The sequence below is a fragment of the Pan paniscus genome, chromosome 10 (assembly GCF_029289425.2).
Source record: "Pan paniscus chromosome 10, NHGRI_mPanPan1-v2.0_pri, whole genome shotgun sequence".
In the NCBI taxonomy this organism is placed as follows: domain Eukaryota; kingdom Metazoa; phylum Chordata; class Mammalia; order Primates; family Hominidae; genus Pan; species Pan paniscus.
The window spans coordinates 36,521,277-36,753,204 of NC_073259.2; the positions used below are offsets into that span (position 1 = coordinate 36,521,277).

The following is a 231,928-nucleotide window of genomic DNA, read 5'->3' on the forward strand; positions in this document are numbered from 1 at the left end:
TGCAACCTCCACCTCCCAGGTTCAAGCGATTCTCCTGCCTCAGTCTCCTGAGTAGCTGGGATTACAGGCGCCCGCTAGCACGCCTGGCTCATTTTTGTATTTTTAGTAGAGATGGGGTTTCACCATCTTGGCCAGGCTGTTTTCAAACTCCTGACATTGTGATCCACCCACCTCAGCCTCCCAAAGTGCTGGGATTACAGGCGTGAGCCACCACCACACCCAGCCCTGGGAATGGAGTCTTGATTCTTCTCTGCCCCTCACTGATTCTTCCAAACTGGAAACCCTGAAGCTGAGAGCCCAGCATGGTTCCTGGCAAACAGTAGGCACTCAAATATTGATTGGTTTACTGTATGACTAGTAGAGACCCCAACGAGCAAAACTGTGGCCTAATAAAATTCTGGCTCCTCTCCCAGACTTCCCCTCCCTTTGAGAAATGCCAGAAGCTTCTTAGGGAGGCTCTTGCCAACCTAGACATCACAGGCACTCATGGGGCAGCTCCAGCCTCTGCCTCCTGTCATCACCATAATGCATCCATATCTACAATATGGCAAATTTCATATCCTTCCAACCTCTTTCCTGCATTATTGATGGGCTGTGTGCACTTTTTAAAAAATCAATTAGATCAGGGCGTGGAGCTGGAGTTCAAAGAAGCCTTTAAAAGTCTGCTCTTCTTGTTTTGCTGTTTTGAATAGGCACAGATAAAGCTTTCCCTCTGGTTTGAATAAGTCAAGCTCAGTGCTAGGTTGGCTCTGATTGGCCAGGACTAGGAAAATGCGGTTAAGATGCAAACACAAGCAAATATAACCCAGTATCTCTGCGGCCATTACTAAGCTAAGGCAGCAGGACCTGGAGCCTCCTGCTTTGGAGTGGTTCTTCAATACTGCTGCTGCTTACGCGCTGGGAAACTGGGAAGGCTGGTGAGCGAGAAGGCAAGGTAAGGTCTCTGATTTACGGGGGCATGCCAGTTAATCCTCCTGAATGAGGAAGAAATGAAGAGGAGTTTGAGAGTCCCTTGGCTTTGTCTTCTGAGATGAGGCTTTTAAAATGAACCAGGAGTCTGGCTGGCCAGTTTTGCAAACTTCTTGTTCAGAAAAACCCCTTAGAGGCAGCTGAACATATAGGGCACATTTTCAAAAGCTGGGGAAGACAGACCCCTTTCACCTATCCTTAGAGAAAAATTGTATGGAGCAAGGCAGGAGGAGTTAAAACCAGCTTCCTGGCCCAGAGAGGTGGCTTACACCTGTAATCCCAACACTTTGGGAAGCCGGGGCATGAGGATTGTTTGAGCCCAGGAGTTTGTAACTTGTGACCATCCTGCGCAGCATAGTGAGACCCTGTCTCTACAAAGAAAAAAAAAAAAAAGCCAAGCATGGTGGTGCACACCTGTGGTCTCAGCTTCTCAGGAGGCTGAGGCAGAAGGATCACTTGAGCCCAGGAGGTGGCGGTTGCAGTGAGCCGTGATTGTACCACTGCACTCCAGCCTGGGTGACAGAGCAAGACCCTGTCTCAAAAACAACAACAACAAAAAACAGCTTCCTCTGCTCAGGGTCCGTCCAAAAGGGCATCTCTGAGAATTACAGGCCACTGGCTTTTAACCTGACATTTCAAAACTGTGCCCCACACCCAAGGGGTTTCTGCAGTCCTCTCAAAGGATACTGCATTAGGATTTAGGGAGAAGGAGAGATCCAGCTTTGGGAGATTTGATGTCAGAACTGTGTTTTCTGTGTGTTCCAGTGTGACAGGAAGTCCCTTCCTGGAGCTTATCCTCTCGCATTCGGGGTGCCTGGCCCAGGGAGCTCCTCGATTACCTAAATTCCTGCTGGGAAACGGGACAGGTTTCAGCCTCTGAGGCTCACAGTCCTAATTGCTGCCGGCTGGTTTGGCTTTTTACCAGGGTGACAGTTCTCTTGTCTCCAAGGAATGAATTCAGTGGCCCTTGTCCCCTTCCCCTAGTTGGCTCATGGCATTTGCCTTTAATGACTGCTACGTAGAGTCTGAAGAAAACCCAAACACCATATTTCCTGGCAATTCTGAGCAGCACAGGGTGGGGCAGCACAAGTTATCAAATTAAATTCTCAAACACTGGCTGCTCCGCACCATTGCCTTGCTTTAGTCCTGCTACAGGAGTAGACAAAGCGAGTTTGCTTTGTGCTTTATGGTTTTTTGCCAAAGTCCATACTAGATGGCGCATGCTCTCCAAACTTGGCTTTGTCCATCAAGGTTCAAGAAAACAATGGTCAGACATGTTCCTCTTAACAAACACAGTATGTCCCCAAACAGCAAAAATCCATACAGTCCTTTCTGGGTGAATTTTTAAATCTTACATAAATCCATCAACCCCATCCTTTTTTCTTTGCCTCTCGGGAGAAATTAATCTAGCTTTACATTAATTATGCATGTTATCAGATTTCAAGCTCCTTGAGAGCAGGTATTTTAATTCTATAAAGGCTCTACGTGGCCTCGGACATGGGTAGGTGCTTAATTACCCAAGATGCTCCCTGAATACAGATGGTACACGACCTACACAGACTTAGATCTTTACCACTTCCCCCCTCTCCCCACCCTGACTTGCTCAATCCTGAAGGAACTGGAGACGTCTAAGTGTCTGAGGTTCACGCTTCCACACAGAAGCTTGGGTCTGTGTGGGAGGGAGAAAGGAAGCCATCTGTCCGCAGGCCAGACCAGGCCACACCCTGCTGGCACCCAGAACCCTTTGTCCCAGGCCCAGCCCTGCCATTTTACTTTCGTTGCATCTGGAAAGCACAGGGAATATAGTAGTGACAAAAGAAGGAAGGGTTGTTTGAGTTTAAGAATCGTTTACTCTTAAAAAAAAAAAAAAAAAAAAAAGGACAAAAGCCAAAGAGAAGGTCAAAGTTGACTGTGGAGAAGGCCTTGCAAGCAGGGAACTTGGGAAGAATTGGAATGAGAGTGAGAGAAGGCAACTGAGTTTGGAAATATTTTTTCTGACTAGCTTTTCTTTCCAAATGCCACTGAACTTAGATTGGTTTAGGAAGGGTTGTAGTACATCAAAGTGGCTAGAAGCACAGGTTTGGGGATCAGATAAGGATTTCATTCTAGAGTGTGATCTTGTGCAAGTTATTCAGCCTTTGTAAACCTCAAATTCACACAATGTAAGATGAAGAAACTCACCTTCTGAAAATTAGAGATAACATATGCAAAGTGAATCAATACAGGGCTTAACATATTTATCACCCCTTTGGTAAATAACCATGACGATTACCAGAGCTCTTAAGGGCAATGGCAGGTGGGAAGCAGAACTCATGGGTGGTAATCCCCAGGCCAGCCAGGCTCACCATGTGCACTTGGACAAGTCCTTGCCCCCATCATTGTGAAATGGTGCAGGGATGCACCATGAGGGTGTGGCAGGATGGCTGACAACAGACTGGGAAGCAGCTCGGCAGAAAAACTGGATTGATGCCCACTATGGCAAGAGATATCATCTCCCCTCTTGTTCTGTGATGTTTCAGTCCTGGAAAGACAAGCATCATGCCTCTGACCAGTGCCTTCAGGGCTGTGGACAACGACCCTGGGATCATTGTCTGGAGAATAGAGGTGAGCTGGGCTGGAGGCACCTTACTTGTGACCACTGGCATCTGGAAGCAGAGTCTGGCTGCCTGGGGCTGCTAGGCAACAGCCCGCCAGCACCCCTTAGCCTATGGTTTGAGGAGAATGAGAGGCAGCATCAAAGTACCTATTTCCCATCCTTCACCTCTCCTGGGTGCTCAAAGCAGGTGGTTGGCAGGTGGAGGAAATGTTCAGCCCCGAAGAACAGGGCTCCAGACAAAAACAAGCTTGTCCTTTAGCCAGCCACCTGCTCAGTGAGTCTGCACTTGCAGGAAACACCCTGGAAAGACAGGTGGGACCTACTCAGCAGACTCCTGGCAGCTTCCATCAGAGAAATGGAACATGTCTTCCACAGGGCACCCTGGCTCCTACAAAATATGGGGAGAGGTGAGGGGGCACTGCAGAGATGAGGAGCTGTTCAGCCCATCTCCTCTTGGGCTTGGGACCCTCTGTGCGGCTGTGAGCTCCAGCAATCCATAGCTGGGAACCACCCTGGCCTGGGTAGCTCCACCTGCCAGATACGAGGATTCCCCCCAACCCCTGCCCTAAGCCCAGTCAGTTGCTGCTGCCTAAAACCCAGTGGTGATGCCTCACTTCACTATCCTCAACCAGGAGGGGGAGTCAGCTCTCCAGCTAGCCTCGCAGAGATTGTGAGTCCCAGGTCACTTCCATTGTTTGAAGGCTTCCAGTTTCCTTAAAAACTAACAGGTACTGGCGGGGTGCGGTGGCTCACGCCTGTAATCCCAGCACTCTGGGAGGCTGAGGCGGGTGGATCACGAAGTCAGGAGATCGAGACCATCCTGGCTAACACAGTGAAACCCCACCTCTACTAAAAATACAAAAAATTAGCTGGGCATGGTGGTGGGTGCCTATAGTCCCAGCTACTTGGGAGGCTGAGGCAGGAGAATGGCGTGAACCTGGGAGGCGGAGCTTGCAGTGAGCCGAGATCGCGCCACCGCACTCCAGCCTGGGAGACACAGTGAGACTCCCTCTCAAAAAAACAAAAACAAAAACAAAAAACAAGTACTAAAACACGGTTACCAGATTTGCAGTATATTTAACATTTATCACATTTTACATAGAACACACACAAGTATGGCCGCAAGTTTCCCTCACTTGGGGAGTGTGATGAAAATCTACATCAAGGCTGTGTGAACAGTCCTCCAGGGCCAAGCCATACATGCAGTGATAAATCAGGGCCCTGACCGAGACTCCAAATATAAGACACTTGGCACAGAGCCCTGCTGACCGCTGGCACTCTCCAAATGTTATCCTCCACCTCCCACGGCCCCACAGAATCCAAGTGTTCTTTCCTACATGGACCTGGGCCAGCACCCAGTGGTCAGCGTTGGGAAGAGTGTTGGAGGTGCTGGCACAACGGCTCAGAGAAGGGTTTGTACTTGGTCGTTTATATCCAGCAAAGGGCTGGAGGTGGTTCACAGGCTTCCCACAATAGTGCGAGATGAGATCGGGTGGGAAGTAGAGTGGAGAATAGGGCAAGGGAAAGCAGGATAGGGACCAAGGTTCAGATCCGGGGTGATGCAAGCAGAGCTCACAGAAGCCAGAGGGATGGCCACATTAACCCTGTGGCTGGCTGCCTCACATCCTGTAAGGTCATCGAGAACATCTCCCCTCCTTCTCCCCACCACCTGCACCGAATGACAGAGAGGAGAGGGAGGCTCGTGGGGAAGGGAGGCGGGAGGGGATGTAGCCTATACCCCACCCCTTGTCCTTCCAGAAAATGGAGCTGGCGCTGGTGCCTGTGAGCGCCCACGGCAACTTCTATGAGGGGGACTGCTACGTCATCCTCTCGGTGAGCACCCTCCTCCCCACTCCTGTGAGCCTCTCCCCTGGGGCCAGTTCTTGGGCTCTACTGGGAGATGTGCTGGTGAGGGAAGGTAGTCAGTCCCTGGTATCGGTCTCAATGGTTCCTCAGTGCTATGCAGAGCAGACCTCCAGTCTGATTATCAAAGGCCATCATTAAGCCTGGGTTTTTAATGCTGCATAAGATGGGGGTAGGACCCTCAGTCTGAACCTCAGTGAGCCACCCACAAGCAGCACTTCTCCCGGGCCTAGGCCCCACATTAAAGTGGTGTGGAAGAAGGCCTGATAAATGCAAGGCCTGTCTCTAGCCTCAAAGTGCTATTCTCATGGAGGAGACTCACATGAACGGTGCTGACAGCGTTGTGCAGGTGTACAGATGAGCACTGTGCCAGCTGTGTGAGTGCAAGGGACCAAGGGGACCTGTGAGGTAAGCCTGCAACCCGGCTGGGAAAAGATCCCTGTTGGTATCTATTTATTTGGGGAACAACAAGCTGTCAACTTTCCCCAGATGCGGGGAGGAATTTGGGCTGCCAAAGCTTATGCCATGATCGCAGGTCTGCTCGGGGGCCAGGGCAGCTCCCACATCCACTGCAGGAGAGAGGGCCCTCAGTCTGCCAAGGGCAGGCACATGTGCTGCATTCTCCCCATAACAGGGGCCAGCAGCAAAGGGGAGGTGAGCTGGCCCCTGACCTGATCTCTCTGACTACCTCCCAGACCCGGAGAGTGGCCAGTCTCCTATCCCAGGACATCCACTTCTGGATCGGGAAGGACTCCTCCCAGGATGAGCAAAGCTGCGCAGCCATCTATACCACACAGCTGGACGACTACCTGGGAGGCAGCCCTGTGCAGCACCGAGAGGTCCAGTACCATGAGTCAGACACTTTCCGTGGCTACTTCAAGCAGGGCATCATGTGAGTGGGGTGCACAGAGCAAGGACAGAAACAGCAGTTTACAGAGGAGGAAACCCAAAAGGCCAACATGCATTATCAAGAAAGTAATCAGAGAAATGCAAATCAAAACAAAGCTGTCACTTCCACCCACTAGAGCAGCAGATTAAACAGCTGGGAGGTGCCAAGTGTTGGCAAGGCTATGGGGAAATAGGAGCCCTTGTGCCCTGCTGATGGAAGTGTGGACTAGCGCAGCATCCTGGAGAGTAGTCAGTGCCACTTGCAAATCCCACTTCTGCATGTGTAACTCACAGAAATCCTCACGTATCCAGGTCCATAAGGGCACATGGACCAGACTGTTCATAGTAGCCTCATTAATGATGTTAGGAAGCTGCAGGCAACGTAAGTGTCCATCACTCGGAGACTGGACATGCACACCACGGAGTATTATGCAGTAGCCAGAAGCAACAGATTAGATACACACCTAACACAAGGACAAAGCTCACAAACATGGTGCTTAGCACACAAAGTAAGAAACAGACTAAGACATATAACAGAATGCCAATTTCTGTTTTAAAAAGCACACGCATGGCCGGGCATGGTGGCTCACGCCTGTAATCCCAGCACTTTGGGAGGCCGAGGCAGTTGGATCACGAGGTCAGGAGTTCAAGACCAGCCTGATCAACATGGTGAAACCCCGTCTCTACTAATAATACAAAAATTAGCTGGGCATGCTGGTGCACACCTGTAATCCCAGCTACTCGGGAGGCTGAGGCAGGAGAATCATTTGAACCCAGGAGGCGAAGGTTGCACTGAGCTGAGATCATGCCACTGCCCTCCAGCCCTGCAACAGAGCAAGACACCATCTCAAACAAAACAAAACAAAACAAAAACATGCACACAAAACAACAGGATGGGTTGGGCGTGGTGGCTCACACCTGTAATCCCAGCACTTTGGGAGGCTGAGGCAGGAGGATAGCTTGAGCCCAAGAGTTCAAGATCAGCCTAGGCAACACAGTAAGACCCTCATCTCTACAAAAAATATTTTGTAAAAAAGCTAGCCAGGCATGGCGGTGCACTCCTATAGTCCTAGCTACTCCATGGGCTGAGGGTATTGAGCCCTCAATTATCGAGCCTGCAGTCCCTGATGAGGATCACTTGAGCCCGGGAGGTCAAGGCTGCAATGAGCCATGATTGCACTATTGAACTCTAGCCTGAGTGACAGAGTGAGACCCTGTCTTTAAAAAAAAAGGTGGGGGGCACAGTTTACTAGAATGAAAATAAAAAGGTCAACAGTTAGAATGGAAGCGTATGGGGGAGAGGAATGGGAGTAGGACAGGCAGATAAAGGGAATGCACAGACACGTAACACTAGAGAGGGAGCGAAGGCCGATGATAATGTTCCATCAACTGAGAAGTTTAACTGAAAACCTTGCCCGATATTAAAACAAAAAGAGGAATTCCAATGAGCTTGAGAATTGTGAGGCTAGGCCAAGATCAGCTTCTTGCAGGTCAGCAGTCTCCACTGACTGAGGCCCTTCTGGGCACAGAGGAGCACACTGAGCCACTGGGGAACCCAATGACAGAGCCCCTCTGCTCCGGGGCTACCTTCCGCATTCCCTTAAAGTGCAGGACCCCTGGCTCGGAGGCTGGGCTGGGCTGAGTGCAGGGCGGGCGAGCTGATTCCTAGGGTAGGTGGTCTTAAGGCCGTGGAGTCATTAATGCTTCTGCTGCGGCACAACTTGTATCCCTCTCCCAGTAACACACTGGCATTCAGACAGTTCCTGGAACAAAACAAGCCCTCTGTGCTGCAGGGGTCTTTGTCACTGATGTCTCCTGGACACTGTTATAGTGCCTGGAGCACTATTCCTCTGGGTATTGGTTCATTTTCCTTGTAGTATCTCAGTTCAAATGTCATTTCTTCAGAGAAGACTGCCCCAACTCGCTACCAGAAAGTCACTCACCCAGTCTACTTGTGGGGCAGCAGCTGCCACCATCTGTATTTACCTTGCTGATGTACTGTCATCATCACATGAGTGAGGCTGCATCTGTGTAATTCACCACTGTCTCCCCAGAACCTAGCACATAGCAGGCACTCAAATAACTGAATGGATGTTCCCTTAGCTACAAGCAGGGGGGTGTCGCCTCTGGGATGAAGCACGTGGAGACCAATACCTACGACGTGAAGCGGCTGCTACATGTGAAAGGGAAAAGAAACATCAGGGCTACCGAGGTTAGTCCTGCACACTCTCTGCCCCGGGCCCGGGGCTTCTCCACCTGGCACCTAAGAATTCCTCCTGAACAATGTTTACCTCTCATCGACAGGTGGAAATGAGCTGGGACAGTTTCAACCGAGGTGATGTCTTCTTGCTGGACCTTGGGAAAGTCATCATCCAATGGAATGGCCCAGAGAGCAACAGTGGGGAGCGCCTGAAGGTATGGCTTCCTAGCCTTAGCACTCTCTCAAGTTCCTCTTTCTTCTTCCCTCCATGCTGGCTCTTCCCCAAGAATCAAGGTGGAGCCCTGCCTTTGAGTAGAATCCGTCTTGGAGACAGGCCAAGTGTGTGAGTTTGTGACTCACCCTGGACTCCTCAGCATCCGAGTAACTCCTGTGTCTGGGATCTAGGCTGCTCTCCCCAAAGACATCAGGCAGAAAGGGGTCCCAGAGGAGTTGAGGGCTTCCTTGGGCTTCTTTGACAGGCTATGCTTCTGGCAAAGGATATTCGAGACAGGGAGCGAGGGGGCCGTGCTGAAATAGGAGTGATCGAGGGAGACAAGGAGGCAGCCAGCTCAGAGCTGATGAAGGTCCTTCAGGACACCTTTGGCCGACGCTCCATTATCAAGCCTGCAGTCCCTGATGAGATCATAGATCAGAAGCAGAAATCAACTATCATGTTGTATCAGTGAGTAGCTAAACCTGGTTTTAGCTGGAAGCTGGGGTTGGGGGGAAGGTGTCCCCTAGAACACCAGCCACCTCTGCTTGGCTCCTTGTTTTGGGTGTAGCCATCTGGTTTTCTTCTTAGTCCTTTTCAAATGCAGCTCCTAGAAAGCTTGGAGATCCCCCACTCAAGGAGGCAGTTCTTGTTAGCAACTCTCCTGATCTCTTGAGGAGACCTTTCCTTTACTCTAGCCTACACATGCCCAGGGATGTGGAAGGGATAATGTTTGGGAGAGAGATGAACAAAAGTCTCCACCAAAGAAAAGAGTCTGCACATTCCTGTCCTCACTCAAGCCATGGCTGTCTTAGGCAGTCACACTCTACCTAGAAACTCCAAACTAAAACCAAACCAGAACAACATCTAGTTGACTACAAGATGCTTTACAGAGGAAAAGGCACAGGCTAACCTCTCCCCTTCTCCAGTATCTCAGATTCAGCTGGGCAGCTGGCAGTCACAGAGGTAGCAACAAGGCCTCTGGTCCAGGACTTACTGAACCATGATGTAAGTAGAGTTTGGGTGGACTTAGCTTGGGGTAGCCAGACATGCTTCAGAAGCAGACCCTGTGCAAAATCTTCCTTCTGGTCTTGAGCAACCATACCTATCTCTGGCTGCTTTAGGACTGCTACATCCTGGACCAAAGTGGAACCAAAATCTACGTGTGGAAAGGAAAAGGAGCCACAAAGGCTGAAAAACAGGCAGCCATGTCTAAAGCGCTGGTAGGAGCTACAGATGTGCAATACTGTTCAAATAATTCTGCTAAGAGCACTTCAGGTGTGTCACTCCACAGAGCCATGCTAGGTATTTGAGCATATAACATTGTGCTTACACACATGGACTGCAAAGTCAGGCAGACAAACTGGGATTCAAATCCAGGTTTTGTCTTTTCCAGCTGTGTGCTCTGGGGAAGACATACTTAACACCTGTGGGCCTCAGTTTCCCCATATCTAACATGGGGGTCATACCCATCTCCTAGGGTTATTGTGAGGATTAAATATCATTTGTAAAGCACTCAGGGCTGGGCGCAGTGGCTCACGCCTGTAATCCCAGCACTTTGGGAGGCCGAGGCAGGTGGATCACCTGAGGTAAGGAGTTCAAGACCAGCCTGGCCAACATAGTGAAACCCTGTCTCTACTAAAGATACAAAAAAAATTATCCAGGCATGGTGGCGCATGCCGGTAGTCCAGGCTACCTGGCAGGGCACTGAGATAGGAAAATCACTTGAACCCGGGAGGTTGCAGTGAGCCGAGATCACGCCACTGCACTCCAGCCTAGGTGAGAGCGAGACTCTGTCTATAAAAAAAGCACTCAGAACAGTTCTTGGCACACAGTACCTGCTGAATAAAAGGTGGCTGTTATTATTGAAGGGGATATCACATATCAAGGTTAATGGCCCTGTCCTCAAGGAGCTTATATTTGTGCAGATCCATGCAGATGAACCAAGCCAGAAGCAATAAATGAGCAAACAAATGTGATGCAAAGTCAGTAAGGACAAAAGTACTGAAAGAACACAGCATAATCATCCTAAAAATTAACAACCATAATCACCGCAAGCCAATAAAGAGATCCAAAAATGTTCCACTCAGTCATTTTTTTTTTTAGGCAGGTACCTTTGTCCTTAGACAAAAGTGAGTTAGAATTTGACTCTGACTCCCAGAGGGGAGACGCTTATATCATGTGGCTTCATAGAGGTGAATTACCAGACAAGCAAAGAACTCAGTGTATTCCACCACTGACCTGCCTTTGGGAATGGGTGGCTCTGCAGGGCTTCATCAAGATGAAGAGCTACCCCAGCAGCACCAATGTGGAGACCGTCAACGATGGTGCTGAGTCGGCCATGTTCAAGCAGCTGTTCCAGAAGTGGTCAGTAAAGGACCAGACCATGGGCCTGGGGAAAACATTCAGCATTGGTAAAATTGGTGAGACTGCCCCCAGATCATCTTCTCATTGCTAAGACTCTAGAAAAGCAGGCACAGATGCTTCTTACTCACTCGGCTTTTCCCAACCCTTTCTCCACAGCTAAAGTTTTCCAGGATAAATTTGATGTGACTCTGTTACACACCAAGCCAGAGGTAGCTGCCCAGGAAAGAATGGTCGATGATGGCAACGGAAAAGTTGAGGTAAGCCCAATGATTCAAATGTCAGGGCAGGCAGCACTGGCCTTCATGGCTGTCCTGCTGGGGGCAGGGGTGCAGGTGATTCTGTGTCTGCTTTGCTTTCCCTTTCCCCTCCGGCACCTCAGGAGTCTTCTTTAAGAGTCTTGTGAGTCTGTAGAGTTTTCAGGGGAGTGAAAGGCACATCACTCCCCTGAAATGTGCTATCAATATCTCACCTGGAAGATATATTCAAATCATTGCTCAGCCTTGCAAAGACAGAGCCATGATGGGATGCTCCTGAACAGGATGGCCCAGTTCATCTCACAATTCAAATCATGCAAATGTGATGAGTCCTCAGCACTGGGAGAGAACCAGAGGGAGAAAGGGAACATGGAGTAAACGTCAGCACCTTCCCCACCTGGATTCTCTCTTTAGTGTGGCCTAGCCCCTCCCAGCACCCCCATCTCTGAAAAACGGTGTCTCCTTCTATGCCCAGGTCTGGAGAATTGAGAACCTGGAGCTGGTCCCTGTGGAGTATCAATGGTATGGCTTCTTTTATGGGGGAGACTGTTATCTGGTCCTCTACACATACGAGGTAAACGGGAAGCCACATCACATCTTGTACATCTGGCAGGTAGGCCTGGCACAGGCTTCAGCTTTGGATCCTGATGTGTCCTCTGGCCACTGGGCTGGGGCGGGGAGCATGGGTCCTTCATGGCCTCTCACCATTGCAGGGCCGCCACGCCTCACAGGATGAGCTGGCAGCCTCAGCATACCAGGCAGTGGAGGTGGATCGGCAGTTTGATGGGGCCGCTGTGCAGGTTCGAGTCAGGATGGGAACGGAGCCACGCCACTTCATGGCCATCTTCAAAGGGAAGCTAGTTATCTTTGAGGTGAGGATGCTCTGATAAAATTACACCATGAGCTGGAACGTTCCAAACTAACAAACCAGCACAGGACTATTGGAGAGCAGAGGAGGGGTGGGGTAGGGAGTCAGGCTTGGATTAGACAGAGGAAGAAGGGGGTTAATCCCTCTAAGACAGTCAAGTGAATCCCAACTGCCTAGGGCTTCAAGTCTGAACCACTATCTAAATTATGTTCAAGGTCTTTCATAACCTGACCCATATTACCTATGCAGGTGCACCACCCTCAGCTCCCTAACCTGCACCCTCCACTCCAGTCAGGTGGGTCTCTTCATTAGACCTCACGTGTACCATACCATACCCCTCCTGCTTCAGATGTGCTCTTTCAAATTCAAGTCCCACTTCTTCCATGAAGCCCTGGCTGAAGCACTACCAAGCAATGCGTAATGGCACATGCTTGATATCACACAAGTCTGGGGTCAAGTCCTAGCCTTGTCATTTACTAGTCAAGTTTCCAAGTCTCAGTTTCCTCATCTGTACTGCGGAATAATAACATCTACTTCATAAGAGTTATAATGAGGATCAATGAAATGATGTAGGTAAGCACCAGTCACGGAGCCTGGCATATGATAAAGTTCTCAGGATGAAAGCTGTTGTTATCGATGCCATAACTCCAGCTTACCCTGACCCTTTCCAGTGAGTCTAGAAGCTCCTCAAGGGCAAACATAATACTACAACATTCACGTTTCCCACAACAGCTCCTCTAGCACTCTGCTCACATGGTGCTCCTTAGATCTGGACTCTGCTTTTCTTCTCTCTAGGGTGGGACTTCCAGGAAGGGAAATGCCGAGCCTGACCCTCCAGTAAGACTCTTCCAAATTCATGGAAATGACAAATCTAACACCAAAGCAGTGGAAGTTCCAGCCTTTGCCTCCTCCCTAAACTCCAGTGATGTCTTTCTGCTGCGAACTCAGGCAGAGCACTACCTGTGGTATGGCAAGGTAGGATGGCTGGGCCCCGGGTCAGACCAGCCCCTCGGAGCCCAGACCTGCACTCCCCTCCTCCTGTCAGCAAGGTCAAAGGACCTAGAGTAGGCTGGAGTGCTTGCTTTGGCAGCACATATACTAAAACTGGAATGATACAGAGAAGATTAGCATGGTCCCTGTGCAAGGATGGCATGCAAATTCATGAAGCGTTCGATATTAAAAAAAAAAAAAAAAAAAAAAAAGCTGGGCACGGTGGCTCATCCCTGTAATCCTAGCACTTTGGGAGGCTGAGGCAGGCAAATCACGAGGTCAGGAGTTCGAGACCAGCCTGGCCAACATGGTGAAACCCCATCTCTACTAAAAATACAAAAATTAGCTGGGCATGGTGGCACACGCCCATAGTCCCAGCTACTCAGGAGGCTGAGACAGAAGCATCTCTTGAACCAGGGGGCGGAGGTTGCAGTGAGCCGAGATTGTACCACTGTACTCCAGCCTGGGCGACAGAGTGAGACTCCGTCTCAAAAAAAAAAAAAAAAGCCAGGCGCAGTGGCTCACACTTGTAATCCCAGCACTTTGGGAGGCCGAGGCAGGAGGATCACAAGGTCAGGAGAACGAGACCATCCTGGCTAACACAGTGAAACCCCATCTCTACTAAAAATACAAAAAAAAATTAGCCAGGTGTGGCAGCATGCGCCTGTAGTCCCAGCTACTCGGGAGGCTGAGGCAGGAGAATCGCTTGAACCCAGTAGACGGAGGTTGCGGTGAGCCGAGATCGCGCCATGGCACTCCAGCCTGGGCAACAAGAGTGAAACTCCATCTCAAAAAGAAAAAACTCACTGAAAGCCCTGCTTACACCTAGCAGAAATCTCATAAATTTCTATGCAGATGGAGGCTGGATAAGTCAATCTTCCCATGTGAATTTGGTGGACTCTAACAGACAGGCACTAATACAGAACAAAAACACAAAATATGATGTCAATTCATATTGCAATAGTGGATTAAAATGCACTAAGGCTGGGCGCGGTGGCTCACGCCTGTAATCCCAGCACTTTGGGAGGCTGAGGCAGGCAGATCACCTGAGGTCAGGAGTTTGAGACCAGCCCGGCCAGCATGGTGAAACCCCGCCTCTACTAAAAATACAAAAAATTAGCTGGGCATGGTGGTGCACGCCTGTAGTCCCAGCTACTCCGGAGGCTGAGGCAGGAGAATTGCTTGAACCTGGCAGGTGGAGGTTGCAGTGAGCCAAGATTGCGCCACTGTACTCCAGCCTGGCTAACAGAGCAAGATTCCCTCTCAAAATAAAATAAAATGCACTAAAATTATTTTACAAAAAAGAACAGGAAAAGATGCTTAACATCATTAGTCACTAGGGAGATGCAAATCAAAATCAATGAGATAACCACTACACATCTATTAGAATGGTTAAAAAAATTGACAACATAAAATATGAGCAAGGATGCAGAGCAACAGGAATTTTCATGCATTGCTGGCAGGATTGCAAATGGTACAGCTTCTGGAAAACATTTCGACTGTTTCAGTTTTTTTCTTTTTTTTTTGAGACAGAGTCTCATTCTGTCGCCCAGGCTGGAGTGCAGTGGCGCGATCTTGGCTCACTGCAACCTCTGCCTCCTGGGTTCAAGTGATTCTCCTGCCTCAGCCTCCCAAGTAGCTGGGATTACAGGCGTGTGCCGCCACACCCAGCTAATTGTATCTTCAGTAGAGACGACGTTTCGCCATGTTGCCCAGGCTGCTCTTGAACTCCTGACCTCAGGTGATCCACCTGCCTCAGCCTCCCAAAGTGCTGGGATTACAGTAGGGAGCCACCACGCCCAGCTGACAGTTTCTTACAAAGTTAAACATACACTTACCGTATGATCCAGCAATCCTACTCCTGGGTATTTACTCAAGTAAAACAAAAAACTATCTTCACACAAAAACCTGTGCACAAATGTTTATAGCACCTTTATTCATAATCAGAAACAACCCCACTGGAAAATGGATAAACAAACAGTAGTACATCCACATGATGGAATACTTCTCAGCAATAAAAAGGGATGAGCCGCTGGTAAACCCAACAGAGATCTCATATGCATTCTGCTAAGAGAAAGAAGCCAGACTGAGAGGCTAAATATTGTATGACTCCACTTACAGCATTCCGGAAAAGGCAAAACTATAGTGATGGAGAATAGATTCATGGTTACCAGAGGTTAAGGATTCAGGGAGGCTTTGACTCCAAAGGGGTCGCGCCCCAGATAATTTTGGGACGGACTGAGGAAGAAACTGTTCTGTGCCTTTATTGTGGTGGTAGTAACATGATTCTGCTTGTGAAAATTCTTAGAATTGTATGTCAAAAGAGTATATTTTACTGTATGTACTTTTAAAAATAAATTTAAATTTTTTCTCTAAAATAAAAATCAAAAGTAGGTGCCTAAATTCAAACTGAAGCTGAAACAAAGGTGACTTTTGCCAACACCCACTGTGGGTTTCAAAGCCTAGTCCTGTTCTTTGCCCCACACTGTTTTCCTCCCCACTCCCCAGCACTAGAACAAACTTGTCTGTCTTCCCAGGCTGAGGGACTGTGGTTTGGTAGCTGATCCTGGCACACTGAGTTAGTCTCAGATGCTTTTCTTTCCACATCGAAGTGCCCCTGTGCAACTAACACCTGTGCTCTCCTCGCCCCACTCTCAGGGGTCTAGTGGGGATGAGCGGGCAATGGCTAAGGAGCTGGCCAGCCTTCTCTGTGATGGCAGCGAGAACACTGTGGCCGAGGGCCAGGAGCCAGCCGAGTTCTGGGACCTACTGGGAGGGAAAACTCCCTATGCCAATGATAAAAGGTATGGGAACACAGCCTCCCCCTCTTCTGGGCTCCCCCTGCCTGCCAGGCTTGTGAATTGCACAAAGGCTAAAACCTCAGTTTTAAAAACATTTCTAAGCAGCTTGATGCCCTTAAATGGACTATATTGCAGACTTCAGCAGGAAATCCTAGATGTCCAGTCTCGTCTCTTTGAATGTTCCAATAAGACCGGCCAATTCATTGTCACTGAGATCACAGACTTCACCCAGGATGACCTGAACCCTAGTGACGTGATGCTCCTAGATACCTGGGACCAGGTAAGACACAGCTGCAGAAGTCAGAACATGAGAAAGACTCCCACAGTAAGGGTTGTTTTTGTGTAGTATCCCCACCCTAGAATAAACCCAGGGTAGCCCTGGACCATCCCCAGCTCAATCAAACCTTTGTCAGCAGTGACCAAAAGAAAGCCCGGGTTTTTTTTCCAGGGGTGATGTTTGAGAATGATGTTTGAAACTCACCATCCTGGGCATTTTCCCACCTTGCTTTGGAAAACTCCAGCCATCCTATCATCATCCTATCATCATTTTAATCTTAGGATCAATAGCAACGGACTCCACATGCAGAGGATATGGGCCTTTGGGGGAACAAAGGCAGTCAGTAGACTATTGTCATGGTCAAGTAAGAGCTACTGTGGGCCCACATAAGGGCAGTGGAGTAGGGATGGAGGGATGGTGACAGATTTGACAAAAGCTTAGGAGGTAAAGTTGGTCAGCCCTGGTGACTCATTGGATATGGGGGGTTTCTAGGAAACTCCCAGGTTTCTGCCTTAGGTGACTAGATAGATACCACCTATCAAAAGTGGAGACTCAGATACAAGTTTAGTAAAGAAGAGCTACATCTTGAAGGTGTTATTTTTAAGGTGCTTAGAGCAGTCAAGAGGAAGTGTTCTGCAAGAAGTTGGATTCAGGAAGCTGAAGTTCAGAGACAGCTCCAATTTGGAAAGGCAGACCTGGAAGATACACATAGCAATTAAAATGATAAACATCAAGCTGATTCTGGGAAAACCTTTCTCTGCTGAACAAATTAGGCTGAGAAAGTTTTCTGAGGCTGTGAATTGCTCACGAAAGAAAGGGGAAAGATAGGGTAATGTGTATGATCTAGTACTTAGTCCTTGGTATGAACACAGTAACATATATTAAATCTCCACCGTAACAGGTGTTCTTGTGGATTGGGGCTGAGGCCAATGCCATGGAGAAGGAGAGTGCCCTTGCCACAGCGCAGCAGTACCTGCACACTCACCCCAGCGGCCGAGATCCCGACACACCAATCCTGATCATTAAGCAGGGGTTTGAGCCTCCCATCTTCACAGGCTGGTTCCTAGCCTGGGACCCTAACATTTGGAGTGTAAGAAAAGAGAGTAGGGAAGCTCTAACTTCCTGCCAGGTAGCTCAGAACAGCTCAGTGGGCAGGAAGGTGGAGCACTGATTCACGGCTCAGTGAAACCAGGACCTCATTTCCCTACTCCCATCCCACTCCCTGCCTTTTACTTTTCTCCTCTTTTTCACCTGCCACAGCAGTAAGTCCAGGTAGACAATTCACAGCAGGTGTCAGCAATAAGCAGTGTGAAGTATAAACAGTTTATAAAGTATATCCATACACATCATCTTTTTGATCTTTACAACAATCCTGATAGCCAGTAGAAGTATTGCTCCCTATTTTATTGATAAGGAAGCTAAGAGGATAAGTCATTTGTCTAAAGTCACAGTTAATCAACAGAAAGCCAGGTTTCCTGACTCCTAATCAACTTTTTTTTTTTTTCTTTTTTTGAGACAGAATTTCGCTCTTGTTGCCCAGGCTGGAGTGTAATGGCACAATCTCGGCTCACTGCAACCTCTACCTCCTGGGTTCAAGCAATTCTCCTGCCTCAGCCTCCCAAGTAGCTGGGATTATAGGCATGCACCACCATGCCCAGCTAATTTTTCTATTTTTAGTAGAGATGGGGTTTCACCATGTTAGTCAGGCTAGTCTTGAACCCCTGACCTCAGGTGACCCACCCGCCTCGGCCTCCCAAAGTGCTGGGATTACAGGCATGAGCCACCGTGCCTGGCCTTCAACTGCTCTTTCTTAAATCTTATAGGGAGGACTGAGGGGTTACCATCAAAGAATGTGCATTATGTTTAAGCACCTTTCAAGCCTGCATGGACCCAAAAGGGGGGATTTTCATTTTTACTTATCCTTGAAATGTCTTCTGACTCCCTGGCTCTTTTGCTTTTCCTGAAGACACAGACCAGACCTAAGATGTCCCTCCCCTATAAGAAAGACCTCATCCTGTGTTTTCTCTCTCTTCTTCTCAGGCAGGAAAAACATATGAACAATTAAAAGAAGAGCTGGGAGATGCTGCTGCTATCATGCGAATCACTGCTGTGAGTCGGGTTCGCTCTTGGGAGAAGCCAGCCACATGGGCAACCAGAGCCAGAGAACCCACAAATGCTACAGATGCTCATAGGCAAAACTCATGTCCTTAGTATTACCATAGTTGTCTGTTTTGATGTAAAGACTTTTTGTAATCAATAGAAAAGCAGGTCTCAGAGCCAAGTTCCTTATTTTCCTGACTTCCAGATTTTCAAACAGACTTGCTGTGTAAAAACAACAAAAATGGGGCCGGGCGCGGTGGCTCATGCCTGTAATCCCAGCACTTTGGGAGGCCAAGGCGGGTGGATCACCTAAGGTCAGGAGTTTGAGACCAGCCTGACTAATATGGTGAAACCCCGTCTCTACAAAAAATATGAAAATTAGCCGGGCGTGGTGGCATGTGCCTGTAGTCCCAGCTACTCAGGAGGCTGAGACAGGAGAATTGCTTGAACCCAGGAGGCGGAAGTTGCTGTGAGCTGAGATGGCGCCACTGCACTCCAGCCTGGGCAACAGAGTGAGAGTCCGTCTCAAAAAAACAACAAAAAAAAATGAAAATTTGTTTTATTATTCAACTCTGCCATTTAAGGAGAGATTAAAGTCATTGGCAGTATTTTTCAGAAATAAGCTTCTAACCCAAATGACATTTTTATTCATTTCTGACAGTGAAGTCCACAGAAACTTAGGCCATTTACACCTATTTTAATGGTTAAAAGAAGTGGAGCCTCTAGCCAGGAATCCAGCAGTTCTTTAACCTCAGGAGGAGTGCATGGCACCAGGTGTTCAAACCATCTGGCAATTCTGTCCTTTGTGCTCTACAAACTCAGATTCCAAAGCTAATGTTGATGTAGTATCTTTAAATTGTATTTAAGTAGGACTACAACCTAAAGTCATTTAAAGGCTGGAAATGCAGGGCTAAATAAAAGTACCAAGAGAAGGTATGTGATCCCAATATTCAAATGAGATTCAGGCACAACATGTATGCCAAACTAGCTATACAGGACTTGCCTTGGACTTACTGAATCATGAATCAGCTTTCCCAAGAACAACCCCAAAATCTGAATATTTTCTATTCCCAGATGATTCTGACATGCAGCCAGGTTTGGGGAGCATCGTTATCAAAGATGATTACAGAGGGTGAAGTGGCATAAGTCAAAATGTTAAATATTATACACATTCAGAACTGTAACCACACAGACACTGAGGAGTCTTTTCCCTGTGCCTACATTCTTATCTTACCTAGGACATGAAGAATGCAACCCTCTCCCTGAATTCTAATGACAGTGAGCCAAAATATTACCCTATAGCAGTTCTGTTGAAAAACCAGAATCAGGAGCTGCCTGAGGATGTAAACCCTGCCAAAAAGGAGGTGAGTGGCTGAAGGAACTGTGTCTGTTGGAAGTGGAGCTCTCCGTGAGTAAAAAACTCAGCTCAGCAAATGGCCTAGGACAGTTCCGGCACATTGTAGCCGCTCAATGGACATCTGAGCTAACCAGGAGCTCAAACCAAAAAACACCAGGGTTCTTTCTTGATTATTTTCTCTCCACCTACATCAGTCTATCAGCTAGCTTCTGTTCACTCCTCTCCATCTCTCTGCTACTAATCTAGTCCAGCTATCATGGACTACTTACTACAATCCAACTGGTTTCCACCTGTTCCTACAATCCGTTCCCCACACAACAGCCAAAGAGATCTTTAAAATATATGGCACGGCCCTGTTTAAAACACCTGGAATAGCTTCCCACTACATTTAAAAAAAGAATGTGAAGGCCTATACAATCTGGCCCCTGCCTAGCTCTCTGATTTCATTTCATATACCAATACCCTCATCACTCACCACCCTTCAGCCAGTACAGCGGCTGCTTTGCTGTTCCTTAAAACATGCTTATTCCAGCCTTTGAGCCTTTACACTTGCTAGTGTTCGTGCCTGAAAAAACATCCTTCTCCCAAATCATCACAGCACCAGCACCTTCTCATCATGTAGGTCTCAGCTCTAATATCACCTCCCCAGGGAGGCATTTCCTGACCACCCTAATACTGCTTCCCATACCTGCTCCAGTCCCTTTATACTTGTTCATTGCCTATTTCCCCCTCTAGTAATATCCTTAAAAGGAAGGACCTTTGTTTGTCTTGCTCACCATCATATTCTCAGCTTCTCTGCACCTACAACAGTGCCTAGCAGATAGCAAGTATTCTTAAGTTTTGCATGAATGAATTAACATATTTGAGTTAAAAGAATAAATTTCCTGGCTGGGCACGGTGGCTCACACCTGTAATCCCAGCACTTTGGGAGGCTGAGGTGGGTGGATCACGAGGTCAGGAGTTCGAGACTGGCCTGGCCAATACGGTGAAACCCCGTCTCTACTAAAAATACAAAAATTAGCCGGGCGTGGTGGTGGGTGCCTACAGTCCCAGCTACTTGGGAGGCTGAGGGAGGAGAACTGCTTGAACCCGGGAGGCAGAGGTTGCAGTGAGCTGAGATTGCGCCACTGTACTCCAGCCTGGGCCACAAAGCAAGAATCTGTCTCAAAAAAAAAAAAGAAAGAAAGAATAAATTTCTTTTCCCCTTGAAGAAGTTGATTTGGAAACAGACTCTGGACTCTGGATTTCCCACAATGTCTTATCTAGTCAACTCAAGTATCTGGACTACAATTTTCTTGAAAGCAAAGCCCATATATTAATAATCTTTACTTGTATATAAATATTCAATAAATCATTAAGTAAATGTTTAGAAGAATTTTATGCTCAATAAGATCCACCCGATCATGCATTTGAAAATTTATGGGTAAAAATGCTAGTTACGGGCAGAAAACAAGGAAAACCATGGCTCAATTTAGTTCTTCATTCTGCCAAAATTTGATGTCTGTAATTCATCCTTAATACATAACCCATTATTGCCTTCTGGCAAGAAACTGGTGCTTGCTGGCACCGTGAGAGCAGTGAATCCAGTAAGCTTCTGCCACAGGCCAAAATGGGACTCCCTGACCTGAAGAACACCTCTCCAATGAATAATTTAAATCTTTAACAGCCTTTCTGAGAAATTCATTCTACTTCCCTCTTCAAGGATCCACCTAGAACTCCCTCTTGCTCCGACTTCCTCAACTTCTGTTGGCAATGATGTCATGTCTTCCTTCTAACTAGAAACTTTGTTTTCTCTCTTAGAATTACCTCTCTGAACAGGACTTTGTGTCTGTGTTTGGCATCACAAGAGGGCAATTTGCAGCTCTGCCTGGCTGGAAACAGCTCCAAATGAAGAAAGAAAAGGGGCTTTTCTAAAGCAAGAAGGCCTATACCTATTGCAAGGCCACAGAAAAGAGCAGATAGTGCCAATATCAGGAAATAATTTATCCACCAATTTCTGCCTTTCAGCTACTTAATTTAGATATAATAGAGTCTGCACATCACAGCATGTTCTCCATTTTTTCTCATCCTTGCATTCCTTGCTTGTTATATACCTAAAATGTTAACCATATAGTTTTTGGGTTTTGTGGCCCTCTAGCTAAAGCCTCAGCAGAAAGCACTAAAACTGCATAAATCTGGAGAAATCAAAAGAAAGAGAACCAAAAAACAATGCTTAAAATGTTTAATAACTTTATGTTTAATATTATACCAGGACCTACCTTTGTTTTCAATTTTAAGATGATTATTTCTAAAATCTATTTAACCTGTAAATCATTGAAATCATATATACACTCCATAGGCAAAATCCAAATGCCCAGATCTGTAATGTGTCAAAGCATTTTTAACTTTTCAAATAAAGATACCTATAATGAACAAATGGAGTTATTTTCAGTATTCTGGGTCTGCTTGTTATGGTAATTTTATGTTATACTGGAAGAAATGTTTCAGTACTGGGGAAGTAAAGAGGCAATGTTAAGTGAGCTCTCTGGGTAACTGGACTACTCTAATTTCTGTTTCTGGCACAAGAATGTCAAAATCTGCCTTACAGCTGGCCAGGAAACCTCAGTACCCACCCACCCACACATCATCCAAAAGAGAAATAGGGGCATGTGTTATTAATTTCATTAAACGAGGCCAGAACCAGTGTGTCTACCACTGCAGAGCACCTTCAAAGCATACTACAGACAATCACAAAGAAGAGAACCCACATTTTCCAGACAACTCTAGGTTTGAATCAATAATCCCAAAGAAATCCATGTGGCACAAGTAATATAACTAGGGAGGTTCCGAGGCAGAAGCACGGTTCACAGTGTCGCAAAGCAAAAACAGAACAAAAGAGTTCTATGTCATAAAAGGTGTAAGACAGAACTTGTAAGTTAGAAATTTCAGAAATACCATAATAAATCTATGTTGAAGGGAGCAGCAGTATTGTTGATGCCTGTTCTCCAAGACACTATCACGTCAATAAGGCCCACCTGTTGTTTTTGAAAGGCACAGAAAAGCTAAATCCAGTATTACGCAAACAAGGAAAAAATTATTTTTATTATACAACTATTTAATAATTTTACCCATGCATTCTCGGTCTGAAGAGGTTTGGGAAATATTCCTTTTTTGTAATGATGTCCAGAGCTAAAAGTAAATATTCCTCCTGGGCCAAAAGTCTCTGGAACCTATTCAGTTTCTGCTGCCTCTTCACCTTCTCCACATTCAAACCGCACAAAGTCTACTACCGACACCCCCTGAGGCTGCACATACTGCCCCAAGGTAATGGAGGGATCCAGCAAATATGGCTGGGACAGCATCTTAGTCTCTGCCTCTCCCCCAGGCTCATCGTCCAGGGAGCCAACAGTGAGGGGGGCCATGCCCACCACATGCTGCCCAAGGCGGCGGCCAACATCTTCAAGGTTTGTTTTCTGTTCAGACGTCTCACAGATGACCAGGGCCCCATACTTCCCCAGCACCAGCTTGTGAAGTGAGGGACTCTGCATTGCTCCGTGGACATAAGAGCCAACGTAGAACCCAGATGGCACCTTCACCCATGCAGCTCGTTTAAGAATCATGTTTTCTCCCAGTTTTCCTATTAAAAAAAGCAAAAACAAAAAACCAACACACCAACAAATTGTGATGTCTGTGATGGTACCAAAATATGCACAGAAGAGGCCCAGTTTGGAAGACAGTCCCTTTGCATTTACACAGGATATGCAGTAAGATGAAGAGATACCATTTTCAGTTTTTGTAGAAAGAGGAAAAGGGGTATGGGGCAGGAGAGCGGGAGTGGCGGAAGTGAAGAATACCTTTATGAAGCACCAACTATGTGCCAGGCACTCTGGTACTTAAAAACAGGCTGGGTGTAGTGGCTCACGTCTGTAATCCCAGCACTTTGGGAGGCTGAAGCGGGTGGATCATCTGAGGTCAGGAGTTCAAGACCAGCCTGGCCAACATGGATGAAACCCTGTTTCTACTAAAAATACAAAAATCAGCTGGGCGTGGTGGTATGCACCTGTAATCCCAACTAACCAGGAGAATCACTTGAACCCAGGAAGCGAAGGTTGCAGTGAGCCGAGATCGTACCACTGCAGTCCATCCTGGGAACAAGACTCTCTCCAAAAAAAAAAAAAAAAACAAACATAGGTTGTGGTGACACAAGTATGTGTGACTCAGGTCTCAGTTCTGCCTATTTACTGACTATATGACCTCGGGCAAGTGACTCAATGACATAATCTCATTTACTAAATCTATCAAGCCTTTGTTTCCTCACCTTTAAAATAGAGACGAGACCACCTACCTTTCAGGGTTTTGGGGAGAAATAAATAATATATGTAAAAGCAGCCAGGCGTGGTGGCTCACGCCTGTAATCCCAGCACTTTGGAAGGCCGAGGCAGGCAGATCACCTGAGGTCGTGAGTTTGAGACCAGCCTGACCAACATGGAGAAACCCCGTCTCTACTAAAAATACAAAAAATTAGCCAGGCATGGTGGCACATGCCTGTAATCCCAGCCACTCGGGAGGCTGAGGCAGGGGAATTGCTTGAACCTGGGCAGCAGAGATTACAGCGAGCGAGATCATGCCATTGCACTCCAGCCTGGGCAACAAGAGCAAAACTCCATCTCAAAAAAAAAAAAAAATTTATGTGTGTGTGTATATATATATATACGTGTATATATATACACGTATATATATATACACGTGTATATATATATACACGTGTATATATATATACGTGTATATATATACACGTATATATATATATACGTGTATATATATATATACACGTGTATATATATATACGTGTATATATATACACGTATATATATATATACACGTGTATATATATATATACACGTATATATATATACACGTGTATATATATACGTATATATATACACACACACACATATATATATGGAGCATTAACTAGGGCCGGGTGCGGTGGCTCACGCCTGTAATCCCAGCACTTTGGGAGGCCGAGGTGGGCGGATCACAAGGTCAGGAGATCGATACCATCCTGGCTAACACAGTGAAACCCTGTCTCTACTAAAAATACAAAAAATTAGCCGGGCATGGTGGCAGGCACCTACAGTCCCAGCTACTCAGGAGGCTAAGGCAGGAGAATGGCGTGAGCCTGGGAGGCAGAGCTTGCAGTGAGCCGAGATTGTGCCACTGCACTCCAGCCTGGGCAACAGAGCAAGACTCCGTCTCAAAAATAAATAAATAAATAAAGCATTAACTATAGTATCTGGCACATAGCACTCAAATGCTAGCTACTATTACAATAAGCTTAGGCTTAGAGAACTTAGGTAACCCACCTAGTAACACAAGGCAGAGTTAGAATTAAAACTCAGGTCTGACTCCAAAGCAATTAAGTGCTTTTTCCCACCATCCTGAATACTCCATAACCGACAGAGACAACTCCTGATCATCCCTTCTATCCGGAAAAAGTCCACAGCTCAAAGCTCCATGTCATCGGATAGTTTCAATTTCCTCTCATCAAAAACAGAAAAGATAACATTGTCAAGAGTTATTTATGAGAACCATAAACAGATTGTAACTTATTTTTCCCCTTTCTCTCAGGATGTTATTCTCTTCTAACAGAAGTCCAAATAAGCCAAAAGGTAGAAAGGGGTAGGAGAATAAACAAAAGGGTCTGTATAAGTATGCCTGGATTAGCCATAGTCATATCTAAAAGTAATGAAAAAGGAGAATCCAGAAACTAAAACAAATTTTAAAATAGCTCAAAGCATATACCCAATAGTTAATTCCCAGAAACTGACAAGGCTGAAACACCCAGCTCTTCCAGAATTTCTTAATAAGCCTCATACATAGCTGTCTGCCTGGTTTCTCACCCATGACTCATTGAAACATCATAGATAATACAAGATGACCTGATAAAAACGGAATTGATGCCTTGACTGGAAACTTCAGATTAGTAAATTCCCAGCAAGCTCCAACCCTTCCCTACCACCCACCCTCCATCAAGGATACTTAGGAAGAAAGCAAGATCCCCGCTAGTCCGACCACAATGATCCAGATGTGGTTCCTATAGCCAACAGGCTCTAAAAGAATGTATCTTTACAAATTCACAACCAGATTTTTTGAAAAGAAAGATCAAATGCCTAAAAACAATGCTCCTCAATTGTCCTGCCACCTTTTATAAAGAAGAGGAAATAATCTTTAATGTACTATTTTCCCTACAGCATATACTAAAGTACTCAGCTGGAAGTCAAAAGGCCATCTCTGCCTAAAGACATGCTTTGTTTTGTTGGCACAGTGATGAAAATAATTTTAATTAGTTGCAAACAGCCAAAACCCGTGAGATTTTGGATATAAATCTAAATTCTTTAAAGGAATTTAGAAATTCTGATGACCCCAGGACTCCGTTTCCCTAGATATAACAATTGGTTAGAGCTTGGCAATGGGACTTCCTCCAGCAGCGTATGAGCTCTTTAAGATGCCTAATGTGGCCGGGCGCGGTGGCTCACGCCTGTAATCCCAGCACTTTGGGAGGCCGAGGCGGGCAGATCACGAGGTCAAGAGATCAAGACCATCCTGGCTAACACGGTGAAACCCTGTCTCTACTAAAAATACAAAAAATTAGCCGGGCGTGGTGGCAGGCACCTGTAGTCCCAGCTACTTGGGAGGCTGAGGCTGAGGCAGGAACCTGGGAGGCGGAGCTTGCAGTGAGCCGAGATTGTGCCACTGCACTCCAGCCTGGGCAACAGAGCAAGACTCCGTCTCGAAAAAAAAAAAGATGCCTAATGTTCCCTAACATCTAACACACACACCACTTCTCACGTTCGTATCATCTGACCCTTGTAGGCACATGATTCTTGACCTAGATTTGGAGGAACAAGATAACAAGAGATCCAGTCCCTAAATTCCAGTTTCCAGAACCTTTACAAATACTCACCAATTGCTAAAGCCAACTGATCCTTGAGTGAGCCTTCTCTGTCAGGCCCAGCTGGAAGTCCAGAAAGCTCAGAGGAATTCAAGAAACCCTAAGTGCACAAAGAAAACAAACATGAACTGATTCTGTACTATTCAAATTATCAAAAGAATAGGCAAAAATAGTCTATCTCTAAGAAAAGTATTGGCCAGGCGTGGTGGCTCACGCCTGTAATCCCAACACTTTGGGAAGCCGAGGCGGGTGGATCACCTGAGGTCAGGAGTTCGAGACCAGCCTGGCAAATATGGTGAAACCCCGTCTCTAACAAAATACAAAAATTAGCTGGGCATGGTGGCACATGCCTGTAATCCCAGCTACTGGGGAGCCTGAGACATGAGAATCCCTTGAACCTGGGAGGCGGAGGTTGCACTGAGCTCAGATTATGCCAGCGCATTCCAGCCTGGGAAACAGAATTGAGACTCCATCTCAAAAAAAAAAAAAAAGAAAAGAAAGAAAGAAAACATTATTTAAGACAACTAAGTGTAGACAATATTTTCATTAAGGCAAGAATGTTAAAAATTGGTAACAGTTCCATCTTTATAAACATTTTATTCTATCACTGCACCACCCCCAATTATATTCCACTCTCATCCTCCAGCCTAACTTCCTAGAATGTAATTTCCTAGAAATCAAGAACAATTATTTTCTTTTTCTTTTAAATATAGAGATGGGGTTTCCCTATGTTGCTCAGGCTGGTCTTGAACTCTTAGCTTAAGAGATCCTCCTGCTTCAGTCTCCCAAAGGGTTGGGATTACAGGCATAAGCCACTGCACCTGGCCAAGAACAGTATTTTCTTTTTTTTTGAGATGGAGTCTCACTCTGCCGCCCAGGCTGGAGTGCGGTGGCATGATTTCAGCTTACTGCAACCTCCGCCTCCCGGGTTCAAGCGATCCTCCTGCCTCAGCCTCCCGAGTAGATGGGACTACAGGCATGCGCCACCATGCCTGGCAAATTTTTATATCTTTTTTAGTGGAGACAGGGTTTCACCATGTTGGCCAGGCTGGTCTTGAACTCCTGACCTCAAGTGATCCACCTGCTTCAGCCTCCCAAAGTGCTAGGTTTACAGGCGTGAGCCACTGCGCCTGGCCAAGAACAATATTTTCATAAAATCATAAAATGTTAGAGCTAGATTTGCACATTTTTGATGGGAATGCAAAATGGTACAAATCCAATGGTGTGAAGTTGTAGTATCTAATAAAACTACATATGCATTTATCCTTTGACCCTGAAATCCTATTTCTATGAATTCACCTTGATGATATACTTCCAATAATACTGCACAAGATTATTCATTGAACAATTATTTCTAATCAGAAAATTTTAAAAACAGCCTAAATGCCCAAACATAGCAGGAGATTAAACTATAGCACATCCACACAACAGAATACTATGTAGTTGGAAAAAATAAAAAGGATGACCTTCATGAATTGCTATGGAGTATTTCCAGGACATATTATTAAGTGAAAAAAGCAGATTATAAGTGTATATGCATATTATACTACTATCTGTGCAACAAAGAACTATTTGTATAAATATGCTTATTTTTGCAAAAAGAAATACTGAAAGGATAACCACAATCCAATGACACTGGTTATCTAAATAAAGGGATGGATAGGAACGGGGTAGAAGGGAGAGAAGCAGTAAGACTCCTCTGAGCATACTTTTTTTTTGACAGTTTTAACTTTGAGGACTTTCTTAATGTATCTTATGTATTCAAAAATAAAATTGAACCTGGCCGGCCGGGCACGGTGGCCCATGCCTGTAATCTCAGCACTTTGGGAGGCTGAGGCGGGTGGATCACCTAAGGTCAGGAGTTCGAGACCAGCCTGGCCAACATGGTGAAACCCCATCTCTACTAAAAATACAAAAATTAGCCAGGTGTGGTGGCGGGCACCTATAATCTCAGCTACTCAGGAGGCTGAGGCAGGAGAATCACTTGAACCCAGGAGGCGGTGGCTATAGTGAGCTGAGATCACGCCATTGCACTCCAGCCTGGCTAATGAGAGTGAAACTCCATCTTAAAAAAAAAAAAAAAAAATCTGGCCCAGTGCCATGGCTCATGCCAATAATCCCAGCACTTTGGGGAGGCCAAGTCAGGCAGATCACTTGAAATGAAGCCAGGAGTTTGAGACCAGCATGGCCAATATGGTGAAACCTCATCTCTATTAATATAAAAAAGATTTAAAAAAACAAACCAAAAACCCCAAAGTGCTGGGATTACAGGCATGAGCCACTGTGCCCAGCCAAAAAAAAAAAACACACATTTAAAAAATAAAATTAAAATAAAATTAAATCAACACATATTTGGGGTGAAAATAAATACTGACTACAAAGAAATATAAAACTATATTTCAAATGAGTAACATAAGCTCACAGAAGGAAAAAAAAATCCAAATAACTAAACGGAGTCATTTGACCACCTAACTTCAATGTAAAGACAAAAAGAACTACAAATAAATCTTGAACTCCTTAGTAGTTTTGTTATTTGCAGTGGTCAGGGGTAGCAATTCTGAAACAATTTTGTATATATATTGTAACACTTAGTACATATGAGTACATAAGTAAAAACAGTAAACATATTGAAGTTGCTATGAAAAAGGAAGGATTGAACCACACGCACACAGCACATACACCTGCACTGTCTGCTCAAAGAACAAATGACATCTCAGTAGAAATCAGCACACCTGGCCAGGCGCAGTGGCTCATGCCTGCAATCCCAGCACTTTGGGAGGCCAAGATGGGTGGATCACGAGGTTCAAGGCCAGCCTGCCCAACATGGTGAAACCCTGTCTCTACTGAAAATACAAAAATTAGCTGTGTATGGTGGCACATGCCTGTAATCCCAGCTACTCGGGAGGCTGAGGCAGGAGAACTGCTTGAACCGGGACCCAGGAGGCAGAGGTAGCAGCGAGCCAAGATCGCGCCACTGCACTCCAGCCTGGGCTACAGAGCAACACTCTGTCTCAAAAAAAAAAAAAAAAAGAAAAGAAATCAGCACACCTAACATTCAAATCTTGGTTTCTAAAAACCATTCCCCAACTAAAAAGGACCAGGACTCCTTGAAGAAGTGGCCCATTCCACAGTTGGGGAAAGGAAAGTATGACATAAACCCAAAAGATAAGAATAAACAAAAAAGCCAAAAAGTAAGAAAATACTCAGAAAATAATAAGGACATATCAAAGGACATTACAGTCAGCTTGCATTGGTCAAATCCGCAGATAATTTGAGCATCAAAACGAATAATGAGTTATAACTTATTGTATAAAATAAGAACCCATGAGTCAATGTTAGTGCTGAATAAATCACTAAATAAAAAGGAGAAGGGAAATTTATTTCTAACAGTAGAATGACAACTATTAAAACTAACACATTTTGGCCGGGTGCGGTGGCTCACGCCTGTAATCCCAGCACTCTGGGAGGCCGAGGCGGGCAGATCACCTGAGGTCAGGAGTGCGAGACCAGCCTGACCAACATGGCAAAACCCCATTTCTACTAAAAGCACAAAAAAAATTAGCTGGAAGTAGTAATGCATGCCTGTAATCGTAGCTACTCAGGAGGCTGAAGCATAAGAATTGCTCGAACCCAGGAGGTGAAGGTTGCAGTGAGCTGACTCTGTCAGTACAGTGTCTTTGAGACACTGTACTCTGTCTCAAAGAAAAAAAAAATCCTAAATGTGATCACTGTCCTGTGGTTATATAAGAATGTCCTTGTTTTTACAAGATACATGCTGAAGGAATAAAGGATCCTGATGTCTGTAACATACTTACAAAAAGATTTTTTTTAAACAGTGATGATGACCGGGTGCAGTGGCTCACGCCTGTAATCCCAGCACTTTGGGAGGCCCAGGTGGGCAGATCACCTGAGGTCAGGAGTTCAAGACCAGCCTGGCCAACATGGTGAAACTCCCGTCTCTACAAAAATACAAAAAAAATTAGCCGGGCATGATGGCAGGTGCCTGTAATCCCAGCTACTTGGGAGGCTGAGGTGGAAGAATCGCTTGAACTGGGAGGGAGAGGTTGCAGTGAGCGAGATGGCACCATTGCACTCCAGCCTGGGTGACAGAGAGACTCCATCTCAAAAAAAAAAAAAAAAAAAGGGTAATGATAACATGTATATAAAAAGTGATAGGGCCAGCTGTAGTGACCCAAGCCTATAATCCCAACACTTTGGGAGGCCAAAGCAGGTGGATTTCTTGAGCCCAGAGGTTTGAGACCAGCCTGGGCAAGATGGCAAGACTGTCTCTACAAAAAACTTAAAAATGAGCCTAGCATAGTGGTGTGCACATGTAGTCCCAGCTACTCAGGAGTCTGAGGTGGGAAGACCACTTGAGCCCAGGAATTTGAGGCAGCAGTGAACAATGATTGTGCAACTGCACTCCAGGCTGGGCAAGAAAGCCAGATCTGTCTCTAAAAGAAAAAAAGAAGTGATAAAGCAAATACAGCAAAATGTTAATAAATGGCGAATCTGGAAAAAGAGTACACTGGGGCCAGGCATGGTGGCTCACGCCTGTAATCCCAGCACTTTGGGAGGCGGAGGCGGGCGAATCACTTGAGGTCAGGAGTTCAAGACCAGCCTGGCCAACATGGTGAAACTCTGTCTTTACAAAAAATACAAATACTAGGCGTGTGTGGTGGCGGGCGCCTGTAGTCCCAGCTACTCGGGAGTCTGATGCAGAATTGCTTGAACCCAGGAGGTGGAGGTTGCAGTGAGCCAAGATTGCACCACTGCACTCCAGCCTGAGTGACAGAGCAAGACTTCATCTCAAAAAACAAAAACAAAAACAAAACAAAAGGGTACACTGGTGTTTACTGGCAAAATCAAAGCTAAAATTTCTAGTTCAAGTGACTTACCTACTCAATACAATTTAAAAAAATAATCTCAACATTGTTTTCCATATGACTATGTAATGCCAATAATAATTAACATTTACCAAGACATCTCAAGAGAAGGATAAAGAAGATAAAAAAAGTTGGTAATAAACTCAAAAAAATTACTGTGAGTGGTTGGTTCATTTTTGCCTTGGCAATAAGGCTGAGTCAAAGGCAGAATGACATAATTCCTTTCCTTGATCCCTCTATGGATAAGAATATGCTTATTTTCCTAAACCATGTCTTTTCCAATCTCTCTCTTTTTTTTCTGAGACGGAGTTTTGCTCTTATTGCCCAGCGGGGAGTACAACGGCTCACTGCAACCTCTACCTCCCGGGTTCAAGCGATTCTCCTGCTTCAACTTCCCAAGTAGCTGGGATTACAGGCAAGCGCCACCACGCCCAGCTAATTTTGTATTTTTAGTAGAGACGGGTTTCTCCATGTTGGTCAGGCTGGTCTTGAACTCTCGACTTCAGGTGATCTGCCTGCCTCAGCCTCCCAAAGTGCTGGGATTACAGGGGTGAGCCATCACACCTGGCTCCAATCTCTTTATTTAGAAATTCTTTCCTAAGACCATTCCAAATTTCTGAACACAAAGCCTCAGATGGCTTCACTTGATCTGGCTAACTCCATTTCACTGGCATGCATGCATTCAATCATTCATTCATTCATCTGACAAAGATTTATTGAGCTCCAAATAAGTAGTGGGCCCAATTCTCTTTCACCAGAGATACAACAGTGAAAAGACAAATTCCCTGCCTCATAAAGCTTACATTCTGCTGGGGAAGATAGACAACACACAGATAAATTAAAATGTAATATATAAGCACCATAATAAAAAATTTTAAATGCAGCATGACATGGGGATATAGCAACGGGGGAAGGGTAATTCTATGCAAAGAGATAGCATTTAAGCAGAGATGTGAAGTAACGGAATGAGACATGAGAATGTCTACAATAGGAACAGCAAAAGACCCAATGAGGACAGCAAATTCAGCACACTGGAGACAAACCCCAAACTTACTTTACTGTATGTAGAGGGTTGATCCTTTAGGGTCTGACAATGCATCATGGTTCCAAGGGCTACTTGCTGGACCAACAGTTGAAATTTTAAATTTCTAGAAACAAAATCTGTCTCACAGTTTACCTGTGGGAACAAATTGATACAGCTGTATAAGCTGTTTAATGATAATTTCCAAAAGTGCCTTAAGGCTGGAGAGTAAATCAAGATACTGATAGAACAAGCTACAGACTCAACGGAAAAAAAAAGACTCCAAAATTTTAAAGCTACGCTTCCTCTCCTAGCCTGGAACAGAATGAAGTGATTTATGTTGGGCCAGTGAGTTAGCAATAGCCTGTATATTCAGAAGATGGTTCAATAATGTCCTGAAGGACTCACCACAAGTTCACCACTTACCTATGTCTGCACACCATCATCACCTCATTCTCCAGCCATCCCAACTCCAAACCACTTATGCTATTATCTTGTTTATCCCCATCTCTCACTCTAAACTAATCCACATCTGACTCTTCACCAATTATGGCCCCCAAACCTCCTCTAAAATACCTACTCTCTATTCAGTAACAATTAATATCATTAACTTATAATCTAACTGTTCCAGGAAACAATCAGTGACAAGGTGTAAGCCTGTGCCAGACTCACATTCAGGAGTAATATTCTAGACTGCCAGGCCATTTCTCATCAACACACCAGTACATTTCTATACTTAAACAAATTCGTAACTAATACCCAAGGTTTCATGAGTTTAACTTCAACTCCCCTTTATGGTTCTTAAACAGATCTCTTGTTCAAGAACAGGCCCCTTTAGGGCCTACTACAAGCTTTACACCCAAGGGACAGCTGTTCTTGGTATCTGGAATTTCCAACAACTCACCTCTACTAATACAGTTGTGTTTCCTTCCTGCAACAGCCCAATCAGGCCTTCTTTGGTCTTCCTCCCTTGGAGCTTGGCAGCTTTGCTCCAGCCCTCCTTCTGGGCCTCCTTGTGGAGCCAGATCTCTGCCTGTAAATTGAGAGGAAAAAGAGCAGACAACAAAGCCACAGAATTTAGAACTAAATGTAGTTCTAAGATATACTCAGGTTTCCTGATTCTCTAAATTCTCTAACAGAAACTAAAGTAATCTATCATTTACTAGCAGTCTACCACTAAATGCCAAATACCAGGTATTATTATAACTGGTGCCTTGGATGAATCTAATCTTCACAACAACCCTATGGGGCACACAGCTGTATTTTCTTTATACAGTTACGCACCACATAACGATATTTCGGACAATGACGGACTGCATATATGATGATGGTCCCTAAGATTATAATGGAGCTGAAAAATTCCTATTGTCTAGTGACACGGTAGTCCTCCTAACATTGTAGGGCAACATATTACCTACATGTTTGTGGCAATGCTAGTGTAAAGAAAACGTCTGTGCTGCCAGTCCTATTAAAGTATAGCACATACAATTACATATAGTACATGACACTTGAAACAATAACGAGTAACTATGTTACTGGCTTATGTATTTACTACAATACATATACTTTATTGTTATTTTAGAGTGTACTCCAACTTATAAACTACTCGGGTGGCTGAATCTCTTGAACCCGGGAGGCGGAGGTTGCAGTGAACCAAGATCAATCGCGCCACTGCACTCCAGCCTGGGTGACAAAGTGAGACTCTGTCTCAAAAAAATAAAAAATAAAAAAATTTAACAGTAAAACAGCTTCAGGCAGGTCCTTCGAGAGGTATTCCACAAAAAAAATTGTTATCATAGGAGATGACAGGTCCATGCCCGTTACTGCCCCTGAAGACCTTCCAGCAGGACAAGATGTGAAAGTGGAACACAGTGTTAATGATGATGCCACTCCTGTGTAGGCCTAGGCTAATGTATGTGTTTGTGTCTCCGTTTTTAACAAAACAATTTTTTAAGTTAAAAAAAGTTTTGGCCAGGCGCGGTGGCTCACGCCTGTAATCCCGGCACTTTGGGAGGCTGAGGTGGGCGGATCACAAGGTCAGGAGATCGAGACCATCCTGGCTAACACGGTGAAACCCTGTCTCTATTAAAAATACAAAAAATTAGCCGGGCGTGGTGGCGGGCACCTGTAGTCCCAGCTACTCAGGAGGCTGAGGCAGGAGAATGGTGTGAACCTGGGAGGTGGAGCTTGCAGTGAGCCAAGATTGCGCCACTGCAGTCCAGCCTGGGGAACAGAGCAAAACTCTGTCTCAAAAAAAAAAAAAAAAAAAAAAAGATATTTCAATAAAAAAAGTTTAATTTTTTTTTTTTTTGAGACAGAGTTTCACTCTTGTTGCCCAGGCTGGAGTGTAATGGCACGATCTCGGCACACCACAACCTCCGCCTTCTGGGTTCAAGAGATTATCCTACCTCAGCCTCCCGAGTAGCTGGGATTACAGGCCCTTGCCACCACATCTGGCTAATTTTATTTTTTTTTAGTAGAGACGAGGTTTCTCCGTGTTGGTCAGGCTAGTCTCGAACTCGCAACCTCAGGTGATCCACTTGCCTCAGCCTCCCAAAGTTCTGAGATTACAGGCATGAGCCACCACGCCCAGCCAAAAAAAGTTTAAAATTTTAAAAACAGAAAAAAGCTCATAGAAAAAGTGCATAAAGAAAAATATTTTGGTACAGCTGTACAATATGTGTTTTATGCTGTTATTACAAGAGTCCAAAAGTTTAAAACATGTTAAAAGTTTATAAAATAAAAATGTTACATTAAACTAAGGTTAACTTATTATCAGAGAAAAAAATTTCTTATAAATGTAATGTAGCCTATGTGTACTGTGTTTTAACGTCTACTATAGTGCACCGTAGTGTCCTAAGGCAGGCCTTCATATTCACTCACCACTCACTGACTCACCCAGAGCAACTTCCAGTCCTGCAAGCTCCATACATAAGTTCGCTATGGAGATATATCGTTTTTTATCTTTTATGCCTATTTACTGTACTTTTTCTATGTTTAGATACACAATACTTACCACTGTGTTACAACTGCCTACAGTATTCAGTCCAGTAACATTCTGTAACGGTTTGTAGCCTAGGAGCAGCTGGCAATTCCATATAGCCCAGGTTGTAGTACAATCTACCATCTAGGTTTGTGTAGGTACTCTATGATGTGCATAAGCCAAAATCTCCTAACGATGCCATTTCTCAGAATGTATCTTCCTAGTTAAGAGACGCATGACCGTACAGACAAAAACTACACAACTCTGAAAGATTAAAATGTCTAAAGTCAGCCGGGCGCGGTGGCTCACTCCTGTAATCCCATCACTCTGGGAAGCCGAGGCGGGCGGATCACCTGAGGCCAGGAGTTCGAGACCAGCCTGGCCAACACGGCGAAACCCCATCTCTACTAAAAATACAAAAAAAATAAAAAATAAAATAGCCGGGTGTGGTGGCGCACGCCTGTAATCCCAACTACTCAGGAGGCTGAGGCAGGAGAATCGCTTGAACCCGGGAGGCGGAGGTTGCAGTGAGCCAACATCGTGCCATTGCACGCCGGCCTGGGCCACAGAGCAAGACTCCGTCTGAAAAAAAAAAAAAAAAAAGTCTAAAGTCAGACAGTGTGGGGGCCCCACAATTTGACTCCTGAACAATCTGACTCCAAAGCTCACACAAACCCTTTCAGCTCCAGGGAACAAGAAACACCGTAACAGTCTGGTTTGTTAATCCTGGGATACTCAACTGCTTTCAAATAAGACAAAGTCAAGGCCAAGGTTGTCATTTAAGCCAGATTTCCACTTAGGGCTGTGCCATTATGGTCACTGAAGAGCAGTCTAACTTTATGCTCCCCAGCGTGACCGCCCCAAGAGTCTGAGGTCGAGCTCTAGTACTCCGCCCTGCACCCCTCCACACACACACCTGTTTGAGGTCCCCGCCACAAGTCTCCAGAGCTTTCTTGCAATTTACAAAGGAGTAGCCTGTTTTCCGCCGCAGCTTCATGAGAAGCTCCTTGCTGGAGGCCGAGGCAGACAGACGGGGCCCAGCATGAAATGTGTGCCTTGGCTGGGGCGACTGACGCAGAAGAGACCCAGCCTAGATGGGATAAGAAAGGGATGAGGAGCAGGAAGCAGCAAACTCCAGAGGGTGGAGGGTACACGGGCAGGGAAGCGACCTTAGGGAGCGGACAGTGTGCAAAGGGGGGTGCACCGGGGCTGGACTGGGCAGAGGCAATGCTGTCGGGGAAGGTGAGATGGAGTCAAACGAGGTTGGGAGGAAGGGAAAGGTACAGGCGCACAGGAGAGCTGCAGGGACAGCAGGTCGGTACCAGCACCAGGACTTCTCACCGGGTGGCTCCCGGTCCGCGCGACCAGGAACACGCGCAGCGACCGCAGCAGCGACATCTCCCTGGCCGCGATAAACTCCCTCCGGCGGGCGCACTGGTGAGGCAACAAACCTACGGCGCGGCGGAAGGGCCAGAATTCTCCAGCGGAACGCACCAAACGAGTATGGTGCCACCTGCTGGCCGGAGGAACACAGTCCTCGCCTCTACTTGATTTCTTGAGACGACACATTTCTTACAGGAATTACCCCCCACATCCCACCCCAGGTAAAATAACAGAAACCAAGAAATAAAGTTGTCACAAAACAACAACACAAGAAATGTGGGTAACATTTTATGTTTATTTTCAATGCGCATTTATATTCATTATCCATTTATGACTCACAACAAACTTGTGTGGTTGGTGAATGGGTTTGAGAATTTGTCCAAGGTCACCTAGGAAGGCAGGGGTGGAATCCATTTAACAAAGCGAGTAAATATTTATTGAATGAGCACAATATCTGTTGAACACCTGTTGTGTGCCAGGAACTGTGTTAGGCTTCAGGGGTTTAGACAGGAGTAAACCACAGCCCTACCCTCCAAGGTAATTTAATGGTGAGAAAATGAGAATCACAAATGTCCATGCAAGACAAATTAAGGTCCCATAAGATGAACAAATAGTTAAAGGGTCTCAGGGAGAAAGAAATCACATTCAAGCAAGAGGCTGAGGAAAGAGGCAAAGAATAATGAAGATTTTGACAGGTGGCAATAGCCTTTCAGGCAGAGGATTATCATAAAGAGTGTGAAAGAAGTCAGAAAACTTTAGTGTGGTTTTAGAGAACAAAGAGTACATCTTTTGTAATTTGGCCAGAGGTCCAATACACGTAGCAAAGGAGTAGGAAATGCAATAGGAAGGTAATTTGGGATCACATGGACACAGACTAAGTACCAAGCAGAGGAGCTTGTTCTTGCTTCTACAGGCAGTGAAAGCTAATCAGAGCTAATTTTGGAAGATCACAAGAGTTTGCGGAATGGACTGAAGGAGAAAGCATGGAAGCAGGGAGTCCAGAGAAGGTGACTATATGCCTAAGCAGTAAGTAAAGAGAGCCCCAACCAGAAGTACCAATGTGGGAAGAGAAAAGAGGTGAAGGCAAAACACATTAGGAACTGTGTTAGGCTTCAGGGGATTAGAGATTAGGAAGGAAGGACTGATGAAGCTAAAGAAAAATCAAAGATGAAAAGAACTTAGTACTAAGTACAGTATTCTTCTGCACACAATGATGTTCTGTGATCAAGGCTCTAACTCTGGAAAGCATGAAGAAACTACAGTCCAAAGGACAGCTCTGCAGCCTTAGCTTCAGAGCTGGGAGGACTTGACCCAGTTAGAGCCATGGTTCCACTAGACTCTATCTCTAAAAAGCAGGAAATGGGTGGTTTGAGGCTTCTTCCTTCTCAGCTCCTGAGTAAAAGTTGAGTTCTTGCACAATAGATTTTTAAGGCTTAATTCTTTATTTAAAAAAAAAAAATCCTAGGCTAGCGCAGTGGGCCATGCCTGTAATCCCAGCACTTTGGGAGGCAAGGCAGGTGGATCACTTGAGCCCAGGAGTTTGAGACCACCCTGGGCAACATGGCAAAACCCTGTCTCTACTGAAAATACAAAAATTAGCCAGGTATGGTGGCGCATGCCTCTAGTCCCAGTTACTTGGGGAGCTGAGGCAGGAAGATCATCTGGGCCTTCGGAGGTTGAGGCTGCAGTGAGCTGTGATCACACCACTGCACTCCAGCCTGGATGACAGAGTGAGACACTGTCTCAAAAAAAAAAAAGAAAAAAAAATCCCACAGAATTTTTTTAAAGTCCATTCTGTGTAAACAGCAACAGGAATGGAAGTGATCAGTGACAGTCTGTCTACAATCACTGCTCTCACATCCCATATATCTCCCTTACCCTCTAAAAATCCTGGATACCTTACCATCCTCCTTCTCTGAGAACAGGAGCCAGGAACCTCCTTGGTGTTCTAACACTAGTGCTGCCAGAGCTCTGGGATTCCTTGTAAGCAGGCACCTCACTGCACCTGCCCAAGAGTATCTGGGGTAACAAAGAGGGAAGGAGGAAAGTGAGAGAGGCCAGGGAAATCCATCCTTTTTGGTCCTCATGTTTGTGGCTCTGGAAATATGGTTTTTGAGATACACAGTTCCTTCATTAGAGCAAGAGATTGAGAAGAACAGCAAGGGTGATGTCAAGCAGGTCTTGGTTCCCTGTGCCTGGCCCTATAGATGTTGACATTTTCATCCTCATCCCGCTGAGCCAGCTCCAGTTGGAAATGCTGGGGCAGGAGGTGCTGAAAGAAGCTTTCTGTCCCATGCTCCTTTCTCATCTTGGAGGCCAGATAGATGGTGCCATGGGGCCTGCACAGGTGTTGGAGGGTCCCCAGCAGCAGAGGGAAGGTGGGTTCCAGGTACACGATATCAGCCCCCAGCACCAGGTCATAGTTTGCAGGGAAGACATGATGGTCAATCCCCCAGGACAAGGCACGCACCTGGGCCTGGCCTCCAGCTGGCACATTGGCCTGGACGTTGCCCTGGATCTGTTCTAGGGCCAGGGGCAGGTCAGTGATGGTAACATCCCCCCCTGAGAGAGAGGAAGGAGGAAAAATGCAAGTCAGAGGATACCAACCAAGGGTTCTTGGCTCCTGCCTGGAAGGTCCAGAGATCTCAGAGCATAGAGGACAATGTCTTGACAGCCCAGAGCCCACACTGGCTTTTAGTTGCCTCAACCTCCATTTCACCCACTGCTATTCTCATTACTCTACATTCTACAACATCAACATTCTCTCTGAGTTAATCTTCAACCTCTCTGGCCAACACACAACAATCAGATGTCAGCAGAAGCCTGGGCAGGACTAAGCTGGAGATGGGTTCTGTACCCACCCCCACTGACACAAGCTCGCCTTAAGGGTCTGGAAAGCTTCCCAGAAAATGTGACCTCAGCTGAGCCCTAAAGGACAAGTAGGAGTTAGTCAGGTGGAGCTTTCCAAGAAGAGTACAGTGAGTACAAAGGCCTGGGAGTGAAAGAGCATGGCATATTCAGGAAAGGCTGGATCTTAGAGGATGTGGAAGGGGCAGAAAAGTGTCAAGACATGAGACAAAGGGAAAGTGATTATGATATGCTAAGGAGATTCAGGTTCGATACTGAGGGCAGTAGGTTTAAGGGCAGAAACAGGGGTGAAGATGGTCAGATTAGCTTCTCAGAAACCTTCATTCATGCAGTAGATATAATTTGGAGAACCTTCTAAGTGCTGGGTATATAAGGTGAGCAAAACAAAAACACAGCTTTCTTTGTTTCATTCTAGAGGTAGAGACACGCTAGGTACTGCATCATAATCATGATGACTATGATAGAAAGAGAAGCAAGAAGTACTAGGAATCCATTCATTCATTCATATTTATTATGTGCCTATATGCCAAGTGCTGAGAACATAATGATGAACTAAGAAGATAAGAATCCCCCCTCACAGAGCTTATGGTCCAGTGGCAAGAAACAGATGATAACAACAAACAAAATAAATAAAATAAAATACACTGTACATCAGATGGTAATATATGCCATGGTGAAGCCCCAAGCAGGGAAGGGGGATAAGAATTGCTTGAGGGATGGGGAGAAATGCAAGTTAGAGGGACCAACCAAGGGTTCTCGGCTCCTACCTGGAAGGTCCAGAGACCTCAGGGCATAGAGGACAAAGTCTTGGCAGCCTGAATGTAATTTTAAATTGAGTGGCTGGAGAATGAAATTTTAAATTGAGTGGTCAGACCAGCCTGACCAAAATGGTGAAACCCCGTATCTACTAAAAATACAAAAAAAATTAGCTGGGTGTGGTGGCGGGCGCCTGTAATCCCAGCTACTCGGGAGGCTGAGGCAGGAGAATCGCTTGAACCTGGGAGGCGAAGGTTGCAATGAGCCGAGATCGTGCCATTGCACTCCAACCTGGGCAACAAGTGCAAGACTCTGTCTCAAAAAAAAAAGAATGGCACACGCTGGCATGCTTTAGGAGGAGCATGCTGGCTGCTATGATGAGAAGAGTACAGGAGGGCAAGGTCAGAAGCTAGGAGACCAGTTAGGAGGTGATGGCAATGACTCAGGTGAGAGATGATGATGGTTTAAACCAGGGCAGTAGCAATGGCTAAGAAATGGTCAGATCCTGAATATATTTTGAAGGTAGAGTCAACAGGATTTGCCAATAGATTGGATATAAAATATGAGAGAGAGAGAAAAGCTTGGGATGGGCTAGGCACAGTGGCTCACGCCTGTAATCCCTTTGGATTACACTTTGGGAGGCCAATGCGGGATGACTGCTTGAGTCCAGGAGTTTGAGACCAGTCTGGACAACATAGCAAAACCTCGTCTCTATAAAAAATACAAAAATTAGCTGGGTGTGGTGGCACATCCTGTAGTCCCAGCTACTCGGGAGGCTGAGGTCAGAGGATTGCTTGAGCCTCGAGAGGTTGAAAGTTCAGGGCTTTAGTGAGCCATGATTGTGCTACTTTCACTCCAGCCTGGGCAACAGAGTGAGAAGCTGTCTCAAAAAAAAAAAAAAAAAAAAAAAAAAAAAAAAAAAAGCTCAGGGTGGTTTCTGGGTGTTTGGCCTGACCAACTAGAAGACCAAATTGCCACTCATTTAGATGAGAAAGGTTGCAGGAGGCGCAATTTGGACAGGAAGATCATGAGTTCATTTTCTGAGCACGTTAAGTTTGACATGGACATCTATATCACATCAGACAATCACATGAAGATACTGAGTAGGCACTAGGTTATGCAAGCAAGTCTGGAGATAGAAATGGGATAGTCTTAGAGTCATAATCACCAACGGGGCATTTTTTTTTTTTTTTTTTGAGATGGAGTCTCGCACTTGTTGCCCAGGCTGGAGGGCAATGGCACGATCTCGGCTCATTGCAACCTCCGCCTCCCGGGTTTAAGCGATTCTCCTGCCTCAGCCTCGCAAGTAGCTGGGATTACAGGCACCTGCCACCACGCCCGGCTAATTTTGTATTTTTAGTAGAGATGGGGTTTCACCATGTTGGTCAGGCTAGTCTCAAACTCCTGACCTCAGGTGATCCACCCACCTTAGCCTCCCAAAGTGCTCGGATTACAGGCGTAAGCCACTGCGTCCGGCTTCAACAGGACATTTAAAGGCATGAGGTGATGGGCTGCTCAGGAGTGAGGTAGACAAGAAAAGGAGGGGATCAAAGGACTGCCCCTGAGCCCTGGGGCACTCACATTTTCAGTTGTGAAGATGAAAAAGAACCAACAAGAGAGCATGGAAAAGGAGTTCCTGCCGGTAAGCAGAAACCAGAAGTGTGGTCCCCTGGAAACCAAAGAAATTGTTCCAAGGAGGAGGGAGTGTCAGCATCAAATGCAAAGTTATCAAAGGTAGGCTGATAACTGACTCCTGCGTTTAACAACCTGGAGTTGGAAATGAAGCTCACGACCTTAACTAGAACAATTGGATTGAAGGAAAGAATAGGAGGAGAGGAACTAGACACTGAATATTAACTCTTTTGAGTTTTGTTTTAAAGTGGAGCATAGAAATGGAGTGATAGCTGGAGGGAGATGTAGGATCAAGAGTTTTTTTCTGAAATAGGAGAAATCATAGCATATTTATATGCATTTTATATTCCATATATTACTATATATGGAATGATCCAAAGAAAAGGAAAAACTGAGAATGCAGGAGAGATGGGGGTGGGTGTTGCTGGAACAATGTCTTTGAGTAGGCAGAAAGATTTGGGGTCTTGTGACAAGTTGGGGGCTTGACCTTAGCTAGCACAATGTGTTCATCCATGGTAACAGGAGAGAAGGCACTGCACACAGATGCAGATGCAGTTACATAAGTAGATGTTGTGATAGAAATATATGGACATTTTCTGAGAAAACAGAGGCAATCATTAGAGATAAGAAACAGCCCAGGCGCGGTGGCTCACATTTGTAATCCCAGCACCTTGGGAGGCCAAGGCAGGTGGATCACCTGAGGTCAGGAGTTTGTGACCAGCCTGGCCAACATGGTGAAACCCCATCTCTACTAAAAATACAAAAATTAGCCAGGCATGGTGGTGCGTGCCTGTAATCCCAGCTACTTGGGAGGCTGAGACAGGAGAATCGCTTGAACCTGGGAAGCAGAGGTTGCAGTGAACCAAGGTCGCACTACTGCAGTCCAGCCTGGGCAACAGAGTGAGACTCCATCTCAAAAAATAAAATAAAATAAAATAAAGAGATAGGAAACAAAGTCATCAGGTGCGGGTGAAGATGGCAGAAGAGGCATGTGGAGGTTTGAGGAATAAGAAGGTAAGAAACAGTTGTTCAGGAGAGTGGCAGAAAAAGTGGACAAGAGAATGTACCAAGCTAGCTGGGAAGCACTTAGGACCCACCTAAGGCCAATGGTAACAAAGTTAAAATTAGCCCAGTTAGCACAGTTGTGTATGTACTGGGAGGGTCTAAGTTAGCCTAGGAGTGGGAGTGCCAAGGAGGCCTTCCCTTCGAAGTGATGTTTGAGCTGAGGAAGGAGGGATGCATATGCATTAAGCAGATGGTAAAAAGTTTCAGAGAGAAAGTAAGCCTGAGTGAAGTCCCCAAGGAAGGGAACATCAGAGTAGGTTTGAGGAACTGATGGATAGGCAATAGGCAGCCCAAGAAAAACAAGAGAGAAAGAGGCACAGAAAGAGGGAGGCAGGACCTTGGGGGCCATGCCATAGGTGTTGGTTCTATCCTGAAAGCAACAAGAGGCCACTGAAAGATTTGGGGTGGGAATACATGATTACAGTTTTATTTTGAAAAGATCACTCTGACCACTAGGTGGAAGGGCAGAGGTCTAGGTGAGGACAAGGAGTCAAAGCAGGAAGACAAGTGTGGCTGTTGTAGTAGTCCAGGCAAGTGATCGTGGTGGTTTGGACTGGGGAGCTGTCAGTGGAGATGGAAAAACATGAGAAGATTTAAGAGATTTTTAGGAGATAAACTGAATAATGGACATGTAGGTGAGAAAGAGGGTCGTGTCAAAGGTGATGTCTAGGTTTCCCACTGGGTGCACAGTGATTTGATTCACTGAGATAGGGAAGTCTGAGGGAGAAATGTGTTTGGTGGAGGAAGGTCACAAGATCTAGTTGGGTATGTCACACTTCCCCAGAAGAAGCTTGAAGGCCCTTGTGAAAATCCAGGCAAGAGATGCCAGTGGCCTGAACTAGAGATGATGAAAAGATAATACTTCCCCAGACAACTGGAAGTTGTGGCCAGATCACTTGAGGCCAGGAGTTCACAACCAGCCTGGCCAACATGGCGAAACTCTGTCTCTACTAAAAATACAAAAATTAGTGAGGCATGGTGGCACACATCTGTAATCCCAGCTACTCGGGAGGCTGAGGCAGGAGAATCGCTTGAACCCGGGAGGCGGATGTTGCGGTGAGCCGAGATCATGCCACTGCATTGCAGCTTGGGTGACAGAGTGAGACTCTGTCTCAAAAAGGAAAAAAAAAAAAAAAAAAGAACATTTAACTCAGAGGACTGGGTGATTGCTGGAATGTGAGGGGAGAAAGTGAGGGACAAGATGACATCCAGCTTTCTGACTTGACAGCTAAATAGGAGGCAAAGAAGGAGAAGCCAGTCTGGGAGCAAGTGAAGCTAGGTGTTCCCATCCATACCGCATGCCTTTTCTCCCCTTTTTAGCATAACTGCCTGCATCCACCCATGCTTCATGCAAAAACTGCTGTTGGCACTCTCCACTGTTTCTTTTTTTTTTTTTTTTTGAGATGGAGTTTCACTCTTGTTGCTCAGGCTGGAGTGCAACGGTGCAATCTTGGCTCACTGCAACCTCCGCCTCCTGGGTTCAAGCAATTCTCCTGTCTCAGCCCCCCAAGTAGCTGGGATTACAGGCATGCACCACCACACCCGGCTAATGTTGTATTTTTAGTAGAGATGGGGTTTCTCCATGTTGGGCAGGCTGGTCTCAAACTCCTGACCTCAGGTAATCCGCCTGCCTCGGCCTCCCAAAGTGCCGGGATTATAGGCATGAGCCACCGAGCCCGGCCGGCACCCTCCAGTGTTTCTGAGCCTGCTGTGTTCACACTGTTCACCTCCTCCTCACCTGACAGAGCTTCCCTTGATGGATTCCCAGGGAGTCATGGTAGACATGGATAGAGCATGTCCACAGGCTCCACGCATACCTCGCCAGAGTTCTTGTTCTATGACATCGTCCTCTGTCTCCCTCACTAGACCATAAGCTCCTTGGGGAGAGAAAATCTGTCTTATTTATTGTTGAATCCCCAATACCTAGCATGATTATTGGTACATAGGGGACTTGAAACACATTTTGGTTGAATGAATAGAAGAATGAATGCCTGCCTCTGGGAAGATTTCCCTTTTTTTATTTTTGAGACAGAGTTTCACTCTTGTTGCCCAGGCTGGAGTGCAATGGTGCGATCTCAGTTCACTGCAACCTTCGCCTCCCGGGTTCAAGCGATTCTCCTGTCTCAGCCTCCCAAGTAGCTGAGATTACAGGCATAAGCCATCATGCTCGGCTAATTTTGTATTTTTAGTAGAGATGGGGTTTCACCATGTTGGTCAGGCTGGTCTCAAACTCCTGACCTCAGGTGATCCATCCACCTTGGCCTCCCAAAGGGCTGGGATTACAGGTGTGAGCCACCGCGCCCGGCTAGGCTTCCCTTAATATGACCTAGTTCTGTCCCTATGAACAAAGACATGTTAATTTACATTCCTAGGGAGATGACATTGTAAGAATTTTTAAACGAGTGCTTTCAGTTTGAGGTTTTTTCTGCCCATTAGATTATAATTTGTGAAACTGTTTCCTCTGTAGTTTTTGCTTCTTGACAAAAGAGAAGCAAATTTTTCCTTACCTTTTCCTTTTCCAAGTCTGCAGTGTCTAATTCCTACCCCCACTTCCTACAAAACACATCCTAACCCTTGGAAACTCATAAGCTTGTTTCTCTTAGCAATAAAAACCTAAGGAATCTGAAACATATTCATAATAAAGTTATAAAGCACTCACGAAGTTTAATGTCTGCAAGTCTCCCTACAGAGTACCCCCATATGTGCATCTTGACAGAAGACCATGTCCAAAGCCAAGGCGCTTTTAAGTGACAGCATTCTCCATAAAATCACAAAGAGTAACACAAGGCTGGGTGTCGTGGCTCACGCCTGTAATCCCAGGCGCCTCGCGAGGCAGATGGATCACCTGAGGTCAGGAGTTCGAGACCAGCCTGGCCAACATGGTGAAACGTCTTCTACTAAAAATACAAAAAGTAGCCGGGTATGGTAGCGCAAGCCTGTAATTCCAGCTACTTCGGAGGCTGAGGCATGAGAATTGCTTGAACCCGGGAGGCGGCGGTTGCAGTTAGTGGGGATAGCAGCCACTGCACTCCAGCCTGGGCCACACAGTGAGACTCCGTCTCAAAAAAATAAAAAAATTAAAAAAAAAAGAGCAACACCATAGAAACAACTCCTTCTTATAGGCCTGCCTGAGTTTTATTTCCTGCCCTCCCCAATCACCCACCCTAGGTGCTTTGACAGGCAATTCGCGCTGTCTGGCACGCAGAAGCAGACGCCAAAATAAAAACAAAAACAAATTTTTTAAAAAAATTTGTTAAAAAGAAGGGGTTGGACTGGGCCCAAAGTTCTCCCCTCTCCCCCAAAGATCCAGGAAGTGACCATTTCTCCGCGCCCCTGGGTCCCCACGCTCTCCCGTAAAAAGCCAGCTCACGCACCCTGCAGCGCTGCCAAGATTCCCACGATGCCTGTCCCCGCACCCAGTTCGATCACCTTCTTGCCTCGGAAATCCACATTTTGACTCTCGAAATAATTGCACAGGCTCAGGGCCTACGGGAGAAAAGACAGAGAAAAAGACAGTCGTGAGGATGGCTCCATATGGGAGAGGCGGAGTCCGGGATCTGGACCTCCCACGGACCCTCACCCGGCGCAGCCCATTCCTCACCGCGTCCCACACGCGCGCCGCCACCCCGAGGCGGGACCCAAAGTTCTGCGTGATGGTCAGCACATGCCCACAGAAACAGAACTGGCTCTTCTCCGAGTAAGAGTCTGCAAAGAGCCCAACCTCCCGCGGGAACACCGATTCCGACTCAGATTCGGGATCTGGGCCGGGGTCCGCCATCCCGCCCGCCAAGGAAGTGCCCGGGCACCGCGGCCGGCGCTCAGATCCCGGATGCGGAGCGGGGTAGAGGCTGGGGGCCGCGAGCCGTCGTGGTGTCCCGGTGGCACGAGCCCCGCCTCCCTGAGTTTGCCCTCCTTCCTCCAGTTCGATTTCCTGGAGGTGGAATGAGGAGCTGCCCCTCCCGCCCCGGCCCCGAGCGCACACTCGACGAAACCCACACGAGACCACAAGAGTCAGACCGGGCGGACTGGTCCGAGACCAGGAGTAAGGGGAGAGGAGCGAGGACTGATGCCACTGTAGAAGGCGAGGCCTCTAGACCCCTCTCACCTGTGGGGTTCACAGGTGCCTGCAACCAGGATGGTAACCCAGACCAGGCAGAAGCAAGCTAAGAGAAAACGTTGGGTCCCTGGGCCTGGCCTCGCCCTCCCAGCTGGAGGCTAACGGTGCGGAGGTTCCCTCCAGCACTCGCTCCTTACAGCCCTCCCCACCTAGCCCAGCCCAGCCCAGCTCAGCCCAGCTGAATTTGCTCTTGGGTCTTTAAGGGGCGGGAACTGCCACCAACGCGCATGGCTGCGTCATTAACTTGCGCCTCTGGCCTGCGCCTCCACGTGGATTTGGTAGAGAAACCCCGGACTGGGATCATGGCAGCCGAGACTTGGAACGTGGCCGGAGCAGAGGCCCCACCGCCCCAGAAGCGCTACTACCGGCAACGTGCTCACTCCAACCCCATAGCGGACCACACGCTGCGCTAGTGAGGAGTGGGCAGAGGGAGAGAGAGGAGGGCGGGATTCTCAAAGCAGCCGGGAGAGCGGTTGTGCTGCAACTGCTGGGAGGATTTGGGGTAGACCCGGGTGGATCAGATGGGTGACGTCAGTTTTGGGGGTGGGACCGGGAGATTCGACAGAGAGAGGAGTTGGCGGGTTGAGAGTGGGCGTGGCGTTCGGGCCTAAGTCTGGGTAGCGGTGCTAAGTTTGGGAAGAGAAATAAATTGTTACTGAGACTGAAGTGATAGAGGCAGAATGTCGTTTCCATCTTTTGCTTTTGTTTGTTGGATTTAATAAAAAGGCAAACATATACACAATCCTGCCCGCACCTTACCTTACCTTCCCTCCCCGCAGAGCACAAACACAAAGTAGGATCCCAGTGCATTAGGCAGCCAGTCTCGGGAGAAGGGGAACTTGTGCCCCAGAAAGGGCAGCTACCCGGCCAGGGTCACATCAACCGCCAGAAGTGGAGTTGGGCAGGTCAGCGTTTATGGGCCTCATGATGGTCCTATGATTCACACTGGGAGTTAAGGGTGGTTTCCATTGTCCCTCTTAGAGGCCACAGGGCCCAGTGTTACAGAATTTTTGAGAAACCCTCCTCCCTTTTACCTCCCACCCTCACCCACCCACACACTCTCACAGTACCACTTCTGCAATAGTGTGACCAACCTTCTCATGCTTCTTATGTCTTCTTTCCAATAGCCCTGTGAAGCCAGAGGAGATGGACTGGTCTGAGCTATACCCAGAGTTCTTCGCTCCACTCACTCAAAATCAGAGCCACGATGACCCAAAGGATAAGAAAGAAAAGAGAGCTCAGGCCCAAGTGGAGTTTGCAGACATAGGCTGTGGCTATGGTGGCCTGTTAGGTAACACTCAGGCCCTCTTTCTGGGGTGAGAAGAGGCCTAATAGCTTCTGCTGCCTCAGCAACTTTTGTGGGGGGTCACAATTGGCCTTTCCCCTTTCGTCCAGACACTGGTGACATCAGCATGGAGAGGCTCCACCTACCCTCTACTCTGGGTCTGTGACCTTTGCCCTGGAGAGTGGAGGGGGCTGCCTCAAATGCTTCTTAAAACCTGGGTTGTCCTTTCTGGCGTCAATCCCTACATGAGCCATTTCATCTGCCAGGTTCCGGGTCAGTGAGCTGGTCAGCACAAGCATCAGAGATTAGCCGTTGTGGCCAGTGATCCTGAACTGTCTTTTCTCAGAGATTCTGCCATCTCCCCTCCCCTTTGCCCCTCCCTCGCCAGATCTCATTCCTTCTGCCCCACTCTCCTGTTTTTTGGGTTCCTCTTGTATTGTCTGTATTGTCCCACCCATGCATGCCAAGCCACTCCCTATTTTTAGATCTTCCCAAACAGATAACAGCCTGATAGAGAAGAAGAGCATGGTACATAGAGGCAGAAAACCTTGGTTTAAGGTCCAGTTCTACCCGGGCACAGTGGCTCACACCTGTAATCCCAACACTTTGGGAGGCTGAGGCAGGTGGACCACTTGAGGCCAGGAGTTCAAGACCAGCTACTCAGGAGGCTGAGGCAGGAGAATTGCTTGAATCTGGGAGGCAGAGATTGCAGTGAGCCAAGATTGTACCACTGCACTCCAGCCTGGGTGACAGAGCAAGACTCCATCTCAAATAAATAAGTTCCAGTTCTGCCCCTTCTTAACTCTATGATCTTCGGCATATCTGACCCTCAGTTTCCTTATCTTCACAATTTACCACAGAGTGTTATAAGGATGAAATAACACAATGTGTGAAAACACTGTGGAAAACTCTAAAGCAATGGCAAATATACATGTATCCTCAGCCCTCCCATTCTGGTCTTGGTGACAATTTTCATTTCTCCCCCCGCCTCTTGAGCATAAAACTATCCATATATGTGTCTCTGTCCTCTCTTGCCGTTCTGGACTTTGGTAGTTGCAGGTTGAGGCTTCCTTTCCTGGGTTGACCCCTTTGCACTTCCTACAAGTATATGGTTGATGATTCCATTGCTATTTCTGTGTGCAGTGGAACTGTCACCGCTGTTCCCAGACACACTTATTCTGGGTCTGGAGATCCGGGTGAAGGTCTCAGACTATGTACAAGACCGGATTCGGGCCCTACGCGCAGCTCCTGCAGGTGGCTTCCAGAACATCGCCTGTCTCCGTAGCAATGCCATGAAGCACCTTCCTAACTTCTTCTACAAAGGCCAGGTGGGGAGGGGCCCTGGTGGGTTAGGCTGGTAGGCAGGTGGGGGCATGGAGGCCGGGCTCTCACAACCCTGTTGGTGTGTGTCTGTCTCACAGCTGACAAAGATGTTCTTCCTCTTCCCCGACCCACATTTCAAGCGGACAAAGCACAAGTGGCGAATCATCAGTCCCACCCTGCTAGCAGAATATGCCTACGTGCTAAGAGTTGGGGTGAGTTGGGATCGGAGGGATGATGGGGTGAGTGGCCTACTCAGGGGCCCTTCACTAAGAATTCAGTGGGGGTGCATTTAGGGACTCACACCACCACTCCCTTCATCTGGCTGCTGACGTTGCATGCAGCCTCCTGTCTAGGGTGATTTTGCCTATGCAGGGGCTGGTGTATACCATAACCGATGTGCTGGAGCTACACGACTGGATGTGCACTCATTTCGAAGAGCACCCACTGTTTGAGCGTGTGCCTCTGGAGGACCTGGTGAGTAGGGGACCTAGAGGAGGTGGAGGCCCTTTCCAGAGTGGTTCTGTATTTGGACTTAACTCAGTGCCAGGAGGATGGGATAGGTGTCTAAGGGCCAGGGGCAGTCTGAACAGTGGGCAAGGACTTATTGGACCCTTCCTTCTCCCAGAGTGAAGACCCCATTGTGGGACATCTAGGCACCTCAACTGAGGAGGGGAAGAAAGTTCTACGTAATGGAGGGAAGAATTTCCCAGCCATCTTCCGAAGAATACAAGATCCCGTCCTCCAGGCAGTGACCTCCCAAACCAGCCTGCCTGGTCACTGACTGCTTACTCTACCTTAGCTGGACCTCGTCTCCCAGGGACTAGAGAAAAGAGCAGGAGTCCTGGGTCTTCCCAGTTGAGACTGCTGGAGCTGAGACACAGTACTCTCTTAAAGAAGGTGGGGAACTGCCCAGGGCAGAACCCACTGGTGTTCATGACTACCCCTGGCTCCTCTCACCTTGTCCCTCTACTGCCAACAGAAAACAAAGCAGCTGACTGAGATGGTCAAAGGACTTTGGACCATAGGGGATCTTTGGAAGGCTGTGGGGTCTTGCTCTGCCTTAGCACTCCTTTCTCCTTGTGAGATCTCTCCTCAGCTGGAATGAGGAATGTAGTCCATCTAAACTGCTTGCTAGGCTCAATTACCACTTCTGTTTGCTTTGTGGATCCTGGGATAACATGTGTATGTGTACACATGCCTATTCTGCCATTTCTCAGGAAAGGGTGGAGTATGTATCATATGCCTTCTACCATCCTCCTGTCCTCTCCCTGCGTAAGACTTGACCTGGGGAATCTGTGTTCCCTAAATGTTGTCTCTAGAGAGTCCTTGGGAAGGTGTGGGGGTGGAGACCCTCTCCTTTTTCACATTGACCTTCAATTCCAGAACTTCAGAGCTGACTGACTGGCACAGAGCCTGATAGAGTTGCAGTGGGGAATGAGGGAGTAAGGAGCAGAGAGGTAAACTGTGGGAGATTCTTTATTTTAATTTTTTTTAGAGACAGGCCCTCTCTCTGTTGCCTAGGCTGGAGTGCAGTGGTACAATCATAACTCACTGCAGCCTTGACCTCCCAGGCTCATGTAATCCACCTCAGCCTCTCAAGGCACTACAGGCATATGCCACCATGCCTGGCTAATTTTTGTATTTTTTGTAGAGACAGAGTTCCACTATGTTGCCCAGGCTGGTCTCAGACTCCTGAGCTCAAGCAGTCTGCCCACCTTAGCCTCCCAAAGTGTTGGGATTACAGTCATGAGCTGCCGTGCCCAGCCTAATTTTCAAACTTCTTCTGTAGAGACAGTCTTGCTATGTTGCTCAAGCTTGTCTCAACCTCCTGGCCTCATGCCATCCTCCTGCCTCAGCCTCCCAAAGTGCTGGGATTATAGGCATGAGCCACCACAGGATTCTGAGGCTAAAAGTAGAAAGGAGCTGCTAACCAGAAAGCCCCCCAGAGGAGACCAAGTCAGCTGGGGAATTAGAACATCCACATCCATTTAGCTCCTCTAACACCCCACAGACAATCTTTGAACTTAACTAATGTACAAAAAGTTTCTTCATTTCTGCTTCTCAAGCCCCAAATTCCCATGTCTGGAAGGAGGGGGCTTGTATACCCAAGAGACACCCTTATCCTCAAGAAAGAAAGATGGAGGTTCTAGGAGCCATTTTAGCCCATTAACCCACCTGCCATCTGCCCAGTATATGTTAGGTACAGGAGGAGGGGGAGGTGTGGCTAGTGCAGGAAAATAATGCAGAGAAGATACAACCCACTAAGCCAAGAATGTGGGGACAGTTACAGCTGTGCCTCCCCTGCTTCCCTTCCCGGAGGAGCTGAAAGATGGGGAATTCCTGAGGATGGGCCTAAAGGGGCTGGGCTCACTGGTAGAAGTGGTGGGAATATCAGAGACTGACTAGTGTAGCTTGGTCACCTAGTCCCTACTAAAAAGCCTTATAGCCTTTCCTAGGATGAGACTTTGAGGCTCCTAGACAAAGGCACTCTCCCAGGAGGAAAATCTTAGGCCCTCCCTCCCATGAGGGTCATTGCAACATGAGACCCAAGGGAGTTGTGAAGTCAGCCCCAGCCCCGCCTACTGTTCCTGGGTGCTAATCCACAGCACAGACCACTCAGGAGGAGGGATTGGCTGAGGAGCTTGGAGAGGGGGTGTCATCACCTCACCCAAAGGTTAAATAGGGGTTGAGATATGATGCGCAGGAGAAGCGCTTTCTTTCGCGAGCACCCTGAACCAGACCATGACCCAGACCCTCAAGTACGCCTCCAGAGTGTTCCATCGCGTCCGCTGGGCGCCCGAGTTGGGCGCCTCCCTAGGCTACCGAGAGTACCACTCAGCACGCCGGAGCTTGGCAGACATCCCAGGCCCCTCTACGCCCAGCTTTCTGGCCGAACTTTTCTGCAAGGGGGGGCTGTCGAGGCTACACGAGCTGCAGGTAGGAAGGGACGCCTTTCCCGAGACGGAGTGCTGGGGAAACTGGTTTTGACAGCGTCAGAAAGGACTGACTAGTGCAGAGCAAATGTGGGACAGCCAGAGAGAACGGATGCCCATGAAATAAGGAAAAGGCGAGTTGAGGCTGGGGGCGGTGTGGCTACACTCGGGCAGAGCCCGTCCCGACTCTTAGCAGAGGGCGCTGCGAAAGCGCCTTCTCGCTGTCCTGAGGTGTGGAGATCCTGCAGATATAGTACAAGTGCGCGGGAGGCCGGAGTGGGCAGTACCCTTTTCATTCACTGAGGACTCGTCCTGAGATGGACAGTCCAGACATAGAACTTTTAGAGATTTCTCCTCGACCGAGATGATCAGAGAGGTCCTGAATGTCTGCCTTGCACAAAGTTCCTGTTTTGCCCATCACACTCAAACTTTCTAGGGATGGGAAATGAGAGAGGAGGAGTTTGCAGTATCAAAGGCATACACTAGTTGGGCACCCGAGAAGGAGCAGAAGCTCCCTCTTCCCAAGCCCAGTCAACGCCCTTGGCGTGGGCACAGGTCAAGCTGAAAGTCCCCGCCCAGGTATCCAAGTGTCCGCTGTGTCCGCTCCCCCAGGTGCAGGGCGCCGCGCGCTTCGGGCCGGTGTGGCTAGCCAGCTTTGGGACAGTGCGCACCGTGTACGTGGCTGCCCCTGCACTCGTCGAGGAGCTGCTGCGACAGGAGGGACCCCGGCCCGAGCGCTGCAGCTTCTCGCCCTGGACGGAGCACCGCCGCTGCCGCCAGCGGGCTTGCGGACTGCTCACTGCGTGAGTCTTCTCTGCCCCTAGAAGCCCAGACGCCCTGCAGCGGCCCTCTCCTGCTGCGGGTCCCGAAACTATCAATCTGGGGGCATGGTGGGAGGTCGGCTGTCCCACTCTACCATTGGGCATCTTGGGGTTCCCATCCCAGTCTGCTTCACCCACACTCAGGTTGAGCCCCAACCTCACTCCCCGCCTACCTCCTTATCCTTTGAGGCCCGAATCCTGGGAACTGGGGGAACCGGGGGAATTGGGCTAGGGTACAAGGATCTGGATGGAATGAATGTAAGGTTCTGTGACTCAAGTTACCCGGGAACCCCGGCCCCTGCGGGCAGGAAATGAGTAAAGAGGAAGGGGGCTGGAAGACAGGCGCAGGCTGGTGCAGGTTTCCGTACCCCAAGGGGGCAGACGCAATCCCTCTCCTGGCCACCGCAGCCGAACGCGCTCCTTCACTGCAGCCAGTCCCGTCGAGCCGTCCCCCACCTTCCCGATGCGCACTCTCTCCTCAACCCTGCAGGGAAGGCGAAGAATGGCAAAGGCTCCGCAGTCTCCTGGCCCCGCTCCTCCTCCGGCCTCAAGCGGCCGCCCGCTACGCCGGAACCCTGAACAACGTAGTTTGCGACCTTGTGCGGCGTCTGAGGCGCCAGCGGGGACGTGGCACGGGGCCGCCCGCCCTGGTTCGGGACGTGGCGGGGGAATTTTACAAGTTCGGACTGGAAGGTGAGTCCCAGGACAGAGCTGGGCAGGCGTCGGGGGCGCCCTACCAGAGCCTCCCGGAACCCTGACGGCGCCCCCTCCCGGCAAGGCATCGCCGCGGTTCTGCTCGGCTCGCGCTTGGGCTGCCTGGAGGCTCAAGTGCCGCCCGACACGGAGACCTTCATCCGCGCTGTGGGCTCGGTGTTTGTGTCCACGCTGTTGACCATGGCGATGCCCCACTGGCTGCGCCACCTTGTGCCTGGGCCCTGGGGCCGCCTCTGCCGAGACTGGGACCAGATGTTTGCATTTGGTAAGGCACAGGTCGAGGTGGAAATGGGGGAATGTAAAGCTGTCCAGGGGTAGCGAGGTATTCACGTGCCTTCTACCCACGCAGCTCAGAGGCACGTGGAGCGGCGAGAGGCAGAGGCAGCCATGGGGAACGGAGGACAGCCCGAGAAGGACCTGGAGTCTGGGGCGCACCTGACCCACTTCCTGTTCCGGGAAGAGTTGCCTGCCCAGTCCATCCTGGGAAATGTAACAGAGTTGCTATTGGCGGGAGTGGACACGGTGAGGTTCTCCCTCCGTGCTGTGAGCCGGTTCCAGGGCTTAGCCTCCGCAGACTCCGGGGCCATTTTTCTGTTGCAGGGGATCCATTATGGCCACGTAGGCCAGCTTGGCTTAGCACCCTGTAGCCCCAGACTCTTCCATAATCTGCACCCTCTGCTGGGTTCTCACACCCAACACCTCTCTTGCTTTCACATGTTTTTCAGGTGTCCAACACGCTCTCCTGGGCTCTGTATGAGCTCTCCCGGCACCCCGAAGTCCAGACAGCACTCCACTCAGAGATCACAGCTGCCCTGAGCCCTGGCTCCAGTGCCTACCCCCCAGCCACTGTACTGTCCCAGCTGCCCCTGCTGAAGGCGGTGGTCAAGGAAGTGCTAAGGTGAGGGGGAAGGAGAGGAGGAACAAGAGGAAATGCCAAGGAACGGCTGGGGAAGCAAATAGTGGATGGAAGCAGGGAGAGAGCAGAGAAAAATGGCCCTCTACTCCTGGCCAAAAAGGGTTTGGAAGTTGGAAACAATGAGAAGGGGGCTGCAGCCCCTAGCCTCATCTTGCTGTCTCCATTTTGTGCTTTGCAACCTAGACTGTACCCTGTGGTACCTGGAAATTCTCGTGTCCCAGACAAAGACATTCATGTGGGTGACTATATTATCCCCAAAAATGTGAGTAAAGCCTATGCACCCTTTCTACTGAGCCATTCCTCACTATCTTGGGCCCCAACCCTGTTCTCAAACACTCTCCTAAAAGCCCTTCAAACACTCCCCTTGACCCCTCTCTAGGATATGCCTTTCTAGGATGTAATGGAACAGTGGGGAGATCCTTCCAAAAGTAGCCCCAGAAAACTTCCCCATCACCCACCAGGACCTGCCTTTGTCCCTGTCTGAATATCCTCTTCTTCATGCCTGCCCTATTCTGAGCCCAAACTGACAAGTTTGTTTTCCTTCGCACCAGACGCTGGTCACTCTGTGTCACTATGCCACTTCAAGGGACCCTGCCCAGTTCCCAGAGCCAAATTCTTTTCGTCCAGCTCGCTGGCTGGGGGAGGGTCCCACCCCCCACCCATTTGCATCTCTTCCCTTTGGCTTTGGCAAGCGCAGCTGTATGGGGAGACGCCTGGCAGAGCTTGAATTGCAAATGGCTTTGGCCCAGGTGAGTGCTCTAGATTTTATACCTTCCCCAGACTGGAGAGACCCTAACCCTCTAAAGTTGTGAGCTCTTTCCCCTGACAAGCATAGGAAATCATATAAGACCTGGTAGAATGAATCTTCTGAAATATGATAAGCCCATTATAGGCCTGGAGTGTAAGTGAGGGTATTCAAACTATTTTTTCCCTACCATAATCCCTCACCCTTATTAACCAAGAAGTCCCCTACTGGCCACAGGTGCCACCCAATCATTGACCATTCTAACACTAATAATGCATGCCCTTTACCAATTGGATTACCAATGAATCCCCCCATTATAGATATCTTTCATAGTAATGCTCACCTTCTTCCCTTTCCAGATCCTAACACATTTTGAGGTGCAGCCTGAGCCAGGTGCGGCCCCAGTTAGACCCAAGACCCGGACTGTCCTGGTACCTGAAAGGAGCATCAACCTACAGTTTTTGGACAGATAGTCCCATGGAAAGAGACTGTCATCATCACCCTTTCATTCATCATAGGGATAAGATTTTTTGTAGGCACAAGACCAAGGTATACATCTTCCCCTAATGCCTATCTGACCAAACTGGATAGAACCACCATAGTGAAGTGTGAGGCGGCCCTGACCAATGTGTGAAGTATGCACTTGGCCTGACTCAGGAAGCCAGGTGAGAAAACCATGGTCTCTCTGCTTGCTTGGCCCTTCTGATCATGTATGCATCCCCCAAGGATGAAATCAGATTTTAACTAATAATGCTGGATGGCCTGAGGAAAGATTCAACTGCCTCTCTTTTTGGGCTTTCATAGTGTTCATTGATGCTGCTGGCTAAGCATTTATCAAAGCATAAGCTCAGTAACTGTGCATCTGGTCTGTACCTGGTTGGTCCTTTGTCTTTGCATGTAAGCTCTTTGAGAGGAAGGGTGAAGCCTTATTTGTTTTTTATGTCCCCTGCCAGGGCCTGTCTCTGACTAGGTGTCACCATACACATTCTTAGATTGAATCTGAACCATGTGGCAGAAGGGATAAGGCTCTGTCTACCCCCTTCCTTCTTTGTCTTGCCCCTAGGAAGGTGAATCTGCCCTAGCCTGGTTTACGGTTTCTTATAACTCTCCTTTGCTCTCTGGCCACTATTAAGTGGGTTTGCCCCATCACTTAGTTCTCAGGCAGAGACATCTTTGGGCCTGTCCCTGCCCAGGCCTCTGGCTTTTTATATTGAAAATTTTAAAATAGTCATAAATTTTAGAATAAATCAAATATTCCATTCTTGATTTTGACTTATTTCTCTCATATTCCCACTTCCTACAAGACCTGGAGGCAAGACCCTAACCCTCCCATCTCCCACCTTGGTTTTTCAGGTCCTGGGGGTGACCCCCATAACAATGGGAGGTCTGGACGCCTGGAAGAGTAGTTTGTAACACAAACCCAGACATGTTTCTGTCTGTAGTGGGAACATCCAAGTCTAGTCTGGCTTCCTGTAAGAGATTAAGGGGGTGGGGGGTGAAAAGTAACTGCAGGGGCTAAGCTGTAAAATGGGCCCGGAGCTAGGGATTTGCAGACATGGGCAGAGGTTGCTGACTCTGGTAAGGAAAGTGCTTTTGGACTGCCAGGATTGAAGGAAGTCCTAGATTGGTCACTTTGCCCTCTCTGGAAAAGTTGTTCCAAGATAATTTCCTTCAGAGGAAGGGATACAAGCAGAGAAGTGGAATCAGACAGACAGAATGAAAGCTGAGTGTGGGGGTGGCCAGAAGCCCTGGGGCACTGAGGCAGGATAAGGGCGGTGGGCAGAGGGAGCCTGTTTCCCTAAGTCAGCATTCTCTGGCCCCCCAGAGGCTGGGCACAGCTCTCCTCTTGTGATGTATACAGATTAACTCATCTTCCATCCAAATAAATCTCTCAGCACACTGCACAGTTCCTTCTGCATCCCAGATTACCCTTCCCATGTCAGGACTTGCCCCCCTTCCCCTACCGCTCACCCTATTCCAATTAGCTGGGTGTAGATGGAGATTTCACTTCACACTTCTTCCTCCTCCACACCTTGGCCTCCTGGCCTAGACATGGCTCCCTGACCGCAGAAACTGCAGTAGCCACCAGGCCTTCTGCAGGGGCATCTAATTATACAAGATCTACAGAGGGGCAGGGCAGACCCAAAGCCTCGTACAAAGATCAAGGTTTCTGTGCATTTTCTGCCCTTCTCAACTCCTTCCCTACTGTATACTCAGTCTCCACCCCTATTCCTCTATCACTGAACTCAATTTGAACCTAAATGACCAAATTTTCAGCAGATTTGATCTTTGAGGGAGAATAAAGCCCAGTTTGTCAGACCCTTTCCCCTGGAATCAGTGATGAGAATTCTGCCCATCCGTACTCCCTATTTTCCACTGGGCAAGTAGGAATGCCAACTTGAAGAGGGCAGCAGTTCCCATGACCCTTTCCTGGACAATGATCTTTTTAAGTTGGAAAAAGGAAGAAGAGGAGACCATACTGATTGCTGGCCCCAACTCCCATACCAAGACTTCCATTAGTGCTGAAGGAGAGGGGAAAGTGTCCCACTTGGCCTCATTTTAGGACCCAGAGTGTAAATGGATACAGTGTGTTTGTGTGTGAGTATGTCTATTTTCTTTGGTATGTCTAACCTTCCCTGCAGAGCCATCACAGAGGACAGCTCAGGCTTGGCACAGGAAGCTCCACATGTGTCCTATCTACCTGAGCCCTATCTGCCGGTATAGATATTAGTAGTCACTCTGATTTGCAATCCCCCATTTGGTCCCCACCAGCTCTTCTGAGAATGGCAAATCAGTAAAGTCTGGCCTTTCTGTCTCCCAAGATGGGGGATATAGAGGGTTCTCTCTCTGGGGAAACAGTTTCCTACTGAGCAGACGGAGGGTTCAGTCTCAGTTCCCTATCCACTCTACTCCCTCAGAAATTGGAAGTTATATACTTCCACACTTTGAAATTACTTGAACCGCAGTCCAGCTTTTGTTCCTACATCCCGAGGCTGGTCTGGATGCCAGCACCATGGACAGCAACCAAGAAACACCACCCCCCGCCCCCCACTTTTGGGAGAGGGGAGGGGACAAGGTTTCTTGGGCAAGGATGTGTGTGGGCCTTTACAAGGGAAGCATTTTCTCCAAAACATCCCCAGGGAGGAAGGAGGCAAAGCAGAACCTTCCCTGATAGAAGGATCAATAATAAGAAAGGCCTCCAGGTCTGACTTTAGCCGTGAATGAAGGAATTATTTAATTGCTGTTGAATGGTTTACTTAAAAAACAGCATCATTCATATAATACACAACCCCAAGGTCACAGAAGAAAGTGCCCGGGCTTCAGGCTGACCCACATTGTAACCAGTCCTTCCCAAATCTTTTCTCTATAAACAACAGTCCTCTATGCTGCTGCCTCCAAACATAATGCCATCCATTAATACCACTGGTTGGGCACACAGGGATCAAACCTGTGACCCTAAACTGCCATAGAAATAGCTTAAGCTGGGGTTGGAGACTCATAACACTGAGTGGGGGGATTCCCTCCATCTCACCCCAAATGAGTCCAAATTCACTTCACACTGCTTTTCTGGGTGAGCACAGTACTTGAGAAGGACTGATAGAACCCAGATGATCTCCAGAACAAGGCAGATGGCTCCAGCCTTCCCCAGCCTACAGGCCCAAATATTAGAGTCAGAGGAATTCTCATTCTTAACAAATAACCACCATGCTTCACATTTGCAATGTCTATTTCCCCTCATATTTCCATACCTATTATGTCACTCAACACAAAATTCCACGATTCTGTGCAACTCCAGATGAAAAACACATTTTAGAATTTGTTACACCAGCTACTATTTGAAATAAATGGACCATCAACTATTCTAGAAATCTCTTTATGTCATTGCTGATTTTCTTCGCAACGGCATCCAACCTGTCCCTCATTTATCCTTATTCCAACACTATGAAGTAGACAGGAAAACCATAGCTAAGAGATTTTTTTCCATATCACACAACTCATAGGTGGCAGGTCCAGGTCTACCCTTTAGATACCTCGGAGTGCTGCCACCTAGCAGCCAACATGAATTATTCACCAGCAAGTGGGAGTCACACCTACAACTCAGAACCCACTGCTGCATTTGGGATTTGCAACCTGTGCAGAGAAACCTCCCCACATCTCCCAACCCTCCAGAAAAGCCCCAGATGAGAAAGGAGTCTCCACGTGCATATAAATGATTCTTTATGCCCTTCCCCCATGCAATGGGGGATGGAGCAGGGGGAAGTCCCCGCCCTCATGCAGGGAACGGGAGGTCAATGTATACTAGTCTTATTGCCAGATGCCCTGTGGCCATGGGGTGGGGAATAGGGGTCTACAGCCCCTTTCTTCTGGCATTGGTCCCCCTTCACCAAGTCACCGTGGTGGAGCTGGGGGGCTGGAGGCCCTAGGAGCTGAGGTAAAGACGGTTCTCTCCAGGGAAGGAAAGCTGCTCTCCCTGCCTGCCCACCGGCCGTCTCTGGATGAGTGTGAGGAGCTGCCAGCGGGTACTGAAATGTCATCCAGGTGTCTCTACCCAGTGGGCAGTGAGGCCAGACAATGTCTCCAGCTTGAGGCTACCCACACAGATCCTCGGTGACGGGGGCAGCATGCCCCAAACACCTTGTCCAGCTGGTACCTCCAGCAGCCATGAGAGCTCTTCTCTGACTGATGCATTGACTCAAGATCCCTGCTCCTGGAGTCCAGTTCAGACTGTAGTGACCCTCATGACAACCTCTCGGCCAGAATGGGAGCTGGAACGGGCATCTGGTGGCCGCAGCTGCCCAAGGAGGTGCAAGATTGTATAACCGCAGCGCTGAGGCAAGAGCGTCCGCATGCGCTGGGCAGCTGGGGGGCGGCTCGTGGCCCCAGAGGTGGGGCCCGTCCGTGAGGTCCTGGGGCCTGGCTTCCCTGCCGTCCCTCCCCCTGCATCTCCTCCTATGTCCTTGGTCTTGTCATAATTTAGGACCTTCCACTGCTGGTTCACTGCCTGCCAGCGCTTGAAGATGCGGTAGACAGAGGAGCCTTCATGGATGATGAGGCCTGAGCAATAGGGATAAGAAATCCAGGGTTAACTGTGGCCTAGATCTAGGCCAGAGGTACTTAAGCAAGCATTTCTTCAGAGTGAGAAGATACAGTTGCAAAGGGCCCTGGAGAAGCAGGGAAGTGGGTTGAGGGGGCACCAGGATAGCACTAAAGGCTACAGTGGCAGAAAATAAAGCCAGGAAACTGAGGGGATGGGCAGGGGAGTTAGGTGTGTAAGAGGAAGATACAGAGCAGATAAAGGAGAGAGAGGTGCCCTCACCTATGCAGACGACATCCATGAAGCCATACATGCCGTAGCAGATCTGAAAGAGCAGATCCTGTCGTTGCCACTTGGCTGAAGGGCTGAGTGAGGACCAGATGAGCCAGGAGATGCTGGCAACCAGGAAGAGCGAGCCCAGGACTATGGCAGCAATCTGGACCTTCTCGATGACCGTCAGGGAGATGGCCTGCCACTGTGTGGGAGAAAGGGCTCCAAAGAGTCCCAGAAAGGGATGGAGGGCCAGGTGATGGGTGGCCCTGAAGAGCAGGGTGCTCCAGGAACCTTCCCTAAAACTTTCAGGCAGGATCAACATCTGTCTTCTCTGTGCCTTGATTAAATCTAGAATGTGGCACTTGTCTGACACCATTTGTCTGTCTTACTTTAGAAAGGCAGGATTGGGCAAGTGCTCTGAAACCAAAACATCTAGATTTGAATCCTAAATCTTGACTCCATCACTTACTGGCTAAGTAACCTTGGGTAAGTTTTCAAATCTTTGTGCATCAGTGTCCTCGTTTGTAAAAGGGGATAATAATAGTATCTAATAAGATTATTGTGAAGATTAAGAGTTAATACACACCAAAACTTGACACAGAAAACACTACATATTTGCTATCATCATCAACATCATTTTTTCTTTTCTTTTTTTTTTTTTTTTTCCTTCGAGACGGAGTCTTGCTCTGTTGCCCAGGCTGGAGTGCAGTGGCTGTGATCTCGGCTCACTGCAACTTCTGCCTCCCGGGTTCAAGGATTCTCCCGCCTCAGCTTCGCGAGTAGCTTACAGGCACGAGCCACCACGCCTGGCTAATTTTTGTATTCTTAGTAGAGACGGGGTTTCACCATGTTGGCCAGGCTGGTCTCAAACTCTTGACCTCGTGATCCGCCCGCCTCGGCCTCCCAAAGTGCTGGGATTACAGGCGTGAGCCACCGCGCCCAGCATTTTTTTTTTCTTTTCTTTTCTTTCGTTTTTCTTTTTTTTGTGGCGGGTGGGGAGTGGTGATTGTCCCAGTGCCTAGAACAGTGCCTGGAATATAAGTGGCACCCAATAAATATCTCTGTGAATAAATTAAGGGCTTAGGAAGGATATACAGACACACAGGAGACTGTGGTAACTGGCGGGGAAGGGTGGCTTTGGGAAAAGAGTAAATGAAATAGGCTTCCTGGAGGGTCCCTGAGTCCAATAGCTAAAAGGTCCTCGCCCAATCTCCGAGTCCTCTCCTTGCACCTCACCTGCAGTGGGTTCTTGGTGCTGATCGCCAGGACCTGGTACTTGAAGTAGCAGAGCTCACAGCTCCAGGAGCCCCTCTCGCTGATCCAGCGGATGAGGCAGGGCTGATGCGTGCAGCGCACTGAGCCGTCGCAGCGGCAGGGGCTCAAGAGCTCCCCCTGGAGGAAGAGTGAGGAGGGGCCCTGTCAGCCATCACCACCCCGACCCCACTCAGCCGCGCTCTCCGACAGGGAAACCTCCTCTTCAGGTCACTTTCCCACCTTAAATAACTCAGGCCTTTCACCCAAGACAGGGCAAGAGGCTAAGTAAGGCTGCAACAGAAAAGAAGCTTCCCTTGGAGATCAAGGGAAACTTCCCATACCAAAGAGATGAAAGATGGAAAGGGATGGGGGGATTAGAGGGGAGAAGGACTGGGTCTTCTCTTTTCCTAGAATTTGGGATGGGTAGTCTTTAAGACTTCTCAAAAGAAAGACTTCCTCTTAGGATCTGGAGGGAGGGGAGTGTTAGAGCTTCTGAGCCATGCTTTCCTTCCCCCACCCCATCATTGTAAAGTTACTTCACAGATCTGGCGCAAACTGGGATGGGTTATGGTCCTCGGTTTCCACGTACTAAAAAGGGGAGAAATCGCGGAGGTGGGAGTGAAGGGTGTTTCCCTTTAATCATGGAATCAATTCTCACTACACAGAGACACCCCCTGGCACTATTCTGGGACAACTTTGCCCATAAAATTTTAACAAAGAATACTCTTTAGAATGAGATAGAAAGTTGCAGAATGGGAAGTGAAAAAAAGTGCCCCACGGGGAGAAATACTGAGCTAAGCAAGGGCGCTGGCTGGGCCCCTCCCTTCAAGGGGGGCACAGAAGCACTCTCCTTTCTGCCCACCTGCAAGAGAACAGGTCCCCTTAGCTTACGGAGACCCTGGGGCGAGGGAAATAGGAGAGAACAGCAGTCCCTGTTAATGGGTGAGAGGGATTTTGCGCTCTCCGGGGAGAAAGCCCCACCCCTTCCTGGGGACCCTTGACCCTCCGACACAAACAAGCGCTCCAGGAGTCCCCTGCCAGCCCCTCGGCCTCACCCCATTCCCACTCCGTGTCCTGGGGCCCGCCCAGCCTCCTTAGGCGCCGCGCCTGCTCGCGGTCTCCGCTGACACCCCAGGTGCGCGCCCCCACCCTCCGCGCCCGGCCAGGTGCCCAGGCCTGACCTGCTCCGGGCCCTGGAAGCAGATCCGGCACTGAGGGGTTCGGAGTCCGCTGTCCAGGCTACTGCTGAGCGACAGGGCGTCCAGCGCGCCCGGGGGCGGCAGCGGCGGCGCGGGCGGCGGCAGGGGTCCGGCCCGCGGCTCCTTGTCGCCGGCCAGGCCCCGGGCCCGCGGCTCCGACCCGTAGTACTCCTCCTCGTCGCCGTCGCCGTCCCGGGTGGAGCAGCCAGCGAAGGGCGCCCAGCCGCAGCCGCCTCCCCGGCCCCCCCGGGGTTGCGGCTCGGCCCGGGGCCGCCCCCCGCCTGTCAGCACCAGCAGCTTCAGCTCGTTCAGAAACATGCGGAGCCGAGACTTGAGCATCGTCCGGACACCTGGGGCGGGGGGCAGCGTGCAAGGGGGGCTCGCTAGCGGCGGGGGGAGGGAAGAGGACAAGGCCGGGAAGGGGGCGCGCGCTAGAGAGCCGAGCCGGGCCGGGGTCTTCGGGGCCTGCGACAGCCGTTCACTGCTGCCACCGCCGGGGCTCCGGTGCTTGCGGGGCCGAGCGGGCTGGCGGCCCGGGGGCGGCGGGGTGGGCGGCCATGGCCAGGGCAGGGGGCGGGGAGGGGGGCTCAGGGTGCCGCACCCCGCGGGTCTGGGTCTGGAGCGGGCCGGGCCCCCGGGGTTACGCGCCCGGGTCCTCCTGCGGCGGGGCCGCCCCCCATCGCCGTTCTCTCGGTCCCTGTCCCCCTCCGGCTCCGGGATCAGGCTTGGCTCGGCCCGTGCGCTCGGCGGTGGCAAATGGCGGCTCCTTCCGGCGGCGGCGGCGGCGGAGACCCCCCCGGAGTGGCGGGCGGGCGGGGCGGGCGCCGGGGAGCGGGTGAAGGATGGAGGGAGGGGCGGGGCGGGGAGGGGGAGAGGAGAAGGGGCCGCGGCTGCGCATCCCCGCCCTGCCCCGCACGAGCAGGTGTCCCCAGGGGCGGGGGCAAGTGTGGGAGCCCGAGGAGGGTGGAGGAAGGGGAGTGGCCAAGGAAGGGGAGTGTGCACACGAGTTGACTAGGTGTGTGTCTGGGAGTGGGGGATGAGCGGGTGAGCATGGAAGGTGAGTGGTCAAATGACGCAGGTGTACCAGGGAGGGTGAGGCTTGTGCAAAATGGGAATGTGCAAAGAAAGAGCTGTGCAAGTGTCGGAGGTGTGAGGGAGGTACATGGGCAGGGGTGGGACTCAAGCAATATACACTTTACCCAAAGGGCTGAAAAGTGTGATCGATGGGGACTGGGAAAGAGAGGTGTGTAAGGAATGGAATCGGATTGTCTGAGAAACAGAAGCTTGTGATTGTAATGTGTGAAGGAGGTGAGGGAGGGAGCAGGGGAGGTAGGCGTGCTAAAGGGATGGGAGTGTCTTTCCTGGTACTCTCCTGCCCTCACCTCCACTACACTGAAGTGAACAATACACACACTTACCCCTTTCCTTTTATGGAGACTTCACTCTGAGACCAAGTTCTACCCCCATCACATTTTTTTCTTCCTTACACTTACATTCTCCCTCTCCTCCCCTTTGCAAAGCTGAGGGAAAAGGGATTCCAGGGGAGCTCATTGGGTCAAACATACTGGGAAAAAATTTAATTAGTGAAAGAGTAATTAACAGAAGAAGGGAGGGGACAGAGCCTGGGACAGACTGCCAAATTAAGGTTCCTCAATAGAAAGTGATGGAGAGACAGTAATGTTCCCATGAAGTATTCAAATGTTTTGGATGGACTAATGAATGAATCAGAAAAAGGGGCTGGGACCCAAGCAGACAGAGAGGACGTCTTCTGTTGCAAAGACAGTAAGCTGTGAAGGTCTTATGTGGAAGCTGAGGCTGAAGTGGGGAATGCTGGTGTGGGAAGGGAGTTTGAAAAACTCACAGACAATTATCTTAGCCTTCCAGAAGGCTTACAAAGCACCCACCCCTAGCAAGGTAGCCAATAAAACATTCACCTCTTGAGCCCCTTAGTCAGTTCAGTCCTTGAGGTTTTTCTTACTAGTGTTCCAGCTGCCCTTGCCAGGAGGGGCCCAGGGCTACAAGTATCAGGATGGAAAGAGGAGGCATCTGTATTAATATGTATTCCATTTTGCTCTAAGTCATGGTTTATATTCATCTTCTAGTTTGAACTCTTATATTCTCAGCCAGATGGTTAAGGAAAACAGAAGTTAGAGTGGAAGGAGTGGCAAATAGGGTAATAAAATGGCTTTAGATTTTAGACAAATTCTCACAAATGAGACACTAACCGCTTTCCTCCTTTACTCCCATACCCCCAAAGGGCTGGGAGATAAAGACCTTGGAGCCAATAAAACAAAGTAGGAGAAATCTACTTGTGTCTACCTAGGTGTCTGGGCAGACGCCATTTGGGAACAAGTGTGTTCTGGACAGTGCTAAGTGCTAAGAAAGTGGCACTAGGGAAAAAGAGGGAAGCACAATAACTCCAAATGAGCAGTCACAAGGTTTGCAGAAGGGGACATGTCATTTTCATTCATTGTGGTGGTCTGGAGGGTGCAGGGGGTGTGGTGGTAACTTTCTTGCACATGTGCAATCCTGTATCCGTCTTATATATGACATGTGATAAATATCATATACATACATATATACATAGAAGCATATATGCACACATACAAATATCACATAATCATAGAACCTTCCTACTGGAAAAAAAACAAAAAACTTAAAAGGTCAAGTATTCCTGTCTCCTGCTCATCAATAACTTCTCTACCAGATGGCCTCAGGTCTTTGCATTAACACTCCCAGGGAGGTTTGGAAGTTGGAAAAGTGAGAGGATTACCTTGTCACTGAGCCTGTTGGATTACTGTATTAATCTGCCTTCCGTCATCCTTTAATCGTAGTTTTGCCCTCAAATGGGCATTGTTTACTCCCTATTTTAGAAGACCCCATTGTTGGCTACATCTTTATAGATAGTCGTACCACTACTTTAAAGGGCCAGTGACAGACACCAAAAACAAAATAAAAACCCACATACACACTGGAAGCAAGCACTCAGTAAAATGTTGTAGAATTAATGAATGAAACAATGACACAAATGAGAGTATGTTTTCTCATGGTGGAGCGAAAAGGTGACAGCATCACCTCTGGCACCCCAACTCCCACCCCCTCCCCAATGCAGACAGGCTGAAAGACCGGTAGTGAGACTGGAGTTCAGCCTTCAGACCGGTAGTGAGACAATCCTTCAGCCGGGAGTTGGGCTCTGGGTGGCCTAGGTTGCCATGGCACCGCCTCGGGCTCCACCCTCTCTTGTCCCCCTCACAGCTCCCCCCTGCAGCGGGGGTTGTGGCAGCCAGTCACGTGCCCGCCGCGTAGCCACACCTCTGCTCCTCAGAGCAATGTCAAGCGGTCACGTGTGATAGCAACAGATCACGTGGCTGCCATCGCCCCTCCGCCCCCTTACACTTTTCGCCCTCCTCCCAGTCGAAGCACCTCCTGTCCGCCCCTCAGCGCACGGGTGGCGGTCACGTGCCCAGAACGTCCGGCGTTCGCCCCGCCCTCCCAGTTTCCGCGCGCCTCTTTGGCAGCTGGTCACATGGTGAGGGTGGGGGTGAGGGAGCCTCTCTAGCTTGCGGCCTGTGTCTATGGTCGGGCCCTCTGCGTCCAGCTGCTCCGGACCGAGCTCGGGTGTATGGGGCCGTAGCAACTGGCTCCGGGGCCCCGATAACGGGCCGCCCCCACAGCACCCCGGGCTGGCGTGAGGTAAGTGCAGTCCCTTCCCAGGAATGAGAACCAGTGCCCGCCCCCCTCAAAGCTTTCCACGCGTTCGTTTCGCGAGCTGGTTATGGAAGGGTCGCTCAAGGGCGGGAAGTGGGGCCTTTGTGGTCATGGGAAAGTATAATTTTAGGGACTGAGGTGTAGGATCTTCGATGCAAGGCATGTGTCATGTGTGATCTTTGTGCGGGGCGCGATTGTCCCAAAGGAAAAAGCGTTTTCTATTGCAGGGCCTCACGTGGCTGGAGGGGTTGGTATTGAGTCATTGTGTTATCTCTGGGGCCGGCCCCAAGGAAGACTGGGAGCGGGGGATGGGATGCTGGTGGTGTTCTTTGTGCTTTTTTTTGGGAGTCCCTTTGTTGCTGCAGGCTCATACCATCCTAACTCTGTAAGCGACTTTTGGTGATAGGAGTCTGTGATTGTAGGGTCTCCCTTGATCTGAGAATGGCTACCTCTCGATATGAGCCAGTGGCTGAAATTGGTGTCGGTGCCTATGGGACAGTGTACAAGGCCCGTGATCCCCACAGTGGCCACTTTGTGGCCCTCAAGAGTGTGAGAGTCCCCAATGGAGGAGGAGGTGGAGGAGGCCTTCCCATCAGCACAGTTCGTGAGGTGGCTTTACTGAGGCGACTGGAGGCTTTTGAGCATCCCAATGTTGTCCGGTGAGAAGGTGGTGGAGGGTTGGGCGTGGGGAGTAAAGGGAAAAGACAGCCTATAGGTGGGGTGTGATGATCTGTAGAGAAGTGGGGACCCTGAGGAAATAATGAGAGGCCATGTTGGGTTAAAGGGGATTGAAAAGTGAGCATTTACTCTGGTCAGGCTGATGGACGTCTGTGCCACATCCCGAACTGACCGGGAGATCAAGGTAACCCTGGTGTTTGAGCATGTAGACCAGGACCTAAGGACATATCTGGACAAGGCACCCCCACCAGGCTTGCCAGCCGAAACCATCAAGGTGAGTGGGGTTGGTAGGCATTGAGAGGTGGATTGGGACCTTTGTAGTAGAACCTTCTGGGATTTCAGGTATGGTGCCTAGTTTCCAGTGCACCTGTACCTCCCCTTTGAAACTAGGATCTGATGCGCCAGTTTCTAAGAGGCCTAGATTTCCTTCATGCCAATTGCATCGTTCACCGAGATCTGAAGCCAGAGAACATTCTGGTGACAAGTGGTGGAACAGTCAAGCTGGCTGACTTTGGCCTGGCCAGAATCTACAGCTACCAGATGGCACTTACACCCGTGGTCAGTAGAAAGATGGTACCAAAATGGGTTCTGGTTGGGAGTAGGAGAGTGATTGCCCGTAGCAATTGAGAAGTCATGTGCTTCATGTGTTCAGTCAAGCAAGTTGTGTTTCATGGTAACCCATGGGGTCCCCATCCATTCTTCCTATTCCCTTTAGGTTGTTACACTCTGGTACCGAGCTCCCGAAGTTCTTCTGCAGTCCACATATGCAACACCTGTGGACATGTGGAGTGTTGGCTGTATCTTTGCAGAGATGTTTCGTCGAAAGTATGGGACCCACATACCCTGGACTACCTTGAATTCCCCAAATCGCTTGTTCATAAACCACATCCATACCTTGCCCATTCTTTTTTTTTGAGACCAGGGCTTGCTGTGTTGCCCAGGCTGGATTGCAATGGCATGATCACAGCTCACTGCAGCTTCAACCTCCTGGGCTCAAGTGATCCTCCCATCTCAGCTTCCCAACTAGCTGACACTATAGGCACGCACCTCCATGCTTGGCTAGTTTGTTAATATTTTTGTAGAGATGGGGTCTCAGTATATTGCCCAGGCTGGTCTTGAACTCTTGCACTCAAGCAATCCTCCCACCCCTACCTCCCAAAGTAGCATAAGCTACTGCATCTGGCCCCATTCTTTTACTTGCGTACTACTAACTTGCCCATAGCAGAAAGCTCTGAAATGTTCTGGAATTAGGAACTTCATATCCCTTTATTCTCTTTATTTTTTATTTATTTATTTTTTGAGATAAGGTTTCACTCTGTCACCCAGGCTGGAGTGCAGTGGCCCAATTACAGCTCACTGTAGCCTCTACCTCCTGGGCTAAATCAATCCTCCCATCTCAGCCTCTTGAGTAGCTGAGACTACAGGTGCACGCCACCATGACTGGCTTTTTTTTTTTTTTAGATGGAGTCTTGCTCTGTCGCCAGGCTGGAGTGCAGTGGTGGGATCTCTGCTCACTGCAACCTCCACCTCCCAGATTCAAGCAATTCTCTTGACTCAGCCTCCCGAGTAGCTGGGACTACAGGTGCGCGCCACCATGCTCAGCTAATTTTTGTACTTTTAGTAATGACAGGGTTTCACCATGTTGGCCAGGATGGTCTTGATCTCTTGACCTCATGATCCACCCACATCAGACTCCCAAAGTGCTGGGATTACAGGCGTGAGCCGCTGCACCTGGCATTTCTTTTTTCTTTTTTTTTTTTTTTAAAGAGACAAGGTCTTGCTTGCCCAGGCTGATCTAGAACTCCTGGGCTCAAGCAGTCCTCTCACCTCAGCATCCCAAAGTGCTGGAATTATTGGCCTTTATTCCCTATACTTCCTATTTTGAGCCACTAAGCAGTAACCATTCAACTAAGATATCTTTGAAAATGACTGCTACCTTATATCCCTTCTCACCTTAGGCCTCTCTTCTGTGGAAACTCAGAAGCCGACCAGTTGGGCAAAATCTTTGAGTAAGTGACCAACATGGGAGAAAAAGATTTTCTATTCCGAGTCCTCTTTCTGCTGAACCCAGGATGGCAACTGGCTCTGCCCATGGGGATGGGAACTGGAGGACCCTCCTGACCAGAGTTCTCCTGTCCCCCACAGCCTGATTGGGCTGCCTCCAGAGGATGACTGGCCTCGAGATGTATCCCTGCCCCGTGGAGCCTTTCCCCCCAGAGGGCCCCGCCCAGTGCAGTCGGTGGTACCTGAGATGGAGGAGTCGGGAGCACAGCTGCTGCTGGTACTGGAGATGGCTGTGGGCATAGGGAAAGAAATAGAGACTGGGGGAAGAAATAGAGCAGTATGCAGGGCCCTGGCCACTGTGGTTAATGAAACTTGGTTGGTAGATGGGCTGTAGTTTTTATTACAGCTGCAAATAGCCACCCACAGAGAAGGATATAGAAGAGAACCCATCCTGGCTGGGCACGGTGGCTCACGCCTGTAATCCCAGCACTTTGGGAGGCCAAGGTGGGCGTATCACCTGAGGTCAGGAGTTCGAGACCAGCCTGGCCAACATGGTGAAACCTCGTCTCTACTAAAAGTACAAAAATAAGCCGGGGGTGGTGGCACACGCCTGTAATCTCAGCTACTTGGGAGGCTGAGGTAGGAGAATCACTTCAACTCAGGAGGTGGAGGTTGCAGTGAGCTGAGATCATACCATTGCACTCCAGCCTGGGTGATAGAGCGAGACTCCGTCTCAAAAAAAAAAAAGAAGAAGAAGAAAAAAGAAGAAAGCTCATCCCAGGTATTGTTGTGGGTGGGCAGAAGTCTCTCTGTTTTCTTCATGGTTTTCTGACCTTTGCCTCTCCCCTCAGGAAATGCTGACTTTTAACCCACACAAGCGAATCTCTGCCTTTCGAGCTCTGCAGCACTCTTATCTACATAAGGATGAAGGTAATCCGGAGTGAGCAATGGAGTGGCTGCCATGGAAGGAAGAAAAGCTGCCATTTCCCTTCTGGACACTGAGAGGGCAATCTTTGCCTTTATCTCTGAGGCTATGGAGGCTCCTCCTCCATCTTTCTACAGAGATTACTTTGCTGCCTTAATGACATTCCCCTCCCACCTCTCCTTTTGAGGCTTCTCCTTCTCCTTCCCATTTCTCTACACTAAGGGGTATGTTCCCTCTTGTCCCTTTCCCTACCTTTATATTTGGGGTCCTTTTTTATACAGGAAAAACAAAACAAAGAAATAATGGTCTTTTTTTTTTTTTTAATGTTTCTTCCTCTGTTTGGCTTTGCCATTGTGCGATTTGGAAAAACCACTTGGAAGAAGGGACTTTCCTGCAAAACCTTAAAGACTGGTTAGTTACAAGGCCTAGGAAGTCAGTGGAGCCCCTTGACTGACAAAGCTTAGAAAGGAACTGAAATTGCTTCTTTGAATATGGATTTTAGGCGGGGCGTGGTGGCTCACGCCTATAATCCCAGCACTTTGGGAGGCCAACGCGGGTGGATCACCTGAGGTCAGGAGTTCAAGACCAGCCTGACTAACATGGTGAAACCCTGTCTCTACTAAAGATACAAAATTAGTCAGGCGTGGTGGCGCACACCTGTAATCCCAGCTACTTGGGAGACTGAGGCAGGAGAATCGCTTGAACCCGGGAGGCAGAGGTTGCGGTGAGCCGAGATCATGCCATTGCACTCCATCCTGGGCAACAGAGCAAGACTGTGTCAAAAAAAAAAAAGAATATAGATTTTTAAATGGCTTTTACTTTTATATTCGCTAAACTTTCTCAAACTGGATCCTGCTTATTACAGGAAAGAGTTCTTGGTTGTTTTCTCCTTGGCTCTATCCCTGATTTACCCTTAGAGCCACACCAGGGTATGTTGAGGTGATCCAGTATATGGATGGAGGAGGAAGGGAAACAGCTAAGAATGACTCCAGCCCCCATCCTATGCACTCATAGAAGCTTCCCATATCCTCTTGGAGAGAGAGGGAGAAAGTTTTTCCTTTTATTCCTTATAGTCTGGCTCCCACTAAAATATGTCAAGGCATAAAGTCTTGCTATTCCATCAATTTTAGAGGATGTGACAAGGGGCCTTTCCTTTTTCTCAAACCAAAACGGTTACAGACCCTAGATATTCCCTAAGGGAGGAAGAGAAAGCTTAGAGCAGAAGAAAAGTCAGAAGGATCCAAAGTCTCATAGAAAGGCACTGGGGTTGGCTCTAGGATCCTTCTGATTCCGAAATCTCATTGCTAGCCAAACACCAAGGATCTGTAGGAACAAAGGGAGAGAGATAAGTATCAATTAATTCTCAGTCTCAAGTTAAAAAGGATGTGTGTGAGGGAACTGGAGAATGTTACCTCTGTAAAGCTAAAGAAGAGTCCAACACCCCCTAGGATTTTCAGGGCTTCATCTGAATGCTTAAGAAACTTTTCTCCACACATCTGGCATGTGGGGCTCTGGCTCTTGCAGATCTGAGGATAAGATGTGAAGAATGCAAAGTTGTGAATGTAAAGTTGCTAGTGACTAATACCTATGCCAAATGTCCCTAGAAACTTTACTGTTATCTGACCAGTGTCCTACAAACTAAAATCCTACTTGGCTAATTTCCCAGCCTCTATCCACCCCCACCTCCCACCAACACACAGCCCCAATACAAGAGGGCTTGTAGAGAGAGAAACAATGACATTCAAACTAAATTTGCCAACTTGGGCATTGTCCTTACCCAGTTTCCTACCTCCCCTGGCTGCTACACCACCCCCAACACACTCACTGCAGTGCAGAAATCATAATCTTGTTGATACAGGGTTGTGAGGTTGAATAAGCCACAACAATCAAAACTTCTTTCCAGTTCATCCCGAGTCTTGTTGCTCATGACCCACCAAGAAGCATTGATGACATCTGTCTGAAAGATATGGATAGAGGGAAATTAAGTCTCCCTACATCCTGTTATCAGTTCAAGTGCCTCAATTTCCCTAGCCCAGCAAAGGAAGTCAAACAGAAGCATAACGGTGTGCAACAATTATAGACACGATAAATATCTACCTTTTGAGGTTCTCTAGATCATCCTCATGGAAAATTAACCAGACATCCCAGAGGAAGCAAATAGCCCAAGAGGCCAGAAGCAGTGCACCTAAGGATGATCTTTGGGTAGTTGGGGCCAGACTAAGGAAGGAGTTCGAGGTTAAGAGGAAAATTTTAAAAAGCAAGTAAGTACTTGAAAGGGTACTGTCTTACCTGTTTGCTTCGGTTAATAGCCAGACATGAGCAAGAGATTACAAATTGGAAGATGAAGACCAAACCAAGGATGATCATGTACTGAGAGGAAAGGTTATGGAAAAAAGTCCTAGATTCCTTTATGTTTCATCTATAATAACTGTCTGGTCTCATCTGTTCATAGAACTTACACCACCATGTCAAATTGAAAGCAATAAAATCAGCTCTTGTTTCGTAGATTATGGGACAGGGCAGGGCAAGGAGACGTGTCCAAGATCCCTGAGGTCCCCTACCCTTCTAACATCTTCCTTAGATGACAGCCCTCCCAAGCCCCCGGTTGCCCCCATCACTTCAGGTCAGGATACAAAGAACAGCAGGACTTGGTGGTGGTTGACAGCACCCACCAGTCCAGCCACTGCAATAAGGAGAAGGAAGACTCCCACAGCAATGACTCCGCCGATGATGTGGATGCTGGACACCAGACCCAGGCCCTTGCCCCAAGCAGCCACTCCAATGAGCAACAAGCTCACCAGCTACGAAGAAAGAGCAGGATACATCTCAACAATTCTAGCATGCGGCACAGCCCAAGGCCATACAAGAGGACTTGGGAGCGGGGCAGGGGGAAGGAATAATGGAATAGTGTGTGAATGGGAGCTGGGGATGGTGCTATCCGCACCGGGAGCATCCCTAGGCACTCCCAAAGGTTAGAATGGCTAGGATGGGGGGGAGGGGGTGGCAGGGATGGTAGTATGAATGCGAAAGATGAACCCTCAGGATCATCCTATCACTTCCAGTTTGGGAGAAACTGAGGTTCACAGGAAGGAGGTATGGAACTTACGCCCACGGCCTTCAGTTCATTCCCCCACCCCCAGACAAACCCCCTTAATCAACCGGAAGTCTCCTCTCTCCCACGGAAGTCCCCAGGAATTCCCTCGTCGCCGGAAGTTCCTGGGAATCTTCCCGGAACCCCCATACGCCCCTCTCCCCACCGGAAGTACCCTAGAGATTCTCCCCACGGGGCCTTTCCGCCTTGAAGCTTCCCCCACCTCCAAAACCTCACCATGTAGACCACGTTGAGAGCGCAAAGCGCATTCTTGGAGCAGGCAAAGCCGCCACAAACCATCTCCCCAGCTCTGGGGACCCAAGTGGTCCCAAGGACTTGGGGGGAGGGTATTGGGGACCGTCTTCCAGGACCCCGACAGCTTCTGTCTCTTTAAATCGAGGCCAGCCAAACCCAATTCTCTGCGCCTGCACCGTCCCTCCCCTGCCTCTGGATTGGCGAAATGCGTGGCTAATCCTGGACGTCCAAGGCCTGCACGCCAATCAACCCGCATTACGTCACCGACCCGCCTTCTGTCCCTCTCCTTTTGTTTTTTCATTGGACGAAACTTAAAACTAGGGGCAGGGTTTCTAGAGACTCTCTTAGGGACTACAGCCTAAACTCCAAAAGCTTAGGTTGAAAGCTGAGCTTTCTGTGGTCGGAGTTAGGAGAGGGCTAATTCGAGAGAGACGGCTCTGGAGGAACTTAGGTGAAGGGGAGACGGCGGGAGGGGCGGGTAGGGGGCCGCTCTGAGAGCTGGTCAAAAAGGGCTCCGCCCGTAGAAGGAGGGCCCTTCCCCACCCCCTTCCCCCTGTTCTGCAGTGACCTCACGATGACGCCATTGTTTTGTTATTGCGTCACGCTTGGGAACACCCAAAGGAGCCACATATTGAGCTTATTTAGCCCGGCCACAGAGTCCGCGGGTTGGACACAGCAACACCCAGCAAATCATCACACGTTTGTGTGTCCGCTAGTACCCATGTCCTGTTCCATATCTCCTCCTAAAGGGGTGTGAATATACCAGAAATTCAGTGTGGAAATAGCGGCCTCAGGCCAGAGCATTCCTGTATGTGGCATTGCCACAAGTGCACAGAGGGGTGTGCTCAGCATTTTCAGAGTACACGCCTGATCTAGGGCTTGCAAAAAACGGCAGGCAAAAGGAAGAGTCTCATTTAAATAAATATAAGTGGAAGGAGCCTCCACCTTTTCACTTGGGGGTAGGCTGATCAATAACTTTATTATCTAGTAAGTGCTTTGACAAACCGTCCTTTTCACGGGGGTAGGGAAAGGCATAATCCTTCTCTTCCCCAGGAGAAAGAAACAGTAGGAACGAAAAAGAAAACCCTCCAATCAACTCAACAGAATGATTTAAGTTTGTGTGTACTTAGATTCTATAGACTTACTGCCACACTCAGATTGCCACTTCCTAGCTGCGTAACCTTTGGCCAGGCACTTAGAAACTGTCTGTGCGTGTTTCCTCATCTGTAAATTGGGGATAAATAACAACACACCCTACCTCTTGGGTTGTAAGAATTAAATGAGTTAATATATGTAGAATACTTAGAACAGTACCTGGCATATAGTAAACACTCAATGTTAGTTATTACTTTTCAGGTCATTTTACAGGTTCCTGTGGGCAATTCCAACCTCAATTCCCTTATCTTTAACTACACAGTATTTATATAAACTCTTACAGAAATTAATACCAAAAAGGTATGCAGGAGAATAGATGTTTGACAGGGCAAGAGAGGTGTTTGGGTCTTGAAACAAGGTAATTAAGTTATTATCATTATTCTTATTTTGAGACAGAGTCTCCCTCTGTCGCCCAGGCTGGAGTGCAGTGGCGCGATCTCAGTTCACTGCAACCTTCACCTCCCAGGTTCAAACAATTCTCCTGCCTGGCTCAGCCTCCCGAGTAGCTGGATTACAGGTGCCCACCACCACACCCAGCTAGTTTTTTTGTATTTTTAGTAGAGATGGGGTTTTGCCATGTTGGCCAGGCTGGTGGCGAACTCCTGACCTTAGGTGATCTGCCCGCCTCGGCCTCCCAAAGTGCTATGATTACAGGCGTCCGGTGGAAACAAAGTAATTAGGTCAAACTACCCGCTACCTCCTACCTCCCACCCCCTCACTCCCCACCTCCATCCCCTTCCTACCCCAAGTACCATCTTCATTGTCTCCTTCAGTTCCTCATCTACCTTCTTTTCTTTGAGGTCCTAAATCAAGGGCAAGACAATGATATTAGAAGGGGAACTGGTTGACAAGCATTTTGGTTGTGTGGTGTAGTGAAAAGGGTATCAAAATTATAAGCAATCTGGGCTTTATGTGCTTGGTAAAAAATAAAAATAAAAATGTAAAAATAAAATCAGAAGACCTAAATCCATGTCTTTGTTTCACCTCTTAATGGCTTCTCTGAGCCTTAGTTTCCTTTTATGCAAATAGGGATAAATAATCCTACTCCTCAGGGCTGTCATGAGGATTATATGAAAGTATGTTGTAAACTATTAAGTGTTATAGTCATGTTAATTATTATGAAAGCGATTGGACACGGAACATGGTAGTTTTTGTCTTTTTATAGGTTACTTTCCTCCTTCATAACTGATTTTCCCCATAATCACTTGGCCTATTTATTTATTTTATTTATTTTTGACATGGAGTTTCGCTTAGTCACCCAGGCTGGAGTGCAGTGGCGTGATCTTGGCTCACTGCAACCTCCACCTCCTGGGTTCAAGTGATTCTCCTGCCTCAGCCTCCCAAGGTGCTGGGATTACAGGCATGAGCCACCACGCCTGGCCTCACTTGGCCCTTTTAAACAGGAGGTGGCCTCAGTGGGTAGCTGCCTGAAAAAGGGTTACATTGTAAGACATAAGGATACAGGGCTCATTGGGATGTGTAGAGAGGGCAATGGGTACAAGTGTATACTAGAATGCAGGGCTGTGAGGGTAACAGACCAAATGTGCATGAATTCCTGTGAGAGTTTGAAATCCGCAGGTCATCAAGAGTTTAGGATTGCACCTCGGACCTAGCTTGCCATATTCTCCCAGAACCAACACCCATCTTAATTAGCCACCTCCCACAGGAGGCCCTGGGACACTGTTAAGATTTCTCCATCCACCTGGCTGGGAAATCATAGCAGGGACTGGCTGGCAGGGTTGATGGGCCAACACTAGAGGGGGTGGGAGGTGCAGGAGGTAGTGCTGTCCCAGGCTGTGGGTTTGAAACTCACCAGTCAGGAAGTGAGGTCGACAGACGGAAGGGCGGGCAGGGGCGGGGAGTTCTGGGCACAGCAGAAGGGGCCTTCTGAGGTTTGGGGGCTGTAGGGCCATGGGCCTCAGGGCCAGAGGTGGTTGTTAGCCTGGCAAGACAGGTCTGGGCAACATGCATGCCCAGAGGCAGTTCGTTGTAGCTGCAGTGAGAGCAGAAGTCAGACGACATGAGGTGGCCAAGCAGGCTCTAAACCGCCTCAGGAAGCTGGCAGAGAGGGTGGACGACCCCGAACTCCAGGACAGCATCCAGGCCTCATTGGACAGCATTCGAGGTAAGAGAAAGGTCAGCCCTCAACTTGGGTGTATCGGGGACTAGCAGGTGCATAGAAGGGTTAGCTGTATCATATATCACTTCCCAGTCAGCTACTTCCTAGTCCCCAAGATGGGACTCTGGGAAAGAATACATTTAGGGAGGATGGAAAAAGACATGGGAGGTATCATTCTTTCTCTTTCCCTGCTCTGATCCTTCTCCCAGGAGATCAAAATACAGGTCCCTGTTGAGCTGACCTTCTTGGCAATGAAGAAATGTGTGAGCATGGGGAAGATAGGCTGTGACAGACTCATGGTAGACTTGTTCCCTGCCTGGGGAGTCCAGAGCAGGAAGCAGTCTGGGGCAGCAGGTTCTGGGACTGGATAATGAGTTCATTCCCAGGACCCACAAAGGATCAGTGACCTCTTGTTCTCCAGCTGTAGAGAGAAACACATGCACACACATACACACACACACGCATGCACATTGAAGTACACCATGCAGAGAATCTCAGGCTCCCAAGCGCATACTAACTCTCACACACCATGCTCTGCAGAGCCAAAGTGCAGATAGGTCCCCAGAACTCTTCTTGGTCCCCTCTCCTCCCCTTGCTCCTGTTCCTGTCTTCCCCCCACACACCTTCCGCTCTACCTCCTTAGTGCCATTAGAGCAAGTGATGACAACACAGGGAGGAAATGCTGCCATGGCAACACCATCCGCCACATCCTCCTGCCCACCCCAGGCTTCAGTCCTGTGGTGGAGCCCTGGCAGGAACAGCTTCTCTCCATCCACAAGGCCCTACCACTGAGGAACTGGTGGAACTGGAGGTTGTTCCAGCTCGCTGTCATTCCATTCACCTCTGATGCAGCAAAGAGCTAACAAAAGCAGCCTTCTTTGCTCATGAAAAGTATCTGGTGGAAACACTTCCTCCATCATATCCTGATCTCTTCCAGCCATTTCAGTCTTCTCCATTGTTACCTGCCTACCTGGGTGGTGGTCAAGAGATAATTCTTTCCCTCAAGGACACCTCCTGCCAGACCTCTCTGCTGGTACACCAGAGTATAACTTGGGGAAGGAACAGCTTGCTTTGGATGCCTAGTGGGACAGTCTGATGATCCCCTTCCCATTGTTCTTCGGAGGCTAGTGCCCCTCTCACCTCCTGTCCCACACCCTTTGCCAGGAACTACACCTGAAGCTTCCCCTGACAGCCTTAGTGTTTGGAAAGGCAGACCAAGGGGGAGTGGGCCATGGGGCCTCCTAGGGAGAAACTCTAAGCCCCACCCCTCTCAAAAATAATAATGATAATAATAATAAAGGAGAAGAGCGGTTTAGGCCAGGCAGAAAAGCTGTGCTTAGCTCTGGAGAGGGAGGAGGGTGAGGAGGGGTGGAGGTGGAAATCCCTGAGAAGGCTTCACTCCTCATAAGTGATTTGTTTTACTCCTTCTCTAAGAATTAGTATTCTGTTCCCATTGAACATAAAGGAAAACCGAGGCCATCAAAGGAGGGAAGTTTAAGCCAGAGCCAACAATTCTCCTTCACCCTCTCCATCAAAAAACACTACTGAAGGGTCTCCTGTCCTGGGGATGGTGTCATCCTGGTTCTGTAGGGAGGGAGGGAGAAACTGCTGAGTCCCAGGACAGAACATTGGAGGGATTGGATACAGGCCTCTGGGAGAACAAAGGGCTCCTGGCATCCTGGCTCAGCCCCCCCACCCTCAGCCCCCCACCAGGCCAAGCACGCTGCGGGCTCCTGCCTCCAAGAGCCGCCCACGGCAGCACTTATTATAGTCTCAGCTGCGTCAGGAGGGTGGGACGCCAAATCAGGGGACTGCTGTGACTCCCCAAGTCCCGGGAAGGGGTCTCCAAGGCTGCAGAGAGACCTTCTTTCGCCCATCTTACCCCACCCCCAAGGGGTCTCAACCTCTTTTCCACTTTGGCCTAACCACTTCAGGATTCTCACCTGGCTGGAGGATAGAGAGCCTTGAACTCCAAGACCCCTAGAGGGGTGGGGGACACGGAGCAGACGGTTTCCATTCACTCTGCCTGCCTCCTCTTTAATCTTCTGAAAGAATCCCACTCAGCAAACCTCAGGAGACTGAAAGGGAACCCTGAAGAGGCCGGCTCTCACTGCCTCAACTGAAGGGTCCTTATACTTGGGGAGTGAAATCCTCCACCTGTGGGTAACCAGGTGTCAGGGCAGTGCCTCCACTAATTCAGCATCCCCCGGTTGGTCCCCTACCCACCATACACACGGATTCCTCTCTGCTTCTGCCCGCTGTTTCTGAGGCACTCTTGGAGCTACGGTTGCTATGGAGACTGGATGCATTTTGGCATGGGGGGGTATCAGTCTAAGACACATCCTTCTCCCTCCTCCTAGAGCTGGAGCCTTTGACTTACCCTGTGGCCTGGGCTCCTCCAGCACTCAGATCTCTCCCTTCTCTCCTACCCTGCTAAGTTCCATGTTTGTCCCCATCCCTGGGGAACATTTTCCAAGTTCACTTTGGGACAGTCGAGCTCAAGTCTTGGCCTCGTCAAAGTATTAAATGTGGTGGTGTGAGTGGGAAAGGGAGCTGGGTCATGAGAACGGGAACCTTCCAGGTACCTGGGGGAGACAAGAGATCCTGGGGGAAGGGATTTCAGGGCCCCCACTTTCCCACTTCATCTTCCCCAGAATTGGCAGTGACCCTGGGTTTGCTCTGTTTACCGCGGCCCCTGTCCACCCAATAGATCGATTTTCACCCTTATCCCTAAATGCCATACCTCACAATCGCGCTTCCTAACCTTGGTGCGCGAGAGGAGGGGGCTAGGTTGTTGGAGGAGGTGAGTCCAAGTCCCAGGAAATCCAGCCCAGGATTTGGGAGAGAAATCCAGCCCTGGATTTTGCACCGCCCTCGCAGACATCGGTGCTGGTGGAGAAAAGGTGGGGGGGAGATAGGGTGGGGGGGCCTGGGGGCCGCCTCCTCCTCAATGTGAGGGGAGCGCCCGGACACAGCGCGCATCCGGACCAAGCCGAGCCCAGGCGAGGCCCCCGGACTCTTCGCCCGGATCTCACGCCCCTCCCCTCCCAGACCCCAGACCCGTGGGTTCCCACCCACCTCCCGTTCCCTCTTTCCTCCCCCGCCGCCTCCTGTATCTCCATCCCCAGCATCCTCCCCGCGCCCCTGCGAATCCCCCGCACGGCCAGCCCCACTAGCTTCCCACCCTCCTCTAGACCCTCTTTCCGACCGCATCCGCGGCTCCTGTCCCTTGAGTCCCAATTCCCCGCCCCTGCCTCCCCCGCACAGGTTCGTTTCCCCTAGCCTCTGCTCCCCTTTTCTGCTCCCTTTTCCTCTCTCTCCCCCATTTGCCCCCACTACTGTCCTCCCCTCCCTCCCCCACCCATCTCAGCGCCCCCACCCAGGCCGGGGTGGACGGTCCGGCGCGCCTCCCTGGAGCAGCACCAAGGTCCCGGGGCTCCAAGAGGGTGGGGGCGCAGGGCGGGGAGCATGGGGAGGGGGCGCCCCATGTGATGGGAGGGGGGCGCAAGCGGAGGCGGCGGAGGCGGCGGCGACAGCGGAGCCGGGCCGGGGGCTCAGCGGGGTCCGGGGGCTGGGGGCAGCGAGCAGGGCGGCCCCATGGCCGGGCCCCCCTGAGGCAGTCCGGGGGAGTCCCCTCCCCTCCCCAGCTCGGGGGTCTCCGGGCCCCATGAGCCGGGGCGCGGGCGCGCTTCAGCGCCGGACAACGACCTACCTCATCTCGCTGACCCTGGTTAAGCTCGAGTCGGTGCCTCCGCCGCCGCCTTCTCCGTCTGCGGCCGCGGCCGGCGCCGCCGGTGCCAGAGGCTCCGAGACTGGGGATCCTGGCAGCCCCCGAGGCGCGGAGGAGCCGGGCAAGAAGCGGCACGAACGTCTCTTCCACCGGCAGGATGCGCTGTGGATCAGCACGAGCAGCGCGGGCACCGGGGGCGCGGAGCCCCCAGCCCTGTCCCCGGCTCCGGCCAGTCCGGCCCGCCCAGTCTCCCCCGCTCCCGGCCGCCGCCTCTCCCTCTGGGCCGTCCCTCCGGGACCCCCGCTCTCCGGGGGACTGAGCCCCGACCCCAAGCCTGGGGGCGCCCCCACCTCCTCCCGGCGCCCCCTACTCAGCAGCCCGAGCTGGGGCGGCCCGGAGCCCGAAGGCCGGGCGGGCGGCGGCATCCCTGGCTCATCCTCTCCGCACCCTGGCACTGGCAGCCGGAGGCTCAAGGTGGCGCCTCCTCCGCCGGCTCCCAAGCCTTGCAAGACCGTGACCACGAGTGGAGCCAAAGCCGGCGGGGGCAAGGGCGCGGGTAGCCGCCTGTCATGGCCCGAAAGCGAGGGCAAGCCCAGGGTCAAGGGGTCAAAGAGCAGCGCTGGGACTGGAGCTTCGGTCTCTGCCGCCGCCACCGCTGCCGCCGCCGGGGGAGGGGGGGCTACAGCTTCGACCTCTGGTGGGGTCGGGGCTGGGGCTGGAGCCCGAGGGAAGTTGTCCCCTCGGAAAGGCAAGAGTAAGACCTTGGACAACAGTGACTTGCATCCGGGACCGCCTGCCGGCTCTCCTCCTCCGCTAACCCTCCCACCAACTCCGAGTCCAGCCACTGCTGTCACCGCTGCTTCCGCGCAGCCCCCCGGGCCTGCACCTCCAATCACTCTGGAGCCTCCAGCTCCGGGGCTGAAACGGGGCCGGGAGGGGGGCCGAGCATCCACTCGTGACCGCAAGATGCTCAAGTTTATCAGCGGCATCTTCACCAAGAGCACAGGAGGGCCTCCTGGCTCCGGGCCCCTTCCCGGACCCCCCAGCCTGTCTTCTGGCAGCGGGTCCAGGGAGCTGCTGGGCGCCGAGCTCCGCGCTTCCCCTAGTGAGTTGAGTCAGGGCTTGAGAACAGGGAGGGAAGGGTACCTGGAATGCTCAGCTTGGGGTGGAGGAGCGAGGTCCAGGAAACTAGGGAAGCTTTTCTCTGGGGTGGGCGGATGAACCAAGCTCACTCCTCTGCCAAGGATTGGGGCAAAGAATAGGAGTCCTGAAGCGGAGCGAGTAGCTGCATTGTGCGACAGGAGAAAGGACTTGATTTCAGAGGGACTCAGCCTCAGAGCTTTCTGGGAAAATAATGTCCTTGATCAGAGTGACTAGAAAATTGCTCCCAGAGAAGCCCAGGACCCCACTTCCAGCCTCAGCTGAACTCTGGGAGCATGGAAACGGGGCTTTGCCGTGTTTAGAGCGACGTTGAAGGTGAAGGGGATGAGGAAGCCTCAGTTTCCCCTGAGCACTTGGGGCAGGTGGCATGACAGTGACCTTGCAGGCAGCTTCTCGCCAGGGACTAGTCGTCCCCTGGGCTGAGAGCAGGCTAGTGATGTTTTTCGTGCGGTGAAGGCGGATTGGGCGGTACGCGAGTCCGCGGGGGCTGGAACGTGCAGAATACTTAAATGTGAAGTGAGAGGGGGCGGATAGGAAGCCTCACTTCCCCCACTGCCCACCCCCTCCCCAGAGCCGCATTGAAACCCACCCGGGGCTGACCCTGGAGTGAGTCAGGTGGGGCGGAACTGCTGCAAAGGCAATCCGTACCCCGGGAGACTTGGGAGGCGGTACGGGGAAGGTAGTGTTTTTTACGGGGGCAGGGTGTCTATTATTATTACTATTTTCCTACTGGAGGAGATAGGCAGGAGACTCTTGGTTCGGCTCACACTCCCGGGAGAGGAGGCGGGTCCGGGAGCGGAGGCGGCCCCCGGGGTTTGGCTCCGGAGCGGGTGGGAGCAGATGGCTCCGGATCCCAGAGTTCCCGCCGCAGCTGCGGCGCCCCGGGAACGTCCGGCCGGTGTCAGGCGCGGGGGCTGGACCTGGCTGGCGGAAGGAGCATCCTTTCCCCCGGGCCTGTGGCTTCTCTCGGCCAGGCGATGGAGCCCTTCCCCACAGTTCTTTTGGAGGGCGTTTGTGGGGAGGGTGTGGGAGATGGAGGCATAGGAAAATCCTAGCTCTTTCCCTTGGGCTGTGGGGAGGAGTCCAGGGCTACAGTGCCGTTGACCTTGAAGAAGGGGAGGGAAACCCCTCACCTCAGTTTCTCTCCTGTGGAATGGAGGTTGGGGAAGACACACTCTCTTCTGTGTTTCAGCACCTCCTCCCAGGGTCTGCCCTGGGAACCAGTGGGTTAGGGAGGAGCTCCTCTTCTATTCTTTTTCCAGAGGGAAGAACCTGCCACTGTCAGAGCCCTGGTCTCCCTGTCTGGGGCCGGGACCCGCGTTTGGGGATGTGCTTTAAGGGAGATGCCAACTGAAGTATTTTTGTCTTGCTAGCTCCGTTGCTAAGCAACCACTGAGCGGCAGCAACAGCTGGGGGAGAGTGGCTGGGATGGGAGGCCTGGGGACCACCCTCAAACCTGTCTGTTGCACACACCTCTCCAGTGCAGGCAGGGTTGGGGGGGGGTTGGAAAGCTGCAGAGGGAGGAGGGGTGGCTCAGTGTTGGGGGTCCTTCTGAGCCAGGAGCCTCCCCTCTTACTGCCCTTCTCCCGTTACAGAGGCTGTGATCAATAGCCAGGAATGGACTTTGAGCCGCTCCATTCCTGAACTGCGCCTGGTAGGTAACCCAGTCCCCTTGCCTATAGGGAAGGCTGACCTCCCACCCACTGCACTCTCAGCTCTCTCCCTTCACCTCTCCTTCTCTCTCTCTCTCTCTCTCTTTGGGAATAGGGAATCGTTTTCCAGTTCTCCTGAGAGTCTGCCTTCATAGCACCAACATGGGGTTTGCTACAGCCTCCTCACAAGTTTTTCCTATCTAGTCTTTATGCAGCCATCCCCTTTTTCCTGTTTGTTCATGGTCCTCCTCCAGGCTTCTCATTTCTGGTATCTGCCCTTTGGCCTTCATGTTGTATTGCCTAGAACTGAGTAAAGTTTTCCAACTAGTGCCTAGAGCTGTGACATGCTACAAACACACACACACAGAGACACACACACACAATATATCTAGTATGTTTTCTAAACAACCCAACACACAAAAAAGCTGGTACTGAATTGCTGACATTCTTCAGCTCGTGCTCCACTTTGAGCTTGGGATCATTTCTTACCACACTCATGCCCTGATCCTCCCAACTGCTCCGATCCCCCCAGCTGCTCTGATCCTCCCAACTGCTCTCTCTGGAATGACTGTCATCCAGGCCCTGTAGGGTCCTGCTTGGATGACTTATCTCTCTGGGTTTTCTGGAGTGTCCAGACCCATGCATCCTGCCTTCTCTTATATCCCACAATTTCTGCTCCACAACCTTGCCCTCAGGGTGTGCTGGGCGATGCCAGGAGTGGGAAGTCATCGCTCATCCACCGATTCCTGACTGGCTCATACCAGGTGCTGGAGAAGACAGAGAGTGAGTTCTGAAGAGCCATAGTAAGCTAACCATTGGGGTCAGGGATCCAGGAGTGAGATCAATGATTAGGCAGGTGTGGAGACCAGGGGGGAAGGATGAGGCCATAATAGCAAAAGCACTGGGAGCATGGGGAGGTTTGGTGACCTGTCACCTCTGACCTGTTACCCCTTCCGACTCTTCTGGACAGGTGAGCAGTACAAGAAAGAAATGTTGGTGGATGGACAGACACATCTGGTGCTAATCCGAGAGGAAGCTGGGGCACCTGATGCCAAGGTGAGGGTGGAGGTGGTGGGGGACAGGCTGGCTGGGGTCAGCACTGGCCAAAGGAGAGGGCTCTGGTTTCCCAGGTCTCCATCTGGATTGGGTCCAGAGGAGTAGACCTGTCTGACTTTCCATTTGCTCCCTCACTCCCCGCAAGTTCTCAGGCTGGGCAGATGCTGTGATCTTCGTCTTCAGCCTGGAGGATGAGAACAGTTTCCAGGCTGTGAGCCGTCTCCATGGGCAGCTGAGTTCCCTTCGCGGGGAGGGACGAGGAGGCCTGGCCTTGGCACTGGTGGGGACACAAGGTAAGGAGGGGTTAGGAAAGCACTGCTTTCAAGGGAGGCCCTGAGGAGGCTACTGGGATATTGCCCAACATGGGTGAGAACTTGGTAAGGTGTGGAAATGGCCACTTGGATTACAGTACCCTTTTGGAGGGAGCCTGGTCTCCAAATAAGGGAGTCATGAAACCAAACAATAACTTCCCAAGGTCTGAGCAGAGAACAGGGGATCTCCAGGGAGGAAAGGACAGCTATAGTAGCCATCTCCTTGCCTCTCCTGAAATGTCACCTACCTTGTGTTCTGACACTGCCATTTCCCAGTGCCACCATCCTAGGACACAGAAAATCTCAAGTCCTAGTGTGGATAGGAAACCTTTTCCATCTTCCTTTTTGCGACAGCTGGGTCAGGCTGACACCTTTTAAAGGAACTTATCCAAAAACAAAGTGAAAACACAAAGGAATTGATGATGAAAAGAAGAGAGCAGAAAACCTTTTAGTTCTCAAAGAAGTGACTCAGAGGCTCCCAGACTCTGCCAGGGCCAGGAAATGCTTTTCCAGCACTCCCCTGTGTCGAGCTGGTGGGACTTGGTCTGGATGCCTGTTCTGCTGGTGCCTATCTCCACCTGTTGCTTGCATCCTGGTTTCTTGCTGCAGAGTGGGCAGTCCAGCCATGACCCATGGGCACCCAACCTTTTCCTAGTTCACAAGCTGGTGTCCTCCCACCAGTTCAGGGTTCTATGGATTTGCAGGGCAGGGTGATTGTCGCTCGCGCCAGGGTCTCAGCTATGTAGACCTTGTCAGGAAGCACCACTCAGCAGCTCTGGAGTATTCTTTGAGGACACACACACACACACACCTCACCCAGCTAGGTGTGTGAACTGGGCCCAGTACTCAGAAAGGGCTTATGTACTCCCATTCCACCTGGTCACAGAAAAGATGATCTCTCACACCCCATCCCCAGTGGACCCAGCCTGAGGGCCCAGTGCAAGGATAAGGGAATTGTGAAAAATCGAACAAGGTGGGGCTCCTTGTTCAATCCTGCCCCTTTGCTGTCCCCTCAGACAGGATCAGTGCTTCCTCCCCTCGGGTGGTGGGAGATGCTCGTGCCAGAGCTCTGTGCGCGGACATGAAACGCTGCAGCTACTATGAGACTTGTGCAACCTATGGGCTCAATGTGGATCGGGTCTTCCAGGAGGGTGAGTGTAGTGATCTCCAGCATATGTGGGAAGCCAGAGCAAGGGGCCTGGGATATTCTCAGTGGTCAGGCATCCAGGCCTCTCTCTGTGAGTGACAGGAAATTAGCCTTTGTGGGAGGGAGGAGAGATCAGGGAGGCCAGAGGTTTGCTTAATAGTCGCAAGGTCTTTCTGGGCTGGAGGAGCTGGCAAGGCCACAGGTGGCATGGAGGCCACAGTGACAAGGAAGTTGGGTCCTGTGTTGTCTACTGGGGATTTCTCAAAGCTGGGCATGGAAGGGTGGTCTTGGGTATCTGGCCTGCTCACACCTCCTTCCCTCAACTCCCCTCAGTGGCCCAGAAGGTGGTGACCTTGCGCAAGCAGCAACAGCTTCTGGCTGCCTGCAAGTCCCTGCCCAGCTCCCCAAGCCACTCAGCTGCATCCACTCCGGTAGCTGGCCAGGTGAGTTGGGGTTTCAGAGTCTGCAGAGGGGCCGGTAAGATGCAGAGGGGCTGGGGATCCTAGGACAGGTACAGAGTACCCAAGGAGGTTCAGGGAGTGGGGAAACAGATGGAAATGGCAGTGAAACTATTGGCAGAAAGTGCATTGGACTGGAAATCAACCAGATTTGAGACATCATTTGCAGTGTCCTTAAGCAACTCACCTAACCTCCCAAGGCTATCAGGAAGATTGTATGACACAATACTTGTGAATCAACCTTTACAACATTTAAAGCATTGTCACAATGTTAGTGAGGATTTTAAAAATTATTAATGACAACATAAATAAATGGTGAGGTGATCAAGGAATGTCTCAAATTCCCCATAACGAGATATGAGTGTAGCTTGGTGGAGTAGGGGGCATCTCAGCTCTGCTGACTCTTCCATATGTGCCCAGGCTAGTAATGGGGGCCACACTAGCGACTACTCTTCTTCCCTCCCGTCCTCACCGAATGTTGGTCACCGGGAGCTCCGAGCCGAGGCAGCTGCAGTGGCTGGATTGAGCACCCCAGGGTCCCTGCACCGGGCAGCCAAGCGCAGGACCAGCCTTTTTGCGGTATTGGACATGGACATGCTGACCCCCATCCTCCTGTCCCCCATGACCTGCCCATCTTCCCTAGTTCCTAGACTCCTCTGTTGGGCCCTTCTTCATCTATCTTCCCTATCGTCACATCACTGTATCCCTCTATCCGTCCTCAAACTGATTCCAATAACCATTCCAGAATCGTCGGGGTAGTGACTCCGAGAAACGAAGCTTGGATAGTCGGGGAGAGACAACAGGGAGTGGGCGAGCCATCCCCATCAAACAGGTGAGTGATCCAGGGGCTGGGACAGGCTAGGGGCAGCTGGTCTTAGTTGGCTTTTTTCCCACATGTGTCTTTCCCCTTTCTCCAGAGCTTCCTACTGAAACGAAGTGGCAATTCCTTGAACAAAGAATGGAAGAAGAAATATGTAACCCTGTCCAGTAATGGCTTTCTACTCTACCACCCCAGTATTAACGTGAGTGGCAGAGACTGGGCCACATTGGCCAGCTTTGGATTTCCCTCAAGTTCTACCTGTCTATGCCTCTGACAAAGCACTAACCTCATTTCTAGGAAGTGCTAGTCCTCTTCTCTTAAGTTTAGCAGGCATGTGTTAAGAGCCCACCATGTGCCCATGCCAGGAATGTAAAGGTAAATACATTGCCCCAGGAACTTGCAGTCTAGTGGGAGAGCACCCAGGAAGGGAACGCTTTCTGGAGGAGACAATGCTGGGCCAAGTCTGATGGGCCCATCCCCTAGATGTTCATCACAACCCATTTGGCCCCCAAGACCCCTCCCCAGTCCCTCTCTATTCTGTACCATATTGACTGCTTCCCAGCATACCAAGGACCCCAACCTTCCCTACACTCTCGGCCCTGTACCCCTCCAGGATTACATCCACAGTACCCACGGCAAGGAGATGGACTTGCTGCGAACAACAGTCAAAGTCCCGGGCAAGCGGCCCCCGAGGGCCATCTCTGCCTTTGGCCCCTCAGCCAGCATTAACGGGCTCGTCAAGGACATGAGCACTGTCCAGATGGGTGAAGGCCTGGGTGAGTAAGGTTTATGACATAGGAGCAGAAGAGGGGCCAGGGCAGGGGAAAAAGAGGGGTAAGAGGGAAGAGGGGGCTGGCACTGGGCAAGTAGGGAGCTGGGTGATAAAGAGGGACCACATAAGGAATGGGGCCAGAAGAAAGAGGCTCACTGAGGTTTCATCTTCTTCCGACAGAAGCCACTACTCCCATGCCAAGCCCTAGCCCCAGCCCCAGTTCCCTGCAGCCACCACCAGATCAGACATCCAAACACCTGCTGAAGCCAGACCGGAATTTGGCCCGAGCCCTCAGCACGGGTCAGTGGGGATGACCTTCCATCTGCTGTCTTCCACACCCAAATAGGATGAGTGTGGGAAATGAATATGGGGTGAAGGCTTGGAGGCTGGAATAAATGCATGAGTGAACACATGGAGCCCCACACATGAATAAGTTCAATCATACCATGTCTATCATAATGGTTAAGACAAGTGGACTCTAACGTCAACTGCCTGAGCTTGAATCCTGGCTTGCCACATGGGCAAGTTACTTGACCTCTCCGTGCTTCAGTTTCCTCATCTGTAACATGGAGATAATAGTTTCTACCTCAGAGGGTTGCTTTGAGGTTTAAACAAACTGAGAATATTGTCTAGTACATAGTCAGCCATGTTTGACATGTTTGAAAAAAAATATATATATATATAGTATGCAAATAACATTGTAAACAAATGATCCTCACAACAGTTTTGTCAGGTCAAGATTATTACCCCTATTTCAGAGATAAAGAAACTGAGGCTCAGAAGAGTAAGTGCCTTGCTCAAGGTCTTAAGGCCAGTAAGTGGCAGAACCAGGATCTGAGTGCAGGACTGACTCTAAACCTCTCATCTCCCTGCATCCCCAGGAATGATCAAGGGGGAACTCCTGGAGAGGGACAGTTGAGGAGGGGAGCCCTAAAATGCCAAAGCTAGTTCAGGGAATGAGACAGGCTATCAAGAAATCAGGAAATCTGTGGAGGGGGCTACTGAGGCAGCTGTGTCTTCCTCCCTAAGACTGTACCCCATCTGGAGACCTGAGCCCCCTGAGTCGGGAACCCCCTCCTTCTCCCATGGTGAAGAAGCAGAGGAGGAAAAAATTGACAACACCATCTAAGACTGAAGGCTCGGCTGGGCAGGCTGAAGGTGAGGCTCTGGCAGGCACTTCCACTCCCACCCAGAACCCTCATCCCCAACATCAGCTCCCTGGCCTAACTCCTGCAGCAGGAGGAAAAGTGCCTGAGCTGAGTGCTTGACTACCATTACCACTGCACACAACTTAGTGAAAGAGTGGATGGACATCCCCCAGCCCCTGTCCTTCTTTCCTTGTTCCCCAGCTAATTCCTTTCCCCAGCCCCTGTTCTCAACGATGTCCATGTCTATAGCTCCTGCTCCCTCTCCTAATGACGTTCTAGTTCCTCTTCCTTCCCTCAACTCCACTTACCACCCCAGCCCCTGCACCCGGCAGCCCCCCTGATCCCCAGTGATTCAGCCCCTTATCTCTGCATCTCCCACTGATTCCCCAGATCCTGGATTCTGTGACCACCCAGCCCCTTCTCCCAATAACTGTATTTCTTTCTTTTTTCTTTTTTTTTTTTTTTTGAGATGGAGTCTCACTCTGTCACCCAGGCTGGAGTACAGTGGTGCGATCTCGGCTCACTGCAAGCTCTGCCTCCCGGGTTCATGCCATTCTCCTGCCTCAGCCTTCCAAGTAGCTGGGACTACAGGCACTTGCCACCACGCCCGGCTAATTTTTTGTATTTTTTAGTAGAGACGGGGTTTCACTGTGTTAGCCAGGATGGTCTTGATCTCCTGACCTCGTGATCTGCCCGCCTCAGCCTCCCAAAGTGCTGGGATTACAGGCGGTGGGGATTACAGGCATGAGTCACCATGCCCGGCCTTCTCCCGATAACTTTCTATTGCCAAGTGCTCCCCAACAGCCCTTGACCATAGTGATCCCCATTCTTGTCCCTCAGTGATTCCCCGCACACCCACCACCACCAGCCCCAGGGCCCTCTCATCTCAGCCCTGCGCCCCAGCTTCTGTCCCCTTCCCCCGTGTTCACTCAGATCCTGACCCTCCCTTCTTCTCCCAGAGGTCCAGCTCCTCGCTGGTCTTGATAACCCATCCCTGCTGCCCCTGCTCTCTGCCGGGTGCTCAGACCCAGGTTCCAGATCTGCCTACTCTCATGGCTCTTGGCTTCTGTTCCACTCTGCTCCGGGGCCACTGACTTTAGTTCTGCTTTCTCTCCCCATCTGTCTGTCCTGCTTTGTCTCTGGCACTCTGTCACTATCTCTCTCCATCTCTCCATCTACCTGTCTTTTTCTCCTTCTTTCTTGGTCTCTCTTTCTCTGTTCTGCTCTCCATTCTATCTCTATCTCCTTCGCTTCGGGAAACCAGCCAAGCGCAAAATGTGGAAACTAAAATCCTTTGGTAGTTTAAGAAATATTTATAAAGCAGGTAACAAGTGGGGAGCCGGGAGGGGCGCTCAGCTGGGGTGCAGAAGGGTGGGGGTGCCCCCGCCTTCCCCTGCATGTGCTCGGGCTTCCTGCTGCCCCCCACCCTCTGCTTTCCCTACCCCCACTGCCCCACTCCCAGGGGCTCGGGATGGACATCAGGGAGGATGGTCTTGGGAAAGGCAGCCCCTGCTTGAACTCTGTCCCTTAATGACCCCATCCCATCCCCCACTCAGAGGAAAACTTTGAGTTCCTGATCGTGTCCAGCACGGGTCAGACGTGGCACTTTGAGGCAGCCAGTTTTGAGGAGCGGGATGCCTGGGTCCAGGCCATCGAGAGTCAGATCCTAGCCAGTCTGCAATGCTGTGAGAGCAGCAAGGTCAAGGTAAGAGTTTGAGGTGGAGTGGAGGACTGGCCGCAGGAACTGACCCTGGTGCTGACGGCCATTGGCAACGACACGGCCGAAGTCGTGTGAGAGGAGAGCAGAGGTGTCTGAGAAGGAGGTGGGGCTTGGAGGCAGAGTCAGTGCCAACCCAAACCCTCTCTGCAGCTGCGCACAGACAGCCAAAGCGAGGCCGTGGCCATCCAGGCGATCCGGAACGCCAAGGGGAATTCAATCTGCGTGGACTGCGGGGCCCCCAGTGAGTGCCAGGAGGCAGCGGAGGGGCTAGGGAGTGTGGTGAATGCCGGGGTGCCTGTGCTGCCCGGCTGGGAGCCGACCTCTACGCTCCTTCCGCAGACCCCACGTGGGCCAGCTTGAACCTGGGCGCCCTCATCTGCATCGAGTGTTCTGGCATCCACCGCAACCTGGGCACACACCTGTCCCGCGTTCGCTCGCTGGACTTGGACGACTGGCCACGGGAGCTGACCCTGGTGCTGACGGCTATTGGCAACGACACGGCCAACCGCGTGTGGGAAAGCGACACGCGAGGCCGTGCCAAGCCCACGCGGGACTCTTCGCGGTAAGCGTGAGGGAACAGAGCGGGGGGAGGGTTGCTGAGGGTGTGCGAACCTGAGACGGTCCCGTGGGTAGGGGCAGAAGTCCTGGCTGGGGGTCCCTAGAGCCTTTTCCGTTGATCCCTGGTCTTGCAGGGAGGAGCGCGAGTCGTGGATTCGCGCCAAGTACGAGCAGCTGCTGTTCCTGGCGCCGCTGAGCACCACGGAGGAGCCGCTGGGCCGCCAGCTGTGGGCCGCCGTGCAGGCCCAGGACGTGGCTACCGTTCTCCTGCTTTTGGCCCATGCGCGACACGGGCCGCTCGACACCAGCGTAGAGGACCCACAGCTGCGCTCCCCACTCCACCTGGCGGCCGAGCTCGCCCACGTCGTCATCACGCAACTGCTGCTGTGGGTACGTGAGCTGGGGGGAGGAAAGGGGGTCTTTGAGGCTTCATCTCGGAAAACGCCTGGCGCGGGAAAGCCCGAAATTCCCAGAGGGACCCCGGAAGTAGGCTTGGCCATGTCGGGGAGGCGGCGCCGGGTGTGGGCGCCCTGGGGACGCGCGGTCACGCGGCCGTTTCCGCCCTCTAGTACGGCGCGGACGTGGCGGCCCGTGACGCCCAGGGCCGCACGGCGCTGTTCTACGCCCGCCAGGCTGGAAGCCAGCTGTGCGCCGACATCCTTCTCCAGCACGGCTGCCCGGGTGAGGGCGGCAGCGCGGCCACCACGCCCAGCGCGGCCACCACGCCCAGCATCACCGCCACGCCCAGCCCCCGCCGCCGGAGCAGCGCCGCTAGCGTGGGCCGCGCCGACGCCCCGGTTGCGCTGGTATAGTTGCCCAGCGGGAGAGACACCCCCATCCCCACGCGGGCCGGGCACGACCACACCGGGCGGACCGCTGGACAGACGCACCCACTCACCTCTCCGATCCGCACCCCGCCCCACGGGAGCACTTCCTACCCCCACGAGGGCACAGCCCCCACGCCTTCCAGAAGACACAAACTCACCTCCCTCTCCCCAACGAGGCATGGAGACCCCAGCTCAACACGCCCCCTCTCCATTGTTTCCACACTCGGATTGCTCTGGGTCTACCCGCTCGGGGTTCGCGGAAGGGGACGTCCCCAGCGGTACGGGCTCCTAGGCGCTTGGACATGCCCGCTTGTGCCCCCTAGGGGCGGAAAGAAGACCCGGTCCTGCCCGAGCTCAACAATCCCAGGGCGGGAGCCCATACCCAGGCTGGCTCCTGGGGCGACGCCACGCCAGAGGGAGGGTTTAGTACGTGGGAGGGCTAGCCCCGGGACTTGGGGCCAATACGGAAACCCTACCCCTTCCACGCTCATCTCACTGCCCAGTGAAGGGGGCAAGGGCAGCGAGGGGCAGGACCCCTGCTGCTCGTGGGGGTGGGGGGTTCCCAACCCTTTCCGTGAAAGGGACCGTGAGTAGTGGAAACCAGGACGTCCCCTACACCTACCCATGGGTGGAAGCTAAAGAGTCCGGGGGGAACCAAGAGCCTGGGTCCCTCCCACTACTATCTTGGGAGGGAGAAGGGATGGAGCAGGAGCGGGCTAAGAGGGCTGCGGGGGCCTTGTAATTTATTGCTTTGTTCCCCAACATGGGGATGGGGGCGGGCAGGGGCGTGGGGAGGGCGTTTTGGGGTAGGGGAAGCCCAGGGTGGGCAGGGGGTGGGGTGGGGTGGGGGTGCTCTCGGGTTGTGTCTGTGACCGTGACTGCGTACCTGTGACTGTGCAGCGCCCGTGGTGATCTGGGGTAGGGGGCACCCCTACAGTGGGACCCCTCCCCCATTATTCTTTCTGTCCAGCCCCTCCCTCCCACTGGAGCAGCTCCAGAGCCATTCCTCACCCCCGTGACCTCTCCCAGCCAGGGCTGAGAGGATTCGAGGTGGCTGGGAGGGTTTCCAGGCCCCCTGCCCCTTCCCCACAAAGTGGGTGATAGGGCGGACTTACCTGGCCCAGCCCTGCCTCCCTCAGCCAACCCAGCCCTTGGGCTGTCTGTGTCAGTGGTTTCCGGTCTTTTTTTTTTTTTTTTTTCTGGCTAAAATAGTTTGCAAAGGACCAGGTAATTGGGGAGGGGAGAGAGGTGGGGGCAAGGGGGAAATGCCCCCCCATCTCCTTGGAGGCAGTGGTGTGAATCTTCTTCAACAGCAATTAAAGAGGAAGTGATTTTGTCTAGGGGGTGAGCTGCTGGTCTGTTCTTGGAGGCAGGTCAGGGCATGGCCTTGGTCAAGATGGGGTACTGGGGTTGGACAGGGACAGGCAGAGGTGCCTCCCACTGGGGCTGGTGGCAGGACAGTACCCATGGGCATGGAGGTGGTTCCATCATGTACAACAGTTCTGGGTTCATGTAGTGGAGGACGTGGGCAGGTTGGAGTCAGTGGGGACCCTGGGAACAGAGAAGGAACTGACTCTTAAGATGACGCCAGTCCTGGGAGAGTTGGGATATGGTACTTAGAGGAGAGGACAGGCCCATGGAGAGGGGTGGGAAGATGGGACAGCTTTGTTTAAGAGCAGGAACTTTGGAGACAGATCTGATTTTGAAACCTGCCCCTCCACTGCACAGCTAGGGGAGCTTGGTGGCATCTGTTTATCTGTATTCTGAACAGTATCTGTTCAGAGGGCACCTGAAAGGCGCTCCAGCTCTGAGGAGGGCTGCCCCGAGCCAGCCTGCTCACCGTGAGCACTAGGTACCAGAGTAGAACATAGAGTAGGGGTTCCTCCCCTGGCCTCGTCAGGGGGTGTTCCAGAGGGAAGGGGTGGGAGACCTCCTGGGAAAGATTTCCCAGCTAGCTGCAGAGGTCCCTGGTGTCCACAAACTCAGTGTCAGCTGATGCAGGCATTTATCCACCTCCGTGCCATCAAAGGGACCACCAAGGCCACAGCGGCCTGAAGCCGGTGCTGCCTCCATGAGCTGCAGTGCCACTAGGCTCAGCACATAGCCAATCCTACCATTTCTCGAGGGCAGCTGAAAGTGTTTACTCAGATAGAGGGGCTGGACAGGGTAGGGTTGGGTCAGCAGCCAGTGCAGGTTGGGCACAGCCATATGTTGTTATCTACCTTGAGGAGTTAGTTGGTAGCACCAGCATCTTTGGGTAGAATTGCTTCTGACCCTTGGTGCCCACCAGCCCCAAGAGGTTCAGCTGCAAGTGTGCCACTGAACTGAGGACACAGCACCAGACCTGAATCCAGTTCACATGGAGGCTGCGGCTCTACAGGGTCCTAGGCTGTGACCACCCAGCACAGCGGCGTGACCCAGGAAAGGTGGATTCAACAGTGCAGGTGCAGTGACAAGTACAGAGGCAGGTGTGTGGTCTGGGCAAAGCGAGAAGAGGGGGGAGGTAGCAAAGAAGATTGGACTAGAGGACCTGGCCGTTCCCCCTTCACCTCCAAGACCCTGGACTCTCTTATTTCAGCTCCACTCCTTCCTTGTGGCCAAAGTTTGCTCCCTTCTTCAGAAGTTTGGGAGTGTGAGAGAATATGGGAAGGAAATAAGGACCCTGGAGAGAATGAAATTGCCTTCAAAGAGCAAGTGGGAAGTTCTTTTCATTTCCAGCCAGTGAAAAATGGTCAAGGTGTCAGCAAACCTCACAACAAATCCCAACACCAAGTAATCCACTTGCCTCTTGTCTTAATGGGAAGTGTCTTTGGTCTTGTGGGGGAGATGTAAAGGGCGGTAGTGGATGGAATGACAAAATATCAAGCCCTCCAGGTTATGACAAAATAGGAGCCCAGAAGGGGACTCCCTGGGTGGGTGAAGGAGAGCTGCTGCCCCTTTGTGCCCATGCCCCCTTCACAGCTCGCCCTGGGCTGCCTTGCTTGGATGCCCTGCCATGCAGGATGCCCTGCCATGCAGGATGCCCTATTGCCATCCGCCAGCCCTCCCTGCAGCCCTGCTGGCTGCCATCTGCCACACCCTGCTCCCCTCCTTTTGTTTGTCTTAGCACAGCTGGGGCAGACCGACCTTCACCATGGGAGTGCTGCCGCCAAAAGCCAAAGGAAAGGAAAAAGGAATTTCGATTGAAAGTACAAAATGATTAACAGAGTGAGATTTCCAGAACTCTGCTTTCTGGTGATGGTGAGACTCCATCCCCAGCAAATCAAAGCACAGCCCTCCTGCCCCAGCCCCTTCCCATTCTGAGCTTCTGATCAGCTTTGGGGACTCCTTCTGAGACTCTTGCCTCCAAGTAACCCAGTCTTTTCAGAACTCAGGAGTTGGCTTATAATAGAAAGCTAGTGAGCGCTTACTTGGGGCCAGGTTCTGTGCTAAAAGCACGACATACACTCTATCTCATTCAATCCTCGCAACCATCTTAAAAAGCCAGTACTGTTGTCCACAATTTACCAATGAGGAAACAGCATTTAGAAAGTTAAGTGACTTGTTCAAGGGTCCGCTGGTGGGAGATGAGGGGTGCGGTCTGGGAGCAGCATTCTGACTACTGCTGCCCTCAAGGCAGTGTCTAAGCTCTTGTCCAGCTGGAGCATCCCTCCCTCAGGGGGTGCAGATGGACCAGAGGAAGCAGGGTTTTCTGAGTCTACCTATTTACACTTCAAAACAAAACAATGTAAGCATAGCATGCACAGTAAGCACTAGTCCACGTTCAGCAAGAGCTTCCTTCAACAGTTGAATCCTTCACTCTCCATTTATAGACACATGGGAGTTCTGGGCCCTCTATCTTTTTTTTTTTTTTTTTGAGACAGTCTCACTCTGTCACCCAGGTTGGAGTGCAGTGGCGTGATCTCAGCTCACCACAACCTCCGCCTCCCGGGTTCAAGGGATTCTCCTGCTCAGCCTCCCGTGTAGCTCGGATTATGGGCGTGCACCACCACACTCGGCTAATTTTTTGTATTTTTAGTAGAGATGGGGTTTCACCATGTTGGCCAGGCTGGTCTCGAACTCCTGGCCTCAAGTGATCTGCCCGCCTCAGCCTCCCAAAGTACTGGGATTACAGGGGTGAGCCACCGCTCCCGGCCCCTCTATCCCTTTTCTTATCCTGTGAGCCCGGGGGCAGCCTTCAGTAGAAAGGCCGTTCACCTCAGAGACCAGAGCAGAGGACTCTACCTGAGTCCTCTGCACTCAAAATTAGCAGAGCATGGTGGTGTGTGCCTGTAATTCCAGTCACTGGGAGGCTGAGGCAGAATTGCTTGAACCTGGGAGGCAGAAGTTGCAGTGAGCTGAGATCAGGCCACTGCACTCCAGCCTGGGCAACAGAGTGAGACTCTTGTCTCGAAACAAAACAAAATCAGAGTCCTCTGCACTGGGAGGAGGCATGTGGGGGGACCCATGCCTGCACTTGGTAGTGAAGAAGAAAGGGAGACACCAGGCCCATGTACCCTTGGGCATACTAAGAAACTGGCATGTGTGGGCAGCAGCCCTCTCTCTGCGCATGCCCAAAGGTGGAGATCTTTTTGGAAAATGTTGAAAGGACAGGTGGGTAGGGGTGTGGATGACAAATGGAATCTGGAGCATGATATGGGAGAGACCACAGCAGAAGGAAGATCCCCGCCGGGGGGAACTCCATGGTGTGCATTTTGGCTTTCAGGGTATAAAGGGGGAAACAATAGGGAAAGACTTGGTGCAAAAGAAGGGAAGGAACAGAAACAGACAGATGAGAAAAGGAAGATGACAGCATTGCAAGTGTTTCTTTCAATCCTTGCCAGGCCAGGCTTTGTTTAGCTACCCTGGTCTCTTCCTGCATACCCCAGCCCCCGTTTATAGTACCTGGGGAATGGGGAGCAAAGAACAGGATCAGAGCATGATCTGAAAAGAACACTGAGCCTCCTCCCTGCTGGAACCCCCACCCCACAAAAAAGGTTGATGGATTGATGGTCCAGTTGTTTATTTAGAAACCTGATTGTTCAAGAACATGGTGGGTGCTTCACACCTTTTTCACTGGGATTGTGCTGGAGGTGATGGGCAGCATTCTACCATTTCCTCAGCAACAGAGGTGAAGGCTCCTCAACTCAGAAGCACAAATTGTAGGGGACAGGGTGGGCAGGGAAAGGGAGAAAGAAATCCCAAGGCAATTCAATAGAAGAGGGTAAAGCGACTCCAAACATCACTAAGGGCAGGCTAAGTGTCCTGCCCTCCTTGCTCTCTCTACCCACCTCCACTCAAAAGATCCTACTGAATCTCCAGGTAGGCAGCAGGGAATATCCTATCATTAGGGGACAATAACAGGAAAAGCCACAGAGGAGAGGAAGAGGATTGAGTGAGAGTTCAGGAGAGCAAATATCACAGGCCCAGTGAGGTCTCAAGGTGGCTGCCAGCAGGGGCAGCAGCATTCACCCAGGACCCCCACACCCACAGAGTTGCCCGAGAGGTCCACAGCTCAGCTCCACTCTGCTGTTTGGCCCTCAGGGGTTCCAGGGTGGGGAGGTGGGGAGGAGGCAAGCCAGTCCAGGAAGAATCTGGATTCCGTGAAGGGTCAAGTGTAGTGTTGGTCTCAGAAGTCAAATTCGTCCAGGTCCCCTGTGCCCTCCCCACCTGGAGAGCCCCACACCCGGCGGTAATTGCTCTCCAGCTCTTTCTGCCGCTGGCGTTCCTTCTGGGCCTCTTCAGCTCCCGGCACCTGGTGGGAGAGGGTAGAGGTGGGCTGGAGCTACTGGCCGTTGAGCCCAGGGAAGTCCTGGGCCAGGCAGCTGGGGGAAGGCAGGGAATGAGGACACCCATGTCCTGAGGGGCTCTTCCTGCATGGCAGCACTCTGAGCCACTGGAACCCCAGCCTTGTCTTACAGATCAGGAAATGGAAGCTCAGCAATGGTGTGGCTGGGGCAAGCCCGCACCTCCACTCCAGGTGGGCTGGGGACAGGAGGGCTGGGGGCCAGGACTCGGGGGTAGAAGCCTCTTACCAAGATATTGAAGAAGATCTCCTTGAGGTTTCTCGTGTCCTCGTCAGTCAGCCAACGTGCACCCTCTTCAGTCCCTTCAGCCCATGGGCGGACAATTTTGATCTCAATTTTCCCTGGAAAGGAGCAGTATGCAGTGAGAGGAGAGGATGGCTGGGAGCCTCAGGGCAGGCCCCCTGCCCCACTGGTCCCAGCCCCTCCACTTCCGGCAGCTTGCCCTTCCGACAGCACTGGGTCCAGCCGCCCTCCAGGGCCCACCTGCAGCTGTGAGTCCCTCCCTCTCCAGCAGCTCCTTCACCAGCCCCTCGATTTGTTTCAGCTGTGGGTTTTCCCGTTTCATCTCGAGGACAGTCAGATCCTGATTAGGGCCTCCGAGACGGAGCTTGGTGACCCGGACCCGGACTCTGTGCTCAGGATCCTCCTCTTAGAGGGGGAGACACACAGGGAAACACAAAGCAGAGGCGTGACTCCAGGGTTAGGGGTGTGGGGGTCATCTCCCCCTAAAACATCAGTTGGCTTTGGCAGCTCTTCCATCTCAACATGTATATGAGCCAGGGCTCAAAAAAATGTGTGCCCCGCCCCTCCCAGTTCAGCCTGTAGAGCTCCCTCCACCAATTGCAGCCTTCCATCTTCCTGCCCTACCCAATAATTCTGCCCATCACCTATAGGAAAACAAATGTTTTCTAAAGCCAAAATCAGGCCACCTGCACCAACAAAGTTCTGTTTGAAGAAGCAGGTTGGAAAAGTGTGGTCTCCTCCTCCATATGTTGGGACTTTAAAGACATTTCAATGTTTATAGAGAGAGTGGGAATGGAAGGTTTGAAACTGGAACATTCCATTTAGAATATCTGATGTCCACACCCATAGGACACTATGAAATGGACACAAGGGGATACAAGAAGAAGAAATAATTTAAAGTCTATCCAGGCTATTGGCTCATGTGCAGCTGGGCTCTCCTATTCATGCCCTGACAGCTGGGGCCTCTCTTGGTGCAAAGTCCTAAAGTGGTTTTCAGCATATAGACTCGCAAGCATTCAATTACTAGCTACTGATCATCCATTGTGTGCCAGGCAGAGTGCTAGGCACTGGGTGTACAGGAGCAAACCAGAAAACCAGCAGATATGCTCTAAAAGCTGCTTCCCAGAGGGATGAATAGGAGGTAAGCACGCAAAGGGATGACGGTGTTGGGAAGCAGGCGCAAGTGAGGACAGTGTTCCAGAAAGTGGGGAGAGAATGAGCACCCTCAGAAGGGAAGGAACAGGGTCCCCTCTGGGAACAGGACCAGCTGAGGGATGAAAACAACAGACTGGGCTACTCTTTCTTGTCTGACTGCTCTCACCTGTAGGTTGGGGTGATGGGGGAGGCTTTTTGGGGACAACCCTCTTTTTCTTGTGCTTCTTCACCAGCTCTGGACTCTGTTTTTCCTCCAGTCTTTTGATGAGTTTGTTGAGAGTGGATGTGAGAGCCAGCATTGCCCGATCCCGCTCTGACTCCTTCTTCAGCCCATCTGGGTCCAGCTCTTTCTCTGTCTGGAATACCCAAGAGAAGAGAGTGAGTTAAGGGTCTGGGGTGTAGAGGCAGCCAGTGGGCTGGGCTCTGTAGGAGAGTCTGATATTTTGAAATGGAGTTTTGCTTATCACCCAGGCTGGAGTACAGTGGTGCCGTCTCAGCTCACTGCAACCTCCGCCTCCCGGGTTCGAGCGATTCTCTTGCCTCAGCCTTCCAAGGAGCTGGGATTACAGGTACCCACTGCCACGCCTGGCCAATTTGTTTGCATTTTTAGTAGACAGGGTTTCGCCATGTTGGCCAGGCTGGTCTTGAACTCCTGACCTCAGGTGATCCGCTCACCTCAGCCTCCCAAAGTGCTGGGATTACAGGCGTGAGCCACCGCGCCTGGCCAGAGAGTCTGATATTTAAGTCTTGTCCCTCTCTCTGGTCCCCCTTCCCCAACAGCCCCGATTAATTAGGGAAACAGCTACCACTTCCAAGTGCCCCGTCCTTGCCCTGTGCTGTGCCCTCTGTTTCTTTTAGCCCGTCAGCCTGTCCTGCTCCATGGGACCAGGCGGCTGTGGAAGCAACAGGAGGAAGAGCTGGGCTTGCCTCCTGGATGATGTTCTCCAGTTCCCGCTCCATGCCAGCCTTCACCTCCGAACGGAGCCGGTCTCGGTCTGATGGAAGCAGGATCCCTTCCAGTTCCTTCTCAAATTCTCCCAGTAACTGCCGTTCATCCTCATCTTCATCCTCATCCTCATCCTCATCCTCCTCTTCTTCGATCTCTCTCTGCCGTTCTGGATCACCCCTTTCCTTCTCTGGTTCCCTCTGAGGGACTTCTGCAGCATCATCCACAGGCTGCTCTTGGCCTATATTTGGCTTCCCCTGGGTGGGTAGGGAGTGGGGAGAAAGACAGTTGGGGTTTCAACAGAGACACATGGTCGGGGGCAGACAAACAGTAGCAGGTGTGTGGTACTGGGGGACCCAGGAGTTGAGTCCCAGGTCAGGGTAGTTTTTCAAATGCTCGCAGTTGGGAGGTGGGTTCTACCCATTCCCTAAGCACGGCCTATACCTTTTTTGTTCCATCTTTCAGCTCCTCTATGAATCGAATCAAATCCGCAGGGCTTCGAATGACTTTGACCTGCACGTTGTTCTGAAAATCTGAGATGAAAGAATAATAATCATGAACCTGTTCTGTTGTGTTTAAATTCTTTTTTTTTTTTTTTTTTGAGACAGAGTCTTGCACTGTCACCCAAGCTGGAGCGCAGTGGTGCAATCTCTGCTCACTGCAACCTCTGCCTCCCGGGTTGAAGAGATTCTCCTGCCTCAGCCTCCCAAGTAGCTGGGATTACAGGTGCCTGCCACCACGCCCAGCTAATTTTTGTATTTTTAGTAGAGATGGGGTTTCACCATGTTGGCCAGGTTTGTCTTGAACTCTTGACCTCAGGTGATCCACCTGCCTCAGCCTCCCAAAGTGCTGGGATTACAGGCATGAGCCACCACGCCCGGCTCTTTTTCTTTTTCAACATGGTGTGTTACTATGTTGCCCAAGATGATCTTGAACTCCTGGGCTCAAGCAATCTTCCTGCATCAGCCTTCCAAGTAACTAGGATTACAGGTGTGCGCTACTGCACTCCTAAATTCTCTCTGGATTCCTAAGGACAGGTAATGAGAGACCAAGGAAGGACATGGTCCCTGCCTCTAGGATTTACCTGTTTGACAGTGAGACAAGGGCAAACATTCGCCTGCAGAGAGCACCATCCTAAGGTGGACACTCTGGTAGGAGAGATGGATGCTAACAAGCTGCTAAGTCCCCACTCTTCCATGCACTTCTGAGGCCCTTCTGGCAGTCACTCTAGCTTTTAGGACTACAGAGGAGATCCTGGGGCTAAGGGCTTGTCTTCCCTGGAACCCTTCTCCTCTTTCCACAAATATTAACCATTTAGTTTATTCAGTTCCAGGCCTTCTACTATGAATTATGGATGCATTCTCATTTAATCCCATGCAACCCTCTAAGGTAGGGGTTATTACCCTCATTTTATGGGTAAGAAAATTGAGGTTAAGTGAATTACAAAGTCACCAAGTGGTGGAGCCACTGTGTTCTGCCACCTTGCTAAAATAGCAGTGCTGTCTACAAAGAGTATTAACTCCTATAAAAATGAATTTTCTGCCGGCCTGGCTACCCAACCTCCCTCCCAGGCTTAGCTCTCCCCCTCCATCCCTACCCCTGCCAATCCTAAAATATATTCAGTAAAGGAGACATGGAAGGTTCACTCACCATTGGGAGCACCAGAAGCTGAATCTGCTGCCTCAGGGCTTGGGTCCTGCTCCTGATGAGGAGAAAAGGAGAGAGTCAAGTATGAAAGCCTGTTCATGCCCTCCATACTATGAAGGCAAGGGTTCTGGGGATATCCTTGCATCCCTAGGTAGATGTAGGTCACCTCACAATGGCCCCAGCTGCAGTGACCCTCCCCATCCCCATCCTGCTCCTCTGAGGCAGCTGGTCTCACCTCAGCCGGCACCACCTTCCCTCCTGGGGCCTGGTCCTCTGGCTCATTAAGCATCTTCCAGAAATCTGAGTCCTTACTGTCATCCTTGGTCGGGCTCGCACCTAGGGTACAGAGAACAGGGAGAGACTGATCTGACAGGAGGGGTGAGACAGAAGGGAGCAAATAGGATGGGGTCCCTTCCCCTCCTCTATCACCAAGGGAGGAGGGCCCATGGTACTTTTCCACCCCACCCTACCCCACCAGTCAGTCAGGACAATAAGATCAAGGGAAGGGAAGAAATGGAAGTGAGTTTCACGGAACAGGTGAAACAAGGTCCTACCTGCCATCTTTTGGGGTGCCACCCCAGACTTGGTCTCACTCCACACTTGGGGGCCTAGATCTTGCAGCTCCTCTATGATTTTCTCTCCATACTGCTTTGAGTCTACTGAGAAACAGCATGCAAGCAGGCCAGGAACACATTCCTCCAGCTATTCAATACTTGATCTTTTGCCACCCCCTGCCCCCGTATCTCCCCCGTCTTCTCCTCCTTCTCTAATTACTCACCGGCTTGCCTCTGAACGTAGGCCATGTACTCCTCAGGCTGTAGGGAAGGGTGACAGAGGATGGCCTGCGGTGCAGCACTGGGTGGGGGCCGGAGGAGAGGGTGGGGGCAGAGCCGAGGAGTGCGAATGGTCAGCACATAAGAGCAGGACAAGGGCTCGTCCACACGATCGATGTAGTCCCCAGAGATACCTGCACCCTCGTCACAGAGGAACTGCCAGGACAGAAAGGATGAATACACTTCATCACCAACAATAATTTGCTTTAGTTATTAGAGCAGGTGTCTTTTACTAAGCACTGATTATCTGTCAAGCATTGTGCATACACTGTGCATATGGCACTTTACATAAATTGGCTCACTTATCACAAAGACCCAGTGAGGCGATATTGGTTTCTCAACTTTGTGCCTCAAGAAACAGGTGTGGTGCAGTTAAGGCACTTGTTCAGGTTGACCAGCTTTTAAGTGGTAAAAACAGGAACTGAATTCAGGCAGCTTAACTGTAGGTAACCAATTTATGTTTCATATTCTTGCTTTGTATAAATATTGTGTGTGTGTATATATATACTTTTATTTGCTTTATATATGTATTATTATTATTATTATTATTTTTGAGATGGAGTCTCGCTCTGTCATCCAGGCTGGAGTGCAATGGCATGATCTCAGCTCACTGCAACCTCCGTCTCCTGGGTTCAAACAATTCTCCGGCCTCAGCCTCCCGAGTAGCTGGGATTACAGGCACCTGCCATCACGCCTGGCTAACTTTTGTATTTTTGTAGAGACAGGGTTTCACCATGTTAGCCCAGCTGGTCTTGAACTCCCGACCTCAGGTGATCCACCCACCTTGGCCTCCCAAAGTGCTGGGGTTACAGGCATGAGCCACGAGGCCTGGCCTGTATTTTTTTAAAGTGTATATATATTTGTATATAAATATGTAATTTTTATATATGTGCATATGGTAAAAAACTTCAAACAATTCTAAGATTCTTATATCATTCAGAAAGAGGGTAAAGATATTGATTGGCCTTTGATAAATTAAGCATGCAATATTCTAATTTCTAAAATAAATATTAAAAGTAAGAGAGGCTGGTAGTTCACACCTGTAATCCTAACACTTTGGGAGGCCAAGGCAGGAGGATGGCTTGATGCCAAAAATTCAAGACCAGCCTTGGCAACATAGTGAGACTCATCTCCACAAAAAATTTTTAAAAATTAGCGAGGTGTGGTGGTGTGCACCTGTAGTCTTAGCGACTTGGGAGACTGAGGCAGGAAGATCCCTTAAGCCCAGGAGTTCAAAGTTACAGTGAGCTATGATCATGCCACTGCATTCCAACCCATGTGGAAAGCAAGACCTTGTCTCAAAAACAAACAAAAAGTGGGAGAGGTCCTACTTCTGAAATTGCAGCATGAGGGATTTCGCACACTCCACAGGGAAACTCCATTACTGATGAAAATTTAAAAACACAAAGCATGGCTGGGCGTGGTGGCTCACACCTGTAATCCCAGCACTTTGGGAGGCCGAGGCAGGTGGATCACCTGAGGTCAGGAATTCGAGACAAGCCTGACCAACATGGAGAAACCCCATCTCTACTAAAAATACAAAATTAGCCAGCCTTGTGGCACATGCCTGTAATCCCAGCTACTGGGGAGGCTGAGGCAGGAGAATCGCTTGAACCTGGGAGGCCAAGGTTGTGGTGAGCCGAGATCACGCCATTGCACTCCAGCCTGGGCAACAAGAGTGAAACTCTGTCTCAATACAAACAAACAAACAAACATAAAGCATTTAAACTCTTTGGAAATTTTCCTAAGGACATATAACAAATGAAGAAATGTTTACTCAAGAAAATCTACTAAATCTTTTTTTTTTCAGACAGGGTCTCACTGTGTCACCCAGGCTGGAGTGCAGTGGCATGATCACAGCTCACTGAAGCCTCAACCTCCTAGGTACAAGCGATCTTCCCACTTCAACCTCCCAAGGTAGGACTACAGGTGTGTGCCACCATATCCAACTAATTTTTACAAATTTTTTGTAGAGACCGGGTCCTGCTATGTTGTCCAGGCTTTCCAGGGCTCAAGCAATCCTCCCACCCAAAGTGCTGGTATTACAGGTGTGAGCCACCATGCCCAGCTACTAAATCTTGAATAGTGAGGATTTGCAGCACTTGAACCATGACCTGCTCCCTTATTCTATGCCCCAAACCCCTACCCCACAGCTCAGTTAGACTAAAGCTCCACTCCAGCAGGTAAGCGTAGTTAAAAAAAAAAAAAAAAAAGTGGGGTGGGGCGGTGGAGGGGGAGGGACTTCCTATTCTCTCAACATCCAGTCATGAGATATGATATATGGTATTTTACCAGGAGGGCCACCAGCTCCAAGATACAGCAACTAAATTCCTGAAAAAGATCAAGGGCTCCCTTCCTCCACTCAGCCCCACCCACAGGGCAGAGGCTTTACCTCAAGTGCAGTGGGACAAAAGTATCGGGGCCCTGATTGCCCTCACTGAAGCTTGCTCAGAGAGTGGAGGTTTCACAAAAGGAGATGCAAACCGAGAGAGCAGAGGTTGTCATCCCTGCCTGGCTCCCTGCTCATAAAGCAGGAATGTCCTTCCAAGTGAAGCAAGCCATTGTTCCTGACCCCAACTCCAGAGCAGGGCCTCGGGGATTTTGCCCAGGGGGAGAGGCAGTCCATAAGAATACAGAGCTCCAAAACATTCTCCAAAGGACCTGACTTAATATGAAACAGAGTATGGGGAAATTCAAGCCTATAGGCACTTCAAAAATGTAGAGATTTTGGCAGGAGGCAATTAAAAGGAGGCTGATTGCTCCTTGATAGCAACAGGCTAAACCTTGGGACAGCTAGTTTAACAGAGAGAACCAGGGAAAGGGCAACTGAGAGCCATCCTGGACTCAGAACAAACCTACATATTGCCCTCAAAAACTAGCCCGACAAAGGGGCCCACAATTAACTGGACTGAACTATGGAACAACTTATGCCCCACATGTCAAAAACAATAAAGCAATTAGTTGGCAATGAATGGAGCCTAACAGCTGGGGGTGATACCAGCAGAGGCAGATGGCTTAACAAATTCACGAAAGAAACAGTCAAAAAGCCTGCTGAAACCACCGTCATCTAGTGTGGCTGTGTGCAGGGCCAAGACCGTGCACTCTGAGAAGAGACACTAGAGGCTTCATGTTGTGAGGGAGAGACTGAATGCAAGTAGTTCAGCCAAGTCACTGAACAAATGAACAAACAAAAGCCATGGGGTGGAGGGCAGGAATTTCTATCTGGAGTTACTACAACATACTATCTAAAATGTCTGATTTTCAACAACAATTATGAAACATGCAGAAACAGTAAAGTATGAAACATATATAGGAAAATATGCAGGCAACAGAAACCACCCGTGAGAGGGCCCAGATGTTGGATCTCACAAAGACTTAAAAGTAGCCATTATATTAATAAATATATTCAAAGAATTAAGAATTTAAGTCACACAAAGTGTGTTCTCTGACCATAATGGAATAAAATTAGAAATGAATAAGGAAAAAAATTTGGAAATTCAGAAATATGTAGAAATTAAACAATATACTCATTAAGTAACCAATGAGTTAAAGGAAAAAAATCAAAAGAAAACTATAAAATACCTCAAAAATGAACAAAAATGAAGACATAACATATCCAAACTTACAGGATGCATCTGAAGTAGTGCTTAGAGGGAAATTCATAGCTATAAATATCAATTTTTTAAAAACAAAATCTTGACTCCATAATCTACCCTTCTATCTTAAGAAACTAGAAAAAGAACACACTAAACCAAGAGCCAGCAGAGGGAAAGACTACAGACTAGGACAAAAATAAATGAAATAGAGAACAGGAATACCATCCTATGTGTCCAAAGACAGGGAACCACAGATACACCTTTGTAGGGAGTTTATATATGTTTTTAAGTTTCTGTAATAAAAAGTTTAAAAAAGACAATCTTTAAATATCCATAACTTGCACCTGGCAATTATGCTTTTTTTGCTTACTTTCTTTTTCTTCTTTTTTAATAGATGCAGGGTCTTGCTCTGTTGCCCAGGCTGGTCTCAAACTCCTGGGCTCAAGTGATCCTCTCTCCTCAGCCTCCCAAAGTGTTGGGAATATTGGCGTTAGCCACTGTGCCCAGCCCAATTATATGTAAGATATATTTACACATGCATATATGTACAATGTAATAATCATTTGTGACAACAAAAGAATTGGGGGTGGAACTATTTCAACCAGTAGAATAATGGTGACAAAATGATGGAACACACAATGGAATTTTATGCAGCTATAAAAACAAAAAAGGGCCAGGCATGGTGGCTCATGCCTATAATCCCAGCACTTTGGGAGGCCAAGGCAGGCAGATCACGAGGTCAAGAGATCAAGGCCATCCTGGTCAACATGGTGAAACTCCATCTCTACTAACAATACAAAAATTAGCTGGGTGTGGTGGCACACACCTGTAGTCCCAGCTACTCGGGAGGCTGAGGCAGGTGAATCCCTTGAACCCGGGAGGTGGAGGTTGCAGTGAGCAGAGATCGTGCCACTGCACTCCAGCCTGGGTAACAGAGCAAGACTCCGTCTCAAAAAAAAAAAAAAAAAAAAAAGATATACTGCCATTGAAAGATCTCTAAGGTTTATTGTCCAGGGAAATAAAAGCAAGGTATAGAACAGTGTGTTTAATTTACTATATATTGTTTATAAATAAAGGGGAAAGGAAATAAGAATCTCCATTCATAATTGTTTGTAATCACACAAAAAGGCTGGAAGGATACATGCAAAACTAAGACCAGGGATAACCTGTGGGGCTGGAGCAGGGATGGCGGGGAGAGAATGGGAAATGAGCAGATGAAAGACAAGTATGGGAGGAAATATTTTTCTCTTTTTTTTTTTTTTTTTGAGACGGAGTCTTGCTCAGTCACCCAGGCTGGAGCATAGTGGTGTGATCTAGGCTCACTGCAACCTCTGCCTCCTGGGTTCAAGCGATTCTCCTGCCTCAGCCTCCTGAGTAGCTGGGACTACAGACATGCCCCACCACACCCTGTAATTTTTGTATTTTTAGTAGAGACGGGGTTTCACCATATTGGCCAAGCTGGTCTTGAACTCCTGACCTCAGGTGGTCCACCTGCCTCGGCCTCCCAAAGTGCTGGGATTACAGGCATGAGCCACCATGCCCAGGTGGGAAATATTTCATTACATACCTTTTAAATAATACTTTCTGGGTTTTGTATCATGGGAAAGTATTACCTATTTAATAATTAGATAAGGAATTTAAAATAGCCATTAAAAACTTGTCAGAGATATATAGATGGTTGGAGACAAATTTATGAGATATAAAAGAGGAAAAGCTGAAAATGAATGAGCTAGGCATTCATTTCAAGAAGTTGAACAAACAGCAAAATAAACCCAGAAAAGTAGAAGGAAGGAAAATAAAGATTAGAGTAGAAATTAATAGAAAACAAATACAACAGAGAAGCTCAACAGAGCCAAAAATTGTTTCTTTGAAAAAACTAGTAAAACTGACTAACCTCTGATGTGACTGACCAGTAACAAATGAGTGATGCAAAAATAACCCATGAGGAATGAAAAGAGGAACCTAATTACAGATGCCACAGAGATTAAAAAGATAGAAGAATACAATGAACTTTATGCCAATAAATCTTAAAAGTCAGATGAAATGAACTCCTGAAAAGAAAACTTAAACTGTCCCAAGTAGAAATAGAAAACTTTGAATATTCCTAAAACTACTTCAGAAAATGAATCAGTAGTTAAAAATCTACCCACAGCCTGGTGTGGGTGGCTCACGCCTGTAATCCCAGCACTTCAGGAGGCCAAGGTGAGCGGATCACTTGAGGTCAGGAGTTTGAGACCAGCCTGGCCAACATGGCGAAACCCCATCTCTACTAAAAATACAAAAATTAGCTGGGCATGGTGGCGCACGCCTGTAATTCCAGCTACCTGGGAGGCTGACGCACGAGAATCTCTTGAACCTGGGAGGCGGAGGTTGCAGTGAGCCAAGATCATGCCACTGCACTCCAGCCTGGGTGACATAGTGAGACTCTGTCTCAAAAAAAAAAGTAATAACAAAAAAAAAAGGGATCGTCAGGGATAATATATATGACCACATTCGGTTCATTTCAGGAATGCAAAGTTGGTGCAACATTAGAAAACCTATAAATTATTTAATTTCAAAATTAAACATAGCCTTAAAACATATAAATAAAAAATTAACAAAATTGCCAAATCCACCATCACAGTGGGAATATTAACAAAGTTCTTTAAATGATCACTAGTCAACTCAACATAAAATTGTAGAAAATCTGAACAATACGGTGAGCATCTTGAACTGCTTAATTGGAGAAAAGACATGCTTTCAAGCGCAAACATACAATTTTTTAAAAATTCATCAAAAAGAAAGTCTCAGCAATCACCAAAAGAATCACTGACACAATGGCATAAAATTAGAAACTAATAGCAATCACATAAAAACAACAAAGCAAAACACATTTGTTTAGAAATATATTAAGCATAATTCTAAATAAGTTCAGAAGCACGTAGAAACCATAATGAAAATGGAAACACCACATACTAAAATTTGAGGGATGCAACCAAAATAGTACTCAGAGTGAAATGTAGAGCTTTAAGTGTATAATTAAGAGAGAAGACAGATTGAAAAGCATTTCGCTGAAGAAGTTATAAAAATATTTGCAACTCACATCACAGACAAAAGGACAATATCTCTACTATATAGAGTTCTTATAAATTGACAAGAAAAAGACCAGCAAGCCATTAGGAAAATGAGCAAAGAATTTGGACAGCTGAAAGAAAAGAGTAAAGAAGGGAGTAGAGACAACCCTTAAATGAGGAAAATTAGACATTTTTTTCTTAAGAGAAATGCAAATTAAAACCACACTAAGAAATCATTCTTTCTCTGATGCCTAGCTGATGATTGGCCAAAATCCAAAAGTTTAAAAATATACCGGGTTGGCATGGCTATAGGGAAATCAGCATTCCCATACGTTGTTGGAGGGAAAGTAATTTACCTAAGCAGAGTGATTTCGCAGCACGTAGCAAAATTACACAAACTTACTGCAGCACATAGCAAAACTACACAAACTTACTTCCAGGAACTCAATTTACATATCCTCTGTAAGTACAAGATTATTCAGTGCAGCACCTGTGTGTTAATAAAAGATTTAAAGCAAGCTAAATGTCCATCAACAGGGAACCATTTAGATAAAAAATGATACAACTATATAACAGAATAACAGAAACTATATGCAGGAATAAGGATGACTTTTTTTTTTTTTTTTTTTTTTGAGACAGTGTCACTCTTTTGCTCAGGCTGGAGTGCAATGGTATGACAACAGCTCACTGCAACTTTGACCTCCTGGGCTGAAAAGATCCTCCCTTATCAGCCTCCTGAGCAGCTGGGATCACAGGCACACACTACCACACCTGGCTAAACATTTTTTTGTAGAGATGGGATCTCACTACGTTGGCTAGGCTGGTCTCAAACTACTGGCCTCAAGCGATCCTCCTGCCTCCACTTCCCAAAGTGCTAGGATTACAGGCATGAGCCACCACACCTGGCCCAAGTAAGGTTTTATATATATATTGATTTGGAAAGAGTGCAAAGATATATGCTTATATGTGCATTTAAAAAAATCTCAGAGTATATAAAGAAATTAACAATGGTTACCTTTCTTTAAGGATGGAAAGAGACTAATGAGGGACAAGATGTGTTAATACTTTTCTCTGTATACCTTTTAAGCATTTCTATAGTTGAGTTATGTGAATGTGATTATGCCTATTCAGAAAATTTAATATAGAATTTTTTATTTAAAAAATTTGAGATGATGTCTTGCTCTGTCACCAAGCTGGAGCGCAGTGGTGTGTTCATAGCTCACTGTAGCCTTGACCTCCTGGGTTGAAGAGATCCTCCCAACTCAGCCTCCCAAGTAGCTGGGACCACAGGCACGTGCCACCACACCTGGCTAATTTTTTTTTCTTTCCATAGAGATAGGGTCTCACTGTGTTGCCTAGGCTGGTCTCAAACTCCTAGCCTCAAGTGATCCTCCCACCTTGGCCTCCCAGAATGCTAGGATTATAGGGCATGAGCTACCATGCCTGGCCAGAATTTTTTAATGTTAAAAAAAATTCAAGTTGTTAGAAAAAAAAAGAAATCAAAATAACACAAAGAAAGGAGAAGGAAGGAAATAACAAAGATAAAATAACGAACATGTGGCGGGACACAGTGGCTCACACCTGTAATCCCAGCACTTTAGGAAGCCAAGGCAGGTGGATCACCTGAGGTCAGGAGTTCGAGACCAGCCTGACCAACATGAAGAAACCCCGTCTCTACTAAAAATACAAAAATTAGCTGGGCATAGTGGCGCATAAAGCACCATCCCCTTGGTGCTTTCTGGTGACAGTGAGTGAGTTCTCAAGAGATCTGGTTGTGGCATGTCCCCCCTCTCTCTTTTGCTCCTGCTTCCGCCATGTGAGACTCTGGCTCCCCACTTGCCTTTCACCATGATTGGAAGCTTCCTAAATCCTCCTCAGAAGTAGAGGCTGCTATGCTTCCTGTATGGCCAGCACAACTGTGAGACAATTAAACCTCTTTTCTTTATAAATTGCCCAGTCACAGGTATTTCTTTATAACAATGTGAGAATGGACTAATACGATGTTAGTGAAATACTAAATGAACAACAGAGAGGATAAACAAAACGAAAAGGTGGTTATTGGACTAATAAAGTAGACAAGCCTCTGGCAACATAGATCAAGAAAAAAGAGAAAAGGCAAAGTCAATATTAGGAATGCAAAAGAGGATATATTTACAAAAAGAGATTATTAAAAAACAAAAAAACCTGTAATTTTATACTAATACATTTGAAAATTTAGACAAATGAATAATGGCCCATGAAATTATACTTTATTAAAGCTTCATGATGCAGCAAACCAAAAAAGTCTTACAATCTTTAAATAAATTAAATCAGTAGCAACAACGATCCCCACAATATACCGGTTTTGTAGCGTATTGTGGGGATAGGGAGGATTTATTTTATCTAAGCTTTTTTTTTTTTTTTTCAGAGAGTCATGCTCTGTCACCCAGGCTGGAGTCCAGTGGCGTGATAACAGCTCCTAACAGCCTCAACCTCTCCAACTCAAGCAATCCTCCTGCTTCAGCCTCCCAAGTAACTGGGACTACAGGTGTACACCACCACATCAGGCTAATTTAAAACTTTTTTTTTGAGAGACAGGAGTCTCACTATGTTGCTCAGGCTGGGCTCCTAGGCTCAAGCAATCTTCCTGCCTTGGCCTCCCAAAGTGTTGGGATTACAGGCATGAGCCACCACACCCGACCCTACCTAACCTTTGAAGAATAATCTCTATCTTAGCAAACTGCTCCACAGAGCAGAAAAAGAGGGAAGCTCCTCAAAATATTTTATGAAGTGAATGCAACTTTATACAAAAACAAGGTAAGTATAAGAACAGAAAATTATAGACCAATTCACTTACGAAAATAGTTATAAAAGTTAATTATACTATCAGGATACTGAATATAGCAATGTACAAAAAAAAAACATCATGACCATGGATTATCCCAGAAGTGAAAGAATAAAAAAAAACTAGAAAATAAATTAACATTTTTAATATTAAAAAAACCATATGACTATCTCAATAGACACAGAATAAGCATGTGTTAAACTTCCACACCTATACATGGTGAAAATATCCAGCAGTCTAGGTACAGAATGGAACTTCACGTACCTGATAAAAGGTATCTGCAAAAAGCCTGCAGGAAAACATCACGCTAACAGTGAAACTTCAGGAGCATCCCCTTTAAAGTCAGAAACAAGTCAAGGATGCCTATCATTGCCACTTCTGTTGCACTCGAGGTATAAGAAAAATGAAATGTATACAACTTAGAAAGGAAGAAACCAAAACTGTTTCTCTTGCAGATGACATAATTATCTATACAGAAAATCCACAAGAATTTGTGAACTACTAAAAATGAAAGAGTTCAAAAAAGAGTTGCTGAGTGTAAGATCAATATGTAAAACCAATAATGTGACCATGTACCAGCAACAATCAGAAAACGGAATTTTTGGCCAGGCACAGTGGCTCATGCCTGTAATCCCAGCACTTTAGTAGGCCGACGGTGGATCACATGAGGCCAGGAGTTTGAGACTAGCCTGGCCAATATGACGAAACCCCCGCTCTAAAAAAATTACAATAATTAGCTGGGCGTGGTGGTACACACCCGTAATCCCAGCTACTCGGGAGGTTGAGGCAGAGAATCACTTGAACCTGGGAGGCAGAGGCTGCAGTGAGCCAAGATCGCACCCCAGCCTTGATGACAGAGCAAGACCCCATCTCAAAAAATAATAATAATAAAGAAAATGAAATTTGTAAAAGATGCTACTTAAAATAGCATCTAAAACTATAAGGTCCTGTATGTTTGAAATATATGCATACACAAACAAGACAAAAATAAAAACTATAAGGTATCTAAGACTAATCTCACATAAGATGTAGAAGAACTTTTAGAGAAAATTAAAGCTTTACTAAAATATAGGACAACAAGTAAATGGAAACAAACACGTTCATAGTGTATGAAGACTTCATATTATAAAGTATCAATTCTCTTCAAATCAGTCTAAAATTAAATTCCAACCAAAATCCCCAAAAGGAGTTTTAACAGAACTTGGCCAATGATAGCCCCAACAGTTTTGAAGAATAAAGGGGAGTATATCCTACCAGATACCAAGATTTATGAAAAAGCTATAGTAATTAAAACAATGTGGTAATGACATAGGAATAGATAGACTATTGGAACAAAAGAGAAGCCAAGAAGAAAATGCACATATATTTGAGAACTTGGTAAATAACTGAGGAGGCATTACAAATCAGAGAGGAATGTATGGACTATTCAATAAACAGTGCTGGGGCAACTGTGGAAAATAGGTGTATCTAGGTCCTAACCTTATAACACACATTAAGATAAATTTTTACTGAATTATAGTCCAAAGTATGAGAAACTCTATTCACATTTTTCTACTTTTTTAGAAACCTGAAAAAAACAGATGAATAGTAAATACGAAAGGATTAAATAAAAGACATAAGATGTATAAGGTATAAAGAAAAAGACTGGTAAGTTTGACTATATTGGAATTTAAATTTTTAAAATTAAAATTCATTAAGACACTATAAACAAAACAAGAAGACAAAGTATAGATAGAAAGAATGTAGGTGACAAATAATTAAATCTGAAATTTATAAAGAATGCCTTCCTAACTTATTCTGTGAGGCTGGCATTACCATAATATCAAAGCTAGACAATACTACTACAAAATACTACAAGAAAACAATAGACTAATATCTTTTTTTTTTTTTTTTTTTTTTTTTGGAGATGGAGTCTTGCTCTGTCACCCAGGTTGGAGAGCAGTGGTGCGATCTTGGTTTGCTGCAACCTCCATCTCCCAGGTTCAAGCGATTCTCCTGTCTCAGTTTCCCGAGTAGCTGGGATTACAGGTGTGCGCCACCACGCCCAGCTAATTTTTGTATTTTCAGTAGAGATGAGGCTTCACCATGTTGGCCAGGCTGGTCTCGAACTCCTGACCTCAGATGATCCACCTGCCTTGGCCTCCCAAAGTGCTGGGATTACAGGTGTGAGCCACCACTCCCGGTGACTAATATCTTTTATACATATAGATGCAAAATTCCTCAACTAAATGGTAGCAAACCAAATTCAGCAGCATATTAAAAGCATTATACATCATGATTTATGTTGGATTCACTCCAAGAATGCAAGGATGGTTCAACATAGGTAAATCAATGTCATATACTACATTAATAGAATGAAGGGGAAAAAACCCACATGATCATCTCAACTGATGCAGAAAATGGACTTGATAAATTCAATAACCTTTTCATGTAAAAAAACAATCAACTAGGAATAGGAGGGAATGTCTTCAGTTATTGATAAAGTCCATATAAGAAAAACCCACAGTTAACGTCATACTCAATGGTGAAACATTGAAAGCTTCTCCCTTAAGATTAGGAACAAGACAAGGACAGCCATTCTTTTCATTTCTATTCAACATCATACTGGAAGTTTTAGAGTGATTAGGAATGAAAAAGAAATGAAAGGCATCCAATGGTGTTTTTTATAGAAAAAAAAATCTTAAAATTCACATGGAATGTCCAGGGATCCCAAATATCCATAACAATATTAAAAAAAAGAACAAAGTTAGAGGACTCACATTTCCTGACTTAAATCTTAATACAAAGCTACTATAATCAAAACAGTGTGATACTGGCAAAAAGATAGACATATGTACCAGTGGAATAGTATAAAAAGGCCAGAAATAAACCCTCACATATATGGTCAATTGATTTTTGGTAAGGATACCAAGAATATTCCATGGGGAAAGGACAGTCTTTTCAACAAACGATGCCAGGAAAACTGGATATCCATATTCAAAACAATGAAGTTGGACCATATGCAAAAATTACACCATATACAAAACTTAACTCAAAATCAGCAGCTGGGCACAATGGCACACCCCTATAATCCCAGCTACTCAGAAGCTGAAGTAGGAAGCTTACCTGAGCCCAGGAGTTTGAGGCTAGCCTGGGCAACATAACGAGACCCCCATCTCTAAGAAAAAAAAAGTTAACCTCAAATGAATCAAAGACCTAAATTTAAGAGCGAAAACTATAAAACTCTTGGAAATCAAAATTAAAAGCTTTTGTGCACCAAAGGACACTGCTGATGCAGGAGAATCGCTTGAACCTGGGAGGCGGAGGTTGCAGTGAGCTGAGATCGCGCCATTGCACTCCAGCCTGGGCAACAAGAGTGAAACTCTGTCTCCAAAAAACAAAGCAAAACAAAAGATAGTAAAAAGGCAACCACAGGATGGGAGAAAATACTTACAAATCATAGATCTGATAAGGGATTAATATTCAGAATTTATTACATAAAGAACTCTCACAACTCACCAACAAAAACCAACTCAATTCAAAAATGGGCAGAGGATTTGAATAGACATTTCTCCAAAAAAGATATACAAATGGTCACCAAGCACATGAAAAGATGTTCAACATCATTAATCACTAGGGAAATGCAAATCAAAAACCTCTATGAGATACTACTTCACACCCATTAAGATGGCTATTACTGAAAAAAAAACAAAAAGAAAACAAAGGAAAATAAGTGATGGAGGTAGTGTGGAGAAACTGGAACCCTGTGCACTGCTACTAGGAATGTAAAATGATGCAACTGCTATGGAAAACAGTTTGGCAGTTCCTCAAAAAACTAAACCTAGAATTACCATAAGGCACATTCTACTCCTAGGTACAGACCCAAAAGAATTGAAAACAGGACTCAAACAGATACTTGTACACCAATATTCATCGCGGCATTATTCACAATAACCAAAAGATGAAAACCTATTTGTCCATCCATCGATAAATAGGTAAACAAAATGTATATACAGATAATGGAACATGATTAAGCCATAAAAATAAAATTCTGATATATGCTACAACATGGATGAACCTTGAAAACACCATGCTAAGTGAAATAAGCCAGACACAAAAGGACAAATCTTGTATGATTTCACTCATGTGAAGTACCTAGAACAGGAAACTCATACAGACAGAAAGTAGAACAGAGTCTGGGAGAGGGAGAAATAGGAGTTATTTTTGTTTGGGATGATGAAAAACGTTTTGGAAATAGTAGTGATGGTGATAGAACATTGTGAATGTTTCCACTGAATTGTACACTTAAAGACTGTTAGAATGATAACTTTTAGGTTATATATTTTTTCAATCATTAAAAAAATTGAGGGCCAGGCATGGTGGCTCACACCTGTAATCCCAGCACTTTGGGAGGCCAAGGCAGACGGATCACAACGTAAGGAGTTCGAGACCAGCCTGGCCAACATGGTGAAACCCCGTCTCCACTAAAAATACAAAAATTAGCTGGGCATGGTGGCAGGCGCCTGTAGTCCCAGCTACTCAGGAGGCTGAGGCAGGACAATCGCTTGATCCTGGGAGGCGGAGGTTGCAGTGAGCCAAGATCATGCCATTGCACTCCAGCCTGGGCAACAAGAGTGAAACTCTATCTCAAAAAACAAAACAAAACAAACAAAAAATTGAATTCACCAATAACATACACTCCTGTAACCCAGTGATTCTACTGTCTAGGTACTTCCCTGGAGAAATTCTTGTACACTCACAATAAGACCTACATTGCAGCACTGTGTATAAGGGCATTAGAGTTGAAACCCAACTGTTTATCAACAGAGGAATGGGTAAGTAAGCAATGAAACACAATACAGACATTAAAATCACTCAACCAGGCCAGGCACGGTGGCTCACACCTGTAATCCCAGCACTTTGGGAGGCCAAGGTGGGTGGATCACTTGAGGTCAGGAGTTCAAGACCAGCCTGGCCAACATGGTGAAACCCCTTCCCTACTAAAAATATAAAAATTAGCTGGGCGTGGTGGTGGGCACCTATAGTCCCAGCTACTCAGAAGGCTGAGGCAGCAGAATCGCTTGAACCCAGGAGGCCGAGGTTGCAGTGAGCCTAGATTGCACTACTGTATTTCAGCCTGGGTGACAGAGCGAGACTCTGTCTCAAAAAAAAAAAAAAAAAAAATCACTCAACCAGAGCTCCATGTCATGCCATTGAATGGCAAACACACTGATCAGTGAAAAAAACAAGTTGATACTCCTGATGTATAATTTTAAAACACAAAACACTATCTATTGTCTGTAATATATATATCAGTAATAAAAATACAAAACAAACATAGTGAGGGTTGTGGTTGTTTCTGGCGAGGAGGGAGAGTGACTAAATATGAAGGTGGGCTTTAGCTATTAGCACAAGCATTTTATTCCTTTTTTTAAACCAGAGATCTGAAACAAATCAGGCAAAACATTAACATCTGTTTAACTTGGCAGTGAATTTATGGGTCTCTATGACATTTTTTTTTGTATAATTGTATGTTTTATAACTTAAAAAAATCTTTGATATCTCTAGAATCTTACTTTATAAGAATTGAGTTGGTCTACTACCCTAGACCTTCCTTTTGAGGCAAATTGCTCTCCCAGGGTTCTGCATCCCAGCCCTGTCCGCATTTTTTTCTCACTTTTTCTACTGTACCTTGATCTCCCTCTCCTCCTTTCCACTAACATCCACCCAACAGCCTTCAACATGTTCTAGTCTGTTGCATCTTAAAACACACACCAATAAATAGGAATTTATTTAATTCCATATAGCTAACCAGTTGTTCCCTAGCCCCACAGAGACTGCACTTTAAACAACATGCACGCTGTTCCTATTGAGGAGGCATCAGGCCAGCAACACATCACAGTGCCTGCCCTGGAGTAGGGGCTTTACCTGATCACCTAGGCAAGTGGCATAAGAACTGAAAACTAGAAGCAACCAGACAGGAATGGCCTCAACTTTCTGCCACCAAAACCTCCAGACTCACTAGCAAATACACCATTCCAGTTACGACCCTAGACCTTCCTTTTGAGGCAAATTGCTCTCCCAGGGTTCTGCATCCCAGCCCTGTCCACATTCTTTTCACATTCTCTCTACTGTACCTTGACTTCCCTCTCCTCCTCTCCACTAACATTCACCCAAGTCTTCAACATGTTCTAGTCTGTTCCATCTTAAAACACACACCAACCACAGAATGCCCCCTCTCTCAACCCCCCAGCACCTCTCACTAATGCTTACCTTTTATCTCCCCTTCATATCCAAACTTCTTCAAAGATTTCCAGTTTCTTTTTCTTTTTTTCTTTTCTTTTTTTTCTTTTTTGAGACAGTCTCACTCTGTCACCCAGGCTGGAGTGCAATGGCGCGATATCAGCTCACTGCGACCTCCGCCTCCCGGGTTCAAGCAATTCTCCTGCCTCAGCCTCCCGAGTAGCTGGGATTACAGGCGCCCACCACCACACCCGGCTAATTTTGTATTTTTAGTAGACATGGGGTTTCACCATATTGGCCAGGCTGTTCTTGAACTCCTGACCTCAAGTGATTTGCCTGCCTTGGCCTCCCAAAGTGCTGGGATTATAGGCATGAGCCACCGCGCCCAGCAGAGTTCCACTTTTTCACCACTTTTCTCAAAACCTCATCTTCACCACTCTGCTCAAATTGCCCCAGCAAAGATCACCAATGATCTCTATCATTAAGTCCAACCAAAGGACTGGTCAGGGGTGCCTGGAAGTAGAGAATTTATACTTTCCATCTGGCTCTCTTCTCTACTGTCTGAATTTTTTATTTCCATGTACATGTTTTGCCTTTATTAAAATAATAATGACTATGATTGCCTATAAGCAGTTTTTAATCCTCCTCTTCCTTGAAGGTTCAGGCACAGCCAACACCATGGACCAATTTCCCCTTCAAATGTGTCCTTCCTCGTTTCCATGTCACCATAGCCTCCTCTCTGGCCCTTTCTTCTGGCAAAACCCTCTTCTTCCCATGCTCTTAGTGATGGCTTCCTTGAAGTTCCGTCCCACTTTTCTCATTAGATACTGTTTTCTTTGGGGGATTTCATCCATACCTTGGCTTCAGTTATGGCTGATACAAGGACAACTCCCCACCTCTGGGTTCAATTCAGATCTCTCTGCTGAACTCCAGACCCAGAGATCCACAGCCCCCTTGGAAATCTCTACTTGAATGCCTAGCAGCCACTAAAATCATATTCAAAGCCAAACTCACCATCTTCCTTCACCATACCTACTCCTCTTCCCATTATACCTATCTCAGGAACACGAATCACCCTCTATCTAACTGCACAAGCCAAAAGCCTGGAAATCATTCTTGACTCCTTCTTACTCTGTTGATTTTACCCCCTAAATCTGTCTCTAAATATTCACATTTCTTCATCCCCAGGCCACTTTTATTTCACACCTGGATTACCACAGCTGCCTAAGTGAGCTCTCAATCTTTACTATACTCCAGCTAGAGTGGGCCTTCAATTCCAAACCTGAATATGTCATCATTCTGCTTCAAATACCTCATTGCCTCCCCTAACCATTGTCTCTTGGATTGTCTAAATTCCTCATCAGAGCTACAGAGCCCTTCATGACCTGTCCCCTACCAACCACCCAGACTCATCTCCTACACTCCTCTTCCCATGATTATCCCCTCAGTCCCTGTGAGTATCTGTCAGTTCCTGGGATAGGCCATTGCCTCTTGTCTCCAGGCCTTTTGCACTTAGCGCACCTTCCATTTGGAATGCCCTCTCATTCCCCCCACCATCCTCTCCATCTGCTAGTCTAAGTCCTCATCCTCCAATGTCAGTTCAAAGGTCACTTTTCCCAAGAGGCCTCCTTTTCACCCTGGACTCTGTCCCGACTGTGTGCTCCCCTGCGGGCTGCACTTCACTGCTCATGGCATTTATCCTGCTTGTTGTGGCTGTTCATTTAACATATCTCCTGAGAGCAGGACTAGGTCTCATCCACTTTTTTGTTCCTAGTTTCTATTAGTGCTTGGCACAGGGCATATATTCACCAGATATGAGGAAGCTATGCAGTCTTGACCTCAGTTCTTGGCCTACTGAAGATACAAACACCCAAAGGAATAACTAGAATACAATGAAGTAAGTGCTATAACGGATTATATATGTGTGTGGATGCTTGTATTATTAAGTGGTGAAGGAACACAACTAACTAATTTTCTGGGTTAATCAAGAAAGGTGATATTAGAACTGGCTTGTCAGTCATTTCATTCATTCAATGCATAATTTCTAGGTACCTATTTGAGTGAAGCACTGTTCCAGGAGCTGTGGATACATAAGAAAACAAGACAGACATCATCCCTGCCTTCCCAGAGCTTATCTTAGTGAGGGAAGACAGAAATTAAACTTAAACAAATAAAATAATTTCAAGTAATGATACATGCTTTGAAGAATGCAAAACACTGTGGATGCTTACCAGGACAGGAGCAATAGGGGTGTGTGTGTGTGTGTGTGTGTGTGTGTGTGTGTGTGTGTGTGTGTGTGTGTGTGTGTGTTTGCTTATGTTAGGTTCCCTGGGAGTTGTCACTTGAATATAACCTGAATGAGGGGATGGGGCCAATCATTCAAAGATCTGCAGGAGACTGCACCAGGCAGAGGGAACAATGAGACCCACTGGTTTGAAGGACAGAAAAAGGCCAGTGTGGCAGAAATACAATGAGTACTTATATCTCTATCCCAGACCTTGTCCCTGAATTCCAGAACCACAGAGCCAACTGTCAACTGGACATCACCACTAGGATGTCTAAAGGCACCTCAACCTTCAATATCCAAAACCAACCTAATTTCCTCCCCTAAACCTGTTCCTTCACACTTCAGTAAATTACAATTCCATCATTCCAGTTGCTCAAGCCAAAAATCTTGAAGTAATCCATGATTCTATCCCACATCCAAACCATCAACAAATCTCATTGGCTCTACCTTCAAAATATATCCAGAATCCAACTACTTCCCATTACCTCCACTGCCACCACCCTGGTCTGTGCTGAAACATTTGGCTTTTAGCCTTTGTGCAAGGCAGAAACATTGAAGGTTTTTCAGGACTGAACAGAGAAGTGATGCAGACTTACAGGTGTGTTGGAGCCAACTGGTAAGTTTTGGAGAATGTTGCAAGACAGTTGACATCATTTGACTTGCGCATCATGGGAGTATTTATACCACAGGCATTGGCAAACATTACAGATCAGGGCTTCCCTCCCACACCCATAGAGATCTGGGGGTCCAACACTTACCAGCACACAACTGCAGGTACAAATCTGCATTATGGAAAGATAACTCTGGCAGGTGTCATGTAATTCTTTACAGGTGTGTATATTTGTGAATACATGAGAATCACCCAAGGAACTTTTTGCATTCTATATTTGCCTGCCTCCACTCAGCTAAGAACCACTAGATGAGAAGCACTTGTAAAGAAGCTGTTCGCAGGGATGCAGGCGAGAGTGAAGGTACCGACCACAGGAAAGCATAGGAGAGTTTTGAGAGATATCTAGTGCTGGGATTACAGGCGTGAGCCACCGTGCCCGGCCTGGAAATAATGTGGGTTTTTTTTTTTTTTTCTTTTTTGAGACAGAGTCTCACTCTGTCACCCAGGTTGGAGCACAGTGGCACGACCTCGGCTCACTGCAACGTCCGCCTCCCAGGTTCAAGCAATTCTTCTGTCTCAGCCTCCCGAGTAGCTGGGACTATAGGCACCCGCTACCACGCCCGGCTAATTTTTGTATTTTTAGTAGAGATGGGGTTTCACCATATTGGTCAGGCTGGTCTCGAACTCCTGACCTCAGGTGATCTGCCCGCCTCGGCCTCCCAAAGTGCTGGGATTACAGGCATAAGCCACTGCGCCCGGCTGGAAATATGTTTTAAACTTTGGATTTAGGGTCTGGGAGGGGACCCCCCCCCCCCGCCCCCCCGCCGACTATAAGATGCAACCCTCTTCCCTTAGAATCTGAACTGTCCCTGTGGGAGTGTCAACTTCCCTCTCTCAAGACTCACCCGAACCTCGGCCTCCCGGGGCCTCCCATTAAGGTCGCACTTGGACCCATTGCCATAGGTCTGGCTGTGGTAGCGTTTAAGACGATGCTGCTTGGAGGCCTGGAGAAGACATGAGGCAGGAATGGGGGACATGAGAAAGATAGCAAAGAGGAAGGATGGCACTGCATCCCCAAAGAGACAAAAGAATGGCCTGTGCCCCCAGGCCCCAGGAAACTTTGTCCTAATGGCCACCAAGCCCCAAGAAACAGATCAGCTAATCTTGACCCTCCCCTTCTTGTCAGGGCTCTCAGCCGGTGGCCAGAACCCTTTCTTCCCGAATCCCACACTCTTGCCACCTTGGCTGTTTCATCATCCCAGTCGAAGGCTGATTGGTAGTAGCCGAGATAGAGGACTTCACCTTTGATCTCTGAATCTGCAAGGGAAGCCACAGTGAAGCACTGTTACTCTTAAGAGGAGGAGGAGGAGGAGGGAACTGGGGAACTTCCATGATATGACACTAAGGGCTTAAGGAAAATATAGGAGTGAGTTACCTTCCATGTGGTATTGCTGGATGTGGCGTCCATAACAGAATTCATATGTCCACCAGTCCTTTGTCTGACAATTAAAAAATAAACAATCAGGGGGATGGAGTGCAGACGTCTTTTCTTGGAACCAGAGTCTCCTGGCTCCAAGACACATAACCTCTCATCTACTTACACACTCAATTCTCTTCCCTTCACTTCCACTCTCAATTCTCCAGACTTTCAGTAAGGAGGGAGGGCTGCTTTCCTTCTGTGACTTGGAGAGATATCTCTAAAGTCTGTTTTCCACTTGTGGTCTTTCCATTCCTCCCTTTTAAAAGATTTTTTAAATCCTTATTTGCCCTCCATAAAGATAAGAAATTATGGTATCCCTGAAGCAATTATATTAGGGAAACATAGAAGAACCCAAAATTAAATATTAATTGAACTTCTTGAACATTCCTGGCACTGTTCTGGCCACTGGGAATACAACTGTGAACAAGATTAATTCTTTGACCTTATGGAGTTTACATTCTAATGCGAGGAATCAGACCGAAAATAAACAAACTGATTCAGTTAATATGATTTCAGATCATGAAAAGTGCTACGATGAAAATAAAACAGGATACTGGAGCAGAGTGATAGGGCAGGGGGTGACTTTAGCAAGTAGGCTTAAGGAAGTACTCCTCCTACCCCACGCAGACCCTCAATCTTGCTTTAGCCCTTTTCTGAGATCTTCTATCCTAACCTGCTCCTACATTCAGCAAAGTGTCATCAGTGGTTGCAGGATTCTTTGCTTCTTTCCTGTCCGTGTAATCTGTCTACTCCTCCAGTGGTCTTCTTAACCACTACAGGTCCCCTAGATCCTGCCTCATTCAGTGGACTCCAGTTCTTGGATGAACTGCTAGTTTCCAAGCCCTCATTCTATCTAACCCAGTCCCTTTCACCTTCAGCAAGCAGGGAGCATCTCTCATTGGGCTCAACAACTCAGGGATCCCAGGCCCTTGGTAAGCAGGTGTTTCCTCCTCCCTTTCACGCTGGAAGTGAATAGCTCCAGCTGGCAGGCGACACTCATAGCGCTGTTTGTACTTAGAGGAGACAATCACCACGTCCGAAGATTGGCTCTGGGAAAGAAGGGAGGGTCGGGGGGCAAGGAAGCAAAGAAAGGCTGGGATCAGGGAGAACAACGAAATCCCTCTTCAAACCCTGGGGAAGAGATCAGTCGAAGACAGAATAAGCCATAAGCCCTCCAGCTGTATTTAGTGGGTGAGAGGAGAGGGCGCTCCCATTTCTCCACGGGGGCGGAGTCCGGGTGTTTCGATCATAAACTGAGACCTGAAGGTTGACAGCGGGAAGCCCCACCTCTCCCAATTCCTGGCCCCCAGAGAATGGGTCTCAGTCTGCGACCCCCAGGGGTCACCGTAAAAGCAATACCTACTCTTCCCGATTCCCCGTAGGCTCCAGCCCCAGACTCCGGAGCTGCCCTTCTTCCTCTATCTCTTACCCGCTTCCTCTTCTGCCCGGACCCTCGCCCCTTATACGCCTCTCACCTGCCCTCCCATGACAGGCAACGGCAGGATCTCGATCCCATAACGCATCTCACTCAGCTCCTCCAGGTTCAGGCTCCCGACACCGCCGGTCAGACTTGCGGGTAACAGGAGTCCCAGAAGCAGCAGTCCTAACAAACTGGACAGCAGCGTTTCCGCCGCCATCTTTCGTTCCCCTTCTTATGCAGAGAATCTGTTTCCGCCCTAAGCCAGGCAGCGGCCTCAACACGCCCATCGGCGCCACATGATTTTATTGGCTGTACGTTCTATCCCTCCCACGTACCCTATTCCTATTTGTAAACGTGGCTCCAAGGCCCCGGGGAGGTGGATCACGACGATTAGAAATATCAATCGCTGTCCGTGATTGGTCAGAGACCAGCCAATCATCGACAAGATCAAACCCCTCCACGTTCCCCAATTTCAGAGGCGTGGTCTATGCGCTTGGTCCTTTTAAGTTTGCCCTCTGTTTTCGCCCAGCTGTCATGCGCATCTCATTGCTTTTTCAGACGTCTCTTGCATTATATCCTGCCCACCGCCGGGCGGAGTATTGAGGCAGATAGGTAGCGTGCGCAGTGCCGGTGAAAGTTATTAAATGCTTGTTGCAAAACAAACAATTATTATACAGACGCTTACCTCTTTTCATATATACATATTGCTTTGAGGCAATCAGAAAATTTGTGTCAAAACCTTCCTATACGATCCTGCAGTTGACCTCCAGTAAAATGACCTCCAGTAAAAATCCTAGAGAAATAATGCGAGCAGCCAGACGTGGTGGCACGCACCTGTGGTATCAGCTACTCCGGAGGCTGAGGCAGGAGGATCTCCTGAGCCCAGGAGTTCAAGTGCAGCCTGCGCAACGCAGCGAAACCCCGTCTCAAATAAGTACGTACATACATACATACATACATACATACATACATACATACATACATACATGCATGGGCTTCCAGTTAAGGTGAAATTATGTATTACTCTCCAGGCCGTAAGAAAGGGAAAGGAGACAACAACAGCAACATTTTGGAAGCTGGAAATCAAACAGAAGAATGTTAACTGGTTTAGCAAACTTGAGAATATTTATTACGAAACAAAGGTAAACAAGAGGCTGATTATACCTTTGGAAAACCCTCTCTGGGGAATCTCACCAGCCAAAACGAAAAATCCCAAAGATACCCTTATCAGAGTTCTCTTAATGATATAGATAACTAGAATGAATTCCACATGTAAGACTTTGGCCTACGTGCCCCAGCCCTCATTCCACTTTCCAATCAGCTTTTTAGTGTTCTTACTCTTCAAAATAAATAGCCAGAGATCATTAGACATTTAAGGAAGGACTTTAATATACAAGTAAGAAACAAAAACAAACAAGAAGGGAAAAGCAAATGAGAGGAAACATAAATTGCAAGGGAGGGGAAAAAACACTAAAAATAAAAAATTTTAAAATAGGCCGGGCACGGTGGCTTACGCCTGTAATCCCAAAACTTTGGGAGTCCGAGACAGGCGGATCACTTGAGGTCAGGAGCTTAAGACCAGCCTGGCTAACGTGGTGAAACCCCGTATCTACTAAAAATACGAAAATTAGCTGGGCATGGTGGCACGCGCCTATAGTTCCAGCTACTCAGGAGGCTGAGGCAGAAGAATTGATTGAACCTGGGAGGCGGAAGTTGCAGTGAGCTGAGATTGCGGCACTGCATTCCAGCCTGGGCCACAGAGCTAGACTCCGTCTGAAACAACAAAGCATTTAAAAATAATCCATCATCAGACTTCTCAAAGAGATATTATAGAGCATTCATAAAATAACAACAGGAAACTACTTGAGAGTAACTACTATTCGGATAAGCAAAAAGAGCTCTTAGAAACTAAAACCATGTTACAGAAATAAAAATTCTATAAAAAGGCTGGGGGATAAAGTTGAAGACGATCAAATTTGTTCTGCTTTAGGAGAAAACATAAGAATAAAGGATCAGTCCAGAAGGTCTGGACTAAATAAGAGTTCTAAATTAGAGTTCCAGAAAGAGAACAGAGAATCAGAAGAGATCATCAAAAAAACCATTTAAAAGGACTATCCCAAACTGAAGAACAGTCTCCAAATTGAACGGGCACCCTAAGTATCCAGAACAACAAATCAAACCCACACCAAGACACATCATTATAGAATCTCAGAGTACTGGACACAGAGAAAAAAATTCTAAAAGCTTCCAGAGAGAAAGAACAAGTTGCATATACAGACAAAAAAATCAGAACATGTGACTTCATGTTGTTGCTTTGTTAATACATTTTTTAAAAATCAGAACAACATTAGGATTAAGAATCAGAACACCATTGCTACCCAAAGCAATCTATAGATTCAATGCAATCCCTATCAAAATACCAATGACATTCTTAACAGAAATAGAAAAAACAACCCTAAGAGACCTAGAATGGAACTACAAAAGACCTAGAATAGCCAAAGCTATCCTGAGCAAAAAGAACAAAACTGGAGGAATCACATTACCTGACTTCAAATTATACTGCAGAGCTATAATAACCAAAACAGCATGGTACTGGCATAAAAACAGACACAGACCAATGGAATGGAATCCAGAATCCAGAAACAAATCCATATATCTGTATTGAACTCATTTTTGACAAAGGTGCCAAGAACAGACACTGGGGGAAAGACAGTTTCTTCAATAAATGATACAGGGAAAACTGGATATCCCTATGCAGAAGAATAAAACTTGACCCCTATCTCTTACCATATATAAAAATCAAATCAAAATGGCTTAAAGACTTAAATCTGGCTGGGCGCAATGGCTCATGCCTGTAATCCCAGCACTTTGGGAGGCCGAGGCGGGTGGATCACGAGGTCAGGAGATCGAGACCATCCTGGCTAACACAGTGAAACCCTGTCTCTACTAAAAATACAAAACATTAGCCGGGCGTGGTGGCAGGCACCTGTAGTCCCAGCTATCCGGGAGGCTGAGGCAGGAGAATGGCATGAACCTGGGAGGCCGAGCTTGCAGTGAGCCGAGATCTCACCACTGCACTCCAGCCTGGGTGACAGAGCGAGACTCTGTCTCAAAAAAAAAAAAAAGACTTAAATCTATGACCTGAAACTATTAAACTACTACAAGAAAACATTGAGGAGCCTCTCCAGGACATTGGCCTGGGCAAAAATTTCTTGAGATACCCCACAGGCACAGGTAACCAAAGCAAAAATGGACAAACAGGATCACATCAAGTTAAAAAGCTTCTGCACAGCAAAGAAAACAACAAAGTGAAGAGACAAGCCACAGAATGGGAGAAAATATTTGCAAACTACTTGTCTGACAAGGGAGTAATAACCAGAATATATAAGGAGCACAAACAAAAGAAAAAAAATCTAATAATCTGATTTAAAAATGGGCAAAAGATCTGAATAGACATTTCTCAAAAGAAGACATACAAATGGCAAACAAGTGTATGAAAAGGTACTCAACATAATTGATCATCAGAGAAATGCAAATCAAAACTACAATGAGATATCATCTTACCCCAGTTTAAATGGCTTTTATCCAAAAGACAGGCAATAACAAATGTTGGAGAGGATGTGGAGAAAATGGAACCCTCGTACACTGTTGGTGTGAATGTAAATTAGTACAACCACTATGGAGAACAGTTTGGAATTTCTTCAAAAAACTAAAAATAGAGCTACCATACAATCCAGCAATCCCACTGATGGGTATATACCCAAAAGAAAGGAAATCAGTGTATCGAAATGATATCTGTACTCCCATTTTTGTTGCAGCACCATTCACAATAGCTAAAATTTGGAAGCAAACTAAGTGTCCATCAACAGATGGATTTAAAAAAATGTAGTACATATACACATAGGAGTACTTACTATTCAGCCATGAAAAAGAATGAGATCCTGTAACTTGCAACAACGTGGATGAAACTGGAGGTCATTATGTCATATGAAATAAGCCAGGCACAGAAAGACAAACTTAGCATGTTCTCACTTATTTGTGAGAGCTAAAAACCAAAGCAGTTGAACTCACGGAGATAGAGAGTAGAAGGATGGTTACCAAAGGCTGGGAAGAGTAGTGTGGGGTTGAGGAGAAGTGGGAATGGCTAATGGGTATAAAACATAGAAATAATGAAAAAGACCTAGTATGTGATAGCATAACAGGGTGACTATAGTCAATAATAATTTAATTGTACATTTTAAAATAACTAAAAGGGTATAATCGGATTGTTTGTAACACAAAGGATAAATTCTTGAGGGGATGGATACTCCATTTTTCATGATGTGATTATTACTTATTGCATGTCTGTATCAAAGTATCTCATGTACCCCATAAATATATACATATATACACCACTGTGTGCCCACACAAAAATAAAATTTTTAATTGTATTTAATTGATTCCTTATCAGAACAGCATTGGGCTTACAAACTCATCAACATTGGGAGGAATGAGTGTGGTGGCTCACTCCTCTAATCCCAGCACTTTGGGAGGCCAAGATGGGAGGATCACTTGAGCCCAAGAGTTTGAGACCAGCCAGGGCAACATAGGGAGACTGCATCTTTACAAAAAAAATTAAAAAAAAAATAGAAGGGCATGGTAGCAAGTGCCTGTGATCCCAGCTTCTTGGGAGGCTGAGGTGGGAGTATTGCTTGAGCCCAGGAGGTCAAGGCTGCAGTCAGCCATGATCACGCCACTGCACACCAGCCTGGGTGACAGAGTGAGACCCTGTCTCTTAAAAAAGAAAAAATACATTGGGAGCTAGAAAATAATACAAAATATCTTCAAATTTTTTAGGGAAATTATTTCCAACCTATAATTCTATGTTCCACCAAACTATAATGTTTTTTGATTCAACATTATTTTTGTATAAATTTGTGGAATGCAAGTGCAATTTTGTTAGATGCATAGATTGTGCAGTGGTGAAGTCAGGGCTTTTAGGGTATCCATTACCCAAACAATATGCATTGTACCCATTAAGTAATTTCTCATCATCCAGCCCCCTCAAACTCCATCATCCTTCTGAGTCTCCATTGTCTATTATTCCACACTCTATGTCCATGTGTACACATTGTTTAGCTCCCACTTATAAGTGAGAACATGCAACATTTGTCTTTTTGTTTCTGACTTGTTTCACTTAAGATAATGGTCTCCCATTCCATCCATGTTTATGCAAAAGACAGATTTCATTCTTTTTTATGGCTGAATAGTATTTCATTGTATATATAGACCACATTTTCTTTAACCAGTCGTCCATTGATATACACTTAGGTTGATTCCATATCTTTGCTATTGTGAATAGTATTGCAGTAAATGTACAAATGCCAGTATCTTTTTGATATAGTAATTTCTTTTCCTTGGGTAGATACCCAGTAATGGGATTGTGGAATCAAGTGGTAGTTTTATTTTTTAGTTCTTTGAGAAATCTCCATACTGTTTTCCATAGAAGTTGTACTAATTTACATTCCCACCAACAGTGTTTAAGTGTTCTCTTTTCTTCATGTCCTCACCAACATCTGTTATTTTTTGACTTTTCAGTAATAGCCATTCTGACTGTTGTAAGACGGTGTCTCATTGTGGTTTTAATTTGCATTTCTCTGATGATTAGTGATGTTGAGCATTTTTTCATATGTTTCTTGGCCATTTGTATGTATTTTTGGAAAAAAATGTCTATTCATATCCTTTGCTCACTTTTAATGGGGATATCTGAGATTTTTGTCGAATTTTAGTCCCTTTTATATTCTGATATTAGACCCTTGTTGGATGTGTATTTTGCAAATAGTTTCTCCCATTCTGCACGTTGTCTGTTCATTCTGTTGACTATTTCTTTTACTAGTCAGAAGCTTTGTAGTTTAATTAAGTCCCACTTGCCTATTTTTGTTTTTTGTTGCCTGTGCTTTTGAGGTCTTAGTTATGAATTATTTTGCTAAGCCAATGTCCAGAAGAGTTTTCCCTAGGTTTTTGGCTAGTATTTTTATAGTTTCACATCTTACATTTAAGTATTTAGTCCACCTTGAGTTGATTTTCGCATGTAGTAAAAGATAGGGGTCCAGTTTCGTTCTTCTGCACATGGCAATCCAATTTCCCCAGCACTGTTTATACCATTTGTTGAAAAGGATATTCTTTCCCTTGTGTGTGTGCCTGTGTGTATTTATTGATTTTTTGAGACAGGGTCTCGCATTGTCGCCCAGGCTAGAGTGCAGTGGCACAATCATGGCTCACTGCAGCTTTGACTTCCTAGGCTCAAGCTATTCCCCCACCTCAGTCTCTCGAGTAGCTGGGACTACAGGCACATGCCACCACTCCCAGATAATTTTTTAAATTAATTTTTTGTAGAGATGGAGCCTCACTATATTGCCCAGGTTGGCCCAGTGTGTGTTCTTGTCGACTGTGTCAAAGATCAGGCCAGGTATGGTGGCTCATCCCTATAATTCCAACACTTTGGGAGGCTAAGGCAGAAGGATCACTTGAGGCCAGGAGTTTGAGACCCGCCTGGGCAACATAGTGAGACCCTGACTCTACAAAAAATAAAATTAAAAAAATTAGCTGTGTATGGTGGTGTGTGCCTGTAGTCCTGAGCTACTCTAAAGGTGAAGCAGGAGGATTGCTTAAGCCCAAGAGGTCCAGGCTGCGGTGAGTCATGATCACACCACTGCACTGCAGCCTGAGCAACAGAGTGAGACCCTGACTCAATAAAAAAAAATTTTTGACTCTAAATATGTGCATCTACTTCTGGGTTCTCTACTCTGTTCCATTGATCTATGTGTCTATTTTTTAATGAATATCATGCTGTTTTGTTTACTATAGCCTTGTAGTATAATTTCAAGTCAGATAATGTGATGCCTCCAGCTTTGTTTATTTTGCTTAGGAAAGTTCTGGCTATTTGGGCTGTTTTTTTTTTCCATATGAATTTTTTAGGATTTTTTTTTCTAATTCTGTGAAAAGTAACCTTGATATTTTGATAGGGATTGCACTGAATCTGTAGATTGCTTTAGATAGTATGGTCATTTTAACAATATTAACTCTTCCAATCAGTGAGCATGGGATGTTTGTGTCACCTACAATTTCTTTCATCAATGTTTTGTAGTTTTTCTTATAGAATCCTTTTACTTCCTTGGTTAATATATTCCTAGATATTTTATTTTTTGGTAGCTATTGTAAATGAGATTGCATTCTTGATTTCATTTGCAGCTAGAACATTATTAGTGAATACAAACACTCTTGATTTTTGTACATTTATTTTGTATCCTGAAACTTTACTGAATTAATTGATCAAATCTAAGAGTTTTTTTGGTGCAGTTTTTTTGGTGGAGTCTTCAGGATTTTGTAGATATAAGATCATATTGCCAGGGGTGGTGACTCAACACCTGTAATCCCAGCACTTTGGGAGGCCAAGGCAGGCAGATCACCTGAGGTCGGGAGTTCAAGACCAGCCTGACCAACATGGAGAAACCCTGTCTCTACTAAAAATACAAAATAAGCCGGGCATGGTGGTGCATGCCTGTAATCCCAGCTACTTGGGAGGCTGAGGCAGGAGAATCGCTTGAACCCAAGAGGCAGAGGTTGCGGTGAGCCAAGGTGGTGCCATTGCACTGCATTCTGGGCAACAAGAGCGAAACTCCGTTTCAAAAAAAAAAGATCATATCATCAGTGAACAGGGATAACTTGACTTCCTCTTTTCTAGTCTGGATACCTTTTATTTCTTTCTCTCTTGCCTGATTGCTCTGGCTAGGACTTCTAGTACTATGTTGAATCAAACTATAATTGAATTGTGAATCCAGAATAAAAACTATTTCAGACATGCAAGTTCTCAAATTATTGCTATTCCATGCACTGCTTTTCAGAAAGATAGAAGATTTATTATGCCAAGACAAATTAGTCAGTCAAAAAAAAAAAAGAGAGAGAGAGAAATGCATAAAGTCCAAGAAATGGGATCCAGCACAAAAGAGACAAAAGTAATCTCCAGGACAATGGTGAAGAGAGATGCCAAGTTGTATAGCAGGACTAGAGATCAATTCATCAAAATTAGAGCAGTTCCAAAGGGTTTGAGAGTGATTTCTTTAAGAAATACATAGACTACCTAATGCATTTGAACTTAGGGAGAAGAGATTTGCATGAGAAGAGTTTGCAGATATATTAGCAGCAAGTTGGTAGAAAGCTAAGGAGGATAAAAGACAATGATTAATTCTATAAAAATAAAAGGTTGTGCTAGAAAAGCTAAACAGATTTCTGTTTTCTTCAATATAGTAGGTTAGGTATTCAATTGATACTCCCCCCCCAAAAAAAAAAAACTAAAAAATGCTGGGGAAAATGGAAATATCTTCTTAAAAGCATGGTAGAGCCAAGAAGACAGTAAAGAATCAACAGGCCAAAATATAAAGGGGGTCAGAAACCTAAAGAAGTATTCAAAACAGCAGTCATATCTGCTTGGAGGGCATCCACTGCATATGCAGACTTGAGCTTTGTTTTCTAGAGGAAGGGATGGAAGACTCACCAGGGTGGAGAGTCTGAGAGGAGATTCCCTGCTGTACTGAACCTTCCCTTACCTCCCCATTTTCAGGGAACTGCAACAAAAGCTGCCTTGGTGTCAGCAGAGGAATTTGTGACCACAAGTGGGCCCTTACAGAAATTTTCAGTGTAATTTCAGATTCAGGTAGTTTAAAAACAGACAAACAAAAAAATCTGCTTAATTTGTACATTTAGTTTGTTGTAGTCCTGAAGAGGTGAGTATAATGTGCCCAGGCATGTGGCAGAAACAAATCCAAATCCACACTAGAAAAATGTCTTTTCATCCTAGCACCAAAGAATGCCTACAAGTCATTTTCCAAGGAAAATTAGTAGCACACACACACACACAAGGAGACCTCATAAATAAGAAGCAAAAGAAATAACATAAACAGCAAAAACTGAGCCCAAAAGACTTTAGATATGGTAATTATGATACAGATTCTAAAATAATTATGCTTATTCTGTTTAAAGAAATAAAAGAGAAACAAGAATATATTGAAAAACAGAAAATGAAAGAAACAAGGAATAAATAAATAATAATGTAGTATATTTAAAAATAGAGGCTCCAGAAGTAAAAGGTATAAAGTTTTAAATTAAAAAATGAGACTTTACTGAATTCATTTATCAGATCTAGGAGTTTTCTGGATGAGTCTTTAGGGTTTTCTAGGTGTATGATCCTACCCATACACCATACCAACAACCAAGCTGAGAATCAAATCAAGAACTCAATCCCTTTACAACAGCTGCAAAAATATAAAATACTTAGGAATATATTTAACCAAGGAGGTGAGAGATCTGTACGAGGAAAACTATGAAATACTGCTGAAAGAAATCAAAATCATAGATGACACAAACAAATGGAACTATATCCCATGCTTACATATAGGTAGACTCAATTGTGAAAATGACTACACTGTCCAAAGCAATGTACAGATTCAATGCAATTCCCATCAAAATACCATTGTCATTCTTCACAGAACTAGAAAAAACAATCCTAAAATTCATGTGGAACCAAAAAAGAGCCCACACAGCCAAAGCAAGACTAAGCAAAAAGAACAAATCTAGAAGCATCACATTACCTTACTTCAAACTGTACTACAAGGCTATAATTGCCAAAACAGCGTGGTACTGGTATAAAAATAGGCACATAGACCAATGGAACAGAATAGAGAATCCAGAAACAAAGCCAAATACTTGCAACCAACTGATCTTTGACAAAGCAAACAAAAACATAAATCGGGGAAAGGACACCCTATACAATAAATGGTGCTGGGAAAACTGGCAGTCCACATGTAGAAGAATGAAACTGAATCCTCATATCTCACCTTATACAAAAATCAACCCAAGATGGATCAAAGACTTAAATCTAAGACCTGAAACTATAAAAATTCTAGAAGATGGCATCAGAAAAACTCTTCTAGACGTTGGCTTAGGCAAAGAATTCATGACTAAGACCCCAAAAGTAAATGCAACAACAACAAAGAGACCTAATTAAACTAAAAAGCTTCTGCACAGCAATATAAATAATCAGCAGAGTAAACAGACAATACACAGAGTGGAAGAAAATATTCACAAACTATGCATCTGCCAAAGGACTAATATCCAGAATCTAAAAGGAACTCAGACAAACCAGCAAGAAAACAAACAAACAATACCATCAAACAAACAACACAATCAAAAAGCAATCCCATCAAAAAGTTGACAAAGGACAAGAATATACAAACAGCCAACAAACATTTGAAAAAATGCTCAACATCACTAATTATCAGGGAAATGCAAATTACAACCACAATGATATACCACCTTACTTCTGCAAGAATGGCCATAATAAAAAAGTCAAAAAATAATAGATGTTGGTGTGGATGTGGTAAAAAGGGAACACTTTTACACTGCTGGTGGGAATGTAAACTAGTACAACCACTATGGAAAACAGTATGGAGATCCTTTAAAAACTAAAAGTAGAACTACCATTCAATCCAACAATCCCACTGCTGGGTATCTACCCAAAGGAAAAAGAAGTCATTATAAGCTTATAGCAGTACAATTTGCAGTTGCAAAAATATGAAACAAACCTAAGTGCCCATCAACAAATTAGCGGATGAAGAAAATGTGGTATATATACACACGGAATACTATTCAGCCATAAAAAGAGTAAAATAATGTCTTTTACAGCAACTTGAATGGAGCTAGAGGCCATTATTCTAAGTGAAATAACTCAGGAATGGAAAACCAAATACCATATGTTCTCACTTATAAGTGGGAACTAAGCTGTGAGGATGCAAAGACATAAAAATGATATAATGGAATTTGGGGACTTGGAGGTGGAATGGGAGAGGGGGATGAGTGATAAAAGACTACATGTTGGGTACAGTGTACACTGCTTGGGTGACGGGTGCACCAAAATTTCTGAAATCACCACCAAAGAACTTATCCATGTAACCGAAAACCACCTGTACTCCAAAAACTATTGAAATAAAAAATAAAAATAGGCGGGCATGGTGGCTCACACCTGTAATCCCAGTACTTTGGGAGGCTGAGGCAGGAGGATCACTTGAGATCAGGAGTTTGAGATCAGGAGTTTGAGACCAGCCTGGCCAACATGGTGAAACCCCTTCTCTACTAAAAATACAAAAATTAGCTGGGCATGGTGGCATGTGCCTATAGTCCCAGCTACTCTGGAGGCTGAGGCAGGAGAATCGCTTGAACCCAGGGGGTGGAGGTTGCAGTTAGCCGAGATCACGCCATTGCACTCCAGCCTGAGCAACGAGAGTGAGACTCCGTCTCAAAAAAAAATTTTTAAATATAAATATAAATATAAATTTAAAAATAAAAAATAAATTTTAAAATGAATGGATAATTAAATAACTTAAGAATTCTTCTTTATAGAATAATTTCAGCTAATAAGTGCAGAAGGAATGATATGCTGCCATCTTTTTACAGTCCTAATGAAATAAATAATCCAGTCAACAGTCACCAATGACCTCCAAAACATTAGTTACGTGGCTTGTGGGTGAATCAAATGGACACCAAGTGAATACACTGACAAAATCTAACATCACGAAAGGAGGAACAACCAGGGCTTCTTGATGTGATACAATAGGAAACGCAGAACATTTATCTATGAAGGATTCTTGCTCTCCAAAGAAGACTTTTTTTTTTTTTTTTTTTTAAGACAGAATGTGGCTCTGTCACCCAGGCTGGAGTACCGTGGCATGATCTCAGCTCACTGCAACCTCTGCCTCCTGGGTTCAAGCGATTCTCCTGCCTCAGCCTCCTGAGTAGCTGGGATTACAGGCACGCGCCACCATGCCTGGCTAATTTTTGTCTTTTTAGCAGAGACGGGGTTTCACCATGTTGGTCTGGCTGGTCTTGAACTCCTGACCTCAGGTGGTCTGCCCGCCTTGGCCTCCCAAAGTGCTGGGATTACAGGCATGAGCCACCATGCCCAGCCCAAAGAAAATTCTAAATATAACCAACAGTTTACAGGAAATAGGAGAACTCAGAGAATGTGTTAAATGACACCACAGGAATGTAATCAGGAACAAACGGAATCAAAGCTCCAGTTTCTTCAACAAAGTACACTGCAAGAGGAAAAAGGTGGGGAATGAGAACTGTTACAGAATAAAAGAGATCTAGGAGACATAGCAACCAAATGTAATGCGTAGATCTTATTTGGATCCTGAATCAAACTATCTATAAAAAAACTTTTATTAGTCAATTATGGACACTGGATATTATGTGATATTAAGATATTGTTGGCTGAGCACAGTGGCTCAGGCCTGTAATCCCAGCAGGCCAAGGCAGGTGGATCACTTGAGGTCAGAAGTTTGAGACCAGCTGAGGTAGGAGAATTGCTTGAACCTGGGAGGTGGAGGTGGCAGTGAGCCGAGATCACGCCACTGCACTCCAGCCTGGGCAACAAGAGTGAAACTCTGTCTCAAAAAAAAAAAAAAGTAAAAATAAAAATACCAAAAAATTAGCATCCGTGGTGGCGGGCACCTGTAATCCCAGCTACTTGAGAGGCTGAGGCATGAGAATCTCTTGAGCTGGGGAGGCAGAGGTTGCAGTGAGCTGAGATCTTGCCTCTGAACTCCACCCTGGGTAGGATGGAGTAAGACTTTGCCTCAAAAAAAAAGAAAAAGAAAAAAAGAATTTGTTAATTTTGTTAGATGTAATCACGGTATTTTGGTATGGTTTTTAAAATGGTCTTTAACTCTTAGAGATACATACTCATGTATTTATTAATGGAATGGCATAATGTCTGGGATTTGCATTAAAATAATCCTGTGGGAGTCCAGGGGAAATTGGTGAGATATAGATGAAACAAAATTAAGTATATTTTGTAATTGTTGCAGCAAGATGATAGGTACAGAGGGATTCATTATACTTTTGATTGTGTTTGAAATTTTCCATTTAAAATTTCTTTTAAGTAACCCAAAGACCAGTTTAGATTTAGCTGAAGGTAGGATTAATGAACTGGAAGATAGATGAGAATAACTTAACCAGAATAAAATGCAGAGCAACAAAGAGGAGAGTACGAAAGAGAAAGATATATGAAGAGCAGAGTAAAAATCTAACTAGGCTGAGCACTGTGGCTCATGCCTGTAATCCCAGCACTTTGGGAGACCAAGGCAGGTGGATCACGAGGTCAAGAGATTCAGACCATCCTGGCCAACATGGTGAAATCCTGTCTTTACTAAAAATACAAAAATTAGCTGGGTGGTGCGCGCCTAGTCCCAGCTACTCAGGAGACTGAGGCGGGAGAATCACTTGAACCCGGGAGACGGAGGTTGCAGTGAGCCAAGATCGCACCACTGCACTCCAGCCTGGCAACAGAGGGAAACTCTGTCTAAAAAAAAAAAAAAAAAAAAAAAAAATTCTAACTAATTGGAGTTCTGGAATGAGAAGAGATCATGGTGCAAACCTAATGATTGGGCATTTTTCAGAACTAATGAAAGATACGAATCAACACAGATTCAAGAGGCCCAACACATTTCAGACAGGATAGATAAAAAGAAGTCCACACATGAACATAGGATGGTGAAACCGAATAACATTAAAGGAAAACAGCAGATCTTAAAAGCAGCCAGATTGTGGGATATATGAGTGTATGCATTTGTCAAAATTCACTGCCCTTATACAGGTAAGGTCTGTGTACTTCACTGCATGCAACTTTTACCAGAGTAAAAAATTAAATTAAAAGCAGCTAGAGAAACAGCTTCCCTTCAAAGGAGCAGCAGTTTAGACTGAAAACTAACTTCTTATGGCAACAATGAAAGACAGAAGTCAATAGTTGATATCTTTAATGTGATGAAAGAAAACAACTTCCACTAGAAATTTTATGACTAGTGTAAATACATTTCAGTAATGAGGATAGCCAGGTGTGGTGGCTCATGCCTGTAATCCCAGAACATTGGGAGGCCAAGAGGAGAGGATCACTTGAGGCCAGGAGTTCGAGACCAGCCTGGGCTACCTAGGGAGACCCTGTACTAAAAAAAAAAAAAAAGAAATAAAAAAGAAAGTAATAAAACAACAACATTAATGTTTTCTGGAATTTAAGTAAAAATATAGAATTAAAACACATTAAAACAATAACATAGACATTGGGAGGTAGGCAGACAAAGTTAAATTGTTCTAGGCTTCTTATATTGTCTGCAAGGATAGTATGCTGATTATCAAACTATGTCCTTCAACTTCAAATCCACCCTTCTATACATCATGATGCTGGGGCTGGTATTCTGCAAACTACATTTTGTTTTCTTTCTTAAATTGACTTATTGTTTCAAACAGCAGATTTAGGTTCACAGTGAAACTGATCAGAAAATATGAGTATATTCATATACCCTTTGTCCCCACACATGCACAGCCTCCCCCACTGTCAACATCCTGCCCCAGAGTGGCACACTTGTTACAGCTGATGAGCCTATATTGATACATCATTATCACCCAAGGTCCACAGTTTACACATGGGTTCACTGTGGTGAACACAACTCTGTGTTGTACATTCTCTGGGTTTGGATAAATGTATAATGACCTGTATCCATCATATAAGTATCATACAGAATGGTCTTACTGCCCTAAAAATCCTCTGTGGTCCACCCCTTTATCCCTTTCCCTACCCCAGTCCCTGGCAACCACTGATCTTTTTACTGTCTCCATAGTTTTGCCTTTTCCAGAATGTCACATAGTTGGAATCACAGTATTTAGCCTTTTCAGCTGGCTTCTTTTACTTAATAATATGCACTCAATGCATGTTCCTCCATGTCTTCTTATGGCTTAATAGCTCATTTCTTTATAGCACTGAATAATATTTCATGTCTAGATATACCATAGTTTAGTTTTCCATTCATCTACAGAAAGACATCTTGGTTGCTTACAAGTTTTGACAATTAAGGATAAAGCTGCTATAAACACCCATGTGCAGGTTTGTGTGAACATAAGTTTTCAACTAATTTAAGCATATACCAAAAAGCATGAATGCTGGATAATATCGTAAGAGTATATTTAGTATTGTAAGAAATTGCCAAACTGCCTTCCAAAGTAGCTGTACCATTTGGCATTCCCACCAACAATGAATGAGCGCTCCTGTTGTTCTACATCCTTGACAGCATTTGGCGTTTTCAGTGTTCTAGATTTTGGCCATTCTAATAAGTGTGTAGTGGTATCTCATTTTTGTTTTAATTTGCAGTTTCCTAGAGACATATGATGTGGAACATCTTTACATATGTTTATTTGCCCTTTTTTTTTTTTTTTTTTTGGAGACAGGGTCTCACTCTGTCATACAGGCTGGAATGCAGTGGCACAATCACGGCTCACTGCACACCGAACCTTCCAAGTTCAAGCAATCCTCCTGCCTCAGCCTCCCAAGTAGCTGGGATTATAGGCACATGCCAACACACCCGGCTAATTTTTGTATTTTTAGTAGAGACGGGGTTTCACCATGTTGGCTAGGCTGGTCTCGAACTCCTGACCTCAAGTGATATGCCTGCCTTGGCCTCCCAAATTATAGGCATGAGCCACCGCACCTGGCCTTAGTTCTTAGGCCTCTGGACTCAGACTGAGACTTAACACCATTAGCCCCCTGATTCACAGGTGTTAGATTTGGATCAGAACTACAGCACTGGCTTTCCTGGCCTCCAGCTTGCAGATGACAGATTGTGGGACTTAATCATTGTGTAAGCCAATCCCTCATAATAAATATCTCTCTATATATCTGACTATCTACCTTTCTACCTACCTGTCTATTTACTTATATATCTCTCCTATTGATTCTGTTTCTCTGAAAAACCTGACTAAATACATTTATTGTTGAATTTTAAGAGTTCTTTGATATTTTGGAAACTAGTCCTTTATCAGAAACATCTTTTGTAAATATATATATAGATATATGTATGTGTATATGCATGTGTGTGTATATGTGTATATATATGTGTGTGTATATATAAATATATATATAAATATATATATATACAAATATATATATATATATATTCTTGCTCTGTCACCTAGGCTGGAGTGCAGCGACATAATCATGGCTTACTGTAGCCTTGAGCTCTGGGCTCAAGTGATTCTCCCACCTCAGCCTCCTGAATAGCTGGGACTACAGGTGCATGCCACCACATCTGGCTAATTTTTATTTATTTATTTATTTATTTATTTTGAGACGGAGTCTCGCTCTGTCACCCGGGTGGAGTGCAGTGGCGCAATCGGCTCACTGCAACCTCTGCCTCCCGGTTTCAAGCGATTCTCCTGCCTCAGCCTCGCGAGTTGCTGGGATTACAGGCGCGTGCCACTATGCCCAGGTAATTTTTTGTATTTTTATTAGAGATGGGGTTTCACCATATTGGCCAGGCTGGTCTCAAACTCCTGACCTTGTGATCTGCCTGCCTCGGCCCTCCAAAGTGCTGGGATTACAGGCGTGAGCCACCACGCCCAGCCAAATTTTGTCTAGAGACAGAGTTTCGCTATGTTGCCCAGGCTGGTCTTGAACACCTGTGTTCAAGCGATCTTCCCACCTTGGCCTCCCAAAGTGGCAAATACTTTCTCCTAGCCTGCGTCTTGTCCTTTCATTTCTTTTTATAGTGTCTTTCACAGAGCAAGTTTTTAGTTTTAATGAAATCCAGCTTATCAATTCTTTCATGGATCATGCTTTTGGCATTGTATCTAAAAAGTTATGGCCATACCCAAGTTCATCTAGATTTTCTCCTACGTTATATGCTAAGACTTTTATAGTTTGCATTTTACATTTAGATCTATGATCCATTTTGAGATAATTTTTGTTGAGGGTGTAAGGTCTGTGTCTAGATTCTTTTTTTTTTTTTTTTTTGGCATGTGGATGCCCAGTTGTTCGAGTACCATTTGTTGACAAGGTTATCTTTTCTCCATTGTACTGGCTTCTCTCCTCTTCTTTGTCAAAGATCAGTTGACTGCATTTATGTGGGTCTATTTCTGGGTTCCATTGATCCATTTGTCTATTACTTTGCCAATACCTCACTGTCTTGATTATTGTAGCTTTATACTAAGTCTTGAAGTTAGGTACTATCAGTCTTCCAACTTTGGTCTCCTATGTCATTGTGTTGGCTACTTCAGATCTTTTGCCTCTCCATAGTAACTTTAGAATCAGTTTGTAGATATCCACAAAACAACTTGCTAGGATTTTTATTGAGATTGCATTGAATGTATCAGTCAAATAGGGCGGAATTGACATTTTGACAATATCAAGTCTTCCTTTCCATGAACACGGAATATCTCTCCTTTTATTTAGTTCTTTGATTTCTTCCATCAGAGTTTATAATTTTCCTCGTATAGATCTTGTACATATTTTGTTACATTTAAACCTAAGTAGTTTATTTTTGGGGAGTATTGTGTTTTTAATTTCAAATTCCACTTGCTCATTGCTGGTATAAAGAAAAGCAATGTACTTTTTTATATTAACCTGTATCCTACAAATTTGCTATAATCATTATTAGTTTCAGAAATTTTTTGTTAATTCTTTTGGAATTTCTACATAGACAATCATGTCATCTGTGAACAAAGACAGTTTTATTCACATTTCTTTCCTCTCAACTGGCTCCCTCTTAGTTTCTATCAATAGGAGTGTTAAGGGAGACTGGAAAACTGAAAGAAAAGTGACTTTCATTTTCCTCTTTGCTTGCTATGCCTGTCAGTGTTGGCCTAGCATCAGAAGTTAGTTCAGCCTCAAGCTTCTCTCAGCTCTCCCAGAACCAGACTCATTGTGCCCTCTTAGACATCCAGCACCAATCAGGAAACATCCCCATCCTCAGAGGCCTAAGCCTCAGTTCTGTTAGGTCCTTTATCTGAACTTTTGGTTTAGATAACCCCAGCCTCTTCCCTTTGTTTCCCCAGCTCCAAAGGTGGTAGCTGCTCCTTGCAGATTTTATCTCTATGTTACCTCAATGTTTCCCTTTGCTTTTTCATTCCTCCAACACTTATTTAATCAACTCCCTGCACTGCATTTTGTATTGAAGCATCTAGTGTTACTTTTGTTTTCCTGAATGAACTCTTATTGATACAAATAATATTGATTAACTTCATATTTTGATAAATGAAAGGTTTGTGTTGTAGGTAACCAGTAAAAGTGTGGACATAGAATTATATAACTTCAAATTGATCAAGGGAAAAATGAAATGAGAAATAAATACCAGTTATGAGGCCACTGATTTCAGGAAATACTTGTATCTATCATCAAAAAGAATATCGGCGGGGCTTCGTGGCTCATGCCTGTAATCCCAGCACTTTGGGAGGCCGAGGTGGGCAGATCACGAGGTCAGGAGATCGAGACCTTCCTGGCTAACACGGTGAAACCCCCGTCTCTACTGAAAATACAAAAAATCAGCTGGGCATGGTGGCGGGTGCCTGCAGTCCCAGCTACTCGGGAGGCTGAGACAGGAGAATGGTGTGAATCCAGGAGGCGGAGCTTGCAGTAAGCCGAGATCGCGCCACTGCACTCCAGCCTGGGCGACAGAGCGAGACTCCGTCTCAAAAAAAAAAAAAAAAAAAAAAAAAAGGAATAAAAGTAATTTATTTGATTCCGATCACAAAATACAGGCAAGAAGCACGGGCAATGCCTGTAACTCCTTGATCACACATCTTCCCAGTCTGTGCTTTTATAAATACCCTTCGTACAACAGCAAGCTAATGCTGTCCCCCAAGCGCTTGTTCACATTCTAACAGCTGCAAAGTATAGTGTATGACTAGTTGGGAAGTTAAACAGATGCCCTGCTCACAAGGTAGGGCCCCTCCAATTAGTGTTCCAGCTCCCTTTCACTGATATTGAAACTGAAGTAATTTGTTGCTCTATTGGTCACAGATGAATTATGCCTGCACAATTCTTCGAGGGCTTTAAGTAACCTTATTGAAAGGCAGTGACTAAGACCCTTTCCTTGCTCCCAAGCTTCCTAAGTCCCAGGCTGCCTGTGGCACCTGGACTGCTGCCCCTGGGTCCCCCACATTCCAGGGCCACGATGGAGGAAGGGCAGGCCAGGCCAAGCATAAGTAATAAACAGTCTTTACCGGGCTCAGGCCAGGAGTCCGTGGGCCTTGAGGACCTCCCTGTATTTGTCAATTTTCTTCTCCACATTCTTTTCGGCCTGTCTCCATAGCCTCAGGAGTTGTTTCTTCTGGTCCTGGATCTTGGCTTTCTCCTTCCCCTTCTCCTCCAGGGTGGCTGTCACGGTCTGGTACTTTCAGCCAATCTCGTGAGCCAGGCACCCCAGGTAGGCGAACTTTCTCGTAGGCTTCAGACGCACAACCTTGGGGGCAACAGGAAGCACCATCCGCTTTTTCCTCTCACGGGGCGGTGGGACGCCACCGAACACCTGGCGGCAGGTCCTAGGCGGCCTGGCTGGCTGCTGTCGTGGGGCGGCCCGGCTCGCAAGCTCTGCCAGAAGATGTGGGGCCTCGGGAAGGGCTGGTGTTCATCCGCTTGCGGAGGAAAGCCAGGTACTTCAACTTGTTTCCGTAGAAATTGCCAGAAATGTTGATGCCCTCGCAGCGCACGATCACCACCTTCCGGCCCAGCAGCACCTGCTTAGCCACGATGGCCGCCAGGCAGCCCAGGAGGTGACCTCGGCCATCGAGCACTAGGACCTGCCCCTCCGCCATCTTCAGCAGCCGCCTAGAAAAGATTGAATTATAAATCAGAAACTTCCCATGAAGAAAATATCAATACTATTTCTTCACAAGCTTTTCCAAAAATAGAAGAAAATGAAGCTCTTCCAAGCCCATTCAATGAGGTAATACTACTCAGATACCAAAATCAGACAAACACAATACAAGAAAACTGTAGACTATTTCTTATGAATATAGACCCAGAAATTCTCCACAAATTACCATGAATTCAACAACAAATAAAAAGGATTATATATCACGACCAAGTGGGATTTATCCCAGGAATGAAAGCTTGAGTTAACATAAGAAATAAAATTAATGTTGTACATCCTATCCATAGACTAAAGGACAAAAACCACATGGTCATCTTAGTAGACACAGAAAAGACATTTGACAAAATTCAACATCTCTTCATGATAAAAACATTTAATAAACCAGGAAGATAAAGGGACTTAATCAACCTGATAAAAGTCATCAAGCATCTACAAAAAACCCACAACTAATATCATACTTTTTGGTAAAAAATGAATTATTTCTCTCTCTAATTTTAGGAATAAGACAAGAATACCTACTCTTACCATTTCTATTTGACATTGTACCGGACATTCTAGCCAGTGTAATTAGGCAAGAAGATGAATGTTGTATGTAGATGAATGAATGAATGTAAAAGGCATACAGATTGGAGAGAAAAACAAAACCATCTCTATTTGCAGATGACCTTATATCTAAAATATCCTAAGGAATTCACTAAAAAATCTATTAGAACTAATAGAAGAGTTCAACAAGGTTGCAGAATACAAGAATCAATTGTATTTCTATACACTTGCAATGAACAATCTAAGAACAAAAGTAAGAACATAATTTCATTTGCAATACCGTCAAAAAGAATAAAATAATTAGAAATACACGTAGCAAAGAAGTACAAAACATATACTCTAGGCCAGGTGCGGTGGCTCATGCGTGTAATCCCAGCACCTTGGGAGGCCAAGGCGGGCGGATCACCTGAGGCCAGGAGTTTGAGACAAGCCTGGCCAACATGGTGAAACCACATTCTACTAAAAATACAAAAAAAAAATTAGTCGAGCATGGTGGCGGGTGCCTATAATCTCAGCTACTTGGGAGGCTGAGGCAGGAGAATTGCTTGAACCCGGGAGGCCAGCCAAGGTTGTGGTGAGCTGAGATCGCGCCACTGCACTCCAGCCTGGGTGACAGAGCAGGACTCCATCTCAAAAAAAAAAAAAAAAAAAGAGAAAAGAGGATAAAAGAGGCTAAGTGAACAAAGCTAGTCTTCAAAACCACATATTGTGTGATTACATTTATATGAAATGCCCAGAATAGGTAATTCAATGGACAGAAAGTAGATAAGAGGTTACGTTGGGCTGGGGAGCTCACTGAAAGTTGGGAAATGGGTAGTGACTGCTAACGGGTGCAGAGTTTTTTTGGGGGTGATAAAAATGTTCTAGAACTGATTGTAGTGCACAACTCTGTGAATATACTAAAAACCATTGAATCTACACTTTAAATTGGTGTGTTAATACTGAGTATCAACTTGATTGGATTGAAGGATGCGAAGTATTGTTCCTGGGTGTGTCTGTGAGGGTCTTACCAAAGGAGATTAACATTTGAGTCCGTGAACCAGCAGAGGCAGACCCAATCTCTATCTGGATGGGCATCATTTAATCAGCTGCCAGCGTGGCTGGGATAAAAGGAGAGGAACGTGGAAGGGCTAGACTGACCAAGTCTTCTGGCCTCCATCTTTCTCCCATGCTTGATGCTTCCTGCCCTTGAACGTTGGACTCCAGGTTCTTCAGCTTTTGGACTCTTGGACCTACGCCAGTGGTTTGCCAGGGGCTCTTGGGCCTTTGGCCACAGACTGAAGGCTGCACAGTTCACTTCCCTACTTTTTTTTTTTTTTTTGAGACGGAGTCTCGCTCTATTGCCCAGGCTGGAGTGTGCAGTGGCACGATCTCGGCTCACTGCAAGCTCTGCCTCCCGGGTTCACGCCATTCTCCTGCCTCAGCCTCCCAAGTAGCTGGGACTATAGGCACCCGCCTCCATGCCCGGCTAATTTTTTGTATTTTTTAGTAGAGATGGGGTTTCACCCTGTTAGCCAGGATGGTCTTGATCTCCTAACCTTGTGATCCACCCGCCTCGGCCTCCCAAAGTGCTGGGATTACAGGCATGAGCCACCGCGCCTGGCCCTTTTTTTTTTTTTTTTTTTTTGAGATGGAGTCTCACTCTGTCGCCAGGCTGGAGTGCAGTGGCATGGTCTTGGCTCACTGCAACCTCCACCTCCCGGTTTCAAGCAATTCTCCTGCCTCAGCCTCCCAAGTAGCTGGGACTACAGGCGTCCGCCACCACACCCAGCTAATTTTTGTATTTTTAATAGAGACGGGGTTTCACCGTGTTGGTCAGGATGGTCTCGCTATCTTGACTTCATGATCCACCTGCATCGGCCTCCCAAAGTGCTGGGATTACAGGCATGGGCCACCGTGTCCGACCTGTTTATTTTTGAGATGGAGTCTCACTCTGTCACCTAGGCTGGAGTGCAGTAGTGCCATTATGGCTCACTGCAGCCTCAGCCTCCCAGGTTCAAGTTATCCTCCCACCTCAGCCCCCTGAGTAGCTAGGACTACAGGCGTGCACCACCATACCTGGCTAATTTTTTTGTATTTTTTGTAGAGATGGGGTTTTACCATGTTGCTCAGCTAGTCTTGAACTCCTGGGCTCAAGTGATCCACTCACCTCAGCCTCCCAAAGCACTGGGATTATAGGCATGAGCCACCACCCCCAGCCTCCATTCAATATATTTGTGATAAGTTATTTTGGCTAAACTATATGAAGAATTCTGAGCCACTGTACCTGTAGTCCAAGCTACTCAAGAGGCTGAAGCAGTAGGATCACTTGAGCCCAGGAGTTTGAGGCCAGCCTAGGCAACATAGTGAGACTCCATGTCTAAAAAAACAAAAAACAAGAACTGTATGATGCAGGATTTAGTTGCCTTTTGTTTATTACACCACACTCAACAAATAGTTCTTTCTTTCTCTCTCTCTCCCTTTCTTTCTTCCTTCCTTCCTTTCTTTCTTTCTTTCTTTTCTCTTGAGACAGGGTCTTGCTGTGACACCCAGGCTGGAGTGCGTAGGGCAGTGGTACAATCATAGCTCACTGCAGCCTTGACCTCCTGAGCTCAAGCGATCCTTCCACCTCAGCCTCCTGAGTACTTGGGACTACAAGGAGGTGCCATCACACCTGGCTAAATTGAAAAAAAAAAAAACTGTAGAGACAGCATCTCCCAATGTTGCCCAGGCTGAAATATTTGTTTCTTAAACATTAGCTGCAATGTAAAATCTGAAACTATATCAATAAGCCTTTTCCACTCTGGGTTATATGAAAATCTATCTTGCACTTTGATTGGATTTTTTTACCCATGCATGATTTTGTATCCACAATGAATTGGTCATTTGGAAAACATTGGTTCACTGAGCTATGCAGAGCTTGCAAATGTTGCCACATTTCACTGTACAACGTTTTTAAAATAACATTCTTTAATATCACCACCAGTCTCATCAGAAAAGTCTTTAAGTATTGGGAAACGGTCAAGCTTGGGTGGCAGGTACAAAATTCTATTTTGCTTGAAAGTTCTAACTTTATCATTGCCAACAAATAATGTTAAGTTGCTTTCCTTGAAGCGACAGGCTTACTTTGTTTATTTTTGTAAAACTGTCTGCCTAATACTCAAGACTCAATAAACATAGTTCATTATACTTTCAAGTAAAAAATGCGTTCACTGAAAAAAAATTGGCTAGTTCCATTTGTGTCTAAATAACACAAGTGCTTTTCTTCCAAACAACCAGACTTTGGTAGGGAGCAAAAGCACTTTACCCATACTTCCCATTTTGTTAGACAGAATTTTCAAAAGATGTTCACTCAAGGGTTGAGATTTAACAAAATTAATACTTTTCACAGCTTCACAAAGGACACTCTTTGTTTTTGTTTTTATTTTTTTGTCGTTGTTGTTGTTGTTGTTGTTTTGAAATGGAGTCTCACTCTGTCACCCAGGCTGGAGTGCAGTGGTGCGATCTAGGCTTACTGCAACCTCCACCTCTCGGGTTCAACTGATTCTCGTGCCTCAGCCTCCTGAGCAACTGGGACTCCGTCTCACAAAACAAACAAACAAAAACAGGCAAGTAGTGTTTTATTTGTTTCTTTGTTTGTTTTCTAATAGAGAAAGGATTTTCCTATCTTTCCTAGGCTGATATCAAACTTCTGGGCTCAAGGTGTCCTCCTGCCTCTACTTCCCCAAGTGTTGGGATTATAGGCATGAGCCACTTTTTTTTTTTTGTGATGGAGTTTTGCCCTTGTCACCCAGGCTGGCACACTGCAACCTCCGCCTCCCAGGTTCAAGTGATTCTGCTGTCTCAGCCTCCCGAGTAGCTGGGACTACAGGCACATGCCACCACACCTGGCTAATTTTTTGTATTTTTAGTAGAGATGGGGTTTCACCACGTTGGCCAGGCTGGTCTCGAACTCCTGACCCCAGGTGATCTGCCCCCCTCGGCCTGACAAAGTGCTGGGATTACAGGCATGAACCACCATGTCCGTTTTTTGTTTGTTTGTTTGTTTGTTTGTTTTTAAAGAGACAGAGTCTCGCTCTGTCATCCAGGCCGAAGTGCAGTGGCACAATCTCAGCTCACTGCAGCCTCGGCCTCCAGGGCTCAAAGAGATCCTCCCACCTCAGCTTCCTGAGAAGCTGGGACTGCAGGCGTGCATCACCCCCACCCGGCTAATTTTTGGGGATTTTTGTGTATGTGTGGAAACGGGGTTTCACCATGTTGTCCAGGCTGGTCTCAAACTCCTGGGCTCAAGCAATCCACCTGCCTTGGCCTCCCAAAGTGCTGTGATTACAGGCGTGAGTCACCTCGCCCAGCCATATTTTTTAATAAAAAAGAAGATGGTGCTTTGGGAGGCCAAGGTGGGAGGATCACTTAAAGCTAGGACTTTGAGAGCAGCATGGGCAACATAACATGACTCTGCCTCTACAAAAAATTTTTTAAATTAGCCAGGTATGATGGCACACTCCTGTAGTCCTAGATACTCAGGAGGCTGTGGCAGGAGGATTGCTTGAGCCCAGGAGTTTGAGGCTGCAGTGAGCTGTGATCATGCTACTGCACTCAAACCTGTGCAACAGAGTGAAAACCTGTCTCAAAAATGAAAAGAAAATGGAAAAAGTGCCAAGAAAACATCAATAATATGATATAATAATATTGGCCGGGTGCAGTGGCTCACGCCTGTAATCCCAGCACCTTGGGAGGCCAAGGTGGGCAGATCACGAGGTCAGAAGATCAAGACCATCCTGGCTAACACGGTGAAACCCCGTCTCTACTAAAAATACAAAAAAATTAGCCCGGCGTGGTGGTGGGCGCCTGTAGTCCCAGCTACTCAGGAGGCTGAGGCAGGAGAATGGTGTGAACCCAGGAGGCAGAGCTTGCAGTGAGCTAAGATAGCGCCATTGCGGTCCAGCCTGGGCGACAGAGCGAGAGTCCGTCTCAAATAATAATAATAATAATATTAGCAAAAAAGTGAAAATATCTAGTAATAACAGCAATAATAATAGCATGCACGATCCTTTTGTGGGTCATATGCATGATGATTGGGTGTTCACGCACAAGTATGAGATGTGCCACCTTTTTACAGCATTGGTACATTACCTGTCTGATGACAACGATGACAAAAAGGAGAAGGAGGAGAAGAGAAGGAGAAGGAGAGGAAGAGGGAGAGGAAGAGGAAGAGGAAGAGAAAAGGAGAGCAGGCACTTTTTTTTTTTTTGAGACGGAGTCTAGCACTGTCACCCTGGCTGGAGTGCAATGTCGCAATCTTGGCTCACTGCAACCTCTGCCTCCCAGGTTCAAGTGATTCTCCTGCTTCAGCCTCCTGAGTAGCTGGGATTACAGGTGTCTACCACCACACCCGGCTAATTTTTTGTATTTTTAGTAGAAACTGGGTTTCACTATGTTGACCAGGTTGGTTTCGAACTCCTGACCTCATGATCCGCCCACCTCGGCCTCCCAAAGTGCTGGGATTACAGGTGTGAGCCACCGCGCTTGGCCTGGGCAGGCACTATTAAAGCATTTTAATGATGGTACATCTACATGACAGAATACTAGGCAACCTTAAAAATATGGTGGCAATACTTGGCGAGAGTGTAAATTGGTATAACCTTTCTGGAGGACAATTTGGGACTAACTATCCAAATTTAATATGCATATAATCCTTTCATTTAAAAATCCCACTGCTAGGAATTTATCTTAAGGATATTGTAATAAGTGTAATTAATAAATTATAAGGTGATATGATGTATAAATTCAGAGTAATGTAATATATTCTATCATCCTGAATTATTTGCTGAGATGTGTTGGATGGGGTGAGGAGCAGTTTGTAAGTAAACATGTTACCTTAAACTTACAGACACATATACAGGTCCACTAGGCTGCATCACACTCAAAAATAAGCAGGTATTGTTTACACCACTTCATCACTAATAAGCACCTGTTGTGTGCTTAAGATGTAAACAACTGGCCAGGCGCGGTGGGTCACACCTGTAATCCCAGCACTTTGGGAGGCTGAGGCGGGAGGATCACGAGGTCAAGAGATTGAGACCATCCTGGTCAACATGGTGAAACCCCGTCTCTACTGAAAATACAAAAAATTAGCCAGGCATGGTGGCAGGTGCCTGTAATCCCAGCTACTTGGGATGCTGAGGCAGGAGTATTGCTTGAACCTGGGAGGCAGAGGTTGCAGTGAGCCGAGATCGTGCCACTGCACTCCAGCCTGGGCAAAAAGAGCGAAACTCTGTCTCCAAAAAAAAAAAAAAGATGTACACAACCTAAAATTGTAAATGTATTAGGTAAAATATAATTTGTAAAAAAGTGACATCTGTTACATACAGCCTTGTATAATAGGAATGTGAAAAGTGTGAACCCTGAAAATCGGAGACAGGTCTCAGTTAATTTAGAAAGTTTATTTTGCCAAGGTTGAGGACGTGTGCCTGTGGCACAGCCTGAGGAGGTCCTGACGACATGTGCCCAAAGTGGTCAGAGCACAGTTTTGTTTTATACATTTAGGGACACATGAGACATCAGACATATGTAAGATGAACATTGGTTCACTCTGGAAAGGCTGGGCAACTCAAAGCAGGGAAGGGGCTTCCAGGTCATAGGTAAATAAGAGACAAATGGTTGTATTCTTTTGAGTTTCTGATTAGCCTCTCCAAAGGAGGCAATCAGATGTGCATTTATCTCAGTGAGCAGGAGTGACTTTGAATAGAATGGGAGGCAGGTTTTGCCCTGATAAAAGAAAAACTTCAGCCAATTAAATTTAAAGGAGTTTAATTGAGCAATGAAGTATTCGCAAATCAGGCAGCCCCCAGAATCAGAGCAGATTCACAGACTTCAGGGGTGCCTCGTGATCAGAACAAATTTATAGACAAAAAAGTTAAAGTGACATACAGGAATCGGAAGTGAGGTACAGAAACAGTGAGATTGGTTACAGCTCTGCGTTTGCCTTACTTGAACTAGTTTGAACACTCAGCAGTCTATGAGTGGTTGGCCAGCACTCAGCTATTGTTACGGGTGCATACTATTAAGTTAGGTTTTCAATTTTGTCTGACTATTAAGCTAAGTTACAGTTCATCCACAAGGTCTCAAATATGGAAGTACGGAGTCCTTCTCAGGCCATATTTAGTTTGCTTTAACAATTCTCCCATTTTGGTCATTTTCTCAATTTTGAGAGATTGGCCAAAACCTTAGTCATTGATGTTACTATCACTGTTGTAAATGTACTTATGTGGTTTTGAAACCCACTGGGAAACAGTAGAATAGTGGGTTTTGCAAGGAGAGAATAAGCACTGAGTAGAGGGTATCTCCTTGTGCTGGAACATCTGTTTACGGGAGAAAAACAAAACCTGATCTGTTCTAGGATCTATGTGTTTTCTTAAAGCCTTAGTTTGATTGTGTCACATTTAGCACAAGTGACTCCATTCTAGTTTCATTTGGTAAGGGCCTAGTGCATGAGCTCTGTCCAAAATAATGGCCTCCCATAATTTTGTTTTAAAAAATTCCCCTTTTCTGGCCAGGTTCTCACTTAGGTGAGAGTGTGACCAAAACTTAAGGCCTTAGCGCCATTCTCAGTTACCATCATTTTAGGTTTCCGGTCTCAGTGTGTCATTCATAGGTTATGGTATCCTCATTGTTGCACATTTCTTTCAGCTTTTTGTTCTTGTTGTTGTTTTTTGGTTTTCTACAGCTTTGTTCTTTTTTTTTTACTTTTTTTTTTTTTTTAGTATTTATTGATCATTCTTGGGTGTTTCTCGGGGGATGTGGCAGGGTCATAGGATAATAGTGGAGAGAAGGTCAGCAGATAAACACGTGAACAAAGGTCTCTGGTTTTCCTAGGCAGAGGTCCCTGAGGCCTTCCGCGGTGTTTGTGTCCCTGGGTACTTGAGATTAGGGAGTGGTGATGACTCTTAACGAGCATGCTGCCTTCAAGCATCTGTTTAACAAAGCACATCTTGCACCGACCTTAATCCATTTAACCCTGAGTTGACACAGCACATGTTTCAGAGAGCAAGGGGTTGGGGGTAAGGTTATAGATTAACAGAATCCCAAGGCAGAAGAATTTTTCTTAGTACAGAACAAAATGGAGTCTCCTATGTCTACTTCTTTCTACACAGACACAGTAACAATCTGATCTCTCTTTCTTTTCCCCACATTTCCCCCTTTTCTTTTCAACAAAACCACCATCATCATCATGGCCCGTTCTCGATGGTCACTGTCTCTTCGGAGCTGTTGGGTACACCTGCAGAAAGCTTGTCACTTCACACTTGGAAGATTGCACAGCAGCCAGGCAGAGGCGCTCCTCACTTCCCAGACGGGGTGGCTGGGCAGAGGCGCTCCTCACTTCCCAGATGGGGTGGCTGGGCAGAGGCGCTCCTCACATCCCAGATGGGGCGGCAGGGCAGAGGCGCTCCTCACTTCCCAGACAATGGGCGGCCGGGCAGAGGCGCTCCTCACCTCCCACATGGGGCGGCCGGGCAGAGGTGCTCCTCACTTCCTAGATGGGGCAGCCGGGCAGAGGTGCTCCTCACCTCCCAGATGAAGGGCGGCTGGGCAGAGGCGCTCCTCACTTCCCAGACAGGGCGGCCGGGCAGAGGCGCTCCTCACTTCCCAGATGAGGCGGGCAGGCAGAGGCGCTCCTGACTTCCTAGGTGGGATGGTGGCCAGGCAGAGGCTCTCCTCACATCCCAGACGATGGGCGGCCGGGCAGAGGTTCTCCCCACTTCCCAGACAGGGCGGCTGGGCAGAGGCACTCCCCACTTCCCAGACGGGGCGGCCGGGCAGAGGCACTCCCCACTTCCCAGATGGGGCGGCCAGGCAGAGATGCTCCTCACTTCCCAGACGGGGCGGTTGCCGGGCAGAGGGGCTCCTCACTTCTCAGATGGGGTGGCCGGGCAGAGGCGCTCCTCAGTTCCCAGATGGGGCGGCGGCCAGGCAGAGGCGCTCCCCACCTCCCGGATGGGGTGGCGGCTGGGCAGAGGTGCTCCTCACTTCCTAGACGGGGCGGCCAGGCAGAAGTGCTCCTCACCTCCCAGACGATGGGCAGCCGGGCAGAGGCACTCCTCACTTCCCAGACAGGGCAGCTGAGCAGAGGCGCTCCTCACTTCCCAGACGAGGCGGCCGGGCCGAGGCGCTCCTCACTTCCTAGATGGGGTGGCGGCCAGGCAGAGGCGCTCCTCACATCCCAGATGATGGGCAGCCGGGCAGAGGCGCTCCCCACTTCCCAGACAGGGCAGCCGGGAAGAGGCGCTCCTCACATCCCAGACGGGGCAGCCGGGCAGAGGCGCTCCTCACATCCCAGACGATGGGTGGCCAGACAGAGACGCTCCTCACTTCCTAGTGGGGTGGCGGCTGGGCAGAGGCTGTAATCTTAGCACTTTGGGAGGCCAAGGCAGGCAGCTGGGAGGTGGAGGTTGTAGCGAGCCAAGATCATGCCACTGCACTCCAGCCTGGGCAACATTGAGCACTGAGTGAGTGAGACTCCGTCTGCAATCCCAGCACCTCAGGAGGCCGAGGTGGGCAGATCACTCAAGGTCAGGAGCTGGAGACCAGCCCAGCCAACACAGTGAAACCCCGTCTCCACCAAAAATACAAAAACCAGTCAGGCATGGCGGCATGTGCCTGCAATCCCAGGCACTCGGTAGGCCGAGACAGGAGAGTCACGGGAGCCCGATGCAGGGAGGTTGCAGTGAGCCGAGATCACGGCAGTACAGTCCAGCCTCAGCAACAGAGGGAGACCGTCGAAAGAAAGAAAGGAAGGAAGGAAGAAGGAAAGAAAGGAAGGAAGGAAGGAAGGCTCTTTCAACTTTTGTCATTCCAGTTGAAGAGAGACCATTTGGCGTTCTAGAGATGGCTACATGCAAACATTTAAAACCTTTGAGAGAATACAGTGCACCAGGGAGACTGTTACTATGAGTATGGGGAGGCCATACCCCAAGAGTTTGGTGTATGTTCCTTACCCAGGGTCCCCATAAACCAAACCACCTAAAATTAAATAGATTAATGAATGAGCTAGCTAGAGTCTACTCACTTAACTAAGTGGTCTTTGCATTAATCCCCTACAACTGAATTTTTATAATTTACATTTGATATATTTCTCCATAGGCCACAAATGTCAGCAGCTGCATAGGTACTTTTCTGTTTAGCCAATTCTATTATTTAGCATAACTTTCACAAGAGAATTTAAAGTCTGTTGTGTAACAATAGCCTTTAAAGTAGAATTTGCTGTAGAGCCTATTATGAGGGAGACATTTCTAATTATTGCCTCTTTTATTCTAAACCATGGAAAAAGGACCGAACCAATGATGTCCTTCTAGAAGAGTGAAGGCCTCCTGTCAATGTTCTCTTTAATCCATGATATGGGTTAAGAGGAGTTTTGACTGATTTTGAGGCAATGTATGTATCACTAAAGTTTCTCACCTACATTGGGCCTTCATCTTTTATCTATTAAAGTGTAAGTTTATTCATGTATAAGGCTGGCTGCAAAATCCTTCACAAAGAAAAGCATACCCTGTAAGAGCACATAATAGACCCCCTTTTCATTTCTATTGTTCATAGAGGCATAAACAAGAAAAAAATATTCAAAGATAAGAGTCTCATGATAGTAGAAGTTTTGATCCGTGATCTTGTGGAAAAGCTGTTCACATCAAGGATGCCATCTTCTTCTGGGGAGAAACTTTCCTGATTAGTTTTACCTTAAGGGTTCCAACAGGTGTACAGTTGCAGGAGTGTGGATGGACCCTTCTCAGTTGTGAGATTATAAACCCAAGGTTCGAGGCTCCAAAGTTTTTCTGTAGTGTGGATGGCAAAGACGGCCTTTCTCTGATGTTCTCAGAAGATCCAATCTTCAGGTTCTAGATTGTGAAGGGATTGTCCTCAGTGAACCATAAAAAGCTTTCTTTACCTGGTTAAAATACACTGTAGCATAATAATCTACTGCTATAAGATCAGCCCTCTTGCATGGAAAAGCTTTTATACACCAGAAAACATGCATTGAAAATGACAATTGAGTGAAATTCCTTTATAAATGTTTAAATGGCCCATCAGGTAGCCAAATGTACCTGAAGCTTTGATTGTCTCCCTGGGAATATGGAACCAAACATTGGTTTTAAACTATTTCCTCAATTTATAAGTCACCACATTAATATATTCAATTTGGATTATTTTATCTTTTCCATGACCAGTCATGGAATGAAGAACCTTTAATAACAAAAGCTTTAAGGATTCAGGAAGGACAAGGCAGCTGTCCTGGTTCTTAATGAGACCATGCTTAACATATGTCCTCTGGAATACCAGTTGTTTTCCAATTTAGGTGCATAGCACTGATAACTAATGGGTTATCATAGGTAATTTGACTTAGACCATGGAGTTCATTCGAATTGTATATTTAAACAATTTTAGTGTTGGCTGATTTAGCATGATAATCTAGAGCTTGATTTTGAAAGATTTGTTAAATACCAAAGGTTTAAAACATTGGCTGTTACAAAATAGACTCTCAGATTACCATAAGTCACTCATTTAGCCAAAATGATAACTCAAAAATTTTTTAGGCCAGGCATCATGGCTCATGCCTGTAATCCCACCACCTTGGGGAGGCCCACCACTTTGGATCATTTGAGGTCAGGAGTTCAAGACCAGCCTGACCAACATGGTGAAACTCCGCCTGTACTAAAAAGACAAAAATTAGCCATGCATGGTGGCGGGTGCCTGCAGCCTCAGCTACTCAGGAGGCTGAGGCAGGAGAATCACTTGAACCCAGGAGGCGGAGGTTGGAGTGAGCCAGGACCACACCACTGCACTCCAGTGAGACTCTGTCTCAAAAAAAAATTTTTTTTTAAGGAAAAAACATTATTCTGATAAAGAGGAGACTCAGCTTTCAAAACAAGACCCAGTGAAGATGAAGATAGCATGAGGACAACTGATTCTGTCTCCTTTCTTTCCTTTCCCCCACTTTTTCCTTTTATAGTTTACTTAAAAGGTAAACAAAAACCTTTCATTATCTTTTAATATTACATAAAAATCCTTTTTAAAATAGAAAACCAAATTTTTTGTTTCCATTCATGTTATTTTTAATGTTAAAGCTAGTTTTTAAAAACATTTTATAAATCTATTCAGTTTTAATTAGTTTGACTATAAGGTAAGATTTATATAAACATCTTATAACACTTTACAGTATTTTTTCCTCAGAGCAGAACAATGTTCTAATGAAACTCTGTTGTGCTTCTATTCCAATGTCCAATTTATGGGGAAAAAAACTAAATAATGCCATTTTAACTTTAGCCAATATGTTCACACATAGAATCTGTTAATTTTTATAAACCTTTTACAACTTGTTCAAACCTTTAGCTTTATTTAATTTAAACAATCCTTTAACCCTCTAACCTAGGCAAAACTTTACATTCCCATACTTTCTTATAATCTTGTACAAAAACACATTTTATTCTCCCTACACATCTTGTATGTAAACTTATTTTTTCAGTAGTCTCAATTACATATTACGATGTTAACTCCTAGTAATTTTACTTTTGGTGAAAACCTTGGTAAGTAAGGGATTTTAATTATGTACTAGGTGTGGAGCCTAGGACCCAGACAGAAATGCAGATAAGGTCTGACTCTTTCCAGCATCTAACTCCATGTGTCCCGGGCCTCACCTAGCTGTAAAGCAGGCAAGCTGTACAGTTAAGAGTCATAGCGGCGTTTCGTGAAGCATTTAGGAGGCCAAACCACCTTTAAATTGTACAACATTTTTGGCATAAATTTCTGTTCATAAATTCTTTCACGACTTACACAGACCATGTACAACATGTTTAGACTTTATGACTTGCCCTAAACATCCCTCTTTTAAACAACCAGTCATTTTACTTTAGGACAAGAATTTACCATACAACATCCTTTCTTATATAAAATCTCCTTTCTTTATAACCTTCCTTGCATAGCTAGGGGGCATGGCTAATTCCATGTATCCCCATGCCTTATTTAGAATTTAATGTCTTCAAAATATATTGAACAATTTTCAAAAGTCAAAGCAGTTTATGACCTTAAAGCCTTTAGCAAACCTAATATCTGACCTGCATGATTTAGACAAAATGTTTTTATTTTATCAATAATCTTTAAAGCTATTTTTATTTGCCAAAGATTACTAAAGTTACATGAACTAAAAGGCATTACAGTTTTTATTTTGCTTTTAAGAGCTTATTTTTGTTTAAACCAATTAATAGAGCTCTTTTATATAAGCATTACACACAACCCATATATAGTTACACAGAAAGACAGACAGAAGATTACTACAGTAGTTGTAAGATTTTTCATTTGCCAGTTTTTAAGTTTCTCAATTGGTTATTGGCTTTAGGGTGGAGCCCTTGGAAAAACAGAGCCAGAAAACGGGTTTCTGGTGCCTCCTGTTTTTCCCAAGGAGTCCAGGATATTAGAGCTTGAATATCTGCTTTTAATTAAGCTGACTTTTAATCATAGCACTTTTTAATGAAATCCATTTAAAATTTCCTATTACCTAATTTTAGCCAGGTTAAATGGCCGATATTTCTGGCTTTTGAAATTTACCAGAGGTAACCTCCCAAGTGCTCAGAGAAAGGAAAATTTTTTTGAGGCAGAGTCTCACTCTGTCACCAGGCTACAGTGCAGTGGAGCGATCTTGGGTGCAACCTCTGCCTCCTGGATTCAAGCGATTCTCCTGCCTCACCCTCCTGAGTAACTGGGACTACTGCTGTGTGCCACCATGCCCAGCTAATTTTTGTATTTTTAGTAGAGATGAGGTTTCACCATGTTGGTCAGGATGGCCTCAAACTCCTGACCTCGTGATCCACCTGCCTTGGCCTCCCAAAGTGCTGGGATTACAGGCATGAGCCACCACACTTGGCCAGAGAAAGGAAAATTTAAGATAGTCCGTGGAGGAGAAGAGACTAGACAAAGTTATGCAGATATTAAACCAGAAAGGACTTACTTCCTAAAGAGGGAATCAAACCTGGACTGCCAGTGTGAAATGCCAAAACACTAGCTATTGAGCTACAGAACAGGGTAGTCTCTGTTGCCCTTCCCAGAAGAAGTCTAGAGTAGTTAATTTTGAGCTTGCAAAGCCTTTTATCTACTCAAGATAATTTTTAGAGCAACCTATGACATAAACCCTAAAATTCCTGTTCCCTGGAAGGCAGAGACCAAGAGAAAGTACTGCCACATGGTTATAAGGTCAGGCACCCAAGGACATAAAACAAGATGGAGACCCCATCCAGTAGTTTGTTTGTTTGTTTCAGGGACATGCAGGAAAGTTTGTTATCAACCAGCTTGCTGGGTCATCTTGGGCAGCGAGTTTATGGGGTCCTAAGCCCATGTTTTATCCTAAGGTACCCCTCAACACAGAAAAACAAGTTCATAGCACAAATACATCAGTATGAGACTGGCCTCAGAATTCTTTTTTGCATTAATCACAACTTTACAGAGGAGTAAACAGTGATTTTTACCATTCATTCAACTGTTCGCACAGAGAGAGAGAAACCAGAAATCTGACTGGTAACAAATTCTTACCCTTGGCTGGGTGTGGTGGCTCATGCCTGTAATCTCAGCACTTTGGGAGGCCGAGGCGGGCAGATCATGAGGTCAGGAGTTCAAGACCAGCCTGGCCAACATAGTGAAACCCCGTCTCTGCTACGAATACAAAAATTAGCCAGGTGTGGTGGCACACACCTGTACTACTCCCAGCTACTCGGGGGGCTGAGGCAGGAGAATCGCTTGAACCTGGGAAGCAGAGGTTGCAGTGAGCTGAGATCATGCCACTGCCCTTGTAACAGAGCGAGACTTTGACTCAAAAAAAAAAAAGAAAAAAATTCTTACCCTTTTGCCAGCATGCCAGGCTTCTGGGTTCCCTTTCCCTGAGTGGCCCCAGTGACCCAGCTTGCCGCATCATCACGCTGGGGGCCAAGCTACATCATAAAGGAAAATTATCTTTTTTGGTTCTGACCAGAGTAAAATATGTGTAATAAAACATAGACATTGGCCACTCTTCTTATCACCCAATATCAAACTGATAAGCCTTAAATTTGCCCTCACATGGGCCCCTTCATCTTTAATCCAACCTCCGACTAGGAGTTTCAACACGTGGTCTCTGGGCAAGATGGTTGCCCTGAGTAACAGAAAAGATAAAAAAGGGAAAGGAGAGAGAGAGAGAGAGAGATTGAGAGAGAGAGAGAGAGAGAAAGCATTGCCTGTGGCGGGGTGGGAAGGCAAAATGCTCAGGGAGTCTAGAGAAAGACCCACATTGAAAAGCTCAGGTGGCTGCAGCTGCTGTCATGAAGGGATTTTTTTTCCAACAGTCCCATCAGCTCTCAAGTTTCCCCTTTTGGGGAAGGAAAAAGCTCCCCATGTCCCACGACCCTCTCTATGCCTAATCCTGTCACCCATAGTCATCAGCAAAGAGTGCAAGGCAGATTATTCCAAAGAGAATAGCAGTTGACATCCTGTAGTGCCAAATTTGTTCTTAGCCAAAAGGGACTTTACTGAGAGCCTTTTTTTTTTTTTTTTTTTTTTTTTTGACAGAGTCTCACTCTGTTGCCAGGCTGGAGTGCAGTGGCCCGATGTCCACTGCGATCTCGGCTCATTGCAATCTCCAACTCCCTGGTTCAAGTGATTCTGCTGCCTCAGCCTCCTGAGTAGCTGGGATTATAGGCACACACCACCATGCCCAGCTAATTTTTGTATTTTTAGTAGAGACGGGGTTTCACCTTGTTGGCCAGGATGGTCTGGATCTCCTAACCTCATGATCTGCCCACCTTGGCCTCCCGAAGTGCTGAGATTACAGGTATGAGCCACTGCGCCTGGCCAAGGGTCTTCATTTTTAAATGTACTTCAATGCATTGCTGTTCATTCAGAACGTTCCACTGTAAGTTATCTTTAGTAAGATTTTGCCGTTTCTGTAAGACTTCGCTGCCTCCCAGGCCTAAAGTATAAGCCAGAAGGAACTCAGTTTTCCAGAAATTAAGGATCCCATTTTTACCCAAAATATTGGCTTTACTCTCAGGTTCTCTTAACTTAGCCAATAATTTTTCCTACCTAAGCATGCAAGAAAAATGAAGCAAAAGGGTAGAACACAAAAATCCCTGTGAAGTTTCAAAAGCCAAATTTTATAATCCCTGAAATATTACTGCTTACTACCAGTTCCTTTCTGACCCATTCAGATGTAAGACACCTCTAATTGGATCCAAGCCAGTTCATTACTGGATCAAATCCATTCCTGGACCCAGTCCAGTTTCTGTTGCAACTCCAAACCTAGTTTGAACCAGATATTTGCTCAAAGGAACTTGGAGAGCTCAAAACACAAGTCTGTGGAACTCTGAAATCCAGGAGGAAGCTTACTCATGATCCCCAGTCACTCTGAGAGATCAGTGGACACAAGTGGGTCCTGCAGTCACCTTGCGTGTTCACTCAGTGCTCCTGGGGGTCGCTAGAAGCCCCACTTCAGATCCCGCTTCTGACACCATCTGATAAAAGAAAAATTTCAGCCAAATTAAATTTGAAGGAGTTTAATTGAGCAATGAAGGATTCACAAATCAGGCAGCCCCCAGAATCACAGCAGATTCACAGAGACTCCAGGGGTGCCTCATGGTCAGAACAAATTTATAGACAAAAAGTTAAAGAGACGTACAGGAATTGGAAGTGAGGTACAGAAAGAGTGAGATTGGTTACAGCTCTGCATTTGCCTTATTTGAAGACAGTTTGAGCACTCAGCAGTCTATGAGTGGCTGAAGTATGGCCACTGAGATTGGCCAACACTCAGCTATTGTTATGTGTGCATACTATTAAGCTAGGTTTTCAATTTTGTCTGACTATTAAGCTAAGTTACAGTTCAAGCAAAAGGACTCCAATATAGAAGTATGGAGACCTTCTCAGGTCATATTTAGTTTGCTTTAACAGCCCTAAGCAGTTCCCAGCATGACTTATTCCTTTAGCTTAGTGATTTTGGGGGCCCCCAAGATTTTTCTTTTTACCTTTCCCCCCTTTCATTTTAAAAATCTTTTCTAGAAAGTATTTTAGAAGAAAATGAGTCTCTGGTTTGAGGTTCTGTTTGATCTCTCATGGCTAGAATGGTTTATTCCTAGACTGGTAGGTCCCGAGCTATTAGTGTATCCTGAATTGGTGGGTTCTTGGTCTCACTGACTTCAAGAATGAAGCCATGGACTCTCACGGTAAGTGTTACAGTTCTTAAAGATGGTGTGTCCAGAGTTTTTTCCTTCTGATGTTTGGATGTGTTCGGAGTTTCTTCCTTCTGGTGGCTTCGTTGTCTCGCTGGCTTCAGGAGTGAAGCTGCAGACCTTCGCAGTGAGTGTTACAGCTCTTAAGGCAGCACGTCTGGAGTTGTTTGTTCCTCCCCTCCAGAGTTGTTCATTCCTCCCGGTGGGTTCATGGTCTCGCTGGCCTCAGGAGTGAAACTGCAGACCTTCACGGTGAGTGTTACAGCTCATAAAAGAAGTGTGGACCCAAAAAGTGAGCAGCAGCAAGATTTATTGCAAAGGGAGAAAGAACAAAGCCTACACAGTCTGGAAGGGGACTCGAGGGGGTTGCCATTGCTGGCTCCAGCAGCCTGCTTTTATTACCTTAGCTGACCCCACCCACATCCTGCTGATTGGTCCATTTTACAGATTGCCGATTGGTCCGTTTTACAGAGAGCTGATTGGTCCATTTTGATAGGGTGCTGATTGGTGCATTTACAAACCTTGAGCTAGACACAGGGTGCTGATTGGTGTGTTTACAAACCTTGAGCTAGACACAGAGTGCTGATTGGTGCATCCACAAACCCCGAGCTAGGCACAGAGTGCTGATTGCTGCATATACAATCCTCCAGCTAGACATAAAAGTTCTCCAAGTCCCCACTAGACTCAGGAGCCCATCTCCAATTACCCACTAGACTCAGAAGCCCAGCTGTCTTTGCCTAGTGGATCCCATGCCAGGGCCGTGGGCAGAGCTGCCTGCCAGTCCCACACCATGCACCCGCACTCCTCAGCCCTTGGGCAGTTGATGGGACCAGGTGCCATCAAGCAGGGGGTGGCACTCATCGGGGAGGCTCCAGCTGCATGGGAGCCCACGGGGCGGGGGTGATCAGGCATGGAAGGCTGCAGGTCCCGAGCCCTGCCCCATGGGGAGGCAGCTGAGGCCCAGCGAGAATTCGAGCGTAGCGCTGGTGGGCCGGCACTGCTGGGGGACCCAGTGCACCCTCTGCAGCTGCTGGCCTGGGTGCTAAGCCCCTCACTGCCCAGGGCCAGTGGCACTGGCCGGCTGTTCTGAGTGCAGGGCCCACCAAGCCCATGCCCACCCTGAACTCGCATTGGCCCGTGAACACCAGGTGCAGCCCCGGTTCCCACCCACGCCTCTCCCTCCACACCTTCCCACAAGCAGAGGGAGCTGGCTCCAGCCTCGGCCAGCACAGAGGGGCTCCCACAGTGCAGCGGCGGGCTGAAGGGCTCCTCAAGCATGTTCAAAGTGGGCACCAAGGCCGAGGAGGTGCCAAGAGGGAGCAAGGGCTGCCAACACGCTGTCACCTCTCATTAGGAAAGCTCATTTTTAGCAGGGTGTGAAGTCTCACGTCCTATGAATTAAAAATAGGAGGAGGAAGGGAAAAAACAACAACAAACAAAGAAACAATTCTGGAAAGTTGATATTGGCCACATTACTCTGAAGTCCATACATAAGTAGGCAGGTATGAAAGTGCCTTATGTATGTAAATAGGTTACTATTATTTTCTTCTGAAGTTTAAGTTGTCTAGCTTCAGTTTACAGAGTTTTATGAAAGTACAGCTTAGTTTTTGGTGACTCCAAATTATAAAAAATGGGAAAAAAAGAAGGAAAAAAATTGAAAACATTATTTTGCAGGCTTATAGCCAAGAAAAGTTGGTGCAAACTGTAGGAAATAATAAAAATTGAAAAACATTAGGCAAGACTAGAATCTAACAACAGGTTACTGTAGTTTTTGTTTTTGTTTTTGTTTTGTTTTTCTTTTTTTTGAGACAGAGTCTCGCTCTGTCGCCCAGGCTGGAGTGCAGTGGTGTGATCTCAGCTCACTGCAAGCTCTGCCTCCTGGGTTCACGCCATTCTCCTGCCTTAACCTCCCAAGTAGCTGGGACTACAGACGCCCACCCCCATGCCCGGCTAATTTTTTGTATTTTTAGTAGAGACGGGGTTTCACTGTGTTAGCCAGGATGGTCTCAATCTCCTGACCTCGTGATCCCCCTGCCTCAGCCTCCCAAAGTGCTGGGATTACAGGTGTGAGCTATGGCACCTGGCCTACTGTAGTTTTTGAAACATATTTTTTCTCTCTCCAGTTTCCCATTTTTACTGAAGACAAATCATGGTAGGACTGGTTTGCTTTATTATACTTGGCCTGATTATTTGTATACAGTGCAGCCAGAATAATTATTTTTTTACATAGCCTTTTAAATTGGCTTTGATGGAACTTTGTTCCATAGAAGGAATTTCATATAAGACTTTTTTAAAGCCAAGCCCAGCCATAGATTTGTACCATCAAATACCTATGAGTTAGGTGAATTCCTGTCCTCTTGAGGTTTTAAGATAAACTTAGGGCTCCTGGGCCTCTCAGAAAGTGACATTCTTTACTTACCGCAGGTCAGAAACCCTGTATGGGGACTGTGTAGACAAAGGTATGAGACCAGTATTTCCAAGGGACTTTTATTGGCTCCATAAAACAAGTTTTATTCCTTAAAGGAAAGCACACCATTCCAGCCAAAGCCTTGGTAAAATAATCAGTTTCTTTAACTGTGACGTGTTACAAATGAAAACAGATTCTTATTGCACTTATGCAAATAACTGTATTGTCGTAAGTTAAGAATACTCACAAATAGTTTCCAAATTCTGTAGAAATAAGGTAGAAAGAAATGAATATGCTCCAAATTGTGTTCATAGGAGTATATTTTACTCAATTGTTAAAAGCTGTAGATAGCTTAAAAGTTTTCTTGACTCTGAAAAATGAAACGAAAGATCAGCAACGTTTTTAGCAAAAAGTTAAAAAGATCACTTCAGACTTGTTATTTTAGTCCATGTAGTTAATTTCTGTTCTGCTTGATATTCATAAATATTTCAGCTCTCCATGAGTCCTGAAAGTTTTTCCTCTATTCTGATGTCACAATCAACAAAGTTATCAGAAACCTGCATTCAAAAGCACCTGTTAGAGTTTTATAGTTGATTATAAAACGACCTTCTAAAGAGGACTAAAACAAGACAATTGTTCATGGATGACAAAAAGTTTTAAGGCAGCCATAGCCAAAGACACAACTGACAAGGAAATTTGTTACCTCTGTGGCACACAATAATTTAACATAACAATTATAATTATTAAATGTACATTAAGCTATATCAGAATTATAGGAGTTTCCCATAATTTTGGGACACATGATAATAACATATTTATACAAATACAGCCCAAGGGAAACCAAACACCATTTTATATTTGACAATATTTCCTGTACAATTTTTATACCAAATAAGCAAAATATGTCATTTTTGGACTTTAGGGAACCTAATATCTTAAAGGATTAATTAGGTCAGAAAAAGATATAATTTATAATTTTTTTTTTGAGATAGAGTCTTGCTCTGTTTCCCAGGCTGGGGTGCAGTGGTACAATCTCAGCTCACTGCAACCTCCACCTGGCAGGTTCAAGCAATTCTGTTGCCTCAGCTTCCAGAGTAGCTGCGACTACAGGCATGCACCACCATGCCCAGCTAATTTTTGTATATTTTTAGTAGAGACCAGGTTTCGCCATGTTCGCCAGGCTAGTCTTGAACTCCTGACCTCAGGTGATCCACCCACCTCTGCCTCCTGAAGTGCTGGGATTACAGACGTGAGCCACCATGCCTGGCCATAATTTATAATTTGATTTGGAAAGTTTGTTCAACATCAAAAGTTGAAAACACTTGATATCACAAAGTACCATTACAGGTCACTGTAAAATAAGTAATTTCATTTAACCAAAGTAATAACTCAAGGATTTTTTAAAAAGAAAAAGGTAAAACCTTCATTCTTTGAGAGAGGAGACTTAATTTTCCAAACAATAAGCCCTAATAAAAAAGCATGAAGCCAATTAAATTTGTTTTTCAAAATTTAATCAACACTCTATAAAATTTTAATATTTACCATAAAATATAACTTCCATAAGCCTTTTATAACCTTTATTCAGGAGTTGGTTAATGCCTCAAGAAAACCTTGTTAATCTGACACAGGGGCCCATATGCTGGTCTTGCATTAGTGTACCTTTGACATTGATGATTAATTTATAGAGAAACTGAACTTATTTTATCTCTTAAAATTGGCCTTTACAATCTCACATGTCTACCTCTTCCACGATAGTCCCTAGGCCTTGAGGAGTTGAATAACTTTAATTTCTGGCCCTGTGTCTCAAGAATGCAGTTTATTTTGATTGGCATCTTCAACTGGGACTGAAGATGGGGTTTTAATTGCTGTCAGTGTTTAAAATTTAGCAGGACTTGGTGTCCTTTTTAGACCCAGGAGTCAAAGCCCTGTAACTCAGTGTCACAAGTACTTTAAAAGCAGAAACAGAAAGATACACAGATGCAATAACCTTAATTTTTAAAATTTTTTATGTTTTTTCTAAAGCAAACCAAAACTTTTTTTTTTTTTATACTTTAAGTTTTAGGGTACATGTGCACATTGTGCAGGTTAGTTACATATGTATACATGTGCCATGCTGGTGCGCTGCACCCACTAACTCATCATCTAGCATTAGGTATATCTCCCAATGCTATCCCTCCCCCCTCCCCCAACCCCACCACAGTCCCCAGAGTGTGATATTCCCCTTCCTGTGTCCATGTGATCTCATTGTTCAATTCCCACCTATGAGTGAGAATATGCAGTGTTTGGTTTTTTGTTCTTGCGATAGTTTACTGAGAATGATGATTTCCAATTTCATCCATGTCCCTACAAAGGACATGAACTCATCATTTTTTATGGCTGCATAGTATTCCATGGTGTATATGTGCCACATTTTCTTAATCCAGTCTATCATTGTTGGACATTTGGGTTGGTTCCAAGTCTTTGCTATTGTGAATAATGCTGCAATAAACATACATGTGCATGTGTCTTTATAGCAGCATGATTTATAGTCATTTGGGTATATACCCAGTAATGGGATGGCTGGGTCAAATGGTATTTCTAGTTCTAGATCCCTGAGGAATCACCACACTGACTTCCACAATGGTTGAACTAGTTTACAGTCCCACCAACAGTGTAAAAGTGTTCCTATTTCTCCACATCCTCTCCAGCACCTGTTTTTTCCTGACTTTTTAATGATTGCCATTCTAACTGGTGTGAGATGGTATCTCATTGTGGTTCTGATTTGCATTTCTCTGATGGCCAGTGATGATGAGCATTTTTTCATATGTTTTTTGGCTGCATAAATGTCTTCTTTTGAGAAGTGTCTGTTCATGTCCTTTGCCCACTTTTTGATGGGGTTGTTTGTTTTTTTCTTGTAAATTTGTTTGAGTTCATTGTAGATTCTGGATATTAGCCCTTTGTCAGATGAGTAGGTTGCGAAAATTTTCTCCCATTTTGTAGATTGCCTGTTCACTCTGATGGTAGTTTCTTTTGCTGTGCAGAAGCTCTTTAGTTTAATTAGATCCCATTTGTCAATTTTGTCTTTTGTTGCCATTGCTTTTGGTGTTTTGGACATGAAGTCCTTGCCCATGCCTATGTCCTGAATGGTAATGCCTAGGTTTTCTTCTAGGGTTTTTATGGTTTTAGGTCGAACGTTTAAATCTTTAATCCATCTTGAATTGATTTTTGTATAAGGTGTAAGGAAGGGATCCAGTTTCAGCTTTCTACATATGGCTAGCCAGTTTTCCCAGCACCATTTATTAAATAGGGAATCCTTTCCCCATTGCTTGTTTTTCTCAGGTTTGTCAAAGATCAGATAGTTGTAGGTATGCGGCGTTATTTCTGAGGGCTCTGTTCTGTTCCATTGATCTATATCTCTGTTTTGGTACCAGTACCATGCTGTTTTGGTTACTGTAGCCTTGTAGTATAGTTTGAAGTCAGGTAGTGTGATGCCTCCAGCTTTGTTCTTTTGGCTTAGGATTGACTTGGTAATGCGGGCTCTTTTTTGGTTCCATATGAACTTTAAAGTAGTTTTTTCCAATTCTGTGAAGAAAGTCATTGGTAGCTTGATGGGGATGGCATTGAATCTGTAAATTACCTTGGGTAGTATGGCCATTTTCACGATATTGATTCTTCCTACCCATGAGCATGGAATGTTCTTCCATTTGTTTGTATCCTCTTTTATTTCCTTGAGCAGTGGTTTGTAGTTCTCCTTGAAGAGGTCCTTCACATCCCTTGTAAGTTGGATTCCTAGGTATTTTATTCTCTTTGAAGCAATTGTGAATGGGAGTTCACTCATGATTTGGCTCTCTGTTTGTCTGTTGTTGGTGTATAAGAATGCTTGTGATTTTTGTACATTGATTTTGTATCCTGAGACTTTGCTGAAGTTGCTTATCAGCTCAAGGAGATTTTGGGCTGAGACAATGGGGTTTTCTAGATATACAATCATGTCGTCTGCAAACACAGACAATTTGACTTCCTCTTTTCCTAATTGAATACCCTTTATTTCCTTCTCCTGCCTAATTGCCCTGGCCAGAACTTCCAACACTATGTTGAATAGGAGTGGTGAGAGAGGGCATCCCTGTCTTGTGCCAGTTTTCAAAGGGAATGCTTCCAGTTTTTGCCCATTCAGTATGATATTGGCTGTGGGTTTGTCATAGATAGCTCTTATTATTTTGAGATACGTCCCATCAATACCTAATTTATTGAGAGTTTTTAGTATGAAGGGTTGTTGAATTTTGTCAAAGGCTTTTTCTGCATCTATTGAGATAATCATGTGGTTTTTGTCTTTGGCTCTGTTTATATGCTGGATTACATTTATTGATTTGTGTATATTGAACCAGCCTTGCATCCCAGGGATGAAGCCCACTTGATCATGATGGATAAGCTTTTTGATGTGCTGCTGGATTCAGTTTGCCAGTATTTTATTGAGGATTTTTGCATCAGTGTTCATCAAGGATATTGGTCTAAAATTCTCTTTTTTTTGTTGTGTCTCTGCCCGGCTTTGGTATCAGAATGATGCTGGCCTCATAAAATGAGTTAGGGGGGATTCCCTCTTTTTCTATTGATTGGAATAGTTTCAGAAGGAATGGTACCAGTTCCTCCTTGTACCTCTGGTAGAATTCGGCTGTGAATCCATCTGGTCCTGGACTCTTTTTGGTTGGTAAGCTATTGATTATTGCCACAATTTCAGCTCCTGTTATTGGTCTATTAAGAGATTCAACTTCTTCCTGGTTTAGTCTTGGGAGAGTGTATGTGTCGAGGAATTTATCAATTTCTTCTAGATTTTCTAGTTTATTTGCGTAGAGGTGTTTGTAGTATTCTCTGATGGTAGTTTGTATTTCTGTGGGATCAGTGGTGATATCCCCTTTATCATTTTTTATTGTGTCTATTTGATTCTTCTCTCTTTTTTTCTTTATTAGTCTTGCTAGTGGTCTATCAATTTTGTTGATCCTTTCAAAAAACCAGCTCCTGGATTCATTGATTTTTTGAAGGGTTTTTTGTGTCCCTATTTCCTTCAGTTCTGCTCTGATTTTAGTTATTTCTTGCCTTCTGCTAGCTTTTGAATGTGTTTGCTCTTGCTTTTCTAGTTCTTTTAATTGTGATGTTAGGGTGTCAATTTTGGATCTTTCCTGCTTTCTCTTGTGGGCATTTAGTGCTATAAATTTCCCTCTACACACTGCTTTGAATGTGTCCCAGAGATTCTGGTATGTTGTGTCTTTGTTCTCGTTGGTTTCAAAGAACATCTTTATTTCTGCCTTCATTTCGTTATGTACCCAGTAGTCATTCAGGAGCAGGTTGTTCAGTTTCCATGTAGTTGAGTGGCTTTGAGTGAGATTCTTAATCCTGAGTTCTAGTTTGATTGCACTGTGGTCTGAGAGATAGTTTGTTATAATTTCTGTTCTTTTACATTTGCTGAGGAGAGCTTTACTTCCAACTATGTGGTCAATTTTGGAATAGGTGTGGTGTGGTGCTGAAAAAAATGTATATTCTGTTGATTTGGGGTGGAGAGTTCTGTAGATGTCTATTAGGTCCACTTGGTGCAGAGCTGAGTTCAATTCCTGGGTATCCTTGTTGACTTTCAGTCTCGTTGATCTGTCTAATGTTGACAGTGGGGTGTTAAAGTCTCCCATTATTATTGTGTGGGAGTCTAAGTCTCTTTGTAGGTCACTCGGGACTTGCTTTATGAATCTGGATGCTCCTGTATTGGGTGCATATATATTTAGGATAGTTAGCTCTTCTTGTTGAATTGATCCCTTTACCATTATGTAATGGCCTTCTTTGTCTCTTTTGATCTTTGTTGGTTGAAAGTCTGTTTTATCAGAGACTAGGATTGCAACCCCTGCCTTTTTTTGTTTTCCATTTGCTTGGTAGATCTTCCTCCATCCTTTTATTTTGAGCCTATGTGTGTCTCTGCACGTGAGATGGGTTTCCTGAATACAGCACACTGATGGGTCTTGACTCTTTATCCAATTTGCCAGTCTGTGTCTTTTAATTGGAGCATTTAGTCCATTTACATTTAAAGTTAATATTGTTATGTGTGAATTTGATCCTGTCATTATGATGTTAGCTGGTGATTTTGCTCGTTAGTTGGTGCAGTTTCTTCCTAGTCTCGATGGTCTTTACATTTTGGCATGATTTTGCAGTGGCTGGTACTGGTTGTTCCTTTCCATGTTTAGCGCTTCCTTCAGGAGCTCTTTTAGGGCAGGCCTGGTGGTGACAAAATCTCTCAGCATTTGCTTGTCTGTAAAGTATTTTATTTCTCCTTCACTTATGAAGCTTGGCGTGGCTGGATATGAAATTCTGGGTTGAAAATTCTTTTCTTTAAGGATGTTGAATATTGGCCCCCACTCTCTTCTGGCTTGTAGGGTTTCTGCCAAGAGATCCGCTGTTAGTCTGATGGGCTTCCCTTTGAGGGTAACCCCACCTTTCTCTCTGGCTGCCCTTAACATTTTTTCCTTCATTTCAACTTTGGTGAATCTGACAATTATGTGTCTTGGAGTTGCTCTTCTCGAGGAGTATTTTTGTGGCGTTCTCTGTATTTCCTGAGTCTGAACGTTGGCCTGCCTTGCTAGATTGGGGAAGTTCTCCTGGATAATATCCTGCAGAGTGTTTTCCAACTTGGTTCCATTCTCCCCATCACTTTCAGGTACACCAATCAGACGTAGATTTGGTCTTTTCACATAGTCCCATATTTCTTGGAGGCTTTGCTCATTTCTTTTTATTCTTTTTTCTCTAAACTTCCCTTCTCGCTTCATTTCATTCATTTCATCTTCCATTGCTGACACCCTTTCTTCCAGTTGATCGCATCGGCTCCTGAGGCTTCTGCATTCTTCACGTAGTTCTCGAGCCTTGGTTTTCAGCTCCATCAGCTCCTTTAAGCACTTCTCTATATTGGTTATTCTAGTTATACATTCTTCTAAATTTTTTTCAAAGTTTTCAACTTCTTTGCCTTTGGTTTGAATGTCCTCCCATAGCTCAGAGTAATTTGATCGTCTGAAGCCTTCTTCTCTCAGCTTGTCAAAGTCATTCTCCATCCAGCTTTGTTCTGTTGCTGGTGAGGAGCTGCGTTCCTTTTGAGGAGGAGAGGCACTCTGATTTTTAGAGCTTCCAGTTTTTCTGTTCTGTTTCTTCCCCATCTTTGTGGTTTTATCTACTTTTGGTCTTTGATGATGGTGATGTACAGATGGGTTTTTGGTGTGGATGTCCTTTCTGTTTGTTAGTTTTCCTTCTAACAGACAGGACCCTCAGCTGCAGGTCTGTTGGAATACCCTGCCATGTGAGGTGTCAGTGTGCCCCTGCTGGGGGGTGCCTCCCAGTTAGGCTGCTCAGGTGTGAGGGGTCAGGGACCCACCTGAAGAGGCAGTCTGCTGGTTCTCAGATCTCCAGCTGCATGCTGGGAGAACCACTGCTCCCTTCAAAGCTGTCAGACAGGGACATTTAAGTCTGCAGAGGTTACTGCTGTCTTTTTGTTTGTCTGTGCCCTGCCCCCAGAGGTGGAGCCTACAGAGGCAGGCAGGCCTCCTTGAGCTGTGGTGGGCTCCACCCAGTTCGAACTTCCCAGCTGCTTTGTTTACCTAAGCAAGCCTGGGCAATGGCGGGCGCCCCTCCCCCAGCCTCGCTGCCGCCTTGCAGTTTGATCTCAGACTGCTGTGCTAGCAATCAGCGAGATTCCGTGGGCGTAGGACCCTCCGAGCCAGGTGTGGGATATAGTCTCGTGGTGCGCCGTTTTTTAAGCCAGTCTGAAAAGCGCAATATTCGGGTGGGAGTGACCCGATTTTCCAGGTGCGTCCATCACCCCTTTCTGTGACTCAGAAAGGGAACTCCCTGACCCCTTGCGCTTCCCAGGTGAGGCAATGGCTCGCCGTGCTTCGGTTCGCACACCGTGCGCGCACCCACTGGCCTGCGCCCACTGTCTGGCACTCCCTAGTGAGATGAACCCGGTACCTCAGATGGAAATGCAGAAATCACCCGTCTTCTGCGTCGGTCACGCTGGGAGCTGTAGACCGGAGCTGTTCCTATTTGGCCATCTTGGCTCCTCCCCTCAGCAAACCAAAACTTAATAATAATATGATAACTTGATCATATAAAAGTTTTTTTTTAGGCTGGGTGCAGTGGCTCACACCTGTAATCACAACACTTTGGGAGGCCAAGTCAGGCAGATCATCCGAGGTCAGTTCAAGACCAGCCTGACCAATATGGAGAAACCCCGTCTCTACTAAAAATACAAAATTAACTGGGCATGGTGGCGCATGCCTGTAATCCCAGCTACTCAGGAGGCTGAGACAGGAGAATCGCTTGAACGGGGAGGCAAAGGTTGCAGTGAGCCGCGATTGTGCCATTGCACTCCAGCCTAGGCAACAAGAGCAAAACTCCATCTCAAAAAAGAAAAAAAAAAAAAGTTTTTTAAAATAAATCCTCTCTGTGTGACTTAGACCATTCACGACATGCTTGGACTTTCTGGTTTGGCCTGAACACCCTTCTTTTTTAAACAACCAGTTATTTATTTTGCTCCAGGACTAAATTTACCATACAAGATTCTTTCTCATATGAAATTATTTCTTTTTCAGCTTTCTTACCAATAAAAAAACTCTTCATTTTTATAACTTATTTTACATTTCTCTTATTTCATGGTTCCTTTTACCTTGTTTTACACATGACCTTTAAGTAAGCTTTGAATTAGATGAAAAGTGTTCACATTTTTTAAAAGGACACACTTTTTTAAAAAGAATGTTTTCTTACAAATATATTTTTATTGGAAAATACCCAAATAATGAAATATCTATTATGTAATTTAATATAATTTAGATTCTAAATTATGACAAGTTTGTCTATAAGTCTGTATCCAATTACAATTACCTAATTATTTTATTTTAATTGTTTTTTGTTTGTTTGTTTTTGAGACAGTGTCTCACTCTGTCACCCAGGTTGGAGTGTAGGGACATGATCTTGGCTCACTGCAACCTCTGCCTCCTGGGTTCAAGCAATTCTTCTGCCTCAGCCTCCTGAGTAGCTGGAATTACAGGCATGCGCCACCACACCTGGCTAATTTTTTTTTGTATTTTTAGTAGAGGTGGGGTTTTGCCATGTTGGCCAGGCTAGTCTAAAATTGCTGACCTCAAGTGATCCACCTGTCTCGGCCTCCCAAAGTGCTGGGATTACAGGTGTGAGACACCATGCCCGGCCTAATTTTTTATCTAGATTATTTATGAAAACTGCAATAGTCATTGTTTAAAGTTATGGAACCACCATTGCAAAATTATAACTGAGACAGTGAAAAGATTTGACCTAACTGACTCCATCTTGCTTCTAACCTCCAAACTGCCCTTGCTCATCCTGGACTTTGGGAGGAACTTAGCTTATAGTTTAGCTTTCAAACAAAGCTAAACTAATAGCAGTTCAAACAAATAGCAGTTCTTTCCCAAAACAAACCTCATTACTACCTGTGGACTAGACTGCCTAAAATCACAGAATTAGAAGTTATGGTAATTTTATTAAATAATTCAAGATGTAGTTATTTTCATTAAACCAATATCAATGTCTTATTTATTAAAGACTATACAAGCAAAGTTTTATTCTGTCTTGGGCTAGGTTTATAATTTTGTAAGCCCTATGCCAAATTTTGACAACTTATAGTATTTGGCAGGGATAAGTATGAAATTGCTTGATTAAGAAATGCAAATAAAAATGTATGCTGGCAATTCTTATGACATTTCTAATATTATTTTACCAATAATTTTAAAGCTAGTTTATTTATTAAAGATTTTACTTAAGTTCTGTAAACTTGAAAAAGCATTTGACTAGTCTTTTCTTTTTTCTTGATAAAGTATATGATTCAAGCACTTTTACTTTTCTTTAAGCCAATTAATTAGAGCTCTTTTATATATTTTCAGTAGTGAAACGTTGTGTACACAACACATAAATACATAGATGTGCATGTATTTCATGCCTATCAAGGTACATCTTATAGATTCAAAAAACCCTTTTTTTCCCCTGTCTTAGACTTTCAGATTCTTGATAACCTGCTTCACAACCCTAGGCAGTTGTTAGCAAAACAGACTTAAATTTGCATATTAAAGGAAATAACCCAGGTGAAAATTAAATAGCAAAATTTACATCATAAGATACAGAGAGGGCCGGGCGTGGTGGCTCATGCCTGTAATCCCAGCACTTTGGGAAGCTGAGGTGGGTGGATCACCTGAGGTCAGGAGTTCAAGACCAGCCTGACCAACATGGTGAAATTCCATCTGTACTAAAAATACAAAAAATTAGCCGGGCATGGTGTGGAGTGCCTGTAATCCCAGCTACTTGGGAGGCTGAGGCAGGAGAATAACTTGAAACCAGGAGGTGGAAGTTGCAGTGAGCCGAGATTACGCCATTGCACTGCAGCCTGGGCAGCAAGAGCTAAACTCCGTCTCAAAAAACAAACAAACAAACAAACGAACATGAAGGCCTTTTAAATACAAACATACACACGCTCTCATACACACATACATTTTGGATGTTAGCTTTTAATTAAGCTGACTTTAACCATTAAGCTGCTTTAAAAATTTTTTTTTTCTTTTTTTTTCTTTTTTTTTTTAGGCCAGGCGCGGTGGCTCACACCTGTAATCCCAGCACTTTGGGAGGCTGAGGTTGGCAGATCACAAGGTCAGGAGATCAAGACCATCCTGGCTAACATGGTGAAACCCCATCTCTACTAAAAATACAAAAAATTAGCCAGGCATGGCAGCACTCACCTGTAGTCCCAGCTACTTGGGAGGCTGAGGCAAGAGAATCATTTGAACTTGGGAGGTGGAGGCTGCAGTGAGCTGAGATTGCACCACTGCACTCCAGCCTGGGCAACAGAGCAAGACTCCATCTCAAAAACAAAATTTTTAAAAAATCTCATTACTGAAGCAGCCTTATTGTCTGGGGTGATACCCAAGGTTTATTATCTCACAGCCACAAAGATCAAGGACACGAACACACAAGAGTGAGGTTAAGAATGGAAGTTTAGGGCCAGGCGTGGTGGCTCATGCCTGTAATCCCAGCACTTTGGGAGGCCAAGGTTGGTGGATCACCTGAGGTCAGGAGTTCGAGACCAGCCTGGCCAACATGGTGAAACCCCGTCTCCTCTAAAAATACAAAAATTAGCTGGGTGTGGTGGCAGGCACCTGTAATCCCAGCTACTTGGGAGGCTGAGGCAGGAGAATTGCTTGAACCCAGGGGGCAGAGGTTGCAGTGAGCCAAGATCACACCACTGACTCCAGCCTGGGCTACAAGAGCTAAACTCTGTCTCCAAAAAAAAAAAAAAACGCTGGGCGCGGTGGCTCATGCCTGTAATCCCGGCTCTCTGGGAGGCCAAGGCAGGCAGATCACCTGAGATCAGGAGTTCGAGAGCAGCCTGGTCAACATGGTGAAACCCCATCTCTACTAAAAATACAAAAATTAGCCAGGTGTAGTGGTGGGTGCCTGTAATCCCAGGTACTTGGGAAGCTGAGGCAGGAGAATCACTTGAACCCAAGAGGCGGAGGTGAGCCAAGATCGCGCCACTGCACTCCAGCCTGGGCGACAGACGGGGACTCCGTCTCAAAAAAAAAAAAAAAAAAAGAATGGAAGTTTAATTGGCAAAAGAAAGTGAATAGCTCTCTGCTACAGAAAGGGGTCCTGGAAAAATGGATTGCTGGATCCCCAGTGAAATGCAGGGAGTTTTATAGATGAGCTGATGGGGAGGCGGTGTCTGATTTACATAGAGTGCAAAAAACTGGTTAGGACCAGGTGTGCCATTTGCATAGGGCACGAATCTCTGGTAGCCTCCATCCTAATCTTTATTTTATTTTTTTGAGACTAGGTCTCACTCTGGTTAACTAGGTGCAATCTCGGCTCACTGCAGCTTCGACTTCCTGGGCTCAGGTGATCCTCCCTCCTCAGCCTGTTGAGTAGCTGGGACTACAGGCATGCACCACCATGCCCGGCTCATTTTTCGCATTTTTTAGTGGAGACAGGTTTTGCCATGTTGCCCAGGCTTGTCTCAAACTCCTGCACTCGAGTGATCCTCCTACTTCAGCCTCCCAAAGTGCTGGGATTACAGGTGTGAGCTACCATGCCCAGCCTCCTAAAATTTTATTATGCAGATGGGTTATCCGCCTGAGCTGTGCCATGTTACCCATTTCTTTCTTACTGTACACATCCTAACAAAAAAGGGAAGATGGAGCCTCCGTGTTGGACATGCTTGGTCCCCAGGTAGCCCTTTTCTATTGACACAGCTGCCAGCATTCCCCCGTGCAAGCTTCCAGCTTGTTTATCTATGTTTGCAGCTCGATTTTTCAGGCTTCTCTGTTTTAGGGGGAAAAAATGATTTTGGGGGACTGCTTACTGTTAGAGGGGAAGCTCTGCCGAGGACTCTTTTGCCCTCACTATCTGCCTAAATAATTTCTTTCTACCTCCTGTATCATTATCATATTTCAGCTAAGACAAATTGCTGCTATTTCAGAAGTACCAAGTATCAAACCAGAAAGGGCTTGATTTAGGAACAAAAACCCAGGCTGTCATGGTGGGAAAAAGAAAGTAGAACCTTAGCTATCAAACTGTAGCATGGGGCAACAGTCATTGCTTTCACTTTGGCCTGGCTAGCAAAAGGTGGCCTTGTTATGTAAATAAAGCCCCTTTTGTAGTCAAAATAAAAAATCTTTCCTCCTTTTTTTTCTTTTGCTGGCCATTTTTTGCCCCCACCACACCACCTTTTTTGTGTGTGTGGGAATTTAGGCAGTTCAGAGGACTTGTTCCCCATAATTTGGAACTTCCTTTGTATTTGATCAAGTTGGATAGAGTTGACCAAACCCAATGGGAAAAAGACCGAAACAACAACAAAAACAGAAACAAACAAACAACAACAACAACAACAAAAATAGGTAAACTTATGTGATCACTTAGTGCTCTAATGGTAAGGAGAAATTAAGACCAGCTGGTTGTTAATTTTCACTTTAGCCACGACAATCCTCAATTCAGTTACTTACCTAGGGATGGGTCTCAGGCTGTAGACTGCTCTCTACCACTTTAGAAGCCTGAAAAAAAACTCACCTTCCCTGTTGGAAGCGAGCTGAAACTCTATAAAGGAGTTACCTGCCTTCCATCATCATGGAAACAGGAAATCTTGCCTTCCTTGTTGGAAGCAGTAAAACTCCAAAAAATAAGAGGAGTTGCACAGCAAAATAAACTTTAGATTTCAACCAAATTTGGGGAGATCAGGGATTTTCTGGAGGGGGTGCTCTTAGGCCTCAGCAAATTGTCCTATTGGTTTGAGCCATGAAGTTAGCTCATGCTGGTCCCAAGCACTGATAGATTTGTCAAAGGTCAGGGGCATCTCCACTCAGAATCCCCCCATGGTTACCAAAATGTGAACCCCAAAAATCTGAAACAGGTCTCAGTTAATTTTGAAAGTTTATTTTGCCAAGGTTGAGGACACATGCCTGTGGCACAGCCTCAGGAAGTCCTGATGACATGTCCCCAAGGTGGTCAGAGCAGTTTGGTTTTTATGCATTTTAGGGAGACATGAGACATCAATCAACGTATGTAAGATGAACATTAGCTCAGTCTGGAAAGGCTGGACAATTCAAAGCGGGGAGGGAGCTTCCAGGTCATAGGTAGATAAGAAGCAAATGGTTGTATTCCTTTGAATTTCTGATTAGCCTCTCAAAAGGAGGCAATCAGATATACATTTATCTCAGTGAGCAGTGGGGTGACTTTGAATAGAATGGGAGGCAGCCTTGCCCTATGCAGTTCCCAGCTTGACTTTGTCCTTTAACTTAGTGATTTGGGGGGCCCCAAGACTTATTTTCCTTTCACAGAAGTATCATATAATATTGAACCAATAGAATGTAAGCCATGTCTGAAACACCCAAAGCCCAAGCGAGCATAAAAATCCCAGCCTGCCACCAAACACTGGAGGACAAGAGCACTACTGTCCCTGCATCTCTCTGGAGTAACTGGACAATTTCATGTAAGTCGTGAGGTCTTTACGACTCCCTCGTGCTGGTTAGGGTAAACAAAATCCATGAGCAAAAGAATACTTCGATGAAAACAGCCAAGAAAAGCTGACCAAATCCTGGCACTAAAGTAGCATGGGGCTTCCCTGTTGTTAGTTCTCATCGCCAGCTAATTGAGCAATACACTGATTTTTATTAACTTGTTGAGTGCAAATAAATGTGTGTATGGCAAGCATTAACTGGCTCACAGTTTTCTTGGTTGCCTCTTCTGATTGACATCTTTGAACTTGGTCTTTGCTGTAATCTAAGCAAAAAATCTAAATTAAAGAACAATGACATAATAATTGGCATTCAGTTTAAATAGATCAGGCATATTTATAACAGTTCACCAAGTATGTTTATTGCAGCACTGTTTGTCATGAAAAGGAAGTGTTAATTAATATATTCATTTGATGTAGTAATATGCAAAATTTTAAATGAGACATTTTCATGTGCTTTTATAAAGAGACCTCCAAGATATATGTGTCATGTAAAAAAGCAGTATGGGGTTCCACGTGTATAGTATAATTTCTTTCCTGTTTAAAAAAAAAGTTTATAAGTAGACAATTTGTAGGGTCACTTCCATCAAAATGATTGAGTAAATTCAAGGGAAAATCCTTCCTTCACTCCAAACAGATCAAATTAAAATGACAGATAATATATCCCAAATATGTATTAAAAAGACAAGCCTTGTTCAATAAACAAAATAAGCATCCTTTGAATTGTTAAGGGAAAGATAACAGCTGGGGGCATAAGTCACAGGTCTGCTGGGCTACACGACAAGAAACAGCACCTGCCAGGAACCCAGGTCTTTTGGAAAACTCACTGGATGTTCTGATGCATGACAGGGAGCGGCTGTATAACGTTGTGACTGCTAGCCGGGCTCCATCCATCCATCCAGAGCCACTTGCCTAGAGTGATTGAGAAGAGCAGAGAGGACAAGGCTAGCCCAGCCCTGTCCCCAGCCCTCTAGGCTGCCATGCAGAATTGGACTTTGCCTACAGCTGGCTGGGGGTAGGATCAAGCAACATACTGTCTGGATTGTTTGTTTGTTTGTTTGTTTTGAGACGGAGTCTCGCTCTGTTGCCCAGCCTGGAGTGCAGTGGCGCAATCTTGGCTCACTGCAACCTCCGCCTCCCGGGTTCACGCCATTCTCCTGCCTCAGCCTCTCTGAGTAGCTGGGACTACAGGTGCCCGCCACCACGCCTGGCTAATTTTTTTGTATTTTTAGTAGAGATGGGGTTTCACTGTGGTCTCGATCTCCTGACCTCGTGATCCGCCCGCCTCAGCCTCCCAAAGTGCTGGGATTACAAGCGTGAGCCACCGCGCCTGGCCTGGATTTCTTTTTTAAATGTAATCCCCCTGCCTGTCAAATGTAGATTCTAGGCTGTGGAGACAGGCTTGGCACCACTTAACATGAAGGCATGCAGTGGGGAGAGAGGGAAACCTACAGCTCCAAAGTGGACTGGCAAATTTAGCACCCATTACAATCTTTTCCTAATGAATCTGACTCTGCTGGAGTATGAAAAACTGCATTTTCTGAACTCCCTCTGAGCTAGCGTTCCTTGTGTCAATCACGTGCACACTTGAGAAATCTGAATTGGGATAGGGCTTAAATGGGAGAACGTGGGAGGACCTTGAGTGGAAGGTGTCTGCTTTTCTAATGTAAATTGTGGCAGAGGCATTGGGGTTCCTCAGCAAGTAGTAGCTTCCTGGTTTTGAAAGCTTGCTGCACCGGGCATGGTGGCTCATGCCTGTAATCCCAGCACTTTGGGAGGCCAAAGCAGGTGGATCATTTGAGGTCAGGAGTTCAAGACCAGCCTGGCCAACATGGTGAAACCCTGTCTCCTCTAAAAATACAAAAAATTAGCCGGACATGGTGGCAGGCGCCTGTAATCCCAGCTACTTGGGAGGCTGAGGCAGGAGAATCACTTGAACCCAGGAGGCAGAGGTTGCAGTGAGCCAAGATCACACCACTGCACTCCAGCCTAGGCAACACAGTGAGACTGCATATTAAAAAAGAGAGAGAGAGAGCTTGCTGCAGTTGTGACCCCAGTTTTGCTGATACCAACAGAGTTGTGTGATTCTGGAGGCAGGGAGCTGTTTCTAGAAGTTCCGCCTAAAGCAGTGCTTCTCCATTGAGTTTCTATCGGTGTCTAGGGAAGGGCAAGTCTTTGTTGCATAGGCTTGTTCTGTTCATCATAGGACATTTAGCTCAGCTGACACCTGCCCACCAATTGCTGGCAGCTGGCCCAGCTATTATGACAACCCAAAATGGCCCCACATATTTCCAAAAGCCTGGGGAAGCACTATCACCCATGGCATAAAAAAACCAGGCCCCAAATCACATTGTAAGCCCCCTAATACCAAGAAATAAACCCCTGTCGTCTACAATGTTTCTGTCAGCTACAATGAACCCTAACAAGGACACACACGTACAAGAAATTCACACACAAAAAACAAGCTAGCAAACTAAAATTTCAAAGCTCTTCATGAAAATTAACATAATGAAAGATAAAAATATTAATACACAAGATAATTTATTCTAGAGTAAATAGAAATAATAGACCAACTGGAGAAAAAAAATTAAATATAGTCATCCCTCATTTCTCAATTATCTGCAGAGGATTGGTTCCAAGACTCTTGCAGGTACCAAAATCCCAGAATGCTTAAGTTCCTTATATGATATGGTATATTATTTATATATATAATCTATGTACACACTCTTCTATACTTTAAATCATCTCTAGTTTCTTTATACCTAATACAATGTAAATGCTGTGCAAATCGTTGTTACACTTTAAAATTTGTATTATTTTCAATTGCTATATTGTTATTTTTTTCCAAATATTTTTGATCAGTAGGTGGCAGAACTGCACTTGTTGAACCCAGAGGGCCCACTGTAAGTATGTTTAATATCCTCAAAGATGAGGAAACAAAAAGACATGACAACTAAATACACTAAGTAAAAAATCAGCTGGGCGTGTTGGTGAGCACCTGTAGTTCCACTACTTGGAGGCCGAGGTGGACTTGAGCCCAGGAGGTGGAGGCTTCAGTAAGCCAAGATCACACCACTGCCCCTCAGCCTGGGCAACAGAGACTCAAATCTCAAAAAAAAAAAAAAAGTCTTAATGTCTACAAAACATGAGAAAAAGAGAGAGAGAATTAAAATCAGTATTTCGGTATTCAGCTGAGGCTAAATATCACCATCATAGAATGAAATGCTGAGATACAAGAACTAATATGAAGTTCTATTAGAAAGTTTTAATTATTAATATTTCATTATGAAAAAACTTTAGTTGTCATTTTTAGAAAGCGTGACAGTTACACGCTAAAACAATTTCTCAGTACCGTCACCAAATTATTAAATAGACATTCACTTTCTTTTTTGTTTGTTTGTTTTCAAGACGGAGTCTCACTCTTGTCACCTAGGCTGCAGTGCAATGGCATTATCTCGGCTCACTACAACCTCCATCTCCTGGGTTCAAGCCATTCTCCTGCCTCAGCCTCTGGAGTAGCTGGGATTACAGGCGCCAGCCACCATGCCCAGCTAATTTTTGTATTTTTAGTAGAGACTGGGCTTTACCATGTTGGCCAGGCTGGTCTCGAACTCCTGAGCTCAGATGATCCGCCCGCCTCCACCTCCCAAAGCGCTGAGATTACAGGCATGAGCCACCGCACCTGGCCAACACTCATTTCAACAAAAGTAAATAAAGGAGTGATTTTTTTCTTTTTAATTTTTACTTTGAAATAATTTCAAACTTAGATATTTAAAGAATAATACAGAGCACTCCCACGTATCATTTATTCAGCTTCACCAATTTTTCACATTTGGTCACATTTTATCATTTTCTCTCTATATATAATTCTATATAATTTATAATAAATAATGTGATTAATTATCAAATTAACAATAAAACATAAATTATACGTTATATATACCACACATATATATTATATAAATGTATCACATACACATTACTATTATTTATTTTTTCTGAACAATTTGAGAGTAGATTGCAGACATCCTTCCACTTTACCCTTTAACACTTTAGGTCATATTCTCTAAGAACAGGGATATTTTATTACATATCCACAGTTACCAACTTTGGGAAATTTAATATTTACCATTTATCTTTTAACAAAGATAAAACAACTTTTATCCGATCAACTTTCCATATTCCAATTTTTTTTTTTAGAAAAAAAAAGATAGGTTCTTGCTCTGTTACTCAAGCTGGAGTGCAGTGGTGCAATCATAGCTCACTGCAGCCTCAAACTCCTGGGCTCAAGGAATCCTCCCACCTCAGCCTCCCAAGTAGCTGGTACTACAGCCACGTGCTGCCATACCTGGCTAATTTTTTAAAAAGTTTTTGTAGCCCAGCTAGGTGGCTCACACCTGTGATCCCAAAACTTTAGGAGGCCCAGGCAGAAGGACTGCTTGAGGCTAGAAGTTGAAGACCAACCTGGGCAGCATAGCAAGACTCCATCTCTACAAAAAATAAAAATAAAAATAAATTTCTGTAGAGATGAAATCTCATTATATTGCCCAGGCTGGTCTCAAAGGCCTGATCTCAAGTGATCCTCCTACTTTGGCCTCCCAAAGTGCTGAGATTACAGGCATGAACCACCTCACCTGGCCCCAATTTTTTAAATAGTCCCCCAAAATGTCTGTTATATCACTTTTAATCTAGGATCACATATTGCATTGAGTTGTCATGTCTCTGTAGTCTCCTTTAATCTGGAGCAGTTCCTCATTCTTTGTCTTTCATGACTGACATTTTTTAAAACTACTAGCCAGTTTCTTTTTCTTTTCTTTTTTTTTTTTTTTTTTGAGACAGAGTCTTGCTCTGTCACCCAGACTGGAGTGCAGTGGCGAAATATTGGCTCCCTGCAACCTTTGCCTCCCAAGTTCAAGTGGTTCTCATGCCTCAGCCTCCCAAGTAGCTGGGACTACAGGTGTGAGCCACCATGCCCAGCTTATGCCTGGCTAATTTTTGTATTAAGTTTCTTTTTTTTTTTTTCTTGTGACAGAGTCTTGCTCTGTCACTCAGGCTGAAGTGCAGTGGTGCGATCCTGGCTCACTGCAACGTCCACCTCTGGGTTCTAGGGTTCAAGCGATTCTCCTGCCTCAGCCTCCAGAGTAGCTGGGATTACAGGCACTCATCACTATGCCCGTCTAATTTTTGTATTTTTGGTAGAGACAGGGTTTCACCATGTTGGCCGGACTGGTCTCGAACTCCTGACCTCAAGTGATCCACCCACCTCGGCCTCCAAAATGCTGGGATTACAGGCATGAGCCACCGTGCCCAGCCTGTTTCTTTTATACAGAGAAAATATTCCTTACTTGGGGTCTGTCTGTTTCTTTGTATTTAAAATCAAGTTATGTATTCCCAGCCACATCACTACATAAATGATGTCATGCTTTCTCTGGGGAGCATTTCTGGAGGCACATGATATTCTTCTGTCCCTCATTGGTGATGTTAATTTTGGCCACCAAGTCAAGGTGCTGTCTGGTTTTCCCACTGCGCGGTTACAATTTTTCCTCTTGCAACGAATAAGCCAACTATGGGGAGATACTTTAAGCTATGTACATATGCTGCTTCTGTCAAACTTTCCCCCTAGAAGTAGCATTCATTGATAATTCTTGCCCAAACCAACTTTTACATTGATGGTTGCAAAATAGTTATTGTCATGGGGGGAGGGGGGAGGAATAGCTTTAGGAGATATACCTAATGCTAAATGACGAGTTAATGGGTGCAGCACACCAGCATGGCACATGTATTCATATGTAACTAACCTGCACATTATGCCCATGTACCCTAAAACTTAAAGTATAATAATAATAAAATAAAAATTTAAAAAATAGTTATTTTCCAACTCCATCAGCTCCCTCCACATTTATTAATTGGCATTCTCCCTTCTCCTTCATTCATTTAATTAATTAATTAATTATCTATGTATTATCAGTGTGGAGTCAGGGATTCCTATGTTTTCAATGGTTCATAATTCATTCCTGGTCATCTCCGCTGGGGGCACCAACCAGATAAAGTATACCTGTCTTATATGTTACAAATATTTTTTCACAGTTTGTCATTTCTCTCTCAAATTTAGTGTATGTTAATTTCTTCACTCAAGTTTTTCATATAGTCAGATTTATTAATATTTCCCTTTACATCTGGCTTAGAGATCTCTTCCCTACTCCAAGATCATAAACAAAACAAAAATTCCATGATTTCTTCTTTTGAGACAGAGTCTCGCTCTGTCACCCAGGCTACAGTGCCATGGCACCATCTTAGCTCACTGCAGCTTCAACTTCCCGAGCTCAAGCAATCTTCCCACTTCAGCCTCCTAAGTAGTTGGACTACAGGTGTGAGCCACCTTGCTGGGCTAATTTTTAAATTTTTTGTAGAGACGGGGTGGGGGGGTCTCACCATGTTGCCCAGGCTGGTCTCGAACTCCTGGTCTCCTATCGCCTCAGCCTCCCAAAGTGCTGAGATTACAAGCATGAGCCACTGCGCCGGGTTTCATGATTTCTTTCACTACTTTTATGATTTCACCTTTAATATTAAAATATTTAATACATTTGGAATTTTGGTGTAAGAAGGGTAGAGATTCCACTTTCCCCCCAGCTGATTAGTCATTTGTTTGTATAAAATTCATTCATTCAATAATCCACCACACACACACACACACATATTTTCGTTATGTTCTATATTTCTTGTTATATCTTTTTTTCCTATTGAATCTTGATGCATCTTTTATTAGAACCATGGAGCCACAGAACTCCGATTCTCGGCAATGTGAGGTATCAGGCTATGACCTAAGGCTTGCAAGCAGAACTACCGCCAATCTGGCCTCTCTGGGGTTCCCTTCCTCCTGCAAGGTTGCACCAAGCGGCAGTTCGGGGAAATAGGGCCTTCAATTACCCAGTGTGTATCTCTTGAGTGTCTGTTAAATAATGGGGGGCAGGGCGGGGAGGAGGGGGAGAGGGAGGCTGTGCCTCATTCTTTGTTAGCCAGGCAGAGCGTTTATTTTCCAGGGGTTGTTTCCTTTATCTTCACCCTAACATTCAAACTTGACTTGAGTTTTAGCGCGCTTCCGCCCTACCTCCTCCCAAAGCCCTTATTTGCCCATCCTTGCCTACAAGCTCGGAACGAGCAGGCAACGGAATGGATGTCGTGGGAGCAGGCGGTTGAGATGCCAGTGTTTGGAGGCTAAGGACTGGGGGCTGTGAGCGAGGACCTTCCCGCGTTTGCTCCGCGCCCCCGCAGTTTCCTCCGCGCCCACTAGAAGGCGCCGGGGCGCTCGCATTCCCCGCGCGGAGCCGAAGCAGCCGCAACGAGCCGGGAGCTGAGCCGCGCTGCGCTGCGGTGCGAAGAGCCGGGCGGCGGCCAGAGCCCTCCCCGCGCTGCCAGTGGGACGCGGAGCCAGGGATCCCCGGCTTTGCCCCGGGGCTGGGGTGCAACAGACTCTTAACTTGGTCGTCGCGCCCCGCCAACCGCCCCCGGGCAGGAAACGCCCAGAACCACCACCGCGCCGCGCTCCACAAAAGCCCCGGGAGTTCCAAGACGGGAGGGATCGGGCGCGCTCCAGAGGCAGGAGGGTCCCCCACACCCTCAGGCTCATGCCCAGCTCCCCCATCGGGCAGCCCCCAGCCCCATGAGGACCCTCAGGCCGGGGCGAGAGCCCGGCACAGCCCGGACCGAAATTTTGCCGCTGCCTTAGAGCGTTAGACAGGTCAGTGCCCGGGGGTGGGGGGCGGGTGGGATTGGTTGGTGAGGGGAGGAGGAGGAGGCGGGAGGAGGCGCGCTTCCCGGTCCACCCTGTCCCCCGCGCCGCTTCCCGAGGCCACTCATCGGGTCACCTCCGCCGGGGGCGCCCGCCAGCACGGGCGTGATTCTGCATTTTTTCCTGACAGGCTAGGTGTGGAGCCGCCCTCCGCAGCCCACCCCGGCCCAGGCGATGCTCGGACTGAGGAGTCGGGGGCGCGCCGGCCAGGGCGGGCGGCGGGCTTGGGGACTGCCACTGCCCTGATAGAGCGGGGCTTTTCCGCTCACGCACGGCCGCGTCGAAACCGCGGCATCCAAATGTCTTCAGCATTAAGATGCCAGGCCTCGGGTGTGAGAGGAAACCGAGATGCAGGAGAGGGCAAGAAGAAAGGAGGCCGGGAGACCCTGGGGCCTGGGAAGTGAGGGGAGGGGTACCGGGAAAACCGCGGCTGGCAGTGCAAACCCTAGCGCGATGTGTGGAGTGGAGAGCGCTCTTGGGAGCCGGCAGGAGCCTCTGAGGACGCGGGGGCCAAGGGCCCCATCCCTTGCCCTCCCTTCTTCCCTCCCTTTCTCACTCCCCACCCTACCCCCACCTAGGATGTGGCTGGGCCGCCGGGCCCTGTGCGCTCTGGTCCTTCTGCTCGCCTGCGCCTCGCTGGGGCTCCTGTACGCGAGCACCCGGGACGCGCCCGGCCTCCGGGTACCTCTTGCGCCGTGGGCGCCCCCGCAAAGCCCCCGCAGGCCCGAGCTGCCAGATCTTGCTCCTGAGCCCCGCTACGCACACATCCCGGTCAGGATCAAGGAGCAAGTAGTGGGGTGAGTGCCGACCGCGGCGGCGCAGCGCAGCGCTCGCTGGGGGTGGTCTGGGGGCTTTTGTTTCCTCCACTGCTGGGCTCAGATGCCTGCATTCTCCTAACGGGCTGTGTGGAGTGAAGTGGGAGGTGGAAGTGGGAGGCTGCTGAGGCTTGGGCTGGGGAAAATCTGTTCTCCCTGAACCTTGCCATGGGGATAAGGATGGGGATGGGCGTGGGAGGTTGTGCAGTCAAGGGAGGGCCCTGAAAGACTCCCTGAGGTCCTGATTCAGGTATGAGAAGAGGCTCCAGGTGGGGTCCTGGTTGGTGGGTAGGCAGCTCCTGAAATCCTGGTGATTGGCCCTATCCTACAACTCTAAAATCCAGATTTAGGGGATGGGTCATCCGATCCTTGGTCCCCCTCCCGAGGACTATTTGAAGGGCAGCATTTAAGGGGACAGAGCCTAGACAGACAGAATTGCAGGGCCAAGGTGTGGGGTGCTGTGTCAGTGTTTATGGGATGAATGGAGCTGTGTAGCTGGGCTCTGATGACCCTCACTACCTACCCCCTTCAGGCTGCTGGCTTGGAACAACTGCAGTTGTGAGTCCAGTGGGGGGGGCCTCCCCCTCCCCTTCCAGAAACAAGTCCGAGCTATTGACCTCACCAAGGCCTTTGACCCTGCAGAGCTGAGGGCTGCCTCTGCCACAAGAGAGCAGGAGTTCCAGGCCTTTCTGTCGAGGTACCAGCTTGAAAGAAGCGCATGACTCCACAGGGGGAGAGCAGTGATTGTGCCGGGAGGGAGAGACCCTCTCCCCCCGACTCTGCTCTGTCCTCTCCTTCCTCCACTGCCAGGAGCCAGTCCCCAGCTGACCAGCTGCTCATAGCCCCTGCCAACTCCCCGCTCCAGTACCCCCTACAGGGTGTGGAAGTTCAGCCCCTCAGGAGCATCTTGGTGCCAGGTAGGGAGGAGGGTCCCAGAGGATGACCTCAGCCACAGTGGGGGTGGCAGAGCCCAAGGTTGGGTGGGGAAGAATGGGAGATGATTGGAATGGGAGGTGGGAACCTCTGATGAATGGGGGACTTAAGCTCAAAAGGGGGCTTAGGAGGTGGGAAGTGAGGACAGAAGGGACTCTAGGAATTTCAGAAGACTGTAACTGGGGAGTTTTGGGGGAAATAATCTATTCTTTGCTGACTAACCATTGGTTAAGTGGTGGTCAGGGCAGGCCATAGGGCAAGCTTTGATGGGACGGGCTCAAAAATCAGTCACTGTAGGCTATGTTATACAGTGTGCCCTGCTGAGGCCTCAATAAGAAGAATAGGTGGAAAGTTCTCTATTGTGTGTGGTGACAGCAGGGAGAGAAAATGAGAAAGAATTCAGGGCTGCCTATGTGATTCTGATCCCCCCACTCCTTTCTCCTAGGGCTGAGCCTTCAGGCAGCTTCTGGTCAGGAGGTATACCAGGTGAGAGAAAACAAGATGGTAAGGAGGCCAAGTAGGCATCAAGAATGCTGGGAGGGAGGCAGGGCTACTAAGGGAAGGATGGGCGAATCAGGGAGGCAAGAAGTGGGTCTGGGGCCTAACCCTGCACTCTCCAATCCCCTCCTAGGTGAACCTGACTGCCTCCCTAGGCACCTGGGACGTGGCAGGGGAAGTGACTGGAGTTACTCTCACTGGAGAGGGTCAGGCAGATCTCACCCTTGTCAGCCCAGGGCTGGACCAACTCAACAGGCAACTACAACTGGTCACTTACAGCAGCCGAAGCTACCAGACCAACACAGCAGACACAGGTGCGAGGCCTGGGTGGAGAGAGGGGCAGGCTGGGCAAACAGAGAAGAACCAGAAAGGCTGGAGTGGGCAAATGGCAGAGGGCATGGGAGGCATCTGGGCTATGGCCAGAGCTGTCCAGCCACACAATGGGTGCTTCAACTGGACCAGCAGGGCCAGAGGGAGAAAGGGGGCCTTTGTTCATCTGGGGCTGGAGCAGGCCAGAGGGAAACCCGAGCCTTGGGTGTGTCTCCCCTTTAGGCCAACTGTGGGGGGCCCCAGGAAGAGACTTGTCTAAGGAGTTAGAAGACTATATTCCCAACCCACCCCTTACTAGAGGGCAAAGGTCTTTACTTTCCTGAGATCCCATTTCTCTTCCAGCAAAAGAGGCCTAAAAGCCCTCTTTGCTTCTCCCCAAAGCTGGTTTGTTGCACTAAGTTTGCTTCGACCTTAAGGCCTTTGCACTTTCTATTTTCTCAGCCTGGAATGCTCTTCCCCAGATTTTTGCAGACTGGCTTCTTCTTGTCATTTAGATCTCAGTTCAAATGCCTCCTCTTCACTATCACATTACTTGTTTGTCTTATTTTCCACTCAATACTTACCAGTATCTGAATTTTTTAATTTACTTAGCCTGGCACCAGACTGACTAGGTTGCTATCAGTTTTGTTGCTTAATAGTTGTGTAAATGTGGCAAGTTACTTTTCTGTGTCTCAGCTTTTTTTTCTGTTGTAGGAATCTACTTAATAGGGCTATCATGAGGATAAAATGAGTGCATATATTTAAGGTAATTTTTTAACGGGTCTGGCACATAGTAAGTGCTCAATAAAGGTTAGCTTTTACTTAAAATTTTCTTTGTTGTTTTTTCTCCTACCCATTAGAATGTAAGTTCCATGAAGGTAAGAACCTTCTGTTCTTGTCCACCAAGGCCTAGAAAGGTGGGACACAGAGTAGGCACTTAAATATTGATTGGCTGAAAACAGAATGTTATCCCACCCTTCAGGGTCAAATGCCATGTCCTTTCTTCCCAGTCCGGTTCTCCACCGAGGGACATGAGGCTGCTTTCACTATCCGCATAAGACACCCGCCCAACCCTCGGCTGTACCCACCTGGGTCTCTACCCCAGGGAGGTGAGGCTGGTAGGGGCAGGGACATATTAGAACCAGCCTTGGTGGGGAGCAAGTTGGGAGAGGGCAGTCCGGGGAGGGGATATCTACCTGTTCCCCTCTCCCAACCCTCCTTGTCTGCACCCAACCCTGTGCCCCCAATCTCAGCCCAGTACAACATCAGTGCTCTAGTCACGATTGCCACCAAGACCTTCCTCCGTTATGATCGGCTACGGGCTCTCATCACCAGTATCCGCCGCTTCTACCCAACGGTTACCGTGGTCATCGCTGACGACAGCGACAAGCCAGAGCGCGTTAGTGGCCCCTACGTGGAACACTATCTCATGCCCTTCGGCAAGGTGTGCAGCTAGCAGGCTGAACGGCAGGCCAGAGGACTCCCGCAGGGGGTGTGCCCTCAATCTGCAGCCTCCAGGGTAGTGATTCGAGGACCACCTGCCTCAGAATCATGGGGTGCCTGTTAAGCATGAGGATTCCTGGAATGTAAGCTTCGTGGGAGCAGGAAATTCTCTCTGAATTCTTAGAATGGTGCTTAGTGCCTAATGGCATTCAATAAAATAGCTGATGAATGAATAAATAAATGCACACGGAAATTAAACGGATTCTAAGACCACTGACTTGGAACCTCTGTGGGGATCTGCATTTCTTTTACCTAGCTCCTGGCCTTTCGAAAGCACTCAAAAGTCTGGAGAAGAATACAAGCTGAGAAGGGTCGGGGGAGAGAAAGAAAGGTGGCAGAGGGCCATGTCCTATTTCTGCAGCCTCCCCAACCACACACACCTTTCTGCCAGGGCTGGTTCGCAGGCCGGAACCTGGCCGTGTCCCAAGTAACCACCAAGTACGTGCTGTGGGTGGACGACGACTTCGTCTTCACGGCGCGGACGCGGCTGGAGAGGCTTGTGGACGTGCTGGAGCGGACGCCGCTGGACCTGGTAGGGCAGGGGCTGCAGGATGTGGGGGTGGAGAAGGGCCTTGAACAGGCTAAGGCCACAGCGGGGGCCCTGCGGCCAGGAACGGCCAGCCCTAGGACAAAGAGAGAACCACGAAGTGGGGCCTGGGAACTGTCTGGGTCCTGCAGGGGTGAAGCGGAAGAGGATGGGGCAGGGGTACCCCCGAAGGCACCGGAGCGCAGACCTTGACTCCTTCGGGTCCCCTATCCCAGGCCCGCCTGGAGGCAACCTCCCTCTCCCTGCAGGTGGGGGGCGCGGTGCGCGAGATCTCCGGCTTTGCCACCACTTATCGGCAGCTGCTGAGCGTGGAGCCCGGCGCCCCAGGCCTCGGGAACTGCCTCCGGCAAAGGCGCGGCTTCCACCACGAGCTCGTCGGCTTCCCGGGCTGCGTGGTCACCGACGGCGTGGTTAACTTCTTCCTGGCGCGGACTGACAAGGTGCGCGAGGTCGGTTTCGACCCCCGCCTCAGCCGCGTGGCTCATCTGGGTGAGTGGCACCCCCTCCCGGTCGACCCTGGCAGGAGCCCCACGGGGAGCTGGCGCACGGTCACGCGCCTCTCCTCCTAGGCTGCACCCGCGCCCAGCCGCCACCGGGAACCCTAGAACAGTTCTGCAGTGATTTACCAAGACCTGCACCTGGGCGAGAGACAGCTCCCACCCTCTCCCAGCCCCGCATACTCTTTTTTTTTTTTATAAATATATATATATTTTGTTATACTTTAAGTTCTAGGGTACATGTGCACAACGTGCAGGTTTGTTACATGTGTATACATGTGCCATGTTGAATCTCCATTCCCAGCACAGCCGCTGGGCTCCCATAAGCTTCCCCATCACTGTTCCCGCCACCCCTACTCTACTCCCAGGGCTTCCCCTAGTTCAGACCACAGTCGGTGCAACCCATCTGGCGTTTATTTAACCTCTGGGAATAGGGGTAGGTTTTTCGATTTTCAAAGCACAAGTATATTGACTCCATTTACACAAGAGTAAGACTGAGACCCAGGGAGTTGATTTACATGCTCAGGGTCCTTAGAAACAAGCCTTTGCACACACACTTTCCACACCCTAAATTTGAGAGTTCTCCCTTACCAGTCGGCCTTCTGCACCCTCAGGATCCCTCACTGTGTACTCCCCTCCACCCCCAGAATTCTTCTTGGATGGGCTTGGTTCCCTTCGGGTTGGCTCCTGCTCCGACGTCGTGGTGGATCATGCATCCAAACTGAAGCTGCCTTGGACATCAAGGGATGCCGGGGCAGAGACTTACGCCCGGTACCGTTACCCAGGATCACTGGACGAGAGCCAGATGGCCAAACACCGGCTGCTCTTCTTCAAACACCGTCTGCAGTGCATGACCTCCCAGTGATGGCCCGCTGGGGATTTCTGACTGTCAGGCTGGGCCTGCCTCCTTGTCCCTGCCAGGAATTTCCAACAAACCCCACCACCCTGTGAGCACTCTACTGGCTGTCCCTGAGCCTCTAGTTCCTCACTCTTCCTTTTCAGAACCTGATGCCCAGTAGGGGTTGTCCTGGTGACACCCCTCCTTTTTCCAGTGCCCAGAGGCCTGGTGGAGCCATAACCTCTCCCACAGCCAGTGCCAAGTCCTCCCCCTGCCCATTCTCATGGGGCAGGAAATGGGGGGATCACTTTCCAAGTGCCAAAGAGCCCAGAGGGACTCTAAGAACCTAAGGTGGAAACACTGTCCTCTCATCTTGGGACCGAGGGGGTGGGGAAGTTCCCCAACACATAATCCCAAGACTGTGCCCCTCATCCGCATCTTCAGATCCAGTACTCTGTGTACCTGCTCCAGCCCCACCCCCACAGAGAGAACTTGTGGCTCTGGGGCTGGGGTGAGGGCTGGTGGTTGGTGAAAGCCATTCTTAGTTGTGTCTCTGCAATGCTGTGGGCACAAAAGAAGGGGCACCAGAGTCCCTGTGCAAACACCTAGACTCACTTCATGGATTCCAAAGCTCTCAGCTTCATTTTATTAGTTACGTTAGGTAAGGGGGTTCAAGGGTCATGGTCCTCATCACACACATGTCATCAGGGCCCTCTGCACTCCACATGATGAGGTCAGACCCACACGGTGCAAATCTTTGGGTCAGTGAGCTCCTGGAGAAGAGAGGAGACATGTCAGGAATAGATTAGGCACCCCTCTTCCTTAATGAAATGTGGCAGTCCTCTCAGGGGTACCCCACCTACTTAGGGATCTGAGTTCTTCAGTTCCTCACCCATAGCTCAGCCCGGGCTCCCTGATTTGGTCTTCAATCTACTATTCATTCTGTCCCCACCCTTTTCTTCTTGATCTTCCTCAGACCCTTTCCCAAACCCCTCTCCCTGGGTCTCCAGCCACTTACCCCTGCCTCACTTGCCGCAGCCCAGTGCCTCCCAGCTCCCACTCCTGGTGCTACTGCCCCTTACCAGGCTCCCCAGGGCATAAGCAGCTGCATCCTGCACACTCACAAACAGCTGATCTGGGGTCACCCTGTCCAGGAGTCCTGCCCGGGTCAGTGTCCCCTGCACCAAGGCTACGTGGGGAGGGTGTCAGACTCTGAGACCCTAAGTCCACACCGGGTCCTTTTCCCTCCCGCAGGTGTCCAGTCATTGCCCAGGCACTGGGCCCCGCTCTTCTCCACACATCTCACCATTACACTGAGCCAGGAGGAGGCGGATCCTAGCATCTCGACATCGGCTGGCCAGCTGCAGGGATGGGGCAAAGGGGTTAAGTCCCAGATCAGAGGGTATGAGTGAGATGCTAAGGGGTTTCTCCTCAACCTACCCTCTCCCTCACCTGCACCACTTCTCTGGCCCCAGCAGCATCTGCAAAGGTGACACCACTGAAGTCTAGGACCACCACCCTGACAGGCTCAGCAACTAGAATGGGAGAAGACAGGAGTACCCAGGTGTCACCATGCAACATGCCCAAATCTTCCTTCTTGTCACCCCATCTCACCTGCAACCATTGGGCCATCTGGCTTTGAAGTCTCCTATAAGTAAAGAAGGGCAGTCACCACTCCCGAAACACAGCATGAACATGCACCCCTTGAGCACAAGGATCCCCCTCAGAACACCCACCTGCCTCCCACTCCCTGAGGATCCACATCCCTCCTAAACCAAGCTCCTTCACCTTTTCTCCTTCTCCGAGCCCCAGGTGCCACTCCAGGTTGCGGCGAAACTGCCCACGGGTCCCAAAGTACAGTGGTGTTGGATAGCTCAGGATGCAGAGCCCCGGGACCTGGAGGAGCTAAGAGGTCAAAGGATCAGAGAAATGTCTGGGGCTAATCTTCCCTTCCGTCTTTGGCTGCAGCCCACCCACCTTGGGGCTTCCTCTGAGTGGTCTGTAGAGCTCTGTCCCCTCAGCCTGTCCAAGTGCCAGGCACTACACCCTAGGGAAGAAGGTGGGGCCAGATTTCCAGCTTAGCCTGGCCTGGCTGGAGAGTCACCCCAAGCACCTCATTCTCTTCCCCTGCCCCGACCTCAACTCCACTCATCTCTATGCCCACCTCCGGGTGCGGCAGACCACAGTCATCATGGAGAAGACCACACCCACAGCCAGGCCCAAATCCACACTCAGGGTCACTACAGCCACCCAGGTGACCATCCACAGAGCCTGCAGGATAGGGATAGGGGTGGATTGCCCAAAAGAAAAGCCAGGCCATCACTGCTGGGTAAAGAGATCCAGGGCAGTGACTACCAAGGCAAGTGATGGGGAGAGATGACCCAGGAAGTAGAAAACATGACAGAAGGAAACAACAGGGTTGATTCAATGGGACACACACCAAATGTAATGACCCGCACCAGTTGGGAAGTTACAAATATTCAGGTCAAAGGGGTTCAAACCCCATCCTTTCCCTTGCCTGTGAGTAAAGCATACTAGGAGTTATGTTTGCTGGGGGAGTGGGTGGGTTGCAGAACTTAAGACCAGGACAATTAGGTTTGGTTCAGGGCAGAGGCTGGGGATGCTAACAAGATGAGAGGGGGCAATCTGGGGGTAATGGCATTTCTCACAAAGTCCACTCGGCTGATGTGCCATAGTTGTGGAAGTTCCTGCATCTGGCAGAACACCTGGCGCATGCTGGAGATGTTGATGCAAGCCAGGACAGCCTTGAGGCAGAGGAGGTGGGCTGACTACCTCGATGTCCTGGAATACAGCTACCCCTCCCAGCCATGCTCATGCCTCCTCTGCTCCTTACCTTGGGCAGATAGTAAAAGAAGGGCCCCAGCCACAGCAGCACCGACAGGACCACTGTGCAGGAGAAGAGGCCTGCCAGCTAGAGAAAAGGAGGAACAGGAGCAAAAAAGGAAGAGAGCCTCCCACCCCCACATGAGAGCTGGTCTTCCTGCCCACTCTGCCTAATCTTCCTCGGAAGTCTCCCTTCTCCCAAATCTCCTTCCACACAACCCCCTTCTTAATATTCTGCCATTCACATCTAACCCTCCCGCTCCCCCCAATTAATTAAATGCCCATTATTCACCAGTCTCCTTGTAGATGTCCGTTGTTCAAGTTCCCCAGTTTTGCAGCCCACCTCCACCTTAAAAGCCACTGTTGGGTTACCCTATAAGCAGGGTATATGTGTTTAGGGCACCAGCAAAGTAAGGGAAACCAAAAATATTAGGGGGAGACTTTGATATGTGATATTCCTTTTAAAAGACAATGTCATTGTGTGAAAAAAATAAGAATTTTATCTCAAGTTTATTTTATAGTTTTGTGTTTTTATTTTGAACCACACCTGGGGCACCATAAACTTTTTCAGTGCTTAGAGCCTACAAAGGTCTTACTGGAACATTGTTATCTTCCATCTCTCCTATCTATAATTCCATCCCCTCAGTCACCCTTTCTCACAGATCCCCAGTCTTCTCTATATAGGTGCCACCTGGGTATCTAGCCATCTTCCACCTGTTTCTCCACCACCGCCACCTTGCCTGGATGGCCCATCCTTTCTCCTCATCCAAGGATGCCCTCTTACCTGTGTTTTCCCACCAGCATCCACCAGTAGATTGGTGGTGGCCAGTGTAGCCGAGTTGGAAAAGCAAGAGAAGAGGGAGGAGATGAGGTTGGAGGCACCATGTGCCAGGAGCTCCTGGAGGGATACAGTGAGATGAAGTGGGAGAGACAAAGGCATGGTGGGAAGTCAAATGAGAGGGTTGGGATCCACAGTCAGAGTCCCACCTGGTTGGAGTCAATAGTGTAGCTATACTTGTCTGCATAGATGGAGGCCAGGGAGGCAGACACCGCAAAAGTAACCAGTGCAATGGGCAGCGAGTCAGCCAGAATCCTGGGCAGCTCAGCCAGGTTGGGGAGGAGGGGTTGGGGAAATCTGGAGAGGGAGGGATCCATGGTGAGGAGGGGTTAGGTGCTTCAGTGAGATAAGGAAGGCAGAGAAAATGGGGGGTGGAGATAAGAGGGAGTGTTGGGTGGGAGAGGTGGGAGAAGAGAAAGCTGGCATCTTTTCATTCTCTTACCCTCCAGGCAACAGCCCCACTATCTGGACTTGGTATCTTGTGTCCACAGAAGAGGTGAAGCAGAGCACGGAGGCCAGAAGCACCTGAAAAAGAGAGCAAAATGAAGGCATGGGAAGAGATGGGGTCCCTGGCAGAAGCTAGAAGGGGCTGACCATGAGAGAGGACCATAATGCAGGCCTAGCTGGTTGCAGGAGCCCAGCACCTGGGGGAGCGGGGATGTGTTTGGGATGAGGGCCTGACAACTGATTTGTAGTGTAGAGCTGGGAAAGAGGGATGACATATGCCTGAGGCCACAGAGCCTGGAGCCGTGGAAGTAAGAGGACGCTTCTGTGAAGGATGGTGGATATGAAGAGATGCCACTGAGCCTTCCAAAGAGGGAAGCTGGACGATATCTAGTGATATACTGGCATCTGTGGAGACGCGGAACGTTTATTTAGTTGGGGAGAGAGAGAAATGTCGGTGGAGGGTGGAGAGGGAGATGCACTGTGAATTACAGGGAAGGACCCTGGTGAGGACAGATGTCAGAGAAGGTGCTGTGACCAGCAAGACCTCAAGGGAGCGCTGTAGGATGGCAGAAGAAACTCCAAGAGGTCTAGGGGGTGCTCCGTGAGAGACGTAGGACAGTGTCGAGGGGGGCTGTGGAAGGTCAAAGCGTCCTTCTGCAGGAGGCCAAGGAAAGTGTGAGCCGGCCCTCTGTTCCGTGGCCTCTCTGCACTCCACCAGGGGGCGGCAGCGGCCAGTTCCCACAGGACGGCAGGGTCTGCGCGGGCAGGGGGCCGGCGCGCACGGCCATCCTCACCAAGACGACTTCCCCCGGGATCGGCGTGGGTAGCCAGCCGGTCTCGGAATCTCACGTTCAATTCCTTGACCGGCACGAGCAGCGCCAGGCTGAGCACGGAGATGGTCAGTTCGGCCGGACTGCTCCAAGGCAGCGCAGTCAGCAAGGAGGCCAGCGTCTGAGGGCAGGGGCGATGAGCAGAGGGCCCCGTGCCAGGGTTCATGCGCCCCGGCGCGGGACCCCCAGAGCGAGGCCTTCTCTACCCAGTGCCACCAGGGCTTACACCTCCTCAGCGCCCTCGTTCAGCCACGTGGCTCCAACCTCCTTTCCTGCTCCCTTGTCACATACTACCCCTCCACCCTCCGTCCTTCCTCCCTTTTCGAGTTTCCCTATTCACGGGACCTCTAGAAGCCCCTTCTCCTTTCTTCTTCCACCCCCACCTTGAAGAGAGAGAAGCAGCCGATCTGGCGCGAGAGGGACAACCCCAAGAGGCTCGGCAGCTGGGACAAGAGCACGTGCAGCGCGGCCCCGCTGGTCAGCGCCTTGACCACAGGCTCGGACAAAAAGGTGGACAAGACGCCGAGCTGCAGCACGAACATCCCCAGCTGTGGGGGAGAAGACGCGCTGTCACCATCTAGAGGAGGAGCAAACCAACCCCGCGCACCTCCGCCCTCCCGAACCCAAGCCGAAAGCTGGTCCCTCCCTCTTCCCCGGCCCAATTTCCCTGGCCCCTCAGCAGGGATCCCCCCGGGTTCCTCCCCGGGTCCTCTCTCACCATCAACGCCCCGCTCCCGAAGGCCACGGCCGCGGCTACCCCAACCCGCTAAGCGTCCGGCTGCTCCTTCTGGATTCCGCTCAGATTCCCCACGAGGGGTTCCGGCACCAGCCGCTCGACGGCCGAGCCTGTCATGAGGCTGAGTATGGCGAAAGTTCCTGCCGCCGGGGGACAAATGCAGACATCACCAGCTGTGCAGCCCTGGGCAGGGCAGCAGCTCAGGGTCCATGCCTTGGGTCCGAGATCCTGCTGCCAGACTCGGCTCTCCAAGAAGGCTGCTGCCCGGTCAAGACTGTGGGGCGCGAAGAGCTGCGCTAGCCGGCAAAAACTGCTCCCTCCTGCAGATTCTCTGCCTACTGCGTGCCCCTTTGGGGGACCATGCACCTATTCTTCCCCTTCCAAGTCCCTGAGATGTTCATTTTAACCAAATTTCATAGGGGAAAAAAGTTCAGGTAAACTCCCACCTCTTTGCACCCACTCTAGCAAGAATTGCCTAGGTCAGTTTCCTGGCAGGGTTGGGCAAGGAGGGAGGTGAAGGTAGGAGAGGTGAAGATGAAATTAGGAAGAAGGGAAATAACAGCCCTTGTCCATTTTCATCCCATAGGGAAGAAGTGTCATTGGAAGTCCCTGGTCACTCACCTGTGGACAGGTGTCTCCCAGTACCTAGCAAGCTGTAGATGAGGACGGGGAAGAAAGAAGTGTAGAGTCTAAACACCGGGGGCACGGAGGCCAGGAGAGCAAAAGCCATGCCTGGGATAGAAGTGGATGGAAAGGTGTGCTGTGGGGAGGGGGCCTTGTCCAACCTCCAGGACTTAAATGCACTTCCCAGACTCTTAGGAGCTGACATCAAGGATGCTAAATCAAGCCTCATCAGGGAACTGAGGGGTTAATGGGCCTCAGTGAGAGGTCATGGAGCAGACAAGGTCAGGGACGCTGTGGCCAAGTCCTGGGGGCCAGGCGTTGTGCCTCTCTCCAGTTCTCTGAGCCAGAACCTGTCTAAGGCTTCTCGCAGGATTGCGCAGATGAGGGGAGGTGGGGGTGGGGATCTGATGGAGCTCCACAGTCCTTACCTCAAACTTGGCCTCAGATCCCTCTCTCCCACCCTCGACGGCAGGAACCCACCATCTGCTCCCGGATTCCCAGCTCCCTAAGCCTCCTCCCGGAAGCCCTCTAGAGCTTGTGCTCCCGACAGGCTGCTGTTAGGGCCTCTCACCCTGGGGCACGTGCACGATGCCCACGGTCACTCCGGCCACCGCATCTCCGAGCAGCCAGGCCCGCCGGCGGTAATGGGGCAGCCAGTGCAGCGCGGGCAGCCGAGCCAGCAGCAGGCGCCACGCCCCCGTCCCGGAACAAGCGCGAGCCCGCAGCCTCCACAGCCCGAAGAGCCGGGGAAAGCCGCGCTCTTCAGGTAGCTCCGGTTCCTGCTCTTCGCCCCTGAAGAGCTGATGGAACCGAGCCTCGGTGAGAGCTTCCCTGAGCCTGGTTGCCAAGGGGTACTTAAGGTCAGAGGTGTCCCCCGCGCCTGGGTAGGTCCTGGTGCCCTGAATCCCGCTCATTCTGCCCTTGGCCACCTCCAACTCCGCCCGGTCTTAAATACTCCTCCGCCCGCTAAGCCCTGAGTCCCCCCTCCCACGAAGCAGGGTCCAATCCGGCCCTGAGGTCACCCTCGCTTGAGGACCTTCTCGGGTCTGGCGAGAGCCGCGGCTTGGAGAGGGAGAGTCTCTATGTTAGGCGTTTCTGCAGACATCCTTGGCCGGATCTGATCGCTGGCTCTGGGGTGGCTGTGGAAATGTGTAGATATTAGAGAGAGAGAATCCGAAAGGCAAGCGCACCCCGACACTCAACACCCGCTATTTACCCTTCCTTAGACTTTTCACTTAACTCCCGGTTCCTTTCCCCATCGGCACCTTGGGCGGAGAGAGAGGCTGGTTCCTCTTGGGTCACTGGTCCTTCCCTGAGCCACTACATTCTCCCAGCCAGAGCAAAAAAGTTCAGCGCCCATCCTGAACCTCACCCAGACCCACATCTTCATGGGGCACAGCTGGTTCCAAAAAGCAGTTTCATGTCCTACTGACATGGAATGCAGCCACATGTATTGGAGAGGGATAATGACAGAACCAGCACCCACACCTCTGTGAGGAGTGGCTGGGCCTAGTTCAGGGCCTCAGGGGAAATACTGAACCCACAGGATATTTTTTTCTTAGGAACCAAAAAATCTGAAGCACCATTTATCACATTCAAATGCTTTTCACAGGCCAGGTGAAATGGCTCACGCCTGTAATCCCAGCACTTTGAGGCCGAGGCAGGTGGATCACCTGAGGTCAGGAGTTTGAGACCAGCCTGACCAACATGGTGAAACCCTGTCTTTACTAAAATATACAAAAATTAGCTGGGCATGGTGGCAGGTGCCTGTAATTCCAGCTACTCAGGAGGCTGAAGCAGGATAATCGCTTGAACCCAGGAGGTGGAGGTTGCAGTAAGCCGAGATGGAGCCACTGAGCCACTGCATTCAAGCCTGGGCAACAGAGCAAGACTCCATCTCAAAAAGAACAAAAAACAAACAAACAAACAAAAAACAAATGCTGTTCACAAAGTAGGCATTCAAAAGCACATATGTGGTCAAACTAAGTTCAAAGAGGTCAGCCACCCCGCTCATGTGTCCCTATGGTTCCTAAAGAAATATAAAGGTTCTAACTCCAGAATCCTGCTGTTTGCCATGATCCCCCACCCCCATTCACAAGAATCTTCGGCACCCCTCCCCATGATCCTCTGGTCCCCCAGTCCACGACCCCAAAGCCCGGGGGGTGGGGTGCAGTGAGGGTGGGTCTCTCCTCTTCAGTTCCTCCTATTGTTCCACAGAAGTCTTATCTGGGCGCTACGTCCTGTACCCCCCTTAGGAATCCCCCCCCATTATCGGCTAAAGGGACCTCGGGCCCACAGGGAGGCTCCAGCTCTCCTCCTCACCCTCCCACCCCAGCAGTCTATTGTCTGTTGAGGAAGCCCAAGTGCACGTGACTGAGCCCAAGGGACGAATGGATACAGTGGACTCGGAGATGCATTAAGGACCCAGGACAGGGCATCTGGACATGGCTGTGTGAATGTTTGGCTCGCTCTGTTCCAGCGGCTCTCCCAGAAGTTGGGAGGGGTGAAGATCCCCTTGGGCTGTCCGTTCTTGGGTCCATGGCTTGAAGAAGAATCCCCTTCTGCTCACTATGAACATGGCTTATGACCTCGCAGAGAGCAAAGATAAGGAGACCCAGAGCCAGGAAAAGGCTGCAGCCCCCAGGATCCTCTCCACCTTCCCATCCTCCCTCAGCTGAACATGGTAGCCTCAGAAGGAAAGGTACATTGGCATTTTGTGCTTTTGTATCTGGGTGTTGGGGGAATGGTGAGAAGTCACACTGCATTGGGCTTTCTGGTGGGGTCTAGACCACAGGGTGGGTAGGGAAAAAGAAGGGCTGGGTAAAGAGGATACATCAAGAATCTAGGGCTGGCCAGATGCAACGGCTCATGGCTGTAATCCCAGCACTTTGGGAGGGCAAGACAGGTGGATCACTTGAGCCCAGGAGTTCAAGACCCTGGGCTACCTAGTGAGACCCTAACTCTACAAAAAAAAAAAAAAAAGGGAAGAAGAAGAATCTAAGGGCTTTCCAGTGGTTCCATGCCTCAGTCTTTGTCCCTCAACTGCTGCAACTGCAGTTGAGGGACAAAGATAGCAACATCTTTTATCTTACACCCTGTCCCCTTCTCCTTTCACCAGACCCCCTCCTCCAATGGCTGGGGCCAACCAATCTCTTCCATATCACTTCACCCCACCTACCCCCACTACAGCCTCCCCTTCCCTCTGCCAAGACAGCAGCCTCGGTGATATAACAAAACCTTTATTCTCAGAAAACAGGAAAAACAAAATTAAAAAACAAAACCAATAATTTCTATCTGGCCCCTGCCCCAGCCCTCCCACCCACCCACATATCCTCCTTTTGGGGGGACCATGATGCATGCATAGGGATGGGAGCTGAAGGAAACTGTGTTCCTTGGGCAGAAAAAAGTCCTTGGGTCTAGGTGTTCTCCTCCAAGTTGATATCCCTCCCAGCCTTGCCCACCCTCCAGACACACCAAGAAGGAGGAATTCTGGAGCAGTGCCAGAAGGACTGCCCTGAAGCTCCTTGGGGAATAGGCGGCTGAGTCAGCACCACCCCCATGGTTTTCACCAGTTACAGCTCATCTTCATCCAGCTTGGCAAGTCTGGCTTGGCAGGGAGGGGTTTTTGGAGTTGGAGAGACTGGAGGAGAGTCATGGGGAGCCTGGGGGATGTCACCAAGGGCCTGAAGAAAAGATTCAAGTCAGAGGATCAAAAAGGCCAGAAATCTACCCTCACTTCTCTCTTTTCAGTTTAAGTCCCTAGCCAAGCCACCTCCTCTTGCTAGATATCTTAGACTGTCTGAGACTATCAGCTTCTCCAGAGTTAAAATAGAGGGGAGAAGCGTAAGGGATGGGAAGTAGGAAGGACCAGATAAAAGGAAGGAATGATATGGGGAGGGAACTTGGGGTCCCAGAACAAGAGAGGCTCTCCCCTTTTTATCCCTACAATGAGGGAGCTCTATTCGTCATACCTGTTTATCCAGTGGCAAGAGGGCTCTGGCCACCTCCCCTTTGGGTGACAGCAGCAGGGAGGGGAGAGAGCCATTGATGGGTGTGTGTGTGCTGCCCTGGGCCTGATCTCCAAGCCGAATTCTTCCAGGGCTCCCCACTCCAGGCCCTCTTGGCCGCCCCAGGCTGTTGGTCTGGCTCTCCCGTCTCTGGTACTCAATGGGTGACTGCAATGCTGGAGCAAAGAGAGGAACAGAAGGAGGGTTACCGCAGAGACAGGTCTGTTCCCTAGGGCCTGTATCATTCTCCCACTTTGCCCTCCCTCCCTGTCAGCCAATGTCAATTGCTTAGGGCTTTAGGGGATTCTATCAAATTTTGAGCTAGCAGTGGAAAAGGGGATGGGCCATGGTCAGAGGGTAGGTACTGGAGACTGGGCAGTGAGGGATTCAGGAGGTTAAGGGGCTGAGAGAGCATATCGGGAAGAAAGGATGAGAGCTTCACCGTTGAGGAAGTCCCGTTGGCTCTCCAAGATCTGAGCCACATGCTTGATCCAGGCCTGACTGATAGCAGGGTCTGCAGCCTGCAGGACATAGCGCTGGATCCCACCCTCTGGCCCTCTGGAGGTCAGTGCAAAGCGGCAAGGGTCACCTTGGAGGTTCCCCTCCAGTCCCAGGCAGCTCACCTGAATTGGCAGATAGGAGACAGCCCCCAGATTCCTCAGGCCCTCCCTGGCTCCTCTGAGACATCCTCTCAGAGGCCTCATGCCCTCTCTCTCTCCAAGCCCTCCCTCGTGGCCTTCTCCCCACCTTAATGCTGTTCTTGTATACATATCCAGGCTGTGTTCCACCTCTCACTCCTCCTCCCAGGGCTTCACTGAAGATGATGATTTGCTCAAAGAGGAAGACGCGCCTCTCTCGACCTCGGGAAGACAGCAGCCCTCCAGCCTCAGGCTCGGTGACCCAGAAAGTGTCCTGGCCCAAGAGCTTCCCCTGAGCAGTCAGTTTGCCCTGAAACCAAAAGGATAGTGGCCTTGGAAAAAGAACAAGAAAAAGGACAATTCTCTGCTCCTCCCTTCCTCGCCTGACATGCCCAACCAACCATGGGGTCAGCCCCAGGAGAAGACAACTCCCCATAAGGACCTCCTGAGTGCTAGGGCTGGGGCAGAAGAGCATCGGGCCTCCAGTTTCTTGCCCTATCTCCGTACCTCAAATCCCCGCAATCTCCCCAGCGTCATCATATCGTTGCAGCGCTTGGGCACAAAGCACATGACCTCCACAGCTTGCTGGGACACAGGTGAGGGAGGCGCATTGTTGGGCGAAGAGAGTCATTATTGGGGAAGAGGCCTCCTCAGCCAGTTGCCTCTTCAGACGGTATCTCAACCCCAACCAGCCTCCCCCTAAAAACCAGACAGCTGTAAACCACCCAAGGGGCTGGGGGAACCCATGAGATACTAGGAGGATAAGGAGCACATGGTGTGTCCTGGAAGATCTGGGGTCCTCACCTCTAGGTCTGCAGTATCCATCCCAGCTCTATTGTAATACTTGAGAAAATCCTAAGACAGAGAGAAGAAACGCTCAGGGAGGTCACGAGGACACCCTTAGAAGCTCTCACATCCTCCCCTGAGGACACCAGTGAGGGCCCTCAGGAAGTCTGGGGGAGCCCTAAGAACCCTGGGGAGATGAATGAGGAAACAGCTGTGCCAGCCAGCTGTGCCCCCAGGAAAAAGGGGGTCCTGACCTTGAGCAGCAGCTGGTATTTCATGATCCGCTGCACAGGTTTGATGAGGAGGTCGTTCAGCTGCAGGCGGTGCCCCAGCTGCTGCCGGAGCTCCTGGGGACAGGGACAGGGTGGTTATGCAGCCTGGAAAGCCCCAGTTCTGTCCTCCTTCCCACCAAGACATCTCAGCTACTGACCTCAAAGTAGCTGTCCCCAAACTCTGACACCACATGCTCTGACTTGGGCTTATTCTGACAGTACACCACATACATATGCAGCCGGCGCTCCTAACAGGAGTAATGTTTAAGAGAGAGCAGGGTGGGCAAGGAGGGAGGACACATCTCCAGAGAATCCCAGCCCATTCCTAAGCCCCGCCCCAGGCCCTGCCCCCTCAAGCCTCACGTGTTTGATGAATAGCTGAGCCAGCCAATCAGGATCTTTCAGACACCGTTGTAGCTCTTGCAAGAAATAGCTGGAGGGGTTGGTAGAGAAGCAGCAGGTCAAATACATTTCACAACCCCCACCGCGCCCACTCCCAGCAATTTCGAGCTGTCTGCCCTGGTAGTGTGCCCTACAAAACTTCTCCAAACATTCCTTAAGTCGCAATGGGCTGATGTTAGGATACAGGACAACCAGATGAGGGCCCCTCCCCAGCACCTAGCTGTCAGAGTTCCACCACTCACTCTCGGTGCCACTCATAGATTTGCTGGATATTCCCAAACACAATCCTGTCACGGCCTCGAAGACTCTCGGGGACCCCCTGAGCAGCCATGGTGGCCATATAACCCTGTGGGAAAGTTGAGGTTGGGTCATGAGCATGTGGTGGCCCTCTCCCCACCTTAATGGTGCTCCTGTACACAAATCCAGGGTGTGTTCCACCTCCCCCTCCCTGGTGGGAGCCGCCCTGCCCCCAGAGTAGGAAGGTCCAGGAGTGGGGAGGCTTGAGAGGTGGGACAGAGGAGCGCCCAGGCACCTCCTGAAAATAGCCCTGGGCAGATGGAAAAGCAGGCAGGAGGGGCTGGGAAGGGGTAAAGGGAGCTACCTCCACAATCTGCCCCAAGTCGTCCACGTACATTTTCTCTGTTTCTACCAGTTCACTCAGGACATACCTAGGATGAAAGCAGGAGGAGGACCCCACTTCAGCGTCGGAGCTCATCCTTGGTTCAGCCCGTTCCTCCCTCCTCCCCTTTATCATCATAGCCAACCTTGGAGGAAATTCCATCTAAAATGTGAGGGACAGTCTTCTGGAAGTTGTGCAACTGCAGGGAAGGGCTGTGGACACTTACATACTCCTTTCCAGAGCCTTCTTCTTCTGTTCCTCCTCACTCTCAGGGGCTTGGGACAAAGTCTCCTCTTCAGGTGGCTGGAAGGAAAGAACATCCTAGGGTGAGCAAACGAATGCCCCTTGAGTGAAAGGAGCCTCCCCAGAGCCTGTCCTCACACCTGCGTCTTATCTCCAGGGCCCTCCAACAGTGTGGTCAGCAAGGTCAGTTCCGGCAGCTCCTCTCCTGTGGCTAGAGCTGGCTCCAACATCCAGTTCTGGGGGCCAGAAATCAAGTGTCAGAGGTCGGGGACAGTAGCTGGGTGGCCCCAACTTGCCCTCTCTGCCAGTGTCCTTCATAGATGTCCCACATGCTTTGGTGCTGTTCCCTGCTCACCTCATATGGTCCTGCCTGACCACTGTCTGCCTCAGTTTCCACACTGAGACAATGTTTGGAATGATCCAACCATCTCCTCAGGCCACTGACGGGCCCTGGGGGGCCTGGGGAACAGGGGCCAGAGCTGAGGCCAGAGCTGGGGCCAGAGGGGGCAGCCAGACCGGAGGCAGCAGAAGCCGATATACTCCCCTCACTGCCCGCAATGGAATAGGATTCTAATGGGAGGAAAAAGAGAGGAGGTGATAGACCTTGCCCCAGCTCCAGACTCAGGGTCCCCAGGGAACTCCCAGGGTCTTCTCTTCATGATGCTCAGCCTCTCTCTCCAAGGGCTCACTCTCTTGCCATCCTCATTTGAGTTGGCCAGGATAGAAAATTTCACCAGGGCACCCCTGGGAGAAAGCACAGTAAGGTAAACGCCTGGCTCTCCAGGCCTGGAACCCCCAGTTACATGTGGAGGTTCCCCATATCCTGAGCATAGCATAGATATGGGGGTGGGGGCAGCCATCTGGGCAGACATTGGAAGCTGGGGGTGGCCATCTGCTCTCCTACAACCCTCCCCCTTTCAATGGGTACAGACCATTCTCTGGGAAGAGGGGAGGATGAGCTGGGCCCATCTGCCACTCCCAGTCCCCTCCTCCACCAATTGCAGTAATCACTATAAAAAGAAAAGACTTCTGCAGCCCACCTCCCCAACACATGCGTAGACCCAATAGAGGAGGCCAGTGAGGAGGGTCCATCAGGGTTATCGTTGGCCTGTGCTCAGCGACAGAGAGCTGTGATTCCTTATAAAGCCCCTTGTAGAACCACCTCATTCTCATTCCTCCATTCTCCTGTCCCTCTTCAGAAGTAGATTCTTAGCAAAAGGTTTGAGGAAAATAATCGGTTCTAGGCCTAAGGGGATTGTGGGTGGGTTTTTCTCAAACCCATTTGACTAAGGGAAAGAGATGAGTTCCCTGCCCCTTCCCCTATTTCCTTAACTTGAACTAACAGAAATTTGGAGGCAGAAGGGACCTTAGGGATCACTTAAGAAACCACTTTCCTGGAAAACACTTACAGTCTCCAACCCTAAATCCCAAGGGCCAGGGCAAACAGATGCCCTGAACCCCCAGCCCGCCCCCCACTCAACACTGGACCCTCTCGACCTGGCACTCACCACGTCCCCCCCGGGCGAAGCAGCAGCCGCATTTTGCCAGCACTTTTCGGATCACACGGGGACAGGCACAGCGACCCCCTTTGTGCCCCCCCCGCATGGCGCCCGGGCCCCCCCGCGCCCCCCACCCGGGCCGGCCATGCAGGGGGAATCACGGGGGGCGGGGCGGGGACGGCGCCGGGCGCACACCCCCCCTCCCTCCTACCCCGGTCCAGGCTGTGGGAGGGGGGGAGGGAGGGGACCGGGAGGAGGTGTCCAGGGGTAGGCGGAAGTCTAGTCTTGAGGCGGGCTGGGGGCTCTAGAGAGAGAGAGGCGCGGGGCCCGGCCGCCGGGCTGGGCGAGGAGGGTTTCCGGAACCCTGTCGGTGCGGGGGCCTAGGGTCCAGATGTCCAGTGGAAGGGGGAGGGATGGTAGGGGAGGCTGGGCCGGGATGCGGCAGCCGCTCCAGCTGTCTCCGGCCTCTGGTTGGGGGTGGCTCTAGGCCCGGGCCGGGGAGGAGGCGAGGGCCGACCCCCGAGCCACTGGCGCTGTGCGGGTCCCAGCGGAGCGGCGAGCTGAATAACAGGCCTGGCCGCGGGGCCGCCACGAGGCGGGGCCTCTGCGGCCCAGCTCCGCCCTCTCCATCGCGTTCCCCCTCCTGCCTGCGCCGGGTTCCCGCCCCGATCGCCCCTCCCCCAGACACCACCAGGTTCCCACTCCACGTCCCCAGCGCTTTTTCCCCTCCCCAGCCCGTGCTCCCCTGCCCCGGGGTCCCCCTCCCTCTCGCATCCCGGGCTCTGCGGAGCGCTGGGGTCGGGGTTCAGCCTGTCGGCAGGGTCTGCCCAGGTCTCCCCTTGGCCTCTGCGATGAAGGAGGACTCAGTGGATGGGGCCTTGGCCTGTGCGAAGATGTTCTGGGTTTGGGGCTGTCCCCGGCCGAGTGGACAGAGGCCCCCTGGTACGGGGTGCGTGTATGGGGAGTCTTTTGTGGGTGAACACAACCCAGATGCCGCCCTCTCTCAGGCCCCTTCTTTCCTCCAGGCCCCGGGACTCCAGCTAAGACTAATCGCCAATTAAGGCGAAGTCCTGGAGCCCGGGCTGGCGAGGGGCCAGGGGTGGGGCGCGGGGACACTCTGCCTGCGAGGGCTCGGGACCGACTGGGATGGGGGACACACATTGGACTCGAAGGCAAGAAGAGTGGAGGTCTCTGCGATTAAATGGGTCTCATGCAAATTAGATGCGAACTTTATGCTAATAAGAGTAGAATATTTTTGAATTCGCCACTTGGCGCAGGATAGCAAACTGTGCCCCACCCCACCCCCAGCTTCTTACCGGGCTGCAGAGCCCCGGCGAGGACCTCATGTTCGCGATCCCTTCTGTGATCTCCCTCCGTACGTTCAGACTCTGGCTCGGTACCCACCAACCCTAGAGGGCTTCTTCTCGGGGGCTGCGGGGACAGAACCACTGTAAGGAACCTGCCCTCCTAGGCAGCCCTGACCTCCCCCTTCCCCTTCTCCTACCTGTCAAAATCCACATTGTTATAAAAGGCTCGCCCAGAACGGGGCTATGGCCCTCCTAATAGAATTCATGTATTCCTGCGACTGCCCCGCAGAACTCGTTTTCGGATAAGTTGAGTTGTGGGTGCAGCCCTCCTGAAGGCCCCGAAAGACCCCCGACCCCACCGCGAGCCCCCATTCTTACCCCCTCCTGCCCGGGGAGGGCGCATGCGCGCAGCATGCCCCCCATGACCCCCAGTATCCGGTCAGTGCGGCCAGGGGCGGGGCGGTCCGGGGGCTTCATACTGAACCCCCACCCTGCTCCAAGTTTCAGGGTCGAGGGGGCACTGAAGCTGGGGGGCTTTGAGGCCTGCGCGCGTCCGGGGAGTTGCTGCTGCGGAATCCGCCCCCTGCCCGGCTCCGCCCCCACTCCCACCCCAGCCAGACTTCGCAGAGTGGGTAGGGTTGTTTTCTCTACAACCATAGTTGAACAACAAAAAAACACCCTCTTAATACTAATTCCAACATCGAAGTGTGACCCAGGGTTTCTCAGTGTTACTACAGAGCCCGCTGGTGCATCCCGTTTCCCCAGGTCCTCAGGAGGCAGAGGGACTGGGAGTGCACGCAGGGATCACCCCATCATCCCCTCTCCCCTTTCCAGCAGGTCCCTCTCCCCACCCCACCCCCACCCAGTCCCTGGAAAAGAACGGGTGTGGCATAAAGAGTTGCATATTTTACTTTATTTTTATTAAATTAAAAGCTACAGTCTGGCAGCGATTCCAGAACAGGGTAAGGAGGTTCCTCACAGGGGTCAGAGAAGAGCGGAGAAAGACAGACTGACGGAGACTGAGACACAGGAGAGAAAGGACAAGGTTAAGGGAGAACTGTATCTGATGAACACACACAGCCGGCTCCATGGGGGGTGACGGGGAGCTCACATCAGCCCAATTTCTCCTCCCCGGCACCCGAAGTTCAGCGGTGGAGCAGTATGTGGGGGCGGTTAGGAATCAAGAGACCCTCCCTTCCCCACCCTAGGTCCTTTCTCGGCTTGGTCATGGAGCACAGCACATACCAGAAAAAGCCAAGGGCAATGGAGGGGCAGGGAAACCGGGAGTATATGTACACGGGGAGGGGAGAACAGAGCCTTGGAGGTCGGCCTCCGCCAGAAGGGAGTGGCTCACACTGCATTGAAACACTTGGCCAGTGGGGGATGGGGGAAGGGATTGCCCCCTCCCTCTCGGAACTCCCTTCCCAGTCAGACAGGTCCCCTACAGGTGTGGTGTGGGGGGCAGGGGGCAGAGAGGAGAAAGAGGCTTCTGCTGGGTCCTAGTAGAGGCAGACAGCAGGGGCCTTGGCAAAGGCGATGTCCTTCAGTCATCTGTGATACCCTTCGCTCTCAGCTCCTCTTGCACCCGGGTCAGGTAGGTGGGGTCTGGGTACCCAAACCTGGGAGCAAAGAGAAATGAGGGTGAGGGTTGTTAGCTGTTTGAACTTGCTATTATCCCCATGCTCACCCTCATTCTAGGTGGCTCAGACACCTCCCCACCTCCCCTAAGGGAGGACACCTCCAAATCCAAGATAATTTAGCCCAATTCTGCTTATTTTTGTAGGCTAAGCTGGGCACACCAGGACCAGGTTGAATGTAGGAGAAACTGAGATGGCTGAACAGTTTGGAAGTGGTTCTCTCCAGTTAGGAGGCTCCGTGAGCGAGGGGTTGGTGGGTCCCTCAGTGGAAATGGAACAAAGGGGAGGAGCCAAGGGAAAGGAAATGAAGAGGGGTCGCACAGCTGGGGTCCCCCTGTGCAGCTGGTCTTGTGGTGGATGTCGTTCCAGGTGATGACATTCGGTCTCCCTGTGGTCATGGACGTGCCGATAGTGAAGGTGAGACGCTGGTCAAACGCCTTGCGGAACAGGGTCAGCACCTTGTTGCCCTCAGGGCAGTCCGGGAGGTAGGCCACCCGTGTGGTGCCAGGATACCGAACTCCTGGGTTTGGGTGTTCAGCCTGGGAGGAAGGTGAAGCAGAGTGGGCAGTGAGCAGCCAGGCATCCTAAGGCCCAGATGCCAGAGGAGGGTCATCCAGGCTAGTCTCTGTCTGAGCACCCCCAGCTAATGCGAACGGGGCAGCAACAGGCTGACAGCTTTCCACAGAAGGAGTGATTATACGGCCTCGGCAGCAAGAGCCTGTTTCAGAGCATAATCCTTATGTGTTAAGAGATTTTTTCTGCTGTCTCAATCCCTCAAGTCTCCATTCAGCAACAAATGGATTCTCAGAAGTGATGGAAGTTAGCTGGTCTCTACACTCCAGACAACTCAGCAAAAATGTGAAGACAGAATAATCTATCTTTCAGCCTTCCCTTCACCTGAAAATACTCCTAATGTTTCTGCCACTGTCTAACTTGTTCCATTTTCCATCACTCTTCTGTGCAGCTTCTTCACCCCTCTGCAGCCAGAATTGCACATTACTCTTTGTCCAGCAGGAAGACACCTATAGGCCTTGACTACTCCTGTTTTTACAGAGTGATGCTCCTGGCTCTGTTGGGTTGGTCAGATCCCTTCCTATTGTGCCTCCCTTCCCCTAAGCCACCACCTCCACAGAATTTACCTCTGCCAAGATGTCAGCACAGTATTTGTGTTCATCAAGGAAATAATATGCAATTCCTTCCTCTCATATCTGATTTGCTTTTTTTTTTCCTAGCTCATATCTGATTTTCACGTGTGCCTTGGGATCACAGGGATGGAAAAGCTGGGCCTCACGGGGACCTCCTAGGTCCAGGGCACTGAGTAGGAGGGCACAGTGGAAGACAGCAAGACTGTCTCACATCTAACAAGCACACTCACCCTCACCCGGTTTTCCTAGGTCAGAGCTTGGGGAAAGCCAAAGGGTAAGGGCAGGCCATGGTCTTCTTACCCCCTGGACACCGGGCGGGAAGACGTACTGGATGACAATGGTGCCGTACTTCTCATAGCTGGGCAGTAGGAGGGTGGCGTCCTTAGAGACCAGCATCCGCCCATTCTGGGGCTGGTTGCCCACCAGCTGCCCATAGAAGCGGCCGCACATGGGGCAGGCCTTTTTCACCTGCAGAGCCCGGGTGATGCAGCCCTCGCAGAATGAATGCCGGCACTTCTCCAATGTCTTGGCATTCTGGATCTCCCCCAGACAGATGGGGCAGGTGCTCTCCTGCTCTTCTGCCTCCTCCCGAAGGCGAGGAGGAAGAGGTGGGGGCAGGGGGGGAGGAGGAGGGGGGAGCCCCCGAGCTCCTGGGGGCAGAAGTGGGGCTGCTCGGAGAGGGGGTGGGCCTGCGCGGTGCATCTCAGGGTGCTCCCCTCCACCCCCCAGAGCCAGGCAGCCCATCAGCTCCCCCTGCCTCTGAGCTTTCTTCAGCTCTTTCTCTGCCTCTTTTAGCAGCCCCTTGAGAGCCTTCCGGGCTAGGTAGAGCCCATTTGGAGGGGCCGGGGGAGGACCCTGTGGGGAAAGCTGGAGAACATAGATGTCAGAAGTCTCGCCATCTATGAGGATGGACACACGGTGCTCCTCCCGAAGCCGGGCCAGCCGGGCTGGGGTCTCTTTGCTCAGGAAGTCCCACACAGGCTTGGACACAGTCACTTTGTTCTTGCAGGTGCCTCCACAGGCTGCCATTCTGGACAGGACGAACGACACTGCCCCCAGGGTGAAAGGGACTCAGGGTGGGGGGTCCCCATTTGACAAGTATCAGTGCCTCCTACTTCAGGTTCCTTCCAAACCCTCTGTTACCTCTGTTTTCTCAAAGCCTAATCCCCAACCCTTCACCCAAATTCATATTCTGTCTCCCCTTATCTTCCAAACCCAAAACCCACTGAAGAGCAAAAAAGTTTCCAGAGCTATATTATCATCTAAGCCAAGCATCAGTCTTGTTTCTCCTGTCATTTCTCCCAGATCATAGAAACAATTTGCCCCTCCCACCTCTTGGGGGAAAATGGGCTGTTTAAAGGGGAGGGAGACTTTTTGCCCCTCCTTTTTGCTTACTTTGATCCTGAAGAGCTTAGAATTGGCATGCAGGCTCACTCTTCTTTCCCTGCTCCCTACTTGTAGGTCGTGTGACCTGGTAGGGCGGAAAAATGGAAGGAAAGTGAGAAACCCCTTCTCCCAATTCCCATGGCCCCCAACCCAGCAGCCCATGGAACAGAGACAGAAACCTGGGTATAGGTTACTAAGAATGGCATTACTTGGAACATGGAATGAAGGAAACCAGTTTAAGGGTGAAAATTGAGGATCCCTTGCGGGGGAGATACCTGGAAAGCCCATGGAAGATGATGGCAGCAGAAATCCTTCTATTTCCACTCAGCTGACCAGGACTGGGAGTGGGGGAAGGGTAAAAAGTTATGATGGCAAATGTTACCATTTCCCTCAGCCAACCCAGAAATAAAAACTCCCCTTCCATCTCCTCTCTCCTCTGCAGAATTCCATTATCAGCTTCTCCCCAAGTTGCTCAAGAAGGAACTTCAACATGCTAACCTTCCTCCTTTCTTCCCCAGCTCTGAGGCCCCCAAGAAAGCCTAGGGCACACATAAGAGAAGTCAGGAAAGAAAACGCCCACGCAGGTGGAGGTCTTCTTGCCACCTCCCTCAGATCACATGGACCGGAATATTTCCTATGCTCCCCAACTCCTCGCCTGCTCCACATTGCCAAATAATTCAGCCCCTATTGCCAGGGAGCCTTCCTTGAGAGCTAACTCAGTCCCTTCTGCTGAAGTCTGTTAAGGATGTGAACAAAGTGGCAGCAGCCCCTGCAATAACAAAGTTCTCATTGTCACCTTTTAAACCCAGCACAGGCAGTGCTGTCTGTCAGCTCCCAAGTCTGGCATTTAGGGAGGGGCGGGGCTCACACAAGGGCTCAGCTGGAGGGGCCTGATGTTTTCCCTGAGTCTGGTCGCATTGGGCTACGGGGCTGTCTCCACAACACTTCCAAATGCAGCTCAAACAGAAAGAAGGGCCATTAGTGTGACCTCCATTTATTGACTGATCCAAAAAGGAGCAGCTGTCCCTTCATGCCTCCATCATCGTCCCCCAAGGCCAGATGCACCTCGAGATTCATAAGTGAAAATGGAACCCTAGAGTCTCAGCCCATACAGTCTATCCGCGATGCAACACTTCTCTCCCCATCACGGGGGACCCAGGACCTAGGTGTCCTAGGTCCAAGTCCTGCTGGCACAGAAAAGGGAGGCGGGGCCCCAGTTTAGGGTGGGTCTGTGATTCCTCTGTGGCAACCCAGGCCGGACAAGGAACCAGTCTCTCCCTCCAGACAGAGGCCAGAGGGAGGCACAGCCCGGATGGGCAAGGGTCCCTGGGGGCATCCACTGAAGCAGCTCCCGCCCTCCCCCCACGGCCTCCTCCAAGACCCGACCCGGAACCAACTCCCCACATCCCTCAGTAGCCAAAGCCCCCGGATCCCCACCGCCGGGTGGGGGTGCATGTCGGCCCGATCGCAGCCCTCAGAACCCCCGAATGGAGGCCAAGGCTGGAGGGTGCTAGAAAGATGATCGGCCGGGCACGGAGCGGGGAGCCCGGAGCCGCGCGCGGGGAGGGGAGGTGGAGGAGGGGGCGCCGGGGGAGCGGGGGGCGCGTGAGGGGTGCGAGCGGGGCCCGGGGGGCGCGCGGTGGGTGTGGGGGGCGCCGGGCTCACCTACCTCTCGTCAGCGCCGCCATTGCCGGTCACATGACTGAGGCTGTTGCTGGGATGACGGTCCGGGCCTTAGCAACAATGGGGGGGAGACCCCGAAAGGTGGGGGGTTGCAGGGGGTGCAGGCTGAGGAAAAGGGAAGGAGGGAGGACAGCACCCCCTTTCCCCTCACAGGTGATAATCACCGTTCCTTTGACCCCCTTCTATCCGCAAGCCCCTGCCCTTCCTCCCCAAAACAAAAATGGAGGCGCTGTCCCAGTCTTTGGAGGGAGGGGGTGGCGTCATGGAACTGAGGGTAGGAGGTTAAATCCCTGGAGACGCCACCCTACTCGCTCCCCGCTCCCGGCGGAGCACTCTCCCTTTTCTTTCCCAGCCAGCTGCGTAGCAGCTCCCGGGAGCTGGTGGTGGATGGGTGGGTGAAGTGTTGGTGGGTATATGAGGATTCGGGGGGAGGGCGGCAATTTTTTGAATCCTTATGGTAGAAGGGCCTTTGAGGAACAATGTGGGATGGGAAGAGTCATAGTAAAAAAGAAAAGCATTGGCTCTAAAAAATAAACAAATCCGGGTACTAAACTATTTCAATCCCCTCCCTCATCTCCTGCCTCTTTCTAGATTGTTACCTCCTATGACCCCCACAACCTGCTCTCAGATGATCATTGGTCAGTGCCTCTGATTTTTCTTTCCACAAACAGGGATATGGAGGCTGGTGCAGAATGGGAAGCGAATACATTTTTTTAAAAGTGGCTTGAGGTGGTGGTGGTGTCAAGTGTATGGTTCAAATAGAGTTAAAAACTCTCAAAGAAAAAAAAAAAAAAAAGCTCTGCTCTGCTTCCCACATCAAGCAGTCTCCACCCAATCCAACTCACTTCCCTGGGGCCACATCAAGCCAGGTTTTTCCACCAGCCAAAAGACTTCCTCAGCCAAGACAGGCAGGAATCTCCCAAACTGGCAACAACCTCTATTCATCCACCCCTTTTTCACTCCCCCTCTAGACTGGAGGGCTAGTCACTTTCTTCACTTTCCCAGGACCCTGCTGTACTCTTCCTTCCCTCCAGGAAGAGGACAGCTTTCCCAGGAAGCCTGGGGGAATACTAGATTCCTTCTCTTTTAGCTGGTGGGCTGAGAGGCCTACTCACCTTTACAAAGATGGAGTGTTAGCAAGCCCAGAACTCTGGGAAGAGGAAGGGTCCCATCACCCTACTCTTCCCTGGCCCTCACTACTGCTGACCTCCCACAAGGTTAAAGACTAAGTTTTCCATTCCCGTGGACACCCTTCACAGCCTTTTTAAAAAAGTTCACAGCCATCTGTCTAGAAACCCACATCCTTAGTTAGGGGCCCAACACCTTGAACACCAGAATTCTTCAGCTGGTCTCTGCACCCTTAAGCACAGGCTCCCTGAGAGAAGTGAAATTAAAAAAAAAAAAAAAAAAAAGGCATTTCTGTACAGAAACTTGGATTGAATAATTTATTCCCTGTATTATTATAGTAACGGGAGCAAATACATAAATTTTTATTAATAAAACAAAAAAAGATGAAAAACAGAAGCAACAAATGAAGACATCCATACTGCCCATAACACATCAGCCATATGATCAGAAAACCCATTTCTAAAGAACAATGGTTGCTGGTGTCACAGAGTTTTATTGCATTCATCGGGGGAAAGGGAGATGGTTGGAATGAAAAAGATCCATCAGTCTTCTGACAGGAAGATGTTATATGGGGGCTCCAACCCCTAACTGGGTACTCCTCTTGCTACCACCTTTGGAGCAGAAGATGAAGGGGAGAGGGAGCTTCTCCCTACGGCCTCATGGCTTCTTGTGAGACAGATAAGTCCAGCCAGATACAGAGCAAAGCAGCTTTGCATCACCACAGGCCAGTTGCTGATGCCCATCTTTATGTCTAAAAAAAAAAAAAGTGGAAGCCTCAAGGGGGATGGAGGATAGCAAGAAGAATGGGTGCCTTGGCCCCAGAGGCATTGTAAGGAGAGGAAGACAATGTATCTCATCAGGGTTCTCAACATTATGAGATTATCACACATCAACTATCTTTGGAGGGGCTGAGTGATTGAGTTATGGCTCTGACTCCTCTCTGGGGGTGGAGAGTGAAGATGACAAAGAAGGCCATCTGTCCCCTAGGAGACACAGTTGCAGTATAAGACAGGACAGAAGAGAACAGAAAAACAAATCCAACTGGAAAAAGGGGTGGGTGAGGAAGTGTGCTAGGTACACACATCCAGGGAGTAGGGGAAGTTCCCACACTTGAGGCCTCCATCCTCTTGAAATGACCAGAATTGATCCAAGTAGAGATATTCCTTTCTTCTGGAAATAAACCATGGGGATGGCTAGGCAGGATGAAAGGAAACTTTACATGGAGAATGAATCCTACACCCTGGCCCATCATTCCAGCCTCCAAAACTGGCCACACACCCACTGAAGGGTTCCAGTCCCAGGAGAGGTGTGAGGTTCTGGTGAAGAGCAGCAATAGTCAAACATCTTCCCCCAGGCTTGAATGCTTTTGGCCATCTCTGGGCTGCTGTGCCCAGATGTAGAGATGGGTGGAGATGGAATTGAGATAAGGGAAGAGATTACTCAGTCTATGACAGAGACCCAATCCAATTCTCTGCATAATCATGAGTCCTCTTAGGTCCCACCTCTGTGAGGTGCCAGGCTGCTGACCCACTCTCTACCCCACCTGTGTAGGAATGGCCATATTCCATCGTGTGTGTGCATGCCTGCACCCACATCTGTAGTATCTTGACTGTCATCCATCCTAGGGCCCACCAGGAGGGAAGCATGCCATAGTGAGTTTTATAAAGTTATCAGCAAAATTCAGACACTTTTAGTTCATCCCACACAGCAAAGTGCATCCAGAGTAGTTGCTTGAGCCAGGTCCATCTGTCCAGCCAGGTCCTGAAGATGGCAAACAACCCCCTTCCCCTAGCTCCTATATCATAGAAACAACAGGAGATATTACAAAGATCAAGGCACTTGGGAGAGAGTCAACAATAACATTCTAATACTACAAGCAGACTTCTCATGGGGAGGAAGAGAGGGAAGAAAAATGGGCAAAGAGGAAAAAGGACAATGTATTTCTGAGGGTCAGAAAGAGACTACTCGACAGGATGGAGTTATCTGGATGGAAGGAGCCTGCAGCCTGAATTTAGCAAAGGAAGAAGAGAACTGGTGGCTAGAATATCCCCACAATTCCCCCAAGTGTCTCAGAACCCCACCACCTTGAACATCAGAGAGAACCAGGCAGTCTCTTAGGCAAAGATGTTGGTAATAAAATCCAGGAATCGCTTAGCATACTGCTCCGGATGGACAGTAGAGATCTCTGCCCCAGCCTGTGAGAGGAGATAGGGAACAATATGTCAGGCCACCCTAGCACCCGTCCCCATCACCCCCACCCAATCTACCCCAGACCACCTCCATTCTTTTGCCACCCCATTGCTCTGGCACAAGAGACTCTCTATTCCCAAAGAATAGTCAAGACAGGAAAGGAAAGGCTTTTGCGAACTCTCACCCCATGCTTGACAGTTTTGGCTGCATGAGCTGCTTTCTTCTTGGCATCATACTGTGTAAGGATATCAATGAGGCCCATGAAGTAGACCTCCTTCTGGGGGGCTCCTGGGAGAGAGACCAACAATTCAGAGTAGGTTTAGTTCCAATTCCCTTTCTCCAGGAAGCAGTCACTTTTGTTCTGAAAAGCTAATCAGGCTCTCCCCCACCACTCTGGTCTCTGTCCTCCAGGAAAAATCCCCTCTCCACCCTTAAATTGTCCCGGTTCTCTCACCTTCAGCACTCCGGATGGCGTAGACATCAATGAAGGACTCAAACTCTCCTGGGCCCAGGGGCCGATGGGAATGGATGTAGCCTCCGATACCCTCTGGGGAGGTGCCATAGGAGCCCACCAGAGCAGGAGGTCCAGTCAGGCTGCAGTCCCCATCCACCTCTGACTCATCCTCCCGCACGGGCCCTTCCTCCTCTGGTTCAGAGCCCCGAATGATGTCGTGGATGCCTAGCAGAAGGCTGTAGTCCATGATCTTCAGCTGCACTAGAAACTGAGACCCACTGACAAATCAGACACCTCTCTCTCACTCTTCACTGCTAGGTATCACCCCTGTACCTGTACCTTTGAATTTCTGGGGCCCTTCTGGGGAAAGGAAGTATAAAAATTGAGGTTGCAGGGCATACCACTGCCTTTAGTGCCTATATGTCCTAGTATCTAAGATCATCCTTTCAGCTTATTCCAGCCACCCCTTCCACGGGTCAGCTCCAGGGGTTTTTCATGTCTCATACTAAACCCCCATACAGGCAGAGGACCTGAAGAATAAAGGGAAGGGGAGGAGCTCCCTCATACCATGAATGAAAGAGACAACTACCCTCTAGGGAGCAAAAAAAGGAAAGCCATTTCCCAGAGCACCCAATCATCACCTCCACATCTCTCTTCAGCTTCTCCAGAAATATTTTCTTCTCCTCTTCACCAATATATACTTTCTGGTTCTTGTTGAGAAAGTCCATATCCTTAAGGGTGGGCAATTCTTTAACCTAAGAATATGTAAAGGGACATCTTGGGAACATATCCCTTCCCCAAGGTCTCAGAACCCCACCTTCTGTCTAGGGCTCTATGCTAGCTCAGTTAGATCTCATCTAACTCCACACTGTGATGCTTCCCTGGTCTGTTCTCACCTCCAGTGACTTCCACAGACTCAGTCACTATAGCTGTATCCCAAATCACATCCCACTACTCTCTGCTTATGGTTTTTAGCCAAGACCCTCCAGGCTGACTTTTCTTTCTCCTCTTTTTTTTTTTTTTTTTTTTTGAGATAGGATCTCGATCACTCTGTTGCCCAGGCTGGAATGTAAGTGGTGTGATCTCAGCTCACTGTAGCCACGACCTCCTGGACTCAAGTGATTCTCCCACCTCAGCCTCCCAAGTAGCTGGGACTACAGGCGCGTGCCACCACGCCCAGCTAATTTTTGTGTTTTTGGTAGAGATTACGTTGCTCAGGCTGGTCTGGAACTCCTGGGCTCAAGCAGTCCTGCCTTGGCCTTCTAAAGTGCTGGGATTACATGCATGAGCCACCATGCCCGGCCTGTGTCTTCTTAAGCAAAAGTAGCTGCTTGAATAAAATAACCCAGAATGGGAAGTGGAAGTTAAACATTTTGCTCTTCAAGTCTGGCAACCTCACCCATCCCCAAGCCTTCCATATGGAATAACCCATGCCAGTGTTAAAGCAGCTGCTCCCACTGCCCCTTCCAAACAATCCCCGGATCAACAGAAGTTTACCCCCTCTTCTTTTAAGTGGTTTAAGATAATAAATAGCTAGTAATCCCTATTCCTATATAGAGTGGCCTCTCCATCCTAAGAAGTTCCCCTCATCTGCCCTCCCTCATCCCTCATCCCTCACCCTAGCACATAAAATTACTATCACCTTTTCCTTATCGCTGGCTTCCCGGGACACTAGGGAACCCTGCAGAAAGACCCAAACACCAAGTCAGTAGAAGTGGCTAAAAGAAAAGTCAGAACCCAGCCCCTAAGATGAGTACTCAAACCCAGCCTTCTTTCCCTTAAAAGGAATCATCCAAAGACCTCCCAGGGTCTTCCCCATTCTCAGGCTATCAGGAGCCTCCCTCTAAGTCCGAGCTACCCTCTTCTTACCTTGAGGTCATACTTCCTGTGCACAGGAAGACGGTGGCTAAACATATTGCGCATCACAAGCATGTAGCTGTCTTCGTTGTCCACACTGACTCGGTACATCCCCAGGAACTGGGGCAGAAGCGTGTTGCCATGGCACTTCACAATGTACTACAGTGAAAGAGGGGGAAGGAATGGGGAGAGGCTGAGTAGCAGATACACAAACAGCCCAGGGAAGTTCAAACACTGCCATTCCAGGGTAGAGCAGAGGACTTCAAGTAGAGAGATTACAAAGTCAAAAGTGGTGGAAGCTTCCCCAAAACACTCCAGGTTATCCATGCCGTTTCTGAATCCCCCTTTCCTCTGATTCCTTCCATTTGTACATCTCTTAATTTTTAAGTGTCATCTCTCAATTCACCTTTATCATTCTTTGAGATGAGGGAGGTTAAGTGTTATTATCCTTATTTTAAACCCTTTCTATATGCAAGTGGCACAGAACCAGGATTACAACTTATATCTTATCAATGAAATCATTTTATCTAGAGCAGTGTTTCTTCATAGGCTAGATTCCCATAATTTAAAATGTCTGCATTGGGTTGGGCTGTGCTGTGTCATTCTGTCACTGTAATATAAATACAGATTTTTATACCTAAAAAAAAAAAAAAAAGTCTGCCTGATGGCCTACAATTTGGATTTTTTTTTTTTTTTTTGGAGATGGAGTCTCACTCTGTTGCCCAGGCTGAAGTGCAGTGGCACAATCTAGGCTCACTGTAACCTCCGCCTCCCAGGTTCAAGCAATTCTCCTGCCTCAGCCTCCCGAGTAGCTGGGAGTACAGGCGCACACTACCACGCTCAGCTAATTTTTTGTATTTTAGTAGAAGCGGGGTTTCACTGTGTTACCCAGGCTGGTCTCGAACTCCTGAACTCAGGCAATCTGCCCACCTCGGCCTCCCTAAGTGCTAGGATTACAGGCGTGAGCCACTGCACCCGGCCTACAATTTGGATTCTTTTTTAAAAATTCTCCTGTTAAGCCAGGCTCACACCTGTAATCCCAGCTACTTGGGAGGTTGAGGCAGGAGGATCGCTTGGGCCCAGGAGTTTGAGACCAGCCTGGGGAACACAGTGAGATCCTGTCTCTAAAAAACAAAAATTACTCCTTCAGTGCTTACCATCTCTCTTTCTGTGTTGCTGCCTCTTTCTCTTCACAGCCAACCTTCTCAGAAAAGTAATCAGCAATAAATCCATTTCCTGTCTCTCATTCACACGTTGAATCACTGAAATCAGGTTTATACCTCATTTCTCCTCTGAAATCTCCCCCATATCCCTCAGTTGTCAAATCTAGTAAGTATTCTAGTCATTGTCATATTTCAGCTTTGTGGCACTTGATCCTATTGACCAGTCTCTCCTTAAAAGTCCCTTCATCCTCAGCTCTTATTATACCACCCTCCTGATTCCCCTCCTCTCTGTCGTCGAATCCCGTATGGAATGTAGCATGGCATAAATAATTAAAAGTGTCCATCTACTCTTAGTTTCCTTTATGGGCTCATTTCTTCACTTGTTCCTTTAGGTTCTGTCCTCAACCTTCTTTTCATTTCACTGCACACAACCTCCCTACAATAATCGTATCTATAGCCATGGTTTTAATGATCACTTATTCACATATAATTCTCAAACCTATACTCCCAGTCTAATCCTCTTTCCTGAATTCTGTACACATACCCCAACCACTTACTGGACATCCTCATCTGGATGAATTGCAGAAACCTCAAATTCAGTATGTCCAAATCAGAACCTTCTTCCTCCAAAAACCTGTTCCTCTGTTTCTAATTTCTGGTGAATAGGCACCCAGTTATCCCTAACCAGGAACTTGGAGGCCCCTGTGTCTTAACTCTCAGTTCTCCCATAGGTCTTCCTTTCTATCCCCACCACCATCACTCCCCCAGGCCTTCATTGTTTCTACCCTGGACTATTAAAATTACCTCCTAACTGGTATCCACCCTTCCAGTGTTCCCTCCCACCAATCCATTCTCTAAAATGTTGTCACATTTTCTAAATATTTCTAAATAACAAATATATCACGCCCCTTGCAAAACCACCTTCAGGATAAAGTCCAAACTTCTTTGTGGGGCTTATAAGCCTCTTTACAATCTGGCTCCTGCCTATTTCCACAGTACTACATCCCATCCAAATGGAATTTCTTGCCGTTTCCTAACACCAAGTTCTCTCATGGCTCTGTGCCTTAGAAGTGCTGTTTTCCTTTGCCTAGAATGCTCTTCCACCCTGTCCAATGGTTAACCTCTACTAGTCCTTCAAGGATCAACTCTTACAGTATCTCCTCTAAAAAACTCTCTTTAGCCTCCCAAGTGCACTTCCTTCCCCAGGTGAGTTAGGATGCTCTTCACTAGCTTCAGAATATTCTGTACAGACTTCTACTATTGTATATATCTTGCTGTGTGCTAATACTGGGTCACTGGTCACTGCCATCAGACCAAGGGATCTGTAAGGGCCACAGATGTTTCATTTACCTCCTACTCTACTGCCTAACATAGGGCCTAATAAGAGGTATTCAATATTTGTTGCATAAACCAAAGACTCCTTTTGGACTCTTTGATGTATTCCTTGCTCACTGATTTTGGTGAAATTTTTCTTCAGTAGAGATATTCAAGAAGAGTGTTTTTACTGCCAAAACATTCCATAAACTCCACATTCCAAGTAAATCTTTTTTTTTTTTAATCTTTTTTTTTTTTTTAGGCGGAGTTTTGCTCTTGTTGCCCAGGCTGAAGTGCAAATGCACGATCTCGGCTCACTACAACCTCCGCTTCCCGGGTTCAAGTGATTCTCCTGCGTCAGCCTCCTGAGCAGCTGGGATTACAGGCATGAGCCATCATGCCCAGCTAATTTTGTACTTTTAGTAGAGACGGGGTTTCTCCATGTTGGTCAGACTGGTCTCGAACTCCCGACCTCAGGTGATCCTCCCGCCTCAGCCTCCCAAAGTGCTGGGACTACAGGTGTAAGCCACTGCCCCCAGCCTGTAAATCTTATCAGACAGAATAGCTTCCCTCATCCCATTTAGGGCTGGATATGATTATGGATTCTCTCTTCCAATGAGTTTTCTCCCCAGTTGGCATCTATTACTGACAATAGCTGAGCTATATGTGAGTAGGGAGGAGAGGGAAAGAATGGGGCTAGAGAGAGGCCTGACCTGGTGATAGTTGGAGAGGTTGCTATGCATGTCAGCAATGTCCTCACTGGATACTTCTTTGATGACCAGAGTCCGATCGTAGGAGATAAGGAAGCGACCATCACTGCCTTCACTTTCGCTGGGGGGGTTTCGGGTAAGGGACACCTGGGGACACAGAATAGGCCAGAGCTCTTTTCCTCCCCCTTTATATGCAGAAACAAGTCATAGGAAAATGGTCAGTTGAAAGTAGATGAATCCCTGGGGTAGGAGATTCAGCACAGGTTCCTCATCAGGTGTCCATATGTGGACTGAAGGAAACTGAATGCAAAATTCTTTTTTTTTTTTTTTTTTTTTTTTGACAAGGAGTCTCGCTCTGTCACCCAGGCTGGAGTGTAGTGGTGCGATCTCAGCTCATTGCAACCTTCGCCTCCCAAGTTCAGGTGATTCTCCTGCCTCAGCCTCCCAAGTAGCGGGGACTAGACGTGCACCACCACACCTGGCTAATTTTCATATCTTTAGTAGAGACGGGATTTTGCCATGTTGGCCAGGATGGTCTCGAACTCCTGACCTCAGGTGATCTGCCCGCCTCGGCCTCCCAAAGTGTTGGGATTACAGGCGTGAGCCACAGCGCCTGGCCAAAATTCTTAATGTATCTACATCTTTTCCCCCAAGGACAAGGTTTATAATTTTCATTAAATTTTTGAAAATGCTGCAATCACAAAAAGGTAAAGAATTATATTTGCCAAGACTCTCATTTCTCCAAATATGGCTGTCCCAAATAGTACTCCTCAGTTGCTGGGGAGAAAGGGCTACCCTCACCCCTTAATGGACTCTCACCAAGTAATCTTGGTCATCAATGCCAAATCGATCACGGAGGTTCCTGAAGACCTGGGGACAATACTCCTTGAACTTGAAATGACTGGGCAGATTTTCCCTGAAATTCAGGTTTTCAAAGTAAGAAAACAAACAATATTACATTTACATACACTTGGTAGTTTATAAAGTACCTTCAGACATATTACCTCATTTGATTCTCAGAAAACCCTGTGAGGTCCTTTTTTTTTAATTTTTATTTGTTATTATTATTTTTTGAGACAGAGTCTCACTCTGTTGCCAGGTTGGAGTGCAGTGGTGCAATCTCGGCTCACCGCAACCTCCATCCCCTGGGTTCAAGCAATTCTCCTGCCTCAGCCTCCCAAGTAGCTGGGACTACAGGCATGCACCACCATGCCTGGCTAATTTTTTGTATTTTTAGTAGAGATAGGGTTTTGCCATGTTTGCAGGCTGGTCTCGAACTCCTGACCTCAAGTGATCCACCCGCCTTGGCCTCCCAAACTGCTGGGATTACAGGCATGAGCCACCACGCCTGGCCCTTGTGAGGTCCTATAAAAACATATTATTTCCATTTTATAGAAGAGGAGACTGTCTCAGAGTGATTCAGTGACCTGCCTAAGTAACATGGTTGGTAAGTGGTATCGTAGAGCCAGGATCTACTACCCATCCAAACAGCAGCATTTCCCAAATCTCAAGCAAGTCAGAAGCATTCTAAAGTCAGCAACAGACACCACTGTTTTGAATGGCATCTTCTTTTCCTAGGAGGGCTTAGTAGAGAATTCAAGTTTTTCTTTCAAGGAGTTCCCGTCAGAAGCTAATGGTTCTCATGGCATCTCCAAGGTCACAAGCAGAAAAAGAGAGAAAGAGCAGGTAATGGTATCTGTACATATTTACTCTATGGAATTGCCAGGCTAGAGGAGAGATAACACTGATTCATATAAGGATATAGGGAACACCAGAAATTATTCTCATGGTTTCCTTGCACAAAACTAATTTCTGCATTTGGGAAGGATGTTAAATTTTCAACTCACTGAAACTTTTAAAATTATTTATTACTCCTTTCTGGGAAGGTTGACATGAGAATGGCAAGGATCATCACTTACCTGTGGAAAAGGTGATTGTTGACCTTGATCTTGGAGCTGGCCTTAAAGTCATCTGGCAGCAGCATCACCGGGGGAGGCACCTGGCTGAGCTCATTGATCTGATAAGCCAAACCATGAATAGGGAAGCCATGAAGAAGGGTGTGGAGAGCTACCCATACACTGTGTCTGGGCAGCAGTCATGCAAGGGCCACTCAGACCTCATTCCTTTAAAAACACTGGCTATGCATATGCTTGACAGAAGTGAGAGAATGTGTCTAACCCTTCTGCTGCCCAAGAAGGACTACAGTAAGCAACCCTCACACACAGCCCCCAACACGCCCACCCCCATGGAACTTCATGCTCACAACAGTCATTTTATATTAGGCTAACCCTGTAAGCAACTCAGGACTATTTTTAAAGCTGTGAGAAATTCTAGAAAAAAAAAAAAAAAAAAAAAACTCTGCAAGCTCAAGGCAGCTACATGTTCCATTAGAATAAGAAAAAAAAAGGCATTTTAAAAATGCACAAGAGTGTTAATGGGATTCTGTGGGGCCAACCACAGCAAAAAGGATAAATGTCCATATCCTGCAAAAGGCATCTCTTTGCAAACAGGACCAGTCTTCCTAGACCACTCTGACCCAGTTGTTTGCAGTAGGCCCCCACCTGTCTAGGTGTAAGGTAAAGGAAGAGCAGCTGATTTCAGAGCGAATGCAGGCAATCAGAGGATATGAGCTCATTAGGCATCTGTTCCCTAAAGCCAAACTAATCCACAGCCCAAAGGACACAAGCATCACATGCTCTCCTCGGCCCCCAGGATCTGCAGTCTGCTAATTCAGGGTAGAAAGGGAGCTCTAGTACTTAAAAATCCTGAGCCGTGCTTTCTCCTTGGTGTTGCTACAGTACCTTTCACCTGCCTTTGTTACTGCATGACTCTAATCACTAGTTTATGTAAGTTCTCCCATCTAGATTGTGAGCTCTTCAAGAACAAGGGCTCATTCTAGTCGTCTGCATCTTTCAGGTGTCTAACTAGCACAATGTTTGGCACACAGTGATCCTGACATGTCTATTAATTGAATAAATGAATGCCTTACCTATCCTTACTAGATCATTCCACAGAGGCTATGAACTGCAGTCTAACCTAAATCACACACACTGCAGTGCAACCAACTCCTCCCGTTCTCAGTAGAAAAGGAGGACAGAACATATTCCTCCAGATTAAAAAAAAAAAAAAGCCACTTGAGACTCCCAGCCTAAAATTCAGCTATAGCTCCTCCTGCCCCCTCCTCCCCACCTGCTAAGCAAGCTGAATCATCACTAAGACATATGTTCAAGGAATTTCTCCATTCCAAACACTTGAAGTAGATGTGTGTTGGCAGAGGGTGGGGTGCTGGGGCTAAAGTATATATACCTAGTGAAGCTGAGGTAGGTCTTACATGTAACTCCCCCAATCCTTAACAAGGGAAAACCCTCCCTGTTAAGCATCCCACAGGGAATGGATGAATCACCTGGAAGGTACATATGAGAGGCAGCCCTACCTCCATCAGCCTTCCCCATATCAAGTGCCTTCCACTGAATACTCACTAAGAGCTTACCACCCAGAGAGCCACAAATCCAAAAGAGATCCGACTGGCCACAAACAACATTCTTAATTTTTGGTTAAGAAATTCTTTACCACAAATTAAAAATGTGACAAAACGCGTATTCTTCCTCACAACTTCCATCTCCACAGCCTAGCCATGACTATATTCAAGAACGTTGATTTCGAAAATTTTCCGTGTCACATTCAAGATCACTGCATTTCTCCCACTCCAGACCTGACGGAAGATGGGCAATGGCTGTGCTTCTTTCAGCTGAGGTATCCTCAGGAAAGGGGATGGAGGTCTCCTTGGCCTCCTCCTGACTCCCAGAGCAGTTTCCTGCTTCAAAAGTTCACCACCATAGTGACCTCAGGAACAGAGCCCCTCAGCCTTCTCTTTGGTCAACAATCGCCACCACCTCTAGCCAGCGATAAGGATGCAGTTAAGACCAAAGGCATATATACATAAGTCCTGAGAGAGTGCAACTTCTAGCTCAGGGTGGGGTAGCTTCTCTAAAATGCTGTACCTCTGGAAGGGAAAGGAAGGGACAAGCAGGATTAGAAAGCCCAGGAAACCTGGAGCTTCCCCGAGACAAAACCAAGATTCAAAAGCCAAGGACCGGGGCTGGGAAGCAAGGTGGAAAGCAAAGTGAAAGAACCTTTTCATCCATCTACTCCCCTCGGCCCCTCACCCTCCACCTACACTCTCACCAACAACCACCCGAGAAAAAGCCACTCCCCCTAATGTCCTCCCCGCTTGCGCCCGGTCCTGGCCAGTCCGCGTAGCCTGAGGCTGAAGCTAGACATGGCAGGAAGGAGTCAAAGCACAGGGAGCTGGATTTCACGGGGGGAAGGTGGAACTAGAGTGGAGCAGTAAAGAACTGATGGGGAGAAAAAAGTCCACAGTCAGAAAACCTGCTGGGGGAACACCTGGGGTTGGTGGGCAGGGACCAAGACAACCCGGGGGAGGGGAGTGGCACTGCGTGGGGCTCCGGAGGCTGGAGCCTGGAAACAGGGACGCCTCGGAGCCGAGGGGTTTGGACAGGGCTGCGGGGGTCTAGGGCTGGTTCTCACCGAGTGGGCTACGCCCCACAGGAACACACCCACCAGCGGGTCGGCCGCCCGGAACACCTTCACCTTCTGCTGCACGAAATGCTTCTTCTTGGTCTTGGAGGCGAAGCCGAAACCTGGGCCGGGGCCTGCTGTCGCCGCCGATACCGTGGCTGGTGGGACCGAGGAGGACGCCATAGTCTCCCGCGCAACCGACCAAGTGGAAGCCGGAGCCGGCAGCTATCCAGGCGCCCGACCCCGGAAGCGGCGCTCACCTGCGCTGCTGTCACGTGACCGGAGGCCGGACAACGGACGCGCGAACAGAGCGAGGCAGGACGGGGCGGGGCGACGCTGGCCCCGCCCCCCGGCGCCTGCCTGCCTGCCCCAATGTCCGCTCAGTGTGTGGGCTCACCTGGCGTGCGGCGCAGACTGCTGCGAATAGGGTGGTGATAGCGCCTAGGCATAGCGTGAGAGTTTGGATTAGTGGGTTATTTTCTGCTAGGGGGTGGAAGCGGATCCCTGTAAGCTGACGAAGCAAGCGGCCCGCGAGGCCCCTCGAACTGTCAACTAGGAGACCGTGGTGCGGCCTGGGCTGGCCTGATTGACTCCCAAGGTCTAGGGCTTCTTTGCTGCAAAGTGGCCGCCTTCCGGCTTTGCCCAGTTTCTAATGAGTAACCTCGGACCTGATGCTAATGCGAAAGCATTCTTACTGAATGGGGATTGGGAAGGGGAGGGTTTTGGAAACCCAAAATTCTTACCAGTGGTCTCAAGCGTCTTGAAATTCATTCATTCATTTAACAATTATTTATTGTGCACTTAGTTGTACTAGGTCCTGTTCTAGGGGCTGATTTTCCTTTTATTGAAGCAGGGAATAGGACAGTGACTGCCCCGAAGTAGTTGGGAGTCTAATGGCACTGGCTGGCCAATGGAGATCAAGTTTGCAGTATGCAAAGTATGAGCTATCCTAGAACTGTGTATGAAGCAAAGACAATGATACAAAGAAAGGAAGTGTAGCTGGTCAGGGAAGGCTTCAAAGAGGATAGAGACTTTACTGAGTTTGGAAGGGTGGATGGAGTTCAGGAATAGAGGTTAAAAGGCTGTCTAGACAAAGAGAACAGCATACAAAGACATGGAGACAAGAAAGAACGAAGCCGGGCGCGGTGGCTCACGCCTGTAATCCCAGCACTTTGGGAGGCCGAGGCGGGAGGATCACCTGAGGTTGGGAGTTCAAGACCAGCCTGGCCAACATGGTGAAACCTCGTCTCTACAAAAATACAAAAATTAGCCGGGCATTAGCCGGGCGTGGTGGCGTGAGCCTGTAATCCCAGCTACTCATGAGGCTGAGGCAGGAGAATCACTTGAACCCAGGAGGCGGAGGTAGCAGTGAGCTGAGATCACGCCAAGCAGAGATCACGCCACTGCACTCCAGCCTGGGTGACAGAGTGAGACTCCATCTCAAAAAAAAAAAAAAAAAAAAAAAAAGCCGGGCATGTTGGCAGGTGCCTGTAGTCCCAGCTACTTGAGAGGCTGAGGCAGGAGAATCGCTTGAACCCAGGAGGCAGAGGTTGCAGTGAGCCCAGATCATGCCATTGCACTCCAGCCTGGGCGACAGAGCAAGACTCTGTCTCAAAAAAAAAAAAAAAAAAAAAAAAGCCAGATGCGGCAGCTCACGCCTATAATCCCAGCACTTTGCGGGGCCGAGTCGGGAGGATCACCTGAGGTCAGGAGTTGTGGGCAAAGGATTACCCAGGTGCCAAGGCAAGAGACTGAAGGCACAAACTGTTGCAGTATAATAAAGAAAATAGTTAGAATAAAGAGTAGTTACAATACAAATTAGATATAGAGATGATCATGGACAATTATCAATCATCAGTATAAACATTATAAATCATTAGCTTTTAATATTACTCTTTGTTGCATTACTAATATAACCTAGGAATAACCGGCAGGTATAGGGTCAGGTGCTGAAGGGACATTGTGAGAAATGACCTAGAAGGCAAGAAGTGAGCCCTCTGTCACGCCCGCATAAGGGCCATTTGAGGGCTCCCTGGTCAAGTGGTAACACCAGTGCCTGGGAAGGCACCTGTTGCTTAGCGGACCGCGAAAGGGAGTCTCCCTTTCCTTGGAGGAGTCAGGGAACACTCTGCTCCACCAGCTTCTTGTGGGAGGCTGGATATTATCTAGGCCTGCCTGCGGTCATCCAGAGGCCTAAACCCCTCCCTTTGGTGCTGTGCTTCAGTGGTCACGCTCCTTGTCCACTTTCATGTTCCTCCTGTACTCCTGGTTCCTCTTTGAAGTTCTTAGTAGATAGCGGTAGAAGAAATAGTGAAAATCTTAGTCTTTGATCTTTCTTATAAGTGCATAGAAGAAAATGCTGACGTATGCTGCCTTCCCTCTCTGCTTTGGCTACCTAAAAGGGAAGGGACCCCTATCCCATGATCACGTGATTTGCTTGACCTTATCAATCACTTGGACAACTCACCCCTCCTTACCCTGCCCCTTGTCTTGTATTCAATAAATACCAGTGCGCCTAGCCATTAGGGGCCACTATCGGTCTCCGCGTCTTGGTGGCAGTGGTCCCCAGGCCTAGCTGTTTTCTCTTTATCTCTTTGTCTTGTGTCTTTATTTCTTACAATCTCTCGTCTCCGCACACAGGGAGAACACCCGCTAAGCCCAGTAGGTCTGGACCCTACAAGGAGTTCAAGACCAGCTTGACCAACATGGTGAAACCCCATCTCAACTAAAAATACAAAATTTAGCCGGGCGTGGTGGCACACACCTGTAATCCCAGCTACTCAGGAGGCTGAGGCAGGAGAATCGCTTGAACCGGCGGGGGGGCGCGGTGCCAAGGTTGCAGTGAGCCGAGATCCTGCCACTGCACTCCAGCCTGGGCAACAGAGCAAGACTCCATCTCAAAAAAAAAAAAAGGATCACTCAGGCATGTTCCTGGAGGATGACTTGAGTATTGCAAAAGTTCAGGGAGAGATAATGAACTAAAGCAGTGGCTGTTGTGTTTGAAAGAAGAGGGTGGCATCTAAAGATGCAGTTTGATGTCAACTTGGAAAATTCATATGAATGTGGGGATTAAAGGAAAAGGGAGGCATTGAGAGTGAGTCTAAGGCTTCTGGCTAATGATGATGATGATATCAGAGAGATGATGGTGACATGAAAAGGAGCAGATTCAGAGGAAGGTGAGTTCGGTTTGGAACATGTTTGAGGCATCTGAGGTCAGCTGGACACATGCTCCCGCAGCTGAGCAGAATGTTCTGGACTGGGGATACGGATTGAATAATTGTGGAATCTGCAGGCATGGATGACATGTCTTAGAAAGAGCAAGGAAGGAACCAAGGGCTGAGCCCTGGGATAGAGCAGCATTTAAGAGGCCTGAGGAGGAAGACTCGGAAGGGTGGCCAGGGAAGTACAGGGAGCCAAGACAGCAGGGTCACAAAAGCCAAGGGGAGTTGAGTTTCAAGAAGGAAGGAGTGAAGAAGTATATGTCATAGAGAGGTGAAGCAAAACAAGGACTGTTGTCCAGAAGAAATGTCCACTGTATTTGGTAACTAATGCCATTTGGAAAAGCAGTTTTGAGCAGAACAAGAGGCAGATCAAGGTGGGCTAAGGAATGAATAGGGGGTGAGGAAGTGGGGATGGGAAGCTTGGGATGGTTTCTGGATATCTGACTTTAAGAAAACAAATAAGATAGAGAAACACACAGTTAGAGA

At 47.8% G+C, this 231,928-nt stretch overlaps 14 protein-coding genes, 1 non-coding gene and 3 pseudogenes across 44 annotated transcripts; 8 read left to right on the top strand and 10 right to left on the bottom strand.

Moving 5' to 3' along the window:
- Positions 1–2,840: 2,840 nt before the first annotated feature.
- Positions 2,841–22,157, top strand: AVIL (advillin). Of its 3 annotated transcripts, XM_003824824.5 has the most exons (19): positions 2,841–3,573; positions 5,324–5,398; positions 6,124–6,320; positions 8,420–8,528; positions 8,621–8,731; positions 8,996–9,198; positions 9,657–9,735; positions 9,852–9,950; positions 10,997–11,150; positions 11,251–11,351; positions 11,824–11,961; positions 12,062–12,220; positions 13,012–13,191; positions 15,865–16,010; positions 16,143–16,287; positions 17,186–17,374; positions 18,325–18,393; positions 19,623–19,748; positions 21,542–22,157. In XM_003824824.5, exons 1-19 carry the CDS (start codon positions 3,508–3,510, stop codon positions 21,653–21,655), a joined length of 2,460 nt encoding a protein of 819 aa, XP_003824872.1. In that variant the 5' UTR covers positions 2,841–3,507; the 3' UTR covers positions 21,656–22,157. The 3 variants fall into 3 exon arrangements, with proteins under 3 accessions (XP_003824872.1, XP_008976717.1, XP_063449448.1); XM_008978469.6 differs by having other exon boundaries at positions 15,865–16,287; XM_063593378.1 differs by lacking the exons at positions 8,996–9,198; positions 9,657–9,735; positions 9,852–9,950 and having other exon boundaries at positions 15,865–16,287.
- LOC112436719 (U6 spliceosomal RNA) lies at positions 13,291–13,397 on the top strand. Its single transcript, XR_003025425.1, has one exon. It is a non-coding gene; the product is annotated as a U6 spliceosomal RNA (small nuclear RNA).
- Positions 15,116–37,079, bottom strand: TSFM (Ts translation elongation factor, mitochondrial). 4 transcript variants are annotated; one of them, XM_008978468.5, is made up of 6 exons: positions 36,907–37,079; positions 36,482–36,655; positions 33,487–33,615; positions 32,616–32,738; positions 26,688–26,775; positions 15,116–16,979 (listed from the first exon to the last, which is right to left on the bottom strand). In XM_008978468.5, exons 1-6 carry the CDS (start codon positions 36,961–36,963, stop codon positions 16,903–16,905), a joined length of 648 nt encoding a protein of 215 aa, XP_008976716.3. In that variant the 5' UTR covers positions 36,964–37,079; the 3' UTR covers positions 15,116–16,902. The 4 variants fall into 4 exon arrangements, with proteins under 4 accessions (XP_008976716.3, XP_063449449.1, XP_063449450.1 ...); XM_063593379.1 differs by lacking the exon at positions 15,116–16,979 and adding an exon at positions 22,795–23,357 and having other exon boundaries at positions 36,888–37,054; XM_063593380.1 differs by lacking the exon at positions 15,116–16,979 and adding an exon at positions 22,795–23,357 and having other exon boundaries at positions 36,858–37,054.
- Positions 37,080–37,223: 144 nt separating this feature from the next.
- On the bottom strand, positions 37,224–47,512 carry EEF1AKMT3 (EEF1A lysine methyltransferase 3). Of its 2 annotated transcripts, XM_034935551.3 has the most exons (3): positions 46,871–47,250; positions 46,644–46,755; positions 37,224–39,510 (listed from the first exon to the last, which is right to left on the bottom strand). In XM_034935551.3, exons 1-3 carry the CDS (start codon positions 47,045–47,047, stop codon positions 39,119–39,121), a joined length of 681 nt encoding a protein of 226 aa, XP_034791442.1. In that variant the 5' UTR covers positions 47,048–47,250; the 3' UTR covers positions 37,224–39,118. The 2 variants fall into 2 exon arrangements, 1 of the variants encoding a protein (XP_034791442.1); XR_010108906.1 differs by lacking the exons at positions 37,224–39,510; positions 46,871–47,250 and adding an exon at positions 47,375–47,512 and having other exon boundaries at positions 46,643–46,755.
- On the top strand, positions 47,365–51,135 carry METTL1 (methyltransferase 1, tRNA methylguanosine). Of its 2 annotated transcripts, XM_003824827.7 has the most exons (6): positions 47,365–47,798; positions 48,514–48,677; positions 49,815–49,999; positions 50,093–50,206; positions 50,367–50,468; positions 50,620–51,135. In XM_003824827.7, the coding sequence occupies exons 1-6, from the start codon at positions 47,614–47,616 to the stop codon at positions 50,773–50,775; spliced, it is 906 nt and encodes a 301-aa protein (XP_003824875.2). In that variant the 5' UTR covers positions 47,365–47,613; the 3' UTR covers positions 50,776–51,135. The 2 variants fall into 2 exon arrangements, with proteins under 2 accessions (XP_003824875.2, XP_008976714.1); XM_008978466.6 differs by lacking the exons at positions 49,815–49,999; positions 50,620–51,135 and having other exon boundaries at positions 50,367–50,446.
- Positions 51,136–51,340: 205 nt separating this feature from the next.
- CYP27B1 (cytochrome P450 family 27 subfamily B member 1) lies at positions 51,341–57,385 on the top strand. The gene is made up of 9 exons (XM_003824832.5): positions 51,341–52,931; positions 53,540–53,730; positions 54,239–54,441; positions 54,527–54,727; positions 54,812–54,984; positions 55,188–55,360; positions 55,562–55,640; positions 55,930–56,127; positions 56,483–57,385. Exons 1-9 carry the CDS (start codon positions 52,737–52,739, stop codon positions 56,594–56,596), a joined length of 1,527 nt encoding a protein of 508 aa, XP_003824880.2. The 5' UTR covers positions 51,341–52,736; the 3' UTR covers positions 56,597–57,385.
- Positions 57,386–60,324: 2,939 nt separating this feature from the next.
- Positions 60,325–67,855, bottom strand: MARCHF9 (membrane associated ring-CH-type finger 9). Its single transcript, XM_003846114.5, has 7 exons — positions 67,828–67,855; positions 67,494–67,653; positions 67,279–67,402; positions 63,867–64,895; positions 62,668–62,823; positions 61,441–61,633; positions 60,325–61,178 (listed from the first exon to the last, which is right to left on the bottom strand). Exons 1-7 carry the CDS (start codon positions 67,853–67,855, stop codon positions 60,844–60,846), a joined length of 2,025 nt encoding a protein of 674 aa, XP_003846162.4. The 3' UTR covers positions 60,325–60,843.
- CDK4 (cyclin dependent kinase 4) lies at positions 67,439–71,499 on the top strand. 4 transcript variants are annotated; one of them, XM_055095470.3, is made up of 7 exons: positions 67,439–67,577; positions 68,409–68,544; positions 68,661–68,828; positions 68,986–69,095; positions 70,229–70,279; positions 70,416–70,551; positions 71,126–71,499. In XM_055095470.3, the coding sequence occupies exons 2-7, from the start codon at positions 68,413–68,415 to the stop codon at positions 71,216–71,218; spliced, it is 690 nt and encodes a 229-aa protein (XP_054951445.1). In that variant the 5' UTR covers positions 67,439–67,577; positions 68,409–68,412; the 3' UTR covers positions 71,219–71,499. The 4 variants fall into 4 exon arrangements, with proteins under 4 accessions (XP_054951445.1, XP_063449453.1, XP_034791446.1 ...); XM_063593383.1 differs by lacking the exon at positions 67,439–67,577 and adding an exon at positions 68,016–68,251; XM_034935555.4 differs by lacking the exons at positions 67,439–67,577; positions 68,661–68,828 and adding an exon at positions 68,016–68,251.
- TSPAN31 (tetraspanin 31) lies at positions 71,500–81,665 on the bottom strand. 5 transcript variants are annotated; one of them, XM_034935558.3, is made up of 6 exons: positions 81,532–81,665; positions 73,833–74,000; positions 73,489–73,569; positions 73,025–73,156; positions 72,612–72,725; positions 71,500–72,522 (listed from the first exon to the last, which is right to left on the bottom strand). In XM_034935558.3, the coding sequence occupies exons 3-6, from the start codon at positions 73,564–73,566 to the stop codon at positions 72,448–72,450; spliced, it is 399 nt and encodes a 132-aa protein (XP_034791449.1). In that variant the 5' UTR covers positions 73,567–73,569; positions 73,833–74,000; positions 81,532–81,665; the 3' UTR covers positions 71,500–72,447. The 5 variants fall into 5 exon arrangements, with proteins under 5 accessions (XP_034791449.1, XP_003824889.1, XP_008976719.4 ...); XM_003824841.7 differs by lacking the exon at positions 81,532–81,665 and adding an exon at positions 74,528–75,122; XM_008978471.6 differs by lacking the exon at positions 81,532–81,665 and adding an exon at positions 74,514–74,838.
- Positions 80,748–94,519, top strand: AGAP2 (ArfGAP with GTPase domain, ankyrin repeat and PH domain 2). 2 transcript variants are annotated; one of them, XM_034935554.3, is made up of 19 exons: positions 80,748–82,654; positions 84,306–84,364; positions 85,058–85,145; positions 85,333–85,418; positions 85,564–85,711; positions 86,746–86,880; positions 87,210–87,319; positions 87,755–87,913; positions 88,080–88,166; positions 88,252–88,356; positions 88,768–88,930; positions 89,107–89,226; positions 89,956–90,084; positions 91,339–91,398; positions 91,631–91,779; positions 91,945–92,035; positions 92,134–92,356; positions 92,487–92,742; positions 92,922–94,519. In XM_034935554.3, exons 1-19 carry the CDS (start codon positions 81,487–81,489, stop codon positions 93,162–93,164), a joined length of 3,579 nt encoding a protein of 1,192 aa, XP_034791445.1. In that variant the 5' UTR covers positions 80,748–81,486; the 3' UTR covers positions 93,165–94,519. The 2 variants fall into 2 exon arrangements, with proteins under 2 accessions (XP_034791445.1, XP_034791444.1); XM_034935553.3 differs by lacking the exon at positions 91,339–91,398 and having other exon boundaries at positions 80,780–82,654.
- A 3,645-nt stretch (positions 94,520–98,164) lies between these two features.
- Positions 98,165–125,681, bottom strand: OS9 (OS9 endoplasmic reticulum lectin). 4 transcript variants are annotated; one of them, XM_008978474.3, is made up of 15 exons: positions 125,337–125,570; positions 124,734–124,910; positions 123,817–123,880; positions 123,622–123,698; positions 123,287–123,385; positions 103,735–103,945; positions 103,511–103,615; positions 103,192–103,292; positions 102,960–103,011; positions 101,754–101,842; positions 101,291–101,566; positions 100,530–100,719; positions 99,449–99,613; positions 99,194–99,306; positions 98,165–98,913 (listed from the first exon to the last, which is right to left on the bottom strand). In XM_008978474.3, the coding sequence occupies exons 1-15, from the start codon at positions 125,496–125,498 to the stop codon at positions 98,788–98,790; spliced, it is 2,007 nt and encodes a 668-aa protein (XP_008976722.1). In that variant the 5' UTR covers positions 125,499–125,570; the 3' UTR covers positions 98,165–98,787. The 4 variants fall into 4 exon arrangements, with proteins under 4 accessions (XP_008976722.1, XP_003824881.1, XP_003824882.1 ...); XM_003824833.4 differs by having other exon boundaries at positions 103,511–103,612; positions 125,337–125,567; XM_003824834.4 differs by lacking the exon at positions 99,449–99,613 and having other exon boundaries at positions 103,511–103,612; positions 125,337–125,681.
- Positions 125,682–143,456: 17,775 nt separating this feature from the next.
- Positions 143,457–144,952, bottom strand: LOC100972086 (large ribosomal subunit protein uL13-like; annotated as a pseudogene).
- Positions 144,953–150,580: 5,628 nt separating this feature from the next.
- On the top strand, positions 150,581–150,676 carry LOC112436830 (small nucleolar RNA U13; annotated as a pseudogene).
- Positions 150,677–186,519: 35,843 nt separating this feature from the next.
- B4GALNT1 (beta-1,4-N-acetyl-galactosaminyltransferase 1) lies at positions 186,520–196,280 on the top strand. 6 transcript variants are annotated; one of them, XR_010108820.1, is made up of 12 exons: positions 186,794–186,932; positions 187,114–187,780; positions 188,331–188,495; positions 188,609–188,715; positions 189,177–189,217; positions 189,363–189,543; positions 190,549–190,647; positions 190,792–190,982; positions 191,298–191,573; positions 191,804–192,077; positions 192,733–193,032; positions 194,178–194,313. XR_010108820.1 is itself a non-coding variant. In XM_063593035.1 (11 exons), the coding sequence occupies exons 2-11, from the start codon at positions 187,332–187,334 to the stop codon at positions 192,948–192,950; spliced, it is 1,968 nt and encodes a 655-aa protein (XP_063449105.1). In that variant the 5' UTR covers positions 186,520–186,932; positions 187,114–187,331; the 3' UTR covers positions 192,951–196,280. The 6 variants fall into 6 exon arrangements, 5 of the variants coding, with proteins under 5 accessions (XP_063449105.1, XP_008976735.1, XP_014202621.1 ...); XM_063593035.1 differs by having other exon boundaries at positions 186,520–186,932; positions 191,837–192,077; positions 192,733–196,280; XM_008978487.6 differs by having other exon boundaries at positions 186,521–186,932; positions 191,433–191,573; positions 192,733–196,280.
- SLC26A10P (Solute carrier family 26 member 10) lies at positions 193,889–199,736 on the bottom strand (annotated as a pseudogene). The gene is made up of 14 exons (XR_010108821.1): positions 199,240–199,736; positions 198,601–198,758; positions 198,266–198,430; positions 197,847–198,003; positions 197,048–197,130; positions 196,755–196,902; positions 196,552–196,665; positions 195,778–195,855; positions 195,593–195,688; positions 194,712–194,828; positions 194,538–194,571; positions 194,364–194,458; positions 194,230–194,284; positions 193,889–194,112 (listed from the first exon to the last, which is right to left on the bottom strand). The product of XR_010108821.1 is annotated as a Solute carrier family 26 member 10 (transcript).
- A 2,729-nt stretch (positions 199,737–202,465) lies between these two features.
- ARHGEF25 (Rho guanine nucleotide exchange factor 25) lies at positions 202,466–208,323 on the bottom strand. 4 transcript variants are annotated; one of them, XM_055095472.3, is made up of 15 exons: positions 207,718–208,322; positions 206,565–206,779; positions 206,350–206,445; positions 206,193–206,269; positions 205,949–206,015; positions 205,590–205,693; positions 205,309–205,378; positions 205,104–205,193; positions 204,928–205,020; positions 204,692–204,742; positions 204,395–204,472; positions 203,997–204,197; positions 203,692–203,770; positions 203,214–203,425; positions 202,466–202,925 (listed from the first exon to the last, which is right to left on the bottom strand). In XM_055095472.3, exons 1-15 carry the CDS (start codon positions 207,812–207,814, stop codon positions 202,815–202,817), a joined length of 1,641 nt encoding a protein of 546 aa, XP_054951447.1. In that variant the 5' UTR covers positions 207,815–208,322; the 3' UTR covers positions 202,466–202,814. The 4 variants fall into 4 exon arrangements, with proteins under 4 accessions (XP_054951447.1, XP_008976731.2, XP_054951448.1 ...); XM_008978483.5 differs by having other exon boundaries at positions 203,692–203,872; positions 207,718–208,319; XM_055095473.3 differs by lacking the exon at positions 203,692–203,770 and having other exon boundaries at positions 207,718–208,323.
- A 1,585-nt stretch (positions 208,324–209,908) lies between these two features.
- DTX3 (deltex E3 ubiquitin ligase 3) lies at positions 209,909–213,521 on the bottom strand. 2 transcript variants are annotated; one of them, XM_034935564.2, is made up of 5 exons: positions 213,459–213,521; positions 213,193–213,268; positions 212,098–212,827; positions 210,974–211,191; positions 209,909–210,634 (listed from the first exon to the last, which is right to left on the bottom strand). In XM_034935564.2, exons 2-5 carry the CDS (start codon positions 213,219–213,221, stop codon positions 210,559–210,561), a joined length of 1,053 nt encoding a protein of 350 aa, XP_034791455.1. In that variant the 5' UTR covers positions 213,222–213,268; positions 213,459–213,521; the 3' UTR covers positions 209,909–210,558. The 2 variants fall into 2 exon arrangements, with proteins under 2 accessions (XP_034791455.1, XP_034791458.1); XM_034935567.2 differs by having other exon boundaries at positions 212,098–212,846.
- Positions 209,909–228,605, bottom strand: PIP4K2C (phosphatidylinositol-5-phosphate 4-kinase type 2 gamma). Of its 2 annotated transcripts, XR_010108907.1 has the most exons (14): positions 228,231–228,605; positions 225,602–225,699; positions 224,502–224,598; positions 223,686–223,829; positions 220,508–220,654; positions 220,281–220,319; positions 219,280–219,393; positions 218,639–218,906; positions 218,369–218,472; positions 214,853–218,189; positions 213,980–214,140; positions 213,459–213,521; positions 213,193–213,268; positions 209,909–210,634 (listed from the first exon to the last, which is right to left on the bottom strand). XR_010108907.1 is itself a non-coding variant. In XM_063593385.1 (11 exons), exons 1-10 carry the CDS (start codon positions 228,402–228,404, stop codon positions 218,109–218,111), a joined length of 1,266 nt encoding a protein of 421 aa, XP_063449455.1. In that variant the 5' UTR covers positions 228,405–228,592; the 3' UTR covers positions 216,298–217,789; positions 218,079–218,108. The 2 variants fall into 2 exon arrangements, 1 of the variants encoding a protein (XP_063449455.1); XM_063593385.1 differs by lacking the exons at positions 209,909–210,634; positions 213,193–213,268; positions 213,459–213,521; positions 213,980–214,140 and having other exon boundaries at positions 216,298–217,789; positions 218,079–218,189; positions 228,231–228,592.
- Between the last annotated feature and the right edge of the window lie 3,323 nt (positions 228,606–231,928).

Bases quoted from the DNA above. Each gene is read 5' to 3' on its own strand.
- AVIL (XM_008978469.6), top strand. From the start codon at position 3,508: ATGCCTCTGACCAGTGCCTTCAGGGCTGTGGACAACGACCCTGGGATC. The intron at 9,199-9,656 runs GTGAGTAGCTAA...CCCCTTCTCCAG, and splicing joins TCAACTATCATGTTGTATCA to TATCTCAGATTCAGCTGGGC. The intron at 17,375-18,324 runs GTAAGAAAAGAG...TCTTCTTCTCAG, and splicing joins GGGACCCTAACATTTGGAGT to GCAGGAAAAACATATGAACA.
- TSFM (XM_003824828.6), bottom strand. From the start codon at position 36,963: ATGTCGCTGCTGCGGTCGCTGCGCGTGTTCCTGGTCGCGCGGACCGGG. The intron at 32,739-33,486 runs GTGAGTTGTTGG...TTGTTCCCACAG, and splicing joins ACACAACTGTATTAGTAGAG to GTAAACTGTGAGACAGATTT. The intron at 26,776-32,615 runs GTAAGTTTGGGG...TTGTGCACTTAG, and splicing joins AACCCTCTACATACAGTAAA to GGTTTCTTGAATTCCTCTGA.
- EEF1AKMT3 (XM_034935551.3), bottom strand. From the start codon at position 47,047: ATGGCGGACCCCGGCCCAGATCCCGAATCTGAGTCGGAATCGGTGTTC. The intron at 46,756-46,870 runs GTGAGGAATGGG...TTTCTCCCGTAG, and splicing joins CGGCGCGCGTGTGGGACGCG to GCCCTGAGCCTGTGCAATTA. The intron at 39,511-46,643 runs GTGCGTGAGCTG...CCTCTCTCTCAG, and splicing joins AATCTTGGCAGCGCTGCAGG to GGGGGGATGTTACCATCACT.
- METTL1 (XM_003824827.7), top strand. From the start codon at position 47,614: ATGGCTGCGTCATTAACTTGCGCCTCTGGCCTGCGCCTCCACGTGGAT. The intron at 48,678-49,814 runs GTAACACTCAGG...TTCTGTGTGCAG, and splicing joins TGGCTATGGTGGCCTGTTAG to TGGAACTGTCACCGCTGTTC. The intron at 50,207-50,366 runs GTGAGTTGGGAT...TTGCCTATGCAG, and splicing joins CCTACGTGCTAAGAGTTGGG to GGGCTGGTGTATACCATAAC.
- CYP27B1 (XM_003824832.5), top strand. From the start codon at position 52,737: ATGACCCAGACCCTCAAGTACGCCTCCAGAGTGTTCCATCGCGTCCGC. The intron at 52,932-53,539 runs GTAGGAAGGGAC...CCGCTCCCCCAG, and splicing joins CGAGGCTACACGAGCTGCAG to GTGCAGGGCGCCGCGCGCTT. The intron at 54,728-54,811 runs GTAAGGCACAGG...CTACCCACGCAG, and splicing joins GGACCAGATGTTTGCATTTG to CTCAGAGGCACGTGGAGCGG.
- MARCHF9 (XM_003846114.5), bottom strand. From the start codon at position 67,855: ATGACTCAATACCAACCCCTCCAGCCAC. The intron at 67,403-67,493 runs GTCCGGAGCAGC...CCATGTGACCAG, and splicing joins GCCCCATACACCCGAGCTCG to CTGCCAAAGAGGCGCGCGGA. The intron at 61,634-62,667 runs GTGAGGTGCAAG...TCTCCCACACAG, and splicing joins GCACCAAGAACCCACTGCAG to TGGCAGGCCATCTCCCTGAC.
- CDK4 (XM_063593383.1), top strand. From the start codon at position 68,034: ATGGCTACCTCTCGATATGAGCCAGTGGCTGAAATTGGTGTCGGTGCC. The intron at 70,280-70,415 runs GTAAGTGACCAA...TGTCCCCCACAG, and splicing joins CAGTTGGGCAAAATCTTTGA to CCTGATTGGGCTGCCTCCAG. The intron at 70,552-71,125 runs GTACTGGAGATG...CTCTCCCCTCAG, and splicing joins CGGGAGCACAGCTGCTGCTG to GAAATGCTGACTTTTAACCC.
- TSPAN31 (XM_008978471.6), bottom strand. From the start codon at position 74,801: ATGCGGGTTGATTGGCGTGCAGGCCTTGGACGTCCAGGATTAGCCACG. The intron at 74,001-74,513 runs GTGGGGGAAGCT...CTTTCTTCGTAG, and splicing joins TACATGGTGAGGTTTTGGAG to CTGGTGAGCTTGTTGCTCAT. The intron at 72,726-73,024 runs GTGAGTGTGTTG...TCTTATCCTCAG, and splicing joins ATTATGATTTCTGCACTGCA to ATCTGCAAGAGCCAGAGCCC.
- AGAP2 (XM_034935554.3), top strand. From the start codon at position 81,487: ATGAGCCGGGGCGCGGGCGCGCTTCAGCGCCGGACAACGACCTACCTC. The intron at 87,914-88,079 runs GTATTGGACATG...TAACCATTCCAG, and splicing joins GCAGGACCAGCCTTTTTGCG to AATCGTCGGGGTAGTGACTC. The intron at 91,780-91,944 runs GTAAGAGTTTGA...CCCTCTCTGCAG, and splicing joins GTGAGAGCAGCAAGGTCAAG to CTGCGCACAGACAGCCAAAG.
- OS9 (XM_008978474.3), bottom strand. From the start codon at position 125,498: ATGGCGGCGGAAACGCTGCTGTCCAGTTTGTTAGGACTGCTGCTTCTG. The intron at 101,843-102,959 runs GTGAGTGAACCT...CTTTCATCTCAG, and splicing joins AGCTTCTGGTGCTCCCAATG to ATTTTCAGAACAACGTGCAG. The intron at 98,914-99,193 runs GTAAGAGGCTTC...CTCTCCCACCAG, and splicing joins AGATCTTCTTCAATATCTTG to GTGCCGGGAGCTGAAGAGGC.
- B4GALNT1 (XM_063593034.1), top strand. From the start codon at position 187,332: ATGCAGGAGAGGGCAAGAAGAAAGGAGGCCGGGAGACCCTGGGGCCTG. The intron at 188,496-188,608 runs GTACCAGCTTGA...CTCCACTGCCAG, and splicing joins TTCCAGGCCTTTCTGTCGAG to GAGCCAGTCCCCAGCTGACC. The intron at 190,648-190,791 runs GTGAGGCTGGTA...CCCCAATCTCAG, and splicing joins TGGGTCTCTACCCCAGGGAG to CCCAGTACAACATCAGTGCT.
- ARHGEF25 (XM_008978483.5), bottom strand. From the start codon at position 207,814: ATGCGGGGGGGGCACAAAGGGGGTCGCTGTGCCTGTCCCCGTGTGATC. The intron at 206,780-207,717 runs GTGAGTGCCAGG...TCCTCCCATTAG, and splicing joins CTTCGCCCGGGGGGGACGTG to AATCCTATTCCATTGCGGGC. The intron at 205,694-205,948 runs GTAGCTCCCTTT...ACTTTCCCACAG, and splicing joins ACTTGGGGCAGATTGTGGAG to GGTTATATGGCCACCATGGC.
- DTX3 (XM_034935564.2), bottom strand. From the start codon at position 213,221: ATGCCAATTCTAAGCTCTTCAGGATCAAA. The intron at 211,192-212,097 runs GTAAGAAGACCA...CCTTCCTCCCAG, and splicing joins TCCCGCCCGGTGTCCAGGGG to GCTGAACACCCAAACCCAGG. The intron at 210,635-210,973 runs GTGCGACCCCTC...CTTTGCTCCCAG, and splicing joins TGCACAGGGGGACCCCAGCT to GTTTGGGTACCCAGACCCCA.
- PIP4K2C (XM_063593385.1), bottom strand. From the start codon at position 228,404: ATGGCGTCCTCCTCGGTCCCACCAGCCACGGTATCGGCGGCGACAGCA. The intron at 220,655-223,685 runs GTCAGGCCTCTC...CTTTCACTGTAG, and splicing joins ACCTCTCCAACTATCACCAG to TACATTGTGAAGTGCCATGG. The intron at 218,473-218,638 runs GTGAGAGAACCG...TCTCTCTCCCAG, and splicing joins CGCCATCCGGAGTGCTGAAG to GAGCCCCCCAGAAGGAGGTC.